Source organism: Dermacentor variabilis, chromosome 7 (genome assembly GCF_050947875.1).
Source record: "Dermacentor variabilis isolate Ectoservices chromosome 7, ASM5094787v1, whole genome shotgun sequence".
Classification (NCBI taxonomy): Eukaryota; Metazoa; Arthropoda; class Arachnida; order Ixodida; family Ixodidae; genus Dermacentor; species Dermacentor variabilis.
Genome location: NC_134574.1, coordinates 175031415 through 175258076, shown reverse-complemented (window position 1 = coordinate 175258076; position 226662 = coordinate 175031415). Strand labels below are relative to the sequence as shown.

General features: G+C 47.5%; 3 protein-coding genes, 1 long non-coding RNA gene and 2 pseudogenes across 9 annotated transcripts; 4 read left to right on the top strand and 2 right to left on the bottom strand.

Annotated features, from left to right (window-relative positions):
* Positions 1-292: 292 nt before the first annotated feature.
* On the bottom strand, positions 293-65210 carry LOC142588522 (uncharacterized). Its single transcript, XM_075700353.1, has 4 exons — positions 64890-65210; positions 13096-13262; positions 6431-6709; positions 293-3017 (listed from the first exon to the last, which is right to left on the bottom strand). The coding sequence occupies exons 2-4, from the start codon at positions 13236-13238 to the stop codon at positions 2855-2857; spliced, it is 585 nt and encodes a 194-aa protein (XP_075556468.1). The 5' UTR covers positions 13239-13262; positions 64890-65210; the 3' UTR covers positions 293-2854.
* Positions 19893-20433, top strand: LOC142588521 (uncharacterized). Its single transcript, XR_012829726.1, has 2 exons — positions 19893-19982; positions 20055-20433. It is a non-coding gene; the product is annotated as an uncharacterized LOC142588521 (long non-coding RNA).
* Positions 65211-67878: 2668 nt separating the features above from the next.
* Positions 67879-137139, bottom strand: LOC142588937 (uncharacterized). Its single transcript, XM_075700749.1, has 5 exons — positions 137004-137139; positions 82010-82366; positions 70827-70994; positions 70371-70587; positions 67879-69502 (listed from the first exon to the last, which is right to left on the bottom strand). The coding sequence occupies exons 1-5, from the start codon at positions 137137-137139 to the stop codon at positions 69262-69264; spliced, it is 1119 nt and encodes a 372-aa protein (XP_075556864.1). The 3' UTR covers positions 67879-69261.
* Positions 73375-75708, top strand: LOC142588452 (uncharacterized; annotated as a pseudogene).
* A 27493-nt stretch (positions 137140-164632) lies between the features above and the next one.
* Positions 164633-226448, top strand: Nprl2 (Nitrogen permease regulator-like 2). 6 transcript variants are annotated; one of them, XM_075700348.1, is made up of 11 exons: positions 164633-164888; positions 165087-165178; positions 165821-165989; positions 166076-166184; positions 192230-192366; positions 201407-201427; positions 211714-211811; positions 216750-216880; positions 218439-218556; positions 223007-223164; positions 226332-226448. In XM_075700348.1, the coding sequence occupies exons 1-11, from the start codon at positions 164799-164801 to the stop codon at positions 226397-226399; spliced, it is 1191 nt and encodes a 396-aa protein (XP_075556463.1). In that variant the 5' UTR covers positions 164633-164798; the 3' UTR covers positions 226400-226448. The 6 variants fall into 6 exon arrangements, with proteins under 6 accessions (XP_075556463.1, XP_075556461.1, XP_075556466.1 ...); XM_075700346.1 differs by having other exon boundaries at positions 166076-166217; XM_075700351.1 differs by lacking the exon at positions 226332-226448 and adding an exon at positions 222639-222711 and having other exon boundaries at positions 166076-166217; positions 223007-223142.
* LOC142589173 (U2 spliceosomal RNA) lies at positions 190628-190805 on the top strand (annotated as a pseudogene).
* Positions 226449-226662: the final 214 nt, after the last annotated feature.

Below are 226662 nucleotides of genomic sequence, written 5' to 3'. Positions count from 1 at the left end.
CCTTCCAAGTTTTTCATCCCGAAGTCCTCAACTCCTACAGCTGTCACCCTGGCCTATGAAGTCATACGCGGGACGTAAGAGAACGCCTCTCAACAGCAGGGATGCAGCGGAATAACCTTTGGCTGGCCATTTTCCGCAGAAAGTTTTCTTACAGCGTGCCCCCCCCCCAAAAAAAAAGAAAGGTGCTGCAATGTACGCTGCCCGGTGGGCGCGCACGCAGCAGCCGACCTGAGCCGATGACAAATCAATCGTAGTGGGACTGGGAATGAACACAGGACACGTGGCTCGCTTGTGCGTGCTTTATTCTTCCCCCAGAAGCCGCCCATCCATGCATTGGTCGTTTAATAAATTACGATGAGGTCCCAGATGATGAACACGATGTGTACGAGAGCACTGTTAGTCACTGCTTCGCTGCCAAGCGTCCGCATTCGATGACGCGGTCGAAGAAACACGTGCCGAGAGATGATGTGACACAGAAAAGGCACCGTTGAATGGTCGAGATTGACGGATGAATGAGAAATGAGAGTCAAGAGACGGCGACATCGTAACGCTGAGTCAGCTTACACCTCGAGAGGCAAATGGTTCTACGTCGTCGAATGGCCGCCTCGGGTGCGAGACAGCGTCACTGCGGTCACGTGCCAATCGCTTGATTGCGCGTCATCAGTGACGTGCCCCGCTGGGTATCGGCATCCTTGCGAAGGAGCCATGGGGGCGATGCAAGGCCAGCACCTCCGAGAGGCCGCGATACTGGGAGTCGTGATGTCGCGTTAATGCAAGTGTAAAAATGACTCCTATTCCTGGTGGCTTGAAAAATTTTTTAAAAACGCGATCATTAATGCTGCACTAATGGCAAACATTAAATGGATCCGAGATGTACGCGTAGCAATCAGGGGCGCTATAACGTAAAGCCACTCCAAACTTTTCTATTCTAATTCTGCAATCAGCCCTCCACGATTGGTTAAAAAAAACTATTCGGGGCACCACCCCCTTCGGCTGTCTGTCACGCAACGTCACGAAAACCGCGATATCTCCCCATCTGATATGACGTGTACACACTGATTATGCATGAATAGATCCAACAAAAGAAAAATAATTATTTCTGATTAGATGCTTTTTCGCCATTAGCCCTCTGCTATTGGTGAAAAGATTTTGGGCTGCGCCCACTTCGCCTGTCTGTCACGCAACAAAACCGCGAAAACTCACCGCGTCAAGATGACGTGTAGGCGTCCAAGATGCATTATTATGCCGAATAAAACGGAATTTTTCTCTGAAAGCCGGAGATTGCCCCCTTCCGAAAGGAATAGAAGATGGCTGCCCATCAATCGCTCAGGCACTAGCACCTACTGGAGAGCATGGATTTATTTGCCTATAATAAACGTGGCAGTATATCGTGCGGCACGTATGCGACATGCCAACTCTGCAGAGGATCTGTTTTATTCTCAAACTTTCGTTGCACGCCGTCGCGATTTTTGAGCGGCCACCGCAAGCTAAGGGAGAAGCGGACCAATCGCAGACGCCGGCACCACCCTCCTCATGCGATTATCGATTTTCACTGCGTTGGCTCGGCCCCATCCAATCTCTCCACTTGAGCGTGCTCCTCCCCTCTTGTCAGCCAGTTAAGAAAAATCGCTCAATGTAGGCAATGTTATTCGTTTTGAAAGCAAACAAAAGGGACCTCCTCTAAACGAGGAGAGCGTTTAATGGGGCCGTTCAGGCAACGCGGCGGGTTTCCGTCCTATGCTTGCGTCGGCGGTCACCTTGACGTCAAGAGATTGGAATAGCTTTGCGCTACGGGGCCGCAGGATCACTCGTGTGGTCACCCTGAGCGCAGCGTTGGAGGTAATGTTCTGCCGGGTGCCTGCTGCGCCCCTTCGCAGTATTCCAAGGAAAAAAAATGGGGGCAATTACCTAATTTCTCTTACGGTTTAAAAGCAGCATAACTATCTTTCGGGGCCGATTCTATTGTAGGTTTAATGTGTTTGCTTTACTTGGTCAAAGCGACGCTTTGGAGGCGGCAATAATCCGTCACTGCCGTTTGACATTTTAATCTTTGTCTTTATGCGTCACGAATAAACATGTAAAAATATATGCAAGGGACGCTCGTTTGTTAAGCGCGCCATTCCCATTGTGCAAAGTGAATTACTCGTCCGATGGATAGCGGGAGCCCATCCTGTTTTTTAAAGTTTTGCAAGCAGCGCACGTCCTGCAAAGCTTTGTAGCTGCCAACGTTTTTGTCCGTAGACGGAAGCCATTCTGCTGAAACCCAATACTGCCAGAGCCAATAGGTTACACGGACCGTGCGCGTAAGCGCTGAGCTCCGATGACGTTTGGTTTTCTCAACTTGGTCATACTACGAACAAGAGTCTGGAATTGGCAAAACATATGCAAACAATATGAGCATAGTCACCCGTCTGTAACTACCTAAACTGAAAAAGCCCTTTTGGGAGTCCCCTCGTGCGTCCTCCGGATGTTAATCCGATTTCGCAACTCCCGAAACTACCGCTTCTCTTAAAGCACCTGCATGCAGTGAAAGGCACGGCGCCCACTTAAGACGCACCGCGCCCTTTCCTTGGTGCGGCTACTGCGCAGCCTTCTGCGCAGCTCGGACATCCGACTCCAAGGGCCCCGTAAACGCTTCACGGCCTGCGAGGACTGAAATTGGCGGCAGCTGCGTGACAGTGCTCTCATTGCATCACTCGCGATGACAGTGCAGTCCCGAGGCAGTCCCGTTACACGATCGCCAAGCAGACGATGATTGACGTTCTGTATGCGCGACACCCGTCGACGGTGATCAAGTGGTCGGCCCATCAGCGTGACGTCACGGCTCCCAGAATTCCAGGCCTGGTCGTCACCGCTACCGCAGGAAGTAGCCCACGATGGTCTGGACGATCTCGAGCGGAGAGACGATGCAGCCGTCGTACTGGCGCGAGCAGTCGGCGTCCTCCTGGCGCCCGTAGCGAGCGGCCAGCTGGTACTTGGAGACCACCGCGGTGGGCTCCTCCGGCGCGGAGTACGGCCTGCGTGGTGGTGGTGAGGCCAGACCGAGTGAACTCGGACAGTACAACCAGAGACGCTGCGGATGTATGCAACTTGGCAGAAACAAGAGAGATGAGCTTGACTGTTTTTTTTTCCCTCTCGCAAATTAGAAGGGCGCTTTAACGTTGTCATGTTTTCAGAAACATAGTTTGTTTGGGAAGATGTGCATAGCTTTCCTTGTTACAAGTCTTTTTTGCATGAAATGCCATGGTAAACGTGACGGTGGAGTGTCGATATTAGTTTCAAATTTAATGAACGCTGAGCTCCTCTCTGAATTTTGTTGCGCCGATCCTCGCTATGTAACTGTAGTTGTTAAATGCAGTATTTTAATTTTCTCTGTTTGTTACCAACCGCTATCAAGAAATTATTTGCAGTTCTTGCCATACTTAAATTCACTCTTAGAGTTTGTTAACGTGAACAGATTCGAGGTGATTTTAATATACGTATAATTTCTGAGAGTAACGTGAATCAGAATTAGAATCTGTGTTAAATATTATCTCTGTCAAAACGTTATCACGTTGCCTACGCGAGTTACTTAGACGTGTAAGAATGTGTTGGACTTGTTAATGACTAATTATGGCATCATTTCTGTAAAATTTAGGATCATAATGTACGCAATTAGTGATCGTTCAATTATCTGTGATCATATTCATTGCCAATGACGTTGCCACAGAAAAACAACCGCGTCAAACGTTTTCTTGTCAGCTCATAATACTAGAACATTGTCTGCATTTCGAGATTGTCCCGCTGGTGTTTCTTGGGATGACGTGTATAATAATAATAATAATAATAATAATAATAATAATAATAATAATAATAATAATAATAATAACGTAGATGCGGCTGATGACAGGTTCTTGCAAACACGTATGCAAATGTACGATGCATGTTCTCTGGCTAAAACGTTCAAGCCCACAAAGAAATGTCGCAAGCCGTGGGTAAATAACCACTGGCTTAATCTTATAAATAAAAGAAGCAAGGGTTGCTAAAGAACAGTACCTTCAACTGATTGGAGGACACTCGCCTCGACACCCAATGCCACGCTATGAGAAACGTCATCACTTTTGAAGGATGGCTTTGAATGAATTAGACGGTCGGGCAATGTCGGCATATATACTCGTCGATAGGCGCACCAAGTAGTCGGTCGACATTGCTAAGGGGTTTTTACAAAACAGAAAGTTGTCCTTGCATTATTGTTGTTAATTAACAGCACAGCTATGGATGCATCCGGCATTGAATTAGCGCCGGCAAAATTCGTTACTGGCAAAATTGTACCTCGCCTGGAATACGTTGTCAATCTGTGTTTTTCCGGATGGAATGCAGACGGACAAGTTCACAGCATACAAAAAAGGCCAATAAGAATGATCTTTCGAATTACCGCCCTGCATCAGTGCTACCTGATTTTCTTTTCAAAATGCTTGAAAAGTGATTATGTTCATTTACTGACCGGTTTAATATCATAAGTTCTTCCCAATTTGGTTTTCGTAAAGATAACTTGAAATGAATTAGCCCTGCAGGCTGACCCAAAAATAACTTAATTACAAAAATTTGAGGAGAGAACAAATGTTGCTCGAAATGTTTTTGTTCGAACTTTCTTACGCCACATTTCCAAGGCATATTATCATTAGACCGCATTATTCGTAACGCGAAGAAACACGATCGCTGCGGTATTCGAGGCTCCTTGCCTGCAACACGGGTGCGTAGATTAGCCGGCAATCATTCCGAGGTCAAACCTGTAAAAACTGGCGTCCCGCAGGGGAGCATATTATTGGGTCCGTATCTTCTCACATTAATGAAAAAGTCAATATCGATGCAAGCGCAAAGTACGTAATTTACGCACATGACAGCAGCCTGTTTCTTCGCGGTGACTCGGGGTCAGAGATACACACGTGGGCGATAAACAATTACCTTAAGGTTAACGTAGAAAAAATAAAGGCAGTGCTGTTTCGACCCTGCAACCAACAGTACCAGCTATTTACTTAGACACTACTGGAAGAGAATCAGTGCCGTCGCCATTTGGCGCATATAAATATTTCTTTGAATTTATGCAGATCACGTAGTTAGTTCTACAGGTGCTATGCGTGACCGGCGCAATAATCTCTCTACATCCATTAATATGCTTATATGTAATTCAATGTTCTTTCTTTAGTTCAATACGTAATTCTCGTCTGGAGAACAACTTGAACGGAAAAAGTATTTTAGCAGAGACTCTCCAAATCTGTCACAACCGCATGCACGCGACAGGCCAACGCCAAATCACACGTTCGGACAACATTTAGGATTTCCAACCCCGCAAGGAGAGAGGGTCTTGGCAGCGGGCCAAAAGCTTCCCGACGCACCGGGCAGCTTCTGGCAGCGAACTGGGGCCAACGTTGCAAACCACGGCGTGATTCGGAAAGCCCGCTTTGGACGCGTCGCTTTGCGCACGGGCCGTGACGTCGCACCGGGAGGAGGTCACCTTTGCGGGACCGCAAGACATCCGATTTATCCGAAAGCTCGAATTGACGAGCGGTGGCAGGACGAACGAATTTTTCTCATTTCTCGAAACAGTCTGTACGGTACAGCGCGGCTCAACCAGCATGCGGCAAGGAGAGCACGTGTGGACGCCGGTGTGGGCCAAACTAACCGAAACGACTTTGCCCTTCCACGACAATGATAGGTTTCCAACAGGGAGTGCTCGAATTAAGCGACTAACCGAGGCTAAATTAATGGCATTCGACTGTGTTCTCCTCGGGAAAGGGCTGGTGAACGCGCTCAAAATTTTGTCTGGGCTCCCTCGGCACAATTACGAGTAACCCCAGTTCAGTTCAGATGATCTACGTCTTCTTTTTTTCTTGGAAAGGAAAGGGGATGTAACTGAAGTGAATGTAGCTGCTGCTAACCCTTCACGTTACTGAAAAATGTTCACGTGCGTTATCCGTTACAGTTCAGAAAAGCTTACCGCGAAACGTAACGCGTTACTGCCAATGCTGCGCTTGACACATTATGTAATGCAGCCTCTTAAACTTACCTTACCATCGTTTTCTCTTCCATGAAAATTTTGTTTGTAACTTTGCACGCAATGCGTTTAATGTGTTGGATGTGGGTTCATTTCAGCGTTTCGATTATTTTCTTCTTTTGCCGGAGCCCATTGTTGAGCCCCGTTGTATCGATGCATTTATTTATACGGTCCGTACTCCTCGACGACACGCCATCTAACCAAAACGAAAGCAGAGCATTTTTTTACTGAGCGCGATATAACATTACAGACGGCGATGATGTACTGTGTATAACACGTCACCCTACGCGGTGCCGCGTGTGACTCTCCTGTCTATACATTGCGGCCCGCAGGTTGTGCAGCAAACGACGAGCACCACTGCCGTCTGCTGCTGGCAAGCAAGCAATACACACTCACGGGTAGAGCAGCTGCAGTGCCAGTCCGACGAGGCCGTACTTGTTCGGCTGGTTGTGGGCCTCGCACACGCTGCGCTTCATGCATTCCTGCGGGTCCAGGCTCGGGATGCTGGGGAACTTCTCGAGCCCTTTGTCGACGCGCGTCATGACGAACTCGCTGAGGCTCGCCAGGCCGGCGCGATCGGCGGCGGCGCCTCCCTGCGCCCACGACGGCGGCGGCAGCAGCAGCAGCGCTCCCGCGGCCGCAGCGGCCATCAGGCCTAGCTCCACCGGAGACCTCCTGGGGAGGAGCAGGAGGAGTCAGCTCTCTTCCCACCAGCATCGCGATAAAGGAAATGGAGGACAATGTCCCCCCCCCCCTTTTTTTTTTCTTCTCTAAAGCAGGAGACACACGGTAGGATTCGGCGTCCGATCCAACGTGCGGCGCCGCATGCTCCGGCATGCGGCATCCGGAGCATGCGGCATACGACGATTCGGGGCACACGGTGCGTGCATCCGAAAGATTGAGCGGCGCGTAAGCTCCGCCCAGATCCATCCCACCAGCTTGACTTCATAGGCACGCCGAGAAACGCAATATAAACAGCTCTGCACAACACTGCTTCGCTTTACGCGAACACTGTATCAAATTATGCCCCTGCGAGTGACAGAACACTTCACGACGGCGCGTTGTCCACTGACGACTCCGCTAACAGCCAGCGATAGGGCCTGTAGGCCTAGCTAGGCAGACGAGGCGGCCGACAGCGCTTACGATCCAACCAGAGCTCGTCGAAGAGCACTTATGTTTGCCAAAACAATGAAAACTGTACACTTAGGTAGCCCGTAATTAAATACAATTGGTTTACTCGACGCAGTCGTTGCGAAGGGCAAACGTGCAAGCGAAGCGAGCAGCGTCGCTCAGACGGTCGGTGTGTGATGTATGCCCGCGAAATGCCCTCGCGTCGTGGCTCCCGATCTCGCCAGTAGCTTAGTGCTAGTGTACTAGGCGCTGCTTTGCATAGCAGGCGCACGTTCGAGATAATTTTACTGAACTATTTTACTGTGTCGGGTCGGAAACAAACTGGAGCAGGCAAGGAAAAAAAAAAAAAAACACTGCGAGAAACTGGCCAGCCAGCGCCGCCTCCGTGGAGGGAACGTCAGAGAACGTCACATGCCAGCCGCGCTGTCATTGGCTGCGGCCAGACGACGGTGCGGTTGTCGGACGCGTCGGACGATGAAAATCTGCCCGGTTTGTCGCACGCCGGACGTCCGATCCGGCGCTTCGGCACGGCAAAATACCTCGATTCCGGCTGCCATTCCGGCGCGTCGGACGCCGGATCGGACACCGAATCGGACCGTATGTCGCCCGCTTAATTTCTTGCGGGAGCGCCGGCACTTGAGCGTTACGTCGCGGATTTCAAGGCATTTCTTGCACACTAAATGTTCGCCAAGTTAGATGCTTTACGAGAGAACGGTTCCCTCTTGACGTCGTGGCGAGCTGGTGCGGGCCTTTTCGACAAAGGGCGGTTTTTGTATACCAACTGCAGCTCGATCAAACGACTTCTTCTCTCTTTGGTGCAAGGTTTCCTTCAGAACTGCTTTCGTTCATTTGACGAGGGAGGAACTAAAAAAAATATGAAAGGTCAAACTATCCGCTTCTTTTTTTTTTTTTTTTTTGTCCCGAAACGTCGTCGGCGCCGTTACGTAACCCCAACTCTAATTTTTCGACTTTCGCCCTCCGGTTCCTTTCGAATGCAGCGCAGTTATCTCTTGTCGACAAACAACTTGGTACCGTCACCGCGAGCCTTTCCCGACCACCTCGGAGTCGATCCCCGTTCGAGGACACATACTTGCTAAACGCAAAAATGCTCTCACTGGACAACGCGATTCGAATAGTGCATTTAAGAAGAAAGAACTGCACTGTACCGACTATCCAAGTTCTGAAAATTGAATAAAGAGCTGACAATGTGACATTTAAAGGGACCCTGAAACGCTTTTGACGATTTTCTACAAACGTACTGAGTCGTTAGAGTAGGTCCTTCTGATCATTAATTGACACATCTAAGTGCCCCGCGTAAAGCGTGTAATTTATTATAAGGTTTTAAAGATGCACATCGCTGCCGATCGCAGCACTTTGCTCGGCGGAATTTTAAGCCGCCCCTACCCATATGACCGAAATCACCCATGCGACGTCAGTGGGGCGAGCTATCCGATTGGCTGACAAGAGCGCGTGATCGATAATTTTTCCAGCTTTATGGTAAACAAATGATCTTCATAATAGTTGGAATGTTAGCTAATTTGTTTTTATGAAAAGACAGTAACATAAAGAGAATGCACAAGAATAATTTTTCAGTACACTTGAGCACTTCCGGCACACAGCAAGTGTCGTCTGCTTGTGTTACAACATACTCCATTTTGACGAGAGCTCCGCGGTCAGAATCGGTCTGTCTTTTCGCGAGCACTATGATTCGACTTTGTTGCCTTGTGGACTGCAAACGTAGCGAGTGGCAATGTGTCAAGCTGCGACATCGTGTCCCTCTGCAAGGCAGCGTACGAGCGAACTGGCTGCTGGGCATCGGACTGCCGTTATCCGATCGGCGCCAGGATTTGCGCGTTTGTGGCCGTCACTTTACACCGGAAGATTACTAACGCAATAGCGTTTCGCGAGTCCGGTATTAGGGCAAACGCAAGCGCAAGGGGACAGAGTTTGGCCGCTTGACTGTGCCGTAACGGGATGACCCATGAGATGAGCAGAAGGGCAAATGTGAATGGTCTGCACGGTGCAGCCACCTGGTGGCACAGAGCTCAACCATACACAGTAGCAGCATGGAAGTGTTTTCTTTGTTGCTGGTGTGTATTTTTTGGAGGAGTGTAATCATCAACACGTTGTTTTTATAAATGTTTAAAATGTCTTACACTTGGTTAGAGCAATATTAGCGCTGTGTTTGGCTGGTTAAGCGCTGCGCCAACAAGTGTATGGACCGTGCAGACCGATCAGGCCGCTCACGTACGTCTACGCTAAAGTTCCTTCATCAACTTGAGTTTATGCCTCCAGTCATTTGCCGAAATGACCAGCTGGCCTGTGGTTACCGCTAGTGTGTGGTTAACGGAATACCAGACATGTTCGGCGCTACGACAGAATGCTCGCAACGCACGCTGCTTCGATAGCTCTCGCTTGGGGTCGACGGCCAAGCGGCTAGCGGAGAGGTCTCGCGCGGGCGGGGGCGGGCTCCAAAACAACCGGAAGTGGACGATGTGACGTCGCATCATGACGCTGAACCACTGAAGGCGGAGCTTAGCCCCGCTCGCTCGGCGAACGAGTTGAGGAGGAAAAGCATGGCTAGGGAGGAGGGTAACTTCTAATCGCTTGTAGCTCCATTAATACGTAACGCTTCACTTAAATTGTGGTGCGAATGTTCTACTTAAGCTGAACCCTACGCGTCTACAAAATTTGTCCGAACCGTTTCAGGGTCCCTTTAAATTTACAGCTTACAAGCAATTGTTACCGTGCTTAAAATGGTTTCGCAAAAGTCCTATTAAGGAGTTAGTGGTGTATAAATTGTTCGATTTGCGTGTCTCTATATATAGTATACAGAATCGCGATATCGTATTTATATTTATTTCCTTGTGTTGTAAATCTGATTCTTTAGTTTTTTTAAGTTTTCCGATCTTCAAGAATTTTTGTTAGAAAACTGATGGCCTAAATAAACATTATGCATCTCACAGTCGGTATACTTTCACTTTTGCTTCTAAATGCAACAGACCTCAGCGAATATCTGTGCAGTGGATGCCGAGAGAAACTGTTTCTCTGTTTCCGTGAACTTGGCTGTAGGCGCAATAATTGAGAATTGACTTAAGCAATGAATGACTTGGATGTAGGAGATCCTGAGATTCATTTGAGGAGATAATTTGTAAATAGGACTTTTGCGAAACTCTCGTAAAAATTGTAAAAATATCACGCAAACTCTAAGCTTGTATACTGTCCGCTTTAGATGCTCTAACATTTTTTGGAACCGCGACATCTGTCCTCAGAGCAGCGTTATACAGATGTCTGAACCTAATGCATCATGATGTTAAATTGCCCAGTTTTTGGCAATTCAAATATAGCAAAAAACATTGCAGCCTATAAATACAAATTCTGCGTCTACAGCAGGTGTAGTTTCTCCCTTGAACGCAACAGATATAATTTAAGTCAGCGGTTGTCTATTGAGAGCATTTGTGCGTTTTACGTGTGGTCGTAGGGAAATTCACCACCAATGCCAAACATGCGTGTCAGTGAGTCATACATAGATCGATATCAAGCGAGGCGCATAAAGCAGAGAGCTCACGGTATGCTTTTGAACGCACTCACACACACGGCAACGCTGCGCGCCTACAGAACTCGGCGCAATGTTCCTACAGTGGGCCTCTTCGATTTTCTGAGTTCTGGCAGCCCGCTGGCTAGTTCCGGTTCTGACAGGAAGTCACGTGGGCTGGGATCCCAAGACAACCCTAACCTGCCCGAAGTTTGCAAAATCGAACGCCGGTACAGCTGGCCAAATGTAAACATGCTACCAGCATGGCAGCGAGCGCGCTCGGCGTAGTCGGCCCATTTATGCGTTGCCAGCTTGAAAATATACAATTGCATCAGGAATACGATCACTTTCGCGCGGCGCAGGACGCGCGCTGGGCCAACCTCGCCTTGAGCAGCGCAACAGATGGCCTCCGACGCGGCGGATGACGCGAAAGCGATAGGATCCCTGCTCGCAGCGATCACGTCGCCCACCGGTGGCATTGATGAGTTGGCGTTGTGTCATCACAAGACGCGAAAAAGCAGGTTATCGGATACCTCTCATACGCATAAAATTTCGCGCCGACCTGCTTGGGCTTCGATTTCAGAAAGTCTGTTCTGGCTGATGGTGCTTCTGATTTTGACCCTAAGGTGCTGGGGACGCGGCTGGCGCATGAAAATGCACGCCGCCTGTGATCAGCGAAACGTTTCACACATTGGTAGCGATCATGAGAGCAATAAGCTAATGTACGTGTGTCTAATGTACCGAGTGCAATCAGTGCATTCTTAGATCAACGGCCTGCAGTCCGAACACATATCGGTTTCGGGCTGCCACCTAAGCATACGACGGAGAGACGGAGCGAACACGGGCTAGCTGGAAAGCATTCGCTACCTGCAGAGAAATGAGAGATATACATACGCGAGATATGTGAAAAGGAACGCCACCAGAGAAAGACGAACCCAAAATGTACCGCAATGTGTGAATGAGCGTCTACAACTTGCGTTGAACACGATGCAGATAACATGCACGCATGAGAGCGCGGCGTGCTGTTCACCGCCGCGAAGAAACAATCAGGGGACACACACAAACGCTTCAAACGGTTAACCACGGCTCGTATCACACCGCTTCGCGATCCTGAACGGAGCGTTAGCACCTAAAAAGATAACGCTAGAAGTAAGGAAATTCGAAGATGACCGTAGACAGCTGGCTGAGCGAGGTAAATTTAAGTCCTCAAGCGCCCGCGTTGCAATCCGTGAAGTCCCCGCAAAGATGGCGGCGAGTGGCCATCGTTTCTTTACGTCGCCTGCTAGCCAGAGAACTTCCAGAGAGCAGCCAGACCCAAATTCTTCCTGGCAGGTTCTGGCAGCCCGCGGGTAGCCAGAACCGTCCAGCCCATGGTCCAGCCCGAGCAAAACAAACGCCCGGCGGAAGTGCGTCGCGCGGTGGGCCGAGCAACCCGAGAAAGACGAAGACGCTCTGGCTGGCTCTGACAGCCCGCGGGTAGTCAGAAGTCGAAAATCGAAGAAGCCCAGTGTGCAACTACTCGATATATTACGACCACTGCTGCTTGTGGATTACACATTCACCAATCAGATAATTTTAGAATTGGGGGCGCAAGGCTCTGGGTCCCCAAGCCGTGTTGCGTCGGTTGCTCTTGGGTTTAGATGAGCAGCAGAGTTTGAGGATTGGGTCGAACGCAGACAGCGTTGGGTTGAGCGCTTGGGGCGCCGCAGTGTGGAAAATAGAAACGTGCTTGAAAGAAAAAAAAAATGAATCTCTTTTCTTACAAGTGAAAACAAACAGAATGCATTTTTGAGCAAAAAGAACGAACAATAATGTGTAAAAAACTGTTAGTACCGGTTAGCATTACGAATTAAGTGTGCGATTCTAAGCCAAGCAAAGCCAATCGAAGCCAAGCGCTCTTAGTTGGTGTTTCCTTGTGACGCGCTGCAAAAAAACTGCGAGTTCACCCGCGTGAAATGGCGAAAATCAGTCGAAGTAAATAAAGTTTGCCCTGCGACCATCTGCTGTACGCTGTCACCCGCGAGGGCGGCCCAAGACGGCTTGGGGGCCCACGCTAGTTTTCGATTCTTGGGTCTTGGGTTAACGCGAACGCAAGAACCCAAGACTGGCTTGGGTTCTGCGCATGCGCACTTGTGGCGCGCAATTTTCTTGGGTCCCCAAGCCGCTTGGGCCCCCAATTCTAAAACTCTCTAATAATTGCGCCTGTTTCTGGTTGGACTATCTCACGAACACAAATAATGTGTGCTGTGGCCGCCAGCCTCTTGTCCCGTCGCCTTTCGCGTCATAGATACTGCGACGTGCGAGATTCAATTTTGCACATCTCCTTCAAATGCGACGCACTATTTTTCGGACGCAGTGCCCGCTGCACACAAGGCGCGCGGCAGCCAGCTCGTACCTGGGATCGGCGGCGTGCTGCAGCGAGCGGAGGCCCTCCTCCGCTGCGTCGTCGTTCGGGGCGTGGCCAGCAGGCGGCGCCTGCGACAGGACGGTGCACGTGACCAGGCACAGGAGAACCGCTAGGTGGCGACAGCGAACCATGGCGCCTCTTCACCGGCTCGTCGGCTGCGAGGGTTTCAAGGGGTTGAGCGGGTGCGCAAATATTCCTAGTTTTGAATACGAATCGAATAGTCCCAGCTGTGTTCAGTTCGATTAGCGAAGTCATTATTTGAAATTTTCGAATATAAGTAATAACGACACTTACTGGGGCGCCTCAACAGAGGGAGAGACATGGAAGTGTTTCGACTGATGCGGCTGCTATGCAGAGGCAGAGACAAAAACTACGAGTTCTCACGCTGAGGTTGTTCGTAGGAAGCCGAAGGTCAGCGCAGGCGGTCGGTCAATGTCAAAAAGCACTCGCGAGGGAGAATGAAAAATGGCTCGCCTTCTAGGCAGTCTCGATCGAATATTTGGCCAATCTTTTACAGCCCTTTTGAACCAATGTGAAGAGCGGCATACATTTTTCATCCTTCAACGAACACAACGCTGCATTTGGGGACGCCCTCGTTTCATTGCTGTCGTTGTCATTATGGCCGGGATAACCGAAAACTGTTCTTCCTCATTTACACTCTAAAGCAATCTGCAGCCCCCTCAGGGTGTATTGTGTCAGCAAACACAATAATCGTCGTCCGCCTTCCTCGAAAACACTTTCCCGCCGGGGATGCTGCGCACCACCCATCGCTGGTGACCTGCCGCGCGCGAGGACTGTGCGAGACGAGGTTTCCAGAGTGTGCAATACAAGCTCCTTGGTGACGTGCAAATTATTGCAACCGTGCCACGTGTGTAACCCCCTCCCTCTCTCCTTGTCGAACAAACTCCACGCAGTTTTTATGGTTTAGAAGTGCGAAAACGCTCGATATTCGATTCGCTATTCGGTATGCGTTTCCCTCGAATATTCGCGCTCGATGCAATTCAGAAAGTTCGCTATTGTGACACCCCTACTTTAAAGGGCCGCTCACCAGGTCTGGCCATTTTGAGCTTACAAGCGCAGAGCATTCATGAAGCGATAACGATCGTGTCTGCAAAGTATTACATCGCTACGCACCGCGGAAAGATCTGAAATTTCAAATGAAGCGCCGTTTTTCCTTCTCCTCGCGGCCGCCGCGCTCCAAGGCGGCCGGTGACGAAGTCGTGCCCCTGCGCCTACGTAGTCGTGTCCGCAGTATGACGTCGCTCGTGGTGACACGTGACTTCGAGAATTATTCAAGACAACATCTGTTATCTGTGCGATCTGTCGCTTGATTTGACAAATTGAAGCTTAGAGAAATCATAAAACACACAAACGGAATGTTTGCGTGTTTTTTTTTTACTTCACACCGAAGCAAGAGAGATGTACTTCCGCTTCGTCTGCTTGTTCTCACGGTCGTGGGGTGACGTGCGTAGATACCGAAACTACGCCATTTTCTACCATGCTCCAGCGCCTGATCATGCTCTGCGATACGCTTGTTCAGCTTCAATATTCGTGTAGCACTAAATTACATCGCTAGTCATGTTTCCTTGTGCACTTGTGCTACGTTGGTTCGGGTCCAATGAAACAGCAAGGGTCAGGCAAGTATGGGTACTAGCGTAATACAATATGGTTAGAGCATATTACTACATGTGAGAAGTAAATATTTCACATTTACACTTTACAATAATAACTGGTCAAACGTAAGACTAACAAAAAAATTGACGATTTATAGAAACGCGCTAAAGAAAAGAAAGAAAACAATCGCACCGAAAAGCATCGTCCATCTGAGCGCACACAGTCAAAAGAGGCGCCTTCAGTGTGTATCGCGGCCTCGGCCAATCTAGTCCAATCGTGTGAGGCGAAATCGAATGTAGGCTTTTCGAACGTGTACAAGATAGCAGCACAGCCTTCTGCAAAATCACGCAGCTCGGTTCATCGAAATAATGCGTGGTTTTACGTAACGTTAACTTCATACGTTACCAATAAAAAAACCTATTGGCCGAATATTACAAGTTGCGCATAAAAATCGAATAACAACACTAACTATTCGTATTCGAAAAAAGTCTATTTCATATTTTCCAATAGTTGGAACTAAGCGAACATTTCGCAACAACCGATTGTCAAAGTATAGCTAATGCTTGCCGTCTGCTAAGCAAATCGCAAGTTATCAAAATTGAAGCGATAAAAAAAGTTTTCATAAGAATACAGAAGCAAAATAGATCATGCAAGTTTTGTTTTGTGCTTCATGGCGGAAGCCTACATGCCAGTGTTGTTAGTAATGTGGCACTTTGTGCGTTTGCCAGTCTAGTCACCTAGCATCTTTTACGCCACGGCCTGTCCTTGCAAGGGGCCCTTTTACATGCGTTTGCGACACACAAGTCTTTCAACAGTATTTTTCCCCCAAAGCGTATGATACTTCTTTTGGCAAACATTTATTTCGAGTTTTTGTAAAGCTCCATCCCATGTAGGAGCCGCTCATTCTTGGAAAGCTTGTTTGTAACTGCAGGCATGTCGAGAGGGTGCCGATCGTCTCTTTTAACATCAACCCCGTGTTTAAAACTGATTGTTTGGCCCTGATGCATAGCTGTACTTTTTATATAATAGACTTTTTTTTAAGCGCACACGCCAGAACCTCGTCTCATTATGAGACTTGGCTTGGCGCGCGTCTTTGCACAAATTTCGCCATGCGGCTGCGGGATCGAATGCGCGACCTCGAGCCGTGGCTACCACGCCGTAGCGGGCTATCTTTCTTCAACTATTCAACACATTAGGCATGAAAACTAACTATACAGAAACAAATTTTCCTGCTATATGCGTTCCAATGGATATTTGATTCAATACTTCGTATTCGATTAGTGCTAAGAAAAAAAAAGTGATATTCGCCCGCCTCCAGTGTTACACATAAGTGACTTGCTCCGTAGCCGCGGCGGTGGCAGTGGGCTTCTTCGATTTTCCACTTCTGGCTACCCGCGGGCTGCCAGAGCCAGCCAGAGCGTCTTCGTTTTTCTCGGGTTGCTCTGCCCACCGCGCCACGCACTTCGGCCGGGCGTTCGTTTTGCTCGAGCTGGACGGTCCTGGCTACCCGCGGGCTGCCAGAACCTGCCAGGACGATTTTGGTCTGGCTGCTCTCTGGAAGTTCTTTGACTAGCAGACGACTAAAAGAGGCGATGGGCGCTCGCCGCCATCTTTACGGGTACTTCACGGATTGCAACGCGGGCGCTTGAGGACTTAAATTTACCTCGCCCAGCCAACTGTCTACGGTCATCTTCGAATTTCCTTACTTCTTGCGGTATCTTTTTAGGTGCTAACGCTCCGTTCCGCATTGCGAAGCAGTCTGATACGAGCAGTGGTGAACCGTTGGAAGTTTTTGTGTGTGCGTCCCCAAGGCTTCTTCGCGGCGGTGATCAGCGCGCCGCTCTCTGATGCGTGCATGCTATCTGCATCGTGTTCCACGCAAGTTGTAGACGCTCATTCACACATTGCGCTACATTTTTGGCTCGTCTTTCTCTGGTGGCGTTCCTTTTCACATGTCTCGCGTATGTATATCTCTCATTTCTCTGCAGTTAGCGAATGCTTTGCAGCTAGTCCGTGTTCGCTCCGTGTCGCCGTCGTATGCCTAGGTGGCAGCTCGAAACCGATATGTGTTCGAACTGCAGGCCGTTGATGTAAGAATGCACTGATTGCACTCGGTAAATTGGACACACGTACATTGGCTTATTGCTCTCATGATCGCGACCAATGTGTGAAACGAACTAGCTAGCTGCCATCTGGCTGCCAGCGGGCTGCCAGAACTCCGAAAATCGAAGAGGCCCGCTGACTGTGGCGTTCCGCTGCTGAGGTTGGCGAGCTCGACTCCTGGCCGCTTTTCGACTGGGGCCGAGATGCGCTCGTCTGGCACCTCGAGTGGTCAAATTTAGGCACTCCTCTACGGCGTGCCTCACGGCCCCAGCGTCAAAAATAAATAAATAAAGAAAGAAATCAATCTCAATCAATCAATCAATTTCTTCTGTCGGAGAAGTACACATTACATAAAGGACAGTTCACTGTGAAATGCGTGGAGTAGTAAATTTCCTTGGCCGGACCACTTCCATAGCTTGCGCAGCTGCTATGTATACGAAACGGAGTTACGGAGATCACCCATACTCGCCATAGCCGCCGTATTGCATTATCATTGTAGCGCTGTTGTCGCGGTCTCAGCGCTTTGCAACGAACCGGCGAACCCGACTGTGAGAGGTCGATGCCCCCGTTTCGCGCCGGAGGGGTTGTCGGAAGGTGAAGCCCCCGTTCCAAAGCCCCACTGGCCCTCGTTGGTCCTGCCGGCCGAGTCGCGCCTCCTTTTCGTTGCGTGCCATAGAGTTAGTAGAACAACTCTACAGGAAAAGCTGGGCCGGAAAAGAGGGAACCTCTAGGGCGCCGCCCTGTTGCTACTGGTCAATGTGGCCAGCGCAATTACTATTGAAAGAGCTGAAAACAAGTACAGGTCACCTTATGCTTTGTCATCTAAAAACGCATACCTGATGGCTTTATGAAGGTGGTACGTTAATATTAAGTTCACAGAAAGCGATCCCTAAGTCCGTGACTTATGGAAATCACGATGTACGCATTCATGCAATAAAGGATGACGCGAATTTCGGTTTCGAATCTGTTTTTTGGATGCGTAGTAGTTTCGTGCAGATAAGGTTTGACATGCGATCGCGCGTAGACATCGGTCACACTCGTGCCTTATGTGCCACCGAAGCCCCGAAGTGCTCTGGCATATACCTTCACATGTAAGTAAACGAAAGTATCTCCTTGTTGAGAATATCACGCGATTAGGCAGCTCTTGTGGTGCATCACAATCGTTTGAGAAGCGTCACAGTAGAGCATTTTTCTACATGCGGAGCGGTGTTTCTATTTGCAGGTTTCCCTTCAGTAGGAAATTGCTGGACAGGCGAACCAGCGCACTGGAATATTACTGGAGAAGCCACAAGCAACTCAAAGAATCTGTTTAATTGTTGCACTTTGAACGATCATGCTTCTACAAAGGCCACAGCAGAAAAACAGCCTGATGCCGAGTATTTCTGTGCCACGAAGTAATCAAGAGGCGAGTGCCTAATGCGGACGAAATCGAGTGCATCGAGACTTAGAACGACAGAAAGCTGAGCTAGTTGGTAAGGATTCATTATGCAAAACAGAGGTGAGGCATGCAGACAGGACACAAGAGTAGAGAAGTGGGCAGCGCTCGTGTTGTTTGCTTGTAAATACTCTACTCTTGTGTCCTGTCTACACGCCTCACCTGCGTTTTGCATAACGAGTGCATCAACCCACATATTAATAGCGTAGGCGTTTTATTAACTGTGCAATATTTTCAACACTTCCTTGCATGCCATTTTAAGTGGAATGTCTTTTCTGGTCACAAATTTGTGCAGCGAATCTATTTGCATGATCGGCTCCGGGCCTGAGGGACCGTTCACTTGCACTTGATGCTGAGTTTTTTACATGTATCCATAAACTGCAGATATGCACATCAGATCTCTGCGAGCATTTTCAAAATTCAATTATTTTAGACAACAGGCACATATGCAACACTGACATAATCTCAAATACCACTCAGCAGCTGGGACACATTTTTGTTGACCATACTAGCAGGTAAAATAAGTAGATCATGTGGACAGCTCCAGCTCATTTTCCTTAAATCAGTGTGTACAAGGGGTATGCAAAAATAATTTTTTTCTCGCGCACCGATTATTTTGCTCTATAAGCTAGAGAACCCACCACGTCAGTGTAATGTGTCTTGTACATCACAGTAATATGTGCTTTAATTTACCAAGTGAGATAAGTTACATTATGGCTCATTCAGTCAAATCACACTGCAAGCTGCATTCATCAATCTCCAATTGGATTTTGCAAATGTTTAATGAAACATGTTTCCCTGTTATGCAGATATGCAATGGCAAGCCCTTCCGTGTGTTCCAAAGGTAAAATTTAAGCTCTAAAATAAAGAAGGCATTTCTAGCCAGAAACAACAAGCAAAAATGGTGAATGCATAGTATCAGAAGCCCAAGGTACAGAAATGATGAGAAGTGTCGAATGATTTTAAGGAAAGAGTGCTATTTGAAAATGCAAGACTCTTTACTGGAGGTCAAGCAAGTGAATATAGGTAGAATACTCTGCAAAATTATGCGAGTGAGGGGATGTCAAACAATGGGTCAGGAAATGCGTTGTTTTTCTGCAAAACAAAAGCTGACTGCCATTACATAAGTCACTTTAGCATCATGAGACTGCTGCTTGATAAATTCAGAAATCAACCAAAAAACAAGACACGCGAAAATAAAAACAATTTAATGATGCTCTCTCCACACTGGGATAAATAAAAACAAACACATCACATCTAATGTGGACATATCACACGCCTTGTGAAACACTAAAGAAAAATCACTTTCGAGCTATGGCACTTGCCACATAGATGTGGGTGGCCTTGAACTAATAGTGATAGTTACCACTGCATTTAGAAATTGAAAGCATTCATGCAGACAAGGATGATTCTTCATATTTTTGGCTACCACTTCAAATGCCTCCACCAAGTGTTACAATGCTGCACGCAGCCATACTAAGGATCTCGCAGCAACACCTGCAGGTAAAAAGCAGAAGCTGTCAAAGTGCTGATGTGTACTGGACACTATGTTTGAAAACTGTTAGGCAAGAAGGGTGCAAGAAGCAGACATAACAACTGCATTTATTTCCCTAATTCCCCGTTTGAATGGCCTTTTCTTTTTGCTTAGACAATGCCTACGCCTAGCCACAGCAGCTCCCTCATACAGACTCTGCAAGCCAAGAGGCCGTGGAGGCAAATGCAGGTAAGAGGCAAGAAGCAATAGCACTGGTATCGACGTTCATCTAATTTCTTTCTTTTCCTTTCGTTTACGCAGCCAGCACACCTCGAACAGCCACCTTGACTGCGGGTGTGTCACCCTAGTCGCCAAGGAAACATTTGAGGGAAAGCGGCAGGCAATGTGAACAGCCACTTCTCCATGTAAACGATACTCTTTCTCTCCGATGACTCCTACGCCTCGCCACGCCAGCACAGTTGTGCTCAAAGATGCCGCGAAGGCATTTGCAGGTCAGAGGCAAGAAGCAGTGGCACTGGTGTCGACATTCACCCAATTTCTTTTTCTTACACTGAGGCAGCCAGCACACCTCGGAACAGCCACCTTGACTGTGGGTGTGTCAGTAGATTCCTGTTGTACATATGCTCATAATAAACTTCAGTAAACTTGAACTTGATAATAAACTTGAAGGCAAATGGGACATTGATGCATTGTATTTTTGAACATTTATTGTACACATACAATATATGTTACACTTTGCAGTGCTACAGAGCGTATTTTGAAACTTCCCCCTATATTTTGCACCTTTAATTACGTATGTGTTGTGTGGCCCTCAATGCAGTTCATGTTGTAGCAGCTGCTTTGTCTGTGTATCGCACATTGGCTTAAGCTCGTGATATCCACATACTTCTCTCACATATACAAAATAAAGTTCTATGTAGTCCTCAGTGTTACAACAAAAAATGAAAGTAGACAATCCGATCGTGGAATTGTGTTTAATACAGTGATTCCTATGACAGTTACTGACAAGTTGACAACTTGAACTGGTCAATTGGTCCATAGCCTCCTCTATTTTTCAAAAATAAAGGAGGCTATGGATCCGTCATGGCAAGGAATTGTATGTATACATAAAAAGAGGGGGGTATGTGTGTTTGTAGTAGGGGGTATAGGATTAGGGCGGTACGAAAAAATGTGCCAACACCGTCCTCTAGACCCATTGCGTTAAGGTACCGTAACAAAGCGTATTATGCATAAAGTTCACACAACCAACTCTGGTATTACTGCACACGCCAGACGACGCGAGCTACATTTGTCATGACGCATTCGCGACTGCACCGGATGCCCTCCATATTATTCTCTTTAATCGTGCACACTGCACCGAGGCAAAAGAAAGATCATGGGCGCAGGTGCCTTTAAGGTATCTCGTCCTTGCGAGGCTCTGCTGCGCGTGCCAGGGGAGCTGTCCGTGCGAACACTCCCTGGCACACACATGCCTCGGCGGCCCCATACCTACGTACCATTCTGCTTCGAGCTTTGATCCCCCCACTGTCCCTTGGGTGCCCTGGAGTTCCTGCGCCGCCTGCTTTATTATAATCTCAGGTGCTCTCCTGACACTTCCGTTTGTAGGTTACATGTGCCCTACCCCAAATGGATCAGTGCTTATAGTAATAAAAAATCCCGATCTATCGCCGCGACGATAGATCGCGAAAGCGGCTTTTGCAACATACCGCGCCCGTGCGAAGAGAATTACGGAACGCCAACGATGAATCTGACCACAGCTTCGAGCTCGTAACCTCGTCGAGTGACACTCCTGCAACAGGCGTGACCGCTGAAAACCGCATACCACCGGAAACTTCAGCAGGATCATCCCTCGGTTGCATAACTGCCACCTGTACGGCCAACATGGACCACACCCGCACCGTCCCGCAACATAGAATAAAGAACCAACTTATAAAGCCCAAACACACGGCTGCACGCGCAGATCACGACAGTACAAGCGAGACGCCATGCTGCTACGCTGCTACTGTTGCCGGATTAAAACTGACTACTGTCACCAAGTCTAGCAAGCGTCTCAGGAGCTGGCAACCTCGGCGCGTAGCAACATGGCGGCGCTCTTGCGGTTCCCGATTTCAATGCATGGGCCCTATGAGTAGCTTGTCCTCTAGAGTCAGTATAGTAACTCTATGCCGATTTCAATGCATGGGCCCTATGGGTAGCTTGTCCTCTAGAGTCAGTATAGTAACTCTATGTTGCGTGCGCCACAACGGCGCACCGAGGACCGCCGAGGACGGCACACGTTCCCCCGGAGCCTGCGAGGTGGCGTCCCTGTGGCGCAGCAGCGTGTGTTGCCAGGTTTGGCTAGATATATAGCCAAATTGGGCTACAGGAAAAAAAAATGGCGTCGACTTGGGTGAGTTAGCTATGTGACTATATTTGGGCTACAGAACTTCTACGACTTGGCTTTGTTTGGGCTATAAGGGGCGCCCTAATCCACGATCTAGAGGTGGCTCTCATCGAGCAGAAACAACTCTCGAAGGCTATGTTTTAGCTAGCTGAATCGGCAGCGCGGCTGTTCATGTGTGCGCGCGCGAAATGCCTACCCCTCCCCCCCCCCCCCCAATGTGCCACCATCTGAGCCGATTGCTTTGATGTTTGATGCACTTAAATTGGCATCTCGCTTCACCGTGCTAACATTTGCGCCAGCAACATCGCCTCATCTTCGTCTGATCCCGACACCCGATAACCGGGCATCGAGATGAGCTTGGGAGTAGAGTGTTTCACAGTACACTGTACTAACATGGCTATGCTCAGAAACGGACAGCCATAAAATAGGGTCGGACGATCGTGGTACCAGCAGGAAAAAAGGGAAGCACGGGTAGATGACACGCTCCAATGTGTTCACGGTCAAGGCTTCTGGTTGAAATGTCGCGTCGTCCACAGCTTTCGACCTACTCCACGTTTCTCACGGTAAGCTTTATTGCCATTTTCCTTTGCGTTCGAGATGAATTTTAACGCGATAGCATTTAGGGCCCCGTGTCGCAGAAAATCCGGTGTTGGCGCCATTGTCCATATGACAAAAAAAAAAAATTATCCAGAACGACGCAGGCCCTTCGGCTGGCGCATAGGCGTTGCTGAACTAAGTGAATTTCTCAAAGTAAAACGCTTCAGAAAATTTGTAACGTGCGACTTACATGCAACCTACAGACATGATGGCGTCGGATTGTAATTTGAATATACAAGAAAACATAGTTCTGGTTCGCGGATCATCAAACACAAACCCCTTTTCGAGCTGCCGTTTGAGTTCTGTCTTAGTGGGAGCGGCGCGCCCCATTCGGTGCCTTGCAACATCATCCAGATGACACTCGCGGTAACGGGGCGCCAGCCGTGCGTGGGAAATGAAGTAAAAGAACCAGAAAGCTTACTTTCGTACATAGCGTTCGCCGCAGGTAAACATTGCGGTTACATAAGCTGCATTCGCCTGGAAGCGTGAGAAGCAGTAGGGATCTTTGAATGATCTCGCGTTCCACTCTTAAAGGCAAAGCTTAAAGGGAATGAGAACCAATTTTCATTGTACCTATATTTTAATGCAATGTCAAGCTTCACGGTCAGAGCTGAAACATGAACTGGTAAGGCAGAAAACGCGGTGGAACATATTTTATCAGAATTTTTCGATCTGCAGTGAGGATGTTGTCGTTCACTGGAAGCATGCTGAAATCGGTGATAGGTGAGCGCGATAGCGATTATACGCCGGCATTAAAGGACACTAAAGGTTAATATTAAGTCAACGTCGACTGTTGAAATACCATCCCAGAAACCTCGAAACGTTTGTTTCATGCGAACAAGAGACTTCTTTTAAGAGAAAATGCGTTATGAAGCGTCCGCGTACCTCTAGCGCAGTTCAAATCGCCCGCCCTCCGATCTAGGTGTGGTGACGTCATGGTCTCATAGTGACGTTCGCCGTCGGTGAGTAAAACGGCGCTCGCAGACGGCGCTACGGCTTTTCTGCGCAAAACGCAAACGCGCGGCCAGAAACGGAGCCAAGACAGAGCCGACAACAGCGCGAAAGCGGAACTATGGTAGCTAGCGGAAGGGAAAGCGCGCGACGATAAGCTGGTTCTTTATTTTGTGACGCCAACTTTGACGCTCGTTGCAATATGGATGTCCCTGACAACAACACATTGGCTCGCAATGCTGGGCTCGACTTCAGCGATTTAAGCACTGATGAACGTGACATGCTGCTGAGGGCTCGCGCTTTCGGCGTCGTTGCGTACTACTACGACGGCAACTGTATGTCATGGCTGTACATATTCGCACATTTGTAGCTTTTCCTTAGTGAAAACCAAATGCTGCACTCACCGTCCCGTCTTCGACCTGCAGTTGTTCTTGCGCTTCGGAGAATGCCGGCAACACCGACGGAACAGCGCTACGGGAAAACATTGCTTTGAAAGGCATTCCAGACGACTTCAATAAGTCGGCGTTGAACTCGTAATCCTCTGAACGAAAGTGCAGCGAGCACGCTATGCGATTTTTCGGCTCTTTGCCAACGCGCTATGGCAGAGGTACGGCACTTAACCACTTCGAACGGAGAGGTTCACTCGCTGGCACACAGTGATAAGTAACGTTGGGTTCGCCGCTGCAACTGCCCATGGCCAAGTTCCGCGGACCGTTCGCGCATCCCAAACATCACATGGACGTGGCATTCTCACTACTTTTTCCAAATGCAAGTTTCGCGAGCCAGCAGAACCAGCGCAGCACGACGGGATAACGAAACTGAAACTCTAAAGCGCGCGCGGCGCAGAGTCGAGCGCGCATGCAGAGTCGAGCGAAAACGAAACCTTTCGAGCACCCATATATACTACTGAAGAGTAACGTCAAAATGTTATTTTTTCTTAGAATCGAACAGAAATAGACAAGTAGCATTTTCTTCCGTCTTACAACCTGATGAAATTACCTTTTTAATACGAGTTGTTGAGTACTAGTGACATAAATTATGATGAGGAGTGCCTTCGTCATCGGGCTAGTACCGGAATGTCGCTGGGGGGTCTCAAATCTTGTCATGCATTTACCTCAATTTCTCGGTTACTAAAGCTCTGTTCGCGATTCTATTGACGCCTTAGACGTTCTAGAGTATTGCTTTATCCCTTTAACTTGACTTCACAGTAACCTTTAGTGTCCCCTTAGTGGTAGGCAGAAGTGCGGCTGTAACTGTGAGAAAGTATTATTTTGTCTATCAAGTCCACGCTCCTGCGATTCATATTTTCCGAAGTGTTAAAGTATTCCTACGATAATAGCTACGTGTTTTCGTTGTTTCCTGCCCAACTAACTGCTTTGGCATTTAACCAGTAAAAATCAAACCAATTGGATCGAAAACGAGACGAATCTTTTACAGGCACGTGATATGCAGTTCAGCGTGTTGCCGGAGCCATGCACGGGCTTTTGATTTCCAAAGCATAGAATAAAGCGCCATTGTCTAATAATATAGCAACTGCAATTCTAAGCAATAATTATGTTTGTACATAATAACAGCCGACTTACGTAAACTAATGCCGTAGACTACATACGAAGTGCCAAGATTTCACTGCTAGGCCTCGCCACTTACTGGCTTTTGAGGCTTTCTTTTCCAATTTAAAATTATAATCCATACTTGAATCGCGAATAGCGTGCTGGATTCTGTCACTATAAATTATTGTAATTCATTTCCATCAAAGTCTCACAACACATTCTGGGCCAAATGTCAGTCCCTTTAAGCGTCCTTTAAGGTTTTCGTTCCTGCCTACATTCGAGATAGGTTCGCTCTCTGCAGCGATTGGAATTTGAGAGCTTCCGGAGCCAACCAAGAAAATTTTCTGTGTGCATTATTATGTAGCTGTTGTTGTCAAGGGTCGACCGTCACGGAGTCACGGGCTTACTGTTACGACGGGTTGTGCAAAAAGGGATTACCGTAGTCGAATGTGTAAATGTATATACAAATAAAAAATGGCTATATTGGCTACAAATTTGTTTTGATCTTTTTTTGTGTTTAGCTACATTTGGGCTACCGTTTCTCTATAGCGTTGGGCTACACCGCCTTTTCCGACCTGGCAGCACTGCGGTGTCTCCTCCCGGCTCGGAAAATGAGTCCTCGATCGAGCCAGGCGGAACACACAGCAGGTGTGACGTCCTTCTGAAGGTTGGTTATGCCGCTCCGAGGGAGAACGAGAAAGCTTCTTGCGAATCCGTGGAAGAACCATGTGCCTCCCCAAGGCCATAGCGACGACCGCAGCAAATGCCTCGAGAGGGACTGCGTGGGGGGCAGTGGTTTGGGTCGCTGCGTGACCGCGCCGCCGCTCTCGCTCGTCTGCGGCCGGCGTTAACCGTCCTTGGGTCCACGTGCACGCGTTCCCCATCTTGTCTGCAGGTATTTGGTGCGTCTCCTCCCCGCAGAATTGGGGTGCCGAGGGGTAGTCGAGTCTTTGTAGTAAAGCTCTACCTTGGGAGTCTCTGAGCGATTGCCGCGACTTGTTCATCGTGTGTATTGTGAATACCCAGACTCCCCAGGCGTTCTGTGCCAGTGTAGTTGGGGAGGTCGAGTGCAGCCACGTAGGCAGTGCGTATGAGCACGCTGACCTGCTCTGCTTCAGATTTGCGAGAAAGCTGGTGTGCCAGAGCGTACGTAATGCGGCCGACGATGAAGGCCAGTCTGCCGGTCCATCGTGCCGTCCTTACTGCGGGCGATTCTCCTCACGAGTCTCGTTACGCTCTTGGCAGCGTGTTTGCCTGGCGTTGGCGATACGCTGCCCGACCCCTGTTCTGGCATTCCCAGAACCTTAAAGGGAAGCTGAAACGGTTTTCAATTTCCATGAATTGCTGGGATTGGGAAGAACAGACCTAATAATTTACGGTTCCGAAATTTTTTTCTTCGTTTTGTTAATATAAGGGGCGCAAATCGCTTTCTAAATCACCCCCGCGGACACGCCTCCATCGCTTCCCGGAGCGCCGGGTGAGGTGGTTGCCGGAGGAGAGAAGCGACGAGAGTGACGTCATTCGCGGGGACCGAGCTGCCGGACCGGCGTGCTGGCATGTGCTGGCACGTTTCTTTCCGTCCTGCGCTTTACTGAACGACGCTACGAGAGATCTGCCGCCGCCGCCACTCACGTTTGTTTTCTTTTGCGATTTTCGTAAACTGTTCTTTCCTTCTGTGATGAGTGAGTGCCTACAGCCAAGGGCGCCCAACATGCCTTCGTTCTGTGCAGCATTCGGCTGCGCGAATACAGGCGGGCGAGACGATGTGGTGTTTCAAAGGTTCCCGAAGGACAAGAAGCTTGCAGCGCAGTGGGTCCGTGCGGTGAGGAGAGATAAGTTCGTGCCGACGAAATCTACTGTGCTGTGCTCGGACCATTTCCGTGATAGCCGGATAGCCTTACGACAAATGCGGAAACGCGTTGTTGCTAGCGTTGCCATACTCCGCTTCATACATCAGGTGCAACGCTCTGGAGGCTTGAGATACTTCTTGCAGTGGCTGCGTTCGCACTTAGAAAAAGTTCGGTGTTTCTTGACCCGACTTTTTAGAAAATTTTCCATATATAATTAAGCTCAGTTCTGAATGAAAAAGAAAGAATTTACCCATGGAAACAATCCGTGTACTTATACGGCTGCTAACACGTTCTTCTAAATCAATTTTCTTTTCGGCATTTTTTGATTGCAGTCTGTCGCGGCAGCTTCACGTGCATGCTCGCGCGAGCAAACGCCGCTGGCACGCTGCGAAGCATAGATGGAAACGCGCGCAGTAATAAATTTTGGTGACCGGACTTCGTGCGTAGCTTCCACAGCGTTGCACCTGAGGTATGAAATGGAGTATAGGCTTGCCTAGTGGCGTTCGACCTACGGTTGCAGTTATCGTGTTTACCACAAGGCGGTGCTAAAACTGCCTAATATCTTTGTGTCAACACTAGCATGGAGCACGCATACCGCTTCTTGATCGAGCCACAATCGCAAAGTCGTCGAACCATAGTATGAATATTGCACATATAATGCCTCTGGCCATCTCTGGATGTGTATGATAAGCAACTTCCATGACTGTACCTCGCAGCACTGCATGTGCGCGCTTTGAAACGCGGCACTTATGTTCGCGATCGTGTATCAACACTAAAAAAAACCACGGAACTTTAGACAAGCAGCGGCAAGGTGCTTGACATCGCGGAATTGCACCCGTGTTTACAATCTAGTGAGAAGTTAGTGCTTCGGCATTCTTCCAGCAGCATGTTCCCAGTGACACTTTGGCACATTTTTTCTCCCGTCATACGACCGTGCAGCTACATGGAAAAAGAAACATACGTACCAGCTAAGATTTCCAACGCGCGAGAAGGTGCACACATCGCTCTCGCTGTTGGCACACTCAACATCGTCGTTGCCGCCGTTGCCGCCATCGTTTTCCGTATCGGCTGTCGGTTCGAACATGTACGGCGAAAATACAAGCTGTCCGAGACAGCGAGAACGTTCCATAATGCTTACAACTCAGCTATGAAGCCAGAACAGAACAGCGTGCTACGCTCTGAAACGGCGGCGCCGACCGGCGACTGCCGCGAATGACGTCACAGCGGCCCCGACCAATCACGGGCAACAGCGGCGTTCGCGCGTTGCCCTCAGGCGCTGGTGCGCGTTTTCTTGAAAAAACAGCCGCTTGAGTTTGTTTCCGCCCTTCTTGAACCAGATATCCGTGTTCAGGGGACTCAAAACTGTAGAATGCCGCAGAGAACTCATTTTTTTCGAAAAGTGTTTCAGCTTCCCTTTAAGCTCCTCCTGCACTTGTTTCACCTGGCCACCGTTCATCTCCAGATCGAGGATGGGGGTCCACCGGGTGTTTTTTAGGCCTGCCGTAAATTTTTCCGGTGCACATCTCATGCCTGCCCTGCTCGCGGGTTCGTTATAATTATGTTGATCGCTTTTCGTAGAGTGTCTTGTCTGTGCCCGTATAGGGGTCGCCCAGAGGGTGACCGCACGGAAGGCTACTCCACGTCTTGCCCCGACGCTATAGGTCCTCGTCCCTATGAGGAAAAGTAGAGGGCAGAGCATAGATACCCTTGTGCGGCCACGTGAATCTTGTCCGGTCTTAGGTGGCCCAGCCTATATATGGACGCCGTTATGCCATTGAGAAAACTCGGCAGGTAACTGTAGGTCCTCTACCCACAGCCTACCTCTCGTAGGTCGGTGAGTATCGCGTCATGGGACATGTTGTCAAAGGATTTCTGCAGGTCCAAGGTAAGCAGGATTCTGCCCATGCTTCTGGGTTGTGGGTTAAGAACATTGTGCCGAAGGAGGAGGAACCCATGTCGGAAACTGTACATCGAATTTGGTAGGAGCTGTCTTCTACGTATCTCCCTAGCCATGTTTGGATTACTTTCTTCGAAAAGCTTTCCGAGGCAGGAGGTTAACGAGATTGGTCGGAGGTTCTGGAGCGATTTTGGTTTCCCGGCTTGGGTATTATAATGATCTCAGCCGCTTTTCATTCAGGTGACATGGACCCTCCTACTTTCCAAACCGTGTCATTGAAGAGCTGTTGTTCCTATTGAATGCAACGTGTACTTCTGCAAGCGATGTCGGTTCGTCAAGGGCACGGTTCGCCGTGCAACTTGGTGCGGTGGTCCACGTACGTGTTTTGGAGTTCGTGCAGCAGGCCTGCGTAGGTATGCGCCCCAGGGTCGTGTCTCTCCGCCGGGCTACATGCAGGGGTACCAGGAAGAGCAATTGCCCACGTTTCCTTCGAGCCGCAGCGTGAGTCGCGGACATTCCTCCAGTACGCGTAGTGCACAGCTCTTGCCTGAGTATGCTGTCTTCTTGAGTTGTGCAACGCGCTCTATGTGCTTTCGGTTGTGCCGTTGTTTCTTCTATCTTTTGGTAAGGCTTCCCAAAGGTGGCTCAGGTGGCTGTCGATCAGGGGCGTAGCCAGGGGGGGGGGGCTTATGGGGCTTCAGCCCCCCCCCCCCGAAATTTTTTCGCGCTGTCCATGCACGCCGACCACAGCAACCCCCGGCACAGAAAATCATTCTGGATTTTGTCTAGAACGTCTTTTTCACGCTCGAAAAGCCATTTCACCGCGAAAATTGCGAACTCGGGCTGGATTTCGCGGCAACGCCCATGCACCGGGAGTCGCATAACGCAAGCAGCCCCATCCGAGCTTTAAGTTTCAAGGATGTTTTGATGGCGAACGGGCTCGCCGCGGCATCTCGCGGAGGCCGCGGAATCTACACTCTATCATGGAATCTACGGAGCGCGTGGATGTCAATTCCGAAACTTTATGGGTATAAAGTTCTCATAAACTTTTGATCTGAAAGGTGCATTGACATATCCAAACGTGTGCTTTAGATTTTCAATTGCGGAACTTTGTAAGTTTAATGTTCCCATAAATATTTGACGCCAAAGGTGCATTAACTTTTCCAAAGTCGCACATCGGGCCATACAACGAGACTAGCCAAATCAACACACTATCAGGTAAGTTGACAAAGCCCGCAGCGAGGCCCGATGAGACGAAGCGTTGTGGTGGTTCATTCGTGTCGTCATGTCACATAAAAAAATATCAATTTTTTTTCACCTGCGCCAAAGCATCCAGTGAAGACACTAAAACCAGCCAAGGTAACTACGTTCTTATTTATTTTTTCTACTATAACTTTTAATCGCGAGGACCACGTTGAGCCTCTTCAATTTTTTTGTTCTCGCTCCCCTACCCGGGGGCTGCCAGAGCCAGCCAGAGCGCATGCGTTTTTCTTGTGTTGCCCCGACCACTGCGTGGCGCACTTCTGTGCGCCTTCGGTTTTCTCTGGCCGAGTGCATTTTCGCCTGGCAGAGTTTTGGACGCTTTCTAGCTAGCAGACAAGAAAAAGAAACAATGGTCGCTCGCCGCCATCAATGTGGGGACTCGACGGATTGCACCGCGTTCGCTTGAGTGCAACCTCTCCAGAAAGTCTTGTCTCGCCAGTGTAGGATACCGGGCAGTATTCATATGGTTCTTGGTGGACCAAGCGTCTCGTGTTTTCTTCGATATTCCTTTAATAGCCACATTAGTTGCCCAAAGTAGGCATTCGATTGTGACCAACATACTTTCCTTTGCGCATTTTTTTTTCGTTACGGTTCCACCGCTCCACAAAAAGAAAAAAAAATGTTGCGGCGCAGCGAATTGTCGCATCGTGAAAGTTCTATTTTGTTACTTCTTTTGCGGAAAGTAATGGACCATGGGATGCTTCAGCTGCCGGATGCTCATTATATTATTGCGATAGCAATTATATGGAGACTCTAGGCGCATTCCTGCCGTCGCCCACATATTCCGAATAAAGTCTAAGGGCGATAACATCGTGACCGCGCGCCGCATGCTTTATGTGCGAGTGAAAGCGTGTGTGTGTGTGGGGGGGGGGGGGGGTGGGGGGGGAATGGGTGAGCCGATGATGGTGGCTCAGTCTTGTGTGCGCAAAGAAGAAAAGCGGGGAGCAAGCGCGCCGCGCCTTCCGTCGCGCGTGATACATCGGGGGGAGTGGATGGAATGGGGGCGGGATCTAGGATTCTGTGAATCTGTGATTGCGCAACATGTTTATTTGCCTTGTTTGACCCATTATATACCATGACTTTTTCTTAGATACGTAGATTTATTGGAAACTTATACGTATGTTTATATATCTTGTTGCGAGGTTTTGTGTATACGTGCAGTGAACTTGTTTCCAGTGGCAATTTTTTGCCCTTTATCAAGCTGTATCTTAGCATTTGTAGATTCCATTGTATCTTCGCATTTCTAATGTACGAGGGCGAGTCAAATGAAAGTGAGACAACCCACCCCGCGCAATGATGGTTCTGTTCATTATCTGCAAGGCCTGCGCGTAGCACGCAGGCATCTCTCATTTACAAAAGTGGCACGCATGTGTGAGCATAAATGTTCTTTAATGCTCTCATATACTTGGTTGAACATGGTTGCGTGACGTAATGGACGCTCCAGAAGCTGAGCAGCGTGGTGCCGTGAGCTTTTTGACAGCTGAAGGTGTTTCCCGAAAAGAAATTACTCATCGCATGGCTGCCGTGTAGATTGAATATTGCATTTCATTGGCCACTGTGAAGCGTTAGAATAAACGGTTCAAAGAAGGACGTGAAAGTTGCAAAGACGACCCCAGACTGAGACAGAGCCATCGTGCAATCACCCCTGACAAAATTTCAAAGGTTGATGAGCTGATGACACAAGAACGGAGGATAAGCATCGATGAACTGACAGAGCGTGTGAACATCAGTCACGGTTTGGTTCACCGTCACCGTTGACGCCATAATTCATGAACATCTCGGTTATCGGCTCTTGTGTGCGCAATGGTTGCCCAAGATTTTGAATCTCCGCCAGAATACGGAGAAGTTCGGCGCTGCCTTTACTCATCTGATCCGGTATTACAATAAGGGTGACGATTTCTTGTCTGCAAGTGTGATCGAGGACGAACCATGGTGCCACTACTACGAGCCTGAAACACGACGGCAAAGCTTACAATGGAAACACTTGAATTCACCACCCCCCAAAGAAAACAAAGGCCACCATTTCCGCCGGAAAGGTGCTGTTGACTTTTATTTTTCGATCGTCAGGGGCCATTACTGATAGAATTTAGTGAATCTTGAGAGACTATCACTTGTTTCCAATATTGTGAAACGCCGGATCGGCTGCGTGTCGCAGTCAAGAACAAACTACGTAAAAAATTGACGAATGGGTTCATCTTGTTCCACGACAATGCCCACCTCCAAGTCGCTGATGTGGTTAATATAAAACTGGCGAAGTTCAAGTGGGAAATGCTGCAATATCCGCCATACAACTCAGATCTGTCGCCTTGCGACTTCCACATTTTGGGGCAACCGAAAAAACAGCTCATGGGAACCGGATTAGTCTCGGACGATGACATGAAAGTCAGTTGCAGACATTTTGAAGCAGCAACCCAAGGAGCTTTATGAGACGGGAATTACGCGACTCGTTAGTCAATGAGAGAAACGTCTAAATGTCTAAATGCTCATGGAGGCTACTTTAAATAAAGTACCCCGTTTGTCATATATTTGCATTGGCTCACTTTCATTTGACTCGCCCTCGTATACTCTGCAGAACTCCTGCTTCTGATATGTGCTCTCTGCTTCCACTATAATTTCGGTGCAATTACTCACGATACACGACCGGTGATAAATGCTTCTGCGTAATAAATTGGAACAAATGACAGCGTCATTGAGATTTTTTACTGGCCGTTGCATATGTACAAGGATGTAAACAAGGACCTTGAATGACAAAGTTTCATTAACATATTTGTCCTCAACCTGTTCATTTCATGGCCTTTACATTTTTCATATCAGCGACGTGCACTGCTTTGCTGATTTCGAACTGATGTAGTTCTAAAGTTCATGTGATATTTTCTTTATTATTAAATAGACAAAAAACATGGAAGCATTGACATCAGTTATGTTGGGCACGATTTTCGGCACATACGAAGATAATATTTTATGAAAAAATACATATTTTGCTTGTAGTGACAGTGCGTAGCGTTCAAGAATTCGTTTGCAGCATCTTTGGCAATGGCAATGAGGTTATTATTCATGTATTTGATCCCTAGGCAAATTATTTATGAGGAAGCTTAGCTTGGGGGCGCAACTCCGACGCGGCCTATTAAAATACATGTAAAACGCAGAAACGCTTTTCTGAGATAACTCCTGAATCGCTTTTAATGAAATTTGTTGCATTTGGGAGAGTAAGTTAAATTCTAGTGTCTGTTGGAAGCGGAATTTCGATTTAGGGGCGGAACTTTGTTTAAAATATTTTGAATAATTCGAAACTTGGAAAAAAAAAATAGGACGAAGTTTACAAATTAAGAGCTCTGCATCAAGAACAGATATCGCGGTTCTGTACACGGCATCCATTACACCATTCAAAGCAGACAAATAGGATATGTCTATTTGTATCTTACATGAATTGGTTATGTTATGTACAAGGGTTCTGCAAGAGCCGTATTTCCATAATACTTAATTTTTTGAGACTTATATGTAACATATATCAATTTTGTCCGCTATAGACATACTATTATGTGCAAATCAAGGAATTGTGATAGCAATTTTCATTGCTGATTTACAGATTTATAAACTTCATTGTTTCGTTTACTGAAACTTTTCGATTTGTGCCACTTTTCAATAAAATATCATAAATCGAAAATTCGAAACAAACAGGCACTAGAATTTAAGTTTTTCTTTTAAATGCAACAAATATAATCAAATTTGGTGCCTCCGCGTCCCGCGTAGAGATGTCCGTTAGGCCTCCGCAGTTCGGCGTCCGCTAAATTTCTTCCAGTCTGTCAGACGTGCCGTGCCCACCGGATGTTTATTTTTTGTCGTTTGAATGGAAACACTGAGAATGTAATGGTCGCAGGGCTGGGCAAAGATCCTTTGCAATTGTATCACGATACAAGATACTTTGGCAATAAAGATACAAGATGCCACGGCAATTATTGTATCCGATACATACTTCCTATTTGTATATTAAGATACTTCGACACATTGGCAGATGTGTTATGTTATAGATCTATATAATGTAGCAGTAAACGCGTATGCAGAAAAATCTTTGGCTGAAAATTAAGAAAACTCCTACCAACCTTGTTTCACTTGAATGAAACCTCTGTTAGTGTCTCAAATTATCTGTATTTTTCGCTTAAGGCTTAATGTTGTCATTTCATTGGCGTTGATTTCGCTGCTTAACGCGAACGTTCTTTACACGCTGCGCTGTCAGCGGTTTTTTGCTTGTCGCTTTTGTAATTGATGGGAGTCGCTGCCCTGCTTAACGACCAGCTAGGGGGTCATCATCTCATTGCAAGAACGTCAATAAGAAGCCTCTGTACGATGTCACAAATACCTGTTTCACCTCGGGTGTAAACGTGCTACCATTTACGCGATACCGGAGCGCCGGACAGGTGCACAGCGACAACAACGTTGGCACAGCGACATCTTTTGTGACGCATCGGGCCTACAACGAGCACATAAAGCTGCTATGTCCTACTTATCTGCTGGCGTAAAGCGTTCGTTAGCAAAATACTCATTAGCGTGCAATTCTTTTACAATTTTTCTTCTGCGAGAGAACTTGTGCAGGCCAAAAACTTTCATACGTATTGTAGTGGCACAAATGCTGTAGGATACCGCTGATATTTACACTATTGCCACTTATAGCTCCGATTACACGCTGATTTGTAACAGTAAGAAATTTAAGGGTGAGCAAAGAAAAAAGATATATATCGAAGTAGAATAAGAAGGCGGTTCCGTATCACACAATCACAGTGAATACGCAGAAACACGATACAGGCGGCACCACTAATAGCTATGACATTTAAGCATGAATTATGGTAGGTCATACAACAGAAAATTCAGTGCCTGTGGAAATTAAGGTGGCTTAGTGGCAGCAATATCAGCTTGAGAAGCGAAGTTCAACCAACGTTTATAGCTCCGCACGGTGATGTTGCGATAGCAATATTTTGTATCTTCAGATACAAGATACATTCCTTCATGTATCCGAAATAAAGATACTGATACACGTCTTGCCAGACGTGTCATGATACAGATACAAGATACCCCAAAACCGCCGTGGTTGCTTAGTGGCTATGGTGTTGGGCTGCTAAGCATGGAAGTCGCGGGATCGAATCCCTGCCACGGCGGCCGCATTTCGATGGGGGCGAAAACACCCGTGTACTTAAATTTAGGTGCACGTTAAAGAACCCCAGGTGGTCGAAATTTCCGGAGTCCCCCACTACGGCGTGCCTCATAATCAAAAAGTGGTTTTGGCAGGTAAAAAAAAAAAAAAGTGAAGTGTATGCACTTATCTTCGACCCTGCCCAGCACTGAATGGTCGCTCCCTCTCGTCTAGGTTAGTCCGAGTTCATCGCTTACGAAGCTGAGGTCAGGAGCCGTGTCTCTTGCCACGCTATGTGCCAGTCTGATGGGCGAGTCGGGCTGCTTGACGAGGATCAGATCGTAAGTCTGAGTTGCCTTCAATAGGCTGATACCCTTGGCCGTGTCCCTTCCCCGTGGTCCCACTGTAAGCCAGGCGTTGAAATCCCCTAGCGATACTACTCTGTCTCCTCGTTTCGCGGTGTTCATGATGTGTAGGACAATGGGTGTGAAGTCCGCCTTGTGGTCTCGTGGCGAGCTGTACACATTTACTACGATGTTCTTCTAGCGACCTCGCTTTATCGGCCATACCGTGGCTATGCGATGTGGTATTTCCGGTATAGTTTCAGTGTTCACCTCGATATCCCTCCTATAGCCAATATTGCCGTTCCCGTCTGATTGGTGTTTCTGTGGAGTGTATCCTCTTATTGAGCGTTTCGGTCTGCCTGCTCCCTGCAAGCACATGAGATCTGGTGCTTCCACGAATCGTGTCAGCGCAGCTTCTTTGTTGTGAAGGAAACCGCGTTTCCACTGCCTCGAGATTCTCTTGACTGCGTGCGTTGTGCTTAGCCATCGTCTCAAAATTCGTCTCCGTGTCCTTGGGATCCGGAAGTCGGGTTAATCGCGGCCTCCGGGGCTTCCCTGTTTCCGTGATTTTTGACCCCTTTGATGCGCTCGTCGATTTCACATCGCCGCGCAGTTCGAGCTGGGTCTCTGTGTGGTCCCTCCGAGTGTTGCGCCCCGTGTTGTGTTGCGCCTGTGTGCGTTAGTGTTGGTTAGTTTCGTGTGTTCTGGCTTTGGGTCCCTCCAGTCGCCAGATATTTGAGTGCTGCGAGTTCGGCCTGCAGTTCGGCAACACTGGATTTAAGTTGCTTATTCTCTGCGATTTATCTCTGATATTCCTCACTTTGTGTTAGTGGAGTGGTCACGGGAGCCACGACCCTTGCCCAGCTTACCTGCGTGTTCGTAGGTGGCCTGTCCCGCCGGTTCCGCGGTGGCTGGAGTGGACAGCTATGACCCGCCTGCTTTATGTATCGAACTGTCGCTCGAGGCCTGGACCTTGATCTCTGGGTCTTGGAGCGTGCTTCGATCGTTGGGTGACGAAGTCCTTTGTCGGCTTCGCTTTGCCGCTAATCTTCGATTCCGCGTATGTAAACCACCGGATCGCCCTACGCTTTGGGCTGCGCCTTCTCGGTTGCCTGACGGGTGTTCGCTGTGCACAGCTGCGGTGGTCGCCTGTTCCCCCCCCGGCACGAGGTACACTCTGGCGCACACTGTCCAGCGGGTCGCTCGTTCCGCATATGCGGCAGACACGAGTGTCTGGTTGAGGACGCACATCCATACGCTGTCCCTTGCTGTGGCAGGGCTTGCACCGTTGCTCGACACGGGTGACAGGTTAGTTCTCCCCCGCAGTAATACACAAAGCGCGGGAGAGGCGGGCCACTGAAGGTGATCGCTGCACTCTTCGTGTCCCCCATCATACGTGCGTGTATTATTTCCGCCCCTTGCGCTCTCACCCGCAAGCTGGCTACGAGTGGATGTGCTGGCTGGTACCCCGTGCGCCACTCCTCCGATGGGCCTCTTCGCCAGTCTCCGCGTACACAGCATGGGGGCGAACATTTAGTGTGAGCGTGGTCATGCGACGAATTGGCCCCGCCACTTCTTGTTCCAAGGTTGATATTGACACGTGTACTTGTTTGTCTTTTCCGGGTGACCGCTTTTCACAGTCTAACAAATGCACAGAGCAGGACGCGCCTGCATGTATCGGAAGTTTCTCGAATGCTATCGATTGTTCTTGTTACTGTTTGCTGTCACCGAACCTTGCGTAATCTGATTTCATATATGCGCGACACGAATGGTGTAGAACTTTCTGGAAGACGTGTGGGCACCAGCGATTACTCTGAAACCTTCGACGATTGATGTATAAAAGCCGATGCGCTTGATCCGGCTTCCGAGCCACGAAGCTCGTGTCCACGGATTCCGGGTAACTTCACGAGTCGGGTGGAGGCGAACGTTTCTGGGTGTTTAGAACGGAACAAACCCCCCCCCCCCCCCCCAAAAAAGAAAACGTGTACTGCAAAGCGCGATGCGAGTGCACTCCTCGACGACCCTAGCCTCCCTCTCGCTGTCGGACAACCGCACGCGACGCTGGAGAAGAGGCACTGCTGTCATTGGAGCCATTCACTTGCGTGAGGAGCTTTGTTGCTGTTAGTACTGAGCATAAAAGCAGTTCGCAAGCATCACGTCTTGCTAGACTTTAACCTCTGTCTCCATGCGCTGAGCTTCGACGTGCCTATAGGCGTCCCTCGGCGTAACCAAGCACAACGAAGGATGGCAGCGAACGCAGAGCGCAGTGGAGCATTAAAGACGGCGATAGCGAAGAAAGCGCGAAGAGGAAAGCGGAGGAGGAGGGTATGGCGGAAGCGTGAGAACAAAAGCGTAGTGCCGTGCAAGACGTGTACTGCGGCGACAATTGCTACGAGATGGCGTCATCGATAAGGCATGCGGCGAGCGCTTCCACCGATACCATGTATGAAAACAAAGCGCTGCATGAACGGAGGTCTGTCTGCGGCGGCTGCTGTGAATCGCGCCCCCACTCGTCACCGCCCATGCGCTGCCTCTCCCCCGGTTAGCGACGCAGTCTCGCCATACGTGGCTCCGCTTGCAACGTGCCGCACGAGGCAGATTGTCCACACCAGCCAGTATGTATATCGCGAAAGGAAAACACGCATAGAGCTGCGCTCGGATTTCGCGTTAGGGAGTGTCGCAATTGTCTGTGAATTTTTTTGTTGTCTCAACATTCAGAAAAACAATGACATATAAAACAACGCAGGCGTTGGCTATGATATGGTTGTTTATTCATAAGAATTATATATATATATATATATATATATATATATATATATATATATATATATATATATATATATATATATATATATATATACGCGTGATAGCTAATGGCGGGACTTTAGTCCGAGCTGCAGAGCTGCAGAGACAAAGGGACGACGGAAAAGGCCTCTGAATTGCGATTAGCCGAACACTCCTGCCTAATCTTCTACCCTGGCCCCCAGTGCAGCGTAGCCAGCCGAACGTGTTATACGCTGCATGGTTAACCTCTGTGCTCCTCTGCCTTACGTCTCCTATTCTCTAACTGCTTTTTTTTGTCAGCACAGCTTTGATAAACGGAGGTCCTTTAGCAGCAGCGCGGCTCGGCCGCCAGAAGAGCGTAGCGGAAGCAGCCGCTGCGAGCTCAGCTCTGCGAACGGGGGAGAGAAGCGAGTTCCTCGCCTCCCGCTCGCCGGGAGAGAGACAAGCTGCGGGGCCACCTTTCGGCCCAGTGACCCGTTGCGCGGACCGTTGCAGGCAGAGGTGGTCGCGGCGAGAAACCAGCACCGAGCGCCAACGTGGTGCAGTAAAAGCGAGGCCAAGCCGAACTCCCGCCGATGCCCACGGGCCAAGGAGTTTTCGCCACTGCAGCGGGTTTGCAAGAGTCGCAGTTTCGTTGTGCAAAGTGCGAAGCTGCGATAGTTCGCGCGGAGACCGCAGCGATCCAGAAGACGGCGGCACTGAGGACTGCCGCGCCCGGCAGTTGGACACATCCTCGTTCTGCGAATGGTGCCAATAGACTCCCATTGAATTAATATAAAGCCAGACTAACTTAACGTAATTTCGGCGTTCGTTATTCCGTTGAAACAAGCTGTAATCTAGGCGTGTTTTCCAAGAGCACGTTGCTCCAAGCGCGCGAGGCCTGCCACGCTCGGTGCCCTTCCTCGAGTCGTTCACATCCGTGTGTATTCCGTTACCGCGCGGCGTGCAACGGCACGAGCGATTCAGATGGCGTCAAAGGAGTACCGACAGAAAAAGAGTCCCCGTGGTTTTTCCTGCTTTAATAAGTAGTTAATGGCCCAGTAATCACGGCACGAAACCTCATTCACTTCAGAGCGCGACAGGTAATTATTTGCAGTCTTTTTTGTAGCGACGAGTCCAAGTTTCGGTTCCAGAGAGCAACGAGACGGGAGAAACGGGAATGTAAACCACGGCCGGTCTCTAGGGGAGCGCGCGCTTTCCTTCTTACGGCCTTCGCATTCGCCGCGGAAGCAATGGGAGTTTTTCTCCAAGAGTTACGCCTTCCGCCGCCGCCAGGGGCGCGACGACCCTACTGCTAGTAAAATCCCTCAATAATTCCAAAGTACAGACAGGCTTTGATCCAGCCGACGACGCCAGCGATAAGCTGATCGGTGACATGTGACCTTCCTCCGCCCCTTTGCCGCCATGAAAGTTCCTGCGTGCCGGGCGAAGTGCGCGCGTTTCGCCTGTTGTGCTATGCACGTTGATGCGATAATTTCGTTCCGGGAGGGCCGAATGGCCTTGTTGCTTTGCGGTTGGGTGCCGAAGCCGGACGAACGATGGCAAGAAGTTATTTTGCATACCGCGCGGCAACCAATAATAATATTTGGGGTTTTACGTGCCAAAACCACTTTCTGATTATGAGGCACGCCGTAGAGGAGGACTCCGGAAATTTTGACCACCTGGGGTTCTTTAACGTGCACCTAAATCTAAGCACACGGGTGTTTTCGCATTTCGCCCACATCGAAATGCGGCCGCCGTGGCCGGGATTCGATCCCGCGACCTCGTGCTCAGCAGCCCAACACCATAGCCACTGAGCAACCACGGCGGGTACCGCGCGGCAACCAGAACCTAACCAGAAGAAAAGTATGCTTGCACAGAATTGGACGGAAGGACTTTGAACTGCCGGTAACTGCACAGTTATGCGACGCAAGAAACACAGAACGATACAAAGGTGCGATAGAAAGTATACACGTGCATGCGTCGAGCTGTGATAGTATTTCACTCGCGCGAATGAATGTTGATGGCCGAAGTTTGTGGATATTATTTATTTCAGTTCGTTATGGGAGCCCGCTGAATAGCTCAGTATGACCTAGAATGCAAAGGACCGAAATGCCTTGTTGCTATGCGGGTGAGTGCCGAGATCAAATGGAGGACGGCACGAAGTTATTTCGCATTCCGCGCGGCAAACAAGACCTAACCAGAAGATAAATGTGGTCGCATAGAATCGGACGGAAAGAGAGAACCGTCGGTAATTGCACGACTATGCGAGGAAAGTAACGTAGAGCGATACGAAGGTGCGAGAGAAAGTATACACGTGTGCGAGCAGAGCTGCGATAGTATTTCATTCACGCGCATGAATGTTGACGGCCGAAGTTTTTGGAGATTATTGATTTTAGTGCATTATGAGCCCGTTGACTTAGCAAGTGCAGTATGACTTAGCATGCAACTAAATAGTGGGGCAGAAACGCATTAACTCGCTGACAAATATCCGCATTGCGTTATGTGCGATAAAAAAAAAAAATTTCAGCAGCGAATTCTACTTTCACACTATCCTGTGTTTGCGCGCGTTGTTAACTGCGCTTTACAATATGTCCAAAAAGTCACTTCCAACTGTGCATATACTAATCGTTTTTTGTGCATTGCATATATGAATAAATATATTCCTACCTGCATTACTCTGCTTTTAAAAGCAAATACTGCATAGCCACTGCTACTGGTCATCAAATAAATAAGTGTAATAGTATAATACAATTTATCAAAGTACATTACATACAGCTGCGAGGTCGTTCCTTCCAAGTATCCCTTACACTCGAAGAAGTTTCAGTAATCGGCGATGCCATTTTACTGATGAAAAACACACAACTGCAAATTAGCATCAGAAAAAAGCCAGAAGCGATACACGGATCGCCAGCAAAACTCAGTGCAGTAATAGCTAGGCCAATCCACGTGCGTTTCGTATAAGGGCCCTCTAATTCTTACGGGGCTTTAGCGGTGCACGGAGGCGAAAAGGCATAAACACAACAATGCACGTCATGATTCAAGTTTACGTGGCGACGTCGCACGGTTCACGAGAACAGTCAACCGCAATCACACACGCGCACACACTACGCTCGATGTTGATGTGCCGCGACATTAGATCGCGCTGGCAGCCCGAACACGATCGAGGAGACTCGCTGGCACGATCTATACCGCCGCTTTAGAATGTCACGACAATTGCACTGCCTCGTAGCACTGAACCACGAAACAAAAGTCGTCGTGTAATCGCTACACGACAAACACACTCAGCGGCAAGAAGTCTGTTGGCGCACTCGTTTCCACACACATACAGGATGTTGTTTAGTTGCCGTGAGGGTCGCACGTTTCAGCGACGTTATGTCGAAACTTTTCGGTCCAAGCCACTGTCAGTCTTCTTTTTTTGCCCGAATTCTTCGTTCAAAGTAACCGCTATGTGTACGCAGCGCAGTTACGAGCAAAAGAATTAACAGAGCAAACAGGATTAAGCGCAAGCAATCACCGAGGCTCGCGCGGTGATTGAGCGCGAACGAACGAAAGGTAGACATGCGGAATCGCGAGTCGATTCCGCATGTTCCGATTCTGATTCCGCATTTCGCTCTCTTGAGCGTTTTTCTTTCAGCGCTCATTTGAAATTAAAGGAATAGATTTAGTAGTTCGGGCCCTTCTTTCGTTTTTCACCACAGTCAGGCACCAGTAGCGTTTTATTTCCGCGCGTGTGCGGATATTGTTTCACCTCACGAATGCCGTGGTTTAGCTTGGGCGCCGTCTGCTACAGGAACTTCCTGGGTGGCGCGCGCGGCAGATGTCGCCACCTTGTTATAGAGGGACCTTAACTGCTAGTAAAATCCCTGAATAGGGACCGCTCTCTGCCCGTCTGCTTCTGCGGCGGCGGGCGGTGATCGCCTGGTTTCGTGCTGTTTTTCCGCTGCTTCTTGTTCAACGATTCACCGAAACGAAAGAAAACAAAAAGCAAATTATTTATCTACATGTCAGCCAATAAGTTCACACGTGAACGGAGTTTTCATAGAAAAATTCGAACCATAGAAACATCAAAGGTCCAATCACTCCCGTTCCTGAAAGGTATGACAGGGAAATGACAGATGTTGCGGTCTGAAATGCCGAAGGTCGTATTTCCGTCAATTTCTTGCATGTCTCATAGTTCATGCCGAAGTTAAGTGCTGGTAGAGAATTTAGTTAATGCGAAGGTTAACGGAATGGTTTATGGTGGTTTAACGTCCCAAAGCGACTCCGGCTATGAGGGACGCCAATGTGAAGGGCTCTGGAAATTTCGACCACCTGGCGTTCTTCAACGTGCACAGACACTGCACAGTACACAGGCCTCTAGGATTTCGCCTTCATAGAAATGGCTCAGTAGCTTAGCACTCCAACCACTGAGCCATCGCGGCGGATTCATATAAGTTTCAATGCCGCCATATTCATTGCTTTCATTTTCTCGCCACATTGTCAGGAATAGGGGGTATCGTCTCCTGACTCGGCTACATGACGACGCCATTGTCGCCGCTGCTTCCGCGAACGGCATTCCTCGCAGCTGCGTGTCGAATTATGTCTCGAATTCCGACTCATCCGCCTTTACGTTGGTTTTCTAAGAATCCCCCCACGGTCCGAATTCGCCGATCTTAACAATGTGCAGAAAAGCCTGCCAACTTGACTTCCCTCTTATTTGCGAAGCGCAAACGTCACTGTTGGTCTGCGTTTGCTTTTTTTTTTCCGAGCCTCGCATATTTCTCTCTTGGACGGGGAGTGCTCTCATCGCACTGTGTGCCGGCAGGCAGCGTGGCCTTTAGTGTTGTGAGCGCTGGTGCAAGTTTCTACCCGTTTCTTCCACGGATTAAGTTATTTGCTGTGCGACGGTGTTTATTGCCCGCCGTTAATCATCCAACGCGGCGATGGTGTACTGCTGCGTACCGCTTTGCAAGTCGCAGTTGGGTAAGACTCAGGGCGTTTCTTTTCATCAATGCCCGAGTGATTCAGAACTGTTTGCAAAGTGGCCCAAAAACATCTCCACAGATAATTTCGTCTTCAACGACAAGTCGGCATCGAGTGTGGTTTGCAGCCGGCATTTCCTCGCGAGTGACTACGTTTCAGGGTGCCGCATCAGAAAACTTTTACGTTCAGAACATATCAGCCAACTGATATGTTCTGAACGTAAAACATATTGAAGTTATGGATCTGAGTGCACCGCACTGGACACCTTGAATTTAGCTGTGAATAAATTTGTTTTCGTTTCTCTGAATCCGTCCAGCGTCATGAATTCATGCTAAATCCGCTTTCGTGCAAAACAAAAACGGCAGCGCTTGAGATTTCAGGAGCTATATTTTATACGCTTCGGAATTCTTAGGAATCTGTAATATAAACGCTTCAGGTCGCTTATAATTCTACACACTGGTTAAAACCCGTCAGTAGGCAAACTGAAGAGGCTGATAGATTTGTTTCTCACCAAATTTAACGAGTAGAAAGTGTTGACGTGAGTGTACCAAAGCCTCATGCGACCATGCAGTCATACTGAAGAAGAGCATGCGATGGCGCGCGGTAGTTATTCTGTTGTTTATAACTTTTACCCGTCAAATCGAAGAGACTGATTGCGCGGTCTTTGCATAATGCATAGGGGTGAAATATCAGGACCTGACGGTTACCACTCACGCGGGACGGACTTGGAGCGGGCGCGCGTTCTCCTTCCGCGTGAACGGCGGTCGCAGCGGCGGAGCAGTGGGGCAGTGGCGACCCCACCACGGTGCGGTGGGAGGCGGAAACAGACAGCATTGCGAAGGCCGTAAGAGAAGCGCGCGCACCCCTCGAGACCGGCCGACTGAAACAAAGTGGTCACGTGTTCGCAAAAAGCCATGACGTATGCTCTGACGCGCAGCCAGCGTGCGCGACCTACTCGCTGAATATTGTCGTGCGACTGCCGCATCGGTCGGACGACCGCAGCCAATGACAACGCCGGTAGCGTGAACGTCATGACCACGTGGTACACCCGGCGGGGCGGGGCCGGCGAGCGGGCGCCTCGCTGCTCTGATCATGTCCGTTTTTTTTAACGCGATAGCGTTAAGGAGCCCGTGTCGCAGAAAAGCCGGTGTCGTCGGCGTCCGCGGCGTTGGCCGTGAGCGATAAATCACGGCAGGCACTTCATAAATAATAAGCAACTTCCAAGATGGGCTGGGTGGGAATCGAACCAGGGTCTCCGGAGTGTGAGACGGAGAGGTTACCACTGAGCCACGAGTTCGATGCTTCAAAGCGGTACAAAAGCGCCTCTAGTGAACGCGGTGTTGCCTCAGAAACGAGCTGTTTCTAAGGCTCAGGCGTGCGTCGCTTGCTCAGGCGCACATTTCGTTGTCGCGCCGAACGCTGCGTTGCTCGACGCTCACCGCGTCCGATGCGGGGCGCGTAGTCGCTGCGCCGTAGCCCATTGTCTTACACCCCTTGGCGGGTCGACGGGAACGCTGTCGCGTTCCACTCTTGAAGGCGAAGCTTAAGCGTCCTCCAATTTTTTTTCTCTCCCTGGTCGAAACGCGGGCCTCTTTCGCCGCTGACGGCGGCACATAAATCGGCTGCAACTTGTTTTTGACACGAAATAACTTCTAGAATAAAGTGACCTCGAAAGAGTGCGAGTTATAAAACGTTGTGCGAAATAGTAAATCGTTGGCGTGATTTCTACTCGGACGCGGTAAGCGCGGACGCGCCAGCAATCGTCTGTACGAAGCGGCTCGCCTGACTGGCGTGTTTACTCATCGCTACTAACGGCACCAGGAAAACTAACCGTATTTTCACTTAAGAGAAACATAAATGTTCAGGCATTGATTGTGCTGACGAATTTAGACGCTTTATTAAGAGCTGCGGACGCATCGCAAGGACCCTCGGCCCCGGATAGACGGACGGCGAGCTAGGCCTACATCGTCTCCCAGCGATCGCAAGCTCGCCTGGCATGCTCGTTCGCTTCAGTCGGCGCCAATGAAATCAAATATGTTGCAATTTAAGCGTGACATAACTGTGTTCACGTTGTGCCGACTAACATAGGCGCTTCGTTATACGAGCTGCAAGCGATCGTGTCACAAGCGCAACCGGTGTCGGATTTGATGGCCTAGAGAGCTATGCCTGCCGGCTCCTGGCCATCGGCGGCTGTCGACGGCTCCGATACTGCTAACGCGGCCTTGCGGAAAGACATCTACAGTGCTCGCATAGACGTGTTTATATTGTCATCGTTTGTTTCAAACAAGATAGCTGTGCAAATACGGTTGCTGTCACTTTCTGTTCGAAGTTACGCAGCATTCCGAACTTCACGCAGGGGCGCCGGTTCTGGGCGGAGCTACCCACCGCTCGCTCATTCGTACCATGTGTCCCGAATCGCCGCATGCGGCAAGTCGCACACGACGCGCCGTTCGACAGATCGCACGGAAAATCGCACCATGTGTCTGTCTCGCGCTTTAGACACGGCCAATCACTTAGCGACTCAGATATTGCGGCCGGCGATGGCGATGACGAACCTCAACAAAACCCTCGCATCGGCCTAGATCAATGGTAAGACACAACAAATCGGCGTTGAACGTTGTGGCAGCGCAGTCAAGCTGATAGTGTGGGAAATATCCCGATGGACACGACAAAAACTGCAGTTGCAGCGACACGGAGAGTGTCCCACTACAACAGCTAGAACAAACAACAACGAGAAGACCACATGTAAGCCGCATGGCAGCCAACGAAAATTCGTGACGTAGCCACATGACGTAGCGCTTTCTTGGCTATTTACAATCCCGCTTGATGTCAATGTCGCGAGGTGCTCTGTTTTGCGGTTGGCTGCACGCACGTAATTTAAAGTTGATTTTAAATACGTTCTAAGCGATATTCGCCGCTGATATTTTATAGACCATGTGTGTGTGACCAACTAAATCGATGTCACAAGTTATCTCGTCTTGAAATTTTTGTGTCAGCACTCCTTTAAAAGCTACGAATATACACAAACACCAACAACTTTTCCAGTGTGGATGACTATTCTACGTTTGCGTCACTTAGCACTAGGCACATCGACGGCCTCCTTTTGTATAACATCACTCGTGGAACTGTTTTGCAGGCACGGAGCGTGTTCAACTGCGCGTTCCGAGGCGAGCAGACGACTGTCGTTCACTCGAGCTCGTGTCAAGACGCGTTGCATTCTTTCTGTTCCGTGCATTCTCGTGGGGCCAATTCTTTATAGCTGCGCTCTCATCTCCTGTCGTGGCTCATCTCTCCTTTCCTATGTCGCCTGATTGAATGTGCACTCCTGGCTGCCGTTAAAGCTTCATTATTGCACCTATCGTGTATGTCTAAATTTTTTCTTATCGCTGAATTTTTCCTCAGTGTTTGTCCTGTTCCTTTCGTCATTTTTCTTATCCCATAGCTTTTGGTCGCAGTTGTGCTAACCCTTTCTATAATTCTCTGTGCGCCGGTATTCCGGCCTTCGGTTGTTCCTGCACACGTGAAACAAAGGATTAGTACGAAGGCGTCGGGAATGTCGTGCACACTTTCCGGCAATCTTTGCTTAAAAAAAGAGAGAATTTGAGTCCATAAATGGCCAATCTGCGTTATACAGTCACTAGATTTTTGTTTGTGTTTTCCTTGTAAATGCGGCAAGGTTAATTCGGGTCACTTCAGCGGTTGTGGGCATTTATATTTTGCTCCACCTATACATTTGACAAATGGGAGCTTCTTAACGCCGTATAGGGAGCTTTAAGGACAAGTGGTAAAGGTATAGAGGTCGCGGTATCCTAAAACTTTCAGATATAAGATGCCTTGCGAGACCCCCTTAATTAGCTCCGGCACCTATCTCTCTCCCTCTCTCCATTATATATGAAGCAAAAACAAGTCTCCGGTAAATTGCGCGTTTTAACATATATTGTTACGATCAGCCTGCGGGGCCTGGCGATCTTCGGAGAAGCGACCTCCAAACCCTTCCCAGCCCGCTGCGACGACTCGCTTTGTAAATACAACAATGTGCCGCCTCAACAGCCCGACGGCGCAGGCATGTCTAGCCACGTTCGGCGGGCCGAGTATTGTTAGTCGATTCGCTGTCACCTTCACGGTTTGCTTGGAGCGGGGGAACTCCTGGAAGGGGATGTTTTGCGGTGCTTTCCCACGGGCCCCAGAGGTCGTCATAGTCAATGGACAGACGCGGCGGCTACTGACTGCAGGGTCACCTCTCGGATCAAGAGGCGCCTGCTCGGGTCAAGACCCTTGTTTACAAGAACCCTCTCTACTCGGTGTGCTCAGTGAAACCAAAGTGTGGAAGTGAATGTGTGAACCCTCCCCCTCAAAGGCGGGTCGGCTACGATGACTTTGGACGCTCCCATTGGTCGAAGGTTGAACGGCAATTTTCCCTCACCTAGGGATCTAAGGAGGACAGAGTGTATTTAAGCAGCCGTTTAAGGCTGCTTGGTGTGCATTCTGTTTCAGTCATGCTAGACTGATGAAATGTAACGTTTTCCGTCCTTCACGTAGATCCTTCCATTCTTCAAGTAGTCGGACGACGCCATGGGCCAGCTACCACTTAATTCATGCCCGACCCCAACTCTTACAATATGCTAATGAAATTGCATGGATATGTGGAGAGCATCTCTTCTAGGCAACAGTTCTCAATGGCAGTTCCTCGCCAACCTCTGGTGTTACCCAGGGTTGGGGCCCCTTTTGTTTATAGTGTACATAAATGACATCACCAGTGATGTTACGTCGCATGTTAGAATGTCCGCATATGACTGTGTGGTCATAAATAATTAAGCTGATTTTGTTAGGTTTTCGGAGTGACTTGGATATAGTGTAGGGCAGGGCAATTGATCGAATTACATTTCTATTAATCGATTAAAGCTTTATTCGCGACGAATTTTTTTACGTGATCAATCGGCTATGTTCGCGTGACCAAAATCGAGCCGTCATTGTCTCCGACTCCGAGCATACCTGCCAGCCTGGCGAGATCAAAAATCGGAAGACTTTTTATGCGCGCGCCAACGGGGGGGGGGGGGGGGGTTGCATTCACTGTTTCAACTTCCGGTGGGACCGGGGCGGGGGGATTCGTTCAAACTTTCAGGCAGTGTTCGTTGAGTCCTTTTGCAGGGACCTTGCAGTAGCAGGCTTTGCTCACTTCCAAAATTTGTCTGAGTAGCTTTGCTCAAGACATGGTCCAGATTGACGTCCCTTCACTAGCAGCAGGTGTTGAAGGGTTGTGTTGCACATTTATGAGCGGAATTCAGTCCTACTTTTTCACGCCACGCTGAAAATCCTCTCTCACACTGCGTTGCTATGCGGTACCACGAGTAAATCAAGCATCACCTCAGCAACTCGGTGAAACATGTTTTTCATCAGTGTTTTTCCTTTTTCCAACCATACACCACTGCACGTACCAACTTTGTTCATTCAGAATGTCCGTTGGAAGACTGTGCCTGTAGTGTGGCAAGCTCAGCTTCGAGAGCAGCTAAAGAGTCTTCAGCAGATTCGTTGGAACCTCGAGGCAGCAGCTGAGGGAAACTGAATAAACGAAGACTCGAGAGCGATGCTTGTGAAATAAATTTCAGGTTGGCCACCTCCGCATTCTTCAGAGTTGCGTTGACATCCATAACGCTTCGCCTCGTCGCATTTCGGAAAAATTTTCCGTAGAAGAGGCCCAACGCGGTCGCTGACACTAAGGGGTAAGTTGTGTTCGACGAGGAATCCCGTAAGCAGGCACTCCACAAGTATGACACTGTCGTCGCAGTTGTTCCGGAGAATGTTCACTACGTTGTCTTGCTGCTCAGCGGTGCGAACATAGCTTTGATGCTTCGCAGTGGAAACGTGCAGTTTCAAGTCACCTTTGCCACCGTGAGACACGCCGACGTCGCATACACACGTTGTACAAAATGCAAAATGTTTTTTTCTTGATGTCAAAAAGCACACAAATTCAGAAGTATAAGATCGCAAAAACTTCTACACATACCTTTTTTAGGGCTTTGATAGCACCATGGCATCAAGCACACGAGGATTCTAACTTTACACGGTGCACCACACAAACAAGGCCTAGCCAATACTAATCAAACACACAAGCAGCAGCAACAATCTACAGCATGGAGGATGCAACAGCTACATTGGCTCTGGCTTTGGTCGGCTTACTAGGCACCGTAGCCGGCTGCTTAGTACCGATGGTACTAGTGCGGCCGTTGTTGGTGATCTGATTACGATGTGGCTGTAGATTCCGAAGTGCCGGTTTCGCAAAAACCATTATTGCGCGAACAGAGACCACTTTTCGGGAGAGATAAGACAGTGATCGTGCAGTAGGAAAGTTCAGTCAAAAATCGGGAGGGTTGGCAGGTAGTTGACCGCGCTGCAGTTGGGACAAAATCTGTCCAAAGCTTTGGTTCTTCCATTTTGTGCACAAGTGTGTGCCGAGAAAAATTGGAGGCAACCGGAGGCCTTCGGTGCTTGGACGAGGTGTAGCGCAGACCGGAAATAAACGCCGCCCTCTTTTTGACAAAAAAAGTGGCGGCGGCTTTTGGCTTTTTAACGCGACAGCGTCGAGGGTCCCGTGTCACAGAAAATCCGGTGTTGGCGCCGGCGGCGATGTAGAAAAATAATCCCGAACCACGCAGGCCCTTCGGCTGGCGCATATATAGATGTTACTGAAGTAATTGAACTTCTCAAAGTGCTTCAGAAAATTTACGGGTTCCAGCTGCCGTCTTGGTTCTTCGCAACACCATCTAGATGGCGCTCGCGGCGTCAGCGGTGCCCGCCTTGGGGGGGGGGGGGGAAACAAAAAGGAGAGCCAGAAACCTCGGCTTCGTGCACAGCGCTCGCCGCTAGCGTTTCGAGGAAAGCATTACGGGTACATAAGCTGCGGTTGCCGGGAAGTAGTCGGGGATCTTTGAACGCGCTCCACTCTTAAAGCGTCCTCCAGAATTTATTCTCTCTGCCTCCGCAGTTCGACCTGTGGTTGCTTTTGACTGAGTTTGACATGCTTGAATGTTCGTTTGCGCAGAAAGTTGTTCAAGCATCAATATCTGCCGTGGCTATGGTGTTGGGCTGCTAAGCACGTTGTCGCGGGATCGAATCCCGGCCACGGCGGCCGCATTTCGAGGGGGCCGAAATGCGAAAATACCCGCGTACTCAGATTTAGGTGCACGTTAAAGAACCCCAGTTGGTCAAAATTTCCAGAGTTCTCTACGCGTGCCTCATAATCAGATTGCGGTTTTGGCACGTAAAACTCCATAATTCAATTTTTTTTACGTATCAGCAAGGGCAACTGTTTGTTCACATAGCATGTTTTTTGTCTGTTTTTTTACGTGCAAGCGTAACTGATCCGCTCTTCGAATCGGCGATGTTTGTGTATAGGCGCGAAGCATTCTATAGAGCGTTTTTTCATGGGCGCCATCATATTGCGTACGCAGTGGCGCTATCTATGGCCAGTCGGCACGCTTGGGCGATGTCTTGTGCGTAAGGCATACGCTCGGCGCTAGTTTCTGGTGTTTGCTTTCGCGCTCGCGCGGTATATTTAGTGAGGCGTGGCGTCTTCTACGTGGAAAGCGGTTCTGGGAGACGTACTGAAGCGGCATGGCCGGACTCTCTGCTGGCGGTGTGGCGGACGGAACGCGCAGCGCGATGTGTGCGCGAGTGTTTGAGCCTACACTATGATCGTCGGAGAACATGCAAAAGGTATAGAAAATAATGATTCTGAGCGGGTAGTATAACACTTCAGGGCTTGCACCAATTGTATTCCACGGTTCCGAGACGTGAGGATTTTGGGTAGAGGCAGGCGACAAACGGCACGTGATGCTCTGGAAGCTTTCTGCATTAGAAAGATGGTTTGAATTGTGTCGGTGACACATGTTTTTCTGTGCGAGGCCGAGCAGAAATTTCTTTCACGCTTACTCAGATGACGTGTTTTTTTTACTCAAAGTTACTTCATGCCTTGTACGCGGGTGCATGCGCTCGGGGTCTGGGAGGGCTATACGTGTGTAGGGTGCTAATTAAACAGTTAAAGCAATTAAGCGCCCATGTTGTCTCCTTTCTTGTGTGTGCATGGTCTGTGCGCAAAACTCGTTTATTATGTCCGTTAACCAACCGGCCCAACAGTTGACTCTTATAAAGATCAGTTGTGTATTTCTGAAAATTCCATTCACTAATGCCACATATCATTATTATCCTTTAGTTCTAAGTTGTGGAGCAATTAAACATACGCGACGATCTATAACAGCGTGGGTATACCATTCTGCTACGATAGTCCTGAGCTGTTATAATTTGACAAGCGTTCAAACTGTTAGCTGCAGATTACATTGCGTGGCTACTTGGTTCGGTGGATGAGGTTTTCACCCATGAATAAAATAGTTTTGGTTGCCCGATTTTTACCCGATTACGTTGTCGAACGCCAACTTTTATCGTCACGCGGCTGGTCTGGCGCCCTCAATCTGTGGAGACTGTATAAATCACCGTTCTCTTGTTGCGCTGCCGTTTTTCTCCTTTAAGGAAAAACATTTTAGACTCAACGTTCGGGCAACTTGGTATAAATTTTATTCCATTTTGCACATTCTTTCTAGTGGAGCCTCCTCTCTTGGGCACTGGCACAGAAATTTTCGTTCAGCCATGGAGGAATTTAGAGTTGTTTCAGGGATATTTTCTTATGTTACGCATACGTTATTCTTATTCAATTGTGCCAGCTCTGCTGTGTTCCTTCCTAACGCGATCCAAATGTCGGCCCCGCTGTGAGTACGCGCCATCGTAGAAGGCAAAGGAGACCAAACCGGTGCCGCAGAGCAATACTAACTGTCGCCGAAGAATGGCTGAACGTTGGCCGAAGCAGCTGGACTGCGGGCTATTTCACCGCCACAGTGAAACATTGCCAATTTTAGTAGCAAATAAATGATCTGTCGAGGTGTGTTGACACGATAACTCCACGAGGCAAAAATCCTAGATCAGTTAACGCATTGCAAACGTCCCTTTGACTTACTTATGGACGGCTTGCCTATGTAAATGTTGTAGTCGCTGTTCATAAACTGGCACAGGCTACAAAGGCACGTTTGGGGAAAAGTTGCAGCTTGACAATAGTGCGTGCAATCCGCCCCGGGTCGCCCACAGCAGAGCGGCGGGCAGTTTTCACGTTTTCATTCGACTATTGGGGCCTAGCTCCACCACTGGGAAAGCTGGCGCCACCATCGGCGTGACGTGGCATGAATCACGTGGACACAGCGGCCGCGTTGGCGGCTTCGGAAGCGCCGAAGCGAACTGAAAACGAAAGTTTAAAGTCCCACCTGTGCTGCTGTCCTCATTTAGTGGCGAGATTCTCCCGCTTCGAGTGTCTCCTTTACAACGCTTGAAAGCACCACAATAGGTAGTGGCTGCCTTTGAAGGCGCGCAACATGGTAGGCTACTGCTCAGTGCCGCAGTGCCGGACGTACGCAACGGAGCCCGGTGTCAGCCTTATTTACACGTAGCCGCAGGACAAGAAGCTGCGTGAAGCTTGGCTCGCGAAACATAAAACCGGCAAACAGCCATCGGCTACAACTCGGGCATGCAGCAAGCACAGCCGCGAGGAAGATTTCTGCTACGGCGCCGGGTCTGTGATGTTCGGAAAACGCGCACTGAGACGCTTGCCCGAGTCCGCTGCCCGACTAATGTCATGACGGTTTGGTCTATATGAACTTGTCGATGCTATAGATAGTGGCAAGTTCACTGGAGTGGAAAGGGAGCGGTAAGAAGCACATTAAATAAAAAGCATGGCATATGGTCATGTTTGTGTTATGAATTAATGCACTGGATTACAAAAAAGAAGCAGCGGGAAATCGCACGCTGAGAACCCCGATAAACACAGTGCGACGCAACTCGAGAAATAATATTGAAACGTCCAAGAATTTAGAAGAAGAAAAAAAAGATTGAATCGTCGCGACGGCACATCACAGTCGCCGTCGAAGTCTCCACAATGAAATTATTTTTGAACAACTCTGATAGCGCTCACGCAACAATGGTTGCTTGTATACTGTCAAATGCTCATATTCTGCGGTCTAAAGCTCATGACACGGTGGGAAAACGCGCACGCGGTGAAAGCGAAACAGTGCGCGGACAAGCATGCAGACGCGCAGTCGGTCGCTGCGAATCTGCGCGATCGCTGCATTGAGGCTTCCTTCTATTACGCTTCATTTAGTTATGCAAAGACTATAAGAACATATTTCACGTAGTTTGCTCTCAGCGTTTACCTTCCTTTCACGCAAGAAGCCGGTTCGGGAGACTTCATCGCGGCGACCGCGCGCAGTGGCGTTTACTGTACGTATTCGGTAGAGAGATAGCGTCTGTAAACGATTGTGTGCTTTCAGTTTGCCCAAGATTATTATTTAGACAGTAAAAAACTTCTGTCGTTTCGAAAGCACTTACAGAAATGTCCGGGAGAGCTCGCGCGTGGTGTTTTCAGTGAGCGCTGACAGCAAAACCTATGAGGAGCGCGCCACGTGATCCCTCATACTACGCCAGCCAGGCGCTTCCGATAGATGGCGACTCCGTAACTCCTCGCCGCCAATACGTAGCCGGCCTCTCCAAGAAGCAAAAGATGCTGGTAGCAAGCAGTGATTTCTACGCGAACGAAAGCGAAGTGTTAGCATATCCTCGTGTTAGAAATGTTCTTTGGTGAGCATGTTTTTCGCAAAGCTGTATTCAGCGACCCAGTGAGTTCGTTTGCGGGCAAACAACTGTACTGTTATGTTCCTGCATGCCTCCTCGTGGCACGCAAGCGGGGATGCGATCATCGGCATTTGTGTGCTGCCCCAAAGCTGTCGGCAATCTGCATAGGCGATTTACATGCGGGAAATGTTTCCGGGCTCCTGTAGCACGTGACCTTAATCAGCGGCCCACCCGGGCGCTACCCGTAACCGGAGCGGCGGCGGCTACATGGGACCTCTCTATGTGCGCGAGCGGGAACGCAGCGTCCTGGCGTGCGCCGGCTTTCAAACACACGCAAACTTTACACTTGCACTGCGTTATGGTAGCTGCATGTAGGCTGCTTCACAACACACGTGCGAATAGAAAATTAACGGCGATTTGCGACGAAACCTGCGTCAATTGTGTGGGAGATAAACATGTACCTTCCGTTCAGCGTGCTAACACGAAGGAGCAAGCTGTAAATGAAAATCCAGGTTTGGACGCGTTCGTGTATTCATAAGGTCTTCCAAGACCCGTTACCATCCGTCCGCCCGCACCCGTCGCGCCTTTGTGCGTTCGTTCCCCCGACCTTCTCGCGCTGCGCTTAGAGGGCCTGCTAGCAGCAGCTCGTACTCTCATACATTCGTGCATTGTGATAAACTCTGGTAGTAATCGTCGTCACGGAAGTTGTTAGGGCACAGCACTGTTGTTCTTGAGCACTTGAAATTATTTCGATTCACAGCAGCCTCTCACTTAGCTGCAAGGTTCTTGTCTTGTGGGAAGCAATGGAACATCGCCGCGGCCGCTAGTGTTCGTGCAACCATACGCTGCACAGAACGCCGGCATGATCGGCCCACCACTTCCATTGATGCTGCGCATGTCAACTGCCACTCTACATACATACAAACAAAGGAATGCAGGGTCGAGAAGCAGATTATGACGGCACGCACGCAGAAACAAGCGCCGTCAGGCATGGTTGCGGAGTCTGCGAAGGAACGGAACATCAGTGCTGACGTCACTATACGCCGCGGTTTCCGGTCTCCGCTCGCATCGTCAGCGTCAGCAGCACAGCGCGATTTTAACCGGCGATTACGTCGCTCCTAAGGAAAAAATCCCGCCCAAAATTTTACATGCTTGGTTTATAAGGTTCCCGCATCCGTATATGAGCGTCTTATTGAATTCGACAGACTCTTCAGCTTCCCTTTAAGTAGTTACTCATCGCAGGTTTCTTTTCCACTGCCGCCACCAACGATATTATTTCAGCCTCTCTGACTTTCCGCTTGACGTTCTTTGTTGCTGTGTTGCTCACCCTACATGCCGCATGCTTGCTGGTAAGCTTCCTAGTTCTTCCTGCACAAATACCTCAACACTCTCCCAGCCCATTTACTTTCTTCCATATTCCTCAGTCGTTCTTCATGATGAATTTAATTAACTGAGCTGGCCTCACTTCAAAACTTGTCCAGCCCATATCCGCCTGCACAGCTTCATTTGTAGTCTTCCCATGAGCGCCCTATACAAGGCGTCCCACTGACCTTTGGTTCCCATCGAGTCCTGATTGCACCCCTGATTTCAAGCAAACAACCGCATTTCCAAAAGTAAGTCTTGGAAGCATTACACTTTTCCACATACCCCGGAGCACCTCGTACTATTGGATCTTGCCGTTGAGTACGGTAGTTGGCCGACGTTGAGGAGGATCTTGAGATAAAACTGCAGGTTTATTTACATTATTTACAGTAATAACGCAAAGTAATTAACAGTCATAAAGCCATTGACGATCGGCAGCAGATCGGACGCCGCGGCCCGTGGCAAGAAGAACGAGAAAATGAATGGAGGAAGGAATGCCTGCCTCTTATCCCTGTCTCCCGCTTTTAACCTCTTCGGTCTCTCGGGGTCACGTCATTTTCGGCCAATCGTCGAGCCCGCTCAGGTGTCGTCCTTTTCCTCCTATGGTAGGCGCCCGTGCAAGTGTCGTCACATTCGGCAGATGGGGTTAAAGCCCCTCCATCCACGCGCCACCGCCGACCAGGCGGTGGCGCGTGGACGCTTCCGACGGGCTCGCTCAGAGGGTCGGTCGGGTGGCTTGTCACCGGCGCTGCTTCGTGGTCTGCAAGCGGCCAGCTGGAGCAGACGGGTGGTTCTTCGAACGACGTTTTAGATGAACGAAAGAACCAGTCAAAAACACAAAGGACACCACAGCGAATTTATAGTCCAGTCGTTGTGGTGGGAACCTCTGCTCTTATCCTTTGTCTTTCTGACTGGTTTTTTCGTTCAGGTATGTACCAACTGGCCCAGATTTCAGCCCTTCTGCGTTTTAGAGCTGCAAAACAGCTTTGCTCGGGACCAAGATTACCTAGAACCGTGCCAGGCTCCCGTTGCACTTTCGGGAAGAGTCAAGCAGGGGGCGGAGACAATAGCTCGACGTGCCGCGCACGAGGTGGGGGTCGCCAACCGGTCTGTCCCGGAACTGAAGCCCCTGGTCGGCGGAAACGTGTATGGAGGGGCTTTAGCGGGAACGTGGTAGGCGCGCTTCTGCGCACTTTGATTGGAGTGCGACGGCGATTGGATGTGGTCGGGGAACTCGAGTGATGCCAGGAAATGGGTCCGTATCTAACAGCACCTATTGTACCACCATAGAGCTGTGTTTCATTATGGCTGCATTTCACTTCCCCTTTACTGTTATTGTTTTTTCATGTGGTTCCATATATCTATTGCCTTCGTTTATCTATATGCCAAGGTATTTATATTCTTTTACCAGAGGTATTTCCTGGCCCTACATTGCCAGTGCCTGTTCACTGTTTTTATTGAATACCATAACACCTTACTTTCTAGTGCTAAGTTTCAAACGTAAATTCTCGCCTTCCTGTCCACAGATATTAGCCAGACGTTGCAAATCACTCTGCTTGTTAGCTAGCAACACAATGTCGTCCGCATAAAATAAATCTGGAAGCTGCTACTTTACTACTGTACCTGCCCGTTTGTATGAGGGAGTAAACCCGATATTACTTCCTTCAAGCGCCCTCTCCATTCTCACCATCATCATCATCATCAGCCTGGTTACGCCCACTGCAGCGCAAAGGCCTCTCCCATACTTCTCCAACAACCCCGGTCATTTACTAATTGTAGCCATGCCGTCCCTGCAAACTTCTTAATCTCATCCGCCCACCTAACTTTCTGCCGCCCCCTGCTACGCTTCCCTTCCCTTGGGATCCAGTCCCTAACCCTTAATGACCATCGGTTATCTTCCCTCCCCCTTACATGTCCTGCCCATTTCTTTTTCTTGATTTCAACTAAGATGTCATTAATTCGCGTTTGTTCCCTCACCCAATCTGCTCTTTTCTTATCCCTTAACGTTACACCTATCATTCTTCTTTCCATAGCTCGTTGCATCGTCCTCAGTTTGAGTAGAACCCTTTTCGTAAGCCTCCAGGTTTCTGCCCCGTAGGTGAGTACTGGTAAGACACAGCTATTATATACTTTTCTCTTGAGCGATAATGGCAACCTGCTGTTCATGATATGAGAATGCCTGCCAAACGCACCCCAGCCCATTCTAATTCTTCTGATTATTTCCGTCTCATGATCCGGATCCGCCGTCACTACCTGTCTTAACTAGATGTATTCCCTTACCACTTCCAGTGCCTCACTACCTATCGTAAACTGCTGTTCTCTTCCGCGACTGTTAAACATTACTTTAGTTTTCTGCAGATTAATTTTTAGACCCACTCTTCTGCTTTGCCTCTCCAGGTCAGTGAGCATGCATTGCAATTGGTCCCCTGAGTTACTAAGCAAGGTAATATCATCAGCGAATCGCAAGTTACTAAGGTATTCTCCATTAACTTTTATCCCCAATTCTTCCCAATCCAGGTCTCTGAATACCTCCTGTAAACACGCTGTGAATAGCATTGGAGAGATCGTATCTCCCTGCCTGACGCCTTTCTTTATTGGGATTTTGTTGCTTGCTTTATGGAGGACTACGGTGGCTGTGGAGCCGCTATAGATATCTTTCAGTATTTTTACATACGGCTCGTCTACACCCCGATTCCGTAATGCCTCCATGACTGCTGGGGTTTCGACAGAATCAAACGCTTTCTCGTAATCAATTAAAGCTATATATAAAGGTTGGTTATATTCCGCACATTTCTCTATCACCTGATTGATAGTGTGAATATGATCTATTTTTGAGTAGCCTTTACGGAATCCTGCCTGGTCCTTTGTTTGACAGAAGTCTAAGGTGTTCCTGATTCTATTTGTGATTACCTTAGTAAATAGTTTGTTTAAAAGGATTAGGATTATGTTAGCGTTCTTCCAAGATTCCGGTACGCTCGAGGTCATGAGGCATTGCGTTTCTCTAGAACAAGTTTCTCTAGAACAATCTGTCCACCATCCTTCAACAAATCTGCTGTTACCTGATCCTCCCCAGCTGCCTTCCCCCTTTGCATATCTCCCAAGGCTTTCTTTACTTCTTCCGGCGTTGCCTTTGGTATTTCGAATTCCTCTAGACTAGTTTCTCTTCCATTATCGTCGTGGGTGCCACTGGTACTGTATAAATCTCTATAGAACTCCTCAGCCACTTGAACTATCTCATCCATATTAGTAATGATAGTGCCAGCTTTGTCTCTTAACGCATACATCTGATTCTTGCCAATTCCTAGTTTCTTCTTCACTGTTTTTAGGCTTCCTCCATTCCTGAGAGCATGTTCAATTCTATCCATATTATACTTCCTTATGTCAGCTGTCTTACGCTTGTTGATTAACTTCGAAAGTTCTGCCACTTCTATTCTAGCTGTAGGGTTAGAAGCTTTCATACGTTGGCGTTTCTTGATCAGATCTTTCGTCTCCTGCGATAGTTTGCTGGTATCCTGCCTAACGGAGTTACCAAGTTCCATTGCACACTCCTTAATGATGCCCACAAGATTGTCGTTCATTGCTTCAACACTAAGGTCCTCTTCCTGAGTTAAAGCCGAATACCTGTTCTGTAGCTTGATCTGGAATTCCTCTATTTTCCCTCTTACCGCTAACTCATTAATCGGCTTCTTATGTACCAGTTTCTTCCGTTCCCTCCTCAGGTCTAGGCTAATTCGAGTTCTTACCATCCTGTGGTCACTGCAGCGCACCTTGCTGAGCATGTCCACATCTTGTATGATGCCAGGGTTAGCGCAGAGTATGAAGTCTATTTCATTTCTAGTCTCGCCGTTCGGGCTCCTCCACGTCCGCTTTCGGCTATCCCGCTTGCGGAAGAAGGTATTCATTATCCTCATATTATTCTGTTCCGCAAACTCTACTAATAACTCTCCCCTGCTATTCCTAGTGCCTATGCCATATTCCCCCACTGCCTTGTCTCCAGCCTGCTTCTTGCCTACCTTGGCATTAAAGTCGCCCATAAGTATAGTGTATTTAGTTTTCACTCTACCCATCGCCGATTCCACGTCTTCATAGAAGCTTTCGACTTCCTGGTCATCGTGACTGGATGTAGGGGCGTAGACCCTACATCCCTACATTCTCACCATGTACATCATAAACAGCAGGGGGGATAAGGGGCACCACAGCCTCAGTCCCTTGTTGATATCAACTTTCTCCTCGCTCCTCATCCCTTCCCACTCAACGCACTCTAGTTGCAGCGCCTTCTGGCCAAAGTCACGGTAATGAAAAAAAAAATCAAAACACCAATTGATGACTTTTATAAAGTAAAATATATATAACTTATTTGTTTATGAAATATCTATACATGCGCATGTTATGCGTTACCAGTCCATTTTGTCTAGTGAAAAATAAAGCGCCGTCATGGGGAATTCCATGTGATAGCCAGCGCGCTTGCATTCCGCATCCAATCCAATCCTTTCTGACGCCAACGCTAGCCAACGCACGGCCTCCCACGCTGCGGGGTTTTCAAATGGGTCAGCATTTGCAACTTCTTGTAGCAAACATAGGTATCGGCCTATGCGAAGTTGCTTTTGTGGCCTGGGCTGCGTAGACGAACATAAAGGCGTGGCTGAAGATGTCACTGGAGGCAGCCATCTTGGAAAGAGCGATGCTACGATGCCTCGATGCACGCGCGAGAGAGGGCGCGCACATCGACCACCCTCGCTAGCGAAAGACGGCAGCGACGCTCCTCTGCTGAGCAGAGCGTAAGAACGCCGAACAAGTGCAAAGATTCATAGTAAGGTTCGTTACAGCGCAACACAAGACAAGGTCAAAAGAAGGTATAAAACGACGACACGGCGCTGTAGTTTTATACCTTCTTTTGCCCTTGTCTTGTGTTGCGCTTGTAACGAACCTTACTATGAATCCCAACCAACTGGCCCAACTTGCCCTCTTGATTCAGTACAAGGACGCGCGTCGGCAACGTCGGCCGGGAGACGAAACAGCGCTCACTCGGGCGTCCCATTGAACAAGTCACGGCGTCGGGCACGGAGCTGATGCGCCCCGGTCGTGAGTCGGATCGCCGAGAAGGCAAGACGCGCGCGGATCCGAAGAGGAGGTCGCTCGGTGGCGATTATAGTCAACTAGAAAGTGCTTTCTAGTTCACTACAGTGGAGATTCACCACTAGCGCTTTAGACACGAATGGGTGTGTTCCTTGCGCCTCTTCGCCGGCTCCAAATGCCTTGAATAATTGTCAAAATGAATGCGTCACTTGCAGAGCAATTAGCTGCATGATGTACTTTTTTGGTATGCTAAATATATAAACCACATTTTAAAAAAACGCGGGATTGAAAGCGATGGCAAATGTTGGAGGCGAGAGAACACACCGTCTCATTTCTTTCACCCCCCCCCCCCGCGTCCCCCAAATCTGTGTGCATGTTCGTATCTTCAACAACCCCAGTCTCCGTATTTGCATGCTTTGCGCACTTCAAAACAGAGCCGGTTGGCTTTCTCCTTCTGTGAACAGAAGGCAAGCAGCTGGCACAGTGCGGAAATATTGACGGCACGGCGTCATGCAACAGGACTGCAGGCCGTTTAGGTTTGTCTATGAGGATTTTTCGCCGCCAAGCTCGCCATAATACCGCCGCCTCCCTATGTCGCTCTCCGAGAATTACTTCTCCCAAACATAGTCACGAGTCCTGAGCTCTTGATCCCATCATTCCAACCGTCTACCGTTTTCTTGCAGGATGCGTAGCCATCGCTGAATTAGGGCACGACATATTTCCGCCCCGTCCTGGAAAAAGCACGGATGGAAAGCTGTTGCTGCGTGGAAAGGGCAAGAAGTATAAGGAGCTAGAACCGCCGGCCAACACCTCGTAGACAGTTCTTTAGAGGGTGTTGCACCGGCGCAATGCGGAAGCCCACGAGAGAGAGAGCTCTAATTGAGGCGAATTCCGCCTGCAGATCGCGAAAGAAACCGCGACAGCTTGCACGTCCAAATTGAGAGATTTTCCTCCCAAGGTCGCCTACTCGTGCACGTACACCACATGCGAGTGTCGGCTCCGGGATTACTGCTAGTAGCTCGTTTCAAGCGCAGTAATTAGGCTAAAATGTCCACCACTGTTATTTATTGACCGTTACAGAATGAAATCCGGGAAAACTTACAATATATGAGAGCATATCGCGATTTTTGTGCATCGCGTCCATGGAAGAACGACGGCAACTAAAGCCCCTCAATTTTTCAAAAGTAGCGCCATTCTTAGATCTTTCCGCCACCCCGCTCACCCTGGCGCGTCCTCCTCCACGCCTCCTGCCGCCCCAGCCTCCTTCGCTCCCCCATTGGCCAATCTGTGTCACGTGGAAGCAAGTGCCGCGCTTTTATATATTTTTTCTTTCCAGCGCGGAGCAGTCGCCGCGCTTTTGTACATTTTTTCTTTCCAGCGCGCGTCGACCTCCATTGTTGGGCCTGCGCGACGAAAGTACGGCAGGCGGACTGACGGAGTGCGTTAGCGTAATAGAATGTGTAGGGCCGAGAACTTAATTGCGATGCCATGCTGCTGCGCCTTCGGTTGCCGCAACAGACACAGCGAGGGCAGAAAGCTTTTTGCTTTGCCGTCCGGCGGGGGCAACGCATAAAGAAGTGTGGATTCGCAGGATCGGGCGGGCTGACTTCAAGGAAGTGGCAAAGAACGCACGGCTGAGTGAAGTAAGGGCCACGGCTACTCACAACCTCTTACTTTGAGCCTAGTTCACGCCTTCCGCTTCGAAAAAGTGTGTGTTCATGGTCTGCGTGGATTTTAGCGTGTTGTTTGACTTTTTTTTTCGAATTTTTTTTTCGAATTCTTTGTTTCATGTAGTTTCGTTTGCGGTAAAATGCACGCATCTGCAGCTGGCCTGTGACATAAAAGCGACTTTATTCAGTGTGTGTTTTGAGCTCCACCAGAAGTTGGCACATTCTCGACGCTTTTGCAAGGCTCAATATGACTTACGATGCAGTCTTTTAGCTTCGAATGTACGCCCGCATGTATTGATTTGGTTTGTAATGATTAGCGTTTTTAACGTTAAGAAGCTACTAAAGCTAGGATGCAGGTCGTAGTGGATGGCTCCGGATAACTTTATACAGCTCGCCTGGGGATGTTTAACGTGCACTTTGATCGTAGAGTCGTACGTGGGCCGATAAATTCCTCGTTGGCGTTTCATAATACTCGCGTGCTAGCGCTGCTTTAGAAGTTGGCGCCTCGGCGCGATTGTATTTCTTCAATAAATTTTATTTACTCGTTGTAACAACTTGTCATTATTCCGTATTATTGACGGCGCCTCCAGGGCACCAAAGCGGCAACGGGAACACCAAAGCTAGAGCCTGGGCTGGATGGGGCTCGTCGAAGCCTGTGCATGCCAAGGGGGTATAAGATCGCGGACAGCCAATTTTGCATGCGAACCCTCCCTGCGACGCCTGCATTATTTAACGTCACGTGCTCTTTAGAGGCCACCGTTAGCCATTACTTGAGCCCTCGTGGAGCAGTACTTGAAAAAAACAACAACATATCGTAACGGTTACCAAAGCACCCCGCAATGAAAAAAACGGCCCTGTTGCCCGGCATTGCTGACCGCACACAGCCGGAATCTCTCACGCGCCGGCCGAACAAAAGTATCCTGCAGGTACGTAAATGAACCTACGAAACCACGCACACACACTTTCACGCTGTCAGCACCTGAAACTTTGGTAATTACGCGCGTGTTTGAGTACACCGCGTGCTTGCGTCGTGTTTCAGCAACACGAACTCTCAACGTCGCGCGCTTTACGCCTTAAATACGCCTTGAATAATGGTCCTTTTCACAATTTCTTCCGCCATTCCAACACGAAATTCTAAAGGCCAGTTAGCGACTGACGAAGAAAGATCTCGATTGAAAAAACTGCTCCGCAGGGCTCGAACGAACTTTTTTGCGGATTTCCTCCCGTAGCGTGTTAGCCGTCGTCTGCTACGGCAGGCCCACCACCGGCGGCGCCACCGTCGAGGCCGCGCCGAGCGGAGGAGGAGGGAAGCGAATGGCGCTACTTTGGGAGATTGAGGGGCTTTAACGGCAACGCGCCCGACGCGTCATCTGTCATGTTGCGGCGAAAACTGCATTTCCTCCTCGCCCAACCGTGACTTGCGCGCGCGCGCTGTCATGGTCTGGCATTCCTCAAATACTTCTTTCTCCGTGGCTTTGGCCAAGCGATGCCACCTTTCATTAAGAGCGCTTGAAGACGAGCTCGTTTTTTATGCATCCTTGGTGGGAAACAGCACCTTTCATTGCTGTACGGCTTCTGCAGAAAAACGTTGCCCACTGAGCTTTTGTGGCATGATATTGACGAGAGTACACAGCTGCGCTCAGTACGCACCACAGCGCTCCATGCTATATTGGTTATGCGTTGCAACAAGCCTGAAGGCGCCGTGCGGAGCTTTCAAGGCCACACTGAGCTCGAAAATGCATATTACGCACATACACCCACAAAAATTTTTCCAACTATAGCAAAGTTAATAAACGGGGTTCATCTATCGCCGATGGTGTGGCTTCACCCTCGCTGCTGCCATGCTGTCCACGTGTTGTCAGCCAGTGACGAGAATACGCCAACAGCGTGTGCGGACAGGTTAGCAAACACTTGGCCCAATCGACAGCACAAGCCAACCACGGTGCTTCATGTTGAAAGCAGTCGCGTCTATTTCACTTACTATTTTTGCCACACTGAGTAGCATTTCGTCTTCGTCTATCCTCTCTACCTGTCCAGTCTGTTCTTTCCTATTGAGTGTGAAAACACGGCCACTACAACCTCAATATAAATTACACATAGTATAGTCACAATATACACATAGTACAGTCAGTCATAAAAGTTTTCGGGACGCAGGTTCCGTGGCGAATGCGCCTTGTTAAGGCATGGAGGGTCTAATTTAATAAATTACTGCGTGCAAATCGCAGACGCTACTACACGCTCAAGTTGTGAATTTGAGCACGAATTTCTATCCGCAAACCCTGTGCCGCGTAAGCCTTTGTGGCCGACTGTATGTCTCCGAACACGCCGTCCTCGTGACCGAAATGAACTCGCTGGTATCTCGCAGCCGGCTTGGCGAGAAACGGAAATCAGAACACGTGACCTACGACTCGGTTGTCACGAGGCGAAGCGACAACTTGCAGCAAACATGCCTGGCACCGCAGCACGCTGTTACGCACGCTGTCACACCCACGTGCCCCGCATGCGATGTTACACGAGGAGAGAAATGACGGCCACGTGACGTCGGGGAGAGTACTGCTGCGACGCGGTAGACAAAGTCGAGGAACGAAAGAAATTTTTTTACTTGGCCAGTGACCTGAACTTTTTCCAACTTGCTACCTGACCTAACGACCCTCGCGAGAGTAGCGTTTCTCACCTCTGAACCTGCAGGTGAGTTCTTTCGACGAAAACCGAGGGGCACTCCTCGTCGAAGGTCGTCCGGCCGGAAATCGAAGAACGGACGTTTCTAAAAGAACCGCGGCGACGAGCGGGGAGAACTCGGCCTGCCGGGGTCACGGGGCGAGTGGCGTAGCGCGCCTCTTTCCTCCTCTCCCCTGCTGACTCTTCGCCTTCTTGCGGTGAACTTGGGAGTCTCGCGCACTGCAGGGAATGCCCGTCTCAGAGCAGCGTCTTGCACACGAGCGGACTTATGTCACCATCTGTCGGAAGCTCCTCATAGGTTTGGCTGTCGGCGCTCAATAAAAAAAACCACGCGGGAGCCCTCCTGGGCATTTCTGCAGTTATACTCTTAAAACGAAGGAAGTTTTTTACTGTCAAAATAATAATAGTGGGCAAACAGAAAGCGCAGAATGGTTTACAGATCTCTTTACTGAATACGTACAGGGGCCGCCCACTGCGCTCGGTCGCCGCGATGTAGTCACCGGAACCGGCTTCTTACGTGAAAGGTCGACGGTGGCCGAGAGCGAACTATGTAAAATATGTTCTTAGAGTGGGCCGTCTGCACGACCAAATGGAGCACAGCAGAGTGAAGCCTCAGTGCAGCGATCGCACGGGTTCGCGGTTATCGACGGCGCGTCTGCCCCCCATGCGTGTCCGCGCACAGCGCTTTCGACGCGAGCGCGTTTTCGCACGTGAGCTTTTAGGCCGCAGCATATGAGCATTTGACAGTACAAAGCAGCCATTGTTGAGTGGACACTATCTTCAAAAATAATCGTTCTATCTAGGGACTTCGGCGACTTGTGATCCGCCGTAGCGACGATTCAATCCCTTTTCTTTTTATTCTGAAGTATTGGACGATTCAATACCATTATTTATCATGCTGCGTCGGACTGTATGTTTATCGGTCTTCTCGGCGAGCATGTTTCCCGCTGGTTATTTTTCTTGATCCAGTATGCATTCATTCTTTGGTGCCAACACAAAAATGCGCATACGCCACGCGCATATTTAATGGACTTCTCATACCGTTCCCTTTCCATTCCACGTTGGACTCTGGAGTTTTGCAAGACGCGTAGCACCACCTGCCGGTGCGAAGAGGCAGTACTTGAGTGGTGCAAAGCCCGACCCCCTTGCTAAGTTGCCTATGCAGCTAGCGACTGCGAAACAACGATTTAACTAGATTTTGGTCCACATGGCGAGTGTTTTGCGCATTTAACACCCAGACAGAGAGCTACGAATTTCTACGCTAGTCGGACGCGCCGTCGAATAGCCGCTCTGTGGCCGAACTGCCAAGCGCTTGCTGGCTGATGGAGGAAACGGCAGCAACCTCGATAGCTCCGCGCGCTACGAAGAAACGCCGCAACTGACGCTACTGTTATGTTGTAAATCGCCATGAACGTGAATGACGGAATAACAACGTTCAGTTTTACCGATTTCCATCGCGATCGTATGAAGGGGAAAGGCGAGAGCGCTGGATACGGGCCGTTCAACGTGTTGGGTAATCGAATTACTTGCATTCCCCACAACACAGCGGCTCGCGTGAGAAAGTGCGATAATGTTGTTCTGCTGTAATCGTGCTGCGTAGCCCTGACGGAGGACCGCGGAAACCAAGCGAAAACTCAAGAATCTGCAGCCGCCACTTCGATGGCAACAGAAAAAACAACGTTGCGAAACAACCTGTGTATGTGCCATCGATATTTCCACCTGTTAACAGACGTCCGCCTCCGCTTAACTCAACAAGTGGAACGGAGAGATTTGGCTGGTCAGTTTAACCAAACATTTTGTTTCGTTTATGAATTCAAAATCCTGTTCCAGAGCATCGTTGTATCGCGAGCTCATTTCTAGCTTCGGTATTTTGTATGTCCTGCGCCGATACAACAAGCACGTTTCGCAATGTGGTGAGCCTGCTCGACTGCGTCTTTCCCATGTGAGCAATAAAGTTGCTGTAGGAGCACTGGACGAGTAATTGCGAAGTAACGCACATGTGTAAAAAAAAATGACGCGTTTATTTACATATATATGTGCGCGTGTGTTGGTTGAAGCGTCTGCGAAAAGTTCAAAGGTACTGAGCGAGGCTGTAGCTCCTGCGAGAAAGAAAGATGCGGCGCGTAGGCACTGTAGGAAGCTTACTTTCGTTATGTTTGCACGCTGTTTGCTGCCCTGAAAAGGGCAATGGAAGGATTTACTCTCTGTTAATAATTGCGAGAAAAAAAAAACACTAGGATAAAATGCATAAATATGTAGGAGCTACTTGTCCTATCTGTATTTCTTCTTGTGTGCCGTCAATTTTGGCGCTTATTCTATTGAAAGCTACTTAAGTCATCTGTTCATGACATTTTCAATATGAACCAAATTGAAATGCTTAGATTTTCATGCCGATATGCCTATAAACAAACCTGATACTCTCTGTACTTGCGAGTTGCAGCACGCCGAAAAAACACATGAGACTTCTTTTATAATGTACACGTACTTCGCCCTGCTGAGCTTCCTCCCTTTGCGAAGCGTGGATGGCGGAAGAAGCTTTGCAGGTCCTTGATTTTCAGGAAACCGTGCCTCAACACAACCGAAAGAGGGTCCATTGTGGGCCTATGCACCTTCGCCTGCGGACAGCTCTTCTTGCACTACTCAGTTCGTACCAGGGCTGCTGCTGCGATGGCGGCGCTGGTGACGGGATTGCCGCCTGGGCAGAGTCACCAGCGAGTGTAGCGGAGACTCGTGACCGGGCGTGCGGGCGGGCGTCTTCTCGGTGTGCGTGTTCGGCTGCACTCGGCGAACATCGCAGAACCGTAGCAGAAGTCTTCCTCGCGGAAGAGCTCGCTGCACACCCGAGTTGTGGCCTTTGAACCGAACAACTACCACGGGGCGTTTCGTTCGCAGGCGTTAACAGCGGAAGAAACGGGGACACGAGACAGGAGTGCTCGTCGTCTTCTCGTGTCGCCGTCTACGTTTTTCGCGCTGTTAGCACCAGGATGGAAAACCAACAAGCCCAAGCTGCTGTTCTAGCGTTTTATTATCAGCGCAGCATTTATGCACACAAATAAATGACCTGTACACTGGGATTTCCGGGTGTCGTTTCATAAAGGTAGAGCGATAACATGCATGTGTCAGGTATGCCCGCACAGTGCATGCTTTAAATGGTGGGACGGCGGAGGTGGTACCGAACGTCAGCTATTAATTGGGGGAACGGCAGGTGTTTATACATTCAGTATTTCAATCCTTTGAGCAAGCATAATGATGATAAAGAAGCTGCCACTTCATCTTAGCAGGATGTTCGCACCACACTCTCCCTTGGCACGTTATCCTGTGTACAGTACGTATGATGCCATTTATAATAAATACGTAAATTGTTTGTAAAGTTAGCAAAATCATCCACCATAATCGCGCTTAGGTAGCTTCGCAACACTAGAATATGAGTGTTGAGATACATATACGGCTGCTGCTGACATGTATATAAGTGCTTCAAACGATTCTTTGTGTATTTCGAATGCAGAGTTTACGAGGAAAATAAGTAAGGGTTTAGCCTTATGAAACTGCCGCTTCCGGCCTAAGGACGACGATTCTTTTTGTTTAAATAACTAAGTCTACGTCAACCTCTATGGCTTAACAAATGCGCAGGCCGTCAGCTTGTATGAAGTACATTGTTCCCTTAATCATTTGGGCAACAACAGCACTAAGTGCTGTCCGAGCTTCAAGAAAAAAAAATAATAAAGTCGCTAACGTACACTTGTTTCCGTACGTATCCGGTGCACCACAAGCGGTAGCGCATTCCGCATGCTACCCGTCGGGATGCCTCAGAACACGCACCTATAAAGCGAGATATAAGAATGAAGAAGAAGAACGCTGCGGTAAAGCTAGGTAAACGATGGAGCATGTTTTAGTAGAATGTGAAGACGTCTGCCCGGCGGTCGATTTAGGCACCACTGGCCTCCTTGAAACCCTCGGGTTCAGCGAGAGCAGGCGAAAAGTAAACATGTCCGCATCAGAGATTAGTAAGATGCGATTGGAATATTGGTGGAATAAAAGTAGGGAAACTACAAAAAGCGGAAATGTACAAAAACAAAGTTCACAATAGGGGCTCGGAAAATTTGGTTATGGGAATTGATCGGGCTTTCTTTCTTTTTCCCAAAGGGGACGCTCTTAGCATCCATCCATCCAGCTGCGGCGTATAATGGCGGCCGTCCTCAGTCCCTGCGCGCGCAGGGCCTGGCCGACGTGCACGAACGCTTCGCCTTCGGGTGAGCTCCAGGACGGCTGCACGAACTGCCGATGTGAGTTCATCAACAAATGCAACACAATGAAGGTGGCACCGACCACGCGTGCGTTCCATCCGGCAGCCAACGTTCCGCACGCACTCACGGCGCAGCGACGGACTGCTCGACCACTGCGCCCCCGCTCGACAGCTGCGCCCACCCGCTGCGGGCGGCCTGCTGCCGGCGCAGGAAGTGGTCGACGGCGGCCTGCAGCGCCTGCAGCGGGTCCACGAAGCAGCCGTCGTACTGCCGCCCGCAGTCAGCGCTCGGGTCCCGGCCGTAGCGCGCCGCCAGCTGCAGGGGCGACATGCGAGTGTCGTCGGCGTCGCCCGGTCGGAATGGCCTGCGCATAGCGCGTGACGTCACTCGAGCGCCACAGTTATTCCCACCGACCCCAGAGCTACTCACACACTGGTGACGTCGCCAGTTCTCGTGCTTATTTATAAGCACGCGAGCCCCTCGATCCACCCCGCAATGGCAGCAGGCCAGCAGCGCTTTCAAGTATTCCAGCGGTGTCCCCATTTATTGTTCCGTTTAAAAAGGTTTTAGGAATATAGTGCAATTCAGCCTGTTCAAGAGGCGGCCTTAGCAACGCATGTTATCCCTCCTTCGCTTCCCGGGAAGCGAACGCATGGCGACGTCATGACGCAGAAGGTGGTAGAGTGGGAGCATCACATCGCGGTGTTCCCACACTCGCTCTGTCGCCTCTTCCTATGCTGCAACTTGTTATATGTGCTAGCAGAGACAGTCCAGTTAGCAGTATCCCAAAATCTTTTACATAATAGTTCGGGATGAGTTTAACTGCAACGCCAATGCATTTTAAAGCATATTTATGAGACGGAGGCACATACGATACAAGTGGCTTCTCGAACCAATATAAACACTTATACCTTTCAACTGCAAGGAACATTTTGGGTTATTTTGCAACTAGGAGGCGCACATGGATCACAACACGCTTCAGATAAGAGAATCCACTAACGAGAGCAAATTAAGTATAACTTGCCATCGTACCTAAAATGTTGCCTCACTGCACTTCTTTGAGGCACATATGGCACAAGAAGCGCCATGAACCAGTGCAACGTATGCCTCGAGTGACTACAGACACCGGACATATGGCACACAAGAGCCTTCACGAACCAGCGCAGAGATTCGCAACTACAGATCTCGAAGGCTCCATGACACGCACGAGGCCTCGGGAACCAGCGACTCACGGGAAGAAGAACTGGAGCGCGATGCCGAGCAGCCCGTATCGTCCGGGCTTGTTGTGCGCCTCGCAGACGGTCCTCTTGAGGCACTCCTGGGCGTCCATGCGGGGCACCAGGTTGGGCATCTTGGCCGCCACGTCCAGCAGCAGCCGGTGGCTCTTGTCCAGCGCCGTCTGGACCAGCTTGAGCGCGACGCTGTCGTTGCGCCGTCCCTGGGCACAGACTGCGGAGAGCGTCGTTGTGATGTGTCTTTGCTCGGAAGACAATATAACCACTTCCATCGCAGTAATCTCCGACACCCTGCTCTGTAAAGCATGAAATAAGTGAACTCGATCGTTTCTAGGCGACACTTGACTGGCAACCGAACAAACTGTGATAGCCGTCACAAGCAAATACGAACGCAAAGGCGCGCGCACACGCCGAGTATAGTTCCCGCTGTGGTGCAACAATAAAGATGGGCACCTTGCGTCTTCTTCTTGCGCGCCGTGGATGGAACATAACCGACTTGGCCGAGGGAACCGCGAGGTAGGACGCCGTCGATTCTTCCATGTCGGCTGCTGCGACGAGACAGCGCACCTTGGCGCGCTGATGTCGGCCGCGAGCTCTCTCCGCCAACGTGCTGCAGGCCAGCTGTGCGAGGGCAAAAAAAGGGGACTCATTTTATGGCTGACCGCAGAAGCCGAGATGTGGCGCAAAGAGCGCGTGCTTGCCGATAATATTGCAGCTCCGACTGCAGACCTTCGCGTTGCGTTTTGCATCGTTATACGGTGATCGGGTTCGGCTTCGACCTGACGCCAGCTAGCCTCTGCTCAAGTTAGCACACGCGAAACGAGGTGACAAGCGCGTACTGCAAAGCCATCCCCCGTTTTGCTAGACGCAGTACTTGTGTGTTTCCAAGTCCGCATACCTGAAACGCTTGCGGTTCGTGGTATAAGGAAACCCGAACGAGAGATGTTTGTTAGCCACGACCGTACGAAAAAGGATGGGCGACGGTAACATACAGACGAAGACTAGAAGCAAACAGGACGAGCGCTAAAACGCTGGACGAGCTCTCCATTGAAATGATGTATGCATATGTGATTGGAAGAACAGCACCAAAGAAACGTCACATGGTTTGAACAATATCAGTAAACAGATAAGCATACCAGGAAGCAGGGAAACTATACAATTGGCAGTGGCTTAGCTCGGGTATGCCAGGATATACATAGCGAAAGCTGAGGCATAGCGTGGTTAGCCTTGGTTAATCTTGATTGCAAGTCCAGGTTAAGCCTGTTTTCACATGCTGCGACTGCAACGACGAAAATCGGTGCTGTCGCACGCGTCGCAATGCGATTTTTAGAGGGCTCATTTCACATGATTGCGATTTCAACAATGCGACTGGTGCGACGCCCAGGGTTGCTTACTGCCAGGTTTCGTGGCACACGCTGCATAATTACTTTATTGTAGTGAATAAAACGTTTACACTATAATATTATTGACTTATCTTGATTAGAAGCAAATAATATGTACGTTTACTAATTTAAAACCGTTAGTTAAGATTTGTCTTGGAGTGCGCGACGGCGGTTTCTGTAGTTCAGTGCGACATCGCGCACGTAAACAGCTGTTCGCAGGTGGTTCAGCGATTCTTTATTCTATGGTTCAGCGCTGTGTGTTCTCTTATCTACCTTCTATGACCGTTTCGTTTTGCCTGCGCTACAACAATCTACAAGATGGCCTATCGACAAGTTCATATAGCTACCCTCACCGTATATGCAGTATTCGGAATTCGGCTGCCACGAAGTTGTCGTGTCAGCCCAACAAGATCCTCGCGCTACCCGTGCTAGGCGTCAGCTTCTGGAGAAATGATGCGTGTGTATTGCCCGTCATTGCGCATATGTGGTGCCTGCTCCTAGCCATATTCTTACGCCAAACGCAACAAGAAGCACCAACCCGAACGCCCGCGCGTGCCCCTGAACGAAGCCTCAAACGATCTGTGTGATTACGACGTGGAATGAAAATTGTGTTGTGAAATTCAACCTTAGCGCCAGCCTGGTTCGTCCATCGCCGTGCTTGCGCTGCGAATACATATATGGGAGCCCTCTATAAATATTTCTAAAGGCGCAAAAGCCGACGCATCAAATGTTTCGAGCAGTTGCCGTCACTTTTGTAGAAACCTGTACGTTGTAACATAGCATTCTAAAAGACACGCTTCTCGTCCACTTTGTTGTCCCGTGTCTCGCGCTGGTAGTATACTCGGAACTTCTAACAAGAATACCATATCAATACGCGCTATTCATAATGCAGGATTGTAGGCCCACGGCAGGCGCACTTGCCGTAGAATTTTTCAGCTTTCTGCTCAGCCTCGCACGCCTCTCACGGTTAGCCTGTTTTGTGGAAATAAATAGTATTATTATTATATTATTAATGTTATTAGATATTATAGTTTCTTCACTGTAATTTATAGCAATCTTCCAGATTTCTTAAGGGGGGACGCGGCTTTCGCATCGCGAAAAATGACCGAAAAACCGATTTTTCGAAAATCACATTTTCAGTTTTTATAACCCTTTCTCTACCTGATTCCAAAATATCTTCCCTGAAAACCGCTTAGAAGTGCTTTAAAAAAATTGTTGTATCAGCCACGGCGACGAGAAGTTTTGCGGAAATCGCAAAAAGACGGGTGTTTTTCAAGCCACGACATCTCCGTAACGGCGCAACCGAACGCCGCCATCTTGGTCGCAACAGAAAGAGCATTTCTTCAGCTTCAAATCTGCCGCCTTCCCGGCCTCCTCCGAGCGAAAACAAATGCAGAAAAAGCAAACGTTTCGAGGTCTCGCGGAGGTTCCTGATTGGCGGCGCGCGCCACGTGACAGCGGCGCGCGGCCCCGTTGGTCTCCGGAGCGGTTGCCCCTAGCAACGGCGGGCGAAGTGCCGCGCGTCGTCTGCTCTTCCCGAGGCTACGTTCTCCATCGCCCGTATCACGAGCCTCTCCATAGTTCCGGTAGCGGCTCAGAAGCTCTGTGGCGTAGTTTCGCGTTGGATCTCGGCTGTGATCATGGATCGGCGACGGCACAAGAAGAAATACAAAACTTCGCATCAATTTGGCAGCCGTAAGCGCAAGTCTCCGATGCCCAAAAGTAAAGCGTCATCAAGAGCTTCCAGTGCTGATTCTGCTGATGTTCAGTGCGGCGCGGACATCGTGGACACACAGCAGCAGTTCCCTCAATGTATGGATTCTTCGGACCCACAACCAAGCACCTCGCGCGCCGACGTCTCGGACCCGCGACGACGCACCTCGGGCGCCGACGACTCGGACCCGCGACCAAGCACCTCGGGCGCCGACGACTCGGACCCGCGACCAAGCACCTCGGGCGCCGACGACTCGGACCCGCGACCAAGCACCTCGGGCGCCGACGTCTCGGATCCGGGACCAAGCACCTCACGCGCCGACGACTCGGACCCGCGACCAAGCACTTCACCCGCCGACGACTCGGACCCGCGACCAAGCACCTCGCGCGTGGATGAAACGCAGTCGAGATTCGGCAGTACAATTCAGGCTCACTTGGAACCGCACTACATATCGATAGAAGCTTCTCGTGGGCGAGCCGAGACAGTGCAAGCATCACTCAGTTCTGTTTCGGCGACCGAAAGAAAAATGAAGCTCACAGGTGAGAGAGGAAGTTGTGCCAATGTGGAGCTGGCGGATGAGTTTTTGGTTGTGCAGGTCACAGCATTGAATGCTTTGTACAAGAATGCCTTGTGCCAAGAATGCTCTCAGCCGGGACTGACTGTTCATTTGGGAACAAGGCATGGATTGGCTGCACGAATGCTACTGACCTGCAATGCCTGCGGCGTTGTTGCAAGTGAATGGTCATCGCTGCGAGTAGAGGGTGGTAAGGCTTTTGACGTGAATATGCGTACAATGCAAGCAATTAAAACCACCGGCAGAGGGGCAACTGCACTGACTGACTTTTGGTCAGTAATGAACGTTTCACACAGAAGCTTGCACCATAAGACATTCCAAAGACACCAGAAATCAAAATTCAGGCCTGCTGGTGGGATGGCTGCAGCAAGTCTCTTTTCTGATGCTGTGGCAGCCGTGCGGAAAGTTTACAGCGAAATGGACCTGGCATTCAAAAAAAAATGTGACGGTAGTCTACGATGGCACATGGATGACACGTGGTCATGCATCCCATATTGGTGTGGGCACAATAATTGAATTTTACACTGGTCTGGTGCTTGACTGCGTTGTGCTCTCGAACAGATGCCATGGATGCACGCTTGGGCCGAAAGAAAACGATGAAGGCTACAGTGAATGGAAAGAGAATCACGTGTGCCAAAAGAACACCGATGCAAACTCAAGCCGTATGGAGGTCGAGGCAGCGTTGATCTTGTTCAGAAGGTCACTGGAAAGGAATGACCTCCGATTACACATGTGTTGTTTGTGATGGGGATAGCCGTACCTTCCAGGCCCTTTGTGAAGACAAGGCTTATGGCTTCATTACATTCAACAAAGAGGACTGTATCAATCACGTTAAAAAGAGGATGGGTACAGCCCTGCGAACACTTGTCTCAAAAAGCAGAAGAAGTAAACCAATTGGAGGGAAGGGTGGCCTGACCCAAGACCTAATCAAAAAGCTCACCAATTATTATGGCATGGCCATACGTAACAATAGTGAAGTAGATGATATGCAAAGGGCCATAATGGCAACCTTTTATCATATCACTTCAACAGATAAAGACCCTCATCATGAGCTCTGCCCTCCAGGACCCCTGAGCTGGTGCAGACACCAGGCTGCAGAAGCTGAAGGTAAAGCTCCGCCAGAACACAAGTACAAATTGGCAACACATGTTTCAGCTGCGTTGCTGCCTGTGTATCAACGCCTCTCGGATCCTCAGCTACTCAGCCGTTGCCAAGGCAAGAAGACTCAGAATGCAGCCGAGAGTCTCCACGCTGTCATTTGGTCAATTCTACCAAAAGAGCAAAATGCTTCATTGATCGCAGCGGAGACAGCTGTCAATGAGGCAGTCTGCAAGTACAATGCTGGAACGCTTCGTGCATACAGACAGTTTTGTGCCTCACTTGGCTTGAAGCCAGGAAAGCATTCCCTTCAAAGAGCTGCAGAAAAGGATGCCCTACGAAAAAAAAAAGGCATCGAAAAAACATCAGATGAAAGGCCACATGCCCAAGAAGCCCCGCTGTGCTAAGGACACCAAGGACTACAATCCTGGTGCATTTTAGGAGAGTGGAGGCAAGGCAAAACTTTGAAGGCCTTTTTCTCAAAACTGTGTTTTTGCCTTTCTGCTCAGTTTGCGGAGCTGATTTCTTTGTTACCGTTTGGCCTATTCTGACTCTGTTTTTTTTTTTTGCCTTGTTCCTTGGGCTACAGTGCAGGTCGTGACATTCTTGCTTTTGGGCCTTGACGTTTTATAAATTTATGATGTGGCTATTTGTTCACCTTGAAAGTGTGCTTGATACGAAGGTAACATAAAAAATGACACTCCAAAAAAATTTGTGTTGAAAAAAACAAAAGCAAGAATGTCACGACCTTCAGCGTGCATTTAGCTATGCAATCAGTACTTAACAAGCCTTCTATCACGTTTTTTATGTTACCCAGGCTCTTCACAAAGTTCGAGGTTGAAACATTCTGCTCAATCAAATTTAATAAAATGTTCTTGAGGTATCACTCTGAAACTTTTATGGAAGCATCAGGGAGACATTCTAAACATTTGTGCCAATTTTAATCAAAATCTATGAAGAAATAAGGAAGTTGATTTTCAAAGCCACGTCCCCCCTTAAGCTAGTCATGCATTTAACCTGTATTAGATCAACATTGTTACGACATGCTTATGGGAGTAATTTCAAACTAGATTGCTCAGCCAGACAAAGTACAAATGCAAGCCTCAATGTTTGTTCCAATTTGGTATTCCTAAACAGATTATATTGGCAGAATTTTATGTCTGCTTGCATTTCCTGCAATTCAATGTTCAGAGCTGGAAAAACTGATTCCTTTTCTTGCTGTCGAAAGGCTGCTTCAATGTCGATAGCAAGCTATAATTGTTCATTTCGAAAGTGTCAAGCAATGACTATATGTCTAAGCTTATCAATGCGTTTTTGTTCCATGAACACAATTAAGTTTTCTCTCTCCCTCATTGACAGCCATGGAATGAAACCGTTCACTTTCATAAGTACCAGGATGCAAACATTCTGGAGTTTGTCCTAAGCATTTGTCTGCATCCTATAGTGTGCATGTTTGTATCAAGTTCTGGTGTTACAATCTATAGTAATTAACTATAGTGCAACAGAAATACGATGGACAGGAACGAAGTGAACACACAGAGCGCTTCGTTCTTGTCTGTTGTCAATCTGTTGCACTTTAGTTAATAATGAATACACACAAACTCATCTAGTTTTCAGTTATTATGACGGGCTTATAAGCCCGCTTGTGTCCTGGAATATCTGCACGGCTATGTATCCTGTAATTTAATTTCTGGCCATGTGCTTGCAAGTCGCGTGTCAATCTCCTGATTTTCCTGACAATCTTGTGTGATGTGCAGGCCCAAATAGTTTCTGGTGAAACCATGCAGGGTGTTGTGCAGGGTGTAATCTGCACTACAAGTGCTGCTTTGATTGCTTTCAGTTCAGCTTTTCTAGGTGTAGGATGACCTGGAATGGTACTCACTTATATGGGCTTTAGCTTTATGTAGTGTCATACTACTGTTACACTGCTATTGCCATGCCATATGTGCCTTATGTTTGCTTGCATCTTCATGATTAGCAACCTCCTCTGTGTGTTTGGCAGTTGCATATAGTCTCCTGGCCTAATTGTTTGCCCCCATATTCCACGGTATGGGCCTGTTGTGTTTCAAGTTCAGGCACTCCCGAGGTTGTGTTTCTGAAGGGAGGGGTAGTCGTCTTTGCATCTCATATGCTAGCTGGCATAGTATCTGGGGACGAGGTTCTGAGCTCTTGAGACAAATAATTTGTGCTGCAGGCTGCAACTCTACTGTTTGTTCGTTAGCTCTTTCTCATAGAGGTCTTCAAGCATGGTAAAGTTGGAAAGACCTGTTATTACTACCCGATGCCTGTATTCGATGAGTTGTCTTTTTTGTGTGCTGCTGGTAATTCATACCGTACCATACCTTGGACACAAGCACAGCATCTGCGATTTTCTATAGTATCCACTTGTCCACCCCCATTATTTCGAGATTATTCTTTTCACCAGGTGTGGAAGTTGCGTCCAGGCATTGCATAATTGTTTCATCCACGTGCTGGCTGTGCCGTCATGGGCTTACACTAGCTGAGGATTTGTGGATGTTGACTTGCGGCATATTTGTCCAGCTATGTGGATCACAATGTGCAATCTGGGGTAGTTCTTGATTCTAGTCTTTCTTTTTTTTCCGACGTTGATATGAGCTGACTTATCAGAAAGCGAGAGGCCAGACTGGCCAAGAAAGTCTGCAGTGTTGTCGAGGGCTTGTTGCATCATTCTTGATTTCTATAGAAAATAGCTTTCCCATAGACTGTAATACACCATCGGCTGCAGCGTTTCTTGTAGTATGCCCGTGTTGTTGGTGTGTGTGGGACAAATGTACCTCCAACTCTCAGCTGGAATTTTCTGTCTTTCAGAAAGTTACTGTCGAAGCGCTCTACCAGAAATTTTTTTGCTCATCGTTCCTCTTATTAGAGTGGCATGAGGCAGTACTGCTGTTAAAAGCCTCTTCACTCTCTTAATTCTTTCATTAGCGGTATTACACAATGTCCTGCAATAAAGTTTCTGCTGCTTATGGCCCACTCATATCTGCCAGAAGGGACAACTCTTGAAAAAGGTTTTCTTTGTGCTATGTGTGCGACGTAGTATGAGCATTCATGCCTTGACATTATGCATCTGTAGAACCAGCTTCCTGACAGAGTACTTGCTATACCTGATCATGCTTATTTGTGCAGTGCTGTTGAACAATACATATTGATGCAATGAATATTTACACACTCGAATTATCAGGAAACATGGTTGTTTTACAATTCTGCCCTTTGCTTTCTATTGGTGTTAGATTTTGCATAAGCATGCCCCCCTATGCAATAGTATTTTGAAGTGTAAGGGTTCAATAAAAGGTGATTAACTAAGTCTAAGTGCAAGAGCTTTTTCTTTCACCTATGACTCCCATCGAAATGCGACTTCCATGGCTGGCAAAACAACCCCTCGCCTTGTGTTAGCAGCAGTATGCTATAGCCACAGTGGCAGGTGAAAAAATTGAAGAACAATATTTCTGTCTATAATTTTTTTCTTGCCTGTATGTAAGTAAAGTTTGGAATAAGTTTGTCATTCCAAAAAAGCCCAGTTTGTGTTCTTTTATTAAATAAACCACATATTGTGTATAGTTGAAATGCAGAAATTTGTTCTAAAATCCTCGGGTTATATATGTTCTTGCAAGTAGCATGGTATTTAATTAGTTCTAAAGATAGTAATCGCAGCCGATATCGTTATATGGTTTTACACACTAATATATGTGATCACAAACTTATTAGAAACTTACTAGAAACATGTAAGGCATGAATGTTTCTGCACACTTGATCAGCCGTGAACGTGCAAGAACTGCTTGTACTGGCTGACTTCACTGCACAGTTTTGATTTACTTTTCTTCAGCGTGTCGTTTTATACTGTTTTATCCCCACAAGAACAGCCCGTTTGCCTACTTTTCGCGTTGTTGCACGAGTTCTATATGATTGTGCAGGAGGGTACGTTGTCACTGTGCCACTATAGCAAGCAATTTACTTACAGTTAATTATCTTGCAGAGCAAGTGTTCACACAGATGCAGTAAGGATACAAAGTCCGCAACATAGCCAATGTTTATTGGTTTCTGTGCAAGAAAAAAAAAAATTATCCAGAGAAGAGGTGCAACTTAACGTGCATTTAATGTTTTATTCAAGCCACGGATTTAATGGTAACGTAGCAAATTCATTACGATAGCCTACACTTTCGCTCTGTCAAATTTAATAAGAAGCAAGATAAGCTTTCAAGATGCATCTGGAAATTCATGCTTGAAAACCGACAAGAAAATGCAACTGAACGGTACCGCGTTCAGAGCAACGTTGAAACTTCGGGTACTTTGCTGTCTTGTCATTTGCCCTTGCCAAGGTTGAAATCATTCAAGCTGCTCCGTAAGCGCGATTTCTGCATGCTACTCAGCAAAAGAAAATTCTGACGACCTAGTCGTCTGCTGGGGATCGAACACCTCCTAGCACTGACAACTCGCAAAGGCGTACGAAGCAAACGTGAAAATGCGCTTCATTTCCTGTGTAGCGTGTCAACAAACGCATAGAAATCGGAGAATGCAATGTGCGGTACAAGTTTTTTATTCTCCCTTCGCGTACGTACCGAATTCGACGATCCACGTCTCCGCGCATTGCACTTGTGGTGCGAGACGCCATTTTCCAAAACAAACCGGCGAAATAGCTCCGTTGACAGCTCTCCGCGCAATTTCGACGGAAAATCGCAGCGATCGGTGCGACGGTGCGACTGTGCGACCAACCCATAGAGTTTCTAATAATACCCTAGAGGGAAATGTGGCGCTAGTGTCTACGGGGGCTCTCATGAGCGTTGCCTCAACCTACATGGGAATGATGGGAAGTACAGGCTTCGGATTGACTTCAATCTTTAGACTAGTGGCGTTTGCTTGCGGCGCATTAAACGAAGCTATACTCAAATATTATCGCGTAAAAACTAATTTTATTTCTGCAGTATGTCATATAATGTACAACACGCTACATAAACTTTGTATGACTGTGAGATGGAAGCACGGTTTACTATGGTTCATCACCAGGACACACCAGGGTATGCATTCTTGTACGATTCTGTTCCCGATTTAATGCCAAAAAATAATTATTTATTTATTTTTGCGACAGCTATAACAACCGTGCATGCACTTATATAAAAATACTCATCAATTATTTATGGAAATAAAAATGTTGTATTGTGAGAATGTTTTGCGCCCTTGAGCGCAATACTGCAAGTGTCGTCTGCTACGACACCTGCTCGTTGCAAACGCGAGACATTTCTGGCAGACGACAGGCACTTGCGAACTCTCTCGCTCTTTCGAAAGGCTGCGTCAGCTGTCACGATTGCTGAACGGCTTCAAGTACTTTGAAGCACATCTGCTGCAGTGCTAGCTAGGACGCTAGTGGCCTCCTACGAGTATATGCTTCATCATACTTTATATTGACGTACCGCTTCCGAAGCGTTATGGCGTGGCTTTGAAATTACCCATTTTGCGACCCTAGAGTACAGCCAGGAAGCAGCAACCTGTCCTACCACAAGTAAGTTTGTGTTTTCAAAGTCCTAAAACACGCATTTCAATGAGTGTTTTAGGAGCAATGCATGACGCAATGCAAACGAGCAATGCATGATGAAGCCCTCAATAAAATTTTATTGTCAAGCCACTAGAAGTGCAACTGTATATGTCTTGTATCAGTAGGGTCTTCTTTTCCCTATTCTGAAGTTTCATAAAGCACGTAACGCTACAGCGCCAACAAACTTTACAAACCAAAGTCCAAACGCTCAAAACATGTTCTTTCAACGTTTACGATGCCGTCGCTTTCTCGTCAGGACTTCGACACCACACCGCGACACAAACATAGTCTCAGTCGCTGGCCCAGCGCGCTATCGCCACTTCGAGCAACATAACAAAGGCAGAGAGCTTTGCGTTGCACTGTCCCACTGCAGGTTATAGCAATTGAGATTGAAGCGAAACCAAAGCTGAAAAAAAAAATGCTTGTAGACTGGTTCGCCAGTCAATAGAATGCCAATCCGAAGCCTGTACTTCCCATCATTCCCGTGATGGTTGAACGATCGCAGCGCCAGATTTCCCTCTAGGTATACTAATATGAAACTCTATGGAACAACCGGTTGGTCGCAGCCGAAAATCGGGGGGTCGGCACTGCGACTGCGATTTTCATCGCAAACGAAGGAAATCGCACTTCCGGTGCGACGAAATTCGCATCATGTGAAACAGGCTTTAGTCTGGTTGTCTAGCTATGTTGCGGCGTTTAGCCAGTCGTTCGGCACTCTGTTCGTCTGTTTCCTGGGCGATTCGTTTCCTCTTCATCTCGTTCCGATGTCGATTCCGGGCCTCCTCTTGCTTATCAGAATTGTCGCCGTCCATACTGCCGCCTCGACTACGGTTGCGGCGCACGCGAGCTCTCCTTTTCAATTCCCCGACATGTTATCAGGCATGCGACGCAGCTGGCGAAGCGAGCGGAGGCGAGCGCAACGACGAGGGACGCGGTGTGACGTCATTCAAAACGGCGGGGCGGGAAGGCACAGCACTGCGCAGCGGCGGAACACCTGTGGCGCGGTGCTACTAGTGGCGCATACGCAGTAATGACTAGGGAGCGAGAGAGAGAGAGAGAGAGAGAGAGAAATATCAGCGGCGAGACGGGCGTTTTGACGCCATGTGCCTCCTCGGAGCACCGCCACGGCGAAATCGCAAGTTCGCTGCCAGTAAAGCGTTCGCTTTAAAAAGGAGCCATTCCACTCCGTGTGGATGACCAGCGAGGCAGATCCGATCGGCGTTGGAAACACACCGCCACATGCGGGTACGCATTCGTCGCCGAGAAACGGCTTGAGCAGAGCTGTGCACGCGGCTCACCGAACCGAGGCATCTCACGTACCTGCCCAACACCGGGAAAGCACCGCGTCAGCACACCTTCCGCAGTCCGACCGTTTGCCGTAGGTTTCCCGGAGGTCGCCATCGAACCCTATCCAGGCGATCTCGGCAGCTTGATGTCGCAAGTTGCGAAGCTCTCTTTGGGACCTCGCGTAGGCGCCGTATGATCCCGCCCTCGTGGCCTCTTCCTTGCGCCATTCTCGGCCTCGCGATATGCGTCGTCGGCTCTTGCGACCACCACACCGCGGGCCGCCGGGTTGGCGTGGCGGTCGCTCCTCGTACACATTCGCTGCTACTATCAGGCGTGGCCTTCCCACAGCAACGGTGGAGGGAAATGGCACAAAAAGTTCGCCTTGGTCGCCTTATCAGGCGCGCACTACGTCACGCACTACGTCATACATTCACAGGGACAGCTGCGCCGTTTTAGACACACAGCTCCGACGCGACCGGCGTTATGCGTTTGCTTTTGTTGTTGGCTCTACCACTCTCACTCTTTAGGGAAGAGTTTTTAGGGTACAGCTTTCCTGCGCAGACGCCATAAAATCCCGTATCCTAGCCAAAGACAGCTTCGCTGCAAAACTAAACACGAAAAGGCACTACTTGGGAGGGACGCATGATATTGATGTCTGACTAACGCAAGTCTCTTCTGATCTTTTAATATGAAATGCCTCAATTATTTCGCGTGTATCTTGAAAGAATTTTTGTGTCCTCAAACAAAGGTGTACGATCACCATTAAAACAATGCGACACTAGATGTGACGCGTCAAGGTTAAGTGAATGATTTTAGTACGACATAGAGGCACCCGTCGCTCTGATTACACGAGTGGAATTTGGTGAATTATACCAGTGCGATACAAACTGCAAAAGGGAACGCACGCCTTACACCGCAGTAAGTTTCTTCTCCCTGCTCCTTATTATGATGGCAAACATTTGCGGGGGTGGGGTGGTGGCGAAAAATCCATATTGGCATCATATCTACCGGCCACATTCCGCAAACCGTGTGACAAAGTGTGCACATAAAGGCACCACAGCAAACCTTATTTTCTTTCTTTTGTTTTTCTTGTTGGTTTGTAAAGCAGTTTTTGCCCATTTTGAAAGCTTTTCACAGATTAGTAATAACCAATGAGCAGGATAGCCAGCCTTCTCCAGCCTATCTATCTGTTGCGAAAAACTTTGTGGTATGCCGTGTGGACTTGACGTAGCGATAGCAGACCTAAGAGCTGAATAAGCCATCCCATGTTTTACAAGTCTGAGATGGTAAGAAGAAAATTACGAAGCATTTCATTTTTTTTTCTTTTTTGCCCTTGGCGAATAGCACCAACAGACACGTTGCTGTTGGACCGTTATGCCCAGATCTAAAAACCGTAATTTATTATTCCGATTAAGTTCAAGCGTAAGGGCAAGACAAACGCCACATTCCCTAAAAGCTTTCAAAATACCCGTTGCTTTCTCGGTGTAGTTATCGCACAAACAAATCCCGAGGCAAGCTCTACGCATGTAAGGGTACGTACTGCCTATTCCTTTAGATTGTTCTGTCGTATCGACAACACTTGGGTACAAGTCGCTCAAAACCGGTGCAACTCTCGAGCCAATGCAAACTGCCGATTTGATGTTTGATGCCTGATGCTTGACAAAACGTAATGTCCGCAGGCAAGCGTGAAAAGCGCGACAGCTCGTCATTTGCACTTCATGTCAGATCTTCCCCGTCTGAAATGCTAGAAACGCACTTGTCACCGCCGGCTTCAACACGCACGAAGGCCGCGCTCGACCGCCTCGGCAGCTATTGCGGCGACGCGGTGGCGCTGCGAGCGGAGGTGGTTCCTGTATATGCTCCCGCTGTGCGTCTCTGCCGCATTCGGGCGTGACGAGATGTCTTAAGCCTGTTTCACATGATGCGATTTTCGTCGCACCGGAAGTGCGATTTCCGTCGTTTGCGATGAAAATCGCAGTCGCAGTGCCGACCCCCCGATTTTCGGCTGCGACCAACCGGTTGGTCGCACAGTCGCACCGTCGCAGCGATCGCTGCGATTTTCCGTCGAAATTGCGCGGAGAGCTGTCAACGGAGCTATTCCGCCGGTTTGTTTGGAAAATGGCGTCGTGCGCGACAAGTGCAATGCGCGGAGACGTGGATCGTCGAATTCGGTACGTACGCGAAGGGAGAATAAAAAACTTGTACCGCACATTGCATTCTCCGATTTCTATGCGTTTGTTGACACGCTACACAGGAAATGAAGCGCATTTTCACGTTTGCTTCGTACGCCTTTGCGAGTTGTCAGTGCTAGGAGGTGTTCGATCCCCAGCAGACGACGAGGTCGTCACAATTTTCTTTTGTTGAGTAGCATGCAAAAATCACGCTTACGGAGCAGCTTGAATTATTTCAACCTCGGCAAAGACAAATGACAAGACAGCAAAGTACCCGAAGTTTCAACGTTGCGCTGAACGCGGTACCGTTCAGTTGCATTTTCTTGTCGGTTTTCAAGCATGAATTTCCCGATGCATCTTGAAAGCTTATCTCGCCTCTTATTAAATTTGACAGAGCGAAAGTGTAGGCTATCGTAATGAATTTGCTACGTTACCATTAAAGCCGTGGCTTGAATAAAACATTACATGCACGTTAAGTTGCATCTCTTCTCTGGATAATTTTTTTTTTCTTGCACAGAAACCAATAAATATTGACTATGTTGCGGACTTTGTATCCTTACTGCATCTGTATGAACACTTGCTCTGCAAGGTAATTAACTCTACAGCTAGTAGATTAAGTAAATTGCTGGCTATAGTGGCACAGTGACAACGTACCCTCCTGCACAATCATGTAGAACTCGTGCAACAATGCGGAAAGCAGGCAAACGGCCTGTTCTTGTGGGGATAAAACAGTAAAAAACGACACGCTGAAGAAAAGTAAATCAAAACTGCAGTGAAGTCAGCCAGTTCAGCCAGTACAAGCAGTTCTTGCACGTTCACAGCTGATCAAGTGTGCAGAAACATTCATGCCTTACATGTTTCAGGTAAGTTTCTAATAAGTTTGTGTCACATATATTAGTGTGTAAACACATATAACGATATACGCTGCGATTACTATCTTTATAAGTAATGAAATACCATGCTACTTGCAAGAACATATATCACCCGAGTATTTTAGAACAAATTTCTGCATTTCAACTATACACAATATGTGGTTTATTCAATAAAGGACCACAAACTGGGCTTTTTTGCAATGACAAACTTATTCCGAACTTTACTTACATACAGGCAGGAAAAAAAATTATAGACAGAAATATTGTTCCTCAATATGTTCACCTGCCACTGTGGCTATAGCATTCCACTGCTAACACAAGGCGAGGGGTTGATTTGCCAGCATGGAAGTCGCATTTCGATGGGAGTCATAGGTAAAAAAAAAAGATCTTGGACTTATATTTAGTTGATCACCTTTCATTGAATCCTTAAACTTCCAAATACTATTGCAGAGGGGGGCATGCTTATGCAAAATCTAACACCAATAGAAAGCAAAGGGCAGAATTGTAAAACAACCATCTTTCGTGATAATTTGAGTGTGTAAATATTCATTGCATCAATATGTATTGTTCAACAGCACTGCACAAATAAGCATGATCAGGTATAGCAAGTACTCTGTCAGGAAGCTGGTTCTACAGATGTATAAATGTCAAGGCATGAATGTTCATACTACGTCGCACACATAGCACAAAGAAAACCTTTTTCAAGAGTTGTCCCTTCTAGTAGATATGAGTGGGCCATAAGCAGCAGTAACCTTATTGCGGGGCATTGTGTAATGCCGCTTATGAAAGAATGAAGAGAGTGAAGAGGCTTTTAACAACAGTACTGCCTCATGCCACTCTAATAAGAGGAACGATGAGCAAAAAAATTTCTGGTAGAGCGCTTCGACAGTAACTTTCTGAAAGACAGAAAATTCCAGCTGAGAGTTGGAGGTACATTTGTCCCACACACACCAACAACACGGGCATACTACAAGAAACGCTGCAGCCGATGGTGTATTACAGTCTATGGGAAAGCTATTTTCTATAGAAATCAAGAATGATGCAACAAGCCCTCGACAACACTGCAGACTTTCTTGGCCAGTCTGGCCTCTCGCTTTCTGATAAGTCCGCTCATATTGACGTCGAAAAAAAAAGAAAGACTAGAATCAAGAACTACCCCAGATTGCACATTGTGATCCACATAGCTGGACAACTATGCCCACAAGTCAACATCCACAAATCCTCAGCTAGTGTAAGCCCATGACGGCACGTGGGTGAAACAATTATGCAATGCCTGGATGCAACTTCCACACCTGGTGAAAAGAATAATCTCGAAATCATGGGGGTGGACAAGTGGATACTATGGAAAATCGCAGATGCTGTGCTTGTGTCCAAGGTATGGTACAGTATGAATTACCAGCATCCCACAAAAAAGACAACTCATCGAATACAGGCATCGGGTAGTAATAACAGGTCTTTCCAACTTTATCATGCTTGAAGACCACTATGAAAAAGAGCTAACGAACAAGCACCTAGACAGAGTACAGAGTATATGTATATGTATATGCAGCCTGCAGCACAAATTCTGTCTCAAGAGCTCAGAACCTCGTCCCAAGATACTATGCCAGCAAGCATGTGAGATGCAAAGACGACTACCCCTCGCTTCAGAAATACAAGCTCGGGAGTACCTGAACTTGAAACACAACAGGCCCATACCGTGAAATATGGGGGCAAACAATTAGGCCAGGAGACTATGCAGCTGCCAAACACACAGAGCAGGTTGCTAATCATGAAGATGCAAGCAAACATAAGGCACATATAATATGTACACTGATCTGGCAATAGCAGTGTAACAGTAGTATGACTCTCCCGCCTACCCTGAGTTTTCCCCAGAAAAAGAAAGACATCTTTGAAGGATAGATCAAAATTGGTGCTTGATGGAGCCAAACATAACTAGAAATTCTACAGAAAGAAAATACAGAAAAATTCCAAGTGCAGGAAAAAATCATTACAATTGCCAATCCTGCATGCCAGCACCTTTCAAGAAACACTGTTGTTATTCCAATAGACAGACTGACAGCTTGCTTATGCAAGCACATTCTTCCAGTTCCATGCCATTGGGAAAAATTGAGTTTCCTGGAAGGTAGCCACATGCACACTTGGTGATCATAATGTTTTTTCCCTGGACTTGTATATCTATATGTATTTTCTCCCTTTCTTTCTTTTATGTTTGGTTTCATCAAGCACTAGTTTTTATCAGGTTTTATTGCTGTACTACTTTCTGGTAACCTTTATAGATCACTGCATTTTCACAATAAACTTTTTAATTCGAAGTTCGCGTACCCTGTTCTTACTGCTTCATACTATACATTCTTGCTACATTGGCCAAATAAACGATTTTATAAGGTACACAGAAGCATCATAAGGGCTATTAAAGTGACTTGTTGCACTCTAAAAAAATGAATAGCCTGACTGCAAATGGCACCAGAGAACACATAGGACAAACAAGAAAACCGAGATGGTCTAACAACCAAAAGTTTAATGTACACACCGAGTAAATGCTCGCTGACAAGCAATAGACTGAACATACACAAAAAGGAGAAACAAAAATTCATGTGCATTTTCTGACAGGAAATGCATCCATTTTTAACAGAGGCCGTGCTGACAAGATTAACCCAGCATTTTTAAATCTACAGCTTCCGTAATTTCTCTAGGCAGCCGATCTGCACAGAATGCTAGCTTCTTCCTCTACAATGCACGCTCAGATGTGGAGAATACATTGTAGAGGAAGCTAGCATTGTGTGCAGATCGGCTGCCTAGAGAAATTATAGAAGCTGTAGATGCAAATACACTGGGAGAATCTTGTGTCAGCATGGCCTCTGTTACACTGTCAGAGATAAATGCGTTTCTTGTTGGGATCTGTATGGACACACATCATATCTTGCTTCGGCTTTTTGTGTAATTTCGATTTATTGCTTGTCGACCAGCATTTACTCGTCATGTTCAATAAACTTGCATTTGTTAATACACCTCATGATTGTCTTGGTCTCTAGCAGAAAGGTGTTCATTCTTTTTACAGTGAAGCTGTATATGCCTAGGCGAAACACTCGTGGTCGGATCACAAAAACCCTAGTGTGGGGGTGTGAGCCATTGTTTAAGGGGGTGTGAGCCATTGCATTCGTCTTGCATGATGGACGGAGAAATTTCTTGTTGGGTAGACATAGAAATGCTTATGCATTTCAAACATACATTTATCTACGTATTATTGCAGGGAAGGGACACAGAGGGGGATGGGGTTAAGACAAGATCATGATGTCATTATTATCTCGCAGCAAAGGTGTGGTGGGCCATTGGCTAGACCGATAGTGACGTCGTTTCTCTGTAGCAGCAGAGTGCGCGTGCAGCAGTCTCTCTCAGACTTCCCGATAGGTTCAAAAATGTGTCCCTGTATTTAATTAAATGAAGTGTGCAGCGCCGGTGTGTCACTTGGTAACTACAGTGCATAACCGAGTCATAAATATTATGATTAACGCATTACAAAACACAAATGCGTAACATAATTCAGAAAGACTTTGATGGACCCGCTGTATTAACACAATGAACCACTCATTGTACTTTCCATGATAGTGATCTTGCAAAGCGCGATGTGTGGCCTTCCACATAAACAATGTGATAAACCCAAGCCAAACGTGTGCATAACCTGATTAAGAAACACAGACATAACCAATAATATAGAAATACTTGAATAAACCATTGGAATTAACCCAGTGATAAACACTGGGGCCGCACATTCCAGCTTCGCTGGTTTACCATCTGTACAGGCTGCATGGGTAGTAATTTTTTCTGTCGTTAAGTATTGTATAATGTTGTGCCAGTAAAACACATTGGGCTAGTTGGTGCAATGTATTGGTACTGCTTTTTTGCTGGTTTTTTCTTAATGTTGTGCCCTTCCATTTGTAACAACTTTTTTATTCCCCCTCGCATAATACTCCAAACTTGCAGCCTGCGAGGTATATAAATAAATAAGTACATAGGCACGTCATTCATTCATCTGCAGACACCTCGCACCATTCCTTGCTCAACAAACATCGCTGTGTTGATGTCTAGCAGCGTGCATCTACATTAACTGCCGTTTGCGTTTCGGTATGGTTTGTGAACAGTGTGATGTATAAAGATTACATGACATTAAGGTCGTGACCTATGCGGTGCATAAGCAAACCTTGCAAAAGATGACATGTTCGATTGTTGAAATTAAGACAAATTGTATATATCGCAGTTACTTTTAACAGCATTTAATTGACCACTTGACAAAAACTTCACTTCGCATAGATTCCAACACGTACACTGAATCTGCAGTTTTTTTTCTGCTTATTAATGTAATCATTACTGCATGGCCACATTGTAGATTTGAAAACAAAGTTAAATAAATTTGTTTGTTGCAATATAACAATATGTGTAGATCACTGCGATTGTAACCCCAGAACTTGATACAAACATGCACCCTATAGGATGCAGACAAATGCTCAGGACAAATTTCAGAATGTTTGCATCCTGATACTTATGAAAGTGAACGGTTTCATTCCATGGCTGTCAATGAGGGAGAGAGAAAACTTAATTGTGTTCATGGAACAAAAACGCATTGATAAGCTTAGACATATAGTCATTGCTTAACACTTTCGAAATGAATAATTATAGCTTGCTATCGACATTGAAGCAGCCTTTCGACAGCAAGAAAAGGAATCAGTTTTTCCAGCTCTGAACATTGAATTGCAGGAAATGCAAGCACGCATAAAATTCTGCAATGTAATCTGTTTAGGAATACCAAATTGGAATAAACATTGAGACTTGCATTTGTACTTTCTCTGGCTGAGCAATCTAGTTTGAAATGACGCCCATAAGCATGTCATAACAATGTTGATCTAATACAGGTTAAATGCATGACTAGCTTAAGAAATCTGGATGATTGCTATAAATTACAGTGAAGAAACTATAATATCTAATAACATTAATAATATAATAATAATAATATTTATTTCTACAAAACAGGCTAACCGTGAGAGGCGTGCAAGGCTGAGCAGAAAGCTGAAAAATTCTACGGCAAGTGCGCCTGCCGTGGGCCTACGATCCTGCATTATGAATAGCGCATATTGATATGGTCTTCTTGTTAGAAGTTCCGAGTATACTACCAGCGCGAGACACGGGACAACAAAGCGAACGAGAAGCGTGTCTTTTAGAATGCTATGTTACAACGTACATGTTTCTACAAAAAGTGACGGTAGCTGCTCGAAACATTTGATGGGTGGGCTTTTGCGCCTTTAGAAATATTTAGAGAGGGCTCCCATATATGTATTCGCAGCGCAAGCACGGCGATGGACGAACCAGGCTCGCGCTAAGGTTGAATTTCACAACACAATTTTCATTCCACGTCGTAATCACAGATCGTTTGAGGGTTCTTTCAGGGGCACACGCGGGCGTTCGGGTTGGTGCTTCTTGTTGCGTTTGGCGTAAGAATATGGCTAGGAGCAGGCACCACATATGCGCAATGACGGGCAATACACACGCATCATTTCTCCAGAAGCTAACGCCGAGCACGGGTAGCGCGAGGATCTTGTTGGGCTGACACGACAACTTCGTGGCAGCTGAATTTCGAATACTGCATATGCGGTGAGGATAGCTATATGAACTTGTCGATAGGTCATCTTGTAGATTGTTGTAGCGCAGGCAAAACGAAACGGTCATAGAAGGTAGATGAGACAACACACAGCGCTGAACCATAGAATAAAGAACCGCTGAACCACCTGCGAACAGCTGTTTACGTGCGCGATGTCGCACTGAACTACAGAAACCGCCGTCGCGCACTCCAAGACAAATCTTAACTAACGGTTTTAAATTAGTAAACGTACATATTATTTGCTTCTAATCAAGATAAGTCAATAATATTACAGTGTAAACGTTTTATTCACTACAATAAAAGAATTATGCAGCGTGTGCCACAAAACCTGGCAGTAAGCAATCCTGGGCGTCGCACCAGTCGCATTGTTGAAATCGCAATCATGTGAAACGAGTCCTCTAAAAATCGCATTGCGACGCGTGCGACAGCACCGATTTTCGTCGTTGCAGTCGCATCATGTGAAACAGGCTTGAGCTGTGTGACGTGGCAGCTGTCCGCGAGGACTTCTGCTGAGCCGCATCACGAGCATGCCTGCGGAGTGGAGATACGATACCTTGCTCTCTGACTGCCTGGAAGTCGAATGAAAATAAAACAGTGACAAGTTTGTTCGGCCAAAAAAAAAAAAAAGGTATTTAGCAAACTCGAAAGACGCACATTCCCGCTACCGCACGATAATTTGAACATGAACGAGGTCGTAACTTTACGCTTGCTACAGACACACACTTACACTAGCTCCGCTATCTTACACCATTGCTATCCACTGATATCCAACAGACGCATGTAAAACTTGCGGACAGAGAGCAACGCTCCGGCAACAGCGGTAATCAAACCAGCTGCGTTCGCGACGCGTCCATAATCGCGGCCGTTGCCAGAGCAGGAGAAGGCTCGAGCTCGCTTCTTCCCGACGCCGCCCCGGATGCGGGAGTTGCCGGGGACCTTCTCCGTAGGCGTAGCCGCCGCTGCGAGGCGGCTACCCAACGTTCAGAGCTGGCAGACCAGCTCTGCCGAACCGACCAGTCCGGCAAGCCGAAGATGCTGCCCGAGTCCAAGGACTTCGAGCCGCCACCTGAGGCCACCACAGCAAGAACTGTTGTTGTTGTTGTAGCCTGTGGCACGTGTGGCTCCTACCCACGATGGGGGATTGGCCAAGAAATGGGTGGATTATACCAAAATAATATAGAGCATAAATTTCCTAATATCTATGGGAATAGCATTGAATAGGGTTGAATTACCGGTTAAAATGTAATCAGGAACGTGCTGTTGAATGAGTAATAATTAATTTAAAAGTAATAAAAATAGAATTTAGCAGGGCATTCGTTTAGATTCTGTAAGGAATGTTTGGACAGCGAAGCATGCATCCCTGTGGCTGAATCCCAAAGTGGACGCCCCGAACGAAAGAATTGCAGGTTCTGTCAAGCCCAGCCCAATTCTTCGAAAAGGTATCTCCAACAATATTCTTCTTAACGCAGCAAAGCGGCGACAAGATAGAAGTGCTGCATCGTCTCCTCCTCCTGACAAAAAGAACAAAGGGGAGAGGGAACCAAACCCGACCTGTGTAAATAGAAATTTAGGGAGGGAATGCGGCAGCGTAATTCGGTGAGGCAGACCTCAAGCATCTTTGTGTAACAAGATTCGCTATGCCAGGGAAATGCCAGGTGTTTATACTCTGGAGAAGCTGTCAAATGTGGGTTTGATAAGGCTGATCTAATTGATCTCATCCGAAATCTTGCCGCCGTGATCTGTGCTGTCACTGGTAGAATAGGAAGAACAGGGCCCGCTAGTGATGCATGTGCCAGTGAATCGGCAGTTTCATTAAAAAACAAACCTTTATGACCAGGCACCCAAATCAAATGAATACATTGCACATGGGCAGGAACTAGTCAGTGGAAGAGTTTTAGCATGGGTGACTCATTAGTAGCGGTAAGGCAAGAGCATACAGAAAGGGAGTCAGTAAGGATAGCAGCCGTTGTAATCGTTTGGTCTAATTTACGTAAAGCTAGGATTACTGCTAACAACTCGGCCAGAAAAATAGGCACAAAATCAGGCAATCTTAAAGAAAAAGACCAGTCGAGCGCAGGACAAAATTTTCCTATGCCAGCTTTTTCCTCGCACTGTGAGGCATCTGTTGCCATGATAATGTTTGTTTCCAGGGTGCTTAGGTGGTCTTGCAACATGGCGTTTAAGATGCCGTAAGGGAGTAGTTTCGCGTGGTTCGGGAAAATGTCGTCGAACCTGATCTCTGGGTAATTTGAATGCGTATTATTAGGAAGCACATCACGAATTTGCACATTTAGTGGTTCAAGTAATGTTTGCACAAATATAATCTGTGGTCTATGAAACCTGGGCCGATGAACAGAAAAAAATAATTCTGGATCGGAGATGAAAATAATTTGAGGACGGTTTAATAGTGATTCATATAGCCTTAAGAAGGTCTGAACGGTCAGAAGGTGAAATCGGCATAATATGGGTGGGATTCTTGCTTCCATGTATAATACGGCATTTGCAACGTATTTTGGAAGGCTATATAAGCACAGACGTAGGGCCTCTCGTTCTAACAAAACTAGCGGCCGAAGCTTGTATGGTGGAACACCTGAGAATAAAATACATCCAAATTCTAACACCGGACGAACGTACATTTTATATACCATCAAGAGGGATTTTCTGCGCATACCTGTTCTTCGATTGCTTAACTTGCGCAAAATGCCCATTGTACGAGCTCCTTTTGTCGCAATATATTCAATATGTGGCCGCCAGTTAAGATTACCGTTGTAAATAACTCCAAGGTACTTTAATGACTCTACTTGTGGGATGTCTTCGAGATGGTAGTTCAGCGATATGTATACTGGGTCTTTAACAGGAAAAACAAGTATAGCACACTTATTAGCATTCAGGTTTAAGTGTAAGCTATCCAGCCAGTGTTCCTGTTCCCTTAGATACGACTGCAAAGTTTCGTAAAGAGAGTATATGTCACTAGCCATACCAAAAAAGGCAATGTCATCAGCATAAACGTACGTACTGACTCCTGGGTGAACGGGGATTCTGCTCAGTAAAATATTAAATAATACTGGTGAGAGTACCGATCCCCGAGGCACACCTCTTGTTTGCTTATGTTTTCTAGAAGAATAGCCGCTTCGAAAACAATATAATTCCCTGTCTTTTAAAAATTCGTGCACCCATGCAACAATATAGCCTGGAAAACAATGGCTCTGTAACCGATTTGTTAAAATTGTGTGTTCAATGCTGTCATAGGCTTTACATATATCTAAGGTAACTAAAGCCGCGTATTGCTTTTTCTGTCTGGCGATGTTAATTCGACTTTCAAGGTCTACATGCGCGTGCCATATTGAATAGCCAGATCGAAATCCAATTTGGCAAGGACTCAACAATTGATTTTCGAATATAAACTCTATTATGTGTCCGAGAAGCACCCTTTCAATAAGTTTCACTATGTTTGATGTCAACGCAATTGGTCTGATGTTGTCGATAGTGTACCCTGCCCCTTGCTTTTTAAGTAACGGAATAATTTTGGCGATCTTCCATTCTTGTGGAATCCGTGCATTGCTAACAGAGTAGTTTACCAAGTTTAGAAGCTCACGTGGAGCTTCTTGAAAGAAAATCTTTAACATTGCATTTGTTATTCCGTCCGGGCCAGGCGCTGTAGTTGGCAACCGTAACATAACTTGTGCTACTTCCGAATATGATATCTCTTTGTAGTGCGATAATGCAGGAGTTAAAACAGAAGCTTGAAGGCGCGTCGCGAACAGGCTCTCCAATCCTTTAGCCAATAGCTCTTAAGGACTCCTGCATTTCCTGTGAGGTATAGACGATTGAGTCTACATTAACGCTTATTGGGAGTCTGTTTCTAGACCGAAGGTAATTAAATAAAGCACGTTTGTCTTTGGATTTAGATAGATAATCGAAATGGTTTTTATCGTACTCATCTTTTGCGTGTTTAATAGCACGTTTGAAGGTTGCCGAAATAAATTGATAATCTTTCCAATTTTGTGGGCTCTGATTATGTAGAAGTTTTTTCCAAGCAGCTTTCCTTCTTCGATAAACTCGTGTGTACTCACTGTTCCACCAAGGACTAGATGGGGAACGCTTAGCGGTCTGAATTACAAATTCAGACTTTTGTCGGGACATCTGTAACGCTGAACAAATATTCAAGCCAATTTCTTCGTTATTACTATTAGGTAATGATGCAATGGTGGAGCGCAAGCAGTCTTTAAATTTTTTGCAATTCACAAATATTCTGCCGTGTCGATCAACTGATGTTAAAGGGCATGCAATTTCAATGTATACTGGAAGATGGTCACTGTTTGTACCGAAATCAATCGTAGTCCAAGATGTCACGGCGACGCTTGTGCTAGAAAACGTCAAATCTAACACTGAGCGAGATTGCCCACGGATAAAAGTAGGTCGTCTGACATTAAGGCATGAAAAATTTTTATCTATGGTCCAGTCCCATAGACGTGTCTCACATATGCATCTGTTTTGTAACCCCATGACACGTGATGCGAGTTGACGTCACCAGTAATGACGACTTCATTTGTGCAGCTGGCAAGCGCACTATCCAATCGGTATGTACTGTGTACGCCCGTAGGGAAATAAGCATATATAATAGAAAATGAACGGTAGCCTGGGATGCTAAGGTGCACTGCCGAAATTTCACACTCTCGAGACATTAACCTGAAAGCTATTTTCGCCTTATGACAGAATTTAGATGATAACAAAATCATTAAACCACCTCCTAGTGAAAGGCGATCTAATCGAAAAGATCGAAAATCTTTAAAATGAAAATTTTTCTCAGGAGTAAGCCAGGTTTCTTGTAAGATTATGACGTCAGGATTAAGTTCAGTTGTTAAGTAATTTAAGTCTGTTGAAGCAGAGAACAAGGAATGACAGTTCCACTGTAGCACGTTTAAAAAAGCTATGGTGATGATCTAATTGATATTCAGCGACTACCGTCGCGATAAACTTTCTTGGATGCCAGAATGAGAAATAGGATTACCCTTTTTGTTTTTGGTATAAGGACAAGAAGTAGTTACTGGAGACCCAGTTCGCTTTTGCGGCCTGACATCATGACCCGTTTCCATGTCGACCTGCGAGTCTGACTGACGCGAAGAACAACGATCGGATCCTACAAATGTTGGGTCCGATGCGGTACTCGGCGCTAGGACTGAAGTGGCTACCTGTTCTGCAGCACAAACAATCGATTTGGTGATTGGTGTGGCAGCTGTTTGCAACAGCTGTGTCATCTGCGCAGTAAACACTTGTGAAATACATTCGGTAACACTTGTGACAATATGTTGCATAGCCTTTGTCATTGCTTTTTCTACTGCTGAGTCAATAAGTTTAGGCAAGTTGTCTTCATGGAAAGTAGATTGCCTCGCAGTGACGCCAGCGTATCCAAAGGCTCTTTCCTTGACGACTGCAATAGCTTCTCGCCGCGAACATCGTCGCCTGTCAATTATCTCTAGTAACTGTATTTCGTTAGCTCTAGCCGAGCAGCTTCCATAGTCAGCCGCATGGTTTCCTCCACATAGGCGGCACGTCTCGGTTTCAGCTGTGCACTCATTGGGAGAATGACCGTCACCACAGGCGCGACAGCGTCCGTTTGATTTGCAGCCTCCTGCACTATGGCCAAAACGCCGGCAGTTCCGACACTGAAGTGGACGGGAAGCGAGAGGTTCCACTCTAAAAATAAGTGGCCCCACTTTTAGTCCAGATGGGCCGGACATGCCAGCAAACGTAGCAATAACCGATTCTGTGGAAACTTTTTCTCCGTTTACGAGTCGGTTACATCGGTATACAGCTATGACGCCAGCATCAGACAGTTTCTCCAGAGTCTCAGTTGGGCTCAATCGAGAGTCTACGCCCCGGACAATGCCTTTAGTGCATGCTAGATGAGGAGGAATGAACGCACTCACCGGGACAGATGCAAAAGTCTTACACTTTAAGAGGTCTGCAACACAGGTCGGATCTGATGACCTACAAGCTATCCCACCTCTTCCAAATTGTCGGACATCCCTCATCATCTGGAAATGATGCGTCATGGCTTGGAGCTCGGCCTGAACAGCTTGTGGGTTGTTCAGCCGGATGAATCCACCGTTCGAGGGCACCAGCGCGACAGGGATGCTGCTAACACCGCTGCGGAAGAAAGATTGCAAATCATCAGGAGAAAGGGAGGCTGACCAAGGGCTGGGCCCTTGCCCAGGAGAGTTTTTAGACATCGGTGCTGATTCAATCACGAAATAGGTCCTACAAAAATTAGATAAGTGATATAACTAGGTCTAATCCACCCAAAACTCAGCCAAACCACCAAGCAAGCTCCAGCTTGGGCCCACCGGGGCGGAGCACCGAACGAGTCCGCGGGGCTTGTCACGGGGGCCGACTGGGTCTGGACCTCGGCGAGCCTGCGCCTTTTTTAGCGGGAGCAGCGGCACGGGTCGAGGCGGGAGCTATGTTCTTTAACAAAGTCTCTTCTTCTGTTTAGCACCACGTAGCAGTTTCAACAGAACAGAAAGCGAACACGAAGCCTCGAATAGGTTGAGCGCTGAATTTATTCGTGCAATACTGCCAGCTGCCCTTTGGCAGCAAAGGCCGGAGTGGTTAAAAATGAAAAGATAACTATCATAAGGTACAGGTGCGCGATCTAGCATAGCACAGGGTAAAAGAAAATCAAACCTATGCTCTTTCAAAACCTATACATAAGATAAAAAGAAAGTACTTCTAGTTAAGGGTGAGCAAAAACAGCAAAAGCAAATTATAAAGACAAGAATGAAGAACCTTTAGTAACAAATTACAGCACACAACAGCCGACGAAATGGCAAGAGGTTCGTGAAGAACAGAAATTATAGAAAAAGTTATGCACATCTTACGCAGGCACGTACCCATATCTTTTTTCGGGGAGGGGGGGGGGCGGTATTGGCAAGCCAAGGTAACCTTTCTACGCAAACGAGGGGTGGGGGTAGTACAGATGTGAATAACGCTAACCATTCGCCATAAAAACGCGTAAACCCGCAAAAGAGAAATGAAATAAGGTGTACCTCACAGGTACGCCTGTGAGATATACACGTCTCTTTACTTGGCAAACAAGGAACCACATCAAATTATTGTTATTATTTGTTTTGAACACATATGCAAAGGTAACGGGAAAGGGAAAGCGAGGAGCAGGCTGGCAACTGCCACCGGAAGGGGCACAACGCCTGCCACATCAAATGGACTCGCGCAGGAAAGAAGCGCACGAAGAACACTGCTAAGAAAAAGTAAACAAGCGAAAGTGCAAAATAAAGATTTCTAGCAGCGTTTTTTGAATTAGCTCTGCAAGAATTCTAGAAAAATATGTATTTCGGAACACTCACAGTTCTTTTGCATCCCCCGTTTACTTCTCTACCAAGTGAAGTGCCAAAACCGACTCGTACGGTTATTGCGCAACTATGCGTGGCCGCCAGTCCCGTACAACCGCGCAAGACGCTGCGGTTCCAGACGTACTGCGCCCACCGCGGAAGGTTGGAAAAACACCCACAGCAGAGAAGTGACTGCGTCAGGCAGCTCGACTGATAACTGTAGGAGCGTCATTCAAAACACACGGAATTGTTCTCCACTTCCGGCGGCGTTTTCTCTACTTCCTTTTTAAAGAAAAATATGTTGATCCACAAATACTTTCACAAACAACGGTTAAATTTGTTAATTTTCACTTTTCCTTCCTGTTTCGCTTTTACCTCAACTCTCTCCCTTCGTGTATCGCTTAATTTCTTAACTCCTCGCGACCCTTGCTTCCAGTTGCTAATTTTGCATGAGAAGTGCTGTACAATTAGGGAAAAGCCACACAATGTAACGGTTGATATTCATATTGCTTATGGTTTTAACGGTTATCGCAGTGTTTGATGATGGGCGCTGTTCCGCATGATATTATTTTCCACCTTATCGAAACCATATCACGGGTGTATGGTTCCAGCGATCTGCCAGCGTCGCGGCGAGCCGTCAGTCGAGGAAGTAATGAAACAAAAGGACAAGTTAAACGCAACCGGCGTTTTCTCTGGCCGCAGCCTATTGACTTGCTGACTACGAACTGAATCACTTCCCTGGATCAGTCTAAGCAAAGAAGGTTGAACTAACGAAGCAACAGCGATGCGCGTGACCGTTGCAATAATAGATGGTGACAACTGAAGGCATCTCGAGTTAATCGCGCGAGCACTGAATCGATGAGAAAACTGGCTTTCACACCTCGGGAGACGCCGGAGACTATATACCGCCACACAAAAGGAGTGAAAAAGACAGCAAAATGTTGACCGCCGAATACCTGTCAAGTCTCAAGATTGATTTGGCGGCGCTTTAGGAATGTGTGTGAGGAGTGGTGGCACAGGCGTGGAGGAGGGGGGCAAAGGTATGCCGCTTAATTTCGCACGCACCCCCCCCCCCCCCTCCTGGGTGCGTGCCTGATCTCACGCACTGTGGGAATCGATGTAAGCGAAACTGTCTGTGCTGTTTGCTTTGCTTGACGATAATTAGCGGTGATGTTGACGGCGAATGTTTAATTTCTTCAACGTTTTGTCAACACGAATGTGGTGAGTTGACGTTAAACGTTACCTTGCTTGCGCCACTGCTGTTTGTCTGCGTAGTACACAAAACACAAAGGGAGAGGTGTTTGCTTGAAGCGTTGTTGTACGCCATATTTCATAACCTCTGAGAGGGTTGAGTATTGTCATTTCTTCACATCGCACATCGCATCGTGGCAGAAGCATTACACTTGAATTTGATAATGGGGCTCCACGTGCCAAAACCACACTTCGATTATGAGGCAAGCCGTAGTGGATTAATTCCACTCCGGATTAATTTTGACACCGTGATGTTTTTTAGCGTGTCCCAAAATCTAAGTGCACGTGCGTTTTCTATTTTGCCGCCGTCGAAATGCGGCTGCCGCGGATGGGATCAAATCCACGACCACTGGCAATGCCGTAGCCGCAAAGCTATCGCGGCTGGCACAAAAGTGTTGATTCGACGTGCGACCGCTTCCGTTGTGTCGCCTAGACCCTGCGGTACGCTTTAATTAATGCGGCTCTGCTTCAGCACGCCCTGCTTATGTTGTCCGCTAGACATATTTTCATGGTTTTATTTTTCAGGAATAGCAGAAACTATTTCTGAAACGTACCGTACCTTGAACTTAAGCTTATCCACCGTTTCCTTGCCTTCCCCCGTCACCTTTTCCCTGTACCCGCTCCCCCCCTATGTATGGGAACTGCGAGCGAAGAGTGGCAAGGCTGTTATTCACTCGTTTCGCGACTGCGTCGGTTCTACCGTACGATGCCCAGTCCGCTACCCGCTCCCCCCCTATGTATGGGAACTGCGAGCGAAGAGTGGCAAGGCTGTTATTCACTCGTTTCGCGACTGCGTCGGTTCTACCGTACGATGCCCAGTCCGCTACCCGCTCCCCCCCTATGTATGGGAACTGCGAGCGAAGAGTGGCAAGGCTGTTATTCACTCGTTTCGCGACTGCGACGGTTCTACCGTACGATGCCCAGTCCGCTACCCGCTCCCCCCCTATGTATGGGAACTGCGAGCGAAGAGTGGCAAGGCTGTTATTCACTCGTTTCGCGACTGCGACGGTTCTACCGTACGATGCCCAGTCCGCTACCCGCTCCCCCCCTATGTATGGGAACTGCGAGCGAAGAGTGGCAAGGCTGTTATTCACTCGTTTCGCGACTGCGTCGGTTCTACCGTAAGATGCCCAGTCCGCTACCCGCTCCCCCCCTATGTATGGGAACTGCGAGCGAAGAGTGGCAAGGCTGTTATTCACTCGTTTCGCGACTGCGTCGGTTCTACCGTACGATGCCCAGTCCGCTACCCGCTCCCCCCCCTATGTATGGGAACTGCGAGCGAAGAGTGGCAAGGCTGTTATTCACTCGTTTCGCGACTGCGTCGGTTCTACCGTACGATGCCTAGTCCGCTACCCGCTCCCCCCCTATGTATGGGAACTGCGAGCGAAGAGTGGCAAGGCTGTTATTCACTCGTTTCGCGACTGCGTCGGTTCTACCGTAAGATGCCCAGTCCGCTACCCGCTCCCCCCCTATGTATGGGAACTGCGAGCGAAGAGTGGCAAGGCTGTTATTCACTCGTTTCGCGACTGCGTCGGTTCTACCGTACGATGCCCAGTCCGCTACCCGCTCCCCCCCATGTATGGGAACTGCGAGCGAAGAGTGGCAAGGCTGTTATTCACTCGTTTCGCGAGTGCGTCGGTTCTACCGTACGATGCCCAGTCCGCTACCCGCTCCCCCCCTATGTATGGGAACTGCGAGCGAAGAGTGGCAAGGCTGTTATTCACTCGTTTCGCGACTGCGTCGGTTCTACCGTACGATGCCCAGTCCGCTACCCGCTCCCCCCCTATGTATGGGAACTGCGAGCGAAGAGTGGCAAGGCTGTTATTCACTCGCTTCGCGACTGCGTCGGTTCTACCGTAAGATGCCCAGTCCGCTACCCGCTCCCCCCCTATGTATGGGAACTGCGAGCGAAGAGTGGCAAGGCTGTTATTCACTCGTTTCGCGACTGCGTCGGTTCTACCGTACGATGCCCAGTCCGCTACCCGCTCCCCCCCTATGTATGGGAACTGCGAGCGAAGAGTGGCAAGGCTGTTATTCACTCGTTTCGCGACTGCGTCGGTTCTACCGTAAGATGCCCAGTCCGCTACCCGCTCCCCCCCTATGTATGGGAACTGCGAGCGAAGAGTGGCAAGGCTGTTATTCACTCGTTTCGCGACTGCGTCGGTTCTACCGTAAGATGCCCAGTCCGCTTGCGTTTTCGTTTACACCATGGAGGAAAGAAACGAAATAGAGGAGGCCCTGACGTCACGTTTTCGAAGCTGGAAATGCGGCTACGCTGGTCTCCCTTTGCGCCTGCAATCAGCTCGCCGGAGCAGACGGGCGCGAGCCTTGAACTTGCTTTGCTACGAGTCGCCGCAACTGCGTGCTGCCGACCAAGCTGCGAACAAAGCTGCGAAACTTCCGTAACAACTTTTAGTCAAGCAGACGCGCTCCTTTCCGTGGCACGTTGACGACGAAGACTCGTGCCGTGATTACTTGAGTGCCTCTGTTGCTGACTCACACTCAGAGACAATAAGCACAACTTTCAAGCTTGCATATGACACTCCGAAGTCAGCGTATCTCGCGAACAGACTGCTGCGAGAAAGACACCGGCAAAAAAAAAAACGATAGAAAAAACACGTATCGCGCTCTTCAGAGCAGCAGCGAGGTCTTCAGGAGCGGGGTTCCCCATAGAGTTAGTAGAACAACTCTAGAGGAAAAGCTGGGCCGGAAAAGGGGGAACCTGTAGGGCGCCGCCCTGTTGCTACTGGTCAATGTGGCCAGCGCAGTTATTATTGAAAGAGCTGAAAAGAAGTACAGGTCGCCTTATGCTTTATCATTTAAAAACGCATACCTGATGGCTTTATGAAGGTGGTGCGTTAATATTAAGTTTACAGAAAGCGATCGCTAAGTCCGTGACTTATGTAACTCCCGATTTATGCATTCATGCAATAAAGGATGACGCGAATTTCGGTTTCGAATCTGTTTTTCGGATGCGTCGTAGTTTCGTACAGTTTAGGTTTGACATGCGATCGCACGTCGACATCGGACGCTATGGCACATTCGTGCCTTATGTGCCACCGAAGCCCCGAAGTGCTCTGGCATATATACCTTCACATGTAAGTAAACGAATGTATCTTCTTGTTCAGAACATCACGCGAGCAGACAGCTCCTGTGATGCATCACAATCGTTTGAGAAGCGTCACAGTAGAGCATCTTTCTACATGCGGAGCGGTGTTTTTGTTTGCAGGTTTCCCTTCAGTAGGAAACTGCTGGACAGGCGGACCAGCGCACCGGAATTGTACTGGCGAATCTACAAGCAAGTCATAGAATCTGTGTAATTGTTAAACTTTGAACAATCATGCTTCTACAAACGCGCCACAGTGGAAAAACAGCCCGATGCCGAGTATTTCTGTTCCACGAAGCAATCAAGAGGAAATCGAGTGCATGAACCCACATATTAATAGCGTAGGCGTTTTATTAACTGTGTAATATTTTCAACACTTCCTTGCATGCCATTTCATGTGGCATATCTGTTCTGGTCACAAATTTGTGCAGCGAATCTATTTGCATGATCGACTCCGGGCCTGTGGGACCGTTCACTTGCACTTGATGCTGAGTCTTTTACATGTATCCACAAACTGCAGATATGCACATCAGATCCCTACGAGCATTTTCAAAATTAAATTATTTTAGACAATGGGTACATATGCAATACTGACACAATACCACTAAGCAGCTGGGACACATTTTTGTTGACCATACTCGCAGGTAAAATAAGTAGATCATGTGGACAGCTCCAGCTCGTTTTCCTTAAATCAGTGTGTACAAGGGGTATGAAAAAATAATTTTTTTTTCGCGCACCGATTATTTTGCTCTATAAGCTAGAGAACCCACCACGTTAGTGTAACGTGTCTTGTATATCACACTAATATGTGCTTTAATTTATCAAGTGAGAAGAGTTACTTTATGGCTCATTGAGTCAAATCACACTGCAAGCACCATTCAACAATCTTCAATTGGATTTTGCACATGTTTAATGAAACATGCTTCCCTGTTATGCAGATATGCAGTGGCAAGCCCTTCCGTGTGTTCCAAAGGTAAAATTTAAGCTCTAAAATAAAGAAGGCATTTCTAGCCAGAAACAACAAGCAAAAATGGTGAATGCATAGTATCAGAAGCCCAAGGTACAGAAATGATGAGAAGTGTCGAATGATTTTAAGGAAAGAGTGCTATTTGAAAATGCAAGACTCTTTAGCGCAAGTCAAGCAAGCCAATATAGGTAGCATACCCTGCAAAATTATGCGAGTGATGGGATGTCAAACAATGGGTCAGGAAATGCGTTGTTTTTCTGCAAAACAAAATCTGATGATTGACATTACATAAGTCACTCTAGCATCATGAGACTGCTGCTTGATAAATTCAGAAATAAACCAAAAAACAAGACACGCAAAAATAAAGAATTTAGTGATGCTCTCTCCGCACAGGGATGAATAAAAAGAAGCACATCACACCTAATGTGGACATATCAGACGCCTTGTGAAACACTAAAGGAAAAATTCAGTTTCGAGCTAAGGCACTTGTCGCATAGATGTGGGGGGGCCTTGCACTAATAGTGATAGTTACCTCTGCATTTAGAAATAGAAAGCATTCATGCAGGCAAGGATGATTCTTCATATTTTTGGCTACCACTTCAAGTGCCCCCACCAAGTGTTACAATGCTGCACGCAGCCATACTAAGGATCTCCCAGCAACACCTGCAGGTAAAAAGCAGAAGCAGTCAAAGTGCTGGTGTGTTCTGGACACTATGTTTGAAAACTTTTAGGCAAGAAGAGTGCAAGAAGAAAATATAACAACTGCATTTATTTCCATAATTCCCCATTTGAATGGCCTTTTCTTTTTGCTTAGACAATGCCTACGCCTGGCCACGGCGGCTCCCTCATACAGACTCCGCAAGCCAAGGGGCCGTGAAGGCAAATGCAGGTAAGAGGCAAGAAGCAATAGCACTGGTATCGACATTCATCTCATTTCTTTCTTTTTCTTTCGTTTAGGCAGCCAGCACACCTCGAACAGCCACCTTGACTGCGGGTGTGTCACCCTAGTCGCAAAGGGAACATTTGAGGGAAAGCGACAGGCAATGTGAACAGCCACTTCTCCATGTAAACGATACTCCTTCTCTCGGATGACTCCTACGCCTCGCCACTCCAGCACACTTGTGCACAAAGATGCCGCGGAGGCACGTGCAGGTCAGAGGCAAGAAGCTGTGGCACTGGTGTCGACATTCACCCAATTTCTTTTTCTTGCACTGAGGCAGCCAGCACACCTCGAACAGCCACCTTCACTGCGGGTGTGTCAGTAGATTCCTGTTGTACATATGCTCATAATAAACTTCAGTAAACTTAAACTTGATAATAAACTTGAAGGCAAACGGGACATTGATGCATTGTTCTTGTGAACATTTATTGTACACATACAAGATATCTTATACTTTGCAGTGGTACATAGCGTATTTTGAAGCTTCCCCCTATATTTTGCACCTTTAATTATGTATGTGTTGTGTGGCCCTCAATGCAGTTCATGTTGTAGCAGCTGCTTTGTCAGTGTATCGCACATTGGTTTGAGCTTGTGATATGGACATACTTCTCTCACATATACAAAATAAGGTTCTATGTAGTCCTCAGTGTTACAATAAAATCTGAAAGTAAGCAATCCGATCGTGCAATTGTGTTTACTACAGTGATTCCTATGACAGTTACTGACAAGTTGACATCTTGAACTGGTCAATCCGTTATGGCAAGGAATGCTAGACCCATTCCGTTAAGGTACCGTAACAAAGCGTATTATGCAGAAAATTCATACAAGTAACTCTGATATTACTACATACGCCCGACGACGCGAGCTACATACGCCATGACTCGCATTCGCGACTGCACCGGATGCCCCCCATATTATTCTGGTTAATCGTGCTCACTGCACCGAGGCAAAAGAAAAATCATGGGCGCAGGTGCCTTTAAAGTATCTCGACCTTGCGAGGCACTGCTGCGTGTGCCAGGAGAGCTGTCCGTGCGATTACTAGCACGGACAGCTTACTAGCACAGACATATTGTATAGGCATAGGAATCAAACCGCTAGGGAAATCGTGGATGCACACTGGATTGAAAAACAAAAAGAAAAATGCATCAGCCATCCTTCTGTTTCATTGTTAGATAAAGAAAATTCGCTTCTATCATCACACCTTTAACGCATTTTATTGTAAGTGGTTGTTATATGCACCTTGCTGTTTTTAGTTTGGCCGGGTGGCTTTTGTCCACGTCTTTTTATCACAAGTGTTATATGTAATATTGACGTGCTCTTTTGACTTGATCGCGCAGATCTGCGGGTATCATATGCGCTATTGGCGTGCTTTGTTGACTAGATCGCGCAGATCTGTGGGTATTTAAGCAGGTAGTTCTTCAAAAATAAAACCAGCTGTTAGAAAGCGCTCGTCCTTGTGTTGCCCCTATTCTTCGTCCCTGTTTGTTTACGCACAAAAAGTTTTAAGATGAATCTGTTCCAACTAGGCCGACTCGCAGTTATGCTTCAGTTCATTTCTAGTTCTTCCGGCCCTCTTTTTACTTGTCCGAACTATAGCTTAAACAACCCAGCAGTTCTGGTGCCTATTATCGCGGTCTGTGAGTGCAGAGCACGGGTGTTAAGCTGGTTCCTGAAACTTGGGGAATGCCCTGATGAGGTGTTGTTGGTGACCGGATGCTTGCCCCCGTCTGCAGGACACGGGAGAAGAATGATCAAGATCTTGCGATCAGAGAGCCGGAGACAGGTTAGACATTTCAAAGAATGTCTAAAGGTGGCCTGTTCGTCTGCTTCCGATGGTCTTTTTAACGTGAAGGCGTTTCGGGATTGGTGCAGACAGGCAAATATTGTGACTGAGGCTATATGGAACGATGTTCGTCGAAAATTGCCGAAGAAGAAGAAAAGGGAAGTGCGAGAGGGACGCCTTCTATTACTAGGGGGTGCAACGGTGGAAGAACGGCATCAACAGGTTCTCACGTTGGGGCCAAAGTTCTGCGTGGAATCAAGGATCGACATCGTCGACAGGTTAGCACTTACAAGGGACATTGCCAGGAGTGTACCAGAGAAAGAAAAAGAACGATGTGTGGTGGAATGTGCGGACGTGGTGGCTAAAGCTTCGGTAAGCGATAGATCCAGACCCAATGTTGATAGGACTGCTAAGTATTTGGTTGAGAATAATATGCGTGTTGTTCAAGCAGGCAAGGAAGGCTTTCTGGTTGTTGTACCAAATGTTTGTTACTTAGAAAAGGCTTTCCTAGCGGTGAACAAGTGCTTTAAGAAATGTGATGTGAATGCAGAAAACGTTAAAAAGAAAGCGGTGAAGCTATTGAAAAAGTGTGACCAAGGTAAGCTTGCGTCACGTGTAAAGAACTCAAAAGGAATGAAATTGGAGATATTTTTTACGGCAAAAACCCACAAGCAAGAAATTCCGTTTAGGCCAATTGTGTCCGAGCGAGGGTGTTGGCAAGTTCTGGTCGCGGAGTTCCTGCAAAAAATGTTGAATTCCCTAGAAGTGCAGGATCCGTGCTTATCGAAAAACTCTGAAGGCCTTGTGAATTATCTGGCATCAGATAGTACAAGCTGCAGCTGGCGATTCAGCATAGATTTTCAAGATCTTTACTATTCCTTACCGCATGGGCCCCTAATGTGCAGTGTTAAAGATTGCATAACAAATGAGAATGACGAGGTGTCATTCCGCAATACGTGCGGCATGGCCGTTGAATCCTTTCTTGAACTTCTGCATGTTTATTTAGCGAATACACATGTAGGATTCTGTGGTGAAACGTATATACAGGCAAGAGGTGTGTGTATCGGGTCAAAGGTAGCTCCCATCCAGTGGAGTTCGGCATTGTTTGTGCGGACGGCGGCATGCAAGGGTCGCGCGGGGTGGTCAAAAGAGACGCGTGGTTCGACACCAAGACGGCGGCGATTTATAGCCATCGGGGGTGGGGGACCCGCGGTCTACGAAGAGCGCGTAGGCGGGGTGACTGTGTGTCAGGCTTCCGCCAGTCGGTTCGCGGAAGCAGTGACCTGGCCTTGAAGTCAACCCCTCGTCACTGAACCGCACCATGCCGAGACATTCGCAAATTGTCCAGATGCCCCAACGGAGCGTGGAAGTGCTTTCTTCGGGGAAGTGTCTTTTGCGAGGTTGTGAGACAAAAGGGGACTCGTTGCACTGCAAAGGATTTGTGGCAACGGCCTGGACGTATTGGAACTCCCGATAGTGTCACCTTGGAGCCCCGTTGTGTGCACACTGCACGCACCGCAGTGTGATTGGACGAACGATGGGGCGAGGCCTGGGGTTGCTGGGGATGCTTTTAGGTACGTGCGGGGCCGTTGGACGGGATTCGGTGGAGATTCGGCTGAGAAAGAAGACCAAAATTCTAACATGTTACTCGTAGTGATGTCCGTGTAAATACTTTCCTTTCTATCGCTTGCCTATTCTATGTTAATAAACAGTTAACCCCATTCCAATCAGCGTCACTGGCTTGCCCACTGTAATGTGACTTCGCCACATCCATAATATCTTCAAGTTTCCCTCACTGACATCGAGGCGAACATCAACTCATCCTAAGTAGCATTTTTTGGGAAGCATAGACAGAGAGTTGGCCAAAGATTTAGAAGGTGTAGTAAGTAAGGTATACAGATATGTCGATGACTACTTGATTTTAGGCTGTTGTTACGTTTCGCCTACGACGCGCGGTTTAGCCGGCGCGACTGCAACAAAGCGGCAGACATTTTGGCCCGTTCGGCGTCGCCGCTACGCCTCCCCGCCAAGCGCGTCCAGGCATGTTCCGATGCCACGTGTCTTCATGTGCGTGTGTGAGTGTATGTGCATATGGTGCCCGACCGGCGGCGACACGACAGTAGGAGTCACCTTCTCCTCCCCATTGTGCCCGACCGGCGGCGATACGACAGTAGGAGTCACCTTCTCCTCCCCATTGTGCCCGACCGGCGGCGATACGACAGTGTGAGTCACCTTCTCCTCCCCATTGTGCCCGACCGGCGGCGACACGACAGTAGGAGTCACCTTCTCCTCCCCATTGTGCCCGACCGGCGGCGACACGACAGTATGCGTCACCTTCTCCTCCCCATTGTGCCCGACCGGAGGCGACACGACAGTGTGAGCCACCTGCTCCTCCCCATTGTGCCCGACCGGCGGCGACACGACAGTATGCGTCACCTTATCCCATTGTGCCCGAGCGGTACAGTCACGTGCTCGTCTATTGAGGGGTTCCTTCTTGCCCTCAACTGCGAGAGTATAAAAGCAGCTGCCCCCGGACGCAAAAGGAGGGCTCCGATTTCTTCTGTTGAGTAAAGTGCACTCCCGTCTCTCTACTTCGGTCAACCTGACCGCCAACTCTTTGCGATGTTAGAATAAAGAAGTTGTTTTGCTGTTACCAGTCGACTCATGCTTTGCCGGGACCTTCGGATGCTTCCAGTTGTACCCCAGGCCGCCAGGCCAACGCTACCCTTGGGGCTTGCGACCCAGGTGCAACCACGGGCGTCAGCGCCGAGTTCCCAACGACTCGTGCCAGCAGTCCGACCACAACAACTGGTGGCAGCGGTGGGATCGCGACAACGGAGGCCAGCAGCGAAGATATGCAGTTGACTGTATTCTGAGCAGCACAACGATCCGGGAGCAGTGCAACGAGCCCTGTGTGATGACTGGTTGCCTGCAGCGGAACGACTGCGCTGAACTCTTGGCTGCGAGGTTTGGTGAGTGCGGGACTTTCTTCTTCTGAGCTTTGCCAGGCTTTTGTTAGTGTCAGAAACAGAGCTGGTAATTGTGGTTGTCGTTGCTGCCGGGTTAGTTTGCGGCAAGACAATAGTAAGCAGTAGAGAAAGCAGCATTCAGAGCAGCCATGGATTTGAAGTCGTTGCGCAAACCGAAATTGCTGGAGCTTGCAAGAGAGTTGGGTCTGGATGTCTCAGACAAACTCAGAAAACCTGAACTGCTAAAGGCTATTCTTTAGTTAGAAGCTGAGGATGACGAGCTGTCGGAATGCCTTGAGACCATTGAGGAGAGGGAGACTGCAAAAAGACAGGAGCGCGAACTTAAAGAACAGAAAGAAAAAGAAGAGCGTGAACGTAAAGAACAGAAAGAAAAAGAAGAGCGTGAACGTAAAGAACAGAAAGAGCGAGAGCAACAAGAGCGCGACCGTCAACACGCTTTGGAAATGAAGCGTCTTGAGGTAGAGATGGAACGCGCTCGTAATGGAAGTCAGGCACACGGTGCAGGAGAACGCGTATTGTTCAATATGACTGACCTGATGCGGCCGTTTAAGCTTGGAGAGGACATTGGTTTGTTCCTGGTTAACTTTGAGCGAACGTGCGAGAAGCAGGGGTTCTCTCGGGAAACGTGGCCACAGCGCTTGCTCACTTTGTTACCCGGCGAGGCGGCCGACGTAGTCGCTCGCTTGGATAGAGAGGAGGCAGAGGATTTCGACAAAGTGAAATCGAGTCTGCTAAAAAAAGTACAGGCTGTCAGCGGAGGCGTTCCGTCGGAAGTTTCGGGAAAGTGAGAAAGGCAAGAATGAGTCATATACAGAGTTTGCCTACAAGCTTATGTCAAACATGCAAGAGTGGCTCAAAGAAGAGAAAGCGTTCGGTGACCACGATAAAGTTCTGCAGTGTTTTGGGCTAGAACAGTTTTATAGTCGGTTACCTGAGAACGTGCGGTACTGGGTCTTGGATAGGCCAGACGTTTGTACGGTGGCTAAAGCCGCTGAGCTAGCCGAGGAGTTTGTGACGCGTCGGGCTCGCGGAGCTAAGGACGGTCAAAAGGGTGAATTTGGCTCGAAGTTTGAGAGGCCGAAGTTCACACCCATGAGAGCAAAGGGGAACACGCGTAGTGAGGATGCGAGTGAAAGCAGTCCGACCAAACGTAAAGAGACGGCGGCAGCCGAAGCCGAACGCAGAAAGCGGTTCGAGATGAGGCAAGCGCGCGTGTGTTATACGTGCCAGAAGCCGGGTCACTTTTCGGCGCAGTGTCCGGAAACAACACCAAAAGTTGTGTTTTTTTCATTATGCAGCACTGACGAGAACATGAAGCTTCTCGAGCCTTACATGCGAGACCTCCTCGTGAACGGGAAAGAGTGCCGTGTGCTTCGCGATTCCGCAGCTACAATGGATGTAGTTCACCCGTCTTACGTAGAACCCCATATGTTCACGGGCGAGTGCGCATGGATCAAGCAAGCCGTGGAAGCTCATAGCGTGTGTCTGCCGGTAGCAAAAGTGCTTATTGAAGGACCTTTCGGAGCACTTGAAACGGAGGCGGCAGTGTCATCTATGCTGCCCCCCCCAGTACCCGTACCTATTTTCGAACAGGTCCGATCACCTCCTGCGCGAGAAGGGGCTTTTGTTTGGTGAGGCTAGCGTTCAGGCCTTAACCAGATCGAAGGTTCGGGAGCTCGCTGCAAAGGCGGTAGTTGCGGGGCCGACGTTATCAAACAATGAGAAAGGGTCAGAGGCGCAGCAAGCTGATATTCAGAGCACGCCCGAACTGAATAAACTTGAGTCTGTAACGTTGAAGGCGCCAGATACTGGAGAGGAAATGCCCGATAAGGGAAAGTTAGAAGAGCTATCTGCAGATTTGCTCATCGCGCCTACGTCAGACGGACTGTTGCGATTCGCCTGCGACACGTGGTTTTGCCGGCGCGACTGCGGCGGGGCGGCAGACATTTTGGCCCGATCGTCGTCGCCGCAACACTCATCGCCAGGTGTTTCCTGGCGCGACTGCGGCGATGCGACCGCCTAGGGATCATCCTCGCATTCCAGTCATTGTGCCCGAAACAGGCGATGCCAAAGCAGGGATCTCATTCCAGTCATTGTGCCCGAAACAGGCGATGCCAAAGCAGGGATCTCGTTCCAGTCATTGTGCCCGAAACAGGCGATGCCAAAGCAGGGACCATCCTCTCATTACAGTCATTGTGTCCGACCGGCAGCGCCACGACAGGGTGCTACGAGATCGTGCTCGACATGGTGCTACGGCAGCGCTACGACAGTGTGCGTCACCATTCGCCCATTGTACATTCACGTGCTCGTCTTTTGAGGGGTTCCTTCTTGCCCTCAACTGCGAGAGTATAAAAACAGCTGCCTCCGGACGCCAAAAGGAGGGCTCCGATTTCTTCTGCTGAGTAAAGTGCTCTCCCGTCTCTCTACTTCGGTCAACCTGACCGCCAACTCTTTGCGATGTTAAAATAAACAAGTTGTTTCGTTGTTACCAGTCGACTCATGCTTTGCCGGGACCTTCGGATGCTTCCAGTTGTACCCCAGGCCGCCAGGCCAACGCTACCCTTGGGGCTTGCGACCCAGGTACAACCACGGGCGTCAGCGCCGAGTTCCCAACAGATCGTACCAGCAGTCCGATCCCTCTCACCTTTGATTTTAGTTGAGGTACCGGGCAAGGAACCTCGTCCTTGCGTCGACTACCGCAGGCTTAATTCCATCACTAAGGATCAAATTTATCCGATCCCTAACATCGAGGAGCGCCTTGAGAAAGTTAGTAGCGCTCAGTTTATTTCCACCCTAGATCTTGTCAGGGGTTATTGGCAGGTTCCACTTACAGAAGAGGCTAGTAGGTATGCGGCGTTCATTTCACCAATGGGAACATTCCGTCCTAAAGTGTTGAGTTTTGGTTTGAAGAACGCGCCATACTGTTTTTCAAGCCTCATGGATAAAGTGTTGCGGGGACAGCAAGAATTCGCTTTACCGTATCTAGACGACGTAGCGATATTCTCCGCATCCTGGTCTGAGCATATGGCACACTTGCGGGCAGTGCTAACCCGCCTGCGCGAAGCGGGCTTGACAGTCAAGGCTCCTAAGTGCCAGTTAGCACAGGCCGAGGTTGTCTACCTCGGTCACGTGATTGGTCAGGGTCGTCGCCGCCCCTCTGAAATAAAAGTGGCCGCTGTGCGAGACTTTCCGCAACCGCGCACAAAGACCGATATTCGGTCGTTCTTGGGTGTCGCCGGCTACTATCAGAGGTACATCCCTAGGTACTCTGATATCGCGGCTCCCCTGACGGATGCTCTAAGAAAAACAGAGCCTCAAACAGTCGTCTGGGACGAGACAAAGGAAAGAGCTTTTAGCGCCCTAAAGAGTGCCCTAACAAGCCAGCCTGTGCTACGATCGCCAGACTATACAAAAGGGTTCATTGTTCAGTGCGATGCTAGTGAGCGAGGCATGGGCGTTGTACTGTGCCAACGGGAAAATGGAGAAGTAGAACACCCCGTCCTGTATGCTAGTCGTAAGCTGACCAGTCGTGAGCAGGCGTATAGCGCCACCGAGAAAGAGTGTGCGTGTCTCGTGTGGGCCGTTCAGAAATTGTCATGCTATCTAGCCGGCTCGAGGTTTATCATTGAGACGGATCACTGCCCTCTCCAATGGCTGCAGACCATCTCTCCCAAAAATGGCCGCCTCCTGCGCTGGAGCCTCGCTTTACAACAATATTCCTTTGAGGTGCGTTACAAAAAGGGGAGTCTCAACGGTAACGCCGATGGCTTAAGTCGAAGCCCCTAACGTAGGAATCAGCCTCAAAATTGTTTGTTACTGATGTTTTTCTTCCTGAGGCAGGATTTTTTTTTAACATATTGCTTTTGTTTAGTGTTTCAAAGTGATGATATGCTTTCTAGTGCAATTTTCCAATTTGTGGACGCGTTCTGAGTGATGCTAGACTACTGCAAGGAACTAGGCAGTGGTATAAAAAGGGGAAAGAGCCTGGCAGGGCTTAGTGAGGGTTGTGCCGTGCTTGCTGACTGAGCGGTTGAGTTTCAGCGTAGTTCTAACGCTTGCCGGGAACAAGAACAAAAATGTGAACTCTCCCGAAGTCACTTTGCAGTGTCCCGTGCGAACCTGAACGAGAGAACGAGGCCTTCTCTGTGCGCTGCGCTCAAGAAACGTCGAGGGACGCCCGACTTCGGTTATGAGCATCATCGAGCGACATCCCTCCGGACAGCGGATGCAGTCCCCTGTCCATCGGGATCTCCTTCCCCCGGCGGGGCGGTCTGTTGCGATTCGCCTGCGACACGTGGTTTTGCCGGCGCGACTGCGGCGGGGCGGCAGACATTTTGGCCCGATCGTCGTCGCCGCAACACTCATCGCCAGGTGTTTCCTGGCGCGACTGCGGCGATGCGACCGCCTAGGGATCATCCTCGCATTCCAGTCATTGTGCCCGAAACAGGCGATGCCAAAGCAGGGATCTCATTCCAGTCATTGTGCCCGAAACAGGCGATGCCAAAGCAGGGATCTCGTTCCAGTCATTGTGCCCGAAACAGGCGATGCCAAAGCAGGGACCATCCTCTCATTACAGTCATTGTGTCCGACCGGCAGCGCCACGACAGGGTGCTACGAGATCGTGCTCGACATGGTGCTACGGCAGCGCTACGACAGTGTGCGTCACCATTCGCCCATTGTACATTCACGTGCTCGTCTTTTGAGGGGTTCCTTCTTGCCCTCAACTGCGAGAGTATAAAAACAGCTGCCTCCGGACGCCAAAAGGAGGGCTCCGATTTCTTCTGCTGAGTAAAGTGCTCTCCCGTCTCTCTACTTCGGTCAACCTGACCGCCAACTCTTTGCGATGTTAAAATAAACAAGTTGTTTCGTTGTTACCAGTCGACTCATGCTTTGCCGGGACCTTCGGATGCTTCCAGTTGTACCCCAGGCCGCCAGGCCAACGCTACCCTTGGGGCTTGCGACCCAGGTACAACCACGGGCGTCAGCGCCGAGTTCCCAACAGATCGTACCAGCAGTCCGATCCCAAACAGGACTTAATAGGTTGCTAAAAGTCAGCCGGTCGGCTTTGATAGCCGAGCAAAAGAAGGATGGTAGCCTAGAAAACATACGCTGCAATGTCAAGGAAGGTATCGCCAGGAAAAATGCGCGTTTTGTGGAAAGAGGTGGAGTCCTGTACCGGAAGTATCTAGACCGCAGAGGAGTGGAGTTCGATCAGCTGATCGTTCCTCAATGCTATCGTCAGGATCTGTTGCGCTTGACGCACGGGGGTTCGTGGTCCGGACACCTAGGAGTTAAGAAAACTAAGGACCGTCTCTTGCAAGAGTACTATTGGCCAGGGTGTTTTCGGGACGCAGACCATTTCGTGAGGACATGTGACACCTGTCAGCGGGTGGGCAAACCAGGGGACAAATCGAGGGCGCCGTTGAAGTTGGTACCTATCATTACGGAGCCTTTTAGACGGCTCGTTATTGATACAGTGGGACCTCTGCCGGTAACAGCCACGGGGTACAGACACATTTTGACTGTGATCTGCCCAGCGACAAAGTTCCCTGAAGCAGTGCCGCTTAAAGAACTCAGCTCAGTTGAAATAGTCAATGCACTACTGTCCATATTTGCGCGAGTTGGTTTTCCTGCGGAAATCCAATCAGATCAGGGCACAGTGTTTACTAGCGCTTTGACGACAACTTTTCTCGAAAGGTGTGGGGTAAAGCTGTTACACAGCTCAGTGTACCACCCACAGTCGAATTCCGTTGAGAAGCTCCACTCCGTCATGAAACGCGTGTTGAGAGCATTGTGTTTTGAACATCAAACTGACTGGGAGCTGTGTCTGCCTGGGGTGATGTTTGCATTACGGACCGCGCCGCATGCGGCTACGGGGTTTTCGCCAGCTGAGCTGGTGTACGGTCGCTCGCTTCGGTCTCCGCTTCGCATGCTTCGAGAATCGTGGGAAGGCAGGGGCGACGACCCAGTCGTGGTGGAGTACGTGCTTAAACTCCTCGAACGCTTAAGAAGGGCACAGGAGTTGTCAGGTGAAGCAATGACAAAGGCCCAGCAGAGGGCCAAGGTTTATTATGATCGGACCGCCAGGGCCCGTCGTTTTGAGGTGGGCGATGAGGTCATGATATTGCGCACATCGCTAAACAACAAACTAGACGTGCAGTGGGAGGGCCCAGCACGAATTGTTCAGAAACTGTCGGACGTTAACTACGTGGTGAGTCTGCCAGGAAAGCGGAAAGCACAGCAAGTTTACCACTGTAATCTGCTCAAACCCTATAAACAACGGGAAGCAGTGGTGTGCATGATGGTAAACGTTCCTGAAGAGCTTCCGGTCGAGCTTCCGGGACTTGGCTCAGTGACGAACAGGGAAGACACCGGTCAAGTCATTAGTGACTTAGTCAGTGGAGCATCGCTGTCGCGTGAGCAGAAAACCGAACTACACCAGCTCTTACAAGAGTTTCAAGGTCTGTTCTCTGAGAGGCCTGGTAGGACTTCTGTCCTTACTCATGACATAGAACTTACCTCCCCAGAGCCAGTACGATCCAAGGCGTACCGGGTGTCACCCCGCCAGAGCGATATTATGGAGGCTGAGGTAAAGAAAATGCTACAGCTCGGTGTTATTGAGGCAGGTGAGAGTGATTATACCTCCCTTTTGATTTTAGTTGAGGTACCGGGCAAGGAACCTCGTCCTTGCGTCGACTACCGCAGGCTTAATTCCATCACTAAGGATCAAATTTATCCGATCCCTAACATCGAGGAGCGCCTTGAGAAAGTTAGTAGCGCTCAGTTTATTTCCACCCTAGATCTTGTCAGGAGTTATTGGCAGGTTCCACTTACAGAAGAGGCTAGTAGGTATGCGGCGTTCATTTCACCCATGGGAACATTCCGTCCTAAAGTGTTGAGTTTTGGTTTGAAGAACGCGCCATACTGTTTTTCAAGCCTCATGGATAAAGTGTTGCGGGGACAGCAAGAATTCGCTTTACCGTATCTAGACGACGTAGCGATATTCTCCGCATCCTGGTCTGAGCATATGGCACACTTGCGGGCAGTGCTAACCCGCCTGCGCGAAGCGGGCTTGACAGTAAAGGCTCCTAAGTGCCAGTTAGCACAGGCCGAGGTTGTCTACCTCGGTCACGTGATTGGTCAGGGTCGTCGCCGCCCCTCTGAAATAAAGGTGGCCGCTGTGCGAGACTTCCCGCAACCGCGCACGAAGACCGATATTCGGTCGTTCTTAGGTGTCGCCGGTTACTATCAGAGGTACATCCCCAGGTACTCTGATATCGCGGCTCCCCTGACGGATGCTCTAAGAAAAACAGAGCCTCAAACAGTCGTCTGGGACGAGACAAAGGAAAGAGCTTTTAGCGCCCTAAAGAGTGCCCTAACAAGCCAGCCTGTGCTACGATCGCCAGACTATACAAAAGGGTTCGTTGTTCAGTGCGATGCTAGTGAGCGAGCCATGGGCGTTGTACTGTGCCAACGGGAAAATGGAGAAGTAGAACACCCCGTCCTGTATGCTAGTCGTAAGCTGACCAGTCGTGAGCAGGCGTATAGCGCCACCGAGAAAGAGTGTGCATGTCTCGTGTGGGCCGTTCAGAAATTGTCATGCTATCTAGCCGGCTCGAGGTTTATCATTGAGATGGATCACTGCCCTCTCCAATGGCTGCAGACCATCTCTCCCAAAAATGGCCGCCTCCTGCGCTGGAGCCTCGCTTTGCAACAATATTCCTTTGAGGTGCGTTACAAAAAGGGGAGTCTCAACGGTAACGCCGATGGCTTAAGTCGAAGCCCCTAACGTAGGAATCAGCCTCAAAATTGTTTGTTACTGATGTTTTTCTTCCTGAGGCAGGATTTTTTAACATATTGCTTTTGTTTAGTGTTTCAAAGTGATGATATGCTTTCTAGTGCAATTTTCCAATTTGTGGACGCGTTCTGAGTGATGCTAGACTACTGTAAGGAACTAGGCAGTGGTATAAAAGGGGAAAGAGCCTGGCAGGGCTTAGTGAGGGTTGTGCCGTGCTTGCTGACTGAGCGGTTGAGTTTCAGCGTAGTTCTAACGCTTGCCGGGAACGAGAACAAAAATGTGAACTCTCCCGAAGTCACTTTGCAGTGTCCCGTGCGAACCTGAACGAGAGAACGAGGCCTTCTCTGTGCGCTGCGCTCAAGAAACGTCGAGGGACGCCCGACTTCGGTTATGAGCATCATCGAGCGACATCCCTCCGGACAGCGGATGCAGTCCCCTGTCCATCGGGATCTCCTTCCCCCGGCGGGGCGGTCTGTTACGTTTCGCCTACGACGCGCGGTTTAGCCGGCGCGACTGCAACAAAGCGGCAGACATTTTGGCCCGTTCGGCGTCGCCGCTACGCCTCCCCGCCAAGCGCGTCCAGGCATGTTCCGATGCCACGTGTCTTCATGTGCGTGTGTGAGTGTATGTGCATATGGTGCCCGACCGGCGGCGACACGACAGTAGGAGTCACCTTCTCCTCCCCATTGTGCCCGACCGGCGGCGATACGACAGTAGGAGTCACCTTCTCCTCCCCATTGTGCCCGACCGGCGGCGATACGACAGTGTGAGTCACCTTCTCCTCCCCATTGTGCCCGACCGGCGGCGACACGACAGTAGGAGTCACCTTCTCCTCCCCATTGTGCCCGACCGGCGGCGACACGACAGTATGCGTCACCTTCTCCTCCCCATTGTGCCGGACCGGAGGCGACACGACAGTGTGAGCCACCTGCTCCTCCCCATTGTGCCCGACCGGCGGCGACACGACAGTATGCGTCACCTTATCCCATTGTTCCCGAGCGGTACAGTCACGTGCTCGTCTATTGAGGGGTTCCTTCTTGCCCTCAACTGCGAGAGTATAAAAGCAGCTGCCCCCGGACGCAAAAGGAGGGCTCCGATTTCTTCTGTTGAGTAAAGTGCACTCCCGTCTCTCTACTTCGGTCAACCTGACCGCCAACTTTGCGATGTTAGAATAAACAAGTTGTTTTGTTGTTACCAGTCGACTCATGCTTTGCCGGGACCTTCGGATGCTTCCAGTTGTACCCCAGGCCGCCAGGCCAACGCTACCCTTGGGGCTTGCGACCCAGGTGCAACCACGGGCGTCAGCGCCGAGTTCCCAACAACTCGTGCCAGCAGTCCGACCACAACACTGTCCTGTAGACAAGGGTGCTTTCAGGAATAGGGTTGTAGAAGCCTTCAATTCTCTGGGCAAGGGCTTAACATTTACTTCGGAGGTACCGGTAGATAATAAGCTACAGTTTCTTGATGTCACGTTAAAATTCCTACCGGAACATGTGTGTTGGTCATTCTCACCCCAAGCTGCAAAACCGCTAATGAACTATGCCTCAAACCATTCCAGGCTTGTGAAGAATTTCGTGTTTCCGGTCAGCGTTGTTGAAGTCTTGTCACCACACTGTAAAGATTGCATTTTTTTGAGAAAGTTGATAGGTTGAGAAAGGCTGGGTACCCGCTCGCTGTGATGCTGGCGTCGTGCGCTAGACTAATGAAAGAACTTAAAAAGGGTAAAGGACAATGCACAAAGAATCAAAGGCAGAAGGATGTAGCTTCCAAGGTTTCAGTGATTCCGTATGTGCACGGCCTTTCACACAGACTTAAAAAGGTGGCTGGTAGTTATGCAGTAAAAGTGGTATTTTCGGGAAAAAACAAAACAGGTAGTGTGTGTTCTAAGGTTAAAAAGAAGTTCGAAAGCAAGGATGATGTAAAGAAAGAATGTAGTGTTAAACATCCGCGCAAGAACCAATTTGTTGATTGCGCGAAGAACGTTGTGTATCAGATCCCTATGACGTGTGGTCATGCGTACGTAGGGCAGACTGCGAGATGCATTAACACGAGGTTAAGGGAGCACTTGTCTAGTCTGAAAGGTCGCCCTAGTACGCATTTGGCAATGCATTGCCAAGAACATGATTGCTCGCCTTGTCTTACTAGCACAGACATCTTGTATAGGCATAGGAATCAAACCACTAGGGAAATCGTGGAAGCACACTGGATTGAAAAACAAAAATGCATCAGCCATCCTTCTGTTTCATTGTTAGATAAAGAAAATTCGCTTCTATCATCACACCTTTAACGCATTTTATTGTAAGTGGTTGTTTTATGCATTTTGCTGTTTTTAGTTTGACCGGGTGGCTTTTGTCCACGTCTTTTTATCGCAAGTGTCATATGTAATATTAACGTGATCTTTTGACTTGATCGCGCAGATCTGCGGGTATCATATGCGCTATAGGCGTGCTTTGTTGACTAGATCGCGCAGATCTGTGGGTATTTAGGCAGGTAGTTCTTCAAAAATAAAACCAGTTGTTAGAAAGCGCTCGTCCTTGTGTTGCCCCTATTCTTCGTCTCTGTTTGTTTGCGCACAAAAAGTTTTAAGATGAACACTCCCTGGCACACACCTGCCTCGGCGGCCCCAACCTACGTACCGTTCTGCTTCGAGCTTTGATCCCCCCACTGTCCCTTGGGTGCCCTGGAGTTCCTGCGCCGCCAGCTTTATTGTAATCTCAGGTGCTCTCCTGAGACTTCCGTTTGTCGTTTACATGTGCCCTATAGCTGGATCATTACTTATATTAATTTTAAAAAAAACGATCTGTCGTCGCGACGATAGATCGCGAAACCGGCTTTTGCAACATACCGCGCCCGTGCGAAGAGAATTGCGGAACGCCAACGAGGAATTTGACCACAGCTTCGAGCTCGTAACCTCGTCGAGTGACACTACTGCAACAGGCGTGACCGCTGAAAACCGCACACCGCCGGAAACTTCAACAGGATCATCCTTCGGTTGCATAACGGCCACCAGCACGGCCTAGAAGGACCACACCCACACCATTCCGCAACATAGAATAAAGAACCAACTTATAAAGCCCAAACACACGGCTGCACGCATACCACTTCACGACACTACACGCGAGATGCCATGCTGCTACGCTGCTACGGTTGCCGGATTAAAACTGACTACTATCACCAAGTCTAGCAAGCGTCTCAGGAGCTGGCAACCTCAGCGCGTAGCAACATGGCGGCGCTCTTGCGGTTCCCGATTTCAACGCATGGGCCATATGGGTAGCTTGTCCTCTAGACTCAGTATAGTAGCTCTGTGCCACTCCCAGTGCTCCGCTTAGAAAACAGCACGTGGCTTCCGCCACACTTTCCCCAACACGTCCGTGCTGCAGGGTACAGTGCAGCGCTGGCTGGGGATTCTCCTCTGCTTTCCTTCCGCCATTGTTTGCCCGAATACCGGACATGCTAAAACTCTCTATTGTGGGAGTAATCCTCCGGCGTAAAGGCCGCAAACGCGTTGATGCTGGCGCCGATCAGATACCGACAGCCCGATGCGCCGTAGTCACTCCGCTCGCACGTTGCCTTTGTTGGATACGGACCCTTTTCCTGGCATCACTCGAGTTCCCCGACCACATCCAATCGCCGTCGCATTTCAATTATGGTGCGCCGGGGCGCGTTTACCACGTTACCGGACCCGTGAGGCAGGCAGGTAGGTTGGCGACCCCCACCTCATACGCCGCACGTCGAGCTACTGTCTCCCGCCTCTGCTTGACTGTTCCCGAAAGTGCAACGGGAGGCTGGCACGGTTCCAGGCAGTTGGCCCCGAGCAAAGCTGTTTTGCGGTTCTGAAAGGTCGTTAGGGAACAACCCGTCTCCTCCAGCTGAGCGCTTGCAGGCTAGGACGTGACACCAGAGGCAATTCAACCCTCGGAAAATGGAGCCCTTGGAGCGTCCCCATTGGCCAGATGTGACGGCACTTGCACGCGCGCCTACCATTGGAGGAAAATGACGACACCTGCGCTGGCTCGACGATTGGCCGAAAATGACGTGAATCCGAGAGACCGAAGGGGTTAAGAGCGAGAGACAGGGAGAATAGATTTTTTTTCGTTCTTCTTGCCATGGGACGCAGCGTCCGATTTGCTGCCGGCCATCGGTGACTTTATGACTGTTCATTACTTTGTATTATTACTGTAAAGAATGTAAATAAACCTTCAGTTCTCAAAATCCTCCTCAACGTCGGCCAACTCTCGCACTCCATGGCAAGATCTTAGTAATACCTTGCAGGGGGACACGATGTCGCAGCTTGACATGTCACTGATCGCAAGATTTGCAGCCCACAACGCAACAAGGGCGATCCACGGTGCTCGCGAATAAGAAAGTTCGAGACCGACATTGCAGCACGGAGGACGCTCGCTGTGTGCCAGAAGTGCAGTGATAAATTGTCGCTGTTACTTTCTTTTTATAGAAACACATTAACTAACATTCCAACTATTACGAACATTTGCTCACCATAAAGTTGGAGCAATTATCGATGACGCAACCTGGGGCGGGGGGTGGGTCATTTCGTAAATGTCCACCTAGTGGACATGTCCATTTCGTCTGCATGCTGCTGAAGGGCTGATTGGCTGGGAGCGCATGTCTCCTTCTGACGTGTACTCGAGCCCAGCCAATGAGAACATTAGCAGCAGACGAAATGGACGTGTCCACTAGGTGGACACTTACAGTATACCCCCTCCCCCCTTGGTAGCCAATCGGGTAGCTCGTCCAACTGACGCCAATCGGGAGGGGGCGGCTGAAAACTCAAGGGGCGGCGCCGCTCCGATCGGTAGCGATGTACATTTATAAATTAAACGTTTTACACAGTATCATAAGAAGCCAACAAACACTGACACCAAGGACAACATAGGGGAAATTACTTGTGTTTAATTAACGAAATAAAGCATCGATAATTTAATGGAAATGAAAGTGGATGAAAAAACTTGCCGCAGGTGGTGAACGATCCCACAACCTTCGCATTTTGCGTGCGATATTCTGCCAATTGAGCTACCGCGGCGCCGTTTCCCCATCCACTTTCTTGGGTACGTATGTTTCCTAGTAGAACCCTGGGAGTGTTAGCCAGCGCCCCCACTCGCAGACCTTGGCCTCGGATGTGCAGCATCCTTTCTGCCGCAGACGTCTCGAGAACGTGACCTTTTTGGGTGAAGGCAACCGGTCAATAAATCCACACACGCTACCTTAAGGAGGTAGCACCTGGAAACTAATGAATATCGGGCCCCTCGGTTAACCCCCTTTCTTCTCTCTTATTACATAACGAGGGTCTCGAATCCGGCAACACTGATGCCTTCAGGTAGCATGTGTGGGTTTATTGACCGGTTGCCTTCACCCACAAAGATCACGTTCTCGTGACGCCTGCGGTAGAAAGGATGTTCCACATCCGCTGCCAATGTCTGTGAGCGTTGGCGCTGCATAACACTCCCAGGGTTCTACTAGGAAACATAAATACTCAGGAAAGTGGATAGGGAAACAGCGCCGCGGTAGCTCAATTGGTAGAGCATCGCACGCGAAAAGCGAAGGCTGTGGGATCGTTTCTGTTTTTTTTTTCATCCACTTTCATTTCCACTAATTTATCGTTTACTTATTTTCGTTTATTAAACACAAGTAATTTCCCCTATGTTGTCCTTGGTGTCAGTGTTTGTTGGCTTCTTATGATATGACAAATAAAAATCGGGCCCCTCGGTTAACCCTCTTTTTTCGCGCTTGACGCGGAGCACTTAAGTGCGTCAATTAATGATGAGAAGGACCTACCCTAACGACTAAATACGTTTGTGGAAAATCGTCAAAATTGTTTCAGGGTCTCTTTAAGTAGCATAAACTTTTACATTATAGGTAAGAAAATTCCTAGACATTATAGGTATATGGAATACAGAAAAATGCTCTCTCCAGCAGCCTCCGCCCAGCTGCATGCGCTTTCCTTCATCCTAATTAAGAGAGACATGGTGACCTCTCGACGGTGTGTTGCCTGCGGGCGCACAAAGAGCTACAAGAGGCGGCGTCGCTCGCTTTCGCACACGTTGCGTGCATTGAGGACAAGGAACCAACTCGCCACTTTCGAGCATACGTTACGTTTCTGGAACAGCGCCGGCGCAGCGGGGCCGAGGTAGAACACGCATGCGCAGCAGCACAGCGCTGCGGCTCTCGCTGAGGGCGGCTTCATTGTCACGTGATGCTCAAACAGCCAAGCAACACTGGCACCAATTCTGGAGCGCCTGCGAGAATGTTAGAAAAGCAACGAGGGTCTGTGCCGCAGTACACCAAAAAGAAGTTAACCAATCCTTGTTTATGTCTTTTATTTATTTATTTATTTATTTATTTATCACAGTAACCACAGCGCAAGTTTGTCATTACAGTGGGGGAGGGGGACGTACATATATCATTGACAAACAAAAGCAGTTAATATAGAATACATGAAGAGAACAATTACAGTTCAGGGCAAATCGCTGACTCAAAAGAAAGATAAGCAGAGCATAATCGTACATGCGCGAAGCGAAACAAAGCGGTTCTGGTGACGCAAGCACAAAGCACAGAACGGAAATGCAAATCACATGGATGAAGCAAAGGATCACTTGGAAATAGCGATACAACACGCGGCAACCTGTACCATTCACTGACCGTCTTAGACGTCTTAAAAAGCTCTGTTCTACATCTTTAATCTTAAGTGGGTGATCGCGCCTTGCAGAAGTGTACTCTGGTGCCTTTATGTAGCTATCACGATTGAAGCCGGTTTTAGAATGATATATATTGTGAAAAAATTTTTAATATGAATGTTTTTCTACGGCTTCGAAGTGTATTCCATCCCAAGTTTTCCTTTGTTTAGGATGCGCTAAAATACCGAGTATAATTTTGAACCCCGAAACGGGCTGCTAAGCGTTGTACTCTTTCTAGATTCATTATGTTTGTCACAGTGCAGAGGTCCCAAACGGTACAAGCATATTCCTGTATTGGCCTTATGTTAGTCTTGTAAAGTAAGTTCCTTGTTTCTAAAGGAAAGCATCTCGCATTTCTACGTAACATACCAGGGACTCTACACGCCTCAGCAATTGTATGGTTAACGTGACGGTACCAGCATAGTCGAGGGGTCACGTACACACCAAGGTATTCACACACGGATGCAAGATGCCTTTCGCGCGAGACATCGCGGACTCCTCGTTTGAAGCTTTCGGCTGGGCGTGTCGATTTCTCTTCCCCGGCGCCGTGTATGCGGACTCTGGGCCACGGCTGCCTCGCCGTCATCATCCGTGACGGGACGAATTGGTCGAAAATCTTGTTTCAAGTAGACGCCACACTTCGTCTACGTGCAGCGACTCTGAAAATGTTTCAAATACGTCGTAATACGAGTCAAGTGCCGAAGAAATTTCACTGACTTGAGCCTTGCGGTAGCTGTCTACGTGCGCTATTAGCGACCTTAATGTACGCCAATTTCAGTTTGCACAGCGTTATGGTCACTTGTGCCTGGAAAAATTAGCACAGGCTCCGTATCCTCAGGCGAATTAGTAAAAAGTAAGTCTAACACAGTACCTTTATGCGTAGGTTGGCATACCAACTGCGATAGCGCAAAATGAGTTGCATAATTTTCCCTTGGCGACGCTCTAGATACATTAGGTATTGTTTTCGGGTAAATTTAAATCACCACCGATCACTAAGAAGTCATAATTTCTCACTTCTACATCTTCCGCTAGCTTAGTTAAAACATGTACCTTACTGCCAGGAGGCCTGTAAAAGGAACAGACCCGCAGCGATTTTCCATGTTTCAAAGGAAGTTGCATCCAGACAGCCTCAGTAGAATCATCTGACTTGCTTAACATCTGCGACTGTATTTTTTGATCGACAACAAACAATAAACACACCATCCCCGTGACATTGTCTGTCTTTTCTATAACTAATGTAGTTACTAGGGAAGAAATCAGCATCCATATCGTTACCATCTAACCACGATTCAGTGCCCAAAATCACAGGTGGTTTGAACTCATCTCACTTCTGTGTTGTTCCGACGACGATTTCTCGCCGAACCTTCCAGCCACGGATTCGCCACTTCACTTTACGCAGGTACGTCACGCTTAACGTACCCTCCCCATCTGCCTCAGTCTGGTGTTCCTTCGCATATTCAAGAAGCATTTTTCTTTTGTAGCGGTTCAGAAAAATCTTCAGAAATTGAAATTCTTGTACCTTTCAATTTCTTCGCCGCCAACAAAACTTTGTTTGTCCTTATATGTACGAAATTTGACAATTATTGGGCTTGCCAGTGTTAATTACCAGGTCGGTGTGCCGTTTCTATTTCCACCTGGCATCGAGCACATACTTCCCAGAGGACCCACTTAATGGTCAAGTTGGCGCTCCGGGTTATCATTCATGCTAAAGTACACGTAAACATAAATAAACAAATGGACGCCTGCGTGAATCAAAGCGACTACCGCAACTTGCGACGCTGTGCTCAGCTCGTTAAAGACGCCCTTCTGACAAGAAATCCAACCAACGCCACCCATAATCCACCGCCTTTTAGCGCAGAGGTGTTCCTGTCCAAGAAACAAAGCGACCTGATTGGGCAAAGCTGATTGCGCTGTTTCCAGCGGCCCAGCAAAGTAGCGAACACAGTGATAGAATGGCATGCTCTGGTCAAACTGAGGCTCGCAACATGCTCGCGTCTTTCGCCGCTCTAGCGAAGCTTGCCTGCGAAGGCGTGCGCCTTAAATAATGGCAGCTCTTTAGCATTGCAAGAAAAAAAAAAAGACATGATTACTCACCCTCTAATCTTTACTATATGCATCAAGTACTGTCTGTTTTCACAGTTATTCGAGCCGCATTCTCAGTAGCTAACCACTGGATTGTTGCTGTGATGGAGAATAAAGAAACAAGCGGCTATACTGAATGGCGGCCAATAAAATGTCGCCGTCGAAACTACTGCACCTTTGACAAAGCCACCATTGGAATCTGGCAGCGGCCGACCCGTTCCCAGGCCCACGTATCTCGGACCGCTTCGCCGCACTCGGCCAGCAGTGCAGTGCTGGCAAGAATTTCTTCATTTCAATGTATCTCTGATTTTGGAAGTTTCCCCCGCAATCGGACAAAACAGACGCCGATCAAGCAAATGGAGAGCGATCGCAGCGCCACAACGTGGAGGTCGCTTGGAAAGGTACCGCTCTCCCCCAAACAGAGAGAACCAGGAATGACGGAAAGGTGGAACAATCTTTGTTATCAATCAAATTTCAAGGCCACCGCGGTACAGTGTTTACCCTCTTGGTTCTCTACGCAAACCGCGCGCAAAAGGCCGCCTTTGCTATCAGTCGAGGAAATGGCGGGGGGGGGGGGGGGGGGGGGGGGGGGGGGGGGGGGGGGGTTGACCCTGCAACCCTACGCAACCTGTATCTGGCCGCGACCTGTATGTTTCTCACTGTTCCTTATTCTTTTGCAGCATCTTTCTTTCCAACAGGAACAATTCGGTATAGATTGACCCGAAGCTGACCGAGTGTATCTGAAGCATGTATCGCGGCCAGAAAAGAGAAAACTGCAAGATATGAAATTACGGCAGCACTACAAAGGACACACACATGTACAGATGAGAGAAAGAGAGAAGCTCACTGATGTTGTGCAATATACTCGATGCGAAACCATCGCCGGTTCAAGTCAACGCCACTCCTTTCCTTCGTTCTCCTTTCGCGCTTCGAAAGCAACACACGCATATCCGGGTGCTCGTCTCCCGGATCTTAGGAATGCCGGCTGCCTCATTTGGTGTATGCGCGTTTACTGGTGCTGCGTATCGTCTGCTAAGGAAAATTTGGGGACAATATGAAATATGTAAAGCAGTTCTTACCAAGCTTGAGACAGTGTTCGGCAGTGCGATGCGAAAGCGGCTCGGTCTAACAGAACGACCCCATGTAGAGCGGCTGCAGACGAAATATAGCAGACAACGCCAAAAACCGCTTTTGCGTCGTGCTGCCACCTGGTGTAGGATAAGCAAAATAAAACAATAACCGAAATTCTTTAACAAACTTAAATTTAATATAATAGTAACATAAGCTTTAATTTTATATATAAATATAGTATTTATATCTGATACTTGTAGTATGACTATGTATGACTTAATCTTAGAGGTATATATACACTCATAGAGTTTCTCACTATAACACCTAGAGGGTAATCTGGCGCCACCGTCTATGGGAGTTTCTCAAGGGGGCACCGTGACGAGAGGGCACCGTGCCGTCATGGGAATGCTGGGAATGACGGTATATGTGTCTGCGAGGCTCGTGTTGGCTGGTGTTGTAGAGGCTTCGTCTAAAACGTGGATATGGCTACGCAAATAACGCGTTCTCAAAGTAAAATCTTCATAAAATGTTTCCATTCACGCATATTACATCTTTACTCACCCACGATGCATGACCAAGCGAAGAAAAGCAAGAACAGACGACCAACTGTTTCAAAGCGAGAGCGAACCTTGTCGTCTGTCCTCCAACTTTAGCGGCCCGCTGATACTTTTTATGTAACATGTAGTCGTACACACAATAACAAGTTCTCATAGTTAAACAAAACATGTTTTCGCGTAATAATAAAGCTAAAACAGTTTTTCACGTGCTGTTCTAGTAGAAAATGAATCATTATGACAGACGGAACGGTATTTGCCAAGCGCGTCTTCAAGGTGTCCTGTCTCTACGAAAACGATGCCAATCCGAATCCACAATATACCGGCATTCCTATGCATACCACAGCGCAGCAGCGCCAGATTTCCCTCTAGGTAATGTAGTGAGAAACTCTATGTATACACTGTAGTAGAGTGTACTAGGTACTAGATGTACTAGACATTGGTCAGATGCCTCTCCCGCTGAGGCGCCGCGCACCGCTGCGTGTGGAAAAATTGTGCGAGCGCGCTGCGAGCGAAATGGATTGGGGCGAAGGCGGGCTTCGCGGTATATTCAACGATGAGACCGATTGCGCGCGTACATAGTTTCTCAGTATATTACCTAGAGGGAAATCTGGCACTGCTGCGCTGCGGTATGCCTGCGGATTGGTGGAAGAAAAGTAGGGAAACGACAAAAAAAAAAACGGAGACGTACAAAGGCACAGTTCGAAATAGGGGATCAGAACATTTGGGTGAGGTTGTTCATAGTATGTTTTTTTCTCTTTTTTATTGTTTAACCTAGGTAGAACATTAGGAAGTATAACAAGAGCTTGGTGACGCCACCCACCGCCCCGTTCCAAAGGGGACGCTCATAACATTCATCCATCTGTCTATCGTCGCATACGAGCACATCATAATTTGATTTCTTTGTTCTTTCTGCGCATGCGCGAGGAGGAGTGGTCGCAAGAGAGAAAGGTGGGGACTTTCGGTCCTTGAGATTTCTCTTCGCCTAGGTATTACGGAGAAGAAAGTTGTTAGCTCCGTTCGTCCCTAGCCGAGCTGGCAACGCAATCGACAGAATGCGTGGCCGGCAAGGCGAAGAAGCCGTGTCCAAAGTGAGTTTGTTAATATTTCGTTGCGACGGTAGCATATTAAATTTTTATAGACGCAGGGGGGTACGTTTAAAAGTGAGGTGTCTTCTCGGATGACTTTAGCGGCAAAGCATTACATAGTGCCGATGCGCCATTGTTCATTAGTGTTATCGAGCAAGGTCAGTATAGCGCACACTTCAGGAGATTCGCGGGAACGGAAACAGCTTATGAATTCGACTGCCGTGCCGATGCGAGTTTGTCGCTTTCTTTCTTTTTTTTTTTTTTTTTTTTTTTGCTGCGGTTTCATATTAAATTCTGATAGTCGCAGGGGGATATGGTTGGACGTGAGGCTTTTTGTCGGATGCCTTTAATGGCAAAGAACCACGCATTGTTCATTAGTATCGTTGAGCATACCACACACTTCAGGGGAATCGCGGGAACGGAAACAGTTTGTGAATTCAACTGCCGTGCCGATGAATTAGTTCTTAATGTAACTGAGCATACAACACACTTGGAGATTCGTGGGAATGGAACATTTTGTACTCTGTATGTGAAAGTGCTAAAACTTGCGCCGCCATGCAATCTGTGAAAGCTGTACAGCCACACTGGCAAAACACTACGCCCTGCGGATGAATACGGAACAAATGTCTGCTACAGAAAAATGGTCGTCATGCAATTTCATAGCAGTATATATATACCCTTGGAAAGCTGTACAGTAACACTGATATTGGCTACGTGGTGCAGATTCGTAGCGATTCTGAGGTGCTTGTGCGCAAGGGTAATTAATGAAGGAGCGCGTATTGCTAATCCCTGCTGTTACGATGTCTAGCTCATATACGGGGAGCTCTATGTGGCCGAAACAAGGGCTCAGATTGCTACAACCGCGTGCGAAATAGCTCTGAAGGCCTGCCAGTACACTTGTTCGGCGTCTACGCGCTTGTACTGCGACAGGAGACGTGACGGCAGGTGCGCACACTATATCCTCTGACAGTGGCCGCTTTCCACTGTTGGTATACTTCTCCGCAATACACTGCGCATGCTTGATTTCGCGACGCTGGTGCCTTACGGCGAAGCTGACTTTAGGCAAACGGCATTGTGCAACGCTCGAGCCATCTTGTCCATCACTGCGGATAGAAAATGCATACACGTTCAAGCTATTTGAGCTGCATCATTTTGTCGATGTTTACCCCTCTTTACTAAATGAAGAGGATAACGTACGCCTGTGTGGGTGATTTAAAAGATTGATAAAAAGACTGATGACCTATGTGCAGTCAGTCAAAAACACTATTTATGCAGGTGTCCATGCTCCTGTAAAAAAAAAAGAAATGCAATTCAGTGCCCGGATTGTGGGGAGGTTAGCACTCTACCTCATATGCTCTGGCAGTGTCCTGCGTTACGGAATACGTCCCTCACCAGCGAACGGGACTGGGAGGAGGCCATATCTAGTACGCAACTCAAGCTCCAGTCCATGGCCGTCCAGAGGGCCCGTGAAAGAGCGGAGAGGCTTGGCCTCCCGATTCCGACATGGGAGCAGCCAGCGGCGAGCCGGGGGCCCCAACGGGTCTCCGCCGGCTAGTCCCTCAGGACCTCAATAAAAGTTCATTGTCTGTCTGTCTGTCTGTCTGTCTGTCTGTCTGTCTGTCTGTCTGTCTGTCTGTCTGTCTGTCTGCAATTCAGTGATGACCCTCTGGAGGTGGATCCTCACCTAAGTAAGCACAGCTGGCTCATCAGTCGCAAAGGAGGAGCTGAAAAGAACTTTTTAATGCTCATTATACGACATTGATAGCGATTTATTCGTGGTCAGCCAGTGACAAACGCATTGTACTAAACAGTGAGACTTCGCCTTAATCCGCAATGCATGTGGCGAACAGGAGAGCAAAAAGTGAAAACAATGTTTTCATACAAGGCAAGTCATCCATGTAGTGGAATTGCGTTTATCGTTGGTGTAATGTTGACGCATTTACTTTCTGAAGTCCAACTTTTACTGCAACTTAGTTTCCATTGGTGCAGGTGCTTCTACTGGAAACATCCAAACTATGAGTTATCAAATCAGGTTGCCGTCTTGTAGTTTTAGAAGTTTTCCTCCGGTCTTGTCTTTTCTGACTCTGGAAGAGCTGGCTGATTGCACAAACCACGGAGCCAATATCAGTGTTACTGTATAGCTTTCACAAGGGTCTACTGCCATGAAATTGCATGACGACCATTTTTCTTTAGGATACATTTGTTCCGTATTCATCCGCAGGGCATAGTGTTTTGCCAGTATGGCTGCATAGCTCTAACAACGATCTACGGCTCAGATTGCATGGCGACGCAAGTTGTAGTACTTTCACATACAGAGCACAAAATGTTCCATTCCCAGGAATCTCCAAGTGTGTTGTATGCTCAGTTACATAAAGAACTAATGCATCGGCACGGCAGTTGAACTCATAAACTGTTTCCATTCCCGCGATTCCCCTGAAGTGTGTGGTATGCTCAAAGACACTAATGAACCATGCATCAGCACGACGTAATGCTTTGCCATTAAATGCATCCGAGAAAACGCCTCACGTCCAACCGTATCCCCCTGCGACTATCATAATTTAATATGAAACCGCAGCAAAAAAAAAAAAAAGAAAAGCAACAAACTCGCATCAGCACGGCAGTCCAATTCATAAGCTGTTTCCGTTCGCGCGAATCTCCTGAAGTGTGCGGTATGCCGACCTTGCTCGACGACACTAATAAACAATGCCGCATCGGCACTGTGTAATGCTTTGCCACTAAAGTCATCCGAGAAGACACCTCACTTCCAAACATATCCCCCTGCGACTATAAAAATTTCATATGCTACCGGCGCAACAAAATATCAACAAACTCACTTTGGACACGGCTTCTTCGCCTTGCCGGCCACGCATTCTGTCGATTGTGTTACCAGCTCGGCTAGGGACGAACGGAGCTAACAACTTTCTTCTCCGTAGCACCTAGGCGAAGAGAAATCTCAAGGACCGAAAGTCTCCACATTTCTCTCTCGCGACCACTGCTCCTCGCGCATGCGTAGAAAGAACGGAGAAATACAATTATGATGTGCTCGTGGGAATACCCATAGAATTTTTGTAGGAAACTCTATGACCCATAGAGTTTCCTACAAATTCTTGTAGGAAACTATGGGAATACCGGTATATTGTGACTTCGGATTGGCATCATTCTCGGAAAGCCAGGCAAGCACCGTTCCGTCTGTCACGATGATTAATTTCCTACTAGAACAGCACGTAAAAAGCTGTTATAGCTTTATTATTACACGAACACATGTTTTGTTTAACTATGAGTACTTGTTGCGTGTACAATTATATAAAACGTAAAAAGTATCAGCGGGCCGCTAAAGTTGGAGGATAGACGACAAAATTCGTGCTCGCTTTGGAACAGTTTGTCGTCTGTTCTTACTTCTCTTCGTTTGGTTACGCATTGCCGGTGAGTAAACTTCAGTGGGAGATGTAATATGCATGAATAGAAACATTTTATGAAGATTTTACTTTAAGAACGCGTTATTTGTGTAACCATATCCACGTTTTAGATGAAGCCTCTTGCAACACAAGCCTCGCAGACACATATAGTGTCACAGATATGGAACTTGACACTCGAGCTCCCAAACGTATGGGGTCCCCAATTTCAAAAACTATGAACCCAAAATCAAAAAAGAGTCAACCATCTCCTGTGCTTACTGAAAGTATTCTAAAGGCGGCAGTTGCCGCTGCTGTGCGTTCAACACCATTGGACAGTTGAAAGTGCTGCAGTGGAACTGTCGTTTTATATTTCCAGCTTTAACAAGATTTATCTTGCCTATCTATTCAATTCAATTCAGATATCTTACTTCTTCAAGAACCTTGGCTTTCACCAGAGAAAAACTTTCATATAAAGGTTTTCGGTCTTTCCGATTAGATCGAGACTCGCGAGGTGGAGGATTAATGATACTTGTTTCCAGTAGGATTTGTCACAAGGTAAAAATTTCTTTTCAAATCATGGACTGCGACTGCGAAATTTTGCCCATAGATTGATGTCTCCCAGGATACCGTCCATTTTCAATTATAAATGCTTATTTCCCCACCGGTGTGCAAAGTACACGTCAACTTGATAGGGCTGTGGCTGCCTGTAGAAAAGAAATTTTGTTTGTAGGGGATTTTAATTCGCATCACATGTCGTGGGGGCTAAAAACAGATTTGTGGGGTAAGCGACTTTGGGAGTGGACTATTGATAGTCACCTTTCATGTCAGAACACAGGACAAGTAACGTTTGCTAGAAGCCCCTTTCGTTCAATGTTAGATTTAACATTTTGCAGCGCTGGCATCAAGGTTTTGTCGTGGGTAGCGGTTGACTCGGCAACTAACAGTGATCATCTTCCGGTGTCATTTGAAATCAATTGTCCAATAACATCTTTAGAATACCAGGCATGCACATTTGTGGACCATACGAAATTTAAGACTTTCTTGCGTTCTGCCGTTTCGAAACCTGCCACTGCCAATGATAAGGAAATCGCTTCAACCATTTGCTCAATTCTAGAGGATTCCCGGAAGCAAGCTGAATTTGTCATCCCTTCGGCTAAAGGCACCGCTTGTCGTTGGTGGAATAATGAGTGTACGCGGGACTGTAGAAAAAGAAAGGCCGCTTGGAAAATGCTTCTGCATAATCAGTGCCCGACAAATTGGGAAAATTATCAGTTTCACGCTGGTGTATTTAGGCGTACTGTTAATCGAGCCAAAGAGGAATACGATATTAGACATTACGATTATCTATCTAATTCAAAAAATAAGGGTGCTTTATTTGCATTCCTTCATGCTAGGAAGGTGCTACCAACACCCTTGAGATTAGACTCAATTGTTTTGACCCCGCAGGAACTCAGCGCCTCCCTAGAAGAGATTGCCGAAGGCTTAGAAAATCCATTTATGGCCAGGCTTCCGGATATTCATTCTACATTAGATCCTTTGGATGGCTTTACTCCAATTTCCTTAGCTGAACTAAATGAGACTGCACTATGTTTACCAAATTCAGCCCCCATGGCCCTGATGGTGTCACAAACGCAATGTTAAAAATATTGTTACAGGAATCGCCTAACGTTCTTTTAGACCTGGTGAATTATTCAATTAAATATGCTTGGATTCCGTTGCACTGGAAGCTCGCCAAAGTAATACTGACGCTTAAGAAACAAGAAGGAAGGTATGTATTGGAGAACATTAGGCCCATTGCGCTTACATCAAACGTAGTAAAATTCATTGAGAGGCTTCTTCACCGTCGTATCATGAAATTTATGAATGATAATTCCATTCTTAGTCCCTGTCAGATTGGTTTCAGGGCCGGCTGCTTCATCTGGCATGCCCACGTCGACTTAGAAAGCCGAATACAACTCGCTCGACGTCATAAGCAATACGCTGCCTTAGTGACGCTCGATATCGCTAAAGCATATGACACTGTGGAGCACACTGTATTGATCAATCGGTTAACTTCCTGTGGTGTTGCTGGGTATATAGTAGCGTGGATTCAGTCATTCTTAGGTGAAAGAGAATTCTATTGCTACGAAAGCGGCGTTTCTTCTTCTAAACACAAACAAACAAGAGGCGTACCGCAAGGCTCAGTCTTTTCCCCGGTGCTTTTTAATATTCTGATGAGCACACTACCTTGTCATCAAGAAATAACTACTTATGTTTATGCAGAAGATATTGCGTTTTTTGCATCTGCAAACGACATCCACACGTAATACCAACGACTGCAAACTTACCTTTATGCTCTGGAGAGATGGCTAGATGTTAGTCACTTCACACTCAATGCCAGCAAATGTGCTGTTCTCGTTTTTCCGATACGTGACATAGTGCACATTTCATTGTCTTACCACCTTGAAGACGTACCACAGGTGGAATCTGTTAAATACCTCGGAATTATTTATAACGCCTCTCTCAACTGGCGCTCACACATAGATCATGTGACTGGAAAAGGTACCCGTGCAATTGGCATATTGCGTAGGCTGAGCAGTCGTCGCATAGGATTGAGAAGCGATACACTCCTAATGATATATCGTATGTACGTTCGCCCTGTATTATAATTTGGTTGCGTGCTCTTCTCTGGAGCTCCAGCCTACATGTCCCGTCCTCTAATCCTCTTAGAAAGAGAAGCATTACGTCTGTGTTTAGGTCTTCCTAAATTTTTTGCAAATTCTATTCCTTATGTAGAATCCCGTGTTCCCCCTCTTTCGTGCAGGTTCCGCCTTTTCACGGTGCAGACATTCTTAAGGATTTATGAATCACCGCTGCGTCATCCCCAAATAATCTTTATTTCACAACCTGCATTGTTTTTCGGTGTCATCTGGCCGCGACTACATACTCCGCAAATCATATTCGTGCAAAAATTACTTGACTCTTTGGGCGTGCGCATATGCGATGTACTTCCTATTCCCGACAGAGCTGTTGCAACGGATATTCAATTCGATGACATTTTCCCTAATAATGCAAAATTACTTCCACACCGTATTCTAGACGGTATATTACAAGATCACCTGAAAAACCTTCAAACAAACGTTGTAATTGCTACAGATGCTTCACAATGTGAAGAAAAGTCAGGTGTAGGAATATTTTCCCGATTCTCGATTGGACATTTTCTCTTCGGCTGCCAGATTTCATACCAATCTTTTTAGCCGAATTCATGGCCGTGGTGCTGGCATTACGCAAATTAGGACCATCAATTACGTCAGCCGTGATAGTCACTGATTCGTTATCATTGTGCTCATCCCTTACTGCTTCTAGTGATTCTCGCGTGATGAGGACACTTCATACATTGGTACCTGGTTACTTGAGAAGCGTGCGTTTGATTTGGGTGCCTGGCCATAAAGGACTAATCATTAATGAAATTGCAGACTCTCAAGCCAAGGCATCGATAAGTGGCCCGATTCTCCCTTGCTGCCCTTTGACTGCTTATGTTACTGCTGCTAGATTTCGCAGGAGTGTCATTATTCAGACAGTATCAGGCTCCGCAATTAATAACTCTGTGGATTACGGACATCTCCTACACCCTTGGAACAGAGATTTTTGCCGAACACGGAAAATTGAAGTGTCCATCACAAGGCTGCGCTGCCGTATACCTGCACTGAACTTCTACCTCCACAAGTCTGGCCTGGTCCCCTCACCATTATGTTCATTCTGTGGCGAAGCGGAGACAATAGACCATTTCTTGTTGTCTTGCAGACATTTTTCTATTATAAGAAAACGATTACTCGAAATCCCGCTTCGCTCTATTGGTCTAACTTTATCAGTGCCTGTGATCCTATCTTTTGGAGCCTCCATTATTTGGTTCAGCCACGGAAATGTTTGCTTGGCAATCCAAAATTACCTCACTGAAACTAATCGATTTCCTTGTTAGAGGGATCGTACCCTCCCAGCCATAGCTTTCTTTTATTTCTTACCTATTATTATTATTATTATTATTATTATTATTATTATTATTATTATTATTATTATTATTATTATTATTATTATTATTATTATTATATACCCGGTTTTCATCTGATTATTTCCTTTTTTTTTCTCCAAACACAAAACGTTTACTTTTCAACTCCAACGCTAGAATTGTTAATTCCCTGGTTATCATTATTATTTTTACGCACCTAATTGAACCACCCGATTCTTGGCCAATCCCCCCCTGTGGGTATGTGCCACGGCCGCTTAGGACAACAACAACAACAACAACAACACATATACCATCATTCCCATGACGGCACAGCGACCCTTAGGAAACTCCCACAGACGGTGGCGCCAGATTTCCCTCTTGGTGTAACTCTATGCGCCCGTACGCTCCTATCATGGTGCTTTATTTCACCTGCAAATTTGTATTGACACATTTTTGCTACGTATACATATTTGAGGCATGGGTTATACAACATGACCTCTTCAAATTTGCTGTCGTTGTCAAGTGCCTCTACTGCTATGTAGTGAGCGCGCGTTCGTTGCGCGCACGCTGGCGGACGCCCAGTTTTAAAGCGAAAGCTTTACTCGCCGCGAACTTGCGATTTCGCCGTGGCGGTGCTCCGAGGAGGCACGTGACGTCACAACGCGCGCCTCGCCGCGGATATTTCTCTCTCTCTCTCGCTCGCTCCCTAGTCACTACTGCGCATGCACCACTAGTAGAGTTGTTGAAGCTGCACGTACAAGGTGGGCATCTCCACATCTTCACTGATGGTTCTGTCCTCCCATCCAATGGCTCGGCGGCCTGCATAGTACCGGCAGCTGGAACGACCCTGCAATGTCGCCTCCCATTTGCTGCGAACTCCACAGCAGCAGAGCTGGCTGGCCTCCACCTGGCAGCTGACTTCCTTTCGGAGCACCCACCGCAGGTGCCCGTAGCCATCTTCTCAGGCTCTCGCCCGGCTCTTCAAGGACTACTCGAACCCGATTAAGCTGGAGTCACCGTCACCCTGCTCCTAGCTAAGCTCTTTGCTATTCAGAGGAGTGGCATCCCGTCTCGCTCCAATGGCTGCCCTCACACGTAGGGATAGCTGGAAATGAAGAGGCGGATGCTGCAGCCAAAGCAGCACACAATGCTCCCGTTGCGGTAACCACTGCGGTAGCCGAATCGGACTATACACGGCACCGGCTGCTGCTGACCACAGCCCACCCGGACGCGCGAGTGGCTAGCGGTAAGCCACCCCAGCCCCTCCCCGAGAAGGGACTCACGAGAGGAGAACAGGTACTCCTCCTGCGCCTCAGGACAGGCAGGCAGCGTTCGGCCTGTCGCCCGGAAATTCAGCGTAGCGAAAATCCCATCACCTGCCTGCAGGAAGTGCGGCTCCCCCGAGACCCTGGAGCACATCCTATGCCACTGTCCACGACCAGCCTCTCAACGACAGGAGACGACAGCCGCACACCGCCGCCGCAGCTTTCCAGCCAACACCGTAGAAAACCTTCTCTTCGCCCGCCTATCCCCGGTCGCTGCACTGCAGGTTGTTTTAGGCTGCAGACTGCTTTAGCTCAGAAAGAGCAAAAAAGGAAGGAGGTAGGGGTAATCAAAGGGAACGGAAAACAGAGTATAGCGCTCAATCTGTTTTTCCGTTGCCTTTGATTACCCCTACCTCCTTCCTTTTTTGCTCTTTCTGAGCTGCGCTACAAGCCTAAAACAGTCATGACATACCAACTCGCCCAAACTGCCACGCTTTTTCACTGCAGCCCTTCCTCGAGTTTGCTGCTGCGGCTGGACTTGCCGCCTTGTAGCCGATCCCCCGGGCACCTGCTCCTTGCAGTGTCCTGTCATGACACATTGCGACAGCTGACCCTTCCCACAACCTACTTTCTTCCCTTCCTTACTTCTCTTCTTTGTCCCTCTCTCCCCCTCCCCCCTGATGCTGAGCCGTGCTCCCTCACGGGTAGCAGAAAATAGCATCATTTTCTCCTTCCTCCGAATCACTACATATATACTAAATGAGAAGAAAGGGGGTTAACCGAGGGGCCCGATTTTTATTAGTCATATCATGAAAAGCCAACAAACACTGACACCAAGGACAACATAGGAGAAATTACTTGTGCTTAACAAATGAAGTAAAGAAACGATACATTTATGGGAATTAAAGTGGATGAAAAAACAACTTGCCGCAGGTGGGAACCAAACCCACAACATTCGTATTTCGCGTGTTTGTTGGCTTCTCATGATATTGCCACGTGGTAGTGACTGCGAAGGAAGCAGCCAAACTGAGAAAGACGAAACTAGCGTTTTATTGGGCGAACTTGTGCCCTCAAAACCAGGCTACACTCAAAGAACGGCGACAGCGGCGAACACAGTCGGCGATCGGCGAAAATCAGATCAACGGGTCAAGCGCGTCGGCTTTTATACATCAATCGTCGAATGTTTCAGACTAATCGCTGGGACCCGCGAGCCTTCCACGAAGCTCTACATTATTCCCGTCGCGCATACATGCGATCAGAATACACAAGGTTCAGTCACAGACAGTGGATGGAACCATGGATAACATTCCAGAAATTTCCCACACATGCAAGCGCGTCCTGCGCTGTGCGATAGCATTTGTTAGGGGTCCATACCCAAACGCGGTCGCCGGGCTGGTAATCGACGAAGCGTCGTCGGAGGTTGTAGTTGCGGCTGTCGGTCCTCTGCTGGTTCTTAATCCGCAGGCGGGTGAGCTGTCGGGCTTCTTAGGCGCGCTGGAGATAGGTAGCGACGGCAAGGAGGCTCGATTGGCTGTATCTATAGTAATCCGGCTGGCCTTGTCGGTGGTGTCTTGCGTCGCTGACGGTCTCGGCATGTTCCGACATAACGGGTGATGTCGGCGGTCAGGCGCGGCCAATAATACCTTTCCTGTATCCTCGATAGTGTCCGGGAAAATCCGAGGTGTCCAGCGGTCGGATCGTCATGTAGGGCGTGCAATACTTCTGGACGCAGTCCTGACGGAACAACAAGAAGGTAGTTGGCGCCTACTGGTGAGAAGTTCTTTACGAGTAGGTTGTTTTGAAGCGAGAACGAAGACAATTATCCTCGCTTAAATGCCCTAGGGACAACGTCGGTGTGCCCTTTCAAACACTCGACGAGGTTTTTCAACTCCTGGTCTGCTCGCTGCTGTTCAGCGAAGTCTTCCGCACTTAAAATGCCAAGAAAGGCGTCGTCATCTTGGACATCTTGCGGCGGCGAGTCAATGGGGGCGCGTGATAGGCAATCGGCATCAGGGTTTTCATCCGGACTTATAGGTTACAGTGATATCATATCCTTGCAGTCTTGGGCTCCACCGCGCCAGCCGTCCTGAAGGATCCTTTAAATTCGCTAGCCAACACAAGGCTTGATGGTCGCTGACGACTTTGAATGGCCTGCCATATAGGTAAGGGCGAAATTTCGCTTTAGCCCAAACGATGGCGAGGCATTCCTTTTCGGTTGTAGAATAATTGCCTTCCGCTTTTGATAACGACTGGCTAGCGTAAGCTATCACGTGTTCATGTCCATCTTTTCTCTGGACTAGGACGGCACCGAGACCTAAGCTACTGGCGTCAGTGTGGATTTCGGTATCGGCGTGCTCGTCGAAGTGCGCAAGTACGGGCGGCGACTGCATGCGTCGGTTGAGTTCTTGAAATGTGTCGGCCTGCGGCGTTTCCCACTTGAACTCGATGTCGCATTTAGTTAGCTGTGTCAGCGGCTCAGCGATGCGTGATAAGTCCTTGACAAATCGCCTGAGTAGGCACACATGCCAATAAATCTACGCACTGCCTTCTTGCCGATGGGCTGCGGGAACTTTGCGATATGGCAGCTGTCTTCTGCGGGTCGGGGCGAACTCCAGACTTGCTGATGACGTGGCCTAGGAACAGAAGCTCATCGTAAGCGAAGCGGCACATTTCTGGCTACAGAGTGAGCCCTGATGACTTGATGGCCTCTACTACTGTCGCAAGCCGCCAAAGGTGATCGTCGAAATTTCCGGCGAAGACGACGACGTCATCCAAGTAAACAAGACAGGTCTGCCACTTCAATCCTGCTAACACCGTGTCCATGACGCGCTGGAACGTTGCAGGCGCCGAGCACAATCCAAATGGCATGACCTTGAACTCGTAGAGGCCGTCTGGCGTGATGAAGGCAGTCTTTTCGCGATCTCTCTCGTCGACTTCTATTTGCCAGTAGCCAGACTTGAGATCCATCGACGAGAAGTATTTTGCGTTGCAGAGCCGATCTAATGCGTCATCTATCCGTGGTAGGGGGTATACATCCTTCTTTGTGATCTTGTTCAGTGGACGATAATCGACGCAGAAACGTAAGGTTCCGTCCTTTTTCTTCACCAGGACAACAGGGGATGCCCACGGGCTTTTCGACGGCTGGATGATGCCGTCGCGCAGCATTTCGTCAACTTGTTCTCTTATAGCTTCACGTTCTCGCGGCGAAACTCGGTAAGGGCTCTGGCGGAGTGGTCGAGCGCACACCTCGGTGATTATGCGATGCTTGGCGACTGGTGTTTGTCGAATCCTCGATGACGTCGAAAAGCAGCCTTTGTATCGTCGGAGCAGACTTCTGAGCTGCTGTTGCTTAGTCACGGGGAGACTTGCATTAATGTCGTAGTCTGGTTGGGGAACCATGGTCGTCGGGGTCGATGCGGCGGAATCCGAGAGGGCAAACGCATTACTGCTTTCCAGACTTTCCTCGATGTACGCGATCGTCGTGCCCTTGTTGATGTGCTTGAACTCCTGGCTGAAGTTTGTCAGCAACACTTCAGTTTTCCTTCCATGCAGTCGAGCGATCCCTCTTGCGACGCAAATTTCACGGTCTAGCAGTAGACGTTGGTCACCCTCGATGACGCCTTCTACGTCGGCAGGTGTTTTGGTGCCGACGGAAATGACAATGCTGGAGCGAGGTGGGATGCTGACTTGACTTTCGAGTACGCATAAGGCATGGTGACTACGAGAGCTCTCCGGCAGTATCGCTCGATCTTCCGACAGCGTTATCGACTTCGACTTCAGGTCGATGATTGCGCCGTGTTGGTTCAGCAAGTCCATGCCGAGAATGACGTCTCGTGAACACTGTTGGAGGATAACGATGGTGGCAGGGTAAGTCCGGTCATGAACGGTAATTCTTGCCGTGCAGATTCCAGTCGGCGTGATGAGGTGTCCTCCAGCGGTCCGAATTTGAGGGCCTTCCCATGCAGTTTTAACTTTCTTCAACTGGGCGGCGATGTGTCCATTCATTACGGAGTAATCGGTCCCTGTGTCCATTAAGGCGGTAACTACGTGGCCGTCGAGAAGCACGTCGAGGTCGGTGGTTCTCTGCCTGGCGTTGCAGTTAGGTCTTGGCGTCGGATCACGGCTGCGTCTTGTTGAACTGAAGCTGGTACGTCGCGTCGTCAAGTCGTCTTTCGTCGGTGTAGTCTTGGCTTCCTGACTTCCCCGGGACGGCGGCGTGTCGTTATTATGTCGTCGAGATGGTCTTTTCTGCGTCTTCGTCGGCGGCGGAGGATCTTCGTCAGTTCGACGAACACCAACGCACCTCCATCGGTTGCTGCTTTTAGTTTTCCAAATATGGGGTCGCAGACCGGCCCCTGGCTGGGCCAGTCTGCGCTGCGGCTACAGGTAGCAGCCTGGTGACGGCGAACGGGACGGTCGTCGAGCGCTCCACTGAGTGGCGGCGAGGTAGTCGGCGATATCCCGAGGTCGTTCGCCAAGCTGTGGTCGTGGCGCGTTAACGGCGAATCCTCGCAGTTCCATTTCCAGGTATGGGCATCGGCGGTAGACGTGACCCGCTTCTCCGCAGTCGTAGCAGAGTGGGCGGTGGTCAGGAGCGCGCCAAGTGTCCGTTTTCCTCGCGCAGCGGCGCTGGGCGACGGGCGGTGTTGGATCTGGAGGACAATCCCAATTGCTGTCCCCCAGATATTGGACCTTGCCGTTGGGTGCGGGAGTTGGCCGAGGTTGAGGAGGATTTACAGATGAAAACTGGAGGCTTATTTACATTATTTACAGTGAGAGTACAAAGAAATTAACAGTCATAAAAGTCATTACGGGCCGCCAGCAACTCGGACGCTACGGCCCGTGGCAAGAAGCTCGAAAGAGATGAATCAAGGAATCCTCTGTTGCTGCTCCCGGTCTCTGGCTTTTAAGACCTTCGGTGTCTCGAAGTCACGTCACGTTTGGCCAATCGGCGAGCCCGCTCAGGTGACGCCATTTTCGGCCAATCGGCGAGCCCGCTCAGGTGTCGTCATTTTCGGCCAGTGGTAGGCGCCCGTGCGATTGTGTCACACCCGGCGCACAGGGTCGCTCCTTGGGCCCCAATTGTCCGAGGGCTTACTTCTCTCTGCGGTATTGCCTTCCCGGTCTGCAAGTGCCTTCACAAAGGCGGATGGGGGATTGCTGCCAGGGCTTCTCGGTGCATTACAGCCGTCTTGCCTCGGGACCTCCGTTACCTGGAACCGTGCCAGGCTCCCGCTACACTTTTGGGAAGAGTCAAGCAGTGAATAGCTCCACCCGCGGCGCACGAAGTGGGGGACGCCAACTCGTTTGCACGTGCCGCGCCTCGGGAACGGGGTAGATCTGCTTCTGCGTTCCTTACTTAGGTGTGGCGCGATTCGATGTGGTCTGGTGAACTCGAAGGAGGCTCAGGAAAAGGTCCCGTATCTAACAGCGGGCGTGCTGGCGGCGGCGGCGGCGGTGGTGGACGAGGGAATTGTGGCGTTAAAGGTACCTGGCGCGGTCGTGCGGGGGTGCCTTGGCGGCGGGCGACGGCGGCGTATGTCATCGCTTCCGGCTGGGGCTGCAGTGATTCTGGTTGCACCTCAGGAACCTTAGCACCCCCAACTGAAATTTGGGGGTGCTTCAACTTAAACGCGGATGTGGTCCGAATTGAAATTTGGGGGTGGGCTAACTGAAATTTGGGGGTGGGCCAACTTGAGATTTGGACATGCACCAAATTAAATTCGGGGTGGGCCAACTTGAAATTTAGGGATGGGCCAACTAGAAACCTGGGGGTGGGCCAAGTTAAATTTTGTGCGCCAGTCACTTAGATAAAATGAATGCGGGTCCTGAAAAAAAATTGTGGCAAGTATACCCGTGGCATTGCGGGTGACGAGCTAGCCCACGCATCGCGTTCTTTAAGTTCTTGAACATGCATTGGGCTGCCACGCACGGGCACTTTCCCATTGTGAAGACAAATGCATGGGCGGGCGATGCACTTACGACTACGAAGGCACGCTGAATGCGTGCGGTGCACATGCGCGCACAGGCAAGAAAAAAAAACGCAGAGGGATGTGCCACAAGCAAGACAAGATCATCTTATCGTGTGTCAGAAAAAAATGTCTATAGAGTATAGAACTCGCTTCAAAGCTCCTTTTGCATCAGTATACCCCGCTCATACGGCTTTAAGAAGAAACCAACTTCTTCATAAACGTTAGCTTCAGCATTTCGTGTGCTGTTATCACCATTAAAAAAAAAATTCTACACCACTGGGGCGCGCAACTGGCCCAAAATTATGCGCCTCCGTCGAATGCTGCGGCCCGTCCGCGGAAAAGCGTGCCGTGCGCAGCGCGCGCGAGAAGAATCGAGGAGGAAAGCGCAGCGGGGAGGAGAGTGCCGCTACTTTCAAATTATCGAGGGGTTTTAAGTCGATCGTGCCACGAGACGTTCATTTGAGGGATTTCCAGCCGTTTGTGCGCAGGCGCGAGTAAGAGCTGAGAGCGGTAAATCTGGGGGCTTTTGCTCCTTGAATATGTGACTCGGCTTGGGCACTATACGGAGGAGGTTTCTAGTGCGTGTTGTACGGGTTTGTCCCCTAAAGATGCGGGCATTGCGGAGTGGGGCGTAGTTTGTTTGCGCTCCGACGCTGGCTTCCCGCGCGGCGACGCATGCAGTGGGCACGGGCGCCCCATTTGGTGATCGCTGTGTATATACGAGAAGCCTGCCAAGAGCGAAGATACTGCTCCAGGGGAGCATGCCGGGCCTCTACTATACGTCCCATACTGCTCCTCAGGAAAAATCACTGATGCTTTTTTTGCAATACAGACTGCCGTAAAGAGCAAGAAAGGTTTAATCCGGCATGACTGAGTCAGCACCAGCACCGCAAGTGCGAGAAAGTCTGTCCGACGCACCTTCAGACACAGCGATCACCAAATGGGGCGTCTGTGCCCACTGCTTCTGAAGGTGCGTCGGACAGATTTTCTCGCGCTTGCCGTGCTGGTGCTGAGTCAGTCATGCCGGATTAAGCCTCTCTTATTCATTACGGGCGGTGTACATTAAAAAAAAGACATCAGTGCTTTTTCCGGCGGAGCAGTAGGGGCCGTATCGTAGAGGCCCGGACTGCTCTCCTGGAGATACCAGGAGATCAGGCCTCCTGCAGGAGAGCAGGAGCACGCGACTGGGAGATACCAATCGACTGCGTGAAGTACATCATGACGGACAGCGGCCGCAATATTCAAGCGGCTGTCAGGAGACTCCCATGGCTCCAGTGAGCCTGCTTTGCGCACAGTCTGCACCTGGTGATCAGCAATGAAATGTCTTGTACTCCGGCAATCAACAGACTCTGCAAGAAGGCGAAAGCGATTGTAGAGCACTACAGGCATAGCCCTAGTGCACAGAAAAGACTGAACGATCTGCAGACGTAGCTGAACAAAGACGTGCTCCATGTTGTGCAGGATATTGACACAAGATGGAACAGTCAGTAGCTCATGCTCTCAAGGCTCCTTGAACTCTAAGAGTCCATTAGACTTGAGCTCACCACTTCGGACACGAGCGTAGATATCTTTAACTCTGCGGAGTGAAGAGATGCAGTGGAGTTTTTTGAGACATTGAAGCCCTTATTTGACGCAACTGTGATCTTAAGTGCACCTCATTGTCATGTTAAATTCCCATAATTTTTGGAATGCTGCATTGCCTCGAAGGTTGCAAAGGCAGCTCAGCGTTTGCTAACAACCTTGCAAAATGTATAAAGACTCGTTTTGCTGAGTGCGAATTTGACGAAGGGGCCAACCTGGCCACGTTTCTTGATCCGCGCTTTAAGGACACAGTTCATCGGGTCAGATGACCTGGCGGAAGGACATTGTAACAAGGGAGCTCCACGCAGCTGGCGCGTAGAAGCCAGTCAGGACACCGCCGTGCCAGCGTCGAGCTCGCGTGCACGTCCACTGCGTGGAAAGCTTTCGACGGTCTGTGGTGACGAGCAAGGACGACGCACATTTGACCTTTGCCTCCGAGAAGGAATTTACAGACTATACGGAAAAGCTCCTTCTCGAAAGGGGCGAGGACCCTTGTGAGCGGCGGCAGTCCATTTGCCGCTTCACGCATACCCGCTTTTAAGTACACGCGCCCAGAAGTATTTCGCCATCCCTGCCACCTCAGTTCCAAGTGAAAGTATTTTCTGATGTTGGAAATGCTGTCACTCTGCATACAGAGCGTTTACTTTGTGAACATGTTGAGCAGTTAATTTTCCTTCATGATAATCATTAACAAGTGCATTACTTGACTGAGAGCATTACCTGTCATTACCTGAGCGCATTATCTGTAATGAGTGTCTTTTTAACCTGCAGCAGCCTTGTAAAATGCAATATTATTTTTTAAAAGAGTAATAAAGCTATTGTTACCACGTTTTGCAACTTTTTAATGCTACACACACATTCGATATTCGCTTCGATATTCGAAGACAGTTTTTTGCCTTATTCGTATTCGATTCGTATTCGAAAATTTAAACATTCGCACACCCCTAATTATATATGCTAATATTTGGCCCGTAAGCCGGGATAAATTTTTTGTCTAGTCCATGCTTAACAATACCAAAAAGAAAAGAAAAAAAGCGGGGCGGTATAGCCTAATTAGTGGTATAACAAAGTAAGTATGGCGTTGCGCAGTTAAACTCGAGCTCGCGGGTTCAAACCAAGTCGCGGGATTCTATGGGAACGAAACGAAAAAAAACTCGTCTACTTCTCGTTAGGTGCAGGTAAAAGAACCCCAGGTGGTGAGAACTGAACATGTTCACTTATCACCCCCCGGGGGTTCTTATGAGGCACCCAGCAGTTGGCCTCATAATCATGTCGACAGACGTAAAACGCCAGAATTTGTTTAATTAAAAAAATAATAAGAAGCAGGTAGCTGCATCCTTCGGCTTTTTTCTAGGGGCGTAAAGGAAAGAAATTATTCTCGTCTGATTTCTGGGGAAACATGTTACGCTTATATTACATTTCATACCTAAATGTAATGCCGTTCCGAACTGTACGTCCATTGAACTAAGCAGCTTCTGTATTATAAACGGCTGCTCTCAATTATCCGGTGTACTATGATAAGGACAATAATGAAGCAATTAAAGGAACGGCACATACACGTAGAGATGTTTGTAAATTTGATGTGTTAGTTGAAGAAGGCAAGTGTGGTCCCCGCCCACTTGTAACGGGTTTGAGGACGCGGCGGAACCGCGGAGAAAACTCGGCGCCCTTCCACTCTGTGCCGAACGATGACCAGCAGAGAAGCTGTGCGCGCCTCAAAGGGAAGCTGAAAGGTTTTCCAGAAAAAATGAGTGAACATGTGTACATAATGGTTTTCAACCCTCCGAATCCGAATATCGTATCGAAATTGAGCGAAAGAAAGCGCAAATATATTTTATTTCGACGAAAAGTGCAGCAGCGGACACGCCCAGCTCGGGCGTCTCGTTTCCGCCTGTGATTGGTCGGGCACCCCGTGACGTCAACTCTAGTGACCGACCGCTGCCGCTACACATGAAGCGCGGTGCCAGGTAGTTTGGTGCTGTAATGGAAAATTAAGAGGTAATGGAAAATTTAGAGAGACTGCGTTTTTCTGAGGAGTTAGGCGTTAATCCCTACATGTACGAGCCGATTGCGAAGAGCCGGCCTCTCGAAGAAGCAAACGATGCTGGTGCAAGCAGTGCTTTCGACGCGAACGAAAGCAAAGTCTTGGGATCTCCTCGTGTTGGAAATGCTCTTTGGTGAGTATGTTTTTTGCAAAGCGATCTGGTGATCTCGCCGATCTTTCGCCGATCTAGTGAGCTCGTTTCCGGTCAAACAACTGTAGTGTTGTGTTCCTGCATGCCTCCTCGTGGAACGTAAGCGGGGATGCGATCGTCGGCATTTGTGCGCTGTCCAAAGCTGTCGGCAATATACGAAGACGGTTTAAACGCGTGAAAAGCTTCCCGGTTCATGCAGTACGTGTAGTGACCTTCATCTGTGCGCCATCCGCACACTACTCATAACCGAAGTCGTAAAGGCGGCGAATTCCGTCGGCCGCTGGTGCTCGTGCAACCGTAGGCTGCACAGAAAGCCGGCATGATCGGCCCACCACTTCAGTTGATGCTGCGCACGTTGACTACCACTCTATATACACGCAGACGCACCAACAAAGGAATGCAGGGTCGATCGAAGCAGATTACGATGGCACGCACGCAGAAACAAGCACGGTCAGGCACGGTCGCGCAGGCTGCGAGGGAACAAAAAATTGGAGGACGCTTAAGCTTCGCCTTCAAGAGTGGAACGCGACAGCGTTCCCGTCGACCCGCCAAGGGGTATTGGGCTACGGCGCAGCGACAACGCGCCCCGCATCGGACGCGGTGAGCGTCAAGCAACGCAGCGTTCGGCGCGACAACGAAATGCGCGCCTCAGCAAGCGACGCACGCCTGAGCCTTTTAAGGTAACACCGCGTTCACTAGAGGCGCTTTTGTACCGCTTTGAAGCATCGAACTCGTGGCTCAGTGGTAACGTCTCCGTCTCACACTCCGGAGACCCTGGTTCGATTCCCACCCAGCCCATCTTGGAAGTTGCTTTTTATTTATGAAGTGCCTGCCGTGATTTATCGCTCACGGCCAACGCCGCGGACGCCGACGCCGACACCGACGCCGACGACACCGGCTTTTCTGCGACACGAGCTCCTTAACGCTATCGCGTTAAAACACTAGAGTTGACGTTACAACACCGCGGTTTCCGGTCTCCGCTCGCATCGTCAGCGTCAGCAGCAGCGCGCGGCATTCGACGGGGGGCGGAGCTGCAGCGCAATTTTAACCGACGATTACGTCGCTCCTAATTGAAAAAAAAAAACCCCCAAATTTTACCTACATGGTTTATAAGGTTCCCGCATCCGTATATGAGCGTCTTATTGAATGCGACGGACTCTTCAGCTTCCCTTTAATGGCGAAGTGCACCTTCTTCGCGGGTCGGCCCGGCATTGCACAATCTTCGGGATCGGCCCGCGCATGGAAATTGCTTAAAGCCTCCTTCACCTCCGCCGTGGTTAGGCCCGGCAGTGCACTATATATCTTCGGGATCGGCCCACGTATGGGGAGTGCTCAACGCCTGCTTTACCTCCGCCGATGTTAGGCCCGGCAGTGCACTATCTTCAGGATCGGCCCACGTATGGGGAGTGCTCAAAGCCTGCTTTACCTCCGCCGATGTTAGGCCCGGCAGTGCACTATATTCAGGATCGGCCCACGTATGGGGAGTGCTCAACGCATGCTTTACCTCCGCCGATGTTAGGCCCGGCAGTGCACTATCTTCAGTATCGGCCCACGTATGGGGAGTGCCTAAAGCCTCCTTCACCTCCGCCGTGGTTATGCCCGGCAGTGCACTATCTTCAGGATCGGCCCACGTATGGGGAGTGCTCAACGCCTGCTTTACCTCCGCCGATGTTAGGCCCGGCAGTGCACTATCTTCAGGATCGGCCCACGTATGGGGAGTGCTCAACGCCTGGTTTACCTCCGCCGATGTTAGGCCGGCAGTGCACTATCTTCAGGATCGGCCCACGTATGGGGAGTGCCTAAAGCCTCCTTCACCTCCGCCGTGGTTATGCCCGGCATTGCACTACCTTCGGGATCGACCCACGTATCGGGAGTGCTTAACGCCTGCTTCACCACCGCCGCGGGTCGGCCGGGCATTGCACTACCTTCGTAATTTTTTGTTCTGCACGCGGACACGATAGTGGTGAAAGTAGCCCTTAACAGCTTCGCTGTGCAAATGGTTTCCATGCCTGACTCAATTTAGCAGATTTACAGGCTGCCCGAAAACGGGCCGTTTATACTGAATGACAGTTAGGAACATGTTTAACGGAACCAATTAGCACCCGTGCGTTAATTCTCTCAGGAACATGGTGCGCCTCTGCGCAACAGCCGCGATTCTCCAGCAGCACATTAATTCGTCAACCCCTCACCTTCGAGACTTCAAAAGTGCTGTTATGCGTTAATTCGAACGGAAACGGCTATTCGAGAATTTTTAATAGAGAATTCTGAAGTCGAATACGATATGAATAGCAAATATCATTCGATTAGACTATATGTTTCTACTTGCGCTTGCTGGCACGTTAATGGAGACAGACAGATAAGCAACGCAGATTACATTGGTAAAGACTACTGTCTCCCCGATTCAGTCTGAGTGCATGGGCAATATCTTTTAGAGCCTTTACTGACCGCGAACCTGCGATTTCGCCTTGGCGGTGCTCCGAGGAGGCACATGACGTCACAACGCGCGCCTCGCCGCGGATATTAAAGCGAAAGCTTTACTGGCCGCGAACTTGCGATTTAGCCGTGGCGGTGCTCCGAGGAGGCACATGACGTGACCACGCGCACCTTGCCGCGGATATTTCGCTCTCTCTCTCTCTCGCTCCCTAGTCACTACTGCGCATGCGCCACTAGTAGCACCGAGCCGCAGGTGTTCCGCCGCCGCGCCTTTCCAGCGTCACACCGCGTTCCTCGTCGTTGCGCTCGCCTCCGCTCGCTTCGCCAGCTGTGTCGCGTGCCTGATAACATGTCGGAGGATTGAAAAGGAGAGCTCGCGTGCGCCGCAACCATATTTGAGGCGGCAGTATGGATGGCGACAATTTTGATAAGCAGGATGAGGCCTGGAATCGACATCGGAACGAGATGAAGAGGAAACGAATCGCCCAGGAAACAGACGAACAACGCGCCGAACGACTGGCTAAACGCCGCAGCATAGCTAGACAGAAAGTGAGAGAGGCAGAAAGAAGAGATGCCTCTACCTGCACCACTAATGTATCACCACTAACATAGCATAGCTAGACAACCAGACTAACCTGGACTTGCAATCAAGATTAACCAAGGCTAACCACGCTATGCCTTAGCTTTCGCTACGTATATCCTGGCATAGCCGAGCTAAGCCACTGCTAATTTTTTCCTAATACTTGTTCACTTTACCGTCCAATGATTGGCTTGATTCCTTTTTTCGGAAAGTCGATTGGTTCACCCGAGTCTGCAGGTGTAGCTTTTAAAGGAAACACGCTTACTCCGGCTGGTAGTTTTCACTTTTTCAAACAGTGTATTAGAACATTTGACAATTTTTCTCTTACATATATATCGTGGATATATGTGTCTATGTACGCTTAGATTTACCTACAAGTGCATTAGTCATTTTCATCTCTTCGCGTCACATAGTTAAAAAACTTGGTTTATATCACTATAATATTATTTTCTGTGATCATTGTACCTGATCAATATTCCACCAACAAGAAGCGCGCGTAAAATGACAAGATATCAATAAACTTTTCTTACCTAGCTTCATGTTGCAGATAGGCGACTTCCAACAAGAAGCGCGCGTAAAATGACAAGATATCAATAAACTTTTCTTACCTAGCTTCATGTTGCAGATAGGCGACTTCTGTCCGAAAAATTGCGTGTTATTTATAGAAAATAATGTTGAAAATAGTAGTTCCCCTGGCTAAGACTACAATTGGTGCCGGCCGACAAGAGTCGCCGGCGCACCAAAGTAAATAAAACCACACAAAATCTTACTGCACAGACTTTTTGCAAGAAAAACTGGGCGTCCGCCAGTGTCCGCGCAACGAACGCTCGTTAGCAGACGACGCACGTACTTGACAACGACAGCAAAACCTAATAAGACGTCATGTTGTATAACCCATGCCTGAAATGTGTATACGTAGCAGAAATGCGTCAATATAAATTTGCAGTTGAAATAAAGCACCATTATAAGAACGTACGCGCGCAATCGGTATCAGCGCCTGCAGCGAAATTACGTTGAATATGCCGCGAACCCAATCTCCGCCTCAACCCAGATCGTTCGCAGCGCCTTCGCACATTTTTTCCACACGCGGCGCCTCAGCGGGAGAGCGTAGTTACTTGTACACGAGGAATGTTGGCACAAGGTGGAGGAAGCGAACTAGAAAATTGTAAAGCAAATACTTGGGCAGCAGTGGGGGGACAGGTAATGAATCATCTGTCAAGAAAAAGGTTGAGGAGACAGAGAGGGGTATGTGGAAAACAGAGATGCGAACCAAATCATCATTAGAGACATACTGGACATTTAGGCAAGAAATAGCCAAAGAAAATATTTACAACTCTAAGGGAAGCTCATTGTTGTTTGAGACCAGGACAGGTGTACTGCGGATTAAAACGTACCGAGCCAGGTACCAGTAAATCCCCTCCATACACGTTTCCGCCGACCAGGTTAAGAACCGCCAACCTACCCTCCTCCTCCACGCTCCTCCAACCAAGAAAGCGGCGGTGGCGCGTGGATGGAGGGATTGTGCGGGGCGTGTGGAGAGGAGGAGGAAACGGCTGAACACTTGATACTTTCTTGAAAACGACTTCACCCTGCAGTTGAATGTAATGGGGAACTATTCAAAGCTTTGAGTTTTAAAGACAAGGCAGTGATAGTAAAATAGACTTTGAACAGGTAGAATAACTAAACGGAGGCTATCTGATTGGTGGATAATATCAACGCAAAAGTAAAGGAATAAATACATAAGTACAAGTCAAGGCTAAGCGGCGCGCGCCGCCGCCGCCACCTGATTCAAAGGGTTGAGCCTCATTCATCCGTCCATGCTGTTCGTAACAATGTATTTCAACTATAGTGTACCTAATCGAGTACACTATAATTTCAACGTTCTTAATAGAGTGGGCTAGAATAGGGGTAGTGGGCTCAGATGACGGCTCCGCTTGAGGCCCTTGATGTCGCCTCCGAGAGATGGCGCTACAAACATTTTCACCTGAAACGTTTTGCAGTCCTGCGCCTACGCTATGCGGGTCCTGCGGGCTATTTCACCGCATAGCGTAAATTGTTGCTATCTGTATTACCGGAAAGGCGTCGATTCGCATTTTGTGCTATATATTTAAAGAAAAAACTTAACCATTGTGACTGCGACGGCTCGGGAGGCGTTATCGATGACCTCGCGAGTACATAAATTTGGGTGCTGGTTCGCCACCAAAGTGGGCAGCTTGCGGTAGTTTGTAGCAGTCACTGTGACGATAATGTTAGCGCGATGATTTGTTTTATCTACATCTAGTATCAGTAATCACCGTGTAATCGTCCACTGCGGTCCGCTAAGGCCAGCGTCGAGCGTGCGCCGCTCTCTTTAAGCAGTGCCCAAGCTGACCGCACTTGGTCAAGTTGCGGACAGTTTTCTTGCGCCATAAATGCGACATGTGGGTACACATCGCCGGAAAGAAATATACGGCGCATATATTTATGAAAAATAATTTTCTATAAAATATCAAGGAAGCTTATTTTTAATTGTACACAATAATTCCAGCAATGATTTCAACGAGCTGGCGACATTAATTGTTCTCTGAGCGCATACAATTGCGTTTATTTTCGAATGCACTTTCAATTTCGTACATTTTATTAGGAACAGCGTTGAAACAAAAACGATGTACAATATTGTTGCAGGAGTGAAAAATAAGCAAAATTAGCCTCACCGAAGAATACTCAAAGAACGGCACAGATACCAAAAATATTACAAATCTCACTGTTAGTGTATGCAGGAAATATTTCTTTTCACAACAATAACAATGTTTACAAAATAAAACAAACCATTTTTTTTTCTAAGAGCAAGCCTAAGAATATGGAATAAGGCGAAATGAAAAAGAAATATATATATACAAAATTCCAATTAAGGTCATAGGGAACCAGACTCCTCAAAAGTTCAAGTACGGTTTGGTTCTTTCATGCCCTTTTTCATATGGTGCACCACCGCGACATGGCTTCATTCACGTTGACATCTAATTTGTTTTTCTGTTTTTAGAACTGCGTGCCCCCTCTTCATCCAAAACAAGCCTAACATTAATTGATTTTTTTTAATGGAGCAAATGTTTTAAACATGTACTGCACAGCTTTCTCATAGAGTTTTACTTATTCTCCGATGCTTAGCTGCTTCCCTTCTGATTCGTTGCTCCGAGTTGATGCCTTTCCCGAAAAAATGGAGCCGTGTAGTTAAATAGAAGCTGATAACTTTTCTTGTAACTTCAGCTGCGTGCTCATTGCAACCAAAATGTTGCTCATGCACCTTGCCCTCACGAGGGTGTGTATATCCATAATACTGTAGGCATGTAGTTCTTGCTTACTAAAACATTCTGTAAACAGGTTTTCAAGCATTTCGCAATTCGAAAACTGCACATGTTTGATCAAGCTTCTTGTCTTCACGGTGTAAGTTTCTTTCCCACTGATGCCTCCTTTCTTCGTCTTGTGGGACGCTGAAAAAAGACGCCTTCGGCGAGTCTTTCACTCGACTATAGCATGTCCGGCACCCTGGTGCAAAACAGTAATTGCGCCGGCGACTAGGCATAGTTGCTTAGCGCACCGCATAACGAGCACAAAGGATGTCCGAGGATGTTGCAGAGACAAGTCTACGAACGTTGCACTTCACAAAAACAATCAAAATCAAGTCGTTTCGCATGCTCGTGTGCAGGCTGCAGCAAGCGAATGGCAGTGACGGGAGCGCACGCGCTGGCACGGGTCTTCAGGATGGATGGATGGATGATTGTGGCTCAACCCTTTGAATCGGGCGGCGGCGGCGCGCGCCACCTAGCCTTTAATGGTTCTATATGCATGCATACCTATGTATTTACTCCTTTACTTTTGCGTTGATAGTGTCCACCAATCAGATAGCCTCCGTTTAGTTATTTCTACCTGTTCAAAGTCTATTCTACTTTCACTGTCTTTAAAACCCAAGGCTTTGAATAGTTCCCCGTTAGATTCAACTGCAGGGTGAAGTTGTTTACAAGCAAGTATCAGGTGTTCCGCCGTTTCCTCCTCCTCTCTACACGCCTCGCACACCAAATCTATCTCCTGGTATCTGGCTCGGTACGTTTTAGTCCTCAGTACACCTGTCCTGGCTTCGAACAACAATGAGCTTCCCTTAGAGTTATCGTAAATATTTTCTTTGGCTATTTCTTGCTTAAACGTCCTGTATGTCTCCAATGCCGATTTGGTTTGCATCTCTGTACTCCACATACCCCTCTCTGCCTCCTTAACCTTTTTTAAGTTAGGTGGAACTCCTTAACCGTTTAAGTTAGGTGGAACTAGCTCCAGCGCCCCTAGCGGCCTCCGGCTCCGGCGACATGCGCGGCCGCAGCAGAGAGTACACTACCCAACATTCTAGTACACTCTAGTTCTTAGACATACTTCAGTTATGGTTGCTTCAGTTCACGATCTACTGCTTCAGTTTCGCAGCTCCTTATGCGAGCCCATTGGCCGACGTGGCCGCAACGGGTGTCACTGAAACTACCGGCGCTGCAGTCGCGTCTTTCGTCATGCGCCGCGCGTCGTCTGCTCCTGCTGCGACGCGTCGTTTGCACCAACTGGCCTGTAGGCGCTTATCCGTCGGTAAATGTAGTTTAGATACGCAGTCTGTCTTTTGTGACAAACCTGCCGCGCGTAAGTAACGCGGACTTCACGGTGTCTGTGCACTATCGGCGCTGCAGTGACCTCTCACGCAGCGCGCATCGTCTACTCCTGCGATGTCATCTCTGCGGTGGTTCGTTTTCCCCAACTGGCCTTTGCCGTTCGCTCTTTGACGACTGTGTTTTGGCTGCCCGCACAATATTGTTACGTCCAAGAGCGTAAAAGGGACGCGGGGATCAAGAAAAGGAGAACGAAGACTGTGCAGCGGCCATTCCTGTTGTTCGTAGCCTGCCGTTCCTGCTCTCGCACGCCTAAAAAAACCTATTTTCCCCGTGCTTGTAACAAATTGGTAGACGGTGCGGGGTACACCTCGTAACCATGGAGCCTACGCTGCTACAACTTCGCCGAAGCCGTCGACTTGCCGGACTTCCGCCACCCTCACCTGACATGCCTGAATACGCCTGCCAGATTCCCGAAGGTTCTGACGCGGTTTCAAGGCCAGCACCTGGCGTTCCGTGGCAATACTGCCGGGTGCCACTCACTTTCGGAGGAAAAGCCGGAGAAGATGTCGACGAGTGGCTCACGAACTACCGAAGGGTGAGCCGATCTAACGGTTGGAACTCGAGCGCACAGTTGTCCATTGTTGTGTTTTCCCTTACCGACACAGCGCTCGTCTGGTATGAGAATCACGAAGACACGCTCACTTCATGGGAGGTTTTCGTAGAGGAGCTCAGAGCGTGTTTTGGAGACTCTAGCGCAAAAAAGAAACGCGCTGAACAGACGCTTTCGCAGAGAGCTCAGATTCCCGGCGAGACCTGTACGACTTATATCGAAGTTCTGAACTGTGTAACATAACTGTGTAAAATAGTCAACTCTAAAATGTCTGAAGATGACAAAGTTGGACATTTGTTGAAAGGAATAGCCAAAGACGTCTACAATTTTTTGATCGGCAAGGAAAGCTTGGATTCCGTGTCTGACGTCATTCGCCACTGCAGGACTTTTGAGACGCTGAAGATGCGACGGATAATACCAAAGTTTGGTCGCCTGGCTAATTTCACAACGGTGGCACGTGTAGACCTGAGTTCGTGTGTTGACCTTCCATCAACAATACGGCAGATTGTTCGCGAAGAGTTGCTCCATCGGGAAGAGATGAACCGTTACACACCCGGTATCGCTGGTGCGTACTTACCACACGAGATGACAAACACGGCCGTTTCGACCGCATGTCAACCCACGGTTCATTCAGCGACCGTCGAGTATAGGTCTACCCCACAAACGAGAGGCACCATAAGCTATCAAGATCATGACTGCGACCAACGCCCTCGCCGCACGCCCGCCTCCCGGCGGCCGATGCCTAGCCATGATGAATGGGACCCACCTGCTGGCTATGCAGTCGACAGCAACATGCGTGACTACATGGAAGAAAACCGAAATTTGCGGCATCTGCCGCTGTGTTTCCAATGCGGTGTCGCGGGCCACATAGCGAGATTTAGCAATCGTCGCCCAACAACGTGGAATCCTCGATCGGGGTCTTCAACAAGGACCATTCCTCCTACGAGGACAACTCAACAGCCATACACCACCTCTTGGTCAGCTGGCGTCCCTCCTGGCAACGATTACTGGCAGAGAAGCTTCCGGAGCCGCTCGCCGGCATCTGACAGGAGTTTGACGCCACCGCCAACTTCTCGTGCACCGCGTTTACGTCAATCTCCATCGCCAGTGCGCCGCTCCGCCTCGCCTTCACAACCGGAAAACTAGCTAGCGCGGCCGATGGGGGTGAGGTCGCTCGACACGTGCTATCGACAGAAATGCCCCCTGCAGTTGCTATGATTAAGAACAAAGTGCATGTACTTGTTGATGGTGTTTCTACAATGGCTTTAGTGGATACCGGAGCAACTGTATCCGTAATGAGTCTCGGTTTTAAAGGTCGGTTGGGGCGCAAAGTTGTATTTCCGTGGGACCAGGCTGCAACGTATTGCGGAGTGAGCGGCGAGTCGTTGCGCCCTGTCTGTGTGTGCACTACTGAAGTATCCTTGGCTGGTGGAGTTTTAGCTACGGAGTTTGTAGTTATTCCCCGATCGACGCACGAAGTGATTTTGGGCATCGACTTTTTGCGGCAGTGTGGTGCGACCGTTGATTGTCGCACGGGGGAAGTTTGCGTCGACGGCCATGTTTCGTCCGGGCTCAGAGAAGACTTGCAGTCAAGGAGAACTTTGTGTGTCTGCAGCTACTGTTGTGCCTGCGTCCACCTCTGTGTGCGTGCCGGTTGTATGTCGCGGTGAAGCTCCAGACAGTTTCGATGCCTCCGTAGAGCCAATGCATCTAAATTGTGTGAAGAAGAACGTTTCTGTCCCTCGTTGTGTGGTATCCATCGGCAACGGGCGTGCTGGCTTGTGGACGGCCAACTGCTCGGCAGAACCCGTCCTGCTTCCAGACGGCTTGAAACTCGCCTACTTTACAGAATACACGTCTTCGTCCGTAGCCGTACTAATCGACCCGCCGTGTGAACCTGCTGACCTTCGCCACGTCTCAGACAAAAATCTTCTGTCTATGATAAACAAGTCGCTCAGCACAAGGGAGCGCCATACCTTGTTGGATACGCTTTCTAAGCATCTGTCAGTGTTTGACTTTGCGCAGCCGGACAAAGCGTTCTCGATTCCCGAATCACGAACGCGCCATACTATCGATACGGGATCTGCGCGCCCGATCAGGCAAAAGCCTTATCGGCTGTCGCCTAAAGGGCGCAAGATAATCGAGGAACAAGTGAATGACATCATGAAAAATGGAATAATACAAGAGTCCTCGAGTCCTTTGGCAGCTCCGGTCATACTCGTCAGAAAGAAAGACGGTAACTAGAGATTTTGCGTCGATTATCGAAGATTAAACGCCGTGACTAAGAAGGATGTCTACCCGCTGCCCCGGATTGATGATGCAATTGATCGCCTTCATTAATAATAATAACAATATTAGGGGTTTTACGTGCCAAAACCACTTTCTGATTATGAGGCACGTCGTAGTGGGGGACTCCGGAAATTTTTGACCACCTGGGGTTCTTTAACGTGCACCTAAATCTAAGCACACGGGTGTTTTCGCATTTCGCCCCCATCGAAATGCAGCCGCCGTGACCGGGATTCGATCCCGCGAATGCCTTCATTCGGCCTCTTATTTTTCTTCAGTGGACTTGCGCTCAGGATATTGGCAAATCCCGGTACACCCGGCGGATAATGAGAAAACAGCCTTCATAACCCCGGATGGACTATTCGAATTCAATGTGACGCCATTTGGTTTGTGCAACGCTCCAGCAACCCTTGAAGGGTTCATGGACACCATTCTGCGTAGGTTAAAATGGAACATCTGTATGCGCCATCTTGACGACGTTGTTATATTCGGGCGCACATTCCATGAGCACAATATGCGCCTGGATATTGTCCTCGACTGCATCAAAAACGCCGGCCTGGTTCTGAACTCCAAAAAAAATGTAACTTTGGTGACCGTCAAACCTTTGTGCTGGGTCATCTTGTTGACAAAGACGGTATCCGGCCTGATCCCCTCAAGACGGCAGCTGTTGAGGCATTCAATGCACCGCAGTCAGTGAAGCAACTTCGTAGTTTTCTGGGTCTTTGCTCTTACTTTCGCCGATTTATTCCTGGTTTTGCTGACGTCGCTTACCCTCTGGCAAATCTGCTACATAAAGACGCACGATTTGTGTGGACACCCGAGTGCGAGTCTGCATTTCGTCAGTTGAAGTTCCTGCTGACCTCCCGACCCATCCTTCGCCACATCTATCCTACTGCGCCGCCAGAAATCCACACAGATGCTAGTGGCGTCGGTCTGGGTGCCGTCTTAGCCCAACGTTATGACGACCGTCAGCACGTGATTGCTTACGCAAGCCGCTCATTAAGCAAACCTGAACGAAATTACACGGTGACAGAGCAAGAGTGCCTCGCTGTAATCTTTGCAGTTCAGCGATTTCGCTCGTACTTGTACGGACGCCCATTCCTAATCGTCACAGACCACCATTCCCTGTGCTGGCTCGTGAACCTTCGCGACCCTTGTGGTCGCCTTGCGCGCTGGGCTTTGAGGTTGCAGGAATATAACTTCACTGTTGCCTACAAGAGAGGCCGAAAACACGCTGACGCAGACTGCCTTTCCCGTATGCCGCTTACCACGACGGATTGCGACGCAGACGATTTTGATCATCTCTTCGCTTCTGTGACATCCGGTTTTCCAGATATCGACGCGTTCAAAGCAGAACAACGGACAGACACCAAATTGGGGCCACTCTTCACTTCTGCCCATTCAAGTGCAACAAGACTGTCTACGTGACGGGTTCCTGTACAAAAGGAACTACTCAAGCACGGGTGCACGCTTCCTTCTAGTGGGGCCGGAGCGTCTCCGGCCAGCAGTCCTTCAGGCTATGCACGATGACCCTATACCTCCGGTCACTTAGGCACTGTGCTCACCCTTTATCGCATTAAAGAACGCTTTTACTGGCCCCGGATGCGACATTCGGTTGAGTTGTATGTCGCCAGCTGCATACAGTGCCAACGTCGGAAACGCCCAACCACTGCCCCATCTGGTCTCCTTAAACCTGTGCCGCCTCCCAGCTCACCCTTTCGGCAAGTTGGAATTGATCTGTTAGGCCCTTTTCCAAAGTCATCTAAGGGGAACCGCTGGATAATAGTGTGCGCCGACTATTTCACGCGCTATTGCGAGACGGCGGCTATACCATCAGCCACCGCCACCGAAGTAGCGCTCTTCTTACTTCACGCTATTGTTCTGCGACATGGACCGCCTGGTGTTATCATAAGCGACCGGGGACGTCAATTCACGGCGGATATCGTGGAAGAGCTTGTGCGTTTATATAACTCGCACCTCAGGCACTCGACGCCGTATCATTCGCAAACGAACGGCCTCACTGAGCGCACTAATCGAACAATCACAAATATGCTTTCCATGTATGTTGCGTCCGATCACAAGAATTGGGATGAAGTTCTACCGTTTATTACTTACGCCTACAACAGCGCCAAGCACGAGACAACCGGCTACAGCCCCTTCTTCCTTCTATATGCTCGGCCGCCCCGGTATACGCTCGACACTGTCCTCCCTTTTTACCACCACGACAATCCTACGGTCGCCGATACGCTATGCCTCGCTGAAGAGGCTCGGAGACTTGCGCGACTGCGGACTTTGGCATCACAAGAAAACTCCAAAGCCCGCTACGACGCACGACATCGGCCTGTTACATATCACCCTGGTGATCTCGTTGGGCTTTGGACTCCGACAAGGAAGCGCGGTTGTGCCAAAAGCTGCTGGCAAACTACGATGGACCGTATATTGTCATCGACAAAGTCAGCGAAGTGAACTATACTCTCGTGCGCCTCACGAACACTGGTAGACGTTCTGCTAGGACACAAGTCGCGCATGTCGCACGGTTGAAATCATACACGCCACGACAAGCTAGTTGACTCGCCCAGTGGGCTTTGTCTGCGAGGAGAGGTATATGTTACGTCCAAGCGCGTAAAAGGGACGCGGGGATCAAGAAGAGAAGAGGAGAACGAAGACTGTGCAGCGGCCATTCCTGTTGTTCGTAGCCTGCCGTTCCTGCTCTCGCACGCCTAAATAAACCCCTTTTCCCCGTGCTTGTAACAATATCTTATGCCAAGGACCCTCGAATGACACGTCTAGCTTGTCTTTAGAGGCTGCAACTACACCTGCACTGCGATTCCGCTTTTCAACCAACTTTTTCCCTATAAAAGCGCCACGGTGCTCCCTTCAGCGGGGGCTTTATTTTTTCCTGCTTATTGTGAAGATGTGGCGTAATTAAAGACGGCGAGCGCCTGTGCAGACGTAGCGACGTTAACGCATCACGCCTAGCAGTCGCTTGAGACGACGCTTTGGTGAATTGATCCACCCCCGTCAACGCTTCTTCGCCTAATAAATTTAATTGACACATGTATTTTTTACAGTTGTCCGCGGATATTATGGGACGTGCAAGTGCGTTGGGAGTGCTCTGCGAGCAGCGGCAATGACGAAATTAAATACTATGAACATATTTAGGTCAAAGGTTAATTCATTTTCTTTTTGACGAACAAAACAAACAACAAGCACAGTGACACTTTTTATTTACTTTGTGCACAAAAAGAGCAGCCTTTGCTCAAAGTAATTTTGCCCTCTTTCTGGCTGCTTGCACCTGCTCCGCCAGCGAGTTATCGACGCCAATCAGCACAGGTTATATATGAAATAAACTACGCTAGCTCACCTGTCCATATTTGTGCTTGAGCAAATGGTTACGTACACACTTCAAGGTATGTAGCACATCACACAAGAAATAAAGGTACGCGCGCTCAGGCAGGCATGGATGTGGAATCTTGAGAAAGTGAGGTTACGCTGCCGCTGATTCCCATCTGCTGCCACATCGAGCGATTGTTCCCAGCTCCGTCACTGACCACGGCGATCACTATAGCACCATGTTTATGCACTTGCATTGCTGCTTGCAACACCAGCTCTGCTAAAATCTTGCCAGGCGCAGCACCTTTCGTGGCAAAGGTGGCAATCAGTTGCACCCAGCTCTCCAGAAGTGGTACGAACATCAGCACGATCGCATGATCTGCAGGTTGGTCAGTTCCTTCATTTGAAATACCACCGTAGTTCACAAAGCCATCAAGTTTGAAGGTTGAATTATTGAAAGCGTACGCCTGGCTTAACTTAATTTCATCCAAAATCAGTGTGCCGAATTTCTTCCCATCTGCTCTGTTGCCCAGCTGTTTTCCAACAGGTTCCATACAGAGAGGATTGAAACCATACTTGCATGGTATTCCTTTCAGAATTTAAGTGAGACGGCTCAGGGAGGGCAAAGGCAGCATGTTCATGTCAGATAGATGCTTATATGCTCGAGGGCTCGCTATCCTCAGCATTGAACAATTCAGAAGCCAGTCCGCATTGGGGGGGGTACCGCGCGCCACACGGAGACTTTGCTTTCAGCTGTTTAAACGATGTCATAAATGCTATAGTCGCTGTAAAGGCGGAAGTTCGGCCAACGCTTTCTCGATTCTGTTATCGGGCATTTCAGAAAGCCTTTTCTTCAGAGCCAAAATTTACTTCTTTCGCTTTTGATGCGCAGCAGCCGCCCTATATAAGCCGCCTCTTCTTCACATTGCGTAGTTTCTGATATCGCTTGAGCGTTGCGCTCGGAGCCTTAATGCTCAGTCGAAGTTTCCTCTTAAGACGGAGACAATGCGCGCAGACTATAGTTGCTTTGTAAGTACATTGCACTGCTTGTGGTAACCTGATGTCGCCGTGTCACGCTGGCCTGCTTTCACGCCCGCACATATGTTCAAGCTGTCTGCATCTATCAGGATTCTTTCCACACTTGCAATGATAGTCGCAGCTCGAAATAGCCTGTATTGCTGTAGTAAATTTTGCTGTAGACATTTGTGCAGCAAGTACCATCCTCTTCAAGCACAACAGTTGTCATTACTTGCAGATGCCCGGCTACCAGTTGCTTCATACAAAATACTCCACATCGCTTCTGTGTTGCGTCGTCCTCAACAATTTCGAACTTCCAGAGCGCAGAAGGCAGTGCGACGTTCGTGAGCTCGTTGAGCACAAAGTGTGTAGCGCATATTTCTGAAGTTCCTTCTTCCAAGCCCAACAGCAGGTTATAAGTTGAAGCGCTGTCACTACAAGCTTCGCCCGATGTACGTACTTGCCGGCACTTGCCCTCGTTCTTTTGGTGGACGTCGCTTTTGCTTCACATTTTTTGGCTTTTAGATGTGCTCAGGCAGCCCAGGAAAGAGCTGAGGAAGTGCGCCAGGAGCAAGCATCCATTTCCCGCGAGGAATCAATATTTCTTTTTACCCACAGCATGCTTGTAGTATTTCAAAATGTCGTCGTCCTCAAAGTGGTGTTCACGCACTTTTGATTTGTTTGTGAGGCGCTTGTCTTTTCGGTGTAGCGTGCGTTCCCAACTTTTAAACTCTCCAGCGTCTTGCGGCGGTGCGAAAACATGGTTACCAGCGGCATCGTGTCTCAGGCCGCTCGTGCAGCCGGGGGCAAAACAGCACGACATAGAGAAGTTCTTGCTGTCACGAGACGCGGAAACGCTTCTTCAAGAAGCTTTTCAAGACAGCCAATCGCGACACATCGCACAACACCTACGAAACGGAGAAGAATAGCGGCAGACGATGCAGCGCAACCAACATGAAACCAGAAGTGAAAGCAGAAGTCAAGTTTCAAGTTTCTTCCCAGAAACGCATTTACAATACCTAGCTCAGATATAATAAATTTTCACTAAGTGGCTCAAAATTAAGAACTGTGAAATAACTACTTCTCAAAATATAAAACGGAAATCTACCAGAAATGAAGCAACTTCTATCAGAAACGAAACAAAAAGTGACAAAAGATGCGATCGCAGCGCCGCTAGTTTGCGTGACCACCACTTCGGCCACCACCCGAGCGGAACTGTGAAACTGAAGTACGTCTATGAGAACGTTGATTTGTTCTGTGGTACACCATGAGTACACTCATAGAGTTTCTCACTATATGTAGTGAGAAACGCTATGGGTACACTCTACCAAGACTCTACGGTAACACTGAACTTAGTGTCACACATTACTTCCCCCCCTCTTCTTTGGCTTCTGGATTGGATTGGCGTGGCTCGCTACGTGCTTACGCGCGCTTTTCTGAGCGCAGATTGATGTGCGCCTGGTTTCTGCACTAGGCGTTTATACAGTGGCTTTTTCGAGCGCAGATTCGTGTGCGTCTGGTTTGTGCACTGCGCTTTTATACGATCTCTTGTCGCTGCTTTCCTTTTCTCTGGCTTGATTCGGTGCGGCTTGGTGCAGGCGCGCATACTTGGTGTGCGCCTGCTTTTTTTTTTTTTTTGCGCTGGTCTTCGAACACATCGCTCGCTGCTCGCGCTTATATATAAGGAAGTGCTGCGCCGCGGGCGTACCGTGTATGTAAGCGCGCCAGAAAACTGCGCCTTGTTTTCCATTACTTTGTCATGTACCTTACCACTGGGTAGCACCGAGCGATCGCTTCTAACAAACGCAGAAATGAGTCTTTGCAGCGCGTGTGCCAATTATTTGACTCCCACCACAGCCATGTGAGGTGCGACTCCAGCAGCCGTGCAGTTACCCTGCAGCCGGCGGAGAGGAGGTGGCGCTTCAGTTTAATTAACTTGCTAGTTTTTGCGTGTGAACGCTCGTGAGGTCGTGCGGGACGAGCTGCTGGCGCGACACCCACTCGGTGGCCCCGAAGGATTGTGCAAATTGATGAATGCCTCCTTCGCGGCAAGCGAAAACACAATCGAGGCCTCCTGATGACGGGCGACAAGGTTCCGCCGAGCCGGCAAAATCACGGCGGCATTGCAGACCTTGGACCACGGGTATTCGGCATGACCTGCGTGACCACCGGGCAGTTCCGACTATTCAAGGTCGACAGACGAAACGCGGCGACGCTAGGCCCCATTATTGCAGCCAACGTTGAACCGGGGACCACCATCCACAGTGATGAATGGGCCGCATACAACTGCATCCCGAACTTAGTGGATATGCTAACGGAGTGAGCCTCAATCTGCAATGGGAAACTAAACCAGACAGCATGAAATTTGTGGACCCGATCACGGGCGTTCACACGCAAAAAATGGAAAGTTATTGGCATGCAGAAAGTGAAGCGCCACCTCCTCTCCGCCTGGAGTCGTACCTCACATGGCTGTGTTGGGTAGTCAAATAATGGCCACACGCACTGCAAAGACTCATTTCTGCGTTTGTTAGAAGCGATCGCTCGGCGCTACCCAGTGTGAAGGTACATGACAAAGTAATGAAAAACAAAGCGCAGTGTTCTGACCCTTTGCTTTTGTGTTAATGTTTCCCGGCATTGCTGCGCGCTTACGTACACGGTACGCCAGCGGCGCAGCGTTTTCTTATATATAAGCGCGAGCAGCGAGCGATGTGTTCAAAGACCAGCGCAAGAAAGCAGGCGCACACCAAATACGCGCGCCTGCACCTAGCCGCGCCGAATCAAACCAGAGAAAAGGAAAGCAGCGACAAGCGATCGTATAAAAGCCTAGTGCAAAAACCAGACGCACACCAATCTGCGCTCGGAAAAGTGATGGTGTAAATACTTAGTGCAGAAACCAGGCGCGCATCAATCTGCGCTCGGAAAAGCGCGCGCAAGCACGTAGCGAGCCGCGCCAATCTAATCCAGAAGCCAAAGAAGAGGGGGGAAGTAATGTGTGACACTAAGTTCAGTGTTACCGACTCTACTATGTACGAGTACACTCTGCCATGAAGCTCTAGTCCTCTTTCAGCTACGTGTTTGTGCTCGCATTTCCGAGCACAGATTGGTGTGCGCGTGGTGTTTGCACTGGGCTGCAAACAAGTCAAGAAGTCGCTCACTGCTCCTTGTCGGCCACCATCACCAAACAAGCATGACTCTCGGGACAGTTCGCGATAGTCTGATAAAATGCATATTTTTCTGCGAATTCCATCCAACGGCTGGGCCGAAGATAATGTACCAAGTAGGTGCTTATTCTCTGCATTCAACTAAAATGCGTTATAGCCGCCTCGATCAGTGCTAACGTGTGCACTTTCGTTTCTGACGCACCGTGGTTTGCACGATAATCGCTTGCCACGTAGTTCGCAGTTTTGCACTACGAATCGCAGTTGTAACGTTGATGACTCACCGGTGTTGAGCTGTTTTCGCTTGCTCACCACAGGTTCCTGTGAACTACATCAGCGAAGAAACGTTCAGCGCCATCAGTGTCTACCTCATACCAAAGCCCGAACTTCAGCACAAATTGATCACTGTGTAAGTGTGAGCGGTGCTCGATCGTGCGGTGGTACTTGCTGATGCTAAAATTCTCGTCGAGGGAGTGTTGATTATGAATATACGTTACCTCGCACACGCCGACGTCTTCTACGCGTGTCATCGCATGCCGTTGCGTGTTGAGCGTATGTTATACGTTATGCACGCTACAATCGCTGGAGCGTAGTAACTTTGAGAAATAAGAAGACCGCAGGGCGGATTTGAGGGTGAAGGCGGGTAGCTGATAAAGAAGTGGATTTGGGCTCATGTGATGCGTGGAGCAGGTGCCCCGTGGTTTATAGAATAGCTGAATGTGTGTCAGGAAAACGGTAACGCAGTCCCTGGCATCTTATGATTATGGGAACGATAAAATTAGCAAATTTGCAATCGTATAGAAATTGAGTTGGTGGCACAGGACAAAGTGACTGGAGGTAGCTCAGTGATAATGCTTTTGGCCTGTAGTGTACATACATAGCTTTATGATGGTGATAAACAACTCTCCTACATACATACTATTAGCAATTTCTAATGTGAAAATTATTGAATTCCTATGTAAGGTATGTGTAGGCCCTTTGAGATAAGCCCTTTCTACCACGTCACATTTTGTGAACTCTTTTTTTTTTTTCTTTGTCGCAATCTTTCTAGGAACATGTGCGAAATGAAAGTGATCGGTTATCCAGTGGGGATTGACAGTGCCGAATACGACAGGAACAGGTTGATGTTTAACCTCTGCTTTGTCTGCGATGCCAAAATGCGTACCATCCAGTACGAGCCCATTGTGAGAAAGCTGGCAAACTACCTCACGACTCTTGAAGTAAGTTCAACAATGTGGTGCTACTAGCCAACTATCTCAGCAAAGGTTTTTTTGTACTAAACAATTGTGTGCTTGGTTCAATGTAGCAAGAGACAAACTTCATCCGCGATGAGACCAAGAAGTGCCAGCTGCCGGAGATCATGTCAAAAATCCTGCATGACTTGAACATCAAGCGGAGCTGCTCAATTCCTATAAGTACGCCTTCACTTGCCGGACGGCTCATTTTTGGTGTGCTTCATTTTTTTCACGTCATCGCTCAGTGTACGAGTTTCCCCTCAATTTCTTTGCTAGTCAAAATGACCATGACTTCAGCTCTTGCTGAAAAAGCTCTCTTTTAGAGTGAAACCGCCCTCCAGATTTTAGTTTCAGAATTTGGCAACTACATGGGGTCAGGAGCATGCTGATTGATGGCTATTGTCATGCCAACTGATTAGCCCAGTTTACAACACAGGATTCACTGTCACTAGGCTTAGAAGCATCAAGGTCAAGCTGCAACTTCAGAGACTGGGGCTAGTCACTTAGTACACCTTTTTAGAGGTGAGCTAAAGAGATCGCCCATAGCAGTTTCTGATTACCAACATCAAATGTACTGCAAAAATTGCAAAAACTTTACTTCAGATATTTTTCAAAGTGCAAACAAGAAACAGAACAGCATATTATGTTTTCATCTTCTGTATTTTTTGCAGAAACATTGGAATGAGCAGGATTGAACGAACACTCAAGGAAGGTCATTCACAGGGCAGGCGCTACTTCAACTGTTTAGCGCCTGTTCTGTGAATGATCTTCCTTTTGTGCCATGTTCCTTGTTTGCGCTTTGAAAAATATTTGTCAACTATGTATCAACTAGGCCCACAGAAAGTTATTATTACCTCAGATAGGAGGCTCTTGCTATTAAGAGTGCCTAACTTGACGTAACATAACCTATATACTTTCAGAACACTATGTTAGATTACCAACTTTGTCAGAATGCCCTACCTAATGTAACCTGTACACATCAAGGACATTGTATTGGTATACTGCTGTTGTCAAAATTCCCAACCTAATGTTAGCTGTATACTTCTAGAACACTGCATAAGTGTACTGCTGCCATGCCTCACCTAACCTGTATACTTCTAGAACACTGCATCAGCCTACTGCTGTAGTCAGGATGTCCCACCTAGCATAACCTGTATACTTGCAGAGCACTGTATTAACGTACTGCTGTTAGGGTACCCTACCTAACCTACATAGCCTATATAGTTCCCAAACACTGTATCAGCATACTGGCGTTATCAGAATGCCCTACCTAATGTACCCTGTACGCATCAAGGACATTGTATCGGCTCGCTGCTGTTGTCAGGATGCCCTAGTTGAACCTTTAAGGAGGGAAGACGAGCTCAGCTCATCAAGTGCAAACTTGCAAAAAGATGAACTGCGAGGTCAGCTTGTCCACCACTTTTTCATTTTTCATGCAGTGAAGATAATTCGAGCTTCTGTGTAGCTCCGCTCTTCTTTCAGATGACATGCTTTATTTTGTGCTTGTTCTAAGTTACATCAGATGGTGCAAGGAGCTGTTGAAGAGTGAAGTTTGTAGCAGACTTACTTGTGCACACCATGAAGCCCACCTTCGCTGTGGCGTAAATTTGACAGCGAAACTGTTTACTTCTACCAACCGGCGATTCTTTCTTGGAGGTCCACAGAAAACTCTGCTTTCTAGAAATCAACTATTTAGCCCAAAAAACATGTTGCACGTGCACACGGGTGGCATGATTTTATGCCAATGTGTACACAGGCTGCCGTTGGAATCTGAACTTGGCAACGTTTAACGTTAGAATGTTATCTAGTGAGGCGAGTCTAGCAGTACCATTGGAGGAATATTTGGAGAATATTCTAGCAGTACCATTAGGGGAGGGCAGCAAATGGGATATAATAGGGCTCAATGAAGCTAGGAGGCCACATGAAGCATACACACTGCTAAAAAACAGGCACGTCCTGTGCTACCGTGGCTTAGCGGAGAGACGAGAACTAGGAGTCGGATTCCTGATTAATAAGAATATAGCTGGTAACATACAGGAATTTTATAGCATTAACGAGAGGGTGGCAGGTCTTGTTGTGAAACTTAATAAAAGGTACAAGTTAAAGTTCGTACAGGTCTACGCCCCTACATCCAGTCATGATGACCAGGAAATCGAAAGCTTCTATGAAGACGTGGAATCCGCGATGGGTAAAGTCAAAACAAAATACACTATATTGATGGGCGACTTCAATGCCAAGATAGGCAAGAAGCAGTGGGGAAATATGGCATAGGCACTAGGAATAGCAGGGGAGAGTTATCAGTAGACTTTACAGAACAAAATAATATGCGGATAATGAATACCTTCTTCCGCAAGCGGGATAGTCGAAAGTGGACGTGGAGGAGCCCGAACAGCGAGACTAGAAATGAAATACACTTCATACTCTGCGCTAACCCTGGCATCATAAAAGATGTGGACATGCTCGGCAAGGTGCGCTGCAGTGACCACAGGATGGTAAGAACTCGAATTAGCCTAGACCTGAGGAGGGAACAGAAGAAACTGGTACATAAGAAGCCGATCAATGAGCTAGCGGTAAGAGGGAAAATAGAGGAATTCCAGATCAAGCTACAGAACTGGTATTTGGCTTTAACACAGGAAGAGGACCTTAGTGTTGAAGCAATGAACGACAATCTTGTGGGCATCATTAAGGAGTGTGCAATAGAAGTCGTTGGTAACTCCGTTAGACAGGATACCAGTAAGCTATCGCAGGAGACGAAAGATCTCATCAAGAAATGCCAATGTATGAAAGCTTCTAACCCTACAGCTAAATAGAACTTGCAGAAGTTTTGAAGTTAATCAACAAGCGTAAGACATCTAACATAAGGAAGTATAATATGAATAGAATTGAACATGCTCTCACGAACGGAGGAAGCCTAAAAGCAGTGAAGAAGAAACTAGGAAGTGGCAAGAATCAGATGTATGCCTTAAGAGACCAAAGCCGGCAATATCATTACTAATATGGATGAGATAGTTCATGTGGCTGAGGAGTTCTATAGAGATGTATATAGTACCAGTGCCACCCACGACTATTATGGAGGAGAGAATAGTCTAGAAGAAATCGAAATCCCACAAGTAACGCCAGAAGAAGTAAAGAAAGTCTTGGGAGCTATGTGAAAGGGGAAGGCAGCTGGGGAGGATCAGGTAACAGCAGATTTGTTGAAGGATAGTGGGCAGATTGTTCTAGAAAAACTGGCCACCCTGTATACGCAATGCCTCATGACTTCGAGCGTACCGGAATCTTGGAAGAACGCTTACACAATCCTAATCCACAAGAAAGGGGATGCCAAAGACTTGAAAAATTATAGACCGATCAGCTTACTGTCGGTTGCCTACAAAGTATTTACTAAGGCAATCGCAAATAGAATCAGGAACACAGACTTCTGTCAACCAAAGGACCAGGCAGGGTTCCGTAAAGGCTACTCAACAACAGACCACATTCACACTATCAATCAGGTGATAGAGAAATGTGCGGAATATAACCAACCCTTATATATATCGCTTTCATTGATTACGAAAAAGCGTTTAATTCAGTCGAAACCTCAGCAGTCATGGATGCTTTACGGAATCGGGGTGTAGACGAGCCGTATGTAAATATACTGAAAGATATCTATAGCGGCTCCACAGCCACCGTACTCCTCCATAAAGAAAGCAACAGAATCCCAATAAAGAAAGGAGTCAGGCAGGGAGATACGATCTCTCCAATGCTGTTCACAGCGTGTTTACAGGAGGTATTCAGAGACCTGGATTTGGAAGAATTGGGGATAAGAGTTAATGGAGAATACCTTAGTAACTTGCGATTTGCTGATGATATTGCCTTACTTAGTAACTCAGGGGACCAATTGCAATGCATGCTCACTGATCTGGAGAGGCAAAGCAGAAGCGTGGGTCTAAAAATTAATCTGCAGAAAACTAAAGTAATGCTTAACAGTCTCGGTAGAACAGCAGTTTACGATAGCTAGCGAGGCACTGGAAGTGGCAAGGGAATACATCGAGGGCAGGTAGTGACCGCAGATCCGAATCATGAGACTGGAATAATCAGAAGGATAAGAATGGGCTGTTTGGCAGGCATTCTCAGATCATGATCAGCAGGTTGCCATTATCCCTCAAGAGAAAAGTCTATAACAGCTGTGTCCTACCAGTACTCACGTATGGGGCAGAAACCTGGAGACTTAGGAAAAGGGTTCTACTTAAATTGAGGACGACACAACGAGCTATGGAAAGAAGAATGATGGGTGTAACGTTAAGGGATAAGAAAAGAGCAGATTGGGTAAGGGAACAAATGCGAGTTAATGACATCTCAGTTGAAATCAAGAAAAAGAAATGGGGGGGGGGGTGGGGGCATGGGCAGGACATGTAATGAGGAGGGAAGATAACCCATGGTCATTAAGGGTTACGGACCGGATTACATGGGAAGGGAAGCGTAGCAGGGGGCGGCAGAAAGTTGAGTGGGCGGATGAGATTAAGAAGTTTGCAGGGATGACATGGCCACAATTTACATGACTGGGGTAGTTGGAGAAGTATGGAAGAGGCCTTTGCCCTGCAGTGGGCGTAACCAGGCTGATGATGATGATGTACACACTGCTTGTTAACAATTGTAGTCATCGCTCTGAAGTATATTAAAGTAAAGCTTTATATGGCTAGGCGAAATTGCCTGTTCACAGAAAACTATCATCATCAGCATTGGCTTGAGCGTCGTCTTCTTCTGCAGCTGGCTCATTGGCTCGTGCTAGGCAGGCGTTCGTTGTCATCTGCTTCCATAGCTGGCTGCGTTGTCGCTAATTATTCCAGCGTGGAATTCCACTTGTGTCACCGTAATGGGGAGACCGCGTTTACAAGGGGTATAAGCCATTCGTTGTCTTACGTAACGGACAGATTTAATTTTGAAGCACTTTAACTTCGAAGAATCGCGAGTGGCAACAACGGGCAAAAGCTGCTAACCATGCCGCTGAGCAAACTCGAGACATTGAACGCAAGCGACAATGGCGGACTGCGGGCTTACCGTCAGTGACGCCATTTTCACCGTCACAGCCGAATGTGTGTGTAAGCTCATAATTGCTAAATATTTTAATGAACCCTCGAGATTAATCCAGTGATGAACAACAGGGCTGTACATTTCAGCTTCGCTGGGCCAACGAAATTTTTTTTTTCTTAGTGCGCTTGGTACAGTATGTTTGCAGCCTGGAATCTTGATCTCACAGTGATTTCAAGATGGCCCAATGTTACCTGTATACTTTAGAACATGGCATTGCCATACTGCCGCTATGCCCATTCTAACCTATATTATATATTACTATAACAACTACCCTACCTAGCATAACCTGTATACTTACAGAACACTATATCAACTTAATGCTGTTGTCAGGGTACCCTACCTAACCTACATAACTTGTATACTTCCAGAACACTGTATCAGCCTGATAGTGTTGTCAGAGTGCCCTACGTAACATAACCTGCATACATCAAGGCTGCCTCAGGCAGACAGTGCATCTATCAGGAGGCCAGTGTACGAGTTTCAACCCAATGCATGTGTTTGTCAGCAGCAGGCTCTCGCTTGACAATTACAAGGCATGCTAAGGGGCGATAATGTTAAAGATCTAGTAATGAGGCGTACTTAAGTGTCTAACCAAAGAAGGGGTTTCTCTAAATATTGTCTAACAGTGTTTGGATGGTGTCCATGTGGAAGCTTCCCCTTTGTATTCCACCATGAAGGAGTGAGCAAAACAGTTTTGCATACTAAGAGAGAGCATTGAGGATGAGCCCCGTAGTGGTCGGCCTGTTCGGGTGCTGACCAAAGGAATTGTCTCCCTCATTGAGGAGGAAGTGCTGAACGATATGAGGATGAAGTTGAAATAAATAATGGCAGGGGTGTGACTCTCTGTAAAGAGTGTGCTCCTCATGAAAATTCATGAGAAGCTTCACATGATAAAGATAGGTGCCTCGAATCCTTTCTTCTGTGCAGAAGTAGCATCTTGTGACCTGCTCTCTCAATTATTTAGAGCTTTGCTGTGGGAATGTGAAAGGAGTACTGTAGTTCATTGTCACAGGGGATGAAACCATGGTTCTTTACTACAATCCCTTTCCAAAATAGAATCCATAAAATAGTGCAAACCGGAAGAAGCGCCACCGAGAAAAACCAAGGTGACTCAGTTGGCCAAGAAGATCATGACAACAATATTTTGGGATTGCCACAGTGTTCTCTTGATCGAAATCAAGGAATATTACCACAAATGCACAGTATTATGCCTCACTTCTGCGTCAACTGCATGATACCGTAAACAAGAAGAGGCGAGAGATTTTCCAGCATGGCATCCGCCTGCTTCAAGGCCACGCTCCACGCGACAAGCATTGCAAAGGACTGTAGCGTCAAGGAGGTTGTGTACCCACACTTATAGCCCAGACCTGGAACCCGGTGACTACTACCTCTTCTCAAAGCTGAAGAAAGATCTTCGCGGCAAAACATTTTGCTACTGATAAGTGAAGAATGCATTCCGCAGACATTATGAAGTCAAAAGTCCCCAGTATTTCTTTAAGGGCATAGAAATGGTATTTCAGAGGTATTAGAAATGTGTTGAAATGAAGAGAGATTATATTCAAAAGTGATGCAGTTGTTTGATTTCTATCGCCAATAAAAGTTAGTCATGCCAGAAACTTGTAAAATCACCCTCATACAATAACTAGTGTGCAGTGAAGCCTGCCTTTGTTACAGTGGAAAAGAAAACTAGGGGTGTGTGAACTCTGAATAATAGATTTTGAATCCAATACCGAATGAAAAAAAAAAAGAAAGCCTAATATTGAATCAAACTTCGCATATCAGAGAATTTTTCACAACATTTAACATTTACAAATTTTGTTAAGGAAATAAGGTGCTGCTCGTGCTCGGGAGTCTCCTAGCGTTGCATAACAAGAATGTAACTATGCAAGCTATCAGTAACTTAGGTACATAAAAGTCAAGATATAAAGTACAGTCTCTTCTTATTAGAGGGAACTCCAAATTAGTAAGCCAGTACTGATTACAGCTCAGTACTACTGTATGAAGGTTGAAAATATTTTTTATCTATAGAATTTCTGTTGAATAGAATCAAGCGCTTTTTTTCCCCTGAAACTAATGAATTAAGTGACGTTCTGTTGTACTAAATACCAATGAAGCTATCAATTTAATAATGGACCTCTGTATTGCAGCATTCTTTTATTTATTGCATAGAGAGAATATGAACTTTAATGAAAAGGACAGCTCAGTGGCCTAATCAGGGGTGAGGGTTAATGGTGGGGATCATGAAATAAACAAAGAAATATCAAAGATACTACACGTTCATAACCTGCCGGTCAAGCCGGCCTCAGTCCAACTACCATAAAGAATTGAAGTCTGCTAAGCGTCAACCCGATGGAGTGGCATGGTTCCTGCCTCCAGTGAGGTAATGCCATGTCCCTCGTGTTTCTCTCTTACTATCACGAGACTGGGACAGTCTCACAATAGGTGCCCGACTGTCGGACGAGCACTCATGTTGCACACACTGCAACTGCACATCACTAACGGTGACATCACGTTCGGCTCTTCCTCCTCCTCGTCCGTGTGTTGCCTTTGATGGCCTCGCATCTTCCTTGAAGCGGCATACGTGTGTCGCTTAGCCACGATATTTTCAGCGAATGCTCCGCCCGTCCTGGCCTTGTGAACCAGGACTTGTACACACCAAGGAAGCCCTTTGGGCAAATGGTGGACACTGTGTGGTACCTTTACCTTCAGCTCTCGTTATACTTGCAGTTTGAGTCGCTTGCACTCCTCCTCCAGGTCCAGGTGCTCAGGAGAGGCACTGGGTCCAGTAGAGATCAGCAAAAAAATAACAGCTCACTCGCTGCACTGTGGGCCTTATTGTCTCGTGTGCCCATGCTGTAATCACGACGAAGGAATGCACGTGCGACCTTAATATCATGTGCCTATGTGCTGACTCTTGGTGTCCTTGTCAGCACCTTTAGGGCATCCAAGGAGTCGGTGAATATGGTATTGCGAACTCTTTTCTTGTGTGGCCTTCCATAATTTTTTATGCTTTTTCTGTCAGCCTCTCTACGGAAAAGTCACCGCCCCTTCCAGCCCGTGAAGATAGGCGAACAGCGAAGCTGTGCTAGTTATACAGAGTGTTACACCATGCAAGTCGAACTTTGCAAGCAGTCTATTGTGAATCAAAATTTCACTTATGCGTGCTTCGCATGGTGAGCACGCTTTAGAGTGCTTTTTTTTTTTGAGTTCTCCAAGTGTTTTCCTTTTCTTTTTGCATGTGAGGCTTCCGTTTGTATTTTGCCATGTTTTAGCACACAGCTTTGGGTTGCCCCTACGACAATGAGCCCGTTCATGAGCCAACTCTTTCTGATGTTCACGGTAGGCAGCTTCTTCCTCAGGTGTACGCACTACTTGTGGTTTTCCCATAATTGTAGCTGGGATAGAACGTGCAGAACCACTAATCCAAAGCTCCGTATATTGGGCCAAGGCCCACCACTGGAGATGCGGGTGCTGCAGTGGTTTTGACGATTGGTTGGATGGGTTTGACGATTGACGTGGCTGCCGACACTTGTTGCGCCAGCAAGAAGTGCTGGCAGACGCGCTCCTAGTATCGAGTTTTAATCCCAAGGCACTGTTCATTGGCTGCAAACCGCCAGCATAACATTTGTTTCTTTCGCGGCTTGGTGGAATCAATCGTCGATAAATTCGATGCCGATCTGGCTCGAACACCGAAAATGCACCATGTGACAATCGTATAAGATTCACATATAAGTTAGCATTCTCACAGGGGGAAAGGGGTCACTCCAACCCCTTTCCCCCTGTTGAGCTCTTTTCCTCTCCCGCTAGGTCACATGGCCCCTTTTTAGCGAAGTTCGGCAACGACAGTGCGCAGGGTCTGCATAAACAGCTTCGCTGTAACAGGGTGGCCTGCAGTTCAAGTGCCTTTACGTTTTGTTCTTGCTGGTGTTGGTGGATTCGGACATTTTGCTGCTCACCACCAATGACTGCCAGGGCCGCTCGGGGGTAGTAGGATCCCAGGCCATGTCCATGAAGATCGCATTTTCTTTCAAGTCAGCCCTTTGTGCGAATTTGGCTGTATAAGCGCCGTAATACTTTTTCGTCTGCCAGCAAGTGACAGGTTTCGCGACTCGAACCTGCACGTCGTCCCAAGGAGCGATGGCAGGAAGTACTTCTGCCTTATCCAACAAACATTCTCTATCCGACACTAAGAGCTCCTATTCAGAGCGTGTGTAGTGGCAACGGTGATTGTGTGCCCCCTTGCATTCTAAGATGAAGATACTCCTGGTGCATCCTTTTGAGCTTGCTGTATTGTGCTTTAATGAGGTCAAAGTATATCGCATCATAACTAGTCTTCGATGTAGGGACTGCCGACGTCAAAATGCGAACCATATGGGTGCCAGCTCCTCCATGCTTGTGCAATATGCATTTCACAAAGTGCAGGAGTATCTTGATGTGGTGTTCTGGAGCTCTTTCATGTTTCTGGCCAGCTAGGTACGGTCACACTTTTCCTTTTCTTGTGCCGTTTCACCAGGGAGCATGTATTTTGTTGTCTCCTGAGACGGCTGCATGCTCGTTTGTTTGTTTCAGATATTCTGCCAATGTGTCGAGCACATTCTGCATTGCCTTAGTTGCTATTTCTGTTGTCTTGAGAGAGTTGCCAGGTTCCAACCACAGTGTCATGTCGTCTGCATATACATATGGCGAATTGGATGCCATGAACCTATCGTAGATGCACAGCCAGTCCTTGCGTGACTAGATTAAACAGCGTAGGCGATAAAGTTATGCCCTGAGGAATGTTTACATTGTCTGTGAATGTCCCGAGATATCTGTTGCCACTACGGATCTCGAATCTTCAATGCTCCAGGAAGGATTTAACAATTTCGTTCACAATTCATATTCCTGGGTGCGCTTCTTCGAGCACCGAAATCGTGGTTGCTTGTGTGGAACGCCTTCCGTAAGCCCGCAGTGACCAGCATTCCGGAAAATTTCTGCCTACCCGCCGCTTCCTGGTACAATGGAGGAGCATAAAGAGACTTTTGCGAGTGTAAAGGCCTGGTCAGAATCCAGTCTGACTTAGGTCAAAGTATGGTGCTTTTTTTACTTTCCTTGAGAAGGTGGTAGCCAAGCCGTGCGAGGACCAAGTGGTTGAGAAGTTTGCAAAGTGTTGATGACATTGTTTGCAGGTTTGCTTGGTTTCGGAATAGGGCTCACCATGGAGAGCTTCCGCTCAGCGAGAATTTCACCTGATAACCAAACTTTGTTCAGCTCTTCATCTAACTGGTCCTTTCCTGGTTCACTGAGGTTTCACAACTGCCAGGTAGTACCATCCCTGCCTGGTGCACTCTTGGAATCGACATAATTGAGAGCCATGATCAGTTCTCTGATAGCAAAAGTCGATTTGATATCTATGTCTAACATAGTTACCATATGTGGGTAAATTTTAGTATCAGGAGACAAGTGTGCACTGCCTTCGCTTTGAACTCGTAGCGTGAACAGCCAGTAGCTAGCATTACATTCCTGGCGGTATTGCACTTTTTTCACTTTCCACACATGCCCTTGAAAGTGGCCCACAGCTCCTGCGTCCCTGTCAGTTCGTCAAACAAGGCACAGTGGTCGCACCATTTTCTCGGTCAAGTTCTTTGAGCAAGTCGATGTGTTGCTTCCCGTTCTCTATGTATACCTGATGTAACTTGGCTCGCATGTCCCACAGATTGAGGAGATGCTTGTCACATATAGGAGGATGCTCATCCACTTCATAATTTCAAGTAGCTTCCCGAGCTGTACTTGACAGCTTCTCTAGGAACGGTGTGTTCTTGTTGCAAGCCTCAAAGCAGGAATGGTACATGTCCCAATCTACGGCTGACTTCTTTCTTTTCTTCTGTCCAGTGGCCTTCACCTCAGTATCAATCCGGATTAGGTAGTGATCGTTGCAATCTAGATTGGGTAGTGATCACTGCCCACAGGGTCGGCACCACACCTCGATACATTCACAAGTCCATGTATACCGTCCAAGTCAGGTCAGGCTTGGACTTTTGGCAGCACCACGATTATGCCGCTGCCAAAAATTTACACCAGCAACAAAGTAGAATACACTTGGTCACTCCAATATTAGCTGTGTGTTTGTCTGGTTGAACTCTGCGCCACCAGATGACTGCACCGTGCAGGCTGTTCATGTTTGCGTCTCCATTCATCTGGTAAAATACCCAGTCCACGTGCATTTACCCGAATACAGGACAGCCTGATTTGCCACCTGTCAAAGATTTTGAAATCTGCAGGGTTATGGCAAGATCATCGCGCGACGCTACCCCCTTTGTTTATCTGCCATCTGCGCCACTGCATGCAACCGGGTCATGACACTTTTGTGCTCGCCATGTAAACTCAAAGATAGTCTTGAGACGGGTTGCTCAAAGCTAGAAAAAAAAAAAGACAAAAAAGATAGATGTGCCTCTGCAAATGGCATCGGGAATGTGAGGCCGTCGTAGTGTGTATTGCAAAGATGGTGGCTGTGAAGAACTTTGTTTCCATCCGATGCACTCGCTTTCATTTCCGAGGCAGTTTGTCGGCTTTTTGAGTGTTGCACGGCTGCTGCAAATAGATCTGTGTCAGTTCAGCACCAAACCATAACTTTAGTCACCAACACCCGGTGAAGCAGCATCAATTAGGCCATAACGAAAATTTGCCACTGGCCGATGTGGTAATGGGCCGCAAGCCATCACGGAATGCTTGCCACTAGGATATTTATACGGGCGGCTCATCACGTGATCAGTCCTGAGGTCCTGATGTGCGAATTCGATTGACGGTTTTGAAGTGGTGTGAAGTACACAACACCTGTATAAATTTAGAGAGGGGAAACTGTACCTTCCACAGTGCTGCGGAAATAAGAGTAGCAATGGCATTGTGACCTAAAGTATGCAACCGAGAAATGGTGCTGGCAAAGTCAAAACTAATATCATCTATGGTAGCGGCTGGTGGCATAGAGTTTCATACAATAATTAGTAGAGGGAACTCTGGCACTGCGATCATTCAGCCACCATGGGAATGAGGGGAAGTACATGGATTTGACTTATCTTCGTACTTGTGGATTCAGACATTCTTGTGGCTTCATTATGCTTTATCTGTCTTCACTGTCCTAAATTTCAATGTGATCAATATCTTTCTACGTTTAAAATGGTCTGCAAAGAAGCACAATCGCTATTAATTGCAGCGGCTCAGCCAGTCGAGGTGGCCAAATTGAAACACACCAAGCATCTCAACATGCTGGCTTGCCCGCAAGTAATTCATAAGGAAGGTGCAGCGGTGGCGAAGAGGTAGGGCATCCACCTCGTGTGCAAGATGACCGTGGTTCAAATCCCGGTGCCGCGCAATTTTCCACCGGATTAAAAAATAATAATAATAAAAATAAAAATCTGCGTGTTGATAAAATTGCATAAAAGGCCTGGAGTGCGGCCTGATCTCTGTGACCAGAACCGGTAACGCACTCCCTCGCCAGAGCAGGATTTGCCACCCTGGTGCAGTACTTGGCCACAACCTCCTATATGAATACAACAAATCCCGGCCTTCAGTCCCCAGCAGCTGGGAAGCAACTGACCATGGTGGCGGTCAGACCTGCGACGCAGCAGAGTGTGCTAAAACCCTGGAACCAGTCAGGCCGTCATTGGAATCTGAACCTGGCAACATTTAACGCTAGAACATTATCTAGTGAGGCAAGTGTAACAGTGCTATCGGAGTAATTAGAGAGCCAGTAAACGGGATATAATAGGGCTCACTGAAGTTAGGAGGATGAAAGAAGCATATACAGTGCTAAAAAGCGGGCACGTCCTGTGCTACCGGGGCTTAGCGGAGAGACTAGAACTAGGAGTCGGATTCCTGATTAATAAGGATATAGCTGGTAAGATACAGGAATTCTGTAGCATTAATGAGAGGGTGGCAGGTCTTGTTGTGAAACTTAATAAGAGGTGCAAATTGAAGGTCGTACAGGTCTACGCCCCTACATCCAGTCATGATGACCAGGAAGTCGAAAGCTTCTATGAAGACGTGGAATCGGCGATGGGTAAAGTAAAAAAAAAATACACTATACTGATGGGCGACTCCAATGCCAGGGTAGTCAAGAAGCAGGCTGGAGACAAGTCAGTGGGGGAATATGGCATAGGCTTTAGGAATAGCAGGAAAGAGTTATTAGTAGAGTTTGCAGAACAGAATAATATGTGGATAATGAATACCTTCTTCCGCAAGCGGGATAACCGAAAGTGGATGTGGAGGAGCCCGAATGGCGAGACTAGATATGAAATAGCAGGGTGTCTACCAACCGGGAATTCTCAGGGATTTTCAATAGTCTGGAAAAACTCAGGGAATTTGTGCTTCTATCAGGGAGAATTAGTAGTAATTTTATTGAAAGCGAAAGAAAGTCGTGGTAAAGCTGGCTCGAGTAGGAGGAGTTACCAGTGTTTAGTCAACGACCGACTTTCCGGACTCCCGATAATTTGGACGGCTTCGCGGCACCACCATGTACCCCATACCAAAAAAAAAAAAAAAAAAAAGAAAAATAAAGCTAGGCCCCATAGAGTCTATGTATAATAACGTCTGAAATTTGGGATGCAAGCACCCTTCGCCATCCGATTTTCCGGACTTTTTGCCGTTATGGCAGGTCCGAAACGGCATTAATAAAACCACCGCCACCGTTTTGATTACCTCGTCGCTGCTCGAACGCTCTCGCACGGAGATACGCTGGCAGCCGTAGCCACCACCGCAGCAACGCTAGGCCTAGCTGCTTCTGCGTTCGCTATTAGGCTTCTTGCCGTTCTGTGCCGTGTTTTTCATTGAAATAATTCGCCGCTATCAGCAATGGCACCGACTCCGCCTTTGTGGTACTCGCGATTGGCTTCGAAGCTCGGAAAGCACGACGCGTTGCATAATGCCGGTTGCCGAAAGTCAGCTTCGCCTCACTACAGAAGTATTACGCGGTGAAGCGTGCGCAAATTATTGTGGTGAAGCTCAACAAGCGTGGGAAGGGGCAATTGTCACGGGACACGCGTGCACCCGCTGCCTTTTGTCACAGGATGAGCACCGATGTGCCTAGTACTGGCAGGCCTTCAGAGCTTTGTCTGATGTTCTGCGGCAGTAAAAGACATGCAGTGGCGTACCAACTATTTCTAGTGTGTGTGTGTGTGTGTGTGTGTGTGTGTGTGTGTGTGTGTGTGTGTGTGTGTGTGTGTGTGTGTGTGTGTGTGTGTGTGTGTGTGTGTGTGTGTGTGCGTGCGTGCGCGCGCGTGTGCGGGGTGGGGGGGGGGGGCAAACCACAGATGGTCTGACCTTTCGTTCTCTCTCTCTGTGTATGTGTGTGTGTGTGTGCGTGTGTGTATATATATTTTGCCAATTACTATTACAATAAGTGAAATAGCCTGAAATGCTTCTGTTTTTAACCGTTTATGCCGCTTCTGTTTTAACTGTGTATGTTTATTTAACCGACAGGGACCTATTTATCAATCACACATGGTGAACCATGGTGGCCCGAAAAATGAGCTAAATTTGCATTTATCTCTTGCAACTATATAACATCTCACGATGATATAGGGGCAAAAGGCAATGAGTGCACCCACAGTGGTCTTGGATCGCGCCTAGTAGCAGCAGTACACTGTACATAAAAAGGCACATTTGCTACAGAGAATTTAAATTATTCAACAAAGAATTTTACTTGCTGTTTAAGTCTACAAAATAAATGTATGGCTAGTTTAGGTAATAGTACTGTCGAGGTTATAGGCGATGACGTACAATCAACATAAATTGCTTGCAATATTCACACATTAAAAAAAGTGGACTCGCCATCTCGGCCCTAGACAATGGACATCCAACGAACCTGTTAAAAACCACCACTGCAACTGCTGAGGGGGGTATGCAGTGCTTTAGTGCTTTATAATGCCCTTCCTACCCTTCCCACACACTCAATTTCCACTAGATTTGATATCTGTTGAGTTCACAGTTATTCCAAGGCAATGGGATAAGTTCTTTGTTCACAAAACACATTCATAAAGCTCCAAATAGCTTACATGCCTAATATACTAAAAATATCATAATTAGTTCTCTATCTTCGAAGTTTGCCTTCATATTGGTGATAATGCGCCCTTTATTTTCGCCAAATATAAGCATGTATTGTTTAGTTCATGGAGGGCATCGCTGAAGCAAGGACGGAAGGTGTTATGACACATGAAAATAAGGAAAGGAAAATGACGGCTCATTATTATTTGCGCTTTTTATTAAACCAGGAATGTAAAAATTTTGTCACACATTGCAGTTACAATGGCCCACCTCCACTTTCCACAAAATATGAGCCTGTTGTAAACTACAGCTATGTCGGGACACCGGGAAGCATAGTTGATAGCGGCCGTATCACACACTCTAATGCTTGACTAAGAAAATTTTTACAAAAGCTGTATTTGATCCAACCACTTCGCACAGGAAGTTTCCATTGGGCACCACCAATTTTCGCTAAATTTGGTCTTGGCGGCTTTTATAGTGCTGCCAGAGCAGCGGGCTCAATTCTTCCGCTCTCGTTAGGCACGCTCAAACACACTGGAGTGCTTGCATACGTAATTTATTACGAAAGCCATTTATTTGAAACTTCACCTCCACATCACCCTTTAATTTGTCCTTACAGTCACCAAACCTAACGAAGCTGCCTTCTTTAGTTCAGTGAGAATACCAGCCAAAACTAATATATCACGTATGACAAAGTAAGTACAAAAGAATGAGGGTTCAATGATTGTTCGTAACGCTTCTCAATAACCCAGAAATATTAAAACTATGCAACACATTCCACTTGAAATGCTGCCTATTCCTTCAAAGTATAAAGTATCTGAAACTCTCTTGGGACAATAGCAGTAGCGTGATAATTTCGAACACTTGTTCACTATTATTTGATGTTGTATTTGATCAACATCCATTTACCATCGCACATAAACTTGGCGTATTTCTCCTCTTCGCACAATGTTATCTCAGTTGTTATTGTAATTATGCAAGCGCAGCAGTGTAAGTCTTACACCGCTCGTAAAACAAACTAATGAGGCTATGGACCACTTGCATACCTATTCTACTTGAAAATGTGCATTTAACCCACCCATTTGGAGCATTGCCTACACCTTATCCATACCGTGCCCCTAATTTCCCCTAGAAATAAACAAGATGCCTTGTTTAGCTCACCAAGAACACCGGAGAAACAAACTGCGAATCTCGTAATTTCCCCTTCGGTCACGGCATAACATTTGCGAACGCAACTTATTTTTGCCCTTACGCTGAGGTGCTTACAAGGAATAGACACTGAACATTAGGCTTTCAGTAAATTGCACATTCTGCTTTCTTAAGGTACACCCATTCCACTTCTCAGTGAAATGTATCTCTTCAAACGACCGCTTTCACGAAGGCATTGCCCTCCTTGACGTTTCTTCCAAGAGGGTAATGCCTTCGTGAAAGCGAAGTGGGGGTTTCGGTAGTAATCGCAAAAGATTATTTCTTCCGTTGTTGTAATGCTTGGGCGCAATAATTAACCTTTACAAGTAATTCGAGCGGATGATTCGATATATTTATTGAAGAAACGTAGTACGACTCACTTTACAATTAATGAATATAAGTTACTATATATTTACGATGGGTCACTATAAAATTCAGAGGCATTCTCCCACCTTGACTTGCCTTTTATATGGAGTCTCCAGCAAATAGCTAATCTTCTAAAATATTTGCTTCTGTATGCATCTAGTTTTTATTTATATTTGAGAATGTCTCACTATGAGATTTACACATTTTTTCCAATATACCTTTTTTTCGCTGTGCATTTTACTAACTCCTCCCTTCTGTTTTCTTTTTGAATAAAATAAACACTTCCCCCTTACTATTCAAGCTGGATTAAGTCGTTTTATTTATTTTGTAGCATGCTTACTAGAGAGTGACACCATCAGGCGTCATGGTGTCAGCCCGTCTCTTGACATAAGACAAAGTTCTGTGTCGCTCAGGGAATTTGGCAAAGGCACTCAGGGAAAACCTGGAAAACTCAGGGAATTTGGAAATGTCAACTTGGTAGACACCCTGAATAGACTTCATACTCTGCGCTAACCCTGGCATCATACAAGATGTGGACGTTCTCGGCGCTGCAGTCACCATAGGATGGTAAGAACTCGAATTAGCCTAGACTTGAGGAGGGGACGGAAGAAACTGGTACATAAGAAGCTGATGAATGAGTTAGCAGTAAGAGGCAAAATAGAGAAGTTCCAGATCAAGCTACAGAACAGGTATTCGACTTTAACTCAGGAAGAGGACCTTAGTGTTGAAGCAACGAACGACAATCTTATGGGCATCATTAAGGAGTGTGCAATAGAAGTCGGTGGTAACTCCGTTAGACAGGATACCAGTAAGCTATCGCAGGAGACTAAAGATCTTATCAAGAAACGCCAATGTATGAAAGCATCCAACCCTACAGCTAGAATAGAACTGGCAGAACTTTCCAAGTTAATCAACAAGTGTAAGACAGCTGACATAAGGAAGTATAATATGGATATAATTGAACATGCTCTCAGGAACGGAGGAAGCCTAAAAGCAGTGAAGAAGAAACTAGGAATAGGCAAGAATTAAGAGATAAAGCCGGCAATATCATTACTAATAAGGATGAGATAGTTCAAGTGGCTGAGGAGTTCTATAGAGATTTATACAGTACCAGTGGCACCCACGGCGATAATGGAAGAGAGAATAGTCTAGAGGAATTTGAAATGCCGCAAGTAACGCCGGAAGAATCTATGGCTGATGATAACGCTGATCTATTTATAGCTACTGACCTCGGTTTCGATATAGACTGCATTTTTCTCGATTTCGCAAAGGTATTTGACTCAATACCTCATGGCTTACTCCTTCTCAAGCTTAGTAAACTTAATACCGACACTAGCGTACTTAAAATAACTGGATTAAAGACTTTCTTTCGAACCGTACTTGATATGCAACTGCTAACGATTATTCTTCTGCTCTTTCTTCTGTTACGTCCGGCGTACCACAGGGGTCTGTACTGGGCCCTTTGTTGTTTCTTGTATATATAAATGATCTTGCTGACAGTATCGTTTTTTCATCAATTAAGCTTTTTGCAGATGACTGCGTAATTTACAAAATAACAAATTTCTCTGATTCACTAAATATCGAAAAAGATCTCGATCAATTATCTCTATGGTGTGACAAATAGCTTATGCAATTAATCGTTAATAAATGTAAAACCATGAGAATAACCCGGCGCCCTCACACTACAAACCACAGTTATTACCTTAAAGGGGCCCCCTTGAATGCCGTTAACTCCTACAAATACCTTCGCATTAATATTACTAACGACCTATCCTGGAACATGCACATTGATTACGTAACCCGCAATGCTAACCGCACTCTTGGCTACCTGTGCCGTAACTTTTCCAATGCGCCATCTTCCTTAAAATTAATTCTTCATAAAACTTTAGTCCGTCCAAAACTAGAATATGCATCCAGCATCTGGGACCCCAGTCAATCCATACTAATCGCTTCCCTTGAATCTGCTCAGAATCATGAAGCCCGGTTCATTCTATCAAATTATTCTCGCTACACTTCTGTATCCACTATGAAAAACACACTAAACCTGCCTGATCTGTCTTTACGTCGTAAATTTCTTCGTCTCTGCCTCTTTCACAAAATCTATAATCAAAATGAAGTGTTAAAAAGCTATCTTTTTCTTCAACCGAGGCACATTTCTTCGCGTGTGGACCATAAGTTCAAGGTTGGTGTGCCATTTTGCCGAACCAACTTATATAACCATTTTTTAATTCCCAAAACCAGCGCAGAATGGAACCACCTTCCTGCATCCATCGCTGCCATTATCCACACTAAGTTCACGATTGCCATTGAAGATTACTTATTTTGTTAACTCTAATTTTCATAAATTGTATTACTGCACATTTGTATATGTATTAACCACTCCTTTCTGTAATGCCCTCGGGCTGAAAGTATTTGTAATAAATAAATAAATAAATAAATAAATAAAAAAGAAGTAAAGAAAGCCTTGGGAGCTATGCAAAGGGGGAAGGCAGCTGGGGAGGATCAGGTAAGAGCAGATTTGTTGAAGAATGGTGGCAGAATGTTCTAGAAAAACTGGCCACCTTGTATACGCAGAGCCTCACGACTTCAAGTGTACTGGAATCTTGGAAGAACGCTAACATAATCCTAATGCATAAAAAAGGGGACGCCAAGGACTTGAAAAATTATAGACCGATCAGCTTACTGTCTGTTGCCTACAAAGTATTTACTAAGGTAATTGCAAATAGAATCCGGAACACCTTAGACTTCCGTCAACCAAAGGACGAGGCAGGATTCCGTAAAGGCTACTCAACTACGGACCATATTCACACTATCAATCAGGTGATAGAGAAATGTGCGGAATATAACCAACCCTTATATATATAGCTTTCATTGATTACGAAAAAGCGTTCTATTCAGTCGAAACCTCAGCAGTCATGGATGCTTTACGGAATCGGGGTGTAGACGAGCCGTATGTAAAAATACTGAAAGATATCTATAGCGGCTCCACAGCCACCGTACTCCTCCATAAAGAAAGCAACAGAATCCCAATAAAGAAAGGAGTCAGGCAGGGAGATACGATCTCTCCAATGCTGTTCACAGCGTGTTTACAGGAGGTATTCAGAGACCTGGATTGGGAAGAATTGAGGATAAGAGTTATTGGAGAATACCTTAGTTATTTGCGATTCGCTGATGATATTGCCTTGCTTAGTAACTTAGGGGACCAATTGCAATGCATGCTCACTGACCTAGAGAGGCAAAGCAGAAGGGTGGGTCTAAAAATTAATCTGCGGAAAACTAAAGTAATGTTTAACAGTCTCGGAAGAGAGCAGCAGTTTACGATAGGTAGCAAGGCACTGGAAGTGGTAAGGGAATACATCTACTTAGGACAGGTAGTGACCGCGGATCTGAATCATAAGACTGAAATAATCAGAAGAATAAGAATGGCCTGGGGTGCGTATGGCAGGCATTTTCAGATCATGAACAGCAGGTTGCCATTATCGCTCAAGAGAAAAGTCTATAACAGCTGTGTCCTACCAGTACTCACGTACAGGGCAGAAACCTGGAGGCTTACTAAGAGGGTTCTGCTTAAATTGAGGACGACGCAACGAGCTATGAAAAAAATAATGATAGGTGTAACGTTAAGGGATAAGAAAAGAGCAGATTGGGTGAGGGAACAAATGCGAGTTGATGACATCTTAGTTAAAATCAAGAAAAAGAAATGGACATGGGCAGGACATGTGATGAGGAGGGATGATAACCGATGGTCATTAAGAGTTATAGACTGGATTCCAAGCTAAGGGAAGCGTAGCAGAGGGCGGCAGAAAGTTAGGTGGGCATATGAGATTAAGAAGTTTGCAGGGACAACATGGCCACAATTAGTACGTGAGTAGTTGGAGAAGTATGGGAGAGGCCTTTGCTGTGCAGTGGGTGTAACCAGGCTTGTCTCGAGCCTGCTTCTTGCCTACCTTGGCATTGAAGTCGCCCATCAGTACAGTGTATTTAGTTTTGACTTTATCCGTCGCTGATTCGACGTCTTCATAGAAGCTTTCGACTTTTTGGTCATCATGACTGGATGTAGAGGCGTACACCTGCACGACCATCAATTTGTGCCTCTTATTAAGTTTCACAGCAAGACCTGCCACCCTCTCATTAACGCTATAGAATTCCTGTATGTTACTAGGTATATTCTTATTAATCAGGAATCCGACTCCTAGTTCTCGCCTCTCCGCTAAGCCCCGGTAGCACAGGACGTGCCCGCTTTTTAGCGCTGTATATGCTTCATTTATCTTCCCAACTTCACTGAGTCCTATTATATCCCATTTACCGCCCTCTAATTCCTCCAGAAGCACTGCTAGACTCGCCTCACTAGATAACATTCTAGCGTTAAACGTTGCTAGGTTCAGATTCCAACGGTGGCCTGTCCGGAACCAGGGATTCTTATCACCCTCTGCTGCGTCGCAGGTCTGACCGCCGCCATGGTCAGTTGCTTCGCAGCTGCTGGGGACTGAGGGACAGGGTTTGATAGGATATAAGCAAGCCCAATTAATGCTCACGGATCTATGGAAAATACAATTTATGTTTTCATGTTGAAAAAAAAGTATGCTTGTGTATTCAAGCAAGGCAAAGAAGTTGCAAGCCGATATACGCTCCAATTGAGTAACAGAGGTGAGCAAGGGAAGCCTCAGCCTGGAGCGAACGTTTCAAGAAGCAAACATAACTGTGGCGGCCGTGACGAAGACAAGTTCCCTTGCTGAGGCTTCCCTCGCTCATCCACTGCTGATTGGCTGATGGTTAGTCCAAACTTACTAAGAGTTTATTTCAAAAACTTTTTGGGAACACTGTGCACAGGTTTGTCATCTGCTGTTTAAGAGAAAGAAAAATTGTTTTCAGTGATTTGTATGTTGAAAACTGTGGAGGAGGTCGGTTGTGTGAACTTACCTTTTCTAGCTATCTCTTATGGTGCAAGGCTAGCCTAGTTATTGATTTTATGCAAACTGTATATGAACTATTTGTAATTAACAAGCGTAAACTAATGCACGTATCCAGATATAATTCTATTCCAAGCATTTATGATCTTAACAACGCTCCCTTGGATGTTTTCATATCATATAAATATCTCGGAGTACACATTACAAATAACTTAAATTGGACCATTAATATAGAGTATGTCATTAACAATGCTAATCAAATGCTCGTGTACTTAGGGTGCAACTTCCCCAAACCATCATCTACTTCGAAACTACAGCTTTACAAGACTAGTACGCTCAAAACTTGAACGTGCATCTGCCATATGCGATCCCAGTTGTGTTAATTTTATTACTCCACTTGAACTAGTACAAAATAACTCTACTCATGTTATTCTTTCTATATATAACCGTAGTGCAAGTGTAACCTCAATGAAAACTAACCTAGCACTCGGTCCACTAGCTAACCGCTCCAACATTGCCCACCTTTCACTATTTCATAATATATTCCATCACACTACACTTCACGACGACTACATACTCGGTACATTTCAAGTTGCGTCGATCATCGCAGTAAGGTAGGAATTGATTCATGTTACACTGTTACGAACAGCCAGTGGGGTAGTGAACTTCTAGCCTCCCCTAGTCCACTGCGACGAATCACTTTGTGAAGCTGACAATGAGTCACCCGCGGACAGACTACCGGTGCCTGCAAGGCAAGACACGTTTGGCAAGCCGAGTATTGTTAGCTGGTTCCCTGTCGCCTTCATGGACCAATGGGCGCAAGAAAACTCCCAGAAAAGGATGTTCTATGGCATTGCCTCACGTACTCCGGTAACCGCCACGGTCGTTTGACAAACGTCCCTGCTAAATGCGGGAGTCATCCCAGGAAACAAGACGCACCAGCCTGAGTCAAGCGTGACAACACCTGTCTACGAAGCCCCCCTCCTTTCGTGTGTTCAGTGAAACGAAGGTGCGGGAGTGAGTGTGTGAACCTTCGCCCGCATCACAGGTCCTTCAACAACTTTGGACGCTCCGATTGGACGGCAGTCTCCCTGTCCTAGGGATCTAGGCAGAACAGAGGAAGTCTTACGCAGCCGTTTTCGGCTCCTCTGTGTGCTTCACTTCAGTCATGCTAGACTGATGAGATGTAGCATTCTCCACTCTTCATGTAGATATTGTAAATAAACCCAGTACTCCTTGCTCTCGATGAGAACACATTCCTCCCTTCAACAACGTCCTTAGCGTGGATGAGTCGGCCGATGGCATGGGCCAGTTACACCTTTTTTCATGGCCAACCCCAGCTCTTACAACACAGTCTTCCTCTCAATCTTTCATCCCCCGTACATCTCAGAAATGGAGCCACATTCCTTCAAGTATCGTAGCCATCACCGATAACAAACTTTTTGCAAAACATTAACAAACATTGTACAATCAGGAAAATCATTATAGTATTACCATAACTCACTGAACTTGTTTGCGTGCTTTACTCTACTACTTTGTAACCACTCCCCTCTTTAATGCCATATGGCCCTGAGGCTATTTTAAATTTAAGAAATAAAATAATAAAATCAAGAGGGACGGCCAAAGTTACAGTCAACATGAAGTTATCATTTTCTCATTTGCATTGAGCATTTTTGATCATTTTAAAATTCCTTGCGTTTTCATGTAACAAATTCGTATTGTTGTGAGGGAGCATGTGATATCTGGTAGTAATGCCCATCAAGCTGATTTGCAAAGAGCAGATGACAGAGTTTGTGCATTAGCAAGTAGGAGCTTGCTACATTGTTTCTGTTCTGGTCAAGTTTGCGATTCATGTACGACCAAGAATAGTGCACAATATGCTCCATGACAGGAAGGCAAACACACCATTGTTTTGCATGCACATTTCTTTAAATCGTGTCTTTGTGTGGGCTGTGCCTAGTCAAGCCTTGATTAGATGACAATTGTTTCTGCCAGATACTAGTAATGAACAAAGTTTCAAGTGCATTTACTATAACTATCACTGGAAGTATGTACATTTGCCACTAATGCGCAGTGAACTTTTCATAGTGTATCATTTATGCAGAAACAGCCAAAAAGATTTATTATTTACGCCGTATTCCAGGTTAGGAATTTTAGCAACGTGGCAAAATAACAGGAGCCTCATTTGAAATGCCTTTGAAGAGCAATAACCGTATAATAAATATTATTTTCCGCTTGTAAGCAATGACTACACGAATCTATTTTATCCGCCTTACACACAAAGCAATTCAAAGTTGAAAATGTGAAGCAGTGCTTTTTTACTCAACGGTGCACGCACCCAGAGGCTCCAAGGTTAATCCGCTTTCGTGGGTAGCCTCCAAACAGACTGTGCTTGGTTCCAGAGATGAATTTTCGTGCTAGCTAGCACATTTTTTTTTTTCAAGCAACACGTCATATGGGGCCAGACATGGCAGATAACTAATGATGGAAGCCGTGCAGCTGTTATACCAGTGAAACGTCACAGCTGATAACATTCACAGTCTTGAAACACATTTGCTTGGTGGCGGCTATCGAATGTTGGATGCATAAACTGGCTCAGATATTATTACTGTTATCTCATTAAAATCAACCTGCGTGATGGCGCTCAAACGAAACAACCACCTCGTTCACAAATATTACTGCCGTACAATTTGAATCAATAAACGTCCTTGTCTGCAATCGATGCCAATGAGCTGCTGCTTATCGAATGTCAGTGAGGTCTTAAAATTTTTATTCAAGTAATAAAGCACATACTTTAATATCTGTTAATAAAAAATTCATGAGCCATTCCACTCTGTGAAGGTGAATGACCAGCAAAGCTGTTTAGCATACGACACAGAGGTGACACAGAATTTTGAACGCAGGTGCGGACTCATTTACAGTGATTTGTATATACATTTGGTGGACGGAACCGCTGCCCGAATGAGCCAGAGAAAGCCAGACACACATGTCGTCTCAAAGGGGCGGCCACCACGGGAGAGCGGAAAGGAGATGCGCTTGGAATGCCGACACAGAGAGGGTGGTGCAAACGTAGACATGGCCGATTGAGGTCAAAGTGTAGTATCTGTACTTATGAGCCTAATATCTGATATGGGTTGTATTTGGACCAAAGGTATTAAACATTTTTGCAAGTTGGTGGAGTGCTTGAAGCTTGCTTCACCTGAGCCGCGGCTCAGCCTGGTATTGCACTATCTTCGGGATCGGCCCACAGTGTTTTGGTCCACGGACAATGATCCACTGGAAACTAGCTACACACAGCTTTGCTGTAAAACAATGAACTCCTTATTTTGCAAAAAAATGATGAGGTAACTGTGTTTGTGAGTTATTATGTGTACATTTATAGATAAAATATTTAGCCACGTTAAGCGCTGCCTAGCAGAAAAATTAACGAATTAAATTATGCGACCACATTACAGTAGCTCCACTTACGCACCTCATGCTGAAATGTGCTGCGGTTGGTTTTTCGCCTTCTGTGGTGAACGCTGGAACTTGAGTGCGTACGGGGCTTGTTCAAAGTTCGTTGTCATGTATGCAACACGATCTGCGTGCTTCTCTGTGGCTAATCAGCCCGATTATGCAATACGTGCTGCTTTTTTTGCCGTTCCCTCTGTCCGGTGTCGTGTTATTATTTAGATCGGTCCTGTTGACCTGGACAAACCTTGTACTGACAGAGGCGGCCCTGGCTTGCATGGTGCCGTTCTGTGAATTGCTGTGTGCACTATCCCCGCCTGTGTAATCCTGGCCTCCGGCCAACTTCGGTGAGCGCTCGCAGCAACAGTTCGCTACCACGCCAGCTGGGGTGGCGGCCCATCCGTGGTGTGCTCGGCACTCCTTTTGTGCCGAAAACAGTGAAACGCTCGCTTGGGTGTCATCGAGCACTAAGGGCTGCGCGATGCGCACAACATGTGGTACTCCGCGGGTCTCTACGCTAAATATATCGATTTGAAAAACTAATTGTAGATGTACAATTTGCAAATCGAATTATTCAGATGTTCACAATTTGATTCTGGAATATTTAATATTCGCACGCCCCCCCTCCCGTCCCCGAAAAAGTTTCCTTCTCAAATTTACCTTTCCAACAATGTTTTTGCATGGTCATGCTTTATACGATTATCAGAACCATACTTCACGCCAAAAAAAAAAAAAAAGAGAGGTATTTTCTGCAATTTTTTCTTTTCATTTATTACCACCCTTAAAGGGTTATAACCTGACAATCTGGATGCTTACAAAACACTGTATCAGCCTATGGCTGTTGTCATCGTACCCCACAACTTAATCTGACCTGTGCACACACAATGTTAGCACTGTTTCATTTGGTCATTGGATTGTATAGTTTTGCGTAGGTTTCAGCGTTCACAATTTTACTCATGTCAGTGTTGCCTCAGTTTGGCACCCCAGTATTGCTTATTAATACTCAACTCGGGGCAGCTGCATCATTGTCATCGCAGCACAGTGGGAGACTGCATTTCCAGACCCTTTGAAGCTGATTGATAACTTGTCCATGCTTATTGGACCATGGGCAGCACTGAGAATGTAGCAGTGTAATTTTAACAAAGTGAGGATAGTGTATGACAAGAAAGTAGTCTCTTTTTGGTCTCAGCATTGTGGTGTGCTGTGGCGTGCCTTGCTTTTTTTCAGATGAGTCGACCACAATTTACCTCAAAGTGACAACAGTGCACGAAGCGCCTCGGTTGGTGTCAGACCATGACGTACCAATCTTTACAGCCAGTCGCCCTGCATGCACGCCATCTCAGTGGGACCTCACCACGCAACAGGTAAATCAAGCTAGCTTGGGGGCATCACCTGTCCGTTACATAGAATTGCTAGCTTGGGTGACATGTTGAATGTCAGTGAGCTTTTAGCATTTCCGGGAAGTAAAAATGAAATTGTGTACACAGCGCATTGGTAGGAAAGGGACTGCTCAGCATAAAGCCACAGGTTTGTTCCGCATTTTAACGAGGGTGAAGTACGAAAATGCTCATGTATGTTCAGTGCTTACAAGTAGGGAGCAGCCCGGCTCCCCCCCTCGCTAGGTAAACTGTAGCACTGTAGCACGCCTTCGACAAGCACTTGAGGTGATTTTATTACCAGTAGTACCTTGTGTGGGGCAATTCTAAGTTTCCAATTTTTTTATTTCATTATGATATTTGGTTGATGTGGCATGAGCAAAAGCAGGTATTGTCGTACTGCTGCATGGATTTCTCCTAGGCACTGCACATGATGGCCAGCACCAGTGTTCCACTAAAATTTGTGGCGCAGCATACCGTTTCATGAGCCACTCGAGCTCATGAAAGCTGAGCTGCTCGTGAATTGGTTAAGGTTCAGTCACCTTGGTTTCTTTAGATTACCAGTTAATTTTCATGTGTTTAGTTGTGCATTACGAGTGATGTATTATACCAAAGACGCATGCACCTTGTCCACTTTTGTGTGTGTGCACATATATATATATATATATATATATATATATATATATATATATATATATATATATATATATATATATATATATATGTATATATTGTCACATTCGGTAATGTTTGAAGAAGAGGACTATGATGGTGGCCTGAGAGACGACGAGGAAGAGGGTAGTTTTTTATCGCTGCTCTACGCTTGTTGGCCTAGCCATTAAAAGCCATCTGTAAATAGGCGCACGCTTCTTCCTTTCCGTAACATCATTGGTGGAGGTGTGGGGTAATCACTTGCGCAAGACGGAGCTCCGCAGCGGACGCAACCCGGCCACCATATCATCCGAAGGAGAGAGTTCAACCACGGCCCCGTCGTCGCCACTGATAGTCATCCTGGCCCAGCCTCGCGACCCAGGCATGTTTTCCGGGATCGACAACGTTGATGTCGATGACTGGTTGCAGAATTACGAACGGGTCAGCGCACACAACAGGTGGGACAACACGCTTATGCTGGCCAATATAATATTCTACCTTAAGAAAACAGCACGGGTCTGGTTCGAAACACACGAAGAAGAGATTACGAGTTGGGACCAGTGCAAGCATTAGATATTTGTTCGGCAGGCCCGTCGGCCGCCAACGTGCTGCGAAGAAGGACCTTGGAACCCGTGTGCACACGTCCACTGAATCTTACTGGCGTATATCCAGGACGTCCCCACTCTTTGCCGCAAAGTAGATAACAATATGGCAGAGGCAGACAAGGTCAGCCACATCTTAAAAGGCATCGGGGACGACGTGTTTAACCTGCTTGTTTATAAGAACGTAACAACGGTCAATGAGATCATTAACGAATGTCGCTGCTTTGAAGACGCGAAGAGTCGCCGCATAGTTCAACAGTTTACGCGGCTACCCAATACCGCAGCTTCATCGACGTGCGAAGACATTTGTCCACCGCGTGAGCCCACCTCCTCCGAGTACGTCGTACGTATAATTCGGCGAGAAATCGAAGCAGCGTCTCCTGCCATGCCTGTGACGCAGTGCTTTGACGATTCCAGGCCGCTTGCGTCACTCATTCAGTCGGTCATTCGCCAAGAACTTGCCAATGTAGGTCTTCCATCCATCTGCTCCGCCAGCCGTCCTGACTTTGCTTAGTCTGCTGCCTCTGCCCCTGTTCACCGGAGCCAATACGATCCATATCTGGGCTATCGCAACCCGGCCGAATGGCACACCCATGATGACAGACCCATCTGCTTTTACTGTGGACGTGTGGGCCACATCTCTCGCCACTGTCGAAGCTCCTGGCCAGCCCACTCTCGACTAAGCTTTCCCGCCTACCGCTGCTCCCCACTGAATCCCCGCCCACCATCCCTCTCCACCGAGGTTGAAGACACACCTGACAACGCTCGAGCCACCGCGACCAGCCAATCACCATCTCCCCATAGTCGCCGCTCCCGTCGCTCTCCATCCCCAGCTTACCGTCGCCGCTCTCCGACGGGAAACTAACTGGGACAGCTCCTGGAGGTGACGCTGCTCTAGAACACTGGCCTGAAATTCCTCTGCTGACCCTGCCTACTAATCGGAACCTTCTGGACGTGGACGTGGATGGTTTGCTCGTTACAGCACTCGACACTGGAGCCCAAATTTCCATTATGAGTGCGGAGCTTCGAACGCGCTTGAAGAAAGTACCGACTCCTGCTCCGACTCGAGTGCTCCAGGTCGCCGACGGTGGAACTCCGGTTGTGCTTGGAATGTGTACTGCCCGTGTCAGTGTCGGAGGTTGCCACACGTCCCGTATTGTTTAGTGTGCTCGAACATTGCCCTCACAATGTGATCCACAGACTAGACTTTCTGGCCGCCCATTCTGCTCTAATTGACTGTTCCGCCGGCGTTGTACAACTTGACCTACCCTTACCTGTTCCCGTTGACCTTCCTGCTCAAGCTCCAACTCAGCTTTGTTTCGCAGATTTTATACGCCTGCCATCTCTTGCAGCAACCTGCATCCCTGTCTTAGCCCGCCCACCTGTACCTGACGGAGACTACGTCCTTACTCCTGCGATTTCAGTCCTGCTTTCTCACAATGTCTCCTTCCCACACACCATCATTTCTGTTGCGGACAATCAGACACGTCTTCCCATCCTAAATTTCGGACAGTGCCCACAAGTAATTCCTCGAGGCATGTCTCTTGCCACGTTGTCACCGATGCGCGAGTGCCACATTTCAGCTCTATCTGTTGCGCCGTCTTCGACCAATGCTCATTCTCCGCCGTCTACATCAGCCCCGACCGACGACTTTACAAAGATGATTGCACTGGACCTCTCGATCCAACAAGCCGCAGAGCTCCGTTGCCTCGTCGAGTCCTACTCCGACATTTTCGACCTGAACGATCGCCCTTTGTGTCAAACTACGGTCGTGAAGCATCGTATAAATACCGGCGATGCAGCACCTGTTCGCCGACGCCCATACCGGGTGTCGCTTTCTGAGCGACACATTATCCAGAGCGAGGTTGACAAGATGCTTGCCAAAGGGATTATTGAACACTCTTCCAGCCCGTGGGCGTCCCCTGTTGTTCTTGTCAAAAAGAAGGATAACAGCTGGCGTGACTATCGTAATCTAAACACGATCACCAAGAAAGATGTATATCCACTTCCCCGCATTGACGATGCTCTGGATTGTCTCCACGGTGCCACTTATTTTTCATCTATAGACCTTCGCTCTGGATATTGGGAAATTGCCGTGGATGAAATGGACCGTGAAAAGACCGCAATCATCACACCAGACGGCCTATATCAGTTCCGGGTAATGCCTTTTGGCTTGTGCAATGCCCCGGCGACCTTTGAACGGATTATGGACATGCTCTTGCGTGGGTTGAAATGGTCCATCTGTTTGTGCTACTTAGATGACGTCTTCAACTTTTGCGACTCATCTTGAAAGACTTTCATCTGTTCTTTCTGTTTTTCGCACTGCTGGCTTGCAGCTCAACTCGTCCAAGTGCCACTTCGGTCACCGCCAATTAACTATGCTCGGACACCTCGTCGATTCATCAGGCATTTGCCCCGACCCTGCTAAAGCTCATGCTGTGCAGAATTTCCCCATACCAACTTGTGCCAAAGATGTTCACAGCTTTATTGGCCTTTGCTCGTACTTCTGCAGGTTTGTGGAAAATTTCGCCCATGTTGCCCGTCCCCTGACTGACCTCCTGAAGAAAGACGTTCCTTTCTGTTGGGGCTCTGAACAAGCGTCTGTCTGCTTTCTCGCAGCTCATCACGCTGCTCACCACACCTCCTGTTCTCGCCCATTTTGACGCCTCCGCTCCGACAAAAATCTGCACTGACGCTAGTGGCTACGGCATCGGCGCAGTTTTATCTCAACGCCAATGTGGGTACGACCGCGTCATCGCTTTCGCCAGCCGCCTCCTCTCTCCCGCAGAGCGCAATTACTCGATTACTGAGCGCGAGTGTCTCGCCCTCATTTGGGCGGTGGGCAAGTTCAGACCCTATATATATATGGTCGGCCATTTACAGTTACAGCCGACCACTTCGCCCTTTGTTGCTTTCCTCCCTTAAGGATCCCACCGGACACCTCGGTCGCTGGGCCCTATGGCTACAGGAATACACATACACTGTGGTCTACAAGTCGGGTCGTCTACATCAGGACTCCGACTGCCTGTCTCGTCATCCTGTCTATGTACCAGACGGCTTAGTGGATGCCGCACCGATCTGCGTTCTTTCGCTCTCTGCCTTGCAAGACATTGGCGCTGAACAACGATGCGATGAGTTGTTACGCCCATTATCGAACGCCTGCTCTCTGATCCGTCTGACCCATCCCTTCACATGTTCGTGCTACAAAATGGCATCCTGTATCGCTGCAACATGCACCCCGACGGGCCCGAGCTCCTGATCGTCATTCCGTCTCACCTGCGACAGACTGTACTGCAGCAACTGCACGACGTTCCCACCGCTGGACACCTTGGCGTTACGCGGACCTATGACCGAATTTGGCTACGGTTTTTCTGGCCCCGTCTCAACTGCTCCTTTCGGCGCTATGTTGCCGCGTGTCAGTCGTGTCAACACCGGAAAAGGCCAGCTGTGCCTCCTGCCGGACTGCCACAGCCTTTGGATATACCGGCCGACCCTTTTCTTTGCGTTGGCGTTGATCTTCTCGGACCATTCCCTATGTCGAATGACGGAAATAGGTGGATTGCCGTCGCTACGGACTATACAACTCGCTATGCCATTACTAGAGCCCTACCGACCAGCTGCGCTACAGACGTCGCTGATTTCTTGCTTCACGATGTTATCTTGCACCACGGTGCACCTCGTCAACTTCTCACCGATTGCGGCAGATACTTTCTTTCCAAAGTCATAGACGACCTACTTCGATCATGTGCTGCTAAACACAAACTTACTACCGCTTACCATCCTCAAACTAACGGTCTTACCGAACGCCTGAACCGCACATTAACTGACATGCTTGCAATGTGTGTTTCCTCCGATCATCGCGACTGGGACGTTGCTCTACCATTTGTCACGTTCGCCTACAATTCCTCGGGCCACGACACAGCTGGCTATTCCCCCTTCTATCTCCTCTTTGGCCGTGAGCCAACTTTGCCTTTCGAGACACTCCTCTCGACCATGCTCGACTCGCCGACAGAGTACACTCTGGATGTCATAACCACAGCGACCCAAGCACGCCAGATTGCCCGCATTAGTCTTTCTGCTTCACAGACACGCCAGAAGTGCCGTTACGACCAGCGCCATCACGACGTGCATTACGAACCAGGTGCTCTTGTGCTAGTCTGGTATCCAACTCGGCGTGTTGGTCTTTCAGAGAAATTCCTCTCGCGATACTATAGCCCTTACCGCATCCTTCGCCAGGTGACCTCCGTCACATATGAAGTGTCTCCGCTGGATGCCATGGTGCCTTCACCTCTCTCCGACATCATCCACGTCAGCCGTCTCAAACATTACCTTTCTCGGACAGATGAGCTGCACCAATAAGGTGCTTTTCCCGATGGGGGTGATGTCACAGTCGGTAATGTGTGAAGAAGAGGACTATGATGGTGGCCTGAGAGACTACGAGGAAGAGGGTTTTTTTTATTATCGCTGCTATACGCTTGTTGGCCCAGCCATTAAAAGCTATCTGTAAATAGGCGCACGCTTCTTTTCCATAATAATAATAATATATATATATATATATATTATTATTGGGCGGTAAAGGAGAAGAAAGGGGGTTAACCGAGGGGCCCTATTATTATTAATCATATCATGAGAAGCCAACAAACAAAGACACCAAGGAAAACATAGGGGAAATTACTTGTACTTACTAATTGAATTAAAAAAACATGATAAATTAATGGCAATGAAAGTGGATGAAAAAACAACTTGTCGCAGGTGGGGAACGATCCCACGTCTTCGCATTACGCGTGCGATGCTCTAATGCGAAGACGTGGGATCGTTCCCTACCTGCGGCAGGTTGTTTCTTCATCCACTTTCATTGCCCGAAATCAGACCAGACAACAAGAAAAACTAAATTGTCAACATACATGCTTATTCTAACATGTATAGTAATCGAATAACATGTTCATAACTGCTCAGGGTCATAGGCATTGACACTGACATTCTTTTCTGCCCAGTTGTTTCTTCATATGGCTTCGCATCCTAATTTTCTGTCATAATAAAAATAAAGCTCAAAGCCTTCATATAAGGAGCATGTGTGCAAAATAAAGACACACCTTCAGCATGCAGCTGCATTATCGTCGTGTCTGTCAACACTACAAGAGTAAATAAAATTCCAGAGGCCTTGCATTTGAACGCATATGCAGCGGAAAAAGTGCAGATTAAACTTTCACTTGTAAACAAGCGCTACTCCATCCGTACTGTGCAGCTTTCATAGCTCACCCATATTTTGAGGAATACTTATTGTGTAACATACTCCACAAAAAGTCCTTTCGGTGCTTTGCAGCAACGATCACACAAAACAAAACACCCTACACATAAATTTGCCGACCGCAGCGCATACATGCGTCCACTCGCGACAGTCAAACTTGACACCCCAACGTCCTTCAAATTGTGTGGTGTGAAAGCCATTAGGCGTAAGGCAACCCAATTCTTGCGTTGTTACATTCTTCAGACTTAGTAACGGGGCACCAGACAAGAGAAACTTCAGCAGCGACACCAGTGGCAGCGGTATTAGGCGAAAGATGCTGCACGCACTGTTATCCACAGCACACTCTATGCAATGAAAAATGAAAAGCCAAGAAAACAAGAGGCGCGGCAGGTAGTGTGCGTGCACTTGCACAATAGGCGAGGCATTAACTCGCAAAGGCTCATGGGATGAGTCATCTGCTTGGAGCTCCTGGTTCGACAAATGACGGCTCTGGCACACGATTCTCCATTGACAAAGCAGGTGCGCTTGCTCTCTGTGCACCTTCATCACAAGGGTTTGCTCACCCTGCTGATTTCTAGAGCCTACAATGGTTGTATCGATGACAGACCTCGAAAGCTGAGCTTAGGCCAGCATTTCAAATATTTCTTTATAATTGAATCACCTGGACATGTGTGGTAACTATGCGTGCTTTAAGTTTCGTGTTTATCATGGATGACGAGTCCCGATTTCCTGTTCTCACGTCGCTTCTGTTTGTGTCAACGGCGAGAGAGATTTTTAACATTTAGTCGTGAATATCATTTTTGTGCTAGAACCCATTGTATACACCAATGTGTTTATCTGTCATAACCATTGAAAAATCGCGTTGCACAAGTGGGCATAGCTGCTAAGAACCTTCACTTTGCTGAAGAAAAATACCTACCATACATATAGCTTTTCAAACCTCTATATCATTTTACAGCGAACCTTTATACATTCTGTGACATTTACATATAGATCATACATGTGCTGTTCTGTAATATAACTTGCTGCCCACGTTACCGACATTTCCTGGAACAAACATAACAAAACGTTAAAACCATGCACTCAGCGTGGTGTAACAATGCTTTAACATAGTATCTCTTGCTCCAACTTTACCGAAACATTTGTAATAAAAGTCTCCAATGCTTTAAAAATTGCAGTAAGCCCCTAGTGTTTGAGAGACTTTGTGATATCTGTGCGAGATATGGAAGGTAAGGCCTGCTAAGTGTTCACCGAGTGCAGTTGGCCTTTCCTGCATGCTTTATTCGGTCTTAATATACTTTCGATGTCTCTTTATATAAAAAGAAGGCATTGCAGCTTGGCGAACATTAGGCTAGTGTTTCTCGCCCCGCGCACCTTTCACAAGATGTGCAAGAAAAATGACAGTCTACATCTTTTAAATCCTCCCAGTACACCTAGCTCATCTTGCATCGAACACCAAATGAAAGTCACAATACCATGCAAGGTGCTCGCCTAATGGCGTTCCAAGGCATTCATGCCCAGAAAAACCTTGGATTGGAACTGCCTGCCTGCATATAGTGCCTCCACTACTAAACCATGCTTGTTTGAATCAGCCTAGTGAAACTGAGACGAAGTAAGTAAAAAATAAAAGCCACTGACATGGACAGAATTGACGTGAGAACAAGAAAGTGAAACTCGTTATTCAAAATAAGCATGAAACTGACAGATTGCATAGCAAATTCACATGCTAGATCTATTCGGCTAAAAAAAAAACTTATTTTAGGTGACTGCCTATGCTCAGATCTTGTGGTCGGTCATCGATGCGACCACCACAGGCTCTAGAAATCATCAGTCTGAGCAATACCTGGCAACGAAGGTGCACAGAGGGCAAGCGCGACTGACTCCGTGCGCAGAGAATCGTGCGCATGATCAGTCATCTGCTGAACCAGAAGTGCCGAGCAGATGACGCGTCCTTTGGGTCTTGTTTCTGTGGCGACGCCACCAGTTGGGTGCGAGTGCATCCACTCCGCTCCACCAACAGGGAGGTGAAGGCCTGCCTTCGCTCGCTAGCTCGGGTAGCAGGACGAAAGAATGGTGCTGCCTTTAGTTTTATTCAGGGGGCCCAATAGAGCCGACCAGCGATTCAGTCACTTTGACTGCAGTTTGGGATCTAAAATATTGCTGCTCGACTCACAAACCGAGTTATCCTAATCACTCCTTTGTCTCACAATAATTCCCAGTTTATAAAGGTTTGGAGTAGAATGCGTAATAGATAATTGTACGACTTAGGCCTGCTTTGCAAATGGCCAGCAGTGATGTCATGCCTGGTGCCGTTGAAGCATCTCTTTGTGATTGTGTGTGGTGTACTGCTGGTGTGATGTCTGGCTTTCTAAAAAAGATTCATTTTTATGCGTTGTCCCTTACATGTGCTGGTGTGTATGGCGTGATGGCTGCTTATTAATGCAGAGTTGTGTGTGCTCTCTTTTTCCTTCCCATGCTCCTGCCCGCCTTCTTAACTTTAAAAAAAATTTTTTTAATGGACCATCAGTGGGATATCACAGCAATGCAGGTAAGGCATTGGCATGTCACATATGGCTTTGTTCTTGCCCTTTGTTGACCATAAGAACCCACTGTAACGTGCTAATACATCACCCACATTTAACCTTTTGCATGTACAATACTGCTCTTGCTAGAGAAATGTGGCTTCTTAACATGGGTGTCTGGTGAACGCAGAATTTGCTAAAGTGCTGTTGCAGCATCGTAACTGTATGATGTGTTGTGCTGTCAGGGCTTGTCACACACGAGTACATGTGTTGTCTAAAGTTGGTCAGGGCAAATGTGCAATGTAGCTGCATTACCACTCGAACACGGGAGCCTTAACTAGACTGGCTGTTCTGTTTCGCAGGGAACCTAAGACCAAGTTAAACCCATGGCATTAGCACCATATGTCCATTGCTCACATTAATCAACCAGTAACCATTCGGATGTCATAAAGCTTAAGGTGTTGTTTGCTAGATTTGTTTGTGAGTGGTATTCAGTGATGTGTGCCTCCTTGTTGCTACATCATATAACAAAGTAACTGCCTCATATGCGGGAGGTGCTGGGTTCAAATCCTGGTGCTGCCGGAAATCCACTGTCTTTTTCTAATGGTAAAGATGTCCCCTGAGCCCCCGAGGCACCTGTCCTTTTGGTGTGTTTATGTAGACAAAGAACACTGTGTGTTTGTTCAATTGTAGTACTATTCCACAGCTGCTGAGGGCAAAGATGTCCCACCCAAAGTGTTTGCAGTGACATCACTTGTTAGCAAAGAAGGAAGCGAGAGTGTGGGTGTGTAAAGAAACAGATTTTCTTTACCGAGTTGTTTTACAGACACGCCACTGTAACGTGTGAGTGTACTTATATAATTTAATTAGCTTATAACGCCGACGAGCTGAGCTGGGCTGCTGCATTGAAAACTTTTTAAGAGGCGGAGTAGTGAGTTCATGGTATTTCCATGGTCAGAAGTGTGAGGCTGAAAGGGAGGTAAATTTGCAATTAAGGTGTGCTGCTTTTGTGGAAGGTTAGCAAACAAGCAGCTTAGTTATACACAGTGACAGAAACATAGTTGCAGCAACACTGAAGCAGTGCAGCATCCATCTGCTTCTTCCTTTGTTCTACCTCACAGCCTTTTTTGTTTTGAAATGTTCTTTCAGAAACAGGAATATATAAGGTACAACACCTCAGGCTACTCGCTCTATTTAATTGCTTTCGTGTTGAAAATTTTTGTTACTGCTGTCTTAAGTGACAACATTGTGCAATTACTGGAACATTAGGAAACAGCAGTCAATGTTGTGAGCAGACATATAGCATATCATTCACCACGTAGAACTAACTCCCGAGATAAGGTAGAATTGACCGAACTGTCAAACCTCACAAAAGAGAAGAAAATAAGTGATATCTGAAATAACAGCATCAAAAAGATTGAGGAAGCAGTAAAAAAATATGGCAGCATGAAATTAGTTAGAAGGAAACTTGACATTATGTACTCAAAAAGATAAGCAGAACAATGTCATTGGCGATTTCGACGATGTAGTAAATGCAGCAGATGTGTTATATGCAGAGCTGTACGATACCCAGAGTAGTCATGTAACCGTGATGACATAGTAACAAAAAAAGGAAGCAGGAGTAGTTCCCTGTGGGACTAGCATTGAGGTTTGCTAGACATTTTCAGGGGAAATGTGGCAGGAGAAGTGGAATAACAGTCAGTTTGATCATATACTCGAAAGGCTTGAAACCTTTAATTTGCAATGCCTCTAGACTTGAAGTATACAAGAGAGCTGAAAGAATGCCAGTGTTGTACTAATCCATAAGAGGAAGGACACTACGAAGGATTTAAGGCACATTAGCTTGCCTTCAGTGATGTGTGAAATATTCACCAAGGCAATTTCCAATAGAATCAGGGAGACACTCCGCTTCAGGTCAACCCAGAGAACAGGCTGACTTCAGGAAGGGGTATCAACAATGGATCACATCTATGCCATCATTCAGGTAATTGAGAAATCTGCATAGTACAATCATCCTCTCTGTATGGCTTTCATAAATTATGAAGAGGCATTTGGTTCAGTGGAGATACCAGTAGTTATGAAGGCATTGTGTAGTCAAAGAGTACAGGAAGCATATGGTAATATCTTGGCAAGTATATATAAATAGTATTCAGCAGCTGTTTTAATTCTTCATGGGAAGTGAAGAAATGCCAGTAAAGAAAGGAGCCAGGCAAGGAGACACAATTTCTACAATGCTATTCAATTCACACTTAGAAGATTTGTTAGACTGGGAAAGATTAGGAGCAAGTATCCATGGAGAGCACCTCAACAACTTGTTTGCAGATTACTTTTTCCTGTTCAGCAGTGATGGAGATTACTCGCAACAAATGAGTGAAGTCCTTGGCTGACAAAGTGTAAGAGTAGGTCTGAAGACTAATGGGCAGAAGATAAACGTAATCAGCACCTGTGGAGCATTTTTCTCATTCTGTGTGTCAACGTTTTTATGCTGTTTCCACCTTTTTATAGATCATGCTTAACCAACTAGCCCATCGATGCACAATGCATCATCGTACTGTTCAATAGCGGCAAGTGAACAAGAATTTGGGATTGGCTGTCAACCCCTAGAGTCTGTTCAATAGTTGGCTTATCTAGGACAGTTATTCATTCACAGTGTACCCTAATTATGAGAATATGACAGGCACTACCCAGTTACAACCAGCAGTATATTGGGCAAAAACTTGGATAGTTGACAAAGAAATCTGAGAGGAAATGGAGTTGGGCAGACTAGAGCTATAATAGAATGGGTGCCAAGGGAAGGGAAGAAGCGCAGTTGGGCACAGCAGATAAATTGGTGGTGTGATGAAAGTAGGGAAAGTTACAGCTGGCATAAGACTGGACTAATTAAAGATCACTGGGAAGGGCCTTTTTCCCATTATGTTGATGATGGTGATGACATGCTTTAGGGCTTAGCATAGTAAGCTGTTGGGCTAGTTCGTGTGACATGATTTTTGCAAAGGGGAGCGCAGAAGCGTTGTGGAAGAAACAACAGCAGGACAGAATAGACACTCACTTGCAACTACAAATATTTTCAGAAACAAAGCAGCAGGAACATGTGCTGCCATCCAGAATTGTGAAAAGAAAAAAAAATATTTACAATGTTTTCTAATATAAAATATTGCCTAGCAAAGGGGCATACACCACTACATCAATAATGACAGCTTGTGTTTGTGATAGCAACAACGGCATGTGCAAGTGGCCTGATAGAAAACACTCCAGAAAAACCTTCAGAGGGAGGGGGGCCCAGAAACTTCAGGCAAGTGCGAGGGAGTTAAATTTCTTGTCCATCAGATACACTGATGGGGCACTAATACAAACAGCGTGAGCGTGAATCTGACCAACCTCGACTATTTCCCTTTCGAGTCTGCCTTTGGATATGCTTGTAATCTCGGTTTTATTGAAAAAGGCTTTACCGCCACAATCCCTGCAGTGTGCAGGAAGGTGCACGGCATTTCTCAGGGCCTTTAATGATGAAGAATGCTCTCTTAGCCTGTCATTTAGACAGCACCCCCCGTTTGTCCAATGTAAACTTTCCCACAGTCGAGTGGTATCTTATAGTATACCACTTTGGCGGCACAAGAGACGAGGGGTCTCGCGTGTTTCTTTTCACAGGTCTTGTTCTTCTTTCGGCCATTTGCAAGGGTGCACAACCGAGAAAGCTTAAGGGGAGCTGTGAAGACGAGGTAAACGCCATGTTTCTGTCTAATCCTTTTTAGGTTGTGTGAAATGTGGATATATGGCATCACGACAAACTTATTTGGCCTCTGGCGTGGCGTGGTATTGGGTGAAGCCTGAAGCTTCTTTAAAAGCGTTGTACCTACTGCAACTAGCACATCCGAAGGGAATCCCGAGGCTTTCAGACAAGACACTTGTAAGTCAAAACTGTGACCAACCCAGTGTAAGAGGAGTCGAAAGGTAGAATGGCCTTCTTAGAGCGCGGCAAATATTCCCAACAGAGGTGTTCGTCACAGTTAAAATAAAGTGCTCATCTAAAAACCACAGTGTGCCATTGTCAGGTAGTTCCATTGTGAAAGATAACGAGAGCAAGCATTGTTTGAAACAAAGCAACACTCACTCAGCTGCTGCAGTGCTAATGGCATTATGTGCAACAGATAAATAGACAAGAAAATTATCCACATATCTATGAACTTTAAGAACAATGTCCTGGTTCAATTTTTGCTGAAGCAAAGAGTCAAATGTGGCTAAGAAAATTTCACACATAATGGGTGCCACACACAATCGTATACATATGCCCTTTTTCTGTATGTGAATCTTACTGTCAAAGTTAACAATAGTAGAGGTGAAGTAGCAGTCCAAAAGCTCAAGAAACCCCTCTGCAGGGATAAGGCAGTCGTTCTGAAAGAGAACAACGCCGTATGAATCAGTTGCTTCCCGGACAGTTACAAAGAGTCCATCATGCAGTATATAATAAGATAACTCCTCACTGTCCACAGACCTTGCGAAGTTCGCCCCCAGTACTCCTATGCTAATAGTCTGCACAAGGCAGTCCGAATTCTGGAGCACAAATGGGTCCTTTGGTGCGAGCGCTTTGAGGTGATGCTGAAGAAAAACACAGATGTTGCGCTGCCAACTGTCTCTTTCTGTTACTGTGCCTCGGAAGGGACACAGTGGCTTGTGGGTTTTTGCGGCAAAGAATACCCTGAGCGTCGCCTTTGCAAAACTTTCTGAGCTTTCAAGTGCATCCAGTTTCAATCAAGTCATTCAAAAGAGTTGTTGCCCTGGCTTTGACTTTCGCAGATATGGCGTCCGCTTCTTTGAAGTTTTTCCTTATAGCAGCAGTAGCCTTCCCCTTGAACATAGGCGTCGGGAGAACAACGAAGGCTCCTTGCTCGTCACTAATTACTATGTTGAGGTCAGAGTTTCGGAAAAACGCTGCGGTGCCATGAAGAATGGAAAGGCCTATCAAAGTGCCTGGTGGAGCGCGTTGTAAAACATCGCTCCATCAGAGAGACGTTGATCCCTTTCTTCACTGAGCGATTTGTCAGCAATCTTATGAACTGCCGCCAGCAAATCTTACTTGGGCACTGACGCTGCCGAGCTAAATATTGGCCCTTTTTCCAGTACTTGTTGCACATTGGCAGTGACTGATGCTCCCCCCTGTAATACGACAGGTACAATGCCCGACTGACATTTGCTCTTTTTCAGTAGTTGAAGCAGTACCCTGCCACATAGAATATCTGTTGCAGCCTTGGCATTTTTTTGGCAAATGCGCAGGAACGCAGCTGCGTTGCAGTTTCGACCTTTCAACTCATGGCACAAAGTCCTGAGCCAACTTTCTAAGAGTTGGTCTTGTTTTTATGTCTCCGACTTAAACATTTTGCAGATACTTTTGCAGTGCCGTTTGGGGAAAATTAGACATCCACCCAAACATAGCCAAGTGCTACGAAGGAAACCCATGAATTAGGGTTCCTCGAAAGGAAAGCTTTGCAGTTGAAGAAAAATTCGTCCTGGTCCGGGACTCGAACCTGAGACCACTGCCTTTCCGGGGCAGCCACTCTACCATCCGAGCCAACCAGGCGTCCAGCAGATGGCAGAATTCGAATTTATCAACAACTCAGAAGCAAAGGCAAGAGCTTGACGCAATAGTTCAGCGGGAACCCGCAAGGTGGAGAGAAGTAAACTTTGTGAACCTGTTAACATAGTTGCAACACGCTTTCCTTCATCACCGCTGTTCATACTTGGAGATTTTAATTTACCAAACATAACATGGAATACCAACCTCCCTTTAATATTCCCACTCTCATCTCAAGCTCGCGACTTTTTAGATGTGCGCTCAGGCAACTAGAATAACAGCTAACACGGCGAATACACTAGATTTAGTCCGCACTAATCGACCCGACATAGTATCGCCTGTAACGTATCTGCCAGGAATTAGCGACCACTTGCTTCTACAGTTTGATATTAAACTAGACCGTCCGAAAACTAACAAGAAAAAAATAATACAAGACTACTACAGAGCAAATTATCAAGCCATAACACACTATCTTCTTTTATCGTCATTTTCCTTGATGGCTTTGAACACCGTAGTGTACAAATTAATTGGAACATGTTCACAGCTATAGTCACCCATCTAACTGAACAGTACATTCCTCAATGCACCATTACAACTGGCACAAACTCTCCCTGGTACAATAATCACATTAAGCGTTTATCAAATAAAAAGAAGTGCTTCTACCGCATTGCAAAGCTTTCACCCACAATTGAATGCTGGGCATCGTATACTGCAGCGTCAAACGCATATGTGCAAGCGCTCAAACATGCCAAAAAGCACTTCCATTCACATGTTCTCTCTTCAATGCCTACCACCAATGTTAAAAAATTTTGGGGTGTGATTATTCCTTCGACTGACAACAAACCGATTCTTCAGGTGTTCCAATTCCTTCCAACCTCTCTGCCACCATACTAAGCCATCATTTTCAGAAAATTTCACAGCCTCATCAAACATGCCCTCCATAATTGTTGCCCCATGCGGTGTCAGTAAGCTTATTGATGGACTGTGCATTCGTTCTGCTCCCGGGTATGATTGTATTAACTCAAAATTCTTAAAAAAACAGTTCAGATTATTCTTCTATCATACTATCCAAACTTTTCCAGCAATACCCTGACCATTGTACGCTACCTAAGTGGAAAATAGGCTAGGTGATTCCAGTGTATAAATCCGGCAGCAAGGAATCCCTTTATAATTATCGTCCAATCTCTCTCACCAGTATATGCTGTAAAATGCTCGAACACATTACTTTTACCAACCTGGTTAATTTCCTTGAATTGAACTTATTTTTCCGTCAGCACAACACGGTTTTCGGAAATCTTACTCCTGTGAAACCCAATTAATATCATTTGCACACGTACTACACCATATTCTTGACCAATCATCACTAGCCGATTGTATATTCTTGGATTTTTCAAAAGCATTCGACAAGGTGCGTCACAAACTATTGCTTCACAAACTAAAACTTAACAAACATTGACTGTAACCTTTTGAAATGGATTGAGCGTTTTCTTCTCAACCGCTCGCAATTTGTTTGTGCTAACGGCATTAACTCTGGTTTTACAGAGGTCCGTTCAAGTGTTGTACAGGGTTCCGTCCTTGGACCCCTATTCTTCCTAATTTACATTAATGATCTTCCCTCGCTTATCAACTCCCACATCCATCTGTTCGCTGATGATTGCGTCCTTTTCAGGGAAATTGCCAATGCTAACGATATCAAATTACTTCAGTTGGACCTTATCACTATGGGGAACTAACTGGTGCAATGAACGGTTCATGGAGCTAAATATTAATAAATGCAAAGTGATGTGTGTGTCTAGGAAAACATCTACCATACCGTCGTACTACATTGACAACATGTCATTAGAATCAGTTTCTTCGTGTAAATATTTTGGTGTTTACATCACTCCTAACCTCAGCTGGTCTCTTTATACTGAGAACATAATTAAAAACACTAATCGCATGCTTGGCTACCTACGTCGCAACTTTTTCAGCGTACCTACTAATTTGAAACTTTTGTTATATAAAACATTAATAGTACCCAAACTCGAATACGCGATTCTGGTATGGGACCCTGCTCATTAAAACCTAATCACCGACCTCGAGATGGTTCAGAATAACTCTGTACGTTTTATTCTTGCTAACTACAGCCGCACAGCGAGTATAACTAACATGAAATGTAATCTTTGCCTCCCATCGCTGACATCTCGCAGAAAAGTGTCTCATATTGCCCTCTTCCACAAGTTGTACCATCATCATATTCTACGAGATCACTTCATCCCCCATCCAATTTATGTATCCCGTCACATGGATCATCAGTACAAAGTCGGCATTTTGTCATGCAGTGCTAACTGTTTCTCACAATCATTCCTGCCGCGAATCTCACGTGACTGGAACCATCTTACCGCTGAAGTTGTAGGCCTTACTAATTATGAACAGTTCCGTGAAGCCTTAGCTAATATTTTTGATACAGGTGCCATCTGAACACTCATGTAACCAACTGTATTTGTCTTCTTCATTATTTTGTATTTACCACTTCCCCTCTGTAATGCCCTTGCCCCTGAGGGGTATAATAAATGAAATGAAAAAAAAATAATATTGTATTTCAAACAATGCTTGCTCTCGTTATCTTTCACAATGGAACTTCCCGACAATGGCACACACTGCTTTTTAGATTTAGCACTTTATTTTAACTGTGACGAACACCTCTGTTGGGAATATTTGCCGCGCTCTAAGAAGGCCATTCTACCTTTCGACTCCTCTTACACTGGGTTGGTCATAGTTTTGACTCGCAAGTGTTTTGTCTGAAAGCCTCGGGATTCCCTTCGAATGTGCTAGTTGCAGTAGGTACAACGCTTTTAAAGAAGCTTCAGGCTTCACCCAATACCACGCCACGCCAGAGGCCAACTAAGTTTGTCGTGATGCCACATATCCACATTTCACACTAATCCTTAAAAGGATTAGACAGAAACATGGCGTTTACCTCGCCTTCACAGCTCCCCTTAAGCTTTCTCGGTTGTGCACCCTTGCAAACGGCCGAAAGAAGAACAAGACCTGTGAAAAGAAACACGCGAGACCCCTCGTCTCTTGTGCCGCCAAAGTGGTATACTATAAGATACCACTCGACTGTGGGAAAGTTTACATTGGACAAACAGGGGGTGCTGTCTAAATGACAGGCTAAGAGAGCATTCTTCATCTTTAAAGGCCCCGTGAAATGCCGCGCACCTTCCTGCACACTGCAGGGATTGTGGCGGTAAAGCCTTTTTCGATAAAACCGAGATTACAGGCATATCCAAAGGCACACTTGAAAGGGAAATCCTCGAGGTTGGTCAGATTCATGCTCACGCTGTTCGTACTAGTGCCCCGTCAGTGCGTCTGATGGACAAGGAATTTACGTTCCTTGCTCTTGGCTGAAGTTTCTGCACCCCCTCCCCTGAAGGGTTTTTTTGGAACGTTTTCTGTCTGGCCACTTGCACATGCCGTTGTTTCCATCACCAACACAAGCTGTCATTATTGATCTAGGCATGCATACCCCTATTTAGGTGATTTTTTATATAAAAAGAAATTTTAAATCTCTTTCTTTTTATTCTTATCTTTTAAACCACAATTCTTAATGGCAGTGCATGTGCAATAACATTCCTGGTGGTTTGTTTCTGAAGATGTATGCAGTTGCAGGTGAGCGTATCTCCTGTCAAGGTCTTTTTTCCGCAAAGCTTCTCGCTCCCATTTGCAAAAAATCATGCTTTAGGCTATCTGACCAATGTATTCTCTTTTGCATCTGAAATTTTCCTTGCTTCTGTGCTAAACTGCAAGATCTGCCAGATTTCTTGCAGATTAATGAGCCATATTTACTGCTTCGAGCAGACGTAACATTGTGTCTGCAACACAGCAATACCTGGAAAACAGTTTTAGTGAGAATTGTCATGCATAACTGCTAGCCTGACTTTCTTGGCAGCTGTATTGCCATCTCTTGTTCAGACAAAATGTTGTTCACGGTAGAAATTGCATCACGAGCTCTTCGCATAGCATCATCATCCGTTTTGTGTCACTGATTTGGCATTTTAACAGAACAGGGTTCTGTAACACTTTTTATTGAAGTGGAATTTATTGAAATTTATTGAAGTAAATTTTTATTGAAGAAATGAAAGGACGCAATTTTAGAAATATCTTGCAGCAAGAAGTTTTTCTATGTGTTTAGTAAAAGCGAAGTTCGCGGCATTTAAAGGTCGCCTTTCATCCCCCCCAGCCGTGTTTCTGCTCCTTCATCAGTGGCATGCACTGCGGAGGCTACGGACAAATGGGGAGGTGCTAGCCACGCTCGCACTGAGCATCACGTCAAGTGTGTCAAGTATCATGAACATTGTTAATTCTTGAAGACACTTTGGGGTCATTCATAAGGTTAATATTGCTTGCAACGTTTTCACACATCTAGCCAATAGTCGTATGAGGCCGCCATAGTGTTTGTGTGCAGTTTAGATGGCAGAGATTTGATGGAGTCGTAGGAAAGCATGACCGATCTTGACAGAGGCATTCCTCGCTGCATGGAATCGAGTAATATTTAGCTCAGGTGTTCATGGAGGCATCCTCTTGCATCTAGTACGATTTGTTTACCATGGTCAGAGTGTTGCAGGGCCCCTTTAATGAATAATCCTGCTGAATTGAATTCTTGACACCTGGTTTACATTGAATAATGTATCAGCATTAATGTTTGCTTCTCCTGGCATTTATTCTTGCAGTGGGAGTAAATTCTGTTCCTGGTTATTTCAGATCCTGCCATACATTGATGGCTTCAGGCATGTGGCCAAGATTGCAGTTGAAGCCGACGTTGAGGTTAGCCTAGTCAAAGAGTGCATCAGGAACATGCTGTGAGTGCTCCGATGGCAGTTATTTTTTGTCATTGATGTTTTGGCATTTACGTTATAACCTTGCTTGTATATCCCTTGCTACTTTGCTTTCCCAGACACTGGAGCTTGGAACTGTGTTGTGTGGTGCTGATAGTGTGCTTGGCATGTTTGCGTAAGATGAGGATCAGGCATAGGGCTGCATATGTGGCACATGGTTCCTCCCAGGCTACATGATCCACAGATAAGGAGGGAAAAAGTGTCAAGCATCAGGAGACGATGAGCAAAACGTGAACAAAGTGAAAGCAGGAGCAAACGTTTCAACAAGTGGACTTGTCTTCTTCGAGGCGAAGAAGACAAGTCCACTTGTCTAAACGTTGGCTCCTGCTTTCACCTTGTTCACGTTTTGCTCATAGTCTTGAATTTCCATCTCTCGAATTCCCCGTGTTTTCCCAAGCATCAGGAGCGCCACACAGACAAGAGCTCTTCAGGTTTGGGAGCTCCGACATCGAGAGAGAACTGCTGATCTGGCATGCCAGCCCGGGTACGAAAAATACAACGCTCAAAATGATAAAAAAAAGCACATACGATCCATGAACACACAATAAAGCTGCTTTTCAAGGATGCAAAGTGCAGATCAAGAACGCCCTGTAGTTACGAGCTTGAGTTGTGGTGCAAGTGCAACAGGACCTTCAGAGGTTGTCTGATGAGTAAGGACTGCAGTCACCTAACACAGGTTGCATGTCCTCAGGTACAGGCGCCGACAAAAGTGGTATACTCCACGCAGGAGGAGCCGGAGCAGCGGCACACTGCATTGCGACGCCATCTACATTGACACGAGTCAAGCGACATGCCTGCAGATAGTAAAGGGCACCCATTGGCTGTTGATCCCAGATGCTGCCTGTAGATGGCGTTGCGATGCAGTTAGACGTTGCTCCGGCTCCCGCTGTGTGGAGTATATACCACTATTGTCGGCGCCTGTACATTTCACGCGCATAGTGTGTTCCTTGCATACTAGAAAGTTTCCTAGGCAAATACTGATGAAATTATTTCGGCTATGGTCAGTTGTGTTTTAGTGTACACAAAGGACTCATGCTTAACAGATCTCATTTAAAGAAAATACTGACATAACATGTTTGACATGTCATTTTTCAGGAAGTAAATGAATGAACCCTAAAAAAAAAATTGTGTGACGTGCCAGAATGCCCTAAGCAATATACTATAGAACCACAGAATCTGCTTAAATGGAACTCGAAGGGACAGAGTAAAATGTTTCGTTTAAGCGAATGGCACAAAATCAAGAAGTTGGTTTTTAAAAAGCATTGAGCATTTAAATTTTTTTCTGTGGTGAACAAATTCACATCATTGCGATCTATTACAAATATCATCTCTAGCATGTGCATAAGCCATTAATGTCCATTTTAGATGCAACTCTGCTGCCTTCTTTTTCGAAATGGGGCAACTGATAAAAACTCTTGCGCTGCATGGATGCTTGAACCAAAGGAACAGTCCATGTGTTTATTCATATCGAGATGTACGCCTTGGATCAGGTCCTTTAATAAAAAGCTGCACTTCCAGGCAGGGTGTATCTCCTCTTTACAGGTAACACCCCGGTAAGGTCTTTCAAAAAGCTGCAGTTCCGAACAGTATGCATCTTCTCTTAGTATTTAATTATCTGTGACAAGGACTTAAAGATATGAAACATTGCTGCGCTTGTAGTCTTTTTACAACGTCCATTGTTGTAGCCCGTTTGTGTGCTTTGTTCTTTCTTTTTTGATTGGCACTGTCACAAGGTGCATAATGTGAGAACTAGGCAGTGTGAACACCACACTGCACCCATTAATGCTACAGCAGCGCAACTACCTGATGGATTGGATTTTCTTGACTGTTTAGCATGAACATTTTATATGGTTGTTGTACTGTTCATGTTTCGTATGTGGTATTACAGCCTAGGAAGTACATGGTAGCTTAGCTTCAATTCCAGTACCATTTAGCTGGAGTTCACAAAAAAAGTGTTCCATTTAAGCAGTTTTGTCAACATTGTACCTCTGGGTGGCCAATCTAAGTTGGTACCCGTGTTCCATTCATTTGGCATTCACGGTACCGGTTTCTACGAAACCGTTCTTGTTTCAGTACAGAGGAGGTGGATATCATCACGATATCCTATGGTCACTGCGGATGCCACACGACCACAGCCACAATTCTGGTTTATTTCTTTGTGAGCAACGTCATCGTCCCTGGCCTTGTTGTAGCACGGTGTTGTCAAACTTTACTCCATGTCGTAACGTCAGTTGACCGCTCATAAAAAACGTAGGATGAAGTAAGAGACAAAGAAGGCACAAGCGCTCACTTATCCATCCTGTTGCTGTGCTGATGACCCCAGGTCTGGCGTTCTGAAATGAACTTTATTATGAAATTAAAATACCTTACAAGCGTTTAACACTCATACTTGCTCACTCAATGTCTTCCTTTTAGCTGCAAGAAACTTGTGGTAGAGTCTCTACAAGTTCAAAAATATGTGTCAAAGCTCTTTTAAACAACCCCTCACCAGGTCTGGCCATTTGGGCTTACAAGCGCACTGCACACAAAGGGCGCGAATGATAGTGTCTGCAAAGTGCTACACCGCTACGAAAAGAGCTGAAATTTCAAACCAAACGCTGTGTGCGCCCTTCTCCTCACAGGTACCACACTCACAACGGGACAGTCAGATGTTGGTCGCACAAGTGCGCTTACGTGAATGGCAGTACTATAACATCACTTTAAAGTTAAGAGAAATAATAAAACATGCTAACTGAATGTTTGCATGTCTGTTTTACCTCGTACCGTAGCATGAGAGATGTACTTCTGTTGCATCTGCTTGTTCCGATGTCGTGCAGTCACGCTCACAGAGAATGAAACTATGTCATTGTATATTGTGGTCCAGCACAGTGTTTCAGCTCTCCAAACATGCGCACACCGAGGGATCCATTTGGCAGAAGCAGCTGTTCTCGTACACAGCTCCCAAGATTGTGCAGAGACCAAAACAAAACAAATGCGCTCGCTTGCAGGCTCGGGCACAAGACCATCACCATAAGTGCGCCGCGCACCAAGAATGCGAGAAAAAAAGTAAATAAAAGAAAAGGAAGGCAGAGACCGTGATATGTATGCGACGCAATCCTCCAGTCTGGTACGGGAAAATGCAGGGAAGGAATTTTGCTTGCGCAGGCTAGACAGGGCAAGTAGCGAGTGTGTTGATGTTGGCAGTGAAGCTTGCTTCCTGTAATCGTGGGTTCAAGACACGGTTTCTATCTCAGCTAATAATGAACCAATTCGAAGAACTGTTGCGGTAAAACACTCCTTAGAAGGCATATAACCAAGAAAGGTATAAAAAAAATTTGCTATGTGGCCTGGTGAGGGGCCCTTTAAGTGCCTTATTTGTCCAGTCGCCAAGAGTTGCATGCGGCTTGATGGCACTTAATATAGTCATGAGCTTTAGCAAACGCAAATTGATGCCATATTACAGAGTAGTCTGTTCAAGGTGAACTTTTTGTGACTGCCTGTTATCACACGTTATGCACCAACCTGGTGTAATCTTAGAGATGCATGATGAACTCGCTTTTCTGCACGTAAGCCTTTAGACTATTTTTTTACACAGCCCTTGCTGTGAATAGATGAATGTACCATTTCCCGCAAGTCTAACAATGCTATGTACAACACGCACAGGTGCTTTTTCACAGGTATAGTGACACATCACTTGCCCCTTAATTTATCCCGCTGCCACACGCCATCCATGTGACTGGACTGTACTATTTTTTTACACAGCCCTTGCTGTGAATAGATGAATGTACTATTTCCCGCAAGTCTAACAATGCTATGTACAACACGCACAGGTGCTTTTTCACAGGTATAGTGACACATCACTTGCCCCTTAATTTATCCCGCTGCCACACGCCATCCATGTGACTGGACTGTACCAGCTTGTGTGCCTGCTATAGAGCCCGAGGTAACATAGTAAACGAATAAAAGCACGAACTGATGAGGACAAGAGGAGTAGGAGAGGCACACATGCGCAGACTTTTATTTTCAACTATGTTTTTTTTTCTGAAGTGTACCAAATGTATAGATGTGACACACGAAAATAAAGCAACAGATATAACAATAATGTGCATGTGTTGCCGCTTACTCAGAACTGCTTATTGCTCAAAACTTACTTACCAAGAAATTGTTTCTCTTTTTTAGTCAGCATCAGGAATGCCATTTTTACACATGTGTCACCCAGTTTATCTATCTTTACTGTCTTTACTGCTTCAACTATTAATCTTGTCATCTTTCCAGAGGAGCAGTTAAGCACTGTTGTACGTACCGTCAAAATGTGATATGCATTCACAATCTTGGCAGTGTATTCCCAAATTCCAGGAAACGTCTGAGTTAATGTTATAATAGCACTCTTTTAATCTTTCATTTTGCATCTGCCTGTTCCAATTAAGTGGCACACACTTGCTTGCAATTGTTGTATATGTGTTTATTTTTGTGTGTCATGGTATACATTTCGTACACTTCCGTAAGTAATAGTTGCAAGTGAGCGCATGTGTGCGTCGCCTGCTCGTCTCGTCAGTTTGCGCTGCTATTTGTTCACTATGATTCAGAGCCCACTGATAAGCCTGAACTGAGGTAACAGCCACACGGTTATCACTACTCCAATAAACTTGCAGTGTAGGCTAAATTCGCCTAACAGTGCAATTAAATGCCCTGTTGCATTTGGGAACTTCAAAAACCGTTACCAAGGGCTGTTGCAGCAATGAAGCAGCACACAACAGTCATCTGCAGATATATGTGATGTGTACCTGCAGCGACTGTTTTTGCTGTGCTAAGACATTGTTGTATATATTTATGCAATTATATATATGTGTTTGTGTTTGTGTGTGTGTGTGTGTGTGTGTGTGTGTGTGTGTGTGTGTGTGTATTTTCTTTTTGTCATTGCAGGTATTACGGTATAGTGCAGCTGATTCCTTTGTTCCTCTACTCTGCTGTGTATGCAACAACACCAGAAATCAGGACACTTGCTGCAGATACACTTGTTCAAAAGGAGTGCATTTCCTACGTGGCAAGACAAGGTGATTTGGCTCATGTGTGTTGTCATCATTTGGGGGTTGGGTGGAGGAGTAGGTACCAAAACTACTAGAGAGGAATTTGGCACTGGCATCCATAACAATTCCTATCCAGCATGGGCATGACTGTCAAAACTTCGGCTTGCTTCAGACAACATTCCGAGTTGCTTCTTGAACCTAATATTGCAACCTCAAGTTTGCTGCATTGAAATGGTTTCTACCATGGTATTGTTTTCTGAACATTGCAAGCAAGAAGAAGTCTAAACAGTACGTCACTAAGATTGTATTGCACTTGGTATTACACGAAAGAACTTAAACAACAAACATGATTGTTATTTTAAAGCGTTATAAAGCAGGCCAAGCTATTAAAGAAAGTGCTTCAAGATATGCGAATGGGACTAACGATGTTTTGTTAGCCTTGCCCAAACAGGAATTTTCCTTGTTATGATTGATTACCCAATCAGTAAAAAACAGTGACCTAAATTTAACACTTGCATAATTACGTAAGCTTGAATGTGAAACTGTGCATTGCATTTGAACATACCGTTGCCAACAGTTTCCAGCTCATTACATTTTTCCTAGCTATTTTTCTGCATTTCAACGTTCTGCCACAAAATGCTAACAAGTATGTAAAAGGAGTGTGCACTACAGCAGCGCTCTCAAAGAGAGGTAAACGAATTCAGTGGCCAACTTGACCGCGCAAAAGTTACAGGGTGGTGGTGCGACTGTTGGCTGCTGTTACTGCGAGTAAGCAGCCATGTGACGCTGTATGCCAGAGCAGTGTGCATCGGCTTAGGACAGCAATAAGGAATTCATCAGTTGTCAACAGATTATCAGTCATCTGTAAACATGTCATTTGCAATTTTGTCAATTTCAATGGCCTTGGCTGCCTCTTTTGTGGTTGGTGGTCAGAGACTTTCCGAGAAAAAGACACCGATGCAAAGGGCACATGCTGTCAGGCAACAGACATTGTCGAATGCCAACTAGCTCTTTTGAGATGCATGCGCGGTGACATGTGTGGCGTCTGAAGGTTTGGATGCTGTAGTGGAGCGCTTGATAAGGATAGCCCTCTCCTATGTGGCAGCTGCAATAGAGGGCTCCAGCACGAGAGGAGGATGGCGACCGCCTTCCACACCTGCGCTTGCACCGCTAGAGATAACACACATATATTACGAATCGGTTTATGTGTAAAGCCTCCTACAGATGTGCTGGTTAACGACTCCATTCTCTATGAAATCGTGCCATGAAACAAGTGCTACCTACTGCAACAAGTACTGTACGCCGCCATCCTTTTAATAAAGCAAATCTACAAGTGCACGGCCATTTGCTTGTATTGTTAATCGTAGACGGTGGTTTCTGCACAATTTGCCTGCCACTGGTGGTGGCTTGGTGCTGCTGAGCACAGTAGAAACATCCCAGCCACAAGGCGAGTGCAGTGCAAAAAATGCTTGTGTATTATGCTTTAGGTGTTCATTATTAATCCAGAGCCCTCCACTATAGATTATCATAACTGTGCAGTTTCAGGACGTTAAAACCCACATCTAAGACAATATTTTTGTTTTAGGTCGACCAAGGCCAACGTTTAGGTCGATATTCGAGATGTACTGCAGTTTTCACCTGAGCAACAGTGTTCGAGATGTCTGTGCCCGGACTAATCCACACAGCCTCGGAATAGACGAAAGGTATCGGATGAAAACAAAGTGCTGCTCTGTTGTTTTTATCACAGGCTGCTATGTATTCCTGGCAGTGTAAATATTAGTGCTGTCCAACATGGTTTTGCTGACTGTGGTTAGTTGTTCCCACACATAGTCATTTAAAGTGTGCAGACAGCAGTGCAGAAAAAGAGGGCAAGGTGCAGGTGATGCAACTGTTGTGATGTATTGTAAATTAATGAAGGCATTGCAATCAACAAGAAAGGCACATCGTGCGTCGCTGCCACACCATTTTCAAGAGAGATTGGATGCCCGAACAGTTTGTCATTGTACAGTAATCCCTCATAACGAAGTCAGCGGGACAGCGAAAAAATTCTCGTTATAAGTGGCAATTAAATATAAGCGACCACTCGAGAAAAGCTAAAGCAGTCAAGCTCTAATTGCGCCACAGCTGCGAGGAAGTCAAAATACAATCTATCCAGTGAAGCAAAGGTTCATTCCGGTGCAAGAAAGGCACTGAGCTTTGGCTGTTTCATGTTCTTACCGGCTGCGAGCAACCCAGACTCTAATTTGACCAAGCATTGCACGAGGCCGTGGTCACCGCCCATGCATTCAACCTTATTTCGCAGCATGTGTAGGTACTTTCACGTCTGCACCACAGTTGGCACTTCACACGACTGTTCGTTTGCCAGCTCTTCGTTCTTGTTGGGGCCACCAACAGTGTCAATTATTATCTCTGCATCCGTTGCTGGGGCGACCATGGGAGCAGCAGCATCAGTCAACGTGAATGTCTCGAAGTCGCCTTCTACCTCTTGGCCAGCAATCTCATGAATAGCCTTGTACAGATAACTGCAAGTCTGGTCATCGTCTGGCTGGTCATCAGGGTCGCTGACGACGGTGCAGGAAAAGCCGGCATGCACATTCCCGACCTTTGAAGGTGCGAGTTCTTTCCATGAAAATTTCAGCAAATGGATCGCACCAAGCAAATCAATGTTGTACCCAGGGGCGGCTGCCCCCCCCCCCCCCAAATTTCCGCCTGACCCCTTTGCTCCCCCCCCCCTTCCCAAGAGCGCTGAAAAGCTGACCCAAGGTAGGCGGTATGAAAAAAAATGTAACAATCTGGATGCAGATGCATGAGAGCAGCGCCTTACTTGTTCAAGCATAATTTATTATAGAAAATTTCTAATCGCAAGTATACCCTCGCACTTGATATACGATGCGAACTGCCACAATAAGATAAAATATGGTTCCAAGGGTTCTAAATAGATTTAACAATGGGCTGCACCTTCTTGTTCGGTCTACTTGCGTGAACCGGCAAGCTCGTGCCTCGGATGTGATAGCCTCGGCCGCAAAGTAGCAAGTGGGGCCAAACGAGTTGAGAGGCCATGACCCTTCTAAGCTGCAGCTTTTCTCACAAAAAGCAATTGGGACAACACTGCTTGCTCTCAAAAAGACCTGGTGAGCCAACCACCCTTGCAGGATGCCACCGCTTACAGTCATCCACCCGCTCCGTGAACCTAATTGCCTGTTGGCAAAGACGCGCGCCGAATGCCGACGCACTCAGGAGTGTTTGGGCCAGGAATCCAACAAGCCCATCGACGAGTACGTCCGATTGTAGGAATGAAGTAAAAATTACGCAGATCCCATGCACAGTGGGAATCGATGCAAGCGAAGCTTTCTGTGCTGTTTGCTTTCATTGATGATAAATAGTGATGATTTTGACAACGAATGTTTCATTTCTTCAACGTTCAGTTCAACGCGAGAAAGCAGAGTTGACATTAAACATTACCTTGCGTGCACTCCTGCTGTTTCTGTGCATAGCACACAGGACACACAGGGAGAGGTGTTTGCTTGAGGCATTGTTGCACGCCATTTTTTATAGCCTCTCAGGGGGTTGAGTGTTGGCATTTCTTCACATGGCACATCGCACTGTGGCAGAAGTAGTAAAGTTTAATTGAATTATGGGGCTACATGTGCCAAAACCACAATTATGAGGCACGCCATAGTGGCGGACTCCGTATTCCAAATTTTGACACCATGGTGTCCTTAAATCTAAGTGCATGAGCGTTTTTTTTTATTTTGCGCCCATCGAAATGCAGCTGCCGTGGTCAGAATCAAATCCACGACCTCGCGCAATGACATAGCTGCAAAGCTACCGTGGCGGGCACAGAAATGTTCATTTGACGTGCGACCGTTTCTGTGGTGTTGCCTAAACCCTGGGGTGTGCTTTAATTAATGCGGTTCTTTTTCTGCATGCCTTGCGTAAGTTGTCCGGTTAACATATTTACTTGGCGCATGGCCATGCACCAAGTCTGTGCATGGCCAGTGTCTAAATCCACTGAGCACCACAGAAATTTCAAAGTCATTGAAGACCAGTCAGCCTGGCATCAAAAAGGTTCATTGCCGTGCTTACCTAGTGGCACATATCCCTGACCCATGTTGGTGCAAAAGATTAATCGAAGAGCAGCACAGGCCGAGTGGCGCATAGCCAGTGCTCCCAAGTTGACATCGTAACATTTGATTGAATAGCGAAACATACCCAGTGACCCCAGTCGGCCCGATGGTTGGTTTCGAATCCTCGGCACAGCAGCCCGAAGAAGTACCCCATTAGACCATGGACTATCCAGTGACCCAAGTTCAGGGAAAAAGAGCTATAGAGATGCGCAGACAGACAGACAATCAAGCATCAAGGTACCCAAAGAATGCTGGTAGCATTAACAGCATTTAGTATGCGTGTTATCTAAAACCCTACGTTTATGACGCATCTCCGGCTCCCACAATTGTTTTCACCGCGCGTAGCCAGCAGAGGCACATCCTTAAAGATCTACATTTGTTTCCCACAGGGCTCAGTCATTGGGAGTGGATGTGGACACCACCTACAAGTTTGGATGCAAATGAATTAATTCATTGCAATCACATTAACATCATTGATGGATGCAAATGAAGCGATTCATTGCAACCACATTAACATCATTGATCATTACAAGCCATCATATCCAAGGCAAGCAGACAAGGAATGGCAGTTTTCATCAGATTGTATGGGGTGTTTACAACATTTGAGATAGAGTATGTTCGACACTTCGTGGAGAGGGTTAGCCACAAGCACTCGCAGGCAAGTGCACTCCACAGGAAGTGTCGCTTAACCAGGCCCTCGGAGAGACTAAGTTTGCTTGTCTGGACCTGGGCATTATTTTATACTGTCCTGAACTTCTTCTTCCTTCCCTTCGCACCTTTTCCGTTACTTATAAACCACCAGTTACCTACTTTACGATATTACACGGTCTGTCTAACTTCCTTTTTCTTCCAATTTGAACTGGAATGTTGACTTTCCCATTGCTCTCCAATCCATAATGTTACACCAATCATTTTTTATTCCACTGCTCATAGCGCGGTTAGTCCTTACTTTCTACTCTAGCCTCTTTGCTAAACTTTAACTTTCTGCCCCATGTGTTAGCAGCAATAGTATTCAACGATTGTATTCTCAAGGATGATCGTTTGGTAGCGACTGCTGTATGTGCTGCAACCCACCTTTATTCTTCTGTAGATGTCTTTCTCATGCTCGTGGCCACCTGCGACTAATAGGCCAAGACAAATATTGCACATGCAAGATTCTAGAAGCAGATTGACAGTCGCAGATTCTGATTCTCTTGCCTTAGTCGTATTACTCCAATCATTTGTTACACATGAACAGTATTGCTGAACAGGACGTCACCTGCAAACTGCAGGTTGCGAAGTTATTTAACCAATATTTTCCCACTCGTTAAGAATTAAGGTAACCATGGCATCATTGTAGACACTAATTTATTAAGATACTTCTGCGCTTTCTCTACACCTAAACTATAGTATGCCTCCATGACCGCTTTTATCTCTGCTGAATCAAATGCCAGGAAACTTGTACTAAATCTATAAAGCCATATGGAAAGGTTCATTATATTCTAGTCACCTTAATTACTTGTTACCAAATTGATGAAATGGACAAGATTGTTAAAAATATGTTCCTAAAGCCATCCCATTTTTTTTGTCACCCAAATTCCATTGGAAGCTAGCAAGTGTTTTGTACCATACCTGAAAGCAAGCTTTCAACTCCTTGACCGTCTCTTATGAATGCGCAGTTGGCATTCTTTTCTGAAGCTGTGAGACGTCGTGTGGCACCAGGCTCTTGTACCAGAGCTGCAAGCATTCTTGGTATGTGTGCCAACTAGAGGTCTGCTGCAAGTGCAGTGCACGATTTATGCCCACGAATAAAGATTGCATGCATTCAATATAACACGTTCACGAGCTAGCTGGTGCACGATTGATTACCAGAACTGTAACGCAGCCAAATATAAGGGACAAAACAGAGTGCACTTGTCTATGTTGCTTCCGTGATCCCCAGCCTTTTTGCAGCCTAGATTCAGTGTGTCTGGAATTCAGTTGCTCATGCATGTGAAACAGTTGCATGCTCCAGTAAGTGACAGCAGTTTTTTCACATATTTACCAGAAAACTTGTACAGTACGGCGTCATGAAGAGCCTTCTCCGTCGTCTGCACAAGTATCCGATAGACCTGAAGCGGGCAGCAGACAGCACTTCCAAGAGCAAATCTGTTGCCAAGTACTTTGATGGAGCACACAGCTACGACGACATATGTGCGAAGACAGGTGAGCAGAGCAGTTTTTCAGGTCCGCTCTACTTGTGTGCCGCATCACTGGCACAAGAATGCACATAACGTTCTAGCCAACAGCACTGGCAAGTGCAGATGAAATGCCTTTGCTTTCTGTGCCTCGAGACTAGGTTACTGTCACTTATGCTCGCCTGGCCGCCAGTGCACACCCCTGGCTGTGCTCAAGATAATTTGTGAATGTGAAACTCCTGTAAACCGGTCTACTATAAAGTTTACGAAAAAAATTTTGTTGGTCTTTATAAGATAGACTGCATAGTAAAGCCTGGAAACTGCTAGTTTTGCTCATATCTCATCTCCAGATATGGTGGATGTGCAAAAAGGCTGAGCATATGTTCCAATTATGCAGAAATTCAATAACTTCGAACTCTCTGGCTGTGCGGCCCAAGGAATGCATTATCCTAATTAACATGGTGCAAGTCGTATTAACTTTAAATAAGAACTTTAAACTGCAGAAGAGTACACATTTGGGCTGGTTGGTTCAAGTTTACAAGCAATAAATAACAGTGCCGTGTCACTTCACTCGTCCTGTTGTTTAGCACAGTTTTTTATTGCTCATAAGAATTTTAAAGCATGCCAATATGTTACTTGGAAATTGCATTTGATGCACTGAGCAGTGGGTGAACAAGGGAAGCATGAGGCTGGAGGCAACGTTTTAAACGCCGCCTATTATAGGGTACACTAACGCAGAAGAGCTGTGGGGGTACACATAATTTGAGAGAGGGGATTAGTGAGGGTGTGAATAGCATTTGTAGCTGAAGTTCCAGTATCAAAATGTTGGCTCCAGCGACACATCCCTTTTGCTTGATCTCCAACCTTTCCGTTTGTTCCCATTTCAATTGAATTACATATGTTTACTACATTTGTATAAATCAAAATTGGCTCTAGGTAGACTGCAGCACTAGGCAAAGCCTCCATGGTGCAGTGGTTCAAAGTGCAAAGATGTGCTATTCTGTTAACACTCTTCTGAACGAGCATTCTACATGTGCACTTGGAACACTGAAGCCTAGTTAAAACGATGAAGAGCATGCTTGTGTGCCCATGCGTAGTTGACATAATTATGAACCAGAGGAAGTATTAATGGGAAGGGACAGAGGAACATTTGAGTGTGTTCGGTTTGAAAAAAAAAAAAAAAAAAAAAAGTTCATTCAGTTCTCATGAGAATCCAACATTCTGCTAACTCACACTTGCCTCAATGCAATTTGGTTGAATCTTGCTACCCCAAGCAATTGGCAAAAGGATTTGGGCTTAAAACAAATCAAATGCTCTTGTCTGCTAGAATGGCACAGAGTTCCTCACCATATTACCTAGAGGGAAATCTGCGCTGCTGTGCTGCGGTACGCATGGGAATGCCGGTATATTGCGACTTCGGATCGGCATTGTTCTTGGAGAGCCAGGACACCTTGAAGACGTGCCTGGCAAGCACCGTTCCTTCCGTCAGAATGATGAATTTTCTACCAAAACAGCACATAAAAAGCTGTTCTAGCTTTATTATAACACAAAGACACGTTTTGTCTAGTTATGAGAGCTTGTCATTGCATGTACAATTTTATGGAACTTAAAAAGTATCAGCGAGCCACTAAAGTTGGAGGACAGACAAGATTTGTGCTTGCTTTTGAACAGTCTGTCTGTTCTTCGCTAAGTATGCACTGTATGTGAGTAAACATCACTGGAAGATAAGGGAAGGCGGGTGATGTGAATGTAGTACGTTGAGCAAAACCAGAACAAGGTGAAAGCAGGAGCCAACGCTTTGACATCTGGACGTGTCTTCAAGGCAACATATACTTTCCTCACCACGGTGTATGTAGGTGGAGTTGTTCTAAAGGGGAGAGGGCATAAGGCGGCTGGGTGCGGCAACGAGAGAAGGTGTGTTGGCGTGTCGAATCGAGAATGAAGGGAGTGCTGTGCGCAAGGCTAGGGACCCGGCCGTCTGTCAATCACGTGTCAACGCCCGCGTGCACAGCAGCCCTCTATTACCCGTTTCACTGGTGGTCGTAGGCTGTCATGTCTCTGAAAGAGATAATTGAAAGAGCGGCAGAAACCGGCGCTCATAAAAAAAAAAAGACAGAATACTGAAATGGTATGAATAATTAAAATGGAAAACTGAAAGAACGAAACTTGAAATTTAACAGCGAATAGATTCTAAAGCTCCCTTTGAAACGTTTCAAAGGGAGTTTTAGTATCTATTCGCTATGCTAAATTTCAAGCTATAGGCAACAAGACTTAATTTTTTTTTTTTCATTGTTCTTTCCATTTTCCCCCCATTATGTATTTATACCATTTCAGTATCCAATGAGCACCAGTTTCTGCCGCTCCTTCTATTGTCTCTTTCAGACACACGATAGCCTACGACCACCAGCGAAACGGGTAATAGAAAGCTGCTGTGCACGCCAGCAGACACACGGATGTTGACACGCAATTGACAGATGGCCGGATCCTTGGCCTTACGCACAACACTCCTTTATTCTCAATTTGACACGCTAACACACCTTCGCTTGTTGCTGCTCTCACCCTCCTTCCACCCTCTCCCCTTTAGAAGAACCCCACCTACATATACCGTGGCAAGGAAGGCATATGTTGCCTCGAAGAGCTTGTCGAAGCGTTTGCTCTTGCTTTCACCTTGTTCTCGTTTTGCTCATTGTCACTGGAAGATGCAAAATGCGTGAATGAAGAACTTTCATGAAGATTTTGCGTATAAAAATTCATTATTTGTGTAGCCCCATCCACATTCTAGGCGAAGCTTCTTACACCAGCCAATACAAGCCTCGCAGACACGCACAGTGCTCCTTGGAAAACTCCCATAGATAGTAGCGCCAGATTTTCCTCTAGGTGTTATAGTGAGAAACTATGTGGTATGGCATCCTCAAATGGAAAACAATGAAACCAGAGCCAATAGGGGAGGTCTGTAACAGAAGTTTACTTGGGCCGAGACCCTTTGTTTCATTTGTCTGCGTATGGCTTCCAAAGCCTTTCAGTGGTGCAGCACAGTTTAGAACCTTTATTAGAATACAGGCAAAATATTATGTTCAGGCAAAAATTTAACCACGAAGAGCTAATAGGCATGACATGCTCGAGACAATAAATTGGTGCCAACTATTGAAGGCCTTTCAGGCATTCACATAACACGAGAGACTTCATTTTTTGCAGGCATGAGCTACAAGGAGCTGGACGACATACTTGACAAGGATCCAAATGTGTGCGTGTGCTGGAAGTAAACACAGGGCTTCGACTGTTCTGGAATAAAAAAATGTTAAATGTGCAATACTTTTCTCGCCATAGTAGCTGGGTTATTTCGAATAGCGAATCTGTATTAAGGTTTAGCAGTGCATGTTCAGCCACACAGGTCTACAGGACAAGAGATTCCACAAGGAGGGCACTTCCAAGTTAACGATTTGCTTGTAGGCCAGTTCACGGCCAAGTTTTTTTCCCCCCTCCACAAATCCTTTTTCCATACTCAAAATTTTGTGGCAGATCGCAT

Coding starts and splice junctions, on each gene's coding strand:
- LOC142588522 (XM_075700353.1), bottom strand. CDS start 13,238: ATGGTTCGCTGTCGCCACCTAGCGGTTCTCCTGTGCCTGGTCACGTGC. Junction 6,710..13,095: donor CAGCACGCCGCCGATCCCAG/GTACGAGCTGGC, acceptor GCTCCTCCCCAG/GAGGTCTCCGGTGGAGCTAG. Junction 3,018..6,430: donor GCACTGCAGCTGCTCTACCC/GTGAGTGTGTAT, acceptor ACCACCACGCAG/GCCGTACTCCGCGCCGGAGG.
- LOC142588937 (XM_075700749.1), bottom strand. CDS start 137,139: ATGTGCTCCAGGGTCTCGGGGGAGCCGCACTTCCTGCAGGCAGGTGAT. Junction 82,367..137,003: donor GGAGTACCTGTTCTCCTCTC/GTGAGTCCCTTC, acceptor GCGCCTGATAAG/GCGACCAAGGCGAACTTTTT. Junction 70,588..70,826: donor GCGCAAGAAGAAGACGCAAG/GTGCCCATCTTT, acceptor CGCTCTCCGCAG/TCTGTGCCCAGGGACGGCGC.
- Nprl2 (XM_075700346.1), top strand. CDS start 164,799: ATGACTCTCGGGACAGTTCGCGATAGTCTGATAAAATGCATATTTTTC. Junction 164,889..165,086: donor GGCCGAAGATAATGTACCAA/GTAGGTGCTTAT, acceptor TGCTCACCACAG/GTTCCTGTGAACTACATCAG. Junction 165,990..166,075: donor ACTACCTCACGACTCTTGAA/GTAAGTTCAACA, acceptor GGTTCAATGTAG/CAAGAGACAAACTTCATCCG.